The sequence below is a fragment of the Lonchura striata genome, chromosome 6, assembly GCF_046129695.1.
Source record: "Lonchura striata isolate bLonStr1 chromosome 6, bLonStr1.mat, whole genome shotgun sequence".
Taxonomy (NCBI): Eukaryota; Metazoa; Chordata; class Aves; order Passeriformes; family Estrildidae; genus Lonchura; species Lonchura striata.
The window spans coordinates 6,725,812-6,976,414 of record NC_134608.1 but is presented as its reverse complement, the minus strand read 5'-3'; the positions used below and the strand labels follow the sequence as shown (position 1 = coordinate 6,976,414).

The following is a 250,603-nucleotide window of genomic DNA, read 5'->3' as shown; positions in this document are numbered from 1 at the left end:
AATGGGCATATATTTTAGTTTCAGGTTTCTGTAGTCTCAGAGCTCTTAGCAAGACCTCAGTACCACTAAATAATTGTAATGATCACTAACAGAGTAACTCCATTGAGCTGTCAGCAGAAAAACAGCTGAGATGAATACTTACTTCAATTAAAGAAGCAGAATTATGTGTATTTATGCACAAGCCTGAAAAGCAGATGATATTTAAAATCTTCTTCAGGGCAGGAGATAAAATTAATTTTTCATTACCTTCAACATTTATCACATTTATGTCTAGCTGGAAAGTCTCATTCATTCAGTGTTTATCTGTGTCAAGTTGCTGTTGTGTAAGATCTTGTGGGTGACTGGGACTATTTTGGTCACAGGGGATAGGTAGGGATTATAATGAGATACTACACTGACCCTTGAAAGCACAACTGATGGCGTTTGCCAAAATGAGAATCCATCTCCCTGGCAAACGCTCACATACACACACTCAAACTCTGCTTCATCTTTCAGTCCTCCTGGTCAAAGTCTCTTGCAGATCAGAGGGAAAAGCAGCGTGTGAAGGCAGACTGCAGTGACCTCTTGCTTTGGAATGCAGAGCTGTTTGTTTTGGCATTGCAGATATATTTAGTAAACTGTCATCTGTCATAACTCGTGTGGGGACAGAGCCCATATTTTGAGAGACGTTCGCTGTCCTGCATTGCCTGGAGTCCATAAATTGTTCTGTCATTTAAACACTGGTCTATTTTAAGAGTGTTAGTGAACACATCCTCTCTCTTATCCCACCATGAGGACCCTGAAATCCCAAATGCTCATGCACAACGCAGCAGGTTTTTAGCCAAGCCCTCGTCTCCTAAGCAAACAATCTGATATTTATTTACAAGCAGTTTTCCTGAAAGCCAGGGAAATGCATGCTAAATGAGCCACTTGAGTTTCTGACTGTGTGACACGCTGTCCCTTGAGGTGTGGCCTCAGCCTCCCAGGGGTGTCATCCTCCCTGTGACAGACCCAGCTATTTTTGGCCACCAAGGCCCTGGTGTCAGGCGCTGTCAGGGGATCTTCTGCTCTTCTGCAATCCCATTCCGTGCAGGCAGCCACCAGGCAAGTGTTAGTCCCAGTCACAGGTTTGCTTGTTCATCCTCTGACCACAGAGCAGCACCTTGATTGAATTTGCAGGATCAAATAAACCCCTCATGTTATTTTGTGTGCAGCCCAAATATCAGCAGTCACTCTCCCATGTCAAGGAAAGGGAAGGAAATGACTGCAGGAAGAGTCCATGCCAGCCCAAAGCTGGGGTTAAATCACCAGGATTGCTGCAGCATTGCTGTGATTTCACCCCCCAGATTCTGCAGGGTCCTACCATGACCCCCTGGTCTCCCCACACCTCCACACAGCCTTGCAATCCTCCATCCCCACCCTGGGGATGTTGCACCCCACATTAGGGTGAACTCACCCAGCATTAGGGCTGGAGACAAGCCTGGCTCAGAGACAGCTGCTCACACCTCCTACAGCTGGATTTGGGCTCAGCCTCAGAGGGCAGAAATAGCCCCTTTTTCCCTCTGCCAATTAGAACTTCTCCTTTCATTATCACTCCTAAATTATTCCTGATATGCGCAAGTCCCAGATGCTGCTCAGATATACACTAGAGACAGCAGGAAGCTGAGCTGCCCCTGCCAATTTTGGGCACCAGAGGAAGGGGCTGGACATCTCCCTACTGCCATACAGTGAATCCCTGCCTTTTATTCTGCAGAAATAAACTAAAAGCTTTTTCCAAATTTAAACTTCTAGAGAATATCTACTGATACATAGCCTAATGTAATATATTATCATGTATCATGTACTGCTTGCATTTGAAAAACCAAGGTCAAAGGAGAACACCAAGACATGGTGGAAATTTTGTAAAGATGGCAGTTCTTCCAGGAGTTGTTATTTTTAAGGTTTGCAGTGCCTAAAATCCAGGAGTCTCCTGTGGCAAAGGAGAAAAAGGGTAAGAAGAGCCTGTGCACGGCTCTGGATGTGTCAGAGGTAATGCAATTGTTGTGCAGGACCTCATTCCTGGCAGAGGCAGACAGAGGTTGGACCTGTTCAAACCTAAGCTGGTCAAACTGGTGCTTGAACCTCCTGGGGGTTTGGTGGGCAGGGAGCAAAATGGTCTGGGTGAACAAAATGGTCTGGGTGAGCAAAATGGTCTGGGTGAACAAAATGGTCTGGGTGAACAAAATTATCTGGGTGAGCATCTGGAGGAAGACTGGAGCTGAGGAGTCCCTGACAGAGCTGATGCTCATGCAGATGAGGACAAGGGCAAAGAGGGGGGAAATGTGGGTGTGAGGAGCAATGAAGTCCTGGCAGGGCCAGGGCTCAGGTGGAGGGGATGATGCAGGGCCTCGCTGCTGCTCCAAGATGCATTTCTGTCTTTTCCTCACCACCTCTAGCCAGGTGGCCTTCACATCTCCTCTGCATCAGACTGATTTATGCATCAACATAAATCCCAGCTTAAATGAGCTGATGGAGCTGCAGAGCAGTCTGGAAAAAGGTGTGTAATTGGTTATCAATGGCTGGCTGGAGCCAGCACGGAGAGTCACAGCTGATGGAACAGGGAAGGGGAAAGCAGGCAGGGCTCAGGCTGCAGCTTCTGGCAGTTCTGCTCTGGGTGAGAGTGAGCCAGGGTTTTGTTTGAGCTGGTCTAAGTGGGTCAGTCACAGTAGGGTGATCCCATCCTGAGCTGCCTCAGCTGTGCTCTCTCCTTCCAGGTTCAGTGATGAGAGGTCACCAGAGTGAGTCAGCTCAGCCAGCAGATCCAGCAGAAAGCTGCTAGGAAGCCTTTATTTTCAGTGAGTGTGGTCAAACACTGCAATAGGCTTCCTAGAGAGGCTCTCAATGCCCCCAGCCTGTCAGTGTCTAAGAGGCATTTGGACAATGCCCTTAATAAGAAATTGTAACTTTTGGTCAGGCAGTTGGATGAGATGTTCCTTGCAGGTCCCTCCCCACTGAGACATTCTATTCCGTTCTGCTCTCCCATGGAGGCACTTTTTGCAATGCTTCTGAACAAATTCATCCTGTGGACATGTCAGCACTAGATACAATGCAAAGGGAGTAATCTTAAGCGTGTGATTTTGTGATGTGGCTGAGCCCATTCACCTGTCCTCAGCCCCTGAGGTGTGTGCTCTGTCCCTGGTCCCCTCCCCACCACATTCTGGCTGGGCAGGACTGTGGTGCTGGCACTGGTACCCACTGACCATGCAGCCACCTTGTCCTTCAGGGACCTGAACCAACCAACAGCTCATTTCAAGACATTAAAATAGCTTCAGGCCGTGCTGGGAGCTAAGAGTGAGGGGTGGGGGAACTAGATGTGCTGGTGTTTGATGCACAGAGCTGCTCCCCAAAGCCACCATCCAGTGTGACCTTGCAGCAGGAGCTGCTGCTCCCCAGCAGATGTGCAGTGAACTGTCCCAGTATGCAGCAAGGTCCAGCACAGGCCTCCAGATGTGCCACCAACCCCAACAAAAAACCAGGTCAAGGTCCCTCCAGGCCACACAAACCAAGCTGCATGTGCACGAGCAGACTGCATTTCTATAAAAGAACACGACTTTTCAGGACAAAACTCACCTCTTGCTAGTGCAAGGGGAAGTAATCTGGGTGTGGGAGAGCATGTGCTTGCTGGAGCAATGGAACAGTTCATCTCCAAGTGCCTGATGAGCCCCCAGAAAAGCCCTATGTGACACAAAAATGCTGTAATTTCACTACCACCGTGAACTAAACCAAAATGTCAATCTCTCTCAAGTTCAAAGTATTACTCCATGCTGTTTCAATAACAAAGTTCACTGCATAATTTTGCTCCGTGCTCTTTATTCACCTCAGACAAGTCCAAAAATGAAATGGCATCGGGGTAAGAAGCCAGAGCTGAAGTTGCTCATAGCTGATGTTTAGTCTATGCCATTAAACTTTCATTTTTGGTTCTACTAATCCTTTATTTTCATGACAAGTTTGAAGAGCCATTGTAATTACAATGTAATGAAAAGGCTGAATCCAGAGAAGTAGCTGCAGAAGGGAAATCACCTCCTGTGCTTTGTATTTAGAGGAGGTGATTAACTGTACATTTCAGGGATGGATCTTAATTTAAAATACCTCTCTGCTATTTTAAGTTTCTTTTCGCAATGGTTCTCTGCAGTAATTTCAATTTTTAAAGGAAGATTGGGTTTAGAGGCCATCAGAATTAATTAGATGGGACTAACCAGGAAGGCACCTGTGGTCTTTACTTATTCCAGTAAAAGTCTGTATCTTATATGCATTTATTCAGATTCCTACTTATATTTTAATGAAACTATTAGAAATTTTAATGAAACTATTAGAAATGGTGTATAATGCTTTTTTTTTAACATGGTTATTTTTCTCTTAGGTCAGGTCAGGTTTCAATTGAAAATGAGTATACGAGTGCTTTAAAATTTGATTTTACTCTACAAAGTAACTGAATACATACAGGAAATTACACATAACTTACACTTTAAAAAAAAACAAACAACAAAACATTAAACAAAGAAGCTTTTCCTGTAATTGGATTTGGAGGGTTTTTTTCTGGATTTCAAGAAGTGCTAGTTCTCATCCTCAGCCACCTTCCTTTCCTAGACAGGAGGAAAATAAAAAAGATTTAATTCAATATTGCACATGTTGGTGGCCATTGTACAGGTCAGAGGATAATGAAAAAGAAGTTTTCTTCTTTTTCAGTCGTCAATGAGCTTCTTGAGCTGTCCTTAGCCAGCTAAGCAAATAAACTGGAACTAGAAATACTCTTTCAGCCCCAGCAGACAGGCTCTTGTCAGATGCAGAACTCGGTGCTGGCTGCTGGACCCTTGGCCCTTGCAGAGCAGCTGCGGGTCACATTTCATTACAAAAAGCCTATTTCCAGCAGAATAAATACAATTAAACACCTCCAGTGCCCAGAGGGGCTGCTTGGAGGGCAGTGCCAGGCGCTGGGGTGGGCTCCCATCCATGGGCAGATCCTCCCAATGATGCCAAAAGCGTTTTGGGGCAAATCTCCTCCGGAAAGTGTCTGGTGCAGGTGCGTCCCCAGCAGCCCGCTGGAAGCCTGGCTAAATGAGGGAGCCTCATTAGGGGCTTTAATTAACCCCCGGTGATTTGCAGGAGGGACGCTGACATCTAGCGGGGAGTCCGCGTTACTCGGGCAGCCGGCGGAGTCTTTGGGAGGGATTTGTGGACAGGCACCTGTAAAGAACCGGGTGAAAGTCAGCATCAAATTAAATTACTTACTTGGCCCCCAGTTTCTAGGTCAGAGCTGATACCCGGCACTGAGACCAGCCCCGTGGTTTTTCAGTCTGTTTTAAGCACTACAGAGTCAAACCTTCTCAAACCAGCCTTAAAATTGAAGGGTTAAAGGAGCAGAAGGGAGGGATCTTGCTGTCGAGCTTAACTCTGTTTTGTATTACCACCTATTTTGCAGTACAGAGATCAATGCTGCCTGCTTACATAAGCACTGAGCAGGGGCATGTGCTGGATATTGCTGCTCCAGAATAATATCTGACAATACCTATGGAAACAAGAGATATCAGAATTTTTATGTCTGTAGCCCGTGCCTCTCCCTCTGCTTCTAAAGGACAATGTTGCCCACAAGTTGAATTAGAAGAGAAGTTAAAGGAGGAGGTGTTTGCCTGGAAACCTGAAAAGGTAATAGGCAGTTTCATGGCCCTGATTGATAAGAACAAAGATATTGAAAGGAATGATAAGCCTCCCACATTTTAGAAACAACTGTGAGATGAAGGTGGGAGAGCCCATGGTGGACTACTTGAAAAACCTGCTACTGCAAGAGCCAGCAAGGAGAGGCTGTACAACCAGGGGAGCTGTGCTTTTAAGGTTTATTTTGCTTTTTAAACTCAAAGTGGATGAGGTGTACCCATACAGATTCTGTTTGGACTATGCTATTGCATGTTAGGACAAATCCTCTAGACTGTAAAGGTTAAATTCCTCCAAGAGCTAACTTTCCTACAGGAAACATGGAGACAGAAACAGCTTCCAGGAGAGGGGCAGCAAGGCAGCATTGGCAGGGTTGCACAGGCCCACAAACCACTGTTTTGAGCATAAACAAGAAACATGGGAAAACTTTTCTTTTCCAGTTTTGAATTATAAGATCTGTAATCAAACAGGGCATGTTCTCAGGCAATAGGTAGAAGAGAATGTCTACCTTCATTGACTCAAAGAAATTCTTTAAATGAAGGGATTCTTAAGGCTACAAACAAAATGTACAAAACATGACCTGTTTTTGATAAAGAAAAAACGTTACCTTAAACAGGACCTTAAACCATGAGGTTGGTTACACAGAGAGCTAAAGCAGTTTAGGCTTGTTCATTAAAACCTAATACTAATAGGGAGCTCTCTATTATTCAGGATCACTGTAGTGCTCAGCCTAAATTTCAGGGTAAATACTTGACTCATATTTTCTGCTCTGGGAGTGTATTAAACTATTAAACAGACAATAGACCTGCTGCCCAAATAAAGGGTCTTGTGTTACACAGCCTCCCTTTCAGCTGCTGCAGGAATTTTGAAGACCCTGCAAGGCTTCCTGCCTGTCTTGGCTGGAATAGCAGGACTTGGATGCAGAGGGATGCTGAATCTCTCATCCACACACCAAAAATGAGACACTGGAGAGCAGGAGTGCTTTTCTGAAGTGATTTCCACTGTGGCAGCTTCTGTTAAAGCAAAGTATCTTCTTGAGCAGTTCCCAATATCCAAAGTTATTGTGGTCATACAACAGTATTTTATTCATTACATTTCATTACCTTTTTTTTCCCCGCTCTCTTTTGTTTGCCTTTGCAGTTTGGAGCTTTGTTAAACCTTTTTTGGGACCCTAAATTGAATCTCGGCAAAGCTACTCACAGACAAAGCAAAGCTGCAGCTGGAGAGAACAAACAGTAATCCCTGCCAGCACGGAGCTGTGTTTGCTCAGTGGAGTGGAGTGCATGGAAACAGCGATGTGGATTGAACAGGCAATCACGTCTGCACTTGGCTGCCTGGGAGGATTCTCTTCCAGCTTCCAGTGCCAGATCTGGAGACTGAAAATCAATTCCCAGCAGTGCCTCTTTGGCCAGGCAGTATCAGTATTACAGGCTCACCATACATGCTTCTGTATTTACTTTGTCTTTTGAAACACCCAGACAAGACACACCAGCACCAACCCGAGGGCTTGGACAGCAGCGCTGTGCTCTGGCTCATGTGAGTATGGAGGTGGCAAAGCTGCTGTCACCTTATGTGTGCCAGCTCATGTCACAGCTTGAATGCTACTGATCCAATGCCTCCTTGTGCCCCAACTCTTTCCTGTTAACACCCACAGAGATGTCTGAACTCACTGCTGAGGCTCAGGAAACCTCCTGCAGTCTCCAATCAAGGTGATGAAGTAGCAGTGCTCCTTTTTTATTTATTTACCGATGGTGGCTTATTTTTGTGCCCACCATGCACCCACAAAGCACAAGTCAGTGCACAAGAAGCAGAAGGCAATGGAAGCAGAAGGGTTCATTTCCCAGCTGTGTAGCCAGGGCTGATATGCAGCTCTCAAGGTCCAGCCCCCTTTAATCTATCCTTTCTCAAGGCTTGCTGTAGTTTGTTATGGATCTGTAGCTCCTAGGTTCACAGGCCTATGCTCTTGCTATCCTTATTAAGCAGCACTTTACAACAAAATTAGAATCATAGAATCTAATTTAGAATCATATAATCTAAGACTGGAAAAGACCTTTAAGATTATCAAGTCCAGCTGTAAGCCCAGCACACCACCATGTCCTCAATTACCACATCCACACACTTTTTGAACACTTCCAGGGATGGTGACTCTACAACTGGTGATACCATTGATTTGGACAGGCTCCTACGTGACTTTTTAAAAGTTGAGGGATGCAATGCAGAAGCACCAGGTGAAATTTGCAGATAGGCAGAACTTACACTTTAAAAAAAAATTGAAATTACCTGATTCGTTAAATAACAGTCAGAACACTTCGACTGTGGAAGGGTAGTAAAGAAACTTCCCTGAAAAACCACCTTGGTGTAAGAAGTTTTGGGTAATTTCTCCTGTGTCTTGAATTATGTAGAAGGCTGTTAGATTTCTACTGATTGCATTTTTGGGTGATAAATGAAGAAAATGCATTTAAAGGAATGATCTGCGCTAGGGGAGATTCAGGAATCTGGCCATACCAGGAAAAGCTACTGCAGAAATTTCATCAGAGAATATTTCCACATGATATTTCCACATTTCTCTTTACTGTCACCAAAGTGAATGCAGTGCAAACCAGCTTCCCAAAGTCTTTCAAAAGCCTTGACTAAACTTTGGAAATGGGAGACAGGTGAGACTGCCCTGCCTGGAAACCGTCCTACATAAGGCTATCAGCACTGGGTGAGACTTCCTGTGTGACTGTGGTTATCCATGTGGGCTAGACTTGTGAATCCCACAATTTTGGGAAGGGTATCAAGCAGCTGGACTGAACATGCTCCAGTGGCTGAGGCTTTCTGGGGAGCAGAGGACCTGCTGCACCTGTGTACATCACAGCATGCAGGTTCTACAGTTGTGCAGGATGTCCTGACTTGTGGGAAGTGCTCATGGAGAGAGTCCATTGGGATTTCAGCTGCTGCACCTCTGGAAATCTTTACAAACACAAAGGATTTAACCAGAGAAAAGCAGGGCCTATATGGCAGCCTTGAGTCCACCTATAAATTCCAGTGCTTTCAGGCATTCTGGCACAATCCCCACACCCAATCACCCTAATTAGCCTCCTGTTAGCTTTAATGAGCATAGAGAGCCCAATATGAGTGTCCTGGGAGGCCTGTGTGTGCCTTCTCACACACAGGTTTCTCTTTACCTTAATCTGGAAAGCTGACAAATTTGCTCCCAGTTATGTGTAATGTTTGTGCACAGGCTGGGAATGCTGCTCCTCACAACCCTACACATGGGGAACATTTCCAAAATTTCCTTCCCAGATCCCTTTTGCCTTTTGCCCCAGATTTCTAATCCCCTGCTTTAGGTTTCTCTTTGTGCAAACTGTGCCTGCCTCAAAGATGCCTAAAAGGCTTACAGTGGCCAAGTACTGCAAAAAGAAGAAATTGGAGTCTTCAGAATAACACGCCAGAGCTTGCAGCAGATCTCACATGGCAGTTGTTGGGTTGGTTGTCCTTGCTCCCTACTCCCACATCCTGACCTCCTTGGCTGCCAAGTTCCATGTCCACTGGGACAGTGCTGGTGCTTGCAGGTATTTTCCTACATGTCTTCCCTCCTCCTCTAGCCCAGCAGATGCAGTTCTGCCAGTTCACATTCCTAAATGCTGTGATTTATTTGATGCACAGATCGGCACATCCATGCATTTACTACGGGCAGGAAACCTCAGGCCTGGCGTGTATTTGCAGATGCATTTGTGTGATTAAACATTTAGGGATAATTACTCTAATTACCAAGCTTGACTTGTTAAGCCTCCCATTCTGAAGATAAAATTCATTTAACTAAAGAAGCTTCATTTTCACAGTCCCCCTCATTCCTATCTGTCCCTAATGAGGGCTTTGCCATATCCCCTTTCCCTTAGGTGACAGGTGGGCAGTGACCAAGGGCTGCTTGATCCTCACAGCTGGATGCACGTGTTACAGAGGGGCTGCAGTCAGGAGTGTTCTGGTATGTGTGCTTGTACAGTCCCACAGTTTCCAGCAGTTATTTAACCTAGATGCAGCCTGGCATGGTCATCCCCCTCTCTCTCCTTCCACTCAACAAGCAGCCCAGGCTGAAGAGGCCTGGCTGTGCAATGTATGTAATCCCTCATGCCTGCAGAGCTCCTGGTCTTTGTGCCCAAGGATGAATCTGCAAATGAGAGAATGCTCTGCTTTGAGCACAAAGCTGAAAAGACCTTGGCATTATAAACACCAAACCTCAGCACACAGGCTGTGACTTTGCATTTTGACTACTTAGATAAGAACTTGCTGCCTGTTCTATTACTCTTTACACGGGCTCAGGTTTAATCACTGGTGTGCCAAAGGGAGATATGCCTTCATTCTTGCAATAACTCTCTGCTGCTTGTGCTGAGCTGAAGGGTCCTGAAGGGATGGAGCTGTTGTAATCATCCCCCAGCACTCTCAGCCTTTCAGAGACAGACTTTCACATATTGATCATGCAATGCCCTGATCAGCCCCTACCCAGCAGCCTTTTGCTAGAGGGTGAATTTTTGTTTCCCCAGATTGGATGACTTTCCCATCTCTTTTCAGCACATGTAGAAATTATTCTCAGAAAAATCACCAGTGGATCCAGAGCAGAGATCTGGATAACCAGTCCTTAGCTCTGCAAATGCACTGACTTGTCATGCCTCAAAGCTATGACACAATGAAAATGAAAATAAAAAGTACAGATGGGTGTTGTCTTTATAACCTTTTTCCTCTTTTTTTGTGCTCTGGGCAGCTGGGTTTATAGCAACTGCTACATTTATTTGGACAGGTGGAAAGAAAAATGAGGCAAACTCATTCATCCTCTTAATTCTCTGAAATAGCTCTTAATGAGGTATTTTTGTCTATACAGCACATATAAAACAGGCAATGATCCAACAAAAGGTTTCATGGTGCTGTCCTTTGGAAAATTTCTTTAATTTGCATGTGGATTTCATGCACCCACAATACACATTCCAGACTTCCATGAATAATAACAAATACCCTTTATAGCATGCCAGGGCATGATGTCCCAGCATGATAACAAACCTTTCCTTGGAATTCAGAGGTATCTGCTCCTGCCTGGCACCATGTCCCTGTACCACTAGGTGGCTTTTCCACCCCATAGTTTGTACTTCGTTCTCCAAAGTCATTACAAGTACGGGAAATCTGCTCCCAAGTGCAACTATCAAACCGGTGGAAAAGAGAGAACAATGCTGAGGCATCCTTCCGCAGATGAACTCTTTAATTCCCATAGTTTTGCAGTGAAATATTTACCAATCCCTTACCTGTCCTTCTAATCCTTTGTTTTGACTTCATTACAGCTGTCTTATTCCCATTTTGGGTATCATAAGATATCTGCTCAGATACATTTCAGTGTAGCTATGGAACTTTTCAAAATAGTGCATGTGTCAAATTCTGTAATAGTAATTTTTGTAATTCATTAGCATAAACCAATTAGTAACACAGAATCAGGATGTCTATTTGTTAATGTAAAGCATAGCCTCACCATGTTCTCAGGAAGAGTAAATCCAGCTTTGTCTTCTCAGACATTTTACTCCTTTTTTACCTTAACCATTTTAATTACAGATCTTTGCTCACACCTAAACACCGCAAATATCTGGCTATGGATAGTATCTTTTCCAAGTAGCACTCAGTGTCTGAAGTTTTCTCCAAAAAGAAAAGCCCTGAGGGGCTCATTGACTTGTACAGAACAGAACAGGCAAGAGAATGAGGGTTGCAAACCCACAGCAATGTTAAAAGTATAAATACCCCTCTCCCCTGAGTTTTAAGTTTGGCCACGTTGAATAGAATGTGTTTTATTTGAAGCACAAAGGAGCTGAGTTGGGCAGAGACAGACGTAAAAGGTGTTAGAAATTTGGCAGATGAACTCAAAATTTGCATTCTTTCATTAATTTCAGACTTTCCTTCCTTTCACATATATAAGTCCTGTTTTCTGTTTAAAAAATGGTCATATATTCACTGGAGAGAGACCATGGAGCTGTCTCCTGACAAGTGCCCTTCAGTAGTGTGAAGAGTGCATGAAGGAGCTCTTTCAGGTAGAACACTTGGAATTTACATGTAAATTTTAGGGGGGGGCTAATCCTGCAACTAATTTAACACACAGGAGGGGAGATCTGAAAGAGGAAAGTCAGATATTGATGAAAAGTTTGGAGAAGGCTCCTAATTTAGAAAACAGCAGAGTTTTGTTTGGAATACCTATGGACGTGCCACTTGGAGCCATGGTTTAGTTGACAAGGTGGTGGTTGACCAAAAGTTGAAAATGAATCTGTGATTCTGCAGTAATATAAGTGAATAATGCAATTAGGAATATGTGATGCTTTTTTTCATTATACAAGCACCTTTCAAGCCACGTTTATACATCATAAGTGTCCATGGTATATTCCAACCAAAAGCTGAATTATCACAGTAGCTTGGTGCTGATTCAAAGTCAATATACTCTGCTCCCAGGGGCTTTTTTACTGGATCTTGGCATGGCATGGATGCAGGAACACAGCTTTTGATGGGCATAGAGCACAGGCAAGAGCCACCTGTCTGTTATCTCAGTGTAGGTGCATGTCTAAGTTGATCTTTAGGTTATAATTATCCTAATCAAAATGAAGTTTTGATTTTTCACGCTCAGACAGATGCATTGTAATCTGTGCTTTTGCTCTGGACTGGCACAGTTTGAACCTGTGAGTGCTGGCAGTGCTTCCTGGCCAAGGAGTGCCTCAATTTGTGGCTTCACTTGCTGAAAGGCACTGGACGACTGGTAAACCTCTGAAAAACCTCTGATGTCTTTCTTGGCTGTCCCTCAAGATGTATTATCTCTGCAAACATGCACTTGCCTTAATCTCTATATAATCTTCTCCCAGACAGAGTAATTAAAAATCAGTTCCATGTCTTTTCCTTAGCTTTGTCCAGCTAAGCATTTTGCAGCCTTCCCTCCTTGTGCTAACAGTCCATAAATTTTGCCCCATGATTTTATTTTTTCTAACCTAAACTCTTCTTTCCTCTGTCAGCTGTGCTCTTTATACAGAACTTTTTTCAAGTGAAACGCTCTCTTTCCTCCTCTTCACCTCATGGAGATTATTCATGTGGCTGAAGAGTCCTTGTGGAAGCAAGCTCTGATCCCAGCTCTGCATTGTTTTCAAACACTCCCCTCCACGAACGTCTGTCACCTCTTTTTATCTCCCTGTGCCCACAAGCTGAGCAGACAGCTGCGGTGCATCAGCAGTGAGAGGTGAGGTCTCTGAAACAGCCAGAGCTGTTTCCTGACGTGCTGCAGGTCTGGATGCACAAAGGGATTTCAGCAGGGTGGCTCTCAGTGAGCACAAGCACTGGCAGAGGAGGCAGCACCCAGGTGGGGATATCAAAGTGACAGCCCAGGGCTGCGCTGGGAGGCAGCTGGACCCAGTACCCAGGGCCACCTCCTGCACACAAGGGCCCTGCTCTTCTTCCACTCCTTGGAAATACCCACTGCAAACCCATAGGTTATGGGAGGATGTGATATGCTTTCCACAGGGCTGGTATTTCTGTCAGGTCTTCCTCTTCAAAGCTTTTCTCTTGTCATTGTCAGGATCATCATATTTGTTTTTAAACCTTTGTTAGTTCTGTGCTAATCATGGGACACGTGTGCTGTGATGCTTTTACTGTTTTGCTATAGTTTGGCATCCATTTCTTAGCACAACAAAGAAATATTGTTATAATCCAATATTCTCAGTTATTTTGACTGTAGTCAGACCACACAGGAAAGAATGTGAAAACAGCTTTTTCAAAGTATCACTTTTATTTTTTCAAGGACTGTATGGGCAGTTTATATTTTAATAGCTTGTGGTAAGGGAACATCAGTGGATTCAATGTAATAATATTTTTCTACATAAGTGCCAAAGATCCTGCATCTGAAAAGGTTAATGGAAATTATTCACAAAAGCAGGTTTTCATTGCACTGATAACAACTTTTTTGGTACTTTTCACCAGTTGATTTACAAAGGAAATCAGTGTCCTTATTTCACTGTTACTAGTACAGAAGCATAGAGAGAAAAAGGACTTGATAAGGTTTATTGTTCCTAACAATACATGGTTGCTTGCAGAGGGGTTAAAGACTTTTGGGTCCTCTGAACTTTATTTGGAGTTAAGAGAGCCTTGGGGGCCTATTGAAAAAACTATCAATGTTCACCTAAATAATTTCTTTATATTTCAATCTACTTATTATCTTTACAGGGAATATTTCAACACTAAGAAAGGAAGCTGCATCTTAATTCTATTAGCAGTAGGACCACAGGCTTCTCAAAATTAATTCCAAACATTTCACGACCTTGTCAAGATTCAAACATGTTCAACTTCCAGCACTGAGTGTCTTCCCTGTGACTTCAAAAGAATATGTGAGCAAGATGCATAAAGATAATCCCTTGCAGAATCACAGCACTGGTCAGTATCTTTACTGGAAATTAAACATTTCATGGTGGGGTATTACAAAGAGGTATTATTTTGTAATGACAGACTTGTGACTGCCTTTAATTTGGAGATCACTTCATGCTGCAAACCTACACAGACTACCTTGTAAGAAAGACCTCTTACAGTAAAAGGTGATATTTTCTCAGGTCTTTGTTTAAGTGCCACCTGGGTTCTTGCATGCTGACCTCCTTCACCTCTGTGTGAAAAGAGGAGTTCTATTAGTAACTGTATGTGGTCAAAAAGCTGCTGAAACCAGAAGGCTGTAAATGACTATTTACACAAACCTTTTAAACTTCAGGTTTTAAACCATTTAAGCCAAAATATATAACTCAAGCCAGACTTGCTGAAGGCACGGCTCATGTTCAGTGAGAGATCATAAAACTTAGACAGGCTTATACAGAACCTGATCTGAGTTTCAGATTTGTAATTTATGCTGGTTTGAGGCTTTCTTGCAAGTATTTTGCATGCCCTAACAAATAAAACTGCATTTTAGTTTTTACAGTGTCAGGGGTGTTTGAGCACCAAGACACCCTTCAACCCTGCTGCAAGGGGTTTGGTGCCTGTGTTTGGGGCCAGCGCTGTAATTTGGGACAAGACTGAAGGGAAAGGAGCTGTGAGAAGTCTCCTCCAGGCTGGGATTTGCCTGGCCTTGTGCCTGATCCTGCCCTGACCTCCTTGACTTGCCTTCCTGGCTTGAGCATTGCCCTTCATCCCTGCTTTGGCTTTGCACAGCCATTGTTGGGCTCCAGCTGGTGTCACCAGGACTGCTCTGCTCACCTTGCTGGGGTGCTGCAAGACTGTGCCCCAACAGACACTGAGAGTCTCACTTGTGGCTTTTCCAAGCACTTGTTTCAAAAATTAAACCAGCTTGATAAATTACAGAAAAAGATCCTACTGTGTCATCATGAAAACTCTTGCAGGCAGCTGCCTTAAACAATTGGGTCTGACACCTGAGTGAAGTCCTTTTTTGCCAGGATTTCACTGGACATGGTATGCAATAGCAGCATGATGATGATGACCAATCTCTTGCATCGTTTAGGTGTGATTTCCTTCTGGACACGGAAGTCCTGGTCCCATTTTAGTGAGGGCTTTGTTGGAGGATGGTGATTTTGTTAGGCAAAGAAGGTATTCTTATTACACCTGAAATATATCTGTTAGTCATTGCTACACCATGTTTGTCCTATTCTCCAGATTATTCTTTGGATATGTTGCTATTGGCGTGAATGCCAAATCTTGCAGACTCAGAGGCTGGAAATTTCTCTAGGACAGAAGGGTAAGCTCTATTTACACACTGGATAATATGCAGAAGCCTGTGATTGTATCCAGGAAGCTTTAACTTTACTTATGCTTTGTTTATGATTTGGTTTTGCAAATTATATTGGATAATTATTGTCTACTCATCCAAGGACATGTTCTCCAGTAGCTGTGTCACCCTGTGTCTCCAGTTTCTTAATGAAGTCCAAGTTCTTAAGGAAAAATGAGGAAGTCCTGTCCTATGTAGGATTTACAAGCCATATCTAAGAAAGAAATTACTAAGAGAGTGATTCTGTCTGGTGTTTATTTTTTTCCATAACAAATCCACTTATGCTCTTGTTATTGGCATTGTCAGGAGGACTGTCTGTGCTTTTCTGCATCTGGCACTTAAAGGGTGAAAAAAAAAAGAAATATAGTAACATGACCCTGGTGCTACCATATGACCAGAAGTGTGAGCACTTCACTGGTGCTGGTAGGATTAAAGAGTAGGATAGGAGTGGTTGTAGAGCTTGTGGCTGCAGAAACTCTGCCAGACACCCTATGTACAAAAAGCCAAAGGGACTTTGAAGAGTTCTCCTGACTGTACATGTGGGTGAAGTATCAACCAAACCAATGCAGGGGAGAGGGCAGACAGAGCTAATGAGAATAAGGCATAATAAAAAAGATGTATGGGCACACATATGTATCATACAGAGGGGGACAGCATCGCAGTCATAAGGCAAAATCAGATTCCAAAAAATTAGCACTTCCAGCCTAGAAGTTATAGGATAAAACCATTTGATTATCCAGAGCATCTGCAAATTTTAAGACAAAGTCAGTGTGACAGCTCCAGCCCCTTCATGAGTAGTGTTTTATCTTCCTTTGTTGTCTAGCTAGGCTGGTTTGAAGAGCTCCTTCATCAGCAGTGTGTCATTTCTAGCACAACAGAGGTGCAAAAATACACAGTCCTGAGAATGCTTAGGTCCTGAACTGATGAACCTCCATGGCAAGTTCCTCCAGTCATGTTATAAACTTTTTCTTTTCCCCTAAAATACAATGATCAAAAAGTTACAGTTTTCTACTTAGCAACTTCTTTAAAAATGCTTTGCCTACTATACATCATCTTTTATTGGTTTCTTTTCAGGGGCTACAGCAGATCACGAGGGAGGTATCAGAAGACATACAGGCAAACAAACACAGAGCTGCTACATCTTCAAGTTATGCTTCAAGCATGGTTGCTCCACAGCTCTGTGAATCAGCAGTCTTGTGCTCTTGGCAAAATTCTAACATTTACATATCCTGACTCCAAACCTACAGCTGCATGACTTGTTTGCATGATGAATTTCACCAAACTCCAAGGGCAGAACTTTGGGGGCCTCCAATTGCAGCTCCCAGGACCTGTGGGAGTTAACACCTAATCAAGAGCCTCTGCTCTCTCCTCAGCCAAAGCAGTGAAGCTCCACCAAATGTGGATCTCCAACATCCCAATCACAGCACTACTTGCAATGCTTGATCTCTTTCCATTCCTCTGACAGAGGTCTTAAAATCAGGAGGAGGGATGGAAGACACAATGCCCTGGATTGTGCCATAACCTAGTGGCTACAGCAGCCTTCTGAGTAATGAGTGGGTTGCACCCCATCAGGCCAAGAGGAAACTGAACTGAGACTTCCCACTCTCCAGTTGACTGATTTATTAAGATTAAAGGAAGGAGACTCTGCTGCTTCCCTTCCCCTACCCTTTTCACAGAGCCTGTGGTTTTTCTGTGAATGGCACTTGCTCGGGATACAAGGCTCTGAAGCAGAGTGGGCTTCTCCAGGGATCCAGGTGGATCAGTCATGCCTTTGCTGTGTCCCTGAATCAGGCTGAGGTCCTGGTTCTGCTGGTTACTGTGTACTGTGCAGGCATGGCAGCCCAGTTTAGTCACCTAGGGGACTGCCAGGACAGTTGGTGGTAGGACTTTTACATACCTCTAGGCTCAAACAGCTGCCACAGCAGAAAAATAGTTTCCCTGATAGGTATCTAAAAGACATGTAGAGTTCTCTTGAACTTGGTCAGATGACTCCACCTGAGTCCCATCTCTGGTGCCCAATGCAGATAATGCAGAACCTATCCATCATTGGATGTTTGAGGGCAAGTCACATAATCCTATGTATTTTAACTCACCACCCCAAACATCTAATTACTTACTTCATGATGATATTTTAAGGATTAATTTACATTTTAGGAAATGTCTCAGGGTCCCCAGGGAAATGGCCACAGTACTAAACCTGCTGGAGTTCAAGAAGTGTTTGGACAATGCTCTAGGGTAGCTTGTGTGGGGTGTCCTGAGCAGGGCCAGGAACTGGACTTTGTGATCCTTGTGGGTTCCTTCCAACTCAGGATATTCTGTGATTCTGTAAAATATCATAGACACACACATAATTCTGAGCACTTTCTGTGTAATTAAATGAGCAGCAAATGTTACCCTGAGAACGAGAGCTGGCAGAACCACCGGCTCCATCCCAAATACTTGTCATACAGGTTCTGAATTGCCCTGGGATGCACGGGTTGCATTACCTGAAAAAGGGTGCAGCAGTAAGGCAGGCAAGCTGTTCTGAGTATCACCATGTGTGCTGAGCACACCTGGCCTTTTCCTGAGAACCTCCCCAGGACTGGGAGTACGTAACACTCCGAAGATGGAAGATTGATGGAGATGGATTGCTGGCATTTCCAGCAGATTGAGAGAAAATGGCTCTTGGTGATGTCATTGGATATTCTCAATTCACCTGCAATGAACAATGAGAGCAAATTAATATTGGCTATTACATTGTTCAGAGGGCTTAGAAATGTCCTTCCCTGGCAAGAGGTCTGACCACTTGGCATTTATATCAAAATTGGTTGCCCTATCCTGTAAAAAAGTGGCATCTACCCAATTATTTATAAAAGTAATCACAACTGACTACCAGCAGTGGATCTTGTATTGCACTGAATTCAAGATATCTCCCTTTTAGTCCTGCCTGAGGTGTGGGATGGAGTTTCAGAGCCATCCCCACACTTGATTTGTTATCACCCAGCTCCTAACAACTCTCTCATCTGCCTGTAGATCTCCTGGTCTGTCTGTCAAGGTATCTGTCTTTTCTAGTGAATGATTCCATGAATGACAAACACATTTCCCAAACTGTAGCTTATTTTCCCCCTCTGAATAGAAAATGAATCAATGTTGTCAGAAAGTCCCTTTCTGACAACAAAAAAAAGTTTCTAGGGAAACTTTCACTCCTCCTACTCAAGGGATGAGTAACTCGACACACCCTTGAACATGAATCTGCTCCATTGCATAATCTTGGCAATTTGTGATCTTCCAAGAAAAAGAGTCCAGAACTGACTAAAACACACATCTGTGAACGCAAAGGCAAATTCCCCTCAGCTGTACATCTTATACTTTGCATCCTGATTCTCTCAGCATATCAAATCCCTCTTCCCTAGGGATTTATTTGGCACATCTAAGCCTTGCCTAGTTACCTACCCATGAACTTTTGAGCCTGATGGGAAGATTTGAACATGCTCCTCCCTTTCATGTCATGGGATGCCACGTGGTGAACTTTCTGCTCCTGCTCTTCAGGCTGATTCCCATGAATTCCTTCCCATTCTTGTGGTGTGGTGTGCATGCCTTTGATGAGTTCAAGGAATCAGAATGGCTCTAGTTTCTTGAAAAGGAAGGTTTTTTTTGCTTTTTTGAACAAAGCTGTAATTCCTAGGAGGTGATCACCTTCCTAGGTGCCCTCCCAACTCTGTGATGCCTTAAGAAGAGGGTTCTTTACATCCTTGGCCTGGGGATGAGGCCTTTGAAATGTCCCATCAGTGAGCAGGTTCTGCTCCTGGGAAACCAGGAGAGTGATTGATCCCTGCTGCTCTCAGCGTGCTCCAACAGGAATCTTCCTGCTCCCAGGAGCTCCCAGCAGCTCTTTGCCCCTGCAGCACAGTTGGCTTTCAGACACGGATGTAACTGCCACTCCTGCACACAAAATTTGGCCCAATGTGCAGGAATTGCAATAGATGAGAGTCAGCATGAAAGAACTTACTCCTTTCTTAAAGGACAAGTATCTGAGGGATCTGCAGAAATTCCAGGGATAAAAAGGCTGAAAGTATGGCATAACCACCAGAGTCCAGATGATGTGTGGAAGAGGGAACCCTCTAATTCTGGGCTCCAGGTTGATGAAGGGCTGTGCACAGGCTTTGGTTGTTTGAGGTTTTTTAATTCTACCCCTTCTCCTCTGCTGTCTTGCTAGTAATAAAACAGCTATAAAATAACACAATGATGGCACCCAAACATGTGCAGGCACAAGTTAGCAACTTGCCCCTTCCATAGAAAAAAGTTATGGATAATAAAGGAAAGCTTGGGAATGAAAGCAGAGTCAGTTATTCTGAGTGAAAACAAGCAATTCTACAACTTAATCCCTGGTAGCCAGAGTGAAGAAACAACCTCCAGAAATAAGAGTTTCACACCCACAACTAAGTATTATTAGTTCAAACTTTAGAAAAAGCAGGAACCTAAACTTCCACCTCTTTTCCTAAATTTCTTTTTGTGTGTGTTTCTGAAAAAGAGCAAATGTACTGTGCCCACCTACAAAGCAACCAATGTCTCCTCTGCCTCCCCAAATTCAATTATTTTCAATTCCAAATCCTGGGATGAGGAGGCAAAAAGACTAAGAGTTTATTGTCGCTTTAGGATTTGTTAGTCTCTTTGAGATACCACAGGAGAAAAAAAAAAAACAATCTCCATTTTCTCACCACACAGTCAGCACATCACTGAATTAAAAATTTAAAATTACAGGAACATGGGAAAATGGAAGAAATGGAAGTATAATGAAACTGCTACCAAATCAGTATCTTTTTCCCAGTAGTAAAATTAAGGGGGTGGTAATCACATGTTACACTCCCTCACAGAGTTGTTCTGATGTGTTGCCAATTAAGAACTGTAAGACACTGGGATAAATGTATTTTAAGATAATGTTGAAAATGGAATAATCTCATTTTTAACACAACAGAACCACTCCTTAAATAATAACATCTTATCTGAATTGTGTTTGAGATGGCATGTGACCGGGTTACATCCATGGATTTAAGTTCACAGAAGAATGAAAGGACTATAACAACTGCATTCCTAGAACACCTTTAGAGAGGAAACTCCATCACTGCAGTCCCTTTAATTACTTATTTTCAACTTTTCTATTCTTGTTTCTTGTAACAAATCACAGCATTGCCCACCTGGCATCTGCATATAACCACGCTGTCACTAAAACTCTTGCCTTTCCCAGATTATGTGCCCATACAGACATGCAGAGCTAAAAAAAAAAACAACCCAAGCAGCTGGGCAGACTCTGGAATGATGGGCACACTTGGCTCTCATCTAAATGAAACAGCAGTATTATGAGAAATGCATCTTGTGACATGAGGACATGTGCTGCTGTGCCACCCTGGGCCAAAATAGCAACACACCAAAGCCAGCTGATTCCATTCCCTGCAAAATCCAGGCTTGTACCTCTGAAGCAAAACACCATCCAAACAAAGCCTGTGCTTTCTGCTTTTGGTGCTCTTGGTCCTATTGCTAAGGTAATGTTATTTGGACCTTCATCTTTCAATTTTTCCAGACTGCCAAGGGATCAGATTCCTGAGGTACCCAGTGACTTCTCCCTATCGTACCCAAGCGCTGCGTGTGCACAGTTTAACAAAGTAAATAATACAGGCCAAGTGTTATAAAACACCACCACCAACAGAAAAGGTTCTCTTGCATACAGAACTTAGAGCATTATCCTGCAGAAATAAATGCATAACCAGGCTAAATTGAAATCAGGAGATTGCAGCAAGAACAAAAATCCCCCAAAACCACAAGAACCAAACCTTATTCTTTCCAAACTACTGAGGATTTTTGGTTTTTTTTTGCCCATGCAGAATGACACAGTTGTTACACTTTATCTAAAAGAAGTGCTACATTGGCTCATTCCATACATCTTTACTAAAGACAGCTAAATTCCTTCAAGTTCCATTGAATAAGCCATCCCTAAGATTCATGAGCAGTAACTTTTACAGAGATAAGCAATATTTTAATACCTTAAATTACTTACAAAGAAAAGTACTGTGCAGGACTCAGCAATAACCAAGCACAGCCTAAGTGAGCTGAAAACCCTTCAGTCTGTTCTTTCTCCCACTGCTGTAGTGGCACATTAGCACTTGTCCAGCTCCTTCACTGAGCTATTGCAATAGCTCATACTCCAGAACAAATCAAAACCCTCCCAGGCTTTTTTTTTTTTTTTTTTTTTTTTTTTTTTTTTTTTTTTGCTTAGAGCAATAGGCATTAATTAGAAATAAAATCTATTTTCCCTTATTCTCTCATGTATTTTTCAGGACTTATAATAAACCTTATAATAAATATATTCTTGCCTTCTCAAATCTGGGCACTCAACTCATCAATTTCTTTAAAAATTAATAATAAACCTGATATGGTTAGCACATTTTATACATTGACATTCAAAAATCATCTAAAATTAAGATTTCCTCTGACTCTAGGCACTTTAACATAAATAATATAACACAACCCTAGCAGTAATTATTTCAATGGGAAGGCAGTCCTTCAGACCTCTATGGATACTCCTTTCCATTCTTCCACTTGCTGGGAAATAATCTTAATTCTCCTGACAAAATTCTGTCCTACATGCCTTTGGCACAAGAAGATGACTGGATTAAAGCTATTTCTGGTGATGACAGAAAACAATCCCCCAATCCTGGAGAACATCCTGACACCTGTTCCTGAAGTTTAATTAGGACATAAAAAACTGGCTTCTGCTGGCTGGGATAAACTGGTCTGCAATTGTTAAAAGCTTTACAAGGCAGAACTGGTGGGTTAAATCCCAGTGCTCATCTAAGTGGGTGCCAAGCAGGATGTTCTGCTTCAAAGAGGATCTCCTGGTGCTGCTCCTACCACTCGGGCAGGACTGTGACAGCAGCAGCTGCAAGTGGGATGTGTTCTGCACCTCATTTGCCATCGATCCCCACAGCTGTCTTGTCAAATCCTGCCAGCCTGCAGAACACTGCTCTGCCAGTGCATCCTTGGAAATGCACGGTATGGGTGTCAGCTCAGGCAGCCCTTGTGTGCTGAGCTGAAATGCATCCAGAACAGCCTCGGGGCCATCTTCTGCAGATACTACAAAGAAACACAATTTCTGTCCAAGTTCAGTGTTAGGGCACACCCCACCCCATTCCTGGAGTGGCCACTGCAATCATTACTTGCCTTAAAATGCACAGAGGTAATTTAAAAGCTCCCTCAGTGTTAATGTCATGCCATTTTCACACTAACAGTTCAAAGTCAAAGTAAACAAGTTTCAGCCACACACACAAACACTTTCTGCTTTTTTGAGTTACCAAGCACATACCATAAAGACAAGTCTTGCTTTGTAATCGCTGATTTTCCCTCCCTGTACAGTTATTCAGATCTCATTCCAGAATTCGTCATCTGGTTAATTAACAGATTTCAGTTTGTTCTGTGTTTAAGGGGAGATTGTGGCTTGACTCTGGGAAAATGCACAAACGAGGTAGCAGCTTGTTTTTCAGCTCCTGTTTTTGCATTTTCTGCCTAAGAGCCAGGGAAGCATGTAAATTAGGAAGCACACGTATCTTGCAGGATTAGCATTTCTCAGAAGGCAGAGAAATGACAGCACACCTTCCAGTCTCAAGACAGAAAAATTCATCATGCACTATTTCGGGGGTGGATTTTTTCATGTTTCTCTGCCAAGCTACTGATCTGAAATCTTATTTTTGTTTCATTCATCCTTCTTTCAGTAACAGCAGCTCCTCTGTTGGCAATATAATTGTTCATATTATGATGCCTCAAGTGAGGTTAAGGCTGTATGATGAAAACATATGCCACATACAAATATACATAATGTCCAATATAGGAAATCTATCAGGATTCATTTGGTGCAGTTACCTGAGCACTCTGCATAATAATCCCACAGGAAATATTTCACAATGTGAACATCAAATACGTAAAACTGCCTCAAGGCCAAGAGAACCAGAATGCACTAAATGAATTTTCGTATAAGGATCTACTCCTTCAGAGATTTAAATTAAAATGCAAAGAAATTTTCCCAAGTAATCCCGAGAGTGTAAATTTAGGAGGGAAAAGGCCAAAACCTTTAGATATTTTTTTAGTAAATATATTCTGCAGCCAAAGGCTTAACTCAGATCAGCTTTTTTTATGGTGCGTAGGTATTTCAAGGCAAAAAAATAATTGATTCTAATGCGCATGGTAATAAATGAAATGTCTGCTTCTGGCACTTAGAAACACAATGGTCCCAGTAGATCAACTTGATGCTGTGTTTATCATGGGCCATCAGATTTCAACCTGCATTCATCCAATAAAATACAGCATAACTTCTCCTCTGCTGAAAACTAATTTTCAGAAATACATCTGATCTTCAACAGAAAATATGAAATGATGGCAAATCTTCAGCTTCTTTTGGGAATGTGTTCTGGTGGTTAACCATGGAAAAATGTGTGTCTGATTTCCTATTTGAATTTGTCTGGCTTTTGCCTCTGGCCATTATTTCTTATTATGCCTTTCTTCAATAGATTAAAGAGCCCTTTAATATCCTGTATTTCCCCTCAGGAATGTTCCTATACACTACAATCAAGTCACCTCCCAATTCTCTTCCAGATAACTTTAACAGCCTGAGCTCTTAAAACATCCCAGCGTGAGGCATTTTCTCCAACCACCAGAACATTTTGCTTCATTCTTTTGCTCTCTCTTATTTTCCAATGTGCTTCTTAAAATCTGAAAACCAGCACTGTATGCACTACCCTGTGATGATATTATTGACGTCAAACATAAGAGGTAAAATAAACACTTTTTAATTCCTTTGTTTATATATTGATTAATCCTTTTCTGCCATAGCAGCATACAGGAGAACCCTTATCTGATTGCTTACTTATCTGGCCCTTAAATCCTTCTCAAAGTCATTACCTTCACAGTCCTCTATTTTCCAGGAATGATGTCCACACTTGGGTTTTAAGACAGACAGCTATTTGGTTTGATGAATGAAAATTCACTAGGTTTAGGCAAGCTGCTTGTACAAACTTGCATTGTATTGATCAGTGCCCCATCCTGATCATTATTTACAATTCCATTAATTCTGAAGCTGAATTTTTGCAGCAGCAGGTTTGGGTCAGCTTCCAGATCATTGCTAAAAATGTAGCAGGTCATGGAACCTGCTACTAGGACCCCTTTAGACACCATCTCTTTCAACAAAATTGTCATATGGATTTCTTCTTGAGATATGGCAACAAATTCTGTATGTATGGTTTGTTGGCACTGTATGAGAATATCACAGCACCAAACCAAGTACCTCCTCAAAACAGTATTGATAGCTATTTTAACTAAAACACTGTAGATGTGCATCATATTCCTTTGTTTCAACTTTTTATTATTTGAATTCTACAACAGATTTTCTATTTTGGTTAGGATTTAAGATAGCCAGTTGCTTGGGTCACAAAACCGGCACAAAACAACAGTTTAACACTTCTTTAACCTCCTGATTTTAAGGCGAGACACAAATACACGGGACCAGCATCTGTAGCACAGCCAGAAGCAACAGAATGCAGAGGAGACCAGAGATCGCACTTCTCACAGCATTTCCAGGATGGAAACCGTAGGAACTGCGGACTTGCGAAGTCCCTGCTGACAAATATCCTGGTCCTGCTGAACTCCCAGCCCTGCACACACACACACAGGGAGATGTGGAGTCTCTCCCGACCGTGGAGACGGGATAAGACACGACTGCTTTGCCTCAGGCCCTGCAGAACCTCCCGGAGCCGCCGCGGCTGAACCGGCCTGACCGCCGGGGCCAGCGCCACTCGCAGCCGCCACTTTCCCTCCTATTTACACCACCACATTCCGCCTCCGAGCACTCTTAAGCAGCACCACGGGAAGTTTACGTTGGGCATTAGGAAGAATTTCTTCCCGGAAAGCGTGATTAGGAATGGGCTGTCCAGGGAACTGGCGGAGTCACTGTCCCTGGAGGTATTTAAGGAAAGACTGGATGGGGCAATCAGTGCCATGGTCTAGTGGGCACGGTGGTGATGGGTGGCAGGCTGGGCTCGATGATCTCAGAGGTCTCTTCCACCACAGTTGATTCGGTGTTTCTGTAGCGAAGATGAGGAGAAGGAGGAAAGGAGGAAAGGAGGAAAGGAGGAAAGGAGGAAAGGAGGAAAGGAGGAAAGGAGGAAAGGAGGAAAGGAGGAAAGGAGGAAAGGAGGAAAGGAGGAGAAGGCTCCGCCGCGGTACCCGAGCCGCCCCACCAGCCGCCTCGGGCCGCCCTCCGCAGCCTCTGCCCCTCACGCTCGAGGCCGCCTCACGCCGCGCACCGCCTCGCGCGGCGCCGCGCTCCGATTGGCTGCGCCGCCCGCGGGGCGGGCCCCAGAGAGAGCCGCGGCCAATCCGCGCCGCGGAGGACGTTTCCCGCGGGGCGGGGGCCGCGCGCAGGCGCGGCGGGGCGGGGCCGGCGCGGGCGTGAGGGAGGGAGCGAACGAGCGGGGCGGGCGTGAGGGAGCGAGCGGCGGGAGGGAGCGGGCGAGGCGAGGCTGGTCCCGCGGCGCCTCGCCTTCCAGCGGGTTTCTCTTCAGAGAGCGGCTTTCCCATAACGCGGAGCCCTCATCCCCCTCTCCGCCCCTCAGACGAAGTCCCCCGCCGCTATGTCTCTCGGCCAGCGCCTGGCCCGGCTGGCCGCCCACCTGCAGGACCCGCGGAAGGTGGCCGCGTTCCAGCGGCTCTGCGGGGTGGAGGGGCCCTCGGGCTGGGCCGGCGCGGAGCAGCGGGGGCCGGTGGCGAACGGCGGCCCCGCGGGCGGGCGGGAGCATCCCGCTGGGAACGGGGCCGTGCCCGGCGCGGCGGGAAGCCCGCGGCGCTGGAGGAGGAGGCCGCGCCGAAACTCGCTGACGGAGGAGGAGGACGGCAGCCAGGAGTTCGCCACTCGCAGCCGCTTCCTCTACTATCTGTTCAGCCTGGGCACGGAGCTGGGCAACGAGCTCTTCTACATCCTCTTTTTCCCTTTCTGCATCTGGAATGTGGACGCCTGGCTGGGCCGGAGGCTCATCATCATCTGGGTGTGGGTGATGTACCTGGGGCAGTGCACCAAGGATGTGATCCGCTGGCCGCGTCCTGCCTCGCCGCCCGTGGTGAAGCTGGAGGTGTTCTACAACTCCGAGTACAGCATGCCCTCCACCCACGCCATGTCGGGCACCGCCATCCCCCTGGCGCTCCTGCTGCTCAGCTACGGCCGCTGGCAGGTAATGCTCGCACCTCCGTGTCCTCATCCGTGCGCTTTCCAGCCCCGAGGTGTAAGGATGTGGCAGACCTGATTTCTCCTCAGGAGGGGAGGTGGCTGAGTTTGGTTGGCAAAACGTGAGATTCGTACATTTTTTCCTTGCCTCAGTCTTATTTTCTTTTTTTCTGTGATTTAAGCGAGTGCTCAGGTAACGAGAAATGTTCTAGTAATTCTGTCTTGTGAATGGAAGTTGTGCTGGTTTTGAGGATTAGCTCAGCACGCGTGAAAAGTTCGCGATAACAATCTGCATTTTGTTCCGATGAGAGGTTTTTTCCAGATTGTCAATTTGCGTAAAGTTTGGATAAGCATCCAGTGTTTTTACAAGCATTTGGTTTTACAGAGTGAGAATTTAGTGGAGAGCCAGTAACTAAAGAGCTTGTTGATCCTTCTTTGCTTCGAGTCACTTTGTAGCGTCACTGTGTTGTAGCTTTAGCCTTTTCCTTAACGATTTTATTTTCATTAACCACAAGCTGGAAATGATTCTGGTATTTGTACTTTCAGGAGGTTCTGCAATCTATCAGTGTGTTCCTAATTAGCGGAACTGGTAATCTATGATATTTTCATCACCTTCATTCAGCAGAATCTCTAAAATCCGTCTATTGCACTTGGGGTCAATAGATAAGTTAAAATAACACTGTTGATAGTCTGGTTTACGCAAGCAGTGGCATGTGCTTTGGCGCTGGCTGCTGGAAGTACGGCAACAGCAGCAGCTCCAAAGAAAGCACATCCAGCTCTCTAAATCACTCCACCACTTTCAGCAGTAGCTGAGAGAAGGCTTTCCCAGGTAAATGTCCAGTACAGCGTTTTAAGAAGTTAGGCAGTAACTAGGCTCTTAAGTTGTTAGTGTTTACTAATCCTTACTGTAATACCTGCCTGGTTTAAGTTGGATATAAGTCATATCGGTAGAGAGCACTTAACTCTGATTCTAAGCTTTGTGCAGGGCTTAACTCTTGCCTTCCCAGTTACTGGTGACAATCACCATTTGTCTGCTGCCGCTGCCTGACACTTTGTGGCTCTATCTCAGCATCAGAATGGGTGACTGCAAAGGTATGAGATAATTAAGGGTTAGACATTTTATTTGGTCTCTCTAACCAAAGATTATGTATCTGTTTCTGCAAGGTGAATGCATGTGCCCAAAAGAAAGCTCTTGGGGATTCACTTTTGCTAGGAAAAGGTGAAGTTTTATCTGCTGGAGTTATGCAGGCATAATAATTACATATATATATCTATACACATATAAATAATATACTGTTTTATGAGTGTTTGAAATAAATATTTGAAATGTTGCCACTTAGATGCTTAATCTCAAAGTTGTTTTTATTAAATGACCAAAATCTGTATGTTTGATTATTGGTAGGGCTGGTGTCAATTGGAAGAACAAACTGGATTTGTACTTGTTTGCATGTGGGAAAGCTCATTTAGCAGTAGCAGTCGATCAGCTTTGCTCAGCTGATGTTATGTGTGCAGAGGAGAGCCCGTCTCGATGGCCTTTAGAGGAGCAGCAAACGGGGTGTGAAATGGTGTTTTTGCCAGTGAACCGAGTTCGATCTGTGGTTTGCAACCCTGCCGCTGCAGTCTGTGAAACACTCTGCTCATTGACTAAACATATTTACCATGAATGCGTGGTAAGAAATCATAAAACATTCAGCCTTGTTATTCGTGTAGGACTGTGCTTAAGAAATGCAGAAGCCAACTGCTTGAGTCTTGATTTCAAATCCTTTTTCTTAGAAAACGAGTATGAATAAAAGACCTCTCTGAGACCAACTTCTGTCATTTCAAAATACTCATGTAAAAAAAAAAAAATCCCTTCTGATTTTTAAATTATTTCCATAAGTTAATCAATAATTAACCAATGGCATGTCAAGAGTCTTTTCATTAACCTTTCATCTGACAGTTCTGTTCTCCTTGTTTTACTTCTGTTGAAAGGGAGTAGAACGTATGTGACATCATTTGTCATGGAAAATGGTGTTTTTCTTGAAATGGTGTTATAAAAGACTAACCTCAGAAGTTCTTGGAAGTTCTTTATCTTTACTAAAGATAAAAGAGATTTTAATACTATTTTTACTAAATTCTACAAATGCACCAGTAGGTGCAGGTTGCTGGATTTAAACCTTTGGCAATCTCTTTCTGTATATATTTAGTGTCAAGAAGCCTTACACAGAGCCTGATTGTGGTGAGACAGTATCTTGGGAGTGTTGGTTCAGCAGATCACAGTGGAGCGAGACTGAGGATGAATTGAGGCAGAGACAGGTGTAACTCTGCAGGGACTTTTACTCTGGAATACAGGCAGCTCTGAGTTTGTCACTTGGAAGTTTATACTAAACCAAAGAAAGCTCCTCTTGCTTTAAAAGATATTACACCAGTGAGGAGGGAATCTCTCGTGTAGCCTATTTGCTTTCAGTGATCTATGACTTCCTGCTATTGTGTGATAGTTCTATCAAAGACAATCTATTTGAGTATTTTTCTTGAAGAAAATACAGAACAGAGAAAATGTGCTCCTATTTCTCTAGGTATGGCCCAGATTGTCCATTTAAAAACATGTTTGGATTGCAGTAGGGTTTTTTCTTAACCTGCTGACTTTGTGATTTTCAAGTTTTCAATGCCTTTAAGCAGTCCTGTTACAATTATTTTTACGTAGTATTCAAAAGGATTTCTGAATATTAAACTAAAATACTTTCTATAAATGCAGTAGTTCTATTGTTCAAGTAGAATATTTTCAAAGATAATGTATTTTAAAGATGGTTTTGGCAAATTATCACAATTAGATACTTTGAACATAGGGGATATTCAATGAAACCTTTCAGACAGAAGTGAGTTACATATTGGGATAACTTTCATAGTTGCTAACTGTTCTGTCCATTGTATCCAAATTTTTCAGTTTCTTCTTGTGTTATGAGAGCTTGCCTGAAACTTCTGATTCTACTTGCATAATCAATGTTCATTTATTTATTTAAAAAGTTACATGTGTTACATGCTAACATTTCTGTAGGGACAACCATTTATTTCAATGACACTTCAGTAGCCATGAAATATAAAGCTCATGTCAAAGACTTATGAGAATTTAGGAGTGTTATAAATGTTGATTTTTTTTTTGTCCTTTGAAGTGCTGATACCCTGAAAGAGGAGGGCAAACATTTAAAAGACAGGTTATAGATCTTGATACAATGTAGGAAAAAAGCAACCTTTATCAAACTGGGGAAAACTTACTTTCTTTGAAGTTGTGACAGTTTGAGCCAGACTGGCTTATATCAATAGATGAGGAAGAGATTGTGTGAATTGCTAATTATCCACAACATCTCCACAGGCTCAGGCTGAGACTACTAGAAAAAGTATTTTTTATATTATTTGATTACATTGAACTGTTGATTTCAAATAGCTATCAAGATATATTTCATTAGAAATGGTCCTTGAGTTGGGATGGTACCTGAATGTGTTGGAACTCTGCTGGTGTATTTTGAGGAGAAAAATACCACCCAGGGGATAGAGAAAATTTTCTTCTTTCCCAGGGTTGCTCAGGATGCAGCCTGGCTGTAGCAGTGGCTGTCTGCATTAGGAAATGATGGGTTTGCACTCCTTCCTGAGCTCTGCATTAATGAGCTCAGTGAGGAACTGCTGACTCTCACTGTAACCACTGAGCAAACTTCAGTTGATGTTCAGCAGCAGCCCAGAGCCTGGGTTGTTGTGTAGCAGGCCTTTAACTATATTAACCAGCACTGATTTAGCTTCTGAAGCAGCTTGTGGTGCTGAACATGACAGCCTTGTCCTCCCTGGGTACGTGCCTGGCAATGTTTGATATGCAAAGCCTGTCATCAGTGACTGCCTTTCCACCTTGCTGCTGCTAATGGTGACCTGGATATACACCACTGCTGAACCTGCAGTAGGTGCATGTATTCTCCAGTGGCCTCTCTGATGCAGTTTTCACTTACAGGTTTCATTTACTCAGTGCTTTTTTGACTCTCTGTGGTACTGGTTGTGTAAGACTCTTTTGTGGTACCACCTGAGACTCTCTTCCAGAGATTTTTGATCTGCACTGTGACGTTTATCAGCCAAGGCTGGTGAATGTAATTAGAGGTGGGTTTGACAGGATCTGTGTTGGGATTTCAGAGAAATCTGCATCACTCTGTGGTTCTGACTGACCCCTATTGAAGATTGCCTCTAGAATTGTCTGCCTGCTCTTTCATTTCAAAAGGCTAAACACTCTGATCCCCATTGGAAATAGGGAATAATTGGTTATTGGAGATGAAGAAACAGCCTAATCACAACAGTACTGTAGTGAGAATTTTGCAGAAAGGGGCACACCCTTGTTTTAAATGTCTGTCCTTGGTGAAAGGCTTGCATTTTCAGTAAGATTGACGTAGTGGTAAACTGGAAGCTACACACAGAAAACCATCTCTTACATACAAAGTCTGTGTGCAGGAGCGAGTGCAGTCCCTTCAGAAAGAGACACATCATGTCTCAGAGAAGCCCAAAGGGGCCTTTGGCTAAAATACTAAAATGTTGAGAAGAAATGTTGGCAAAGAGATGCGTGCATGCTTGTCTAATTGGTCTTCTTGTACATGTTTAAGAGTCAAACAAAACCTCTTCTGACATTGGAAGCCCAGCTGAAGGGATGATCTGAAAACACAGAATTACCCACACAATGATTTGAGAGAGAGCAGTGGGAATTTGGAGTGTCAGCACTGGCCTTGTCTTGTGTGTCTGAGATGCAAGATCTTCCATCGGCCATATTACTGCCTGTAGCTGTTTGTAAAGGAAACTGAAAAAAGTTGTTTGTTGCAGGTGTTCTTAAAAGTTTGGAAAGAGCACAGCTAGTTCTGACAAATGTCTGTAGGGAATCTCTGCCAGAGGAATACAACAGCCTGTCTCGTTAGACTGTGTTGATTGTCATTAAATGTATTTTTCAGTTTTGCCTAAGTGAATCTTTAATGTAAGTAGTCTTGGGGGAAAACATGTAAAAACAAATGCTCTGAAGTTGGATAAGAGTTTTTGCTGAAAAGGTATTCAAAGGAAATATTTCTAAAGCAGTTTCTTTTTTCTTGGTGCATTGTACACATGTAAAGCACTCCTTGTTCTTTCAAATAGGGTGTGCTGATTAAACCGAGAAAACATTATTTTGCAGAAAAAAATGTAGTTTTAGGTACTGGGGCATAAACAGAGCAAGCCATAAGTGATTTTTGCTAGCTGTGTTCACAGAGGGATTGTTTTTTTCATGACTGCAATGAAAAGAAATAACACGCTAATTCTTATTGTTCCTCCTTAATTTCTTTTCAGATTAGGTGTAGCAGAAAATTAAATGTTTTAACTTCCTTTAGGACTGGCATTGAAAAGTTTATCTTGGAATTTTAAAAAGAGGTTCTTGTAGAAACATGCAACACTGAGGTTTTCATATCTCTTGGTATTAATGATGGTCAGTGCAAGAAAGGAGAAAATAATTGATAAATGTAGCTTAACCAGTGATATTTACCACCTGGCCCATTTTGAAATAGAAAGTTGTTTTTTTTTTTCCTAAAATGACTGACTGGTGCTTTCTCTTTTTGAACAATCCTCTTTTCCCTTTTCTTCTGCTCCGTTCACAAAATCATTTTTATGCTGTGCTTTTTGAACTCATCTGCCCAGCCAGGGTGCTGGAGCCATGCCCATAAACATTGATTGCAGCTTTTCATATGGCTATTGCCAGTACATGGCCGAAATACCTTATTAAAAGCCTGGTGCTGCAAGTTCTGCTTGGATTCTTTCAGTGAACTTTAGCCCAAAATAATTGTCTCAAACTCGAGTTGAACTTCTGCGTTATGATTTAAAAAAGATCATTGAATGCTGTAGAACACTGAAAATATTAGAAAGCTACTTTGGAATAATTTGTGGGTGCTGGAAATTTCTCTGGTGCAGAATGTGCTTTAAAAAGGTAAAGAAATGAGTATTTAGAGTGTCTTTGAATAATGTTCCCTTATGAAAGAAGGAATTTTCTGACCTAGGTCAAAGCTTTTGGGACAGATTGTTTCCTTATAAGCATTTTTAAACAATGGTTATGTTATTAAGACTTGGCAAAAAGATCAAGGAGCGGGAGGAGGATAGGGGAGGGTTTTGTGTGTAGTCCAGTCAGAAGTTTGCAAACCTATTTTGGAGGATGTATTGGAATTTTCTATAGGATGGGAGTTTCCTTTTAAAAGCATAGGACATAAAGTTCTCAAAGACTTACTGAGAGTGTTTTCACTGCTGTTTTACAAATATGAATTTAATTCAATTTTTTCAATTAAAACAAGATTCTGAATATGGGAACAAAATTGGGGTCTGAAACACAATGAGTAGAGTTTATCCAGTAGTTTATTCAGTTTACTTAGCTTTACCTTAATAGGTGAAGTTAAGAAATCGATACACTTTTTAAAAAATTATTTTTTTAAATAACATGCTTGTTGGTTTGGAGGTTTTAATTCATAAAAAAAAAAAGCAGTATGCAGTTAAAAAAAAAAAAACCACACTCAAAATTGTTGAGGTGCCATGTTGGCTATGGAGGCATAAGGAATTTTTGAGGATATACATGAGATGGTCTTAAATGAGGGCATGGAGACAGGGTTTGAGATGTTTGTGTCCAGAATGGGCTGCTCCTGAATATCTGACTGAAAGTGACACCAGATGTGGTCAATAATGTTGATACATCGATTCTTTTATCAAAAAGAACAAGGTGAAAGAATGAAACCTGGTTTCTATGTCTGCCTCTCCTGCCTGTGATCTCTAACAGCCTCATCTGGAATGACATGTGATGCCAGTCTGCCTTCTGATGCCCAAATGAGTAAAACCAACTGTGATTTGGGGAAGAGGGTAGAAGCAAACTTGTGATCTTTTGTGCTTTGTGCCTCTGTAGGTCTGATCTGGCATGCCAGGAACCATGGGACTAAAACTGCTGGAATTCAGCTGTTTTGCTTAATATCTCTTATTTAAGTAGAGACCTGAGCTGAGTCAACATAATAAAAAGAGAAAGTGGTTATGACTTTCTTCCCTGAACACTTAATATAAATTTATATTCAAATTTTCACATTGCTCTTTCATAAAATGTGCCTGTTTTAAGCAGAAAACATAAAAGCTGTTTTTTTCCCTTTCTTTGAATATTCATTTATGATTTGGAGAGGAGATTTTTGAAATCCATCATTATAAAACAGTATTATTATAAGGCTTGCTGGTATCTCAGCCTTGCAGGCAAGTTTGGAAGTAAGTCCATGGCATCAGCTTTCTTTTACAAAGATCCAGGTGATGTCCCTATTGGTGGTGTGACTTGGTGTGCTGCTGAGCTCAGAGGTGTGTGGGAGTGCTGATATTCTCTTTTAGTCACCTTGTGCACTTATCCCTGCGTGTGAGGACCAAATACATGCTTGTCTCACCACCTCAGGGCAGATTTTAAGCAGGTGCTACCAGTTTGGTGTTCTGGGAATGCTTGAACCCAGTGGCTGCTTTAAAAGGTAGGACTTAAAACAGGCTGAGGAGGACACAGGGTGTTGTGCTTTATGATCAGTACTTAAAAGGTCCTTGTGAGAAAGATGGGAATCAACTCCTGTGGATCTCTTGTGATAGGATAAGGGGTGATGGTTCTAAACTGAACGAGGGCTAGTTTAGATCAGATGCAGGGGAAAAGTTTTGTAGCTGGTGAAACACTGGCACAGGTTGCCCAGAGAGGAGGTTGGATGCTCCATCCCTGGAAACATTCAGGGCCTGGTTGGATGGGGCTCTGAGCAGCCTGTTCTAGTTTAAGATGTTCAAGCTATTCTGCTGTGTTTTGCTACAGAGAAACTAAACTAGCCTGTGTTCTCAGATGGTTTAAGGGCTATTTATTCAGAATTAGAGTGACATACGACAGAGCCAAGTAATCTTTCCAAAACATTCTTCAGAGCTGGAGTTTCTTACTCAAACACCCCTCCCCTGTGAGTTCCCTGACAGCAAGCATTTCTTCTTTAATTTTCAGAATTATTGTAGTCTGCCTGCTGTTTACAATTACCTGCTCAGGACTCTTACTAAAGCCAGACTTCTCACCTAACTATTTCCTTCATACTCCTTGTTCCCAGGATTTTGCTGTTTAGCTGCTCTAACCTCTTCCCTCCCCCAACCCCAGCCTCTTACCCGCAGTGTCATGAGCAGCTGCTGAGCCCTGCTGAGCCTGGCACTTCATTCATCTTCCAGCTAAAGCTCCAGCCTCTTTCCATCAGGTACCTCAGAAATAAGACAAGTCTTTATTAAAGAAAAGCCTTACCCCGACTGGGCTCTGAAAGCACAAAAGATGTGTGTCAGGAGACAGGGATGGACATAGGCTATCAAGTGATGGCCAAAGAATTTGAAACTTGAAGCTGCTCTTTGCTTCAGAGGCCACAGGGTACAGCTTTCCCTGCACACGGAGCACTTCTGGGGGAGTCCTGCGTGAGGGAGGGCGAGTGCAGCAGCACCGTGCAGGGAGGCTGTGTGGCTGCTGCAGGCAGCATTCCTTCTGCCCTGAGACCAGTGGCAAAGGGAGAAGCACAGTGGGGCAGAGGGATGTGGCTGCACTTGTACCAAAAGGGCTGCTTTTGTGGCTGCTGTAGCAATGTTGGTATCTGATAACTGCAGTCATGTGTGAGTGTGACAGAGTTACTGGTGCATTGCCCAGAATTAGCAGAGTTCTGAAAGGCAGGAAACTGAGTTTGTTCCTTCATCATTCCAGTCAGTACACAGTTCCATTTAGATCCAGTTTGTAGATGAATATGATAGAAGCAAAGACAAATGTTGCTACAGGAAATAGAGTTTAATCTAGATAGAGCACAACCATGAGTGGCGTGTTTAGAATTTGTTTTAATCTGAAATCTGCTTCTTATGTGAAATGTAAGCTTCTGATTTTCTCTTAGCTTGAGAACGTTATTTTAGGTTTGTCATCTGGAGTTGAGAATTCAGGGAAGGTTGTAAAAATGCAGAAGAGTGATAATCCTGTCTAAAGTCTTTTACAGAAAGACTGATTTTGGAACTTTACAGTCTGTTAAGTGGACTTCACAAAGGACAGAGAGCTTCCTCCAGTAATTTTAAAGATTTTCTCGAATTTGTTGGATATTCTACCCCTCAGGTTACCTATAAAAGGAACAAGGGAAAGGGCAAGAAAACTGCCTGTAGATTTTGTTCTTAGGTTTGAATACATCTCGGCTGTCTGTTTACATTGAACATGTTTATTGTGGGAAGAGGAGCAATTTTGGAAACTTGCCAGTCTTGTGACTGCGTCTTTTCTAGAATAGTGACAAAAAAGGAAGGTGTACCCTGTCTTGTACAACATTTTGCAATAGTGGGGAAAGTATTTCTTACTGTGCTGCAATATGTAAATTAGCATAGTTTTATCCAACACCTAAGGAAGTTAAGAAACTAAGTTTCTCTACGGGATATGTGCTTATTAAAGCAAAGTTATTTCTTCCTGGTAAACAGTCCTTATTAATAAAAAGAACATGTGAGAAGGCAAAAAGAATTGGAAGTAATTATTTGATGATTTTTGTTTTAACAAATGTGGCTTGCAGGAGGAAATTTATGTGAGTTTGGAAAAAACAAAAAAGATTACTGTTTTAGGAGTTTCATGCTGATGCCCAGAGATTAAGTCAACGACTGCAGAAACCCTAAAACAAAGAATTGAGGAAGGAATTGAATTTCTTTGTAATTTTGTTACAAGTTCCTCCTTTTTGGGGAAAAAAGTGAAGCCACTCAATTCTGCCTGGGTATTTCCTAACAATACAAGTAGGTGATGGAGCTGCTTCATCCAGTGTAAAACTTTGCACAGTTTAACACACTTGTCTCTGCCCATGTGGTCAGTTTGGGATAAGAGAGCATGGCAAGACAACTGCTACAGAGATTGAGACATTTCTTCCTGCTTTGAAAAAATCTGGTCAAAGCACTGAAATTCATATATCGTGATTGCAAAGAAGATGGGGAAGATTGAAAGTTTGACTTAACAATTTCTCTATGAAAAGGTGCTACCTAGGCCTGTGGAGGCTAGGGTAAGGAAAAGGGTAAATATCAGGGGCATTAACTAGAATTAATTATAGAATGTTCACAGAGTGATTTTTTTTTTTAAATTTATTTTTTCAAATTCTAATACGGTTTCTGCATTTTTCTTCCCTACCAGTATCCCCTTATGTTTGGACTGATCCTGGCATTCTGCTGGTGTTCTTTGGTTTGCTGTAGTCGAATTTATATGGGAATGCATTCAATTTTGGTAAGAAAATCTAATCTACTACTGAATTTCTGCTTTAATCCTGTTCTGATTTAATAAACTCACATCACGTTGAATGTTTTACAGTGCAATAATGATATACATATGTATTTTTGTAATGTCCTACCATACAGAAACAGAAGACTTGCATTTCTTCAGCATAGAAATTGATAAAATAGCTAAAAGTCGCTCTCATGCTAAACTTACAGTTGTCTTTTATAAACTCGGTCCATGGTTGAAACTTAATAGGTGTTTAATGTCATTTTTTAGTGCAGAAATTGATGACTGCTCTAAAGTGTAGAGTAAATTTTCCTCTACAGAGTAGAAATCATTTTGCAGAATGAGAAAGTGGCTGTTAAAGTTCATTCCACATCAGCTGCTCAAAGCGTGTGCATTTTGGAGTGCCACTCTACATGCTAGAGATTCATTTACCAGAGTTTCTAAAACTAGGTAACAAAGTTGTCATCTTTGAAAAACAAACTCTTTTATTATACAGATTGAAACACCTCAAACTGAAACACAAATGTATGCAATGAAGAAATGAGAAAACAAGAACACTAGAAAGTGGTAATTGCAATGCAAGACCACTTATGGGGGTGGCTAAAGATGTTTTTTGAAGAAAAGCTGACAGAAAAGGGTAAGCCTGGTAGGGAGTAGAAAAGCTGGTAAATTAACAGTATAAAAGGAGCATGGGGGAATAAGGCAGCTCAGAAAAACTAAATTATATTTTTGCATCAGTAGTTAGGAGGCTTTCCAATCTAAAACCACCCCATCAAGGATGATGTGATGGGCTGATAGTTCAGCTTACACAAAATGTCATAGAACAAAGTTGTGCCACAAATAGTGAGCAAGCAGACAGTTTCACAAGCAATTTCACATCTGAATCCTCTGCAGAGTTTGAGGGAATACAGGGTGCAATGCACATCAACCACAGTGCCTGAGTTTGGGGGGAGTAGGTGGCAAATAGAGCAGAAAGATTTTTTTGTTGCTTCTGAAATGAACAAGTCTGATGTTTATATCAGTCAAAGTTTTTAGAGCTTTTATCAAGCTTTCAATTAGTGGAAGCAAATAAAAATGATTAATTGAAGCTGGAGCAATACAAACTCTGGTGACTGAAGTCCTACCTCCTGGCTCATGTGGAAGAGCTGATAAGCATGAAAATTAAGGCAGGCCACTTTGTAATGCTTGGATTGCACAAGTTCTTTAACAATTGAAGGTGACAAAAGTGGCAGAGAATTCCATGCAACTCAGTGATCAGTCACAGTTAACTGAAATTTAATGCTGAAGTAAAGAATCACTGGGTAATGTTTTCATTAAGAAAATATCTTTAAAAACAGTAGTGAAACTGAAAATCAGTTAGGAAGCCACAGAGGTTATCTCTTCCTCTCCTTTAATATTTGGAAACAATTCCCATTCTTCCAGCATTGTTAATTCTGAAGCTGGAGTGGAAAGTTGAAGCTGTTTTAGTGCCTGGCTGCAAAGGTCCTTGACTGCTGCACCAGCTGCTGCTGCTGCCAGTGTTGGACGTGTTGGCACCCAGGTCCTCAGAGCCACTGTTGAGCTGTTTCAGCAAACCTAAGTTGGCAGAACATATTTAGCTGGGCTGGATTTGTGCTGACTGTAGGTTGGAATGCCCTGGCCCTGGGCAGGGACTAGTGTTGCCAGCAGAAAAACCATAGAAAAATCACAGAATAGTTTTGGGTTGGAACAGACTTTTAAAGATCATCTACTCCTACCCCCCTGCGATAAGCAGGGACATCTTCAACCAGAGCAGGTTGCTCAGAGCCTCATCCAACCTGACCTTGAATGCTTCCAGAGACAGGGCATCCACCACCCCTCTGAACAACTTGTAACAGTGCCTTATCATGCTCACTGGAAAAAAAAAAAAAGTCTTCCTTATATCCAGTCTGAATCCCCTCTTTTTTAGTTTAAAACCATCACCCCTTGCCCTGTCACAACAGGCCTTACTAAAAGTCCAAACCTACAACTTCAGTAAAGGATCCTTTGATCATAACTTCATTCGTGGTCTGGTCAGGATGCAGGTAATTTGATAATAAGTGATCCAGTGCAATTCCTTACCTTATGTTTAACATAATAAAGATTTAATCCAGTAAAAGACAGGAATCCACAAGTTGCTTTTTACATTACAGTAGCTAGGCTTGTATTATGGCTAATGTAACTTGAGGGCTTTTGTCTTAATGATTACCACACTGAAACCATATTTTTCTCTTCAACAGGATGTTATTGCTGGATTTCTTTATGCTATTCTTATCCTGGTTGTCTTCCATCCACTTGTGGACCTGATTGACAACTTCAACTTAACTTACAAATATGCACCCTTAATTATCATCAGTCTCCATTTGGCCCTGGGCATCTTCTCTTTCACCCTGGACACGTGGAGCACGTCGCGAGGAGACACAGCTCAGATCCTGGGCTGCGGTGCCGGCGTGGCCTGCGGCTCTCATGTCAACTACATCCTGGGCCTGCAGCTGGATCCTCCTCCCCACACCTTGCCTTTGTCCCTGTCCTCCCTCACCGTGACCGTGTTTGGAAAAGCCATACTGCGCTTGCTGATCGGCGTCATCGTGCTGTTGTTAACAAGAGTGGCCATGAAAAAAGCCACGATTCCACTGGCGTGTAAAATGTTCCGCATCCCACACGCTGACGTGCGGAGAGCCAGGCAGCGCATGGAGGTCGAGCTGCCCTATCGCTACATTACCTATGGGATGGTTGGCTTCTCCCTCATGTTTATTGTTCCTTGCCTCTTCCATTTCATTGGTCTTTCCTGATGCAGTTTGATCACTTTGAGTAGGGAGAACTGAGCTAGTTGCTTTTTGAAGAGGTGCACTAGTTTGCTAAGGGAGGCCAGCCAGCTTGGCTTTAGCAGGGTCTTCCTATTAACAGCAATACAAAGCAGGCAAAGCATTTAAAGGGCTTTGCACATCTCTGGGGATGGTTTAGGGCCAGCAGTCAAGCATCAGTCCAGGAGAAGTGCTGACCTCTGTAAATGCTGTTTTTTGGACTTATTGCTGTAACCAAGTCTGTGTGTGTGATGCAGTGAATGTATCTGGGATGGCTGCCAGGCTGTACCTGTGTACAGTGACACTTTGGCAGGTGTGTCTGACAGCTATTCAGAAGGCTCCATTCATGATCTGTTTGCCATTTCACAGTAATTAATTCAAGTTGTTGGACCATAACCTGTTACATTTACTTTTTTCTATTCTTTCCTGAAGTCCTGCTTCAAGGTATTTCAACTAATAGGTATTTTTAACGGACCAAACTTGTAATGAGGTTGAATTTTTCTAAATAATTAAACAAAAGCCTTTTTCTTTAGCCCCCTTTACAGAGAAAAATGTCTGGATTAGCATTGGTAGATATCACTAGAGTATATATAATTCAGGTACTGTATTTTATGGTTTAATAACTGTGCCTTTCTGTTGCTAAACTAAGAAATGCCATATATACTGTGATGTAAAATGCCTGATTTTATGGAAAATCCTACGTAATTAGGCAGATATTAAAAAAATGTTAATTGTCCATGTTGCTGACATGGGCCAAGTTAACCAGAATGTTCAGCTTTTCCTGATCAAAATTGCATAAATGAAACAACACAGGAATTGTGTCCTTGAGCTCAAGATATTGTAAATGAACAATAGTCCCTTTTGTAAGTATTTTTAATGTGTATTGTAAGATACTGCAAGAGGATATATTTTTCTGGAGATTGTTTATACAGTGGATGGATATTCAGTATTAATTATTTAAACATATAAACAATAAAAGCACCCCATTCTGCAAAGAAATGGGCTTCATTTATTATTCCAAACTAATCTAGAAGGACCACTGCTTTTAGGTATTTGGTTAGAAAATATAATACTTATTCTAGAAAAATCTGTATTTTTATGCATTAACATACTATATTTAAAGGAAATAATCACCTTTACCCAATTTAGATAGTTACAAGACAATGTAACAATTAAAGTAAACTAGTAATCATTCTGATTCACAGATTGTGAGGCAGTCAAGACAGTATGGTCAATGCATGAACGGTTTGTGATGTCTAAATTTGGCAGGATTTTATTATGTGCTTTCGAGCTTTTCATGATCCTTTTCCCTTCAAGTGTAATTTCATGTGGTTTTTTTCTGTTCATTTTGTCTTGTTCATGTGTTGCCTGATCTGTTATTTTCATGTCAGGAACAGTTACTGCAGGAAGCGCTGTCTTAGTGTCTGAGCAGACACAAATTCCTTAATTTTGTATTGTACTTGTTTTTCAGGAAAAGCATCATTTGGTTGGGAAATACAGTGATCGGATAGAATACAAAGCCTACATTTTTTGTGAGCAGTATTTGGTTTTAGAAGGTTTTCTGTGTTGGAGATGATATCTCCAAGCTGTTAGTGTGTAGATTGACAAAGTTAACTTCACTTTCTTTGAAGCACATGAGGTCTATGGTACTCTGGCACTGGATGATGTGAAAAAACTCAACTTTTCTGGTGCATTTTTGCCATGCATCCTGAATGCACTGCTATGAATGTATTTAACTGAGGTATTAAGAACTGAGAGTGTGTTAAACAACTTACATACCTGGAAACACCTTACCCAGCAGAAAATGGTGAGAAAATAGTTTCAGTGTGTGTTTCTGGATTTGATTTTTGTGTCTGTTCCTCTTTTGCAGTTCAGTGCTGAATGTGCAGGAAAAGGTAAATTGGTTTCTAGGGTTTTGAGAATGGGATTTTCACTGATTGGCTTCACACACCAAGATAGCCATTAAATACATAGCTGGGGGAATGTACACAAAATGCCTTATGCTTAAAGCCCTAAGCAAGTGGTGTAGTTTCAATTATATTTAAGTAGTCTGAGGACTGTTAACAATAATAGGATAACTTTCTCTGATATTTAGTAAATATTTAGGGCATATTCTCCTTAAATATCCTAGCTTTACAGTTTCTAGCAAAAAATGTTTAAATTCTAGCACAGAAAAGGTAAGTGAGCAAACCTCATTTTTTAAGGTACATATTGGACTTCTAGAAACTTCAAGTTTACATCATAAAGAGCATAAGTAAAGCTGTATTTTCTAGCTGTGCTTGCTCTCTTGTAGTATTAATGGAACATGAGATGTACTGTAGAGGATCTGGAAGGAGTGAAAAAGATCACACAGAGCTTTCAACAGGCTAAGGAAAATTGCACTGTAGCTTATTCTACTGTCATAAACGTATTTTTTATATTTTTATACATTACATTGAGTAAATTCAAAATGTCATGTTCTGTGTACCACTGCCCAGGAAATGTCCATCAGAATGTCTATAAAGCACCTTCAGCAACTACTTCAGTGAAGTTTACATGAGAAAAAGTTCTACTGTTCTATTTTCATGTTTTATAAGGGGTTAGGCTCAAGAGGGCAGTTAGCACAAAATGTCATGCAATATGAATACCTTTAGAGGATAAAGAAGTACAGACATACAAATGCTTCAAAATCCAAGTATTTGTATTGTTGTATAATTTTGTTTACTAATAAGCTAAGATTCCTTGGAATTGGGCATAACAAGCAGCAGGTAAAACTGGAGCACTTTCTTTGCCCTAATCTATTCTTAGAGTCGAACATGAAAAATGTTTCTAGTATGAGCACCAGCTGGTACCAAATTCTTCATAAATAAAGTTAATATAGCTTTAAGAGGTAGTCAAATGGCTTTCCAGAAGGAAATATGCTTGAAACCCTTTATGATGTGGTGCAAAAAAATCCTGCTAGTGAACTCCCTCAGTCCCAGAGAGAATTATTACTTCATAGAACCAGGTATAAATGCACATTTATTACAAAAAGCTGCTGGCTACATTTGCCTTTTTTAATTATTGTGTGAAATAATCCTAAAAACCAACAGGCAGGTAGAGAGCAATTTGACACAAAATTCTGTTTTCCAAGAGGCTGAAGAGATGCAAATTAGTCTGAGATTGCCTTAAACACAGGAGCAGGATTTTTTCTGGTCTGGCCCTCACTCAGAATGGACACGTGCATCTTGGGTGAGTTTTAGAATCTGTTATTTTGGAAAAATGTTTCATGTTTATAAAAAAGCATTGATTTTTTGCTTTCTCCTTGCTTCTCCTACTTTATATACAAGTATCACCTGTATATAAAGTATCACAGTATCACCTGTGAAGCTGTTGGGTCTCTATCAGGAGGTGGAGGAGCGACTTGAAAGTAAATAGGCAAACCAAAGGGAGTTGTTTTTTGTTTATTTGGAATTTTTAAAGGTTATGTACAGCATTTCTCCTGGAAAGAAAAACCAAACAGAAAGATGCATTTTTTTCTTTTTAAAATGGCATCTCCAAATGTGATATGTGGCTTTTGTGTTATTTTTTTCTTACCAGAACAGTGTTAAATTGTCTGGATATTAGAAGCTAATAGGTTTTCCTTTGTTTTTGTTTTAAATTACTGCTCGCAGTATTTTTTACTCCATTTTTTGCTTATTTCTGAGAGGGTGTCCAGAACTTCTGTAAGCAATTGCTACTTATGTGAAGATTGTAATTTTGAATTTGTAAATAATTAAGGATTTTTAGCTACAAAAATATATAAAAACAAATCCTTGCATGCTGTAAGTAAATACATCTGTTGTGCTAAAAGTTGTTTCTGTTTCAGTATTTGCTTTCACAATAAAACCAGTTTTCACACACATTACAGAAGATATTAAATAATTCAATGGTATGAAGGGCATTGCTGTCAAACTCCTGCTAACTTTACTGGGAGTTCTGCACTTGGTTCCTTCCACACATCACTGAGAATGAAGCCTGAAGGGCAAGTCCGTGCTGACTGTGAGCAGGCTCGGTGTGTGTGAAGTGACTCAGCTTCTAAATGTGATAGCCTTGCTTTTGGGTGATTTTCCTTGTTAAAATCACACTTAGCCCTGTTTTTACAAGATTGCTAAAGGGCTCAACTTGGAAGCCCATTCTGTGTAGGTGGAACTGGCTGCACATTTCTAACACTCCCCCTCTGTACCATAATTCTGTGAATGAAGAGACCCCAGAATAAAGTCAGTAGATATTAAAATGAGAGGAGAAATGGTTTATTGGGGTATTGTGACCCAACTTATTGTAACTGATTCTTGAATGGTTCTTTGGTCTAAAGTAGAATGTTTGGTGGTTATATCATTTATTTCTGTATTCTACAAATAACTTTGAGGAAACTTAACTTTTTTGTGGGAGGAAGTTGAATGACTTCTTCCCAGACTTTATTCTACAGGAAAGCTTAAGTGGCCTTTTCTTTCAGAAAAGAATATATAAGCCTGTTTTAACATTTCGAGCAAATTATATATTTGTCAAATTGATAGATTAATTGGGTCACTAATGTTGTTCTTACAATACTGAAGAAAGTCAATGAAAGCCGAATTTGGAAACAAAATGTAATTCTGTATGGCAGAGAGGATAAAGCACTTCAGGTGTTCTCTAAAAAGCAAGTATCACATGCTGGTTTTGAAGCAAATTTAGCCATGCATTTGAAAAATTTCTCTGCACTCCATTCTGCACCAGAAATGATTTGCATGTTGGTTAAGAGGCCTTGTAAGAAAAGGAAGGAAAGCAGGGTGTGCTTGCAGTATATGTCCAGTAACTGTTCCTGTTAGGATCAAAGGAGAAGAGAGGGTAAGTGGGATAACAGTACCTTAAAGATACTGACTAGTAAATGTAAATAATTCCCATCAAGTTGGAGGATTTTATTAGTCACTGTTTTCCCACAAGTTTATTTTTGTTAGAAAGTGTAATGAAAGATAATGGTGATATTACTGAATTGGAAATTACCTCTTAAGACAATTCTAGATGACTGAAGTATCAAAACTGAAGAAGATCAGTTAAGGAGCAAGTAATGGGAACAGTAAGAGTAGAGTCTGAGGGGGATTTTGTATTAAACTTAATGCACATAAAAGTTATGCCAAAATTTGGCCTACACTTGATTTATATGAAATCTGTAGTACAATATAGATACATTTATATATATAAATATTGTGTATTGGAGTTTTTTATGTATAGATTTTTTTTCCTGTTTACTGCATTCCCTGGTAAAAGGAAGATGATAAAATACAAACCAGCATTGTCTCTATAAGGTAAGGCTGTATATTAGGTAGCCTTTTGGGAAATAATGCAGTTGTAACCCAGTCTCTCAACCACTTGGAGAACTTGATTTTAAAAACCCAAAACAACTGAGATGCGAGCGCAGAGTTAGTTGAGGATCATATAATGTTTGCTGTATAATAGTGTACAACTGATGTTTTAAAAATTAATACATCGGCACTTTGTTTTATTATTTTTAATGATTTTGTACTCATTGTACACTTTCTGAGTTGTCAATTAATACTTAAGCTTATATTGACTGGTAACTGAAATGTCTAACTTCACCTGCAATGCGTGGGTAATAAACTCCTGTTGGATTCAGCTGTGTTATCGTCTTTATTCCTTCCAGTGCTCAGGGAGAAGATTGGAGTTTGTGGATGGATTCAAACCCCAAAGTTTGTTTTCTGAAAGTTCTTTCCCCCTTATATGTGTACGGCTGATTTGATGTAGTAGCTTAGCAAACATAAGCAGAAAGCACATTCTACTTCCATGTCAGTTGAAAAATTACCTTGAAATATTTAACCCAGTATGTTTTTTCATCTCTCCTGGTATGCCAGTAGCCATATGTGGGTGGGAATTCCTGCTGTAGAGAGTTCAGTCCTGGTGGCTAGTCATATCTGCAACTGCCTTGGGAATATTGCCAAAATAATGCCTGTAATGAAGAATTCCTTTGCAATTGCTTACCTCATGCTGTTAGGCAAGGGGATGTAATCATGTTTGCCACGTATAGAATGATTAAATTTCAGAACATGGTGACCCAGATTTCTACTAACTTGCAAAGATTTTTGAACTGGAAATTCTGGGATGCCGTTTCCCATGCTTCACTTCATGCAGCAGGTACTTTAATACTTTGGTTTTGGTGATTGCTTAGTGGTTATTGCTGTGGACTGCAGTACATCAGCTGCAGATGCTGAAACTCTAAATTAAATAAAGCTTTTACTCAAATTGACACATCTTTAAGAATGAGAATATTTTATCTGATATGATGTTTATGGGACATAATGCTTTCTCTGATCATTTTTAATAAGATTTGTAGGTGAAAAAGTTGCTAATCTCTTTAATACGGTGGTAAAGCACAGAGTGAACATCTCTGGCACTCGGAGTGATTTCCCAGCGATGGTAATTAGCACTGCACTGTGCTTGCCTTGCAGCACCAGTTCAGTTCTTCCCTGATGCACTCACTGGCTGTGTGTCAGTGTTGGTATTGTGTCTGGACTTCAGGCTGACTAACCTCACTAATGTACAGCTGAGAGAAAAATAATAAATACTTCAGGCCAGATTGGCTCTTCACACTTAGTGGCCTGTTTGGGCACCTTCTTTAAACCTCTGGTTGCTGTGTTTTCTTTCTTGTCAATGCAAAAAAAAAATGCTATTTTAGAATTTATATACAAGACACTTCAGCAGTTATGCAAACACCATGTTCTAGGATCAAGAGGTCTGGAATACACACATCTGATAGAGTGGCCAAGTGCTGAGCTTGGGCTTTTGGGGACCAGTCTTCTGTAAGAGATCTTGATGTCACCCCAACCTGTCTCAGCTGCTGAAGCAAAAATAAGATAGTACCCTCCCAACAAAAACCTGTACAGCTTGTGGAAGCTGAGAAATCTTCCTTCTCAAGAAATTGCCCCTCCCAAAAGGCAGTAAGCAGCAGATCTGAGCTGCTTTATAATGCATGCCTTTTGCATTCAGGAACCTCACACGTGGGAGGGTTGTCTGAGGTTCTTGGGAAAAGCCAGCACAAAGGGTAATGGCTCAAGCTTGGCTCCACTGTTTTACCTCTGTACAAGTACAGAAGAAACTGAGCATGCATTGGGTGAACTGTGCACTTTTTGCTGTTCCCTCAGGAGGAAGGAATGCTCAGCTTTAGTGCCCAGCTTGATCTTTCCCCTTCAGGAAGGAATCTGGAGTTCTTGCCACTAACAAAATGGCCAACAAAAAAAACCAACAAATTTCACTATGTTCTTAGCATGCCTGTTCAGATAGTGAGGATGGCCAGGAAAACAGAAATACATATCTGCAGTCTGTTTTCTTACCTGAATGTGCCTAAAACATCCATTCAGCCTCTTGGGGACAGTTACAGGCAACAGGGAGGCTGAGGAAGAGCCCTCAGTGCATGGCCCAGGATTTTGCTCTCAACAGGATCCAACAGAAAACCTTAACCTGGCACCCTGTGCAGGTATGAGAAACTGTGAGCACTGTTCCCAACAGCAGCATTATTAAAATGAAGAATTGCTGTAGCAAAGAGATGAAAGACACAGCTCTGTTACTGCAGGATGAAGGAAGTTAGGTTATGTGAAGTCAGGCACTGCTAACTCTGAGCTGACCTCTAAAGATGGTGTCCTTACCCAACAACTTGACTTTGCAATCAAAACTTCTTTTTATTGTACTATGTAATTAGAGTATATAATTTAATCAGCCTTTGATTTTGGTTTATTAAATGCTTATTCAGCACTAAGTGGCAATTAAGCATTGAAGTGCCTTCAGTGAATCCAAAAACCTGATTACCATCAGTCACAATAAATTTGCCTCACTTGTACATTTTGGCAAGTGTCGCAGATAGAAATGCTGAAAAATGCTGGAGAGAGGTTTGGGAGCTCCCCCCTCCCCCTTATCCCCAACAGAGGACAAATGGCAAGTGAAACCAATGACCTGTACCTTTTAAAGATAATAAAAATAAACCCCTTTCTGCAGCAAACCACATTAACTTCTGGTATTTCAGCTGCAGGGATCTACTGAGGGAGTTATGTTCAGTGATCCCTGATATGTAACACTTTGTCTCTATGCATGTATGAGCTAATTACAAATTGTTCTACTGAAAAAGTTGCAAGCCAAACTACACTGCCACAAAAATAACCTTGGCATATTAGGTAGATGCAAACACACAGCAAAAAAAAACCCAAAAAATTCTTATTCTAGACAATTTGCTGTTTGAGTTATTGACCTCTAGCCTAGAGTACATGACACTGAAACTCAGATTTGTTTAGACTTTTTGTTTCTTTTAAGGTGGGAATCTTAAAGATTCCTTTCTCAAAATACCTTTTATATTTGCAAAGTAACTGTCAAAGAGTTCCAAGTGAGCTCTGGAGCATCTGCCCTGCAATTCCTGTGGTAAACTTCACAGCTGCATCCCTAGCCATGGTACCTGTGACTCAGCAGCATTGGTGGGCTATCCAAAAAAATGGGATTTTCTGTTAATACAGCTGTACTTGTCTGGGAGTACTGGGCACCAAATCCGTGGCTGTAAACTGGCATTCCAGTTGATCTTGCAGCTGTTTTTACCACGTGAACAATGAACAGAAGGTATTTGATGAATTTGTGGCAACTGCCCCGGGAAACTCAGATGAAAAACTACCAGCTGAAAACTATTATTGTCATACTGACATGTCTTATACTACAGTCTTATAATGCATATTGTGTTTTCAGTGAAATCGTCTGCCTCCTGTTTGGAAATCTTCAGAACTAATCCCACCAGCGCGAGCAGACTTTAGTTCTGGGTGACAGCTCTGGCAGGACGAGGCTTCACAATGAGGGAAAGGTATTTACTGTGAAAACATGAGTGTGTAATTTGGGTCTTTGTGCTTTGATGTATTTGGATGTTTTTCTATGTTCAGTGCACTGTAAAAATGTTAAGGAGTAAAAATAAACAGAAAAGGGGCACTTTTTCATGCCAGTTTGGAGCTTGGTGAGCTGTGCATCTGTGACTCCTCAGGAATGCAAGTACTTGGTTCTAATAAACGACTCAAAATGTTGCAGTTATCAACATAAAAGGTTAATCTCTGCTCACAGACAGATAATTGCACTGGTAGAACATAAATACATTCATTATTTATGTGCCTATGTAAGTAGAAACAGTAAAAAATAAGTTATACTGGAGCATGTAGGATTAAAATATTGCACATGGCTAGTGGCAGACAAATAAAATTGTATTTTGAAGTCTTTTGATTGACTTTGTGCTTTAAGGGGTGGCATTAGACTGAACTACAAGGTGTCTTTTTTATACTGCCTTATAACTTGACCATGTCATTTGGTTTAGCCAAAGCTTTTTTTATCTTGCTAGAACAATACATAGCTCAAATTCTTAGATTTCCATTTTTAAAAAATGGAAGTGCAAACTAAGCTAATGAAAATATTTCTATGTTTAAAAAAAAGTCTTGAAATTATTTATTTGTCCATGATATCAGTAATATGATTCACATAATTTATCAGAAAAGGCAATATATATGATTTTAACCGCAATGAAAATAAAGGTACAAATTATTTTCCTGGCTGAATAACATCCATCCAAGGTTATGGATGAATGCTACTACTCATCAGTGCTGAACAGCAAATTCAGAGTAGAACAGGGAATTTTGAATTTGGCAAAATTCAATTTAGAAATATATATATATATATAAAATAGATTTATTTATATACCAATATATTTATATGTATAATTACATTACATACAATATATTTATAAATATAAATATATTATATATAAGATAAATATATTATATAAAATATTTATATATTAATATAATATATAATGTTTTATTTCTATTGCCACATTCAAGTATATTGAATGTGGCAATATAAATAAAAAATTAAAAGAAGCCAATGTTAGTTATGCCATTTTCTTTTTCATAGCCTGGATGTGTTAGCCTAGTAATTGGCAAATAAGAAAAGGAGAAAAAACAGTGTTTGGAAGTTCAACTGGAAAGAATATAAAAAGGATCTGGGGAAATCTAATTAACCTTCTTGTCCTTTTCGTGTCTGGGTGGCTCCTAGGGAACAACCCCCGCGTTCCTGCTCTCCCGGAGGATGCAGCTCCGGTGTCCCCCCGGGGCTCCGGCCCCGCCATGGCCCAGCGCAGCCAGCCAATCACATCGCGCCGATTGCCCGCCGGCCCCGCCATGGCCCAGCGCAGCCAGCCAATCACACCGCGCCGATTGCCCGCCGGCCCCGCCATGGCCCAGCGCAGCCAGCCAATCACACCGCGCCGATTGCCCGCCGGCCCCGCCATGGCCCAGCGCAGCCAGCCAATCACACCACGCCGATTGCCCGCCGGCCCCGCCCCGCCCAGCGTTTCCACCAATCCCCTTCCCGTGCGTCGCTTCCTTCCCCGCCTCCATGGACGGAAGATGGCGGCGGTCGCAGCCAATGGGGAGGCGGGGGCGGGGCCTCAGGGGCCGCGCGGCGCGCACGCGGCGGCGGCCGGGGCGGCTCTGAGGGAGCGGGACCGGGACCGGGACCGGGAATGGAAACGGAGTAAGGATCGGGATAAGGAACACTGGCAGGGACAGGGATAACGATCCCGTAAGGAACACCGGCAGGGACCAGGACCCGAGATACGGCCGGGATAAGGAACACCGGCAGCGACAGGGATTAATATCGGCATAGGGAACACCGGCGGGGACAGGGACCGGGACACGGCCGGGATAAGGAACACCGACAGGGACAGGGATAAAAAGAGGGTAAGGAACACCGGCAGGGACAGGGATAAGGATCCCAGTAAGGAACAGCGGCAGGGACAGGGATAAAGATGGGGATAAGGAATACCGACAGGGACAGGGATAAGGATCCCGGTAGGCAACAGCGGTAGGGACAGGGATAAGGATGGGGATAAGGAACACTGGCAGGACAGGGATACAGGGATAAGGATCGGGATAAGGAACACCGGCAGGGACAGGGATAAGGATCGGATAAGGAACACTGGCAGGACAGGGATACAGGGATAAGGATCGGGATAAGGAACACCGGCAGGGACAGGGATAAGGATGGGGATAAGGAACACTGGCAAGACAGGGATACAGGGATAAGGATCCGGTAGGGAACAGCCTGCCCAGGTGGAATCGCCGTCCCTTGGAAGTGTTCAGAACCATGTGGATGTGGTGCTTGGGTTAGCGGTGGCCTTGGCAGTGCTGGGTTAATGTCCGGACTCGATCATAAATGTCTTTTTCAGCCTCAGTGATTTGTGATTTAATGAAATATATTTCATAATATGAGGTCAGCATCAGGTGGGAATCTTTATTAATGATAGTAACAAGCTAAAATAACAAAAAAAGCCCCACACCCAAACAAATCTGGAAAAGGTCAGAAAAAGAGATGAAAGTTGCAGTTTGGGGGTTTTTGTTTGGTAGTTGTATTCCTTTGGGGAAAAAAATGAAACTTTTCTATGGTTTTGAATAAAAAAGTAGTTACAGAAATTACTGCCAAAACTGTGATATACATAACCTAGACTTTTATTTTATATAATCAACAGATATCCTTCAGTAGGCTGTGCTCCAGAATTAACTTTTCCTAAAAGATATAGGGAGTAGGACTGTCAGTTCTGTGTTTTGTTACTGGCACATATTGGTTATAATCCTATAATTCAAAATTAATTTTTTCTAGACATGTGTTACATATTTGAAAGAATGCAGAAACGCAAGCTCTTTTCTTAGTATGCTGGTATTTAGGTCTGTAAAAAATTTGTTCTCAGAACTAAGTTATGCTAATGCCTTTTATTTCCTCATATTTTCAGTGGGTTTCCTATTTGAGAGAATAATCAGATTCAGTGAAGTGTCTGTGCAGAGCAGCTCCTTGAAGATAATTGTCCCTGCCAGCAGAGTGATTGAACAGGTTTGTGTTCATGTGAATCCCATGGTTTCCAGGTGCTGATTTTAACACTGTGCTTGTTTGTGTTGGTTTCTGTTTGTTTAAAGACTGGTGTAGCTGTTTGTGTTTTCCTCCAAGTCTCTTTTGATGGGGTCAAGGAATAGCCCTGTAGGGAAAGGTGGGCCTGGAATTCCTGGACAGGCTCTGCATGCATTGGCCTGACCTGGGGCCTGCCTCTTTCTTCTGTAGTCTCCGACCTTTTGGAAATAAATATATTAATTTTCTTTTCCACATAAGAGTTCTGTGCATGAATTGATGATCTTCAGGTGGCTTAAAATGTTTTTTACAAAATAACATAGAATCATAGAATGGTTTGGATTTAAAGGGACCTTAAATCACCTCATTCCAAACCCCTGCCATGAGCAGGGACATCTTCCACCAGGTTACTCCAAGCCCCATCCAGACTGGCCTGGAGCACTCCCAGGGATGGGGCAGCCACAGCTGCTCTGGGAAACCTGTGCCAGGGCCTCACCACCCTCACAGTAAAGAATTTCTTCCTGCCCTCTCTCAGTTTAAATCCATTTTACCTTGTCCTGTCACCCCAGGGTCTGGTGAATAGTCTCTCTCCATCTTTCTTGCAGGCTCCCTTCATGTACTGGAAGGCTGCAATTAGGTCACCCCAAAGTCTTCTCTTTTCCAGGCTGAACAATCCCAATTCTCTCAACCTTTCAAGATGAATGTTTTTAAAAAATGCTTTTTTCTTTCACTGCATCATTTTTGCAGGGCAGCCCTGGGGTCTGGTCTGTACCTGACTGCGTGGGAAGTGTCCTGAGAGACCAGATGATTGTTGCCTGCTGGCAGCATTTTCCAGCTTTGTTGTGCTTTTTATTTGAAGTATAAAAATAATGGTATTTCCAAGCATTTCTGGGGAGGAAAAAAAAAAAAAGAAAAACAGGCAAAACAGAAGAAAATCAGCACTACCATGCTGCTCAGCTGTGTTGATACCAAACTGCCTCTGCAGACAGTCTAAAACTTGGGTTTATTTGGTGAGTGAAAAGATGTTTTTTATGGGGCTCAGCTTCTCCTGTGTGAGGGCAAACCCATTAGTGGCTTTCACACCAGACTCTAAAAAGAAGTGTTGAGAATTGTGAATCGGGGTCTTGGCAAGGTTTGGGACTGTGCTTTTGTGTTCCAAAGCAGTTCAGGTGCAAGATGGGTGGGTAATGGAGGATATAAGAAAAGCAGAAAAAGAGCATATTGCCCAATCCCTTTTAGGGTTAGGAAATTCAGCCTCAAACATGCCTTTGCCCTCCTCAGGGACCTTCACCCACTTCTCCCTTAGCTCTTCCCCTTCTCATGTCCCTGCAACTGTCCCCTTTCCTTCAACAGAGGAGTTAAACACAAAAGAATTACATAAATTATTGCTGGTGTGTTTTCCTCTCTTATTTCATCCTGCATTTAATTTGGGGCTGGTTAGTTAAATACATGTGGAGGTAACTTCTGCACATGACTGAGACAGTGCTTTTTTAGCTTCTTAAGTGAGTGGAAGGTGGAGGGACTGGGAAATGGGATAGAGATGGATGCTTTGGTAAATAAAGCATTAAGCTGGGAGTGAAGGATGTCTGATGCCAACATGTTGCTTTGGTTGAATTGTTTCTGTGATGTATTTTTGCCTTAGCTGATACTTCAATGCAAGTTTAATAAAATATTTGAGTAAGAACAAAGCAGGAAGTGGGGGTGGGAGAGAAGAAGCTCAGCCAGTGTTCAGGACTGTAAAAATCACACTCAAATTGCAGCAGCACAAACACTGAATAATTCCATGAGGCTGTTCTGAAGGTCCCAGTATAGAATGTGTTTTCCGTCCTGTTTCTAAGTCTTATATAATGAGTCTTTTCAACAGCCAAAATAATTTAGAAGTATTGGCAGGAAGCTAATATTTGCAGCTGTCCATTTTACAAGTCCATATTATGCTATAAACTTTTCAGTCTGATGAATTTTGATTCTGTTTATGTCAGGTGTTCAAGTCCAACAGGACTATTACATTATCTAGTCTGATCTCCTTTGCAACATAAACCATCTGTACTGTTGTTTATAGCCTTTACAGACTTTACATTAATTTATCACCTCTTTTTCACATTAATCTCAAAGCCCTTCTTCAAGATTGTTAATATTAATCAGGATTTTGTATTATTTTTTATTGCACTGTTTATATTGCTGAAAATGTTTTAAGGTGACCTTAATGTTTAGTTCGAGACTAAATGTGCAGCAGATAGAGGAATGCAAGTATTAAAAAATTTATTAGTTCTTATTGTTTTCGTCTTTGAGACTTGTTTTATATAAGAATGCACTGTGGCCTTGAAAGGGCACTTGATATTCCTTTTTAATTCTGTAGTTTTCCAGATAAATGATAGCCTAATAAAAAAATCAAAATGAAAAGGTTCTTTGTTTAATATGGCAATTGAATCTTATCTGTAGAAATGTAGATGCATTAAAACACTCCTAGTTCTTATGCTGACTTGAATTAAATTATGCACATCCAAAGTTAGTTTTAAAGTGATTGTTTTGCTGTATTGTTTATAACCTTTCTTGCAATTGCTTTATTTCTTCAGAAAAACTTTTTTTTTGTATTTTTAACTGATTAGCAACTTTTAACTTGCACCTCTCTGCAGCTCACCATCTGAGCTCATCTCTTACCATACTGAGATCTTTCTTTTTTCCCCTGCCTGTTATTTCAAGGCAAAACTGTTGCTCAGCTTCTCATTAAAAACAAGATGCAAAAGTGCTGTTATATTGGTGAAAAGACAGCCCAACATTTAGTTAAAATTGGCAAACTGGAGTTGTATGCTGGGAGTACCTGTAATAGGAACCTGTATTGTTCACTTTTCAATAATTTGAGGATTTTTTAATAATAATAATTTGTGTATATTTGTTGCTATGGGAAAGAGTGGGAGAGCTGAAATTACGTGTTACTACTCCTTTGTGCAATCAGAAGGGACAAGCAGCTGTGAAAGCAAAATTTCTTGTTTAGAAACATACAGCTCTTACTAGCAATTCTGACTTCAATTTTTATGTGGCTCATGAAGGAGTTTTTTGAGGTAAGAGGATTTGATTTTAGTTTGTTCAATGTCTGCCAGGATATATAAGGAAATACATTACTCAGATTTGAAAGGGAGAAAGATTTAAAGAAAAGTTAATTTTAGTGATTTAATGTCTTGAGCAACTATTATTTTGCATGTGCATTGAACACTCCTGTTTCAGGAATGTTTGTGGGAGATAGATACGAGTGTAAGAGGTTGAGAAAGGAAGGGTTTTGTGCTTGCTGGGTTTGGTTTGTTCACCTCTCTTCCTTAGGAAATGTGAGTGATGGGAGTTTCTGGACTCAGCACTTGCATGCTGAAAGAGCAAATACAAATGCACACAAGTCAGTCATTCCCTGTATGTTTATGTGTGCTTTGCATGGACATCTGGGCGTTGGTATGAAGTCAGAATGATCCAAATCTGTGGATTAAAGTCACCAAATGAGACTTTAATAAAGAACGAGTATATTTTTTACCTCTGATCGTTCAGAAAGAAAAGTTGTGGCGTAGTTGAATTTGGTTGGCTTTTTTTTTCTCCCGTTTTTTGTGCTAGGCAGTTCTAAGCGTGATTTTTGATTAACGGGCTGCTTAGAGGAAGGGAGGCTTTTAAAAAGAAGAAAAAAATACTGGTGCTTTATTAACACTCGCGTTAATTATTATTGTCTCTGGTAATCCGCGACCGCTCTCTGGGCCGGTCACTGGCGACACCCGGTGGCCGAGAGCGGAATGACAGCCCCTGGCAGTCTGCCCCATCCTCTGGAGTTTTTCCTGCCCAAATCCTTGGAATTAGAACGTGGCTGTGTGGAGGGGCTCCTGCTGTCCCGACACTGACAGGACGCCACCTTAAGCTGGAAGCTGCGTGCTCTCTGTGCACACACATGCTCTCTTACTAAGGTCTTAATGCTGCTCTTGAAACTGAGCAAATAATGTGTCTTGTTATTGTCTGCCTGGCAGCGTGGTATCTTCCAGAAAGGACTAATGAGCCAGCTTATCTCAGAGTTGCTTGTTTCTCAGTCTGCCTTCCTATTTGGGTTCTTTGCTGTGCAAGGACAGTGGTGGGTGCCAGGCTGGCGGGGTTATAAAAGCAGATGAAGACAGTTAAAAGTTTTTATCCCTGCTGTTATAACTGGGAAGTATTTTGCTAGCTAAACTTTATGATTTCTGCTCTGTATTTTATTTATGGTCAGTTTATACTTTTAAACTCTTGTGCCAGTATTGTTCTTGAGTAGCTCCCCTCCCTCCCCAGCATTTATTCCTTTGATGTATTTGTAGATAGTAATTGTATCCCCTTCAGTCTCTGTCTTTGCCAAGCTACACAAGGCAAAGCATCCAGCTGCTTCTTGTGAAATAAACAGTTCATTACCTGCATGATCTAACCCTTCCTTCTCTGCACTTGATTATGGCTTAGTTATCAAGACATTGGCCTCAGCACAGGGCACTGCTGGGAGCCTGCTCTGACCCTGTGAAATATGAGTTTACTTAAGCACTGAGAACAAACATGGCTTGAGAGCAGGGTTATTAAAATGCAAAAAGCTCTTGACTTTGCTTTTTATCCCTGTCTTATTTTTGGGGCAACAGGCTGCTGAATATGTTGGAAAGGCATTTGTGGATCTCAGAAAAGTAAGTTCCCCACCGAGGTCTTCAGGGTTCTTGGGTCCTAACAAAAACATGGAGTTCTGGTTTGGCCAGCAGGGATTGTCTGTGCTGGTGCATACAGCAGATCTCTTGATCAGAAAATCTGGAGTATCAATACCTGCACACTTTGTCCTTCTCTTTCATGATTTTATTTCTTGAGACTGAGTCCTAAATCACTTAAAGAGTGAAAAAAAATTGAATGTGAACTTCTGGTGGAGTATGGAAAGTCACTGTGCATTTGAGTGTCATGAAAAGTAAAAGCTATTTTTTTGGGTTTTTTAATCATTTATGGCATTGATGAAGCTGCTGCTGGAGTTCCATGTATGGTTCAAGAGTAAGCACTGTCTAAAGGCTCCTGAAAACAAAGAGCTGAAGAGAGTCCTTTGCATGGCTTCAATGTCCACATCCTCGATGCCTTAGCATCTTTTGTGGAGACTCAAAAGTAAATTCTCCTCATCAGGATAAAGGCAACATAGCTCTGAAACCCTTTTTTTCAGCCTCTTCCATCTTCCTGTTGTCACTTAGATGACATCTTTTCCTTTTGTCTGCTACAAAGCATTGAAAATTGAACTTGGGGCATGATAAAGATTCAGCAGAGCCCCCAGCTGTCAGACTGTGCACAAAGAGCATGTTTTGGAAACTGATAGTCTGTGAACTGCCACGGGCACACAGGGATCTCAAGTTTCTCGTGTTGCTTTGAAACTGGAGAGGGTCTGACAAATTACCTTGACGTGGGGATGTTCTGGAGTAGCTAAATATAAAAAAAAAGGATATTGTGGGATGTGACTGGCAAAGACACGTTGGTGATCTGCAGGTTCTGGGGAAGCAGATGAGGAAAATGAGAAGTTGTTTTCCCTGAGTAGGCTTGGCAGATGTTTGTGCAATACATCTGGAACTGCAGAGGATTGCTTGGGCAGTGATGTTAGAGTGGGGCTAAGAATTACCAAGAACACAAATGTTGTTTTGTATTCCCCTATATCTGCATGTTTAGGGGAATCTTCTTACCTATTCAGCAGTGACTGATTTAAGCTTGGGTTGTTAAGAAAAGAGTCTTGAAAACATAATAGTTTTGTGTTTTGAAGAATGAGCTCTGATAATGAAGTGTACTTCAGGTAAATTACTGTTGTGAAAGAATTTCTGAAGTATTCCAGTAAATAAAACATTGACTTTATGTCATTGTAGGTATTTTGGCACCAGTGTGTGTGGTAGTGGAAGCTTTTTTTCCAATTACAGTAGTTTCTTGATATCCTTTTATTATGGTTGCTGCTAAATTCAGGCTGAAATTTCCCAGGCTTCCTGTGGTGTAGAAATAAATTTTTTGGAAGAATTTCAGCAAGTTTTACTAATCTTTGGGAAGACTTCTTACTTATTTCCAGATTTTCCTGATTTTTCCTGTTTTCCATTTCTTCTATATGAGGATGCTGGTAGTAAATGGCAGTGTCTAAATTGAAGGAAATAAATGGTGTTGTTGCAGAGTCACTAAATTATTCATGCAGCTGTGTAAGTAATTTTTTCCTTTCACCTTTCTCTGTAGGGTGGATCATTGGTTTTACCCATTCATGTGGTGTTTTGTTCAGCTTAAAATGGCTCTGAAAATTGTCACTCTTGGAGTCCTTTCTTGTAATCCCAGACCTGAAAGAGCATCAGAGCACTTTCTGATTGTGGAATTTGCAGGTGCACCACAGTGTCACAGTGACTTTTGCATTGTATCTTGTAGTGCAGATTTTCAGAATGAAGCTTTTTGTGTGAAAGTGTGCTGCTGAATGTGCTCACTGATGTTTGTGTGCACTAGGATGGTGAATTGGGCAAAAACTGTCCTTGTATCACTGATTGGGAAGGTGAGGAGTGAATGTTGGCCCTTGCTGGGAATTGCTTAGCAAGCTGTTCTGTCACAGTCTGGACTGGGAATTGTTTGTAGGCCAGGTTCTTGGTAAATCCATTTAGAGAAATACTTTATTTCTGCCTGATTTGACCATCCCAGTGCATAGCTCTGGTGCCAAGTCAGACAGCAAAGCTGTTGGACATCTTCACAAAGGAAAATGCTGAAAGTGAGCATGAACCTCCTCTGAGCTGCTCGTGGCTGAAGTGTGAATGGATCAAAACTTAATGCTACATGCAGGTGACCATTGTACCCTCTGTGTTGGACTTCCAGCAGCTGTGGCTCTGTTATTTGAGAGGCTGCTTAGCTCTGTATCTTCTTTCCTATGTTTGTGGTTACAAGAAGCCATCTCGGTGTGATGTGTTTGGTGGGAGGTGCTCACAGGAGAAAGGAAATGACTTTTCTGTGGTGGCTGTGGTATGATGGGATAAGCACAAGTGCAGAAGGCTGAGACTTGGATTCTCTTCAAGGTTTGCAGCAGACTGGCAGGATAGCTGTGGTTCTTTACAGGCACAAACCTCATCTTTGACCCCCATGTCAGAGCCTTGCTCAGTGCAGAAGCCAGGGCCCAGCACTAGGGCAGTTTTCCTGTACTGCAGAATCCACCTGAGGATGCAGCATTTATTGTTCACCTGTTCAGAGGCTTCTGAGAGTGCAATTTAGGCATAGATGAGCTTTCAGAGTGTTTTTAAATACAATATTCTTTGCCAGAAAAAAAGAAGAAAACATAATATATTGATTTTAGAATACAAATAGCCCAGTTGCAGTATCTTTTTCTGTAATTTACCCTTTGCCTGGGACTCTTTCAGACCTGCTTTTATGAAACAGGATTGCTTCTGCTGAAGCTTCTGCCAGCTTGATCTGAGAATAGCCATGAGTGCAAAATAGAGCATCTCTTATCCTCTTATTTCTCCTTTATTGGATGACCACCTCACCCACACCTGGATGCAGTTGTATTCTTTACCTGCTGAGGTCACTACAAGGAAAGCTCCCCCTCACAGGGAAGTTCTTGCCTGGGTCCAGTTGCTCATGGCAGAGTGGGATTTCAGGGACAGCTTCCTTTGTGTCACCAGCATGGAATTGGATGAAAAGATTGAAAAAGGGATATTCTCAAATGTGTTTGAATTATTGTTTTACACTGTTTCTTAGAGTATTTAGAAACTGTGTTTCCCATATTTATGTCAGGGTGCTCTAAATTGTTCTAGAGAACGTAGGTTAGCAATCTGACAATCATATCTTAATAAATTTGTCTTAATTTTGAAGTCAAAATTTGTAATTTGGCATTTTTATAATTTTGTATAGTGTGGTCTATCTTACTTGAGTTTTTTAATTGTACATTGGATTATTCTCCACTTTTTCAATTGGTCATCTGATCTTATGCAGCTCTTTATGATCTCTTTGGTTCATACATTTTTGTCAATAGGCTTTCAATTACTCAAGCTTGAATGTTAATTTGTTGCACTTTGGACCTGAAGGCATGCCTAAATGTTCTAGATCTCTGTAGATCTCCATCATATTTTCCAGTGTTGGAGGCAAAATCAGGACAGGTCTTTCTCATTTGAATACAGAATCTTGCACACACACAAAAAAAACCCCAATCTGAAAGTTTCCTTTTGATGAAAATAGTCACTGTATGGTTTTTGTGATTGATGCATTTAAAGCTATGCTTGATCCAATTCAGAAGTTGTTTTTGCAATCTCTCTATTGATGTCCAGTATAATATTCGAAAGAGGTTTTGTTTCCAGTATAATATTCAAAAGATGTTTTGTTTTTTTATGTGAACACTTGCTTATGCCCGCAAAAGATGAGTTCAGAATAGTTGTAGTTTCCATTTTGAAAAATTTTTTTAAATTATTGAATCCCAAAGCACTGAGCACCTGGGCCTTTTTATTCTTTCCTACGTCTGTCTCTTACTTTTTCCCTCCAGCCAATACTGTTTAAGGCCATTTCCTTGGTTCTCTCTCCCACCTACAGCTCCTCTCTCCATTGCTAAACAGAATTGTACCCCAAAGCTCAGTCCTGGTGGGAGGGCAGGAATTGATTTCATGAAAGGCAAGTAGCTTGGTAGACCTAATTTTTTTGATCTTCCCATAGACTTTGTGTTTTATCTTTTTCCTCCTTTCTATTCTATTGATACAATTTTCTCTGTACTACAAATGAAGAATTACATGGAGCTTCTTTCTGACTGTGCCTTACATTTGGAAACGAGATGTAGCTGATTGCAGAGGATAAAATAATTCTCTTGGCAGTTACATCTTGTCTCTGCACTTCAGCATAGCCTCTCGTGCATTTTATCCCTTCCTGCCTGATGACTAAATGCACTTTGCCTTCAGCAGGCTTTATGGGAATGCTGGAAAAACCCCTTCTCCCTCTGCTTGGGTGAAACAGCAAACCCAGCTGTGGGGGAGTGTGTGCTGGAGAAACTGAGCATTCCTGACGGGCATTTTGTGCTTCCCCTCTGTGCTCAGATCATTTTCCTGGTCTGTCTTCTGCTGGGGAGTGCTGCCAGTGAGGAGAGGTGTCTGCAGGCTGCTGCACTGGGGCAGGGCAGCACTGCTGTGCTCTCCCTGCACTGGGGCAGGGCAGCACTGCTGTGCTTTCCCTGAACTGAGGCAGGGCAGCACTGCTGTGCTCTCCCTGCACTGGGGCAGGGCAGCAATGCTGTGCTCTCCCTGCACTGGGGCAGGGCAGCAATGCTGTGTTCTCCCTGCACTGGGGCAGGGCAGCACTGCTGTGCTCTCCCTGCACTGGGGCAGAGCAGCAATGCTGTGCTCTCCCTGCACTGAGGCAGGGCAGCACTGCTGTGCTCTCCCTGCATTGGAGCGGTGCAGCACTGCTGTGCTCTCCCTGCACTAGGGCAGTGAAGCACTGCTGTGCTCTCCCTGCACTGGGGCAGGGCAGCACTGCTGTGCTCTCCCTGCACTGGGGCACTGCAGCACTGCTGTGCTCTCCCTGCACTGGGGCAGGGCAGCACTGCTGTGCTCTCCCTGCACTGGGGCAGGGCAGCACTGCTGTGCTCTCCCTGCACTGGGGCACTGCAGCACTGCTGTGCTCTCCCTGCACTGGGGCAGGGCAGCACTGCTGTGCTCTCCCTGCACTGGGGCAGGGCAGCACTGCTGTGCTCTCCCTGCACTGGGGCACTGCAGCACTGCTGTGCTCTCCCTGCCTTGGCAGCACTGTTCCCAAATGCAAACCACATGTCCTGTGCATGCATGAGCTGCTTCCCACTGCCCAGAGCTCTGGGTTTGTTCTCAGCTTGCTCTGGAACTTTTAATAATTGTGAAAATAAAGGGAGGGTCTGCTTGCATTGTTTATAGTAGGAAAGAACAGTGCAAGATTTCATCTGCTGCTGTTCAGATCCCTTGCTATTTTTGGTATTTGACCTCTGCAGAGAAGATTGCCAGAACTACAGGTCTTTTTCATTTTTATTACGTGCTTCTACCCTCCTACTCATAAGTTACTCTTACGTTAGTGATTAAGTCTTTGAGAATGTGCCATTTTTCCACATTTTTCCCTGTATTTTTCAAAGGAAAAATTGTATTTCTATATATTTTTGAGCTAACACTCCCTTTTGGAAAGGAGAACTATGCAACTTGGCAGCATCTTCTGTACACCACTCAAAGGAAAAGGGAAATAACTTATGATTTGCTGGTTTATCTTTTGAAAAACGTTCTGGATTGAAGAGTACTGACTGATGAGCCTGTTGGCTTGAGCTGAAGCTGCAACGTTTAGAATGCTGCACAAACAGCACAGCAGCAAGTGCTGGGACAATGTTAAGTTTAGTTTGTGCAGATAGGTGCTTGCTTTTCATTTCTCCACCATTAGAAAGGGCTGCCTTTAGCACAGCTGTTTGCTTCTAGTCTTGCTGTGTAGTTGTTTCCACACTCCACCAGTGAAAAACACATAACAAAGGCATCAAAAAATCCTGTCCTGCCTCTTTGGCATCACTTCTACTTCGTGCCTTCTATTCTAAACATTGAGTTTATTTCTTTTTTAAAGGAGCCTTGTAGGATGCCCTGGAGGTCAAAATATTTTAGGTTATTTCAGAGAATGGTATTTATTCTGACTTCCCAAGATGCGATGAATTTTGAGTGTTCTTCCAGAAGTTTATTGTTTCTGGTAGTTGTGGTATCCAGGAGATGTGCAGGGGTTGCATGTAACTGTGTACTTAATTCATGGAGCAGATCACCTGAGTGTAGTTCCAAGTCTAGATATAATAACATAGAAGTTTCAGGTTTGATTTAGAAAAGGTGGCTTTCCCTGGCTCGGAGGGTGCAGGTGTGGATGCAGCTGAAAGATTCAGCTGTTCCCCTTAAGGAATGGGGATTCCTAAGGATGGGATTACACCTTTTTTTTTCCAAGCACGAGTGACTGGCCAGAGCCAGGCACCTTCAGCCAGGTGCTGGTGTGTCATCCCAGTGGTGGTGGTTTCCTGGCACCCTGACATCCCCTGCATTCTGCCAGTGTTGAGACTGTAGATCCAGACTGTGGTGACTTTGCTGGAGAAAGTGAAAAACCTGATTTTAATGGATTACTTCACATTTGGCAGCATTCTCAGAATTCACATTCTGAGGAGAGGAGGACCTATGGGGAAAGAAGAGCTTTTGGCCAATGCCCTTTGTGACTTCTTCTGAATCTGGAGTAGTCCAAGAGCAAGCTGTTGGTACAACTCTTTGTGTCAGAGAGTTTGTCATACAAACATGAGCAGTTCTCCTCTCTGATCATCACAACTGCCTGTTGTGCTATGTCCAAAACATTTCAAAGACTCTGATTTTGCCAAGGGATTCTTTGGAACACAGATACCTCTGTTGTTGAACTTAAGGAACTAAAAGTGCTTTGGTGCAGAGGACCATGTGCTTTGTAGGTGGCTGCAGTCCAGTGCTTAGTTATCTTCTATTGTGTTTGGAAGACCATTGTTTCCTATTTGTCTCATAAATTTAACACAGATCCTATTCCTGCCATTTAAACTTTCCCATCAAAATACAACAGTGGCTTCCCCTTCTGAAAAGGAAGGGCTGGCAGCTACACCCTGAAGTTTGAGCATGAATTGTTTATATAACCTTCAATCACAATTTCATAATAGTCTGAAGACTTTCTTGCTAAAGCAGACATTTTACTGAGTTTTTAGCAAAAACCTGGCTGCCATCGAACACAAGTCTGAGTTGTTGCAGTGGAAATAGAATTGAACCTTCACCTTCCTGATGGTAGAAATTGCATTTCTGTCTGAAAATATGAACATAATTTTCTGATATTTCAGAATAGCTGTAGTTAAGTCATTCTGGGCAAAAGCTTTTGAGTTGTGTTGAGCTAATTTTATTTCCCAGAAAATATTATTAAAACTGAATGAACCTCCTTTTGCAGACTCTGTCTTTTTATAACTTCTGGGTATTTGTAGAGTTCCTTCACCTTCCCCAGCAGTAAAAGCTCTGCCATGAGTGTTGTAAGAACTGCTTATTGAAAGATACTCTCTGTCATAGTCAGTAATATTTAAACAACTGCAGCTCGCCTTCCAAATGGATGACATTTGTCAGGAACTTGTCTGTTTGAGTTTACTTGGCCTTTTGAGTAGACAAAGTCTGAATATTTAGAGCTTAAAATTCAGGTCAGCTTGGAAAACTATATTTTTCTTACAAGAAATTTGCAGAGAGAACTAGATTTTTTTAGTAACCATAGCACTGCAGGAGAGCTGGTTTATGAAAACTCCTTTTTCCACCCTCAAGCATGTGTGTTTGAAACTATTTAAATAGAAACTTCCATTGTAATTCTTCAGTAAATTGAATTAAGCAGTTTTCCTAATTAATAATGTTAAAAATATTTTATTTCTTCAGTTTATATTATTAATTTGCATGGATGTTTAACAGTTTTGTGTTTAAGCAGCACAGCAAACAGCGTTTGAGAGCAGTTGGCTTTATGTAATAGTTCTAGTAAAAGCTTGTTTCATTTGAGGACATACCCAGAAAAGTAAGGAAGGAACAAGTTCTGTGGGTAGGTTGTACACAGGGTAATGCCAGAAAACACGTTGAACTTCTTTGCTTCAGAGGGGGAAGGAGTTTCCACAGGATGTCTGCATTTTATGGCAGAAATGACTGGTAGATGTGCTCTGAAAGGTTGCTTTGATGTAGAAGATTAACCTGTGGACCTCATTGTCAGGATATTACTGAGGCAAATCGCTTAGTGAGATTATTTGTGACTTGGGAATTAAGTTTTTATGTGTGCCTGCTTAAGCTGTTTTATAAGAAATTGCTGGTTTGTCAGATGGTGTCATGAATATTTGTGTACACCAAACTAGAAGAGGGAAAGCAAACCCCTGAAACCACAAACAACGCCAAGAAGGAAAGGAAAAAGCAGAATGCAGCTTTGTCATAGCAACTTCTCCTTTGTTTTTGGTCTCTCATGGGCAATTAAAATAATTGCAACTAAAGCAAGTAATACATGGAAACTTGCACATTCCACCCCTAAAAATCCAGCCTGGAGAATTTGCAGAAAAATTGATGATAGAACAGCTGGGAAGGCATGAGAATATTTTCTCACATTGTGTCTGCCTGATTTTTATTCCATTTCTCTTTGGGTGTTTATTTTTTAAAGGGTCAATTCATGCATATTGTACCTGGGATTGGCTGCTGGTGCAGGCCTTAAGGAAATATCAGTACCAGTGAGAAATCACTGGAGTGTTGACCCCTTAAAACCTGCTGTGATAACCTCAGTGTTTGGGTTTTGATTCTTTTTAAACACAAAATAGTGGCCTCATTGAACCTGTGTTTTTGACAGAAGTGGATGACTGTAATAACATACCTACATCTTTATTTTAAAAATGGTTGTAGTTTTTGAATCACTAAAACCATTGCAAATACCTCTTTAAAAAAGGTAAATGCTGCTGTGCTTTCCTGGCTCTGAACTGACAGAGTCTTTACTGCAGTTACAGAATATAATTTTCTGTTGTGTTACAGAAAGGAAAAGTATATTTTTCCTTTTTTTCAGGTCATATTTTAGAAGTGAATCTGTGAGAGAATCCAAGAGAATTGTGTTTAATTTTGGTTTTGCTGGGTAAAGTTTTCATTTGTATGCATTGCTGAAATAGTTTGGGTTTCTAGAAGGGTTCAGTAGTGCCAGAGTCGAATTGCCTCTGAAGGGAAGATTTTTATCATCTGCACTAAAAGCCAGTATTCTGTGGTTTTACAGGAGCCTCAGAAAATGCTGAGGTACTTAATTGCAGTGAGTTCCACAGGTCATACTGCCTGTTTAGGTGGTCCCTGATATGCTGGCAGGTGTTTCTGTGCGTCATTGGGCACCTAAATACTCGTAAAATTACCTCACCAGGCCATTGCAGGCTGTAGTGCTGTGTAATGTTGGTCTTGTTCTCTGCCTGCCCTGTGCACGTCCCTCAGCACAGTTCACTGAGGAAGTCTCCTGCAGTTGTACTGATGCAGCTGTTTGTGGGCTGTGCTTCCTCGAACAAAACTTACTCCTCCTCAGGTAGAGGGGGTGACTTCATTTTGTTTCCACTTGTGGAGAACATCATGTTACTTGATAAAAATAATAAAGCAAATTTAGCTAAGTGACTTTCCCAGGATTCCCAGGTAGAGTGTTCAATCTGTTAAGGGGATTATCTGGTGTAGTGGTTACAGACACGAGAGACTGAACTCCTTGAATCAGGGAGCCCTTTCCTGTTGTGTGCTCCAGTGAATGAAGTTGTGGTACGGAGGACATAGAGATAATTGAATTTTAGCTCCGTGCATCACCTCTGCACAAGATGCTTCCTTGTACGTGTTTTTCAAGCTAACACTGTTGAGAAATGTTGTAATTAAAGCTCTCCTTGGCTTTTCTTTGTTGCAGGTTTCTGGCGAGATGACGGCAGTGGAGAAGGTGGAGGAGCAGCTGGCGGGGCTGCGCATAGCCAGGCGCTGCGTGCCCAGCGAGGAGCCCGCCTACCTGCTGGACATCCACGGCTCCAGGGCTGCCCAGCCCGGGAGCAGCCGCCTCGTGGCCGTTTCCTGCTCCGACCAGTCCCTGCGGGTGTACGACGGGGAGACGCTGCGCTCCCTGCGCCGGTACCGCGGCCCCGCCGGCGGCCTCGGCGGCGTCAGGTTTGCCCACACGCGTGACAGCCTGGTGTTCTCAGCCTGCAGCCAGGGCAAGGTCAAGTGCTGGGATGTTCGCTCAGACACGCAGAAGCCCGTGCAGGTGTTCAGTGGCTACCCTTCCAACGTCTTCATCAGCTTCGACGTCAGCTGCGGCGACCTCATTGTTTGTGCCGGAACGGAAAAAGGTGAAAAGGACGCGTTTCTGGTGTTTTGGGATGCGAGAGGCATTACCGACTGTGCCAGTGCTGCTAAAGAGCCCTTGGGAGTCTATTCTGAAAGTCACAATGATGACATCACCAAAATCTGTTTTCATCCTGTTGAACCCAATTTGCTGGTGTCTGGGTCGACCGACGGCTTGGTGAATGTGTTTGACATCAACAAGGATAATGAAGATGATGCTTTGATATCGACTTGCAATTCAGATTCATCAGTGAGTTCTCTTGGCTGGTCTGGGGAAGATTACAAACAGGTCTATTGCATGACACACGATGAGGGGTTCTGCTGGTGGGACATGGCTCAGCTGGACACCGAGGAGCCAATAACCCTGCTGCACGTTCTGGATGTCAGAGAGTCAGTCTGCGCCGAAAACCACGACCTGCATTACCTGGTGGGTGGCTTGTACCACGAAAAGGCAGAGAAACTCTTCCTGATTGGGGGAACCTTCACAGGAGACATCCACCTGGTCAGCTGTAGCACTGATGGCCTGAGCCTGGTGGGGACCCTGTGTGGGGGACACTCGGCCACCGTCCGCTCCTTCTGCTGGAGCCCCACGGATGAGTCTCTGCTGACGGGTGGAGAGGATGCTCAGTTGTTGCTATGGAAACCTGGGGCTGTGGAAAGGTCCCTCACAAAGAAAGCATCTCTGAAGATCTCTTCTTCCGTGCAGAAGAGAGTGAGAGTTCACAGCACCTCCCTCAAAAGCAGGAAAAAGTGAATTGCCTGAAGTGAGAATCTCTGCTGTGTAGAGCTTTCCTGGTGTTCAATCTCTCCAGGCAATACTTGGCCATGTTTTATTTGGAGGTTTTCTGTGGAAAGAACCATGGTGCTTGAATTCCCTCTGGGAATGTATTTCAGTCATCAGAAGAATGCCTTTTTTTTTTTTTTTTTTATGTTGCTAATATTAATCAGACGAGAGTAAATGTTTGCTCCTGAGTTCTTGAACAACAGATGCTAAATCATATTATATAAAACTGTTTCTGTGGTTATTTAATGTCTCAGACAATGTTTTAAATATGTAAATACAGGCCTATGGCTTGCATAGTTTGTTACCTTCCCAGTGATAGTCCCCTGGCACATTTTAACAGCTTCTGTATTCCATGCTGTATTCTTCTTTCTTCACAGAAAACTTAATGAAATTGCTCAATTTAATAAAAGATTTTATGTCACATCTTAATGTCTGAAGGAATTACTTCTTGATGAAACAGAAAATAAGTAGTTTTGCACTGTCACATCACTGGTTTAGAACAAGCTCATAAAGAAGCAGCTGATGGAGCCATCTTTTTCATAGCAGATATGAATGTATTCAACCAAACAGCAGCTAATTTGTATGAGAACTGTTCAACTGGCATTATTTCCTGCATGAAAATACCCAAGAATTTTGCAAGCAGCTTCATTCTCTCCTACTAAGTGCACCTGGAAGATTGGGGAGATCTTTGGTGGGTTGGAAAAACTGATGGGTGTAATTACACCAGTAGTGCTTAAAATCCCAAATCCTGACTTGAAAGAAACTGGTATCACATGCTCAGTGGGGATGCTGAAACCCAAAAATGATCACTGCCTTCAGAGACTGTAGTTATGGAAGAACAGACTGATATGAGGAGACTTTAACAAAACCTTTTAGAGGTTGGCTGGGTCCTTTAAGAAATGTGCCTCTCTGCAGAGGTTTATGCTTGGACATCTCCCCAGGAGAGATTTGTTTTATTATTCCTCCACTGAATGGTGCAAAACCAGCCCTGTACTTGTAAAATAGGTGAGATTTCATGCTTATTCTGCTTTGCTGGCAGACTCCAACCTGTGCTCCTGGCTCTGCACACACTCTCACCTCCAGCCTCCCCACAACCACTGCAGGCAAATGGTGTTGGTATTTAGGCTGTAGTTACACGTGTACAACTGAAACCACCACCAGAGTATTTAAGAATTGCGCTGTTAAAGATTAGCTGGCAAAGGATTGAAGAGGGGTTGGGCTATTTATTTTTTTCTCTTGAAGGTGTATAAGCAATTCTTTCAGAACAACTCCTGAACATCAGGTTTAGAGGATTATCCTGGAGTTTAGAAACAGTTTCTGAGGTACAGGACATACTCTAGTGTGTGGTTACAGCTGTGCTGAAGATGCTTGAATCATCTCTGGAATTGAATCCTTTTCAACCACAAGTATCGAGTTTCCACAGGATGTTTCACAAACTGTTAATACCCTTTAGCCACAACTGTGAATCCATTGTTGGTTTGGGTTTGCCTGTTGGTGATAAGTAAGATGATTCACTTGGTTTTGTTACTGCTGCTTATTTAAAAGTAGCTTCAATTTGAAAATCACAGCTCTGTACACCCTTTTTTTGTCACTTTGTTAAATTCATGTTGTCCCCAACATCCTTATCTATTGCTTTTCAGATTACATTGTGCTATTTTGAGATAAGGTGGGCAGTGAGTGTCATGGCTATGATGCACCTGGATCATGTGCCCTTGAAGATTTATTATCCCAGGTCGCAGTTTTTTGTCTGTTGTGTAACTGAGTGGACCTAGAGCTTCAGACTCCGAATTCCCTGTAAAGCCCTCCAGGGCCTGACTTGGTTCAGTGCCAAATTGGGGCTGGGGGACTGAAGGATGGTTCTGAGACTTACTTCGTTGCAGGTACCCAGTGTATAACTTCTTTTTAGATGTTATCCACTCTCTTCCTGGTTGGGTCTGTCTCATGCTTGATATCTTGAAGACAGGTTTGTGTGCACGCAGAGAAATGCACAGAGAGGGAGCTTGTGGTTGCCTCCACTTGTTTTCAAGTGTCTGCTGAGTGAAATTCCAGTGTGCTGTGCCAGCTGCCTCTGAATTAAAGCAGCAGAGGTGGGAGTTCTGGGACTGAAGAGTTTGCAGTCTGCAACCTGTGCCTATTGTCTTGTTTCTGGATAAGGTGGATATTGATTTGTTCTGTATCAGTCACAGCTGAAGCCATTATTATTTTCTCTGGGAAGCTGATTTCTCCCTTTTACGAGCATAACAGAAATAGAAGCAGAAGGGAAAAAATGTGTGTCTGTATCTTAAAATTCTGCAAAGGCACAGCAGCTGCCATGAGACTGAGGCTTGTGTTGCCTCTGAAAATACTCAATTTTGTTGTTTGTCTCTCTTTTGTGTTGACTTAATTTCAGGTTAATACCCACAAAATAAACAGAAGCCACACGTGAACAAGTAATTAGCACTGCTTGCTTCTGTAGGCTGCAGACACTATTTCATAGACCACAGCACAGGCAGAATGCATGTGTGATCACATAAATAATAATAGACTCAAAATCAAGTTAATGTGTCCGACAGTATTTAATCTTTTAGGGTAATTTTGACATTTGCAAGTTGGCTTCAGCCAACTTGGAAAGAAACTCTGAATCATGGAATCACTGAATGGTTTGGGTTGGAAGGGACCTTTTAAAGGCCATTTAATCCAACCCCCCACTGCAAGGAGAAGGGACATCCAGCAGCAGCACTGAGTCCTTGGCAGGGCTGCTCTAGATACCTTCATCCCCAGCCTGGATTGATCCTGAGGGCTGCCCTGGCCCAGGCGCATCCCCAGCACTTGGTCTTGTTCAGCCTCATGAGATTCCTGTGGTCCTGCTCCTTGAGCTTGTGCAGGTCCCTCTGGATGGCATCTCATCCTTCAGGAGTGTCAGCAGCACCTCTGGGCTTGGTGTCATCTGCTGATATGCTGAGGCTGCACTGCATCCCACTGTCTGTGCCATTAATTAAACAGTGCAGTCCCAGTACAGACCCCTGACCTCTGTCTGGACACTGAGCTGTTGACCATTATCCTCTGGATGTGACCATCCAGCCAATTCCTCATCCACCTAACAGCCCATCATCAAATCCATCTCTCCAGTTCAGAAGGATGCAGTAGGGGACTGTGTCAAAGGCCCTGCAGGAGTCCAGCTCTGACATTTAGAAAACTTACGTAATTAAAGCTGTGTGCAAGTAGCTTTTGGAAATCATCACTGTGTGAATTGTTGAACCCCAGGGGAAACTTTCATTCCGGAAGCAGTGTCAGGTTTGTTCCAGTAAATGAAAAGCAGAAATCCAGATAGACCTTAAATGCAGAAAACAGTGTCCATTTTTATTCAGAGTTTATAGTAAACCTGCTGTATGATATATCTGAGCAGCAGATTATCCTGCTGTAAACACATGAAAATTAACTCACTTGCATTTGGCATGTCCTGAAATGTACTCTTTATTTCTTTCTCTTGTTTCTGCAATTTAAGTGCAGTACTTGCATGCTCACCACTGTTTTTATGTTCAGGATGACATCCCACAGTCTGTGGATAGCTTCATCATTTACTTGAGTGTAGGATTTTACCCACACTTTGGAGTTGAGCTGGAGATTATTTGACAAATCTAAAGTTGTGAATTCATTTCTGGGTGGAATATATTTAGACAGTTGCCAGCCATAAGCTATTCTGTGGTCAGATTGTATATGGCACATGTTCTGCATGTTCAACCTGCATATCTACATTGAAATATCCCTTAGTAGAGAAGCTGATACAGTAAAACATTTTAAAGACACAAAATTCAAGCTTTACACTGTTCCAAGTGATGGCTTTCTCTTGGCTCCTGCCGTGCTGTGGCTCTGTAGGTCAGAATGTTGGGTGAAGCAGTGCATTTTGTCATGGGAAGTGCTGACTCAGCCTCTGCACACTCCTGGAGCTGCATCTTGTGTTTTACAGGATCCTGGACTGCTTGGGGTTGGAAGGGACCTCTGGAGATCATCTGGTCTAACCCCCTGCTCCTGCAGGTTCACCTAGAGCAGGTTGCACAGGATTGTGTTCAGGCAAGGTTTGAATATCTCCAAGAATCCACAGCCTCTCTGGGCAGCTGTTCAGTGCTCTGCCACCCTCACAACAAACAAGTTTTTCCTCATATTCAGATGGAACTTCCTGTGCATCAGTTTCTGCCCATTGCCCCTTGTCCTGTGACTGAAAAGAGCCTGGTCCCATCCTCTTGGCACTCATCCTTAAATATTTATGTTTTGGGGAGAGGCTCCCTTCTGTCAGGAGGGGTTGGGTATGGATGCACTTAATTGCACTGTCAGTCCATCAGCAAAGCTTTTGTACTCCTGAAAGAACTGACACACTTGCCCATCTCCTAAAGGTCATCTGCCGTGGTTAATTTGGAATTTTTTCTCTTTACCCTTTCAAAATCCTCTTCTGTTGCTTGGCTTCTTGGTTTCTTTTTGGACAGGGTAGTGGTAAGTTCTGTTGGCACCTGCTTTTCTGAAGAGATTATGAGTCCTGTTCCTTTCCTCTGGGAGCTCTCCTGCCCTGTGCAGGATCTCCTGGACTCTGCACTTCCACACCACACCAAATGGAGAGGGGGAAACAGAGAGAGGGAAGAAAAAGGGGAGATTGCCTGATCCTCTGACAGGGCATCTCTCCAGGGAAGCTCCTTGATAAGGAGCTGGACCCTCTACCTTCTGAAACACATGTAAGAGCTTATTCTTGAGCAGGATAGGACCTCAAATAAATTATGCAAGACATAAACACCCTTTAAACATAAAAACCAGTTCCTGTTTGTCTGTGAGATGGGGTTTGTCTGTGAGATGGTCTGTGTGATTTGGCAGTGAAGTGCGTGAGAGGCAGAAGGTGTTCACTTGCCAGGGCTGAGTGTTCTTTACTTCCAGAAGCAGTGAGCAGAGCCACTGGTTGAGCCACTCTTGCTCTCCCTGCTCTGCAGGAACCAATGGATTTGGGGATTCCAAGTACCATGAAAAAACTGGAGGGCAGGAGTTGATGTGGAGATGACAGCTGAAGGCAGCAGTTCAGTCTGTGAACTTGCTGCAGCTGGGTGATTATACAGCTCCCTGCTTCCTGAGCAGAATTACTTGCTGATAACCTATCAACCAATTCTGAGGATCTTTGATAACTTCTTGGTTTCTGTTTCCTTCTCCTGAACCAGTTCTGATCTGGCACAACTATATTGGCTAAGGGGAGAGGATTACCTGCACTTGCTGCCACTGCAGGCATGGCCTCAGCTTCCTGACAGGCTGTTCTGTCCTGCTGGGATTTCTACATGTGTGCTTCTTCCAGCCTTCCTCCTCGTGCCTTTGGATACTTTGAAATCTATATTTTGAAAGTTATCTACTTTTCTGGAAATAGAATGTCAGAAAATACTATTCTGTATACTCTTCCTGCAATCTTGGCACCAGTATTTTTAAGGGAATAGATTACATTTTGAATAGCAATTTCAGTCTTGCTCTCTCGTGCTCTGACTAAAGATTTGATGGAGCTGCAATCCCATAAAGGTGGTACTTGAGCAGCCTTTGGCTGAAGGACCTCAGAACTGGCAGTGAGAGATGCTGGGAGGAGTTCAGGAGAGCTCTCAGTGTGATTTAAAATGATAATTTGGAGAAGTGTCCTGAAAGTGGGGAAAAAAGAAGGTCCAATAACTCAAAATACACAGTAGGGCACTGAAGGACTGTTGAATCCCAGGTAATATTTTTGATATTACTGATTTGGAGGGTATATTAGATAAAAGCTGAAGGAGTTTTAGAGACTGAGAGTCTAATTTTCTGGATGTCTTAAATACAGGAATTCCTGATTTTTAAAGGAATTGAATACCTGCAAATAAAATACATGCCAGCCCTCACTACTTCAGGCTCAGATCAAATAAATTGAATACACACATAGCAGGCCAAACAGCTGGAAGTGGCTCCCTTAACTTTTACTGGAACTCTGGAGAGCAATGCCCATAGACCAAGCACAGTGATTCTGATTTTTGTCTCTGATTTCTGTAATGCAGATACATGAAAAATGAAGGCAGAAAGGTAGACAGATATGTCTGGAAGAAACTGAGGCTGACACACTTTTCTGTTGGGAACTCTGACTGGTACACGGAGATCTCAAAGGTTCCTTTAAAGGTTTTTCATTCAGACATTTAGAGAATGCAGTATGCAGTGTTTTTGAACAGTAATTTGGGCATCATTTGAAGAAGGAAATCTCAGGGCTTCACTCTAGCAATGATCAGGGTGAATTATCTCAATTTAGGACTGATACATGAGGGGTCAGCATAAACAGGGGGATGTTCCTTGGATCAATTAGGATGGTGGTTGTGCTTCACACCCCAAAAACCAAAGACTGGCTGAGGCCAGCACTGGACAATCTAGTGTTTATTAGAAAGGAATCAGCATTTTAGAAAACAATCTTGTTTTGATAAATGAAGACACATAATGCTGTATGGGTCAGGAGGGTACCTTGAGACAGCAACCCATCCACGTGGCAGTAATAAAGATCTTGTGTAGCTTTCTAGATGTGTGTGGTATTAAAGCCACAGGTAGATTAAATCATTGTTGGAATTAATTCTTATAGTTGGGTTGAATTTATGGAGTTCTGACTGTTGCAAACAGGAGAAAGTATGAAGGCAATTTAGGAATGCAGTAATAGGAGCACACAGGCATCCCACCACATGCCAAGGAATGAATAGTGGAGCTTTGTTAAAACATTTGGCTAAAATAAGCCCAAATCCTTATTTATTCTTAATAGTGTTATTATTTTAACATTTCTGTTGTGGTTTATTGCCAGAATGCCTAGACAGTGAGTGAGCTGTAATTCAGCTGTTCCGAGCAGGGGGTGAGAGCTGCTCTTCCCTCTCTTGTCCCCACCTGCCAGCCAGGACACTCCAGTCTCCCAGGCTTCACCTCGCTTTTGTTCCAGATGTTCTAAGTTAGCAGGTTTATTCTATTTCATAGAAAAATTTGCTCCCATTTATTTTCTAAACTGTTAGAATGCCCCAGGACTGCATTTAAACGAGACATAGCTGAAGTATTTGTGGTTTCTTACAGGGGTGTGTATTAGACCCATTTTCTGATTTATTATTAGACACATTTAATAAATTTACTAGCATGGCAAAATTAGCACATGGAGAATTACCTATTTATGCATTAATACAGCAGTTTTAACTGCCTTGTCAATACTCTTTAAAGACAGAGATGCACAAAAGAAGTCCTGAGATTTGATTATAGTTGACAATTTCTGTAGGTGGGGGTGTTTTTAAAGAGTTTTGTTGGTGCAGCAATTCCAAAAAGCTCCACAGTATCTCGTAAATGAAGAGCCAGTGTTTTCCAGATGGCTCTATAAATAAATTTGGTAGATGCAGAAATAAGTGAAGAGAGCTCCAGGCGTGTTTTTGCACAGAGTGGTGCTATGGTGAGCTAATAGAGGAAATGAACTTCCTTTTGTTTGCAAAATACAAAACCCCTCCAGTTCTTAACGTGTTTTCCACCCTGCTGGGCGAGTTCAGCCACGGTGCAGATTTTCTGTGTGGATCCTGGGCTTCCACCTGGGCCACGCTCAGGAGCTCAGGGGAGAAAGGCCACAGGGAGCTCTGCACAGCTCATGTGGGTGTAAACCAGAGCTTTCTGCTGGGTCAGAATCCAAGGTCCAGGAGAATAAATCCTGCATGTGTGGCTGGCAGGAGGAGCAAGAGCTGAGAGCCATTGCTGCTGTGTTCATGTCTTCCCATTCTTTTCCCTATTTTTTTTAAGAGATGCTTTAACTTCTGTGCAGTCTGGTGTCATTTTACTACAAAAAGAGAGTGATACTGAACTGACACTTGAGACAGCAGGACCCAGGTAGCCAAGAAGGCCAGTGATTGTCCCCCTGAGCTGGGCACTGGTGGGGCCACACCTCAAAGCCTGTGTCCAGTTCTGGCCCCTCGCTGCAAGAAAGACACTGAGGGGCTGGAGTGAGTCTGGAGAAGGGAACGGAGCTGGGGAAGGGGCTGGAGCACAGATCTGATGAGGAGCAGCTGGGGGAGCTGGGGGTGTTCAGCCTGGAGAACCTGTCACTGTCTACCAGTCCCTGACAGGAGGGTGGAGCCAGGTGGGGATCGGACTCTGCTCCCAGGGAACAAGGGACAGGATAAGAGGAAATGGCCTCAAACTGGACCAGGGGAGATTTAGATTAGATGTGAGAAAAAAATTCTTCACAGAAAAGGTTGTCAAGCATTGGAACCGGCTGTCCAAGGCAGTGGGGGAGTCACCATCCCTGGAGAAATTTAAAAGGTAGAGATGTGGCACTTGGGGAATGGTTTAGTGGTGGCCTTGGCAGTGCTGAGTTGATGGTTGGACACAATGATCTTAGAGCTCTCTTCCAGCCACAATGACTCTGTTGTTCTGTGATCTCTAAGAACCTCCTGTTCCCTGCCTTGCTCTTCTCAGTCTCAAACAATTTCTGTTCTTCAGGCAAAGGTGAACCTGACAGTTACCAGGAAAATTCCACCTCCCTGGCTCACCACACAAGCACTGGGACAGCCCCAGAGAAACAGGAAACATGCTGGTTAAAAAAAAATATTTTTAATCCCAAAGTGCAATAATGTTACTGAGTGCTCCAAGGGCACTCTTGCTCCCTGACATTTTGGGCTGTGGGGCTTCATGCAGGATATTGAAAGAAGAGTGGGAAGTGCAGGGCATTGTGCCCACCTGCCCTGTTCCTTGTTGGGATGTGCAGAGGGATCAGGTGTGACAGCCCTGCTCAGATGATGGTCTGAGAGGCACTTTGCTCCACTTTTTGGAGCTTGGAATCACAAATGCCAACAGCTATCAGAAAGGTTTTAATATGGTTGACATGAAAGCAACTGTGTTAAGTGGAATAGGCTAAATATATACTTGGAATAATAAACTATTGCTAATTTCCTGGAAGAAAATGGTCCTCTGTCACTCAAAGATTATTTTCCCCAGATTTTAGACAGGATTTAAGCTGGGTTCACCCCCACCCCCCACTATCTCCAGTATAACTGAAATAAACTGGATGATTTTTAAAGTTATGTTACATAGTTATTCCAAGCAATGAAATTAAAACCTCTAAACTTTAGAACCCAAATGGAATCTAGGTTTCTAAAAGCACAGATTTTTTAAATATAAAAAATATGCATTTTGTTCCATCAGGAGGGTTTAATTACTATATATTTCATGAGCAGAATGGTCTTGAAACCCATGGAACAAAACAGCATCTCTCTTTAGCTTCCTTAGGAAAGTCTTCTCTGAGAGCCACTAACTTTTTCCTGATGCATTCCCACCTGCTTGTGGTGTTTGTTGTGACCAGCAGGGCCCAAGGTTTTCCTGCATGGATGATCAGCTCTGTACATGCTGCCTGTGGTGTTTTGTGGATAAACAGTGGATTGTCCTGCCAGAGAGCTTGTCCTTTGAGTGTCTCAAACAGGGAGTGGATGTTGTATTTTTCATTTTAGAGAAAGAAAGTGAGGCAAAACCATGCCCAGCTGCACATAAGAAATCTGTGCCAGAGCTGATCAGAGTCAAGAATTCCTGCCTCTCTTCCATCCACAAGGCTGCTGCTGCTTTGGCCTCTTGTGGAGTTTTTAATAAAGTCATCACCAGGGGTAATTTATTTTGTTAATTTAAAGATTTGAAGTCTGGGGTCTGGAACTCCAGAGGACAGAGAGACAAAGGGCACACAACTGAGGGAATAAACCAGTCAAGGAAGGGGAAAGAGATGAGAACAGCAGCAATGCAAGACAAGGTCATCAAACCAGAAACCCCCAACCTTTCCCCAGCCCCTTCCAATTTCTGTCAGGCTTTTGCAGCCTAGCTGGCAGGGAGGGGAATGAACACAGGGTTGTAAAGAATTCTTGAAAGAGAATAAAGCAAAGGCTTGGTGGTTTCCCAAGAGCCCCTGGCGAGAGCGAGCGAGGAGGGGCAGCAGGGGAGAGAGTTGGAAAACCTTCATTTGGAAGTCAGACAAAGGGTGATAAAACTCCTCCTAGATGTGTATCAGGCAGGAGTAGGACAGGTGTAACTCGTGTTGCCTGTCCTGTGCTCCATCAGTGCTAAACTGCAAACTCAAGGGCTTCTGAAGGGATGGTAAGGGGCCTGTGAGGCGGCCCTTATTTCAATAATTTCTGTTTTCCTAAAGCAGAAAGCCTCAGAGAGATTGTATAGCTCCAAAATATGCTGGATAATGATGAGCCTTCAAAAAACCCAGTGGGCAAATGTTTGGAGAGAGGAGGAAGAGTCAGGAGAGCTGGGACTGGGATGTGCAGGAGGAGCCCAGCCAGTGTTTGGGAACCAGCTGAGCTGTCACCCCCAGTGTTTTATGATGATGCCCTGCAACGTGATCTCTGTTTACATTTTAATGGATCCATTTAGCAAAGGCACTGCTGGGATTGCTGCCAGCCCTGTTTTCCTTCCTGATGAGAGTGAGGGGAAGGGAAACACGGGCAGGGAACCTCTTGTGCCAGTCCAGCAGGAGCTGGGCCTGGGGATGGGGGCAGTGGGGCTGAAGTTCGTGCTTAGCCCAACTCCTCTCCCCTGAGCAAGGACTTTTAGCAGGCTCTGCCCTCTGAAAAGTCCAGGCTGTGATCCTCTGCAGCCTCAAGATGAAGATGAATGGAGGCTTTTTACCATGGGTGGCACTAAAGAAAGCTTTTGGTGTTTTCTTTTGTATGTTTTGTCCTTAAAGAGTTGGATGGGAGGACAAGAACGGGAGGCTGAGGGTGATTTGGAGGAGATGGTGTGAGATCAGAGACCATGGGGCACACAGGGGCTGTTGTCTTCTGTCCTCTGCTGCAGTGACTTGACTTCTCTGCTGTGTTCCTGTATGGGTTTTAGGAATTTTGGGAGCTCTTAACAGCACACACACTTGGGATACAGCATGAAGTGTGTGCAGGAGCCCGTCTGTGCTTGATGCCATTGTGCATTATGTAGGAAGAGATGATAAACCAAGTCTGTTTTATTTCACTTTAGTTGGAAAAACCATGGATCTCTCCTGCAGCTCAGTTTGCTTACCAACACTTTAGCAGTGTTGTATTTACTGCCCTAAGGGCACTGACAATCCCTTTAAAATCATCATTCTTGGAAAGCAGGACAGGTCTGAAATGGCTGTGAGTGTTCACAGCCTCCAGCACGGGAAGGCTGAAGCTGTTTTTTGTGCTGTGCTGGGTCTGGCTGGCATGGAGTTAATTATGCCCACAGCAGTTTTCACAGGGCTGTGCTGTGTACTGGTGGCTGGGAAGGTGTTGATAAATAACAAACACACTGCTGCTCTGGCTGCTGCTGCTTCACAGCATCAAGCTGCATCTCCAGCATCCTCCCCTCACCAGGAGGCTGTGGGTGGACAAAGATTTGGGAGAGGACACAGCCAGGACAGCTGACCCCAAGTGACCAAAGGGATGTTTCAAACTGTTTGGTACCTGGTCATCAGTAAAAACTGAGAGTGGAGGAAGAGGGAGGGCATTCCATCCTTACAGCTGCTCCATGCTGAAGCACTTCCCAGGAAGTGGCTGGACCCTGCCTGCTGGTGGGAATGGTGGGAAGTAGGGAATAAATACTTTTTTTCCCTTTGCTTCCATGCATGGCCTTTGCTTTTGCTTTATTTATCTACCTTTATCGAGACCCATGAGGTTTTTAACATCTTATTTCCCCATGTCCCCATCCCGCTGAAGGAGGAGACTCACAGAATGGCTTGGTGGGCACCTGGCTTCAGCCCACTACAAGGAATTGTCTTTCTCTAGGTGCTTTAGCTCAAATACAGTATTTAATACAGCCTGTGTGCCACTGAGATCTATTTACATGTGAGAAACATCCAGACTTAAGCCTGCTTAAAATTTCTTTTGCAACATAGGCTTCTGTGAAGGCATCACAATTAGTAGTAAAATTAATTAACAGCCAAGAATATGAGTATCTAATCCTGCCACACATCTGTAAGAACGTCTGAATTCAGGTTTGGTGGGATGACTACCAGAGTGGGATGCCTAAACTCATCAGTATTTTCCTTGCAGAGGTCATAATGTACAGGGGCAAAAATCAACCCCCAAAAGTACAAGCCTGGCTCCAGGACTTCTCCAATGACCCTGCAGTCCTTCCCTCTCCTGGGCTGGGAAACCACAGAAGACAGAAGGTTTTAAGAGGCTGCTTATCCTGCTTGAAACAGCCTGTGAGCACTGCAGACTCTGATCTTCAGTTTGCATATAGGAATAAATTCAGTAATGACAGTATTTATTACAGTAATCAACATCTGACAGGATGAATGTCTGGGAGCCAAAATTGGACATAATTCCAATTAGAAATAAGATACATTATAATGGCAGAGGTCAAAATTAATCAATCAGCAACTTGCCAACATCATACAAGGCCACAGCACAGGAAACACTAAAATTAAGATTGGGTTTCCTTCACTAGAGATGACATGTCCTCATTTACTAAAGCATCACAACTATTTTCAGGCTTATATATACTTTCATATATTTCATATATTTGAGTGTATTTTCATAATCTTACACAATTTTATTTTTTTTCTTCCTCAAAATAATTTCCCTGACAAAATGCAGAATAGATCTTTCAACTCTTTAGCCAGGAATATTAACTTTCATTGAATTCTTCTCCCTATTTCCCTCCCAGTTAAGAAATTGTCACTCTTGTTAATTCAGTTTAGTCATCTCTGAAAGGATCATGCCCTCCTCACTCTTATAAATTCTTGGTTTTTTTTCTATTTGTTTAGCTCAGGTGTATGATTTATCCATTTTCAGGAAAACGCTGCAGTAACTTGGTGCATCCTGGAACATGGGAATAACCAGAAGCCACTAAAGGACAATACAGGGAACAATTCTGTCATTGTCAGAATGATACTTAAATACCCTGAAGTTTTTTAACTGTGAAAGAACTGTTAAAAATAATAAAGTTACAGGAGAAAATGATCCTGAGGAAGAAAGAAAAGCAATAAACAATTCTCAGGAATAGGAGAAGTAGGAGATGGGAGAAACTTGCCTGATAAATAGTGTATTGTGAGGCATTGAGTGGTTTTATAGTCTCATACACATATATTTGACCATGATATTTTTGCCCCAAGATCCTCATAGGTTAAAAACTGCAAAGCAATTGTTATGGTTAAGCTGAAAATTGAGAAAATGGTGGTATTTCTAGAGGAGAGGTATTCTTCACTTACTGGGAAGGTTTGAGACTTTTGCTTGTAACATGATTGGCCCTGGTTCATCTCTTTTGTTTATATTTTGAATTTTCAAGTCCCATACTGAATTATGCCAAGTGACAGAAGGGAAAATGTCTGTGTGGAGCAGAGTCATGCCCCCACAAGGAATTGGCTTCCTTGGCACATCAGTGTTTTCAGGAACTGGTGACCCTCTGAGTGAGAAATGGAAAGAGGAATGATGAGCCAGACCTCCAGACAGGCACACACAATTAAACACATTTGAATGTGCCTTATTTGTACTGCTAGGGAGTTATTTGTATTTCTCTCCTGAACAGCTTGAGCCTACTTTTACCTTCTTTAATAGCCACACAGGGTCACTGCCCTCTTCAAGGGCCTGATGAGCTGGAGCTTGCTGTCCTCCTCTGTGGCAGTGCTGGAGCATCTGACTGGGTGGAAGAGATTTTGGGCACTGTAAGGCACCCACAGCAGTTACAGGGGGGAGCCCTGAGCTGGATGTGGGAAATTCACAGGGTGTGGGATCTGTGTGTGGGTATGGAGCAGGAAGGGAGAGGCTCAGTGTTCACCAGAGGCTTCTGGCTGAGTGTCTTTCAGGCTGTGACTCTGGTCAGGGTTTTCATAGGAAGTTTCTCTCCCACTTAAAATTTGCAAGGCTGTGCACACGGCCCCTTGCTTCTGATTATAGCAAACATCAATAGAAATGGAATCAATAGAATGGTTTGGGTTAGAAAGGACCGAAATCACCTCCTTGCAACGCCCTGCCATGGGCAGGAACATCTTCCACCAGACCAGGTTGCTCCAAGCCCCATCCAACCTGGCCTTAAGCATGCCCCAGGGAAACCTGTGCCAGGGCCTCACCACCCTCAAAGGGAAGATTTTTTTTCTACTAATATCCAATCTAAACCTACCCTCTTTCATTTTGAAGCCACTCCCCCTTGTCCTGTCACTCCAGGCTTTTGCAAAAAGTCCCTCTCCATCTTTGATAGGCTCCCTTCAGGTACTTACACTTGCTTCCAGCTCTCTTGTTGAGGAATAAGTGATTTTGATGCCTCATTTGACCACGGGTATTGTCATTCATGACAATTTTATTCAAGCCCACTTGGACCAGAAACATAAATTTTTGTAGAGATGGAGAAGCATTAAGAAAAATTTCTTCACTGAAGGGGTTGACAGCCATTGGAGCAGGCTGCCCAGGGAAGTGGTGGAGTCACCATCCCTGGAAGTGTTAAAAAAACATGTAGATGTAGCGCCTGGGGACATGGTTTAGTGGTGGGCTTGGTGGTGCTGGATCAGTGGTTGGAATCAATGATCTTCGAGGGCTTTTCCAACCAAAATGACTCTATGACTTTCTCTCATTTTGCCTTGTTTATATTGTTGTCCCTCTTCCCAGATGCAAAACCTCATGGCTCACTGCAGCAGGCAAAATGCTTCACAGATGCTTTTGCCGAGTGTGAAAAACTCAGTGGAAAAGCCCAAGAGTCACTGCTGTGGTGAAAAACTGTAAGAAAAAGGACTAGATACAGCTTTGTGGTTCATACTTTATTTACAAACACCTTTGAGTGGGTCATTACAACCAGTTGTAAATCTTTCTTCTTGATTAAAGAACCGAAACGAGAGCAGAAATAATGCAATCTGAAAAATATACTAAATTATCGACAGAGTTCCATGGCTGCAGGTAATCCACCTGATTTCACTGTCCATCCTTCTGTGGCTGGTATACATAATAAAATAAAGCAAATGGAAACTCCTCTCTATGTAAAGTGAAATGTTGATAGGTTGCTTTTTTCTGTAATATTGATTTTCCTGAGTAAAAAGCCTTTAGTAAAAAAAAAAAACAAAAAAAATCTCAAGAAAGTCTTTGGCTGCCTACCCCAGTCACTGACACTTAGTCATTAGTGGGGGAAAAAGTCATAACCAGCTAGGGAGTGTCTCCAAGTACAGAAGCAGTTGTTGGAAGACAAGATCAACAATCTTACCTCTTACTCCAACTAGTCAGAGGTTTTGACCAACAGTGTGCTGGCCTTAACAACAGTTTCTTAAAAAAAAAAGAATTGTAAAGGAAAATTGGAAGTGTGAATAACTTTGATTTAGGAAATAATGAAGACTGTGGCTACCCTACTGAATCCTTAATGGAAATATGCACTCCAGAGCCACTGGGAGCTTTCTACATTGGTGTGATGGAGGAAAATGTCCTGTGATATACATCAATTGTGAATTGGGCTTTGCATGACCAGAGAGCTTCTATATGATGAAGGATTGTTAATGCTAGCCTAGCTTGCACACAGACATTTTTATAATCAGTACATTTGGAGGAGAAACATCAGAAATTTTGTAATTCTTTAGAATTACTTCCTGGGTTTGATGATTTTGGAGGTATTTTCCAGCCCTGATGATTCTATGATTCTAAACAAATGGCATCATTTTTAGGGCCTCTGAATGCAACAGAACAGATGTGTAGCCCATTGAAGATCAACCATGCAAAGAAATCAGTGCACAAGTTGTAGAAGAATGCAGGTGTTCTTTGAAAAGCCTTCTTTGATGCTAAATACTCCAACATGAGAAGGAAAGTGGGCACAAATGGTTGAGACCGAGCCTGCTCAGTGGAGAAAAGTTTTAAGCAAGATGAAGCCACTTCCCAAACTGCCCTTTCCTCAGGACACAATGTTCTCAACAGACCTAGCAGAGGCTATTTGCCTGGACTTGCAGTCCAAATAACTCCTCTGTTGCCTCCTTCTGGGAGAAAAAATGAGTGGGAATGGGTCCCTGAAAACACCACACACATGCAGGGTGAAGTTTCAAGCTGAGAAAAGCTGCCCAGAGAGGTTGTGGATACCCCATCCCTGGTCAGGGCCAGGTTTGATAATCCTTGGAGCAACATGAAAGGTGCCCCTGTCCACAGCAGGGGATGGAATGAGATGATTGAGGTCTCTTCCAGCCCAAACCATTCCATGATTCTGTGATTGCTGCTAATTCACCTGGACACTGAAGTGCCCCTGATTCCAGAGCTGGGAATGTCAGGGCACTGCTGCTGCAGGCAACCAGGGTAAGGACATTTGTCTGTGTCCCCTGAGTGTTACCTGAGCTAGAGAAAATACACATCACCTCCTGCAGATCCTGCCAGCATCCTGAGCAGGAACTGGCTCTGAGCATCAAGGAAACACAGTCATTCCAAAAAGCACCATTTATCTCCACAAGATACTTAATCACAAGAGAGAAAAAATAAACATACACAGATTCTAACAAATGCACAAAGGACTTTCAGGCTTGGTGTTTAAAGATTTGCACGTGGAAGCTGTTACCAGTCCATCTGCAACTCTGGCTGGCTCAGCCTGCTGTACATCCATCCCAAACAACAAGAGGGACTGAGCTATGGAGAATCACCATGCAGGATTGATTTGGGCTAAACTGCTTTGTGGCTGGATCCACGTTCCCACCTTCTGGAAGTTTACTGGGTTTGGATTCCAGAAATAAGTCTGCTGCATGGGAAATGTGATCCATCCTATTGCTCACAGTTTGCCAAAGCAGCAGCCATCTGCTGGGGTTTAGAGAAGGCTGAGGAACACAGGATGTTTGCTTTCATTCAGATGTGCTGTGGATGTGCCTCGTGTGAGCAGACTTGTCACAATCCTAATAAAACAACTGGGACATCACACTCCAGAGGAAAGCTTGCCTTATGGGGTAAAATTAAACTTGAGCAAGATAGAAAGCACTACAAATACACATGCACACATGCATATACATAATCATTTAAGTAAAGGTCAGCAGAAAACAGGCCAGACAGAAATTCCAAGCAAATGCAGCACTAACTTTGAGACTGAATTAAATGCTTTCCGAGGTGTTTTATGGAAACCACTCCCAAGAGAAAAAAAATCTACAAAGGGTAAGATGAGGAACGGTCCAGTTGCAAAATAAACCTACATGGCAAAATTACGAGATGAGATTAATTCAGATAAACTCTCCCACGGGGGATTTGGGATTACTGACAGAACTGAAATGTGGGTGTGGATTTGCAGCACCAATCCAAGACTTCTGAAGAGGAGACAGAGGCATTCCCTTATCACTGGCAGTGATCACCAAGGCCACGTAGGAGGCTCAGAGGGAGCTGGGCTCAGGTGTCTGCAGCTGCAGGAAAATGTCATTCACAACACAGTAACTCCATGCTGCTGTGAATGTTAGCCACAAAGGGGAAACATTCCCAGGGGAGCAGAGGATGCAACCAGCATTCTGCAAATGCAGGAGAACCAGCCTTAGGAGTAACCAAAGATGCAGATGGAGGTGCTGGCAAACAGCATGAGCAGCAGCTAAGGCTGTTCTTGCCAACAAGGGAAAAAGTTAAGTATAGTAAATCAAATAAAATTAAACATGCAGCAACAATGGATGCCCCACTTTTCTCTGCAAATGTCTTTTTCCCCAGGAGGTAATCAGGATTTTTGTAAATCTCTGTTGAAAGCAGACAACCTTGCTTATTTTTCTGTCTAATGGCTTGAATAAGTGGAGAATATTACAGGTGGCTAATATTTTTGCAACAAAAATAAAATAAAACGTTCTGCATACGTGGCACTGAGGTTGAAATGTCCTGTAGATGATCACCAGCAGGACTGACACTACTGGTATTTTTTGTGAAGAAACCATTTGAATGAGATGATAGGCACTGTATGAAAGCTTTGGTGAGTGTATTTGTCAGAATTCTGTCAATTTGTCAAAAGCAAAGCATTGAGGGAACAGGGGACAAGTTAAATTGCTTACACAATTGTATCAAACCAGTTTGCTGAGTTGCAATGCTACCAGGAATTCTGAAAAAAGTCTCCTGAGTGTATTCAGTGTTGTGTATCAGAATGGTAGTGTGCAACTTCTGTAACATACCAAAGAAAAATTGCTGGATCACACTGGGAGAAGGCCTGAGGTGGATTTCAGTGAGGTAGAATTACATTTGATGCTATCAGAACAGTTTGAATGTCATGGAATAAAATTCTGGATGAAAACCAGTGTACTTTGGAGGAAAGTTTAGTAACACAGAAAGGATGCTTTATGAAGATGAAAAAGATCTATTTTCACATCTCCCAGGATGTGACTTACATAATACTTTAAGATCTTAAATGAAGATACAGTGAGTTTTCAAGAAGGAACCCAAGATCATAATATGAATTTGACCTAGGTATAAATCAGAGAAAACAAAAAAACCCTACATTTTAAAATTGTATTCAAGCAGGCATTGAACAGCATTTCCCTGGAGTATCTCACACTCATCCATCAAGATGGCGAAAAAATTTCAGGAACAAAAGACTTTACAAAGATTATGGAAGTAAAAAAATGTCTCAACAGCCTATCATTAAAATTGCCAGTAATTGCAAGAAACTATAATTATTCTAAAACAAACTTGCTGAGAAGTGCTTGTCTGAAGGGCTCTCATTAACCATTTTACTAAAAGCTTTCAATATTAGAATTTCAGTGCCTATTTTTGATGGACTTTAACACAGGAAGTAGAGATGCACACCTATAGAATTTCAGTTAGAAATGAATCTGCTCCAAGGCAGGAGTTCACCTAGAAAGGCACATATTAGAACTAAACATGACTCAGAAGCACACAGCTCTCTAAAATATTTCTTTATTTATTTGTATTTGAGCTGAAATGGCTCAAGTGGGAGCTACAATTTCTTTGGATGTACTAAATACAGCTTAAGACAAATTTTCCAGAGGTGTCCTCTGGTGCCACTTGGTGCCCTAGCAAATTGTGGTTTTAACTTCTTGCTTCTTAGAAAGGGAAATCTTAACTCTGTTTTTGATCAGCTCTCACTCAAGTCTTGCTATTGATTCTTGCTATAAATTCTTCGAGGTCCCACCTGACACTGGATAATGTTGAAAATTCCCCAAGTGCGGGGACTGCACAGCATGTCAAAGAAGCCACTCAATAATGATAACATGCCAAATATTACCACATGACAGATTTTTTATTGGTTACAATTCTTCTGCATTTACTGAGCTACCTTACCTAAATCTGGTGTCTAGACTTCTCTGCAGAGCAGACTTTTAAAGCTGATAGTAGTGCATTTTTATTTAGTACTTAGATAGGTTTCTCCACTCATTACTATGTTGCATGTGTCATGTATGTTGCAATTAAGGCAGCCCATTAAATATGAGGACAGTTTAATCTCCTCAGTGCCCTTGAGCGTCTGTTTTTAAAATTTTGCTTTATTGAACCTATTCAAACCTTTCGCCTCCCTAACAGGATGTGGAAGCTTGCAATATTCCACCTTGCCAGATAACATAGGAACAAAAAATAAAAAGCAGTTTTGATAAATAACTCATTCACCTGTCTCCCTTCCACTGAAGATCCTGACAAACCTCTCTCAAATTTGGCATGGAGCTTTTTTAATTCTGCGATCAAGATCACCAGTGTGTGAATCCTCCCCTTCTGTGGGAATTGTACCAAGCCATTTTATTTCTTGGCTTTTTCTAAATTACACAGAGTTGGAGATAAGGAAGGATGCACAATGGATTTGTACAGTGGTATATCTTCTGTTTATTTGCTGTTCTTTTCCTAACTTTGGCGTCCTCAACTCTTTAGGCTGTCAAGTATGGGGGAGGCTTTAATGCCATTTCTTCTCAGTGTTTCCTAAAAATCATTCCTATCAGAGTGCTCCTTTACAGTGAGGTGTCCTCATCTCTTTTGAGGTTTTAAACTTCCAGTGCTTGCACAGAACACCAGTTTTGTTCTTGTTCCAGTTATCTATTTTTGTGTGGTCTGCTTAGTCATGAGATTATTTAGGTATTTATTTGCTATTTTCCATCTCAATCTAATGAATTTCTGCCTTTTTCTAGGATTTATAGCTTTTGGATCCCAACTCCAGTTCCTGTCTCACACAAAGTCCTTTCTTACTGGTCATTTATAGGGTATCTGAAATTCCTGTACAGGGGCATGACAGAACTACAATCTCCTAATTAATGTAATTTTCTCAGTGGCAAAATTATTCTATTTGTTTACCTGACAGTAGATCTTGGAAGACTCTAGAAAATGCTCCTATTTCTTTTTCTATCCTTCCCATTTTTGCAGTATTCCTAGATATCCATTCATCCCTACTGCAAAATTTGGAACCCATTAAACACTTGTAGTTTAAACTTAAGTGCTGCTAGACTCCCTCTGATGTTCAGCATTCTTTACATTGCTGAGCTGAGCCACTGACTAGAGAACACTTCCATTTGCTGTAATTTGAAAATTTAGAAAGTATCCAACAGGTTAAAGCTGTACCACGAGATAAAGCAGGTTGAAAAACTACAACATGAATACTTGCCTGTTCTCTTTTACAACAAAGAGAACAGGATATCTCTGTCTCAGCCTACTCTATCCTCAGGGTCTCTGCATTTGTGGAAAAATCCAAGAATTTTATCAACTGCTGCTATGATCATGAGAGATGCACTGAGCTTGGGAGGGAGCTGGTGATGCTTCAGTGGGAATTAGGAAATGCTACAGTTCACACACTTTCTGGGCACCTGCACCACACACACAGAGGTATTTTAATCATTTGTTCTTTCCAGAGTGATGCTGTAAGTAGGAAGCTGGGCCACAATAGAAGCTGCTCACCTGAAGAGGATGGTTATTTATGGCAGTGGATATACTGGTGTGTAAAACATTAAGTGCAGGAGGGGACAGAACCAAGGAATGGTTTGGTTTGAGACCTGAAAGACCATCTCATTCCAACCCAATGCCATGGGCAGAGACAATTTCCACCACACCAGGTTGCTCCAAGCCTCATCCAACCTGGCCTTGAACACTGCCAGGGATGGGGCAGCCAAGCTGCTCTGGGCAACCTGTGCCAGAACCCTCATAGGAAAGAATTTTTTTTGTAATACATAATCTAAACTATTCTCTTTCAGTTTGAAGTCATTCCCCCTTGTCCTGTCACTATATGCTCCTCAAAAAGTCTCTCTCCATCGTTCTTGGAGGCTCCCTTCAGATACTTGAAGGACACTTGATCACGCAGCAAAGAGCACAAGCCAAGCTGGTTTCACCTGAGACTCCAACATCCCCCAGTGGCACAGGGGACCATGTAGCACACGTGGCTGTTTCCAGGCAGTGTCAGGTGCCAGTGGGTACTGCCCTGGGACAAGGGGCAGCACCAGAACCTTCTGGGGCAGTTGTAGGTGACAGTTGGGGTGAGCAGGGACAGTTGGGGAGGGGAGTTGGCCCAGCAGTGGAGTGCAAAGCCTGAGGAAGGTAAGATGTAAACAGGCAGTGAAGCAAAGTGAACAAAAAATTTCAGAAAACTTGGCTTCAAGGAGTGCCCGGGGCCTGGAGGCAAGTTAAGATGCTGGGGGAGGAGAACAAAGCAGGAACAAACCCATGAATTGGGGAATAAGTGAGAGCAGAGTTGTGCTGGAGGAGGCAGCTAGCCAGCTGCCAAGGCGAGCAAGCTCCTACTTATCTTGCCGTGTTGACTACAGCAACAGACCTCAAATGACGCAGTGTCTATAAACAGAGAGGAAGAATTAGTTCCCACTCTGGTAGTTGTGTCTATGACCCTAAAATGCTTACCCCACACGCACCAGGAATTCAGTTCCTGAGGGCGCTGACAGTGCCATGGCACAGCTGATATGAGGAGGAGCAGGAGGAAACTGTAACAAGCACTTGCTTATTATTAGAGAAACTTGGTGTGGCAATTGCAAACGCTGTCTAAAAGCCACACCACTCCTCCCCAAAACCAAAAACATGAATCAGGAGTCAACAGCAGGGTGAGCAGACTTAAGCAGAATGCTTTCTTGTTACACGTGAATTGGATAAAAAAAATAAACAAAAAAGTCTAAGATTGTGCCCTTTCAATCCCAGTGATGGAGCAGGACAGTTACTTTGATGCTGTGTTCCACATTGTTCATTTTTGTTAAAAGATGTATCAGAAAAGTCTTGTTCAGATGCTGATTTGCCTTTTCAAACAGCTCTGCTGCTTCCTCCATAGCACTTTCTCTGGCTGGTCTTTTTCCTGATGGTCTGAATAATTAGTTCTCTGGGGAGATCAAATCTTTCCTTGCTTCCTAGTATTGGAACAGGGAATATCTAGAATAATCCCATGGTACCCTGATAATGCTCCTTTTGACATATAGGAGATTCTTTATGGAGCATTATGTGACCATTCCTGTAGACAAACATGTCACATGTGCCTGGTGAAACAAGCTCCAGCTAGATCCATTTATGTTTATCACTCAATACAGCAGGACTTCCACACTGGTATCTCTGCAGCAATCCTGTTTGATAAGCTGCTCTGCAAAGAGCAGAAAGCCAATGTGGATGAGAGCTTCTGTATTCCTGCCTCGGTGGCCATAACAGATGGTCCATAGTGGAACTCCAGACACACAAAAAAACGTGAAGTGGCACAAATCTGAGTCACTGGTACAAAAATCTCTGTTCTGGAGGGCTCTTGTCTGCTATTCCAACTGTCTGAGCGCTAAAAAGCAGAGCCAAAATGGTGAGGAGCTGGCCCTGAAAATTCTTTTCCAGGTATTTTTCAAAAAACCCTTTTGTAAGAGAGTGAGGCAGTGTAAGTTTTAAAAAGAATAGGTTTGTCTTGTACCTTTGATAGCAGTGGAAAAACATGGATCAAAAGGATTTATTATTGCTCCAGGAAGGGCTGCAGGTACTGAATGTGCACATATTTTCATATATATACCCACACACTTGTATGGGAGATGTTGGTCATGTGAACTTTTATCTGAGGAAAGTTAATTTTTATTCTTGCAAATCGGTATTACATGTATTTATACAAACATATACATAAACATATACAGATACACATCTATGTAAAACACCTGCAGTACTCAGTTCTTCTCCATCTCTGCTTGGGAGTCACAAAACCATTTTCAAAGCAGCAATTTTTTTTTTACAAAATACAGGCTAAATAGAAAATAGGAGAAGGCCAAGTAACAGCACCCCCTTTGAAATATCAGCATATCTTATGTTGTGCTCTGAAATCTCATCACAGATGAGGGCATCACAGATTAAAGTAGAAAAAAGAAAGCGGCCAGGAACTAAATGGGAAGCCCACAGCGTAAAATCTGATGGCCACGTGACAAAGAAAAGGTAAGATTTCTGTTTATTCCCTGATAAAGCCTGTATTTTTTTTTTTCTTGAATTGCTACTGTCCAAACATCACCTGATATAAAATAGATCATAAAAATGCTTTACACAGCCAAAATGGACCAATCAGACTACAGGATGACCATCTAAGAAATGAATTAGCTGAATGCATTATTTACCAGCTTGTTCAGCTGCACTGAAGAACTAATTCTGTAGTTATTATACATATAAAGTCAGAAATAAGAGTAAAACCATCTGTGTGCACTGGACAGTGGACTTGGACAGCACTGTTGATTTTTATCCCTTCTATGGCAGTTATTTTAATAGATACCCACATCACAGGCTTCAGTTTTAGATATTTGATGTTTTACAAAGATGGATTAATCTCATACTAGGAAAACTGAAGTACAATCATGTAAAATGACTTGCTCAACTGCACCTCAAGTGCCAGTGTAGCCATCAGGCTGTGTTAGAGCCTCCCTTCTGCAGGTCATGCTGCCAGTAGCTTTATGAGCTGCTCATTGCACTGCTCACATCAAAAGCAGCACACAGGACAGTGAGCAGAACTGAGGAACTCTGAGCTATCAGAATTAAGCACATGGAACAGCAAAACACATACAAATACAGGTTCTGTCCCTCACTAATGGGATGTTGCACTGTTTTTGCCATATTTTACCTTATATTGCTATAATTCCAATGCACATTCTTTGTTATCCACCCTTGTTTTCATTTAAGTTATTTTAGCTGGTTTAGTTGAAGAAAATGTAAAGTTTTAAATGTCTACAAATACATACAAATCACTCTTCTAAATTTAGAGTTACACAACCCTTCTGTAATTGTGGCACAGTTCAATCTTTGTTTCGCTTTTTAAAATACAATCCTTCTGAGAAATGCAATTAATTTACAGAGGATGACAAATTCTACAGTTCTCTGACTTAACATCACGTGGAATTTCAGTTTAAAAGATGTCCTGACTGCTTGATTATAAAATAAAAATGAAGGCACAGCATTAGGGCTGTTGCAGGAAATAATTTCTCAAGCAGCATTACTGTCTACTTGAGGGAGAAATACCTGGCTTGGGAGGTCAGCAGAAATGGATGCGGGGGTAAAACAGGTCAGCAAGATTGTGAATAGATCAGACTGACTCAAAAGCACTTGTATTGGCATGTGTAAACAGGAATGGGGTCTGTGACAGGCAGGACAGCTGATGCTGGCATTGTTGAGGCCTTAATTTTAGTAATGTCCAGTTTTGGGTGCTACAGTTAAGAAAAAAAAAAGATGTGAATGATTTTGAGACAACACAAGGAAAAGACATAAGCATCTTAAGAGGTTTAAAACTGTGCCACACCAGGAAGGATTGAAAGGAAGCAGGATTGCTTTGTCTATAGGTAAAAAAAAAAAATAGGGGAGACATATATCTTATGATATAAAGAGGCAAAACTGCTCACATCCCTTACAGTTATACTTCAGTGGCCATGAGCTTTTAACTAGTGTTGCAGGTTCCTCAGTGGGAGCTGGACCAGGCAACTGGCTTAAAATTAGCAGTTTTGAAAGCAGTTTGACAACAGCTTAAATGACTTTAAATCAAGTCTGACACAGTCTCACTTACTCCGTTATGCCAAAAGCTGAGTCAGGAAGCTGAGTAGGACAACAACTAGATATCCTTTGCAGGGTTAGTAATGTTGAGAGGATTCAGTACCTGTACAAACAGCAGGGATGTGACTGACCCACCAAAGAACCAGCTCTCAAACTGCCTTTGAGTCAATTTCCTAAAAAAAAGACTGTACATCAGGATTTGGTCACATCAACATAGGAGGGCTGCTACTCATAGATGTCAACTTTTTTTCCCTGCCAGAAATACAGGTGAAATGGTGGAGCCTATTTTAAAACATAACATTCATATTAACACCATTACAGAATAACATATTTACTTAGGTAGGAAGAGACCTCTGAGATCTGTGACTGAACACCACCTTGTCAACCAGACCATGGCACATCCAGTTTTTCCTTAAACACCTTCAGGGACAGTAACTCCACCGATCTCCCTAAGCAGCCCATTCCAATGTCTAATCGTCCTTCCCGTACAGAAATTCTTCCTAATGCCCCACCTAAACTTCCCCTGACATCCCCTACTGTGTCTCTTCATTTCTGTCACTTGTCTGAGAGAGAAGAGACTGAACCCATGGCTACACCCTTCTTTCAGAGACTTGCAGAGCACTAAAATCACCCCTGAGCCTCCTTTTCTCCAGACTAAACATCCCCAGCTCCCCCAGCTGCTCTTCACAGGATTTGTGTGCTGCAGATCCTTGCCCAGCTTCCTTACCCTGTAGCCATTGGGTGTATTTTGGGAAAACCCCCAGCAAAAACAAACAAACCAAAACCATCAAACGCCAAGCCACCGGGCAGATAAATTGAAACAAAATTTATGATATTTAACCATAGTATCTACAAGCAGTCATTATGCTGGTCCCTGGTTCTAAGTATATATAAGTATTCTTGGGGGCAAAAATAAGAAAAAAAAAAAAAAAAAAAAGCGATGCAGACAGCGATCACACACTGGGCCAGGAAACCCACGGGTGCAGAGCTGAGCAGGGAACTCCGAGGGGTGCAGCCGCTGCTTCCCAGAGCAGGGAACCGCCGCTCGGTCCCTCCGGCTGCCCCCAGCGCGCCCCGGGAAGCGGCTCCGAGCCCCCCGAGAGGCTCCGACCGGGCTTTACCTCAGCCTGAGCGCGGTTTCCCCTCTGCAGCGCCGGGCTCTGCTGCTCGGCCGACGGGCCCCGCCGAGGGCCGCGAGAGCGCCGAGGGAGCGGCGGGGCCGGGGAGCGGCGGGGCCGGGCAGGGGCGGCCCTTTCCCGGCGGTCCCGGCGGCCAAGGCGGCTCCGGGCGCCACTGAGGCGGCGCGTCCCGGCGGCGGCTCCGGTGGGCGGTCGGGGGCGGTCCGCGGGCGGGGGGCGGTGGCAGCAGCGCGCTCGGTTGTGAGCGAGGAGCGAGTGCGTGCGAGCGAGTGCCATGGCCGGAGCCCGCTGAGAGCCACAATAGGAGCGAGACCCCCCGACGCCCACCGGGACCCCCCGCTCGCTCTCCCCCGCGCCAGCCGCCGGCGGAACAGCAGCGCTCCCCGCCCTGCCCGGCACTGCCCCCCCCGCGCCCGCCGCTCCCCCTCGGCTCGGCTCGGCTCGGCTCGCTCCCGCCTCGCAGGGCCCTTCTCCGGGAATGTGAAGAGGCAGCAGCACCGCAGGCAGCGGGGAGTGCACGGGACTGAGCGGAGCCGCCCGCGCCTGAACCCGCCGCCGCCGCCGCCCTGCGCCGCGGAGGCCGCGCTGCCGAGGCCGAGGCCTACAGGGCTCCTGCGCCGCCGCGGCAGCGACCGAGCCCGGCGAGATCCGCACTCGGGCCGCCGCCAGCCATCGGCCGCGCTCCGCCAAGGCCGCCGCCTCCCTCCGTCTCCGGCTTCTCTACCGGGAGCGCCAAGGTAACTCCATCGCCGGGCCGGCGGCGCGGGGGGCTGCGGGAGGACATGTTCCAGCTGCGGAGATCCCGTCTGGAAATGACAGCCCGGAGCGGAGCATTGCGCCTCTGCTCCCTTCCCCGCCGATAGCCGTCGGTATTTTCACTTCCCCGCCCCCACCCCCGGGACCGGCGGATCTGATGAGCGTGGCTTCGTATTTTCCAAAATACTCGGGGAATGGAGCGGTGGCCGGGTTTGCAGCTTTCCACCCCTCGCACACAATAAATAATCTCGGGCTTTATTCCCCCCCTCCCCCCCCGGCTGTTGGTGGAAACAGAGTATTTCCCTGTGATAGTGTATGCAGGGCAGCGAATGTTCGTTTGGGGAGACGAAAAAAAAAGATCAGTGTTTACTGTAAGGTTGTTAGGCTGGATGTAGTCTTGTTGAATTAGAATTAGATTTTAATAATTTATAAAGCAGGTTAGGAAAACTGTTACTAAATTTACAGCAGAGAAGTGTCAGTAAAGCTCCTTGCTGACACAATGATCCTGCAGTTTAAGTGATCTACTTTAGTCGCTGTCCATTATTGTTATTTCTGTTTTTTTTTTTTTTTTTTGTAAATTTAATTTGGAGAGAGCGTGCAAACATTTCTGCAGGGATGGTTACACTTTAATGATGCACGTGATGAGGAGGGGAAGCTTTCTGATGAGATGGGGCCAAACCGATTCAGATTTAGGGAATATATTTTTGCTGATATATTCAGAATTTGGTTTATGTAACAGGTAACTTTGTGTGTTTTTTGGCGGACTGTTGAAATCTTAGAAGTGGGTTACTAAAGTACAGGCCATTCTATTCCAGTTTATCTGACTTTTTTTTATTTATTAATCTTGGCTGGGGCCTGAATGCCCTGGTGATGGTGGCTTTTTTTTTTTTTTTCTTTTTTTTTTTTTTTTGCCTGGGTGATAAACAAGACCAGTTTAAGGTACGGGTTCATGTTGCTGATAGTATATTATATTTAGAAAGCCTAAGCTGGTAGTGAAAGAATACCTCAGGAGAAATCAAAAAGATGGAATGAGGTTTTTTTCATTATTGCAATGCCAGCTGCACAGTTCAGCTTCTGGGTGCTGCACATTCTTCCTTGAAAAACCTAAGGAGTTTATACTCCATTTTTGATAGGTTCAGTGTACCTATATGTAATTTTGCGTTAAATAGTTCTTATCTTTTGGGGCTTGTTTACACTGTTGCAACAAATCATGCTTTCGAAAGCTTTTCTTACAAAAGACAAACCCAAATAATGCTCGTTTCAGTGGATTTAATAATCTATGAAGCAGACGAGTAACCACATATTTCAATAAAAATAATAAGTGCTCGAAAGTGTTCTGTATGTTGTGGAATCAACTTCTTGTAGCACACGAGTCACTTTGGTAATTGAAGTCAAGAGACATTGAGGACGAGTAATGCTTTCCAAGGACATGCTCTAAGACCCTGATCCTGCGAGTGCTTACGCCGATGCTTAACTTCGCACGGGTGCCTGTCCTGGCCGAAATCGCCAGAGCTGCCCTCGTTAATGGTCTGTCAGTAATGCAGAGGAGGCTGCTGGAGTTAACTGTGCACCGAGCTGCTTGTAACTGTGTAGGCCTGAATTCCTCCTGTCTCCTCTCCCCTGAGTATTACTCATGTGTTTCATCAAGCTCTGATGGGCCTTTTTAACAGACAGGACCAGACTGGTAAATAAAACAGCTGGATGCAGTAAATCAGTGTTTGCTAGTGGTACAGAATCAGCTGCAGGAGTACCACCTAGGCAGGTTTTGTAGGAAGAAGCAAATGCCTATTGCTTAGGCCAGCTGAAGTTGGGAAACAAACAAACTTTTGCTTGCAGAAGCCTTTTTTGGCTCTCTGCCTCTCCCTGCAAACGTTGTCTGTCTCATGCCCTTAGAGCAGTTACAGCTACCACACTGCCAGTCGTCCAGAAATGCCATGGAATAACTACATGTAAAGGCACTCACATGTAGTTATTATTACACCAGGAAAATAACTGGGTTTTTCTGAAGGGGAGAATAAAGAAGTAATATGCACAGTTTGTCAGTGTTAGTGAAACTGTGAAACATGGCAGTACTTTTTACTATAGTTTCCTAAATTTCTATAAAATCTTGTATGTAGGTGTGGCAAATAAATGGAGGTTTTGTTCTGTCCTGTGTTTTTTGTCCTATGCATATGGGTGACCTTAATGCCAAAAAAACATCTGTGCCTTTTTGTGTACCCATTCTTCAGCAGAGTAAGTTGAAGTGACTTCATCCCAAAGAATGCATAATTTAAAGCTACAATCAGGTCTGCAGGTGTATGAAGTTGTGTTATGATGAAATTCTCAATGCAGTGATGTCAGCATTAGGTCTGAAATTTTTTGGCAATTGGAAGAGACATAAAAAAGTAAGCAAGAGGAATTAGTACACTAATTATTAAGTTCCATTAAGTTTATTCCATCCATAAGATGGGTTAGATCTCTCACCAGTTTATCTGTGTGAGTTGTCAACAGGAGAGCAGTGCAGGAAGAAGATAATTGCAAAGTTTAGGTTAATCTTTACCCGTTTCACTCATTTGGAACACATTTTTAACATGTGCTTTCCTTCAGTAGGGATATGTCCTCAGCACCAACTACTCCTCCATCAGTGGATAAAGTAGACGGATTTTCTCGGAAGTCCGTCAGAAAAGCCAGACAGAAGAGGTCACAAAGCTCCTCCCAGTTCAGGTCTCAGGGCAAGCCTATCGAGTTAACTCCCCTGCCTCTGCTAAAAGGTAAGTTCAAACACAGTTCTTAATAAATAAAACAATTTTTGCTCTACAACCAACTTCTAAAATCGAAGTATTCTATTGTCAGGAATTGCAGGGAAATTTTGCAGGCATTGAGAAATGTGTCATGCCAGATATATATGTATTTAAGCTCTACAAAATATTTTATCTGTGACTTGAGGGTGTGGTAATTGTTTGCAATACTTTTGAAAGTTTTAAATGCTGATGTTAACCCCTACCATGACTTGAATTTGCAAGGCTCTCAGGCTTGGTGCAAGAGTGTTCTGGTTTGTGAATCCTCAGCAGCTGACATAAATCAGCAGTAATTTTGGTAAGGGTAAATGGGCTTGTGAGCTGAAGGAGACTGGTTTCTTTCCTTGGTGTGTGGATCTGCATCCTGTGATAGAAGTGCCAACTGCAGCTCCTACAGCAAGAGAGGAGGTGGGATCCCCTCTCATACCATTTATGCATGGATAACTCCCAGGTCCTGCCTTCTGCTGGATTTTGAAATGGAAAGGTCCCATGAGCTGCAGCCTCCCAAGGGGAAAGATGCTGCCAATCTGGTCTTAGGCAATGCCCTGGTGTTTTGAGATCTTGCATATCCCAATGCTGGTTGAGTTTCTGCTGCCAGATTTAACCTCTAATTTGAGAAGGAAAAATACGATCCAGCATACTACACTTAAAAGGATGCCAATATCTCTGTGATACCTTGACAGCTTCTCCTGAATTTCAGTTGTCACTGAATTTCACTACACATCCAGGGGTCAGAAGCACCTCTATGAATGTCTGTCTGGTGAGGGAAAGGAAATCACCTTTCAGAAATCTTCAACACTGACTTCTCAAATGGTTTATTTACTTCTGTGTATTTTTTTCATTGCTATTCTTCATTTCTGCTCTAAGTAGTGAGAAAAGGCATGGCTGGTGCTGATAATTCTGGAAAATAGGAAGTTTAATAGGTTTAATACTGTGTCTGCCACTTTTCTTTCTTTTTGGGAAAGTATATTCCCCACATTCTCTCATCCACCTTGTTTGACAAATGTATTAATCAGAGTATTGAAATATGTAACAAATGTGGAACTGCACTTTGGTTAGTTCTCAGCTCCACTTCATAAGGATACAGTAGTTGGAAAAAAAATGCAAAAGACCCCAAATCCCCCAAAAATCTCTCACCTTAATGTGTGTCTTTAAATTTAATTAAAAGTAGCATTCTAGGATTAGTTCCAGTGGACCTGTCATTGCAATATTGTGGGCTTCTTTCTGTGGCTCCCTGTAAGAATGCCCAAATGGAATATCCTGAGTCAAACAAAATGTTCACCCAGCCCCCCTGCACTGTGCCTGGTGATGATTTTATTCAGGATTCCTCAGTTCAGGGTTGGGTGGTGCCGCTGGTTTGACTTTGTAGTCTGCAGTGAATGTTATGTGTGATTCTTTGGGTGGTCCTATGCAGGGTCAGGAGTTGGACTTCAATGATCCTGTGGGTTTCCTTTCAACTCAGGTTATTCTGTGATTCTAAATTTTTTTTTTCCTCTTTGTTTTTGAACTCTTTTGTTGTTTTGTGACAATATGATAAAGAAGAAAATACTTATTTCAAATAATTTTAAAGCTCATTTTTACACTTTTTCAGGTAATTTTTGATATACAGGTTATTTCATGCCAGTTCCTGCATTTCAGAAGGTGACTGGAGTTTATCCTTTGGCTTAAAACAATGGGACTAGTGAAAAATATTTGGATTTGGATTTGTACAAATGAAGGAATGGATGCAATAATTATTTCACTCTATTCTGTAGTCCCATTCAGGGAGGAAACCAGGCACGGGCACAAGCAGAAGTAAAACAGTGAGAACCTCGCCTTGCAGAAACACAGGCGTGTCCAGGTGTTTAATTTGACTACTGCAGCCAGTCCTGAGGATTGAGATATAAAACTATAATAAGATAAAACAAACAGATGGGGAGCAGAGAGTGTTGGTGAGACATTTATGATTAGTGTCATAATGAGTTACAGTGGTCCAGCTTCAAATGAAGAGTGTGATCCTGGGAGTTAGTTTTCCCTCTTTGCCTTAATGCGGATTCCCAGAGGTGCAGGGATCCTGTGCAGATGAATTTGTGGGATTTGGGCCTACCAATCTCCATAAAGAGCAGAGCTATTGGTCCCTGCAGAAGGGACACTGGCAGCTAAAAATCATGCTGCTGTTTGGAAATATTCTTGACCTACATTAATGTTTGTAGCGTTCAGGATGGTGAAGTCTGCAAGAAGTAGGGAAATTAATTTCTCCTGTGTTTTTCATCCTTTTCTTGACCAATTTAATGGAAGTCTTGATTATTTTTTAACTCTTATGGTTGCACTCACTTTCCAACAAGTGACCAGTCCTATTACTTCTGTCCAGTAACCGTATGATTTCAAGTTTTATCCTGGAAAAATTTGTCTTTTAAACCCAAATAGAGAAGAGATACCAGCTGAGTAGCTTTTTAAAGTCTCAGAAAACTGAACTTAGTTTGGAGATGTGCAATTGATAAGCTTCCTGATTTGAGTAAATTTGAAGTTTAATTAAATATCTTCAGAAATATTTCTGTATGGGAAATTTTTAGAGGACAGACCTCAAATTCATATTCATCAGATGTATTTCATATGCATGATGGAGGAGTTTTGCTTACACAAACATACATGCTGTGGTCCCTTCTATTTTTTTTTTTAATTTTCTTTTTTTGGTGGATATATTGCATATTGACATTGGCAGGCTGCTTTGTCTCAAAGAGCACTTTATGGCCTTCAGTATCATCCGTGATTACAAGAATCATGTGTGCAGAAAACTGGGTAACTGCTTGGTCCATTCCTTGCAAGTTTTTATACTCTGCCTGTCACCATAATGATCTGAGCACCTTCCAGTAGTGTATTAAGTGACGTGACTACACATCTGTCACATCTTATCTGCTCTCCTTCCTTTCCCTAGGGGCAGAGTCACATACAGTGAAATGGCTTGTTTTGGTAGTGTTTTAATGCAGTCTGTTGCCTTCTGTGAGCATACACGCCTGTATTGCAAAAACAGATAGATAAGCCAGCCTTGTTGTTGTTCATTTGGTAATAAAAATACTTGGGAAAGAAAAAGAAGAGAGATGCTATGTTTTGATGCTGTGTACAAGTCTGAAGGATAAGCTGCTATTTAGGAAATGGAATAAGAACAACTGGAATTTTCAGTGTTGCTCATTTCAGGAAAAAAAAAGTAAAGAAATCAATTTATTACTTTCATATTTTTAAAAACACCTATGTATATGGCATCAGTTTGTAAACAAACATTTAATGTATTTGTAAAACAAGATGTTCCTTCTGAGGCTCTGCTGGGCCTAGTTCAGACTTTCAAAAGCCCCAAGTCAAAAAACTACTGTTTGCCTCGAGTAAAGACTTAAATTTTTAGATGATTTCATTATATTTTTATTTATTGCATTGTGACTAAATTTGATTTGAAGCTATCTTTTAAAATCTGTCTACTGTCAGATTTAAACCCTGTGTTTTCTCCTTTGATTCAAGTGTAGAGGAATGGGATGGGAAGTGCACATAGGAGTTGTGGCACAGTTGCATTTTGCCTGTTTTTGCTCTTCTGTATGTTTCTCACATGCATTTTTTGAAGGTTGCATGCTTTTCCCTGGTGTATCTTGCAGTGCATGATGGATTTTGACTGTACTTTGAAGAGGCTGCTGGTATTACCCAGGCTGACAGGTGCCTTAGGTGTAACTGGCTTGTGACAGAGCAGTCCTGGTGAAGGGCCCTTTTTTGGGATGGAATAATTCCATCTGTGTGCCTGAGATTCCTTCCCAAGTTTGCTAACAAGGTTTGTGGTGTGCCTCAAATCGAGCTTGTTCTGTAGATAAAAACAGGATTGTAGATGCATTGGATAGGTGTATTATTTATTGGAGGACTATTTTGCTTTCATTTTGTATAGCTGCTCTTTTTACTTAGAAGTCTCTAGAGGTGGAACAGCAGGAGTGCAATGCTAGAAAGCATTTGGCTAGAAAAAGAGTATATTGTAAGTGCTGGACATGTGAAAACAAAGCAATTTCAGTATTACCTGTAAAAGGGGGAGGGGGAGTTCATTTGTGTTTCTGCCTGGTGTCTGTAGAGGTAGGGCAGTGTTCAGAGGATGCAAACATACACAGAGATGATTAAAAACATCATGTGTCTTACAAATGCACATTTAGCATCCTGAGAAATTGCACAGAAAACTTGCATGTAACTCACATCATCATTCCCACTCCCCCTTGCCCTCGTTACAAATACAGAAATTAGGCAAAGTAAACCATTCAAAAGCGAGATTGTTAATTGTAAAATCATCTCTATCGCATTTTTGTAATTCTGGGTGTTTTTTTTTCCTGTCATCCTTCCACATTTTCCAATGCTTTAATATAATTAGTGGAGGTTACTTTTATGTTCTCTGCAACTATTGTATATTTTTGTTGAAAACATTTCAAAGTGTGATTTTTATTTTTAGATGGTTTTTCCTCTTTAAAATGAGCACTCAGAGCAGAAGTTCTCTGTCAACAATACCAATTGCTTTGCTACCTCAATATTATGAAATTTATTGAGCTCCTAATACATTTATCAGATAGTTTCCATGGCATTAAAGAATTGGTGTAGTGGTAACAAAAGAGCATTGCATAGTCAAAAAGGGAAAAATCTCTTTCCACTTGCTATTGGCTTTTGATCATTAAATTATTTCCCTATGGCTGAGATTTTATTATAAGCTTTTCTTACTAATCTTATCTATTGGTCAAATGCTGAGGTTCCTAAAGAATAAAAAGTCCTAACAATTCACAAACTCTTGACTGAGAACTGAAAGATGTGCACCTTCTTGTTCAAATGCAGTTACTTTTGAATTTTTAAAATACTCCTTTATAATAAAAAAAGTATCCAGGCCTTTGTAGACCTATGGATGCCATCTAAAACTCATCATATGGGAAACAGTTATGATTTGAGTTGTAGAAGAAGAAAGACAGAGTTTGTTTTCTGTTGGCTTCCATGGGAGCTGCCTGCTTATCTTGTCTTTGCTGCTCTTCATTTGAGAAATTTGGAATGTTTTACAGATATCAGATATGCAAATATCAGTAAACTGTTAATAAAATCACTGAGCTAAATGCTCTCTTCTCTATATAAACAGGAATTTAGGGTCATAGTGGCTATGATTTCCCAAAATAAAATTCTGCTTTATTTACAGAGTTAGAAATATATCTTTGTACTCCTAATTTATTGCATGGAAGGAACACTGGAACTCGATTTGAGCTGCATGTACATAATCAGGGATGAATCCTGGAACTGCTTCTAGGAATTTTATGCCCATTCTGGTTGATATAAATCTGGACATAATAGGCCATCTCTGGGTAAGATTTGGGAACAGGGCCACAGTCTCAAAAGGAAGAAGGAAATAGCCCATTTAGTATTTTCTCTATGAATATGTATGATGTTCTAGTCGTAAGTAATAAATTTCTTCACTTTCTTTGTGCTCTTGTCAGTTGGTTTTTGAGTATGCCCTTAACCTTCTTTATAATCTGTTTGCATCGGTTGATTGTAGTAAATTTTTTCCAATAATCTTAAAGTTTCTGGTTGTTTCAATACACTAATTGCATTGTCTTTTTTTTTTTTTTTTTTGGTTGCTTGTTACTGTCTCCCGCATTTGGAATTTGTTTTTGTAGAACAACATTCGTAGAGAATGGGCAGGTTAAGTACAAGAAATACCCTCTTATCTTATGAGTGAAAATGCAGATAGTGAGGAATTCTGTCATCTTACACCCAATCTTCCACTGTTTCCAGTCACTTCTCTGTATCCATTTCTGAGTCTCTCTAGGACTGGCAATTTTCATATGGCCACAGTGGTGGTGGCTGATTTTTTGTTTCTTGGGGGAAGATGGTTTGGTTTTGTTTTGCTTTGCTTTTGAAGCCTCCACTGTAATTGTTTTACTTGTGGAATTTCCCAGTCTGGCCTCTGGAAATGTTTAGTGATGATGATTCCCACTTTTTCATTTTCTTTTTTCTTTTTAATAATTTTTAAAGTGAAGCAAGTTGTAATTACGTAAAATGCATTTCTGTACTCTTCACAAGATTGAGTCTAAAATCTTGATAATTTTCTGCAGGATGTTTAGAATTTATCATAGAACCACAGAGTCTCAGAACGGTTTGGGCTGGAAGGGACTTTAAGATTATCTCGTTCCAACCCCCTGCCATGGACAAGAGACACCTTCCACAGACCAGGTTGCTCAAAGCTCCATTCAACCTGGCCATCATCATGAAAAACGTTTGGTTTCAGTCTGTACTTGTACAGTATGTCTTTATAATGTTTCCCAGTAATACTTATCTCTCTAATAATATTGCCATTTTCTTTTCTGTGCCCCAGTGTAACTCTGTGGGTCTGTAATAAAACCTCCTGTTTCTGTAATATGTACTTCCTTTATATTCCTTTCCTGAAGTACCTTCAACAAATACAAGTTCTGGTTCAGCCAAGCTATTATTTCTATATAGTGCACATGATTGTTGAAGTATAGTGCTGCCTTTATAGCTGATTATGTTATGGAGCTTTGCTGTTGTGAAAGAACACATTTTCCATATCTCTGGAATTGTGTGTGTATTTATAAAATCTATGTTTGTGTATAATATATATGTGTATATAAATAAGCTATAGACATATTTAATGTCTTATACAAAGTTTAGGTTTTGAGTTTATTTAATTTTCTCTTCTGTTTCTCAGATGGGATAGTGCTTGTGTTCATTGTTGGAGCTTTATAGTAAGGCAGCAGTCCTTTCACATTCATCCATTGTAAGCTACTGCCTCCCTGAGAAAAGAGCACTTTCATTAATGCTTACTGGGGAGTGGGAGGAGGACACACAACTATTTTTAGGTTCAGGGTAACTTCCTTTCACCTACAGTTTTTTCATTCAAGTTATTGCTGTTTCTTTGACTCAATCAGACAAAAATCCTTAGTAACAGAGGAGGGGACTTAGGGAGTTTTGGTAGGATGGGTATTTATGGATTCCTGTACTCGTGATAACTGTGTAACTCACAAGTGTCAGCAAATGGGCTCACTTTGCTTCATAAGAGGTTAAGGCAAATCTATTAGAAAAATACTAGAATCTTCATTCGAAACCTCCTTGATAATGCCATTCTGGTTACAGGTGCGGTGACAGGAGGGTTTTTTCCTGGTGGCAGAACTTCTTGGAGAAGTTCTTGATCTAAGTGTGGCCTCTCATCTGCTGAGAGAAGTGTCTGGGAGCCACAGTGTAAAACAGATTGTTAGAAACATACCACCTCCTTCTGATTTTAGTGATGTGCTTGATCCCGTATCCTCTCAACCAGTTAATTCAGCTGATCTGAAATACTGGTGGATATTTATGTAGGGTTGCTAGTTTCTATGTCTGTGATTTTCTACTTAAGGTAAAAAATAGAGCAGCTACAGATCTTTATGAAGCATTTCAAAAGATAAGGCAGCTGTCCAAAGAATCAGTGTAAAATACTTTTCTGCCGTTAGTTGTTGCATGTGGTTGAAAATTTTGTCTGTTTTCAATGAAACCATGTAGTCAGACCAAAGAGGAATCAGTTTGGTTAGGAGTGATAATGATCCACAGCAATGGAAGGCTTTTCACCACTAGTTTTTCCTAATTGTTATATTAAACAAATCTAAGAATGTATACATTTTCAAAATTATACATGTCAATATTATTTTACTTTTGAATTTCCTTTAGGAAGTTTATTTTTCAAGTCACAATATGTCTGATATTAACCTTATATTTTTAGTACATTTTATAAAAAAGGATCATAATTTTGTATTTATTCTCTTTTTTTACCACTCTTCTTCCTTTCCAATATGTATGACAGATTCTTAGACAGTAATATTCTCCTTGTTTGTAAAGTGCAAGGTCCTTCATGTAGCATCTGCAAGAGTCTGGGGCAGAGATGGAAAATAATATAGCAGAATTGCTGTACCTGCTTAAATGGGCAGAAAGCAAAAAAGTGAAATGGATCATTTCTGGGTAGCTTCCCAAAAGAAAAATTAGAATATCAGATTGCTGTAAAGTCTGTTTTACAGGGTTGGACGTGGTGCCAGCTCTTCTGGAACATCAGTTTCTCGTGTTCCCTGAGCTGAAGAGCTTGTTCTGATACCTCAGTGTTGGACTTCAGAGCTCACTGAGTTACAAGAGATGTGGAGACAAACAGTCTGCTGTTCTGCTTATAGAAGTTTGCCCATAATTAGGGTATTTTTGAAGATTTTTATAAATTGGAAAAGGTGCATCTCCTGCAAAGCACAAGTCACAGATTGAGCTGTCCTTACTTGGTATTTTGCAGAAGTTGGAGTAAACCATCAGTGGTGTCTCCAGGGTGATGAGTAAATGCTGACACCTTTGTGCCCTGGCTGGTTAAAAGTATCAGTTTTAGAACTTGACCCCCAGGAGGAGATACGATGAACTACTCAGCTCAACAATTTTTATTCTGAAAAACCAGATACTATCATGAAGAATAAGGTTAATTTGAAATTGTGTGTTGTCTGGAGAAGTTCTTTGCTGTCAGATTTTGATTAAAACAATGAAATAAATATAAGTTGCATGGTTGTTTTATATTTTTCATTGTGAAGGCTGGCTGGGCAAAGATGTAGCTTGTATATTGGGGGAAGCATTTCTTTGGTACTCTTTTATTATGAGGTTAAGGAGATCTGTCATTAGAATTGTTAGTGAGTTTCTAACTCTGAGGAGAATCAGAAAAAAAGTTTAGTGTCATTAAGAAGTAACTGGAGTTTGTAGTAACTGTAGTTGGATGTGGTCTGTAGTTTTCTGTGGGCTTCCTGGAAGGTTTTCAGGAAGTTTTAGGGATGCGTTGTGTGTGAGGTATTTTTTCATAATGCTCATGATATAGCTACCTAGTCTGGGTTGTGCTTTTGTTGTCTGCAATTTCTGTGCTTCTTTGCAGTGTCATGACTTGAATGTTATTATGACTTCTTTGGCTTTTTTCTTTTTGCATGTACTTGTACTGAACTTGGATTTTCAAGTTTTACAGCGTAGGTGGTGGCAAACTTGTCTGTTGCTTTCAATGCTTTTGTCATATGGATTATGCTGCAAAGGAAATTACTGCAAATTAAATTTATTGTATTACAAATTGATACTGTGGATAGTCAGAAACTGAGGGAAGGATGATTTCAGATTTTTGAGGAATTAAATATTTCTATTTTTCCTTTATGTTACCCAGTAGGATGTACTGTGAAGGCATAAACTTTCATTTGTTTTCTTGGCAAGTTACGCTCATGTGCTCTCCACTTTCACATTCCAACAGCAGGACATAGATGTTATATGCAGTCTCTGCATAAATTCGAAAGTCTAGTTAGTGTTTTCTGATTTCATATAAGGTTAACTGTTCAAAACTGTTTATAGAGAATATGTTTTCCCACCTATATGTAAACAGAAATGCAAAAGATGGTGATTACAGCTGAGGCAGTACTTGAATTGCTGTTGAGAACAAAACTTACTGCTTGAATATTGTCAGTGTTACCAAGGGAGAGTAAATTTGGCAGCTTGCTCTCCTGATGTTTTCAAATAACATTTTTGGGATAGCTTTTTGAAGAAGTTGAGGTGGTACTATGTCATCTTGGTTCTCCTTCACTTTCCCTTTATTCCACGCAGCCTATACTTCTGTTTTCTCCTTCACTTGTTCCTTATCACTGCCTCCCTTACTCCCACTTCTTTTTCTTCCTGCAACCTCTGATGGATACGATAACATATTTTTCCACAAGAGGGTGATAAAACTCACATGTGTTAAAATGAGCGCTCCAGGTGGAGGGGATTGCAGATGCTACTGACAAACTCAATAGAATAAAATTAGCTGTACTTACACAGAAAAAAAGTCTGCTCATCTTCGGCTCCATGCATGTGTTACAGTGGTTGTTTGTGTGCACTTCTGGAGGCAAGACTAGGCCTGTCAGGATGGAGATCCACCCTGGGAAGAACATGCCAGCTCCATCCTGCCTCTGTTGCAGTAATCAGACCTTGCTGCAAGACAGTATCTTTCATATCTCTTATTCATGCAATAATTTTCCTTTTCCTTTCTCCCCCATGCCACTCTTGTGAGTATTTATTGCTTTTTCCCCTCCCTCTCCTGTTTACTAGGATACAAAACCTCCTTCTTCACTGGAAAATAGCCACTCTTGTGATTTGTCTTTAATAGGGAATCTTAGCAAAAATTTCTATCTGTTTTTGACTGTAGCCAGACTTGAACAAGTATTTCACTCAGGACTAGATGCTGCTTCAGTTTTTCTTTTTAGGGCTAGGAGGGCTGATGGAAATAAGTGATTCTTAGTCCCTCTGACAAGGGCAGCTGCAAAACTGAGTGATGGAGACCATGACCAGAGTTCTGGCACCTGGGCTTGGCTCTTGGAAAAGTGGTGTGGTGTGCCTGGATGACAAAGATGTGGGAGCAGATCCATTGTATATGTGGGAGAGGGTTGGGATGCAGGGCTTTTCAGATGACCTTCAAGAAGTCAGCATTTCAGGGTGGTTGTTAGCCTGTATTTTGAATGCCATAATCTCAGAAGAAGTGTCCGTTGCTGTAAATTGCTTTGGAATATGATCTGAGCTGCCAGATTTAATCTCTGTAGTCACAAGTAAAAAGAGCTGCTGTGAGTCTCCCAATATTAGAGAAATGAGCAAATGAGCTCTAGACTGTGGGTTAGGCATAAGCCAGGCAGTGAAAAGGCTTCTGGAAAAATTCTAAACACTTCATTGCCATGAGTCAGTGGGGAATCGTGGCAAGGAAGGAGAGAGGAGCAAAGTACTTGAGGTTATGTTTACTCCATCCTCCTATTAACTGTGAAATTCCAGGTCACAGAGTGAAATTTCTCACTCTTCTTTAATTTCAGGAAGAACAAACAAGTGTCCCAAATAACAAATAAGAAGATTCTATCTTTTTCTTAAAAGACAGCCACAGAGTCGATGATCTTGTTAGAATCTCTTTTTTTTAGTATTTTGTCTCCCTTTAACTGTAGGAAATTCCAGTGGCAAGAGAAATGTGTTGAATTTCTCAGGACAAGTCTGTTCTTCTTCCTGTTCTTTTATTGTCCTGTTTGTCCCTAAACTACCACATCCATAATGTGCATTGTCAAGTTCAATAAACAGCATTTGGAGCTCTTGATTCATGGGCCAAGTTTAAGTTTTGGTTCAGGTAACCCATAATCTCAAATGGGACAAAATCTTCCAGTTAACACTCTTGAGGTAACCATCCCCACCATCACAGCGGAAAAAAACAATCTAAAAAACCCCCAAAATACTTAGAATTTCTCAATATGCTTCTGAGCAGATTGGGAACTGGGAGCATTCTAATTTCCATTAGCAATGTAAAAATATTTTTCTTAAGTTTTTGGGATATTCTCCCAATGAAAGAATGCCATAATATCTAGAGAAAAAAAAAAGTAAATAGCTAGGAGCAGCCCTTGAGTATCTCTAAGCAAGTTTCACTTATTCCTCTTCAGAAAATTTATTAATCAAGGACTTTAATAGAGAGGAGGATTGCCTTGCCCTTCATATAGATTCTAAGGTGACCTCATTTGACATGAGTGCAGCATTGGTTTGTCTTCCCTTGTTTTGCACAGTTGTTCCCAACATGAACAGGCATTGCACTATGGCAAAAATTCATTTGAGAGCCAAAATCTTCAAAGTGATTTCAGTTGTGGTGAGATGTGCCAAAACGTCATGGTCAATAAAAAACAAATGGTTTGGAAATGAGCATATTTTCATGTTTATTTGCTTTTGGAGGAGTATTATACTTCTAGATTAAAGAGTTCTGATATATCAAATATAACAAAAAAGTGCTAACACACCACATCATATACAATAAAACATTCACAGACTGTTTTTCATTACAGTTGGTCTTTTAAGTTAAAGCACTCAGTACTTTATAGTAATTTTAAATGTGTGAAGGAACAGGACCTATCTCATGTCCAGAGTTGCAAGAAGGAGTGGAATAGAGTACCGCTCATGTGTGCTTCATTTTGGGAGGGCTGTCAAGTGGATGAAAGGGGAGTAATTCAGCCTTCCTGCCATTCCTAAATTCAGTAGCTAGACACTCCCTCCTTTTTTTTTTTTTTTTTTTTTTTTTTTTTTTTTTTTTTCCCTCATGCTACATTTGTGGTTAATGCAGTTTTTCTGCATTGTTGTTTCCCAGGTTTCTTGTCCATATTGAATATCTATATTTGGGATTATTTATGTATTAGCTGATGTTTTTCCAAACAGAATTTCATGTTAATTTCTGGCTGTGTAAGGAATGTGCTTAGGTTCCTTTGTATTATTTCTGATTTTACTGCTTCTCAAAGTTCTCTATTTAATATCCTCAGAAGATTTTATTAATATGCTATTTTAATCATTAGATCATTAAGGAAGTTATTAATGTCTGGACTAAATTGATTCTTCTATCTCACTGGCATTTCTTTCCAGTTGCATACTTGAAGATTTTTATCCTTTTATTTCTAGACTTTTTGGCAGCATTGTGTGTGTCAGCCTTGTCTATCCAAAAAAATTGGAATCTGTTTTAAACGTAGGACTTTCAGGGAAAACTGAAGTGTGATTCATGCTGGAATAGAGTAAACTTTGTACATCCAATCAGAATTGAAAGTGAAGATGTGTTGTAATCACTACATATGTATCTTCACATGGATTTCAGTGTGCTGTCTTTTGTACTTTCATCTGTACAATAGTAGTTTTTAAATGATGAATTATTAAGTAAATATTTTCCTAGTGGAATGTGCTTTCTATTTTTGTATATCATCTTGAGAACAGAATGTGATTCCTTTCTGTATGGTCAGCTATTTGAAATACTTGCCTGTGTTTGTTCTAACTGCATAATCTATAATCCTCAATATGTCTTTAATCCACTTTATCTCCTACAGAGCTAAATCTTTGGAATTGGGGAGAATATAGTGTGATAGATGGTATCTAAGGTTATAAAGTTTGGGAAGATTAAATTTACTTCTGAGGTCAGATTGATAGATTTTGGCAAATAGATAAAATAAATTGCTAGTAAAAAAATAAACACTACTCATATTTTCATGCCGATGGAATAAACAAATAAGTAAAAAAGAGGTTTTGTAGTATTTCATCTCTAGAAATAAGGTAAAATTAAAGATGAAATTTCCCACTTGGCTGATCTTAAGCATCTCCTACAGTGTTAAGTAAAAGGAATTGATTTATTTTCTGTTTTATATTTCTTGTGTGAAGTTGAATTGAACTTCAATATCTTTACCTTTGTGTGCATGACTAAGGCAGAAACCAGAGTGGATTTTTTAGCACTGACCACTTGGGAGTGAGTGGATGCATTAACAGGAGCAAATTTAACCTTGGCTTCAAGGAGGAGATGTGTGCACCCACACAAGAGTCTTGAAGTCTGTGGTGGGATAAATGAATGTGTCCTGGGGTTGTTTAGAGTGGCTTTAACACTTTTGGGTGCTGGCTTTGCTAAGGATTGCACAAAGTGCTTCTGGTGGATTGCTTCCTTAGAGTAAGGGAAAGAGAAAATCTCCTGAAAAAGCGTTTTTTTTTATCCTTAAATAAAACCAGTTGTCAAAGGTCAGGTGTCTGTGTTTGTCTAATAAAGATATTAGGTACTGTTTGTTAGGGGATGATAAATAATAGTGTGATAAATAATCTGATTTTATAAGGTGTTTGGGGAATGAGGATAGTGATAATGTCAAATGGCAGGTTTGCACAGCAAAGTCTTTGTTAATGAAGGCACGCTGCATAGTAGGCCAGGGTTCAAAGTCCACGAGTATTTATTTTGTTTTGTTTTAAGTAGTTGGTGTTAAACACAAATTCTTCTGGTTTCATATTTTAGAAGAAGCAAGATGATCAGCAATGTTGAGTAAATCTGGCTCATCAGTCCCAATATTTGTTCTTACAACAATATGCACAATACTGAAAAAAACCACATGCTTCTAATACTAAACATAAGAAAAAAGTTAGTGTGGAATTTCAGTATACTGTACTTATAAAATTCAGGACAGTCTTGTGAGGAGGTGTAAATTGCAGGGAAGCCTATTTACATGAGTAGAGATTTCCTTTATAGAAAAAAAAAAAAGCTACCATGTAAAACATGGCCTTGTCTGGTACAGACCCTTAAAAATTATCCCATCTGATCCATTCCCTGGAAGGGATGGGAACTGGCTGACAGGGCAGTGAGAGGCTGAAGGCTGAAATGTCTCTTTTGCCACAGTGATGGCATCCATATGGCTGCAGTGAGGGTGGGCCTTCATTTTACTTCTTTCCAGTGAGGAGGGTAAGTGGGATTTCACTCTTTTTTTTCCCCTTCAGACAACAAGAAGTTTTCTCCCAGCCTCAGTGCTTAAATTCGTGTTGTGCTCTGTGTGCTGCCATACCATTTTCAGTAAAAGAGCAGTTGCATGGAGACAAAGAGGCTGCTGATATAATTCTCAATAGAGAAGTCTGTTAGGCTTCAACTGTGGGAGGATGCTAAATGTAGCTCAGAGGTTGGCAGATGCTACCTGGACCAAAACTACTTGAAAATATTAGGAAGCTGTTTAGTAGCTTTGCCTAAAAAAAGAGACATTTAATGACTGGAAGAATTAGTGAGATAAATATGACAATGGACTTGCAGTTTAAAAAGGTACTTACTGTCTGGATATGATCTGCTGTTTGTATTGAATTAAAAAAAAAAAAAGAGTTAAGCTACAAATATTTTCCTCCCTCTTGATGGGAGGGCAAAAGAAATCCAACCCTGAGCCCTTTCTCCTCCTGTCTTATATATATTTTTTTTAAAATTATGTCAGTTTATGCAACATTTTGAACTTCATTTTCAAAGGGAACAGTACTGTTTCTGATCATGATTATGTAAGTTAAAAGCTGTGAAATTGAAAGCTGTTGAGTGTTGTTTTCTGAAGTTTCCAGAAAGCTCAGTGCTACTGTTAACATTCTTCTAAACCATAACACAATGAAGGGTTTAATTTGTGCTGCAGCCTTTGGGAGCACTTGGGAAGACCAGAAGCATCATTACTCAGGTGGTGGGACTGGGCCTGGCTTTTGCTAGGTGTGTGTAGAGCTTCAGGGATGATCCAAGAGGGGAACTTTTCTTCATCCCTGCATGAACATCATCCCTCCCTGCATCCCTGCAGATTGGATACTCCTGGGAGCTGCCATGGTTTCTCACCTTGTTGCTGAGCCAGAATTTAAAGGGTCTTTAGCCATTTCATTTCTGACTGAGATGGACACATGAAATGAAGTATCCCAGCATTTTTTGTTATTTTCTCTTTTAGGGATGGAGAAGAGGGATAACAAGAGTGTGAAGGTGGTGTGCAGCCTGAGTAAACATAGAGAAAAGGCCTAAGGAAACCACTGCTCAGGACCAGGGTAGTTAAGAGGGAGGATGAACTTCTGATTAATTTCTAGGTGGGGTTCCTTTTATGACCTGTTCCATGGGGAGAGTTGATGAGAGGATCTCTGTGCCAGGCTATTAAATAGTTAACTTCAAGGGAGATAGTTTTGCTTCTGAAGCAGAGGTCTGCACACGTGTGGGTAACAAAGCATTTCCAGTAGAGCACATTAGATACTTAACTTGCAAAATGTCACAAGAGGTGATTAATGTTTTGTACCTTTGGAATAGATTTGATTTTGTGTGCCTGAAGCTTCTAACAGGTGCTATAGAAACTGGAGAATAACATTATCTTTTCAGCATGTTGCACTCAAAGTTCACGTTGAGCCACAAAATAATGTCCAAATGAATGACAATCTCTTGTTTGAATCTAAATAGAAAGTGGAGTTTTCCATGGCCTACTTACTCTAGAAATGATAATTTAATTGTAGGCAGATTTAACTAAAACCTAGGAGACTTTGTCAGAATTACACGAAAGAAAAAAAGATATTATTCACTTTTAAAGTGAGGCAAAGAAAATGACAAGAGACTTTTCAGAGGGCCTGTGCTGATCTATCTCGCCTGCTAGTTCTGCTTTTGGGAGAAAGTAGTTTTCAGTTTTCATAAATACGTTCTTGGTTGTTTGATTTTTTTTTTGCTACTACACTGTGCAGTAATGTGGCTAAAATTGCTGTATACAGTTTTTTACATTTCAGGGGAGTTTTTCAGAGTTGATAAAAATGTATTTCTAAAAGAGTGCCTGTTTGCCCACATGAAATGATGCTTTAGAACTCCCCTAGTGGTCCCTTGCTCTTTGTTGGGGGTGCTGTTTGTGCCCTAGGTCAGCTTTTTTGCCGTGTCTGTGAACACCAGCCCAAAACTGGCTGAGTTCTGAGACAGCAGATTACTCTGTGTGTAACAGCTAGATAGTGTTCTCATCATTGAGAATGACCAGGCATTTTAGCATCTGTTATTAACCAGAGTGTAGGTGTGTCATCCTCACGGAGCAGATGAGGGTCATTTGTTTCCTCTGAGGTGTGATGGAGGCATCGTTGTTAGATCTGGCTGGGGCTCTGGTAAGATCAGTACAAGGATGCATCATGATCAAACTTGCAGGAGCTGTTGGAGGATAAGAGAGATGTAGACCCATTAAATGATGGAAAACCCAGAGAAAATGCCTTATCCAATACAATGAAAAAAAAATTTTGAATAGTTTATTAATAAAGTCTCATGGGCAGATGTGGTCATGTCTTACGGGGGGGGGAAATACTGGTTAAATAGAAGAACTGATGCTGTCAGCTAAAGCAGGAACCATGTGGTTTTAATAGTGAGGAAAAATCTGTGCTGGCAGGAGCCCTTTAAATGGATGATAAACTCTCTGTGAGTTTCCTAAAAGTCATGACTCTTGATTTGGGAAGTTGTAGTTGAGCACATGTTACCAGATTAATTTATGGAGGGTTGCTTCTGTAGGATATCTTAGGGATTGTTTTCATTTAGGTTAAACTACCTGCTTTGGTAGCCTCTTCCAGCTTGCAGTGTCCTAAATCTGTAGCTCTAAGACCCCAACTTCTCCCCTTGTGAAACTGTCAGAGTTGTTGGAAAAACAGGAAGGAATTGGGGAAGAAAAGTGAGGTTTTCATGAGTTAGACTAGTAAGATGTTTCCTTGGAGGAATTAGTCTCTGTTCTTTCCCCTGCTCTTTGAATCCTGGGTGAATCTCTGCTGTTGAGAACTGCTCTCTAGCTGTTTCTGCTGCTCAGCCTGAGACACGAGGTGGTGATTTACAGAATGGAGGATGACTCAAAGTGCAAGTGAACTTGGTGGGAGCTAGTCTTGAGAATCACACAGTGCTGAGTAAACATCCAGAAAAATCAGGATGTCTCCAGTTGAGCACTGAGAATTAATGGATGCTTTTAATCTGACTCTTTATTTCTCAGTGTTCTTTTACATTGGTATCTTGTGAGTAATACGGCATAAAAATGACAGTCTTTAAAAACAATTATTATTGTCAGCTTTGAGGAAAAACAAGATAAAAATTACACATGACATTATGCTAAGTCTTTAAGATTCATTGCTTTTATTACAGCTAAGTAACTAAAAGATTGCTCTAATTTTATTTTAATAGAAACAAATCTGATTGAATTTCTGTTTTTTCAAAAATGAGACTATCACAAACATTTTAAAAAGTCTTGATTAGAGATGATGAAGTGCCTAGTGAAATTCAGGTATTCGGGCTGGAGCAGTATTGCTTCATTTTGAGCATGAAGTTTGTTTTTCTTTAGGAATAAAGTTTTAAAATTAATTATTATTTGTTCTAATGTAATACAGTAATTCCTGATTTTATTATGCAAAATTAATTAATTTTTTTCCCTAAGAGTGTTGTACTCTAAGAGTTTTAAAAAATTTTTAACTTAAATCCATAGGTAATTTTGTTGCATCACCGGATGTTTTTCCTCTCCTTAGCACATTTTAGCAAGCCTCACCAGGTTAAAGAAAGGCCATAGTGTTAAAATAATTTTAAACTGGGATCCTGCTTAAGCTCTTCTATTTTCTCACTTCCTGACTGAGCACAGCTATCTTTGCCTGCCCTTTCTCCCCTCTTGTTTACTGCTGAGGACAGGGCTGATACCCCATGCATTGGCGATCCTCATTGTCAGCTGGAAGGAGTTCAGTAGTAAATGCTTTCTTAGGAAGTATTGAACAGCACATCCCTACACTGTGAAGTGATCTTTTATGGCTTCAGAAAATTCATCTGTTTGGGCTTTCAGTGTTTATTCAACTAATTTGATAGTGGAGCATGCAGTAATTTATTGTCATGCTTTACGTATTCATATATCCAAAAAAAACAGGAAAGCAAAATAAGGTTAAATGAGGTTTCCTGGATATTTTATTGTTTTATATGAACTCCTTAAAACTTGCTTTTTGGTTTATTTTTTAAGAAGTTTGGAAGCATGAAACAGCGTGCTGATGAATCTGAAATTTTTGGCAATTTGATATAGAGCTATTTTTAAATATATGAAATGTTTATATCAGTGAATTTCTATTCAATAGATCTTGTTGAGAAATGGTTATGCTCTTGTTCTCTGAAAATAATTCAAGACTGCCTTTTTAAGAGTTTCCTCCAATGCTGTCTCAAGGTAGAGTTTGAAAAAGGAAGCAATTTGTAAACTTATGCAATACAGCTCAGTGTCAAAGCAACCAAAGAATAAAATTGCTCAAAAGAAATAGTTACTCTTGTTTTGAAAGCGAGTCAGAGTGGAAGAGCTTGCCTTGTGCACAGCTGCTATTGGCTGCACAAGCCCCTCGTCTCCGTGGCAAGTGCTAGATAGGAATATTAATAATATAACTCATGCCTCATCGTATTTTGCTGCTTAATCATCTTGTTTGGCACAGCCCTGGTCATGTTCTACGTGGCCATAATTCAGGAAAGAAAACTCACTGGGGCACTGGTATTACAGTGCAGCAATCAGAGAGGCTGGGATTATGCAGATGATGAAAGGACTGGCCGGCGTGGCTTTATCCAGGAAAACTGGAGTGAAGTTGTAGCAGCCAGGAGCTGTGGAGCCGCCTCCTGTGCCAGCCCATGGCCGTGGCTCCCCTGGCACAGCTGCCCTGAGGATCCAGGCTGGGTAAGCAGAAACCTGTGTCAGCAGCTTTGCTGCAGGCACAAACTCCAGCTCTTACAAGTCCTTCCCTATGTTATCTTCCCTCTGCTGTTGCTGCTGTCAGAAGTGGTATTTCAAGGAGGTTGATAATATTTTGTTGGAAAATACTCAACTACGTTAATGTAGTTTGGAAAGATAAAGAGGGGCTTTAGCATGAATTCCAATAGAAGTGAAAAGTAGTATTTTTTTTTATTTCTTCTTAATTTTTTCTGAACCTAACATTTCTTCAGAGACCAGAACTGAGTCCTGTGAGTTTCTTGTAATTCAAAGTGTTGCTATATTAGTCAGGGTAACTTCTGAAAAAAATGTGTACTAGAAAACAAATGTTTGGCTTGGTCCTAAAGGTGGTTTAGTTGAGCACTATAAAGGATAAAATGATGAGAGGATAAAAGGAAGTATCTGAAGCAAATCAAAGGGGAAACTAAATTTTATTGGGTTTTGTTTGGTTGGGTTTTGTTTGGTTATTGTTTTTTTTATTTTATTTTTAAAAATCAAGAAGCCCTTTCCCTCTTTTGTTTTTTAACTAGTTTGATCTTTAAATAGTGTAGGTTCTTCCAAGAGACCCATTATTTTTTGTGAAGTGGCTTCCATGCTCTTGTCAATGCATGAATAAGAAATAATAGAATGGGTGGGGAGGAAGTTGATTGTAATTTGACTTAAAAGCATGAATGTTTTGACCTCAGCGATTGGCAGTTTGAAAAGAATGATTTGCTGTGCTGTTTGTGTGAGTGTTGGGTTGTTTAGTGTTAATCACCATCTAGTTATGAATATAATTCACTCGTTAGACAAGTGAATTAGACTGTAGGCTAGTGCTGGACTTCTAAACATACCTTCAGTAAACACTCAGGCTAAAGGAGGGATGTTACTTGGAGTGCTTTGTTGAAGGAAATTTAGTATTCACCTTGTGGAAATACTCATCTTGTGGATGTAATGAAGGTAATGCTCTTCAATTTGGAGAGGTCTGTAAAAATAAGAAATTTTTATTGTAGTTTCTTATATACTTAAGGTGTATTTTCTGAAGTACAGTTTTGAGCGACTGTGAAATTTTCATGCTTAAACAAAGAATATGGTGTTAGGGTTTTCTTTTTGGTGGGATTTTTTTTTTTTTTTTTTCTTTTTCTAGTGGTTTGTGTTTTAGGCTTTAAGTTTCAAGTAGGATACTTTTTGGTTTGGTTTATAACTTAAGCTATAAAGTTATACTTAAGTTATACTTTAGCAGCTGATACTGTTTAAGAATATTTTATCTTTGCCTGCTGTAGCAAAGCAGTGGAGTCAGAGGAAAGCTGATCCTTACTTTTTTGACATAATACTTTTTTTTCTGGTTTTTAGAGCTTTGAGATAGTGGGTGGAAATCAAATCAGCATATAACCTGATCCTAGCTACAGAGTTCCCCTAGGCTTGAGAACTGAAGAAGTGTGGGATCAGTCCCCACCTTGTAACAGTGTTTCCTGCATTTCAGAATTTAGACCAGTTTTTGTGATGGTCAGAAATAATTCTCATTTGATTATATTAGCACTTTGTCTGATAAAGGATTGCTGAATCAGGTTCAGTATTTGAAAGGTGAAGGAAGATGAGTGTTAATGTTTGTGTTACTCTGGCTGGTGTGTTTTGTGGTAACATTTTAATAAAGCAAGAGCTGATCATTGTGTTGAAGGATGTTAAGAGGGACTGTATTTGTATTCTAATCCAAAAGAGAGATTTTCAGTTTATTTTTTGCCCGTCTTTTTGCTGAAGTTAAGACAGATTTTGAAGTTGTCATTGAACATGCCAGGGCCTGAGTTGATTCTTCTCCTGTTGGAGGTAGAGAATTGTGCTCAGAATAAAGGTAACATTTACTTAAAAAAATAAATCAGAACTAGAGCTTTCAAACTTTTTATGTGGAAGTTATAAATCCAGAAGTTTTTGTACCAGTAATGTGTTCTTAAATATTTTTCATAGGAATTAAATACTGTGTTTCAGTTTGGTTTAAGAAAGGACATCAGCATTGCTTATTAGGCGTAATAAAAAAGTAGCTTAGTTTCAAAATACCAGTCCAGTGGAATTTCATACACCTCCTGTGTATTCTCCCCCGTGTACATTAAGAAAACATTAGGAGTCTCAAGCACTGTAAGCCAGACATTTACTGTGGTCACAAGGTGGTTTTGTTTTTATTTTGTCCCCCGTAAAAATTTTGAAATAGTTCTAAACTTCTTCCTCCCAAGATTTCAATGAGTTCATTACTTACAATGAGAAAATAAACTTCCTGTTTTTTTGTTGTTAGTTGTTTTTTGTTTGCTTTAAAGGGCTCAGCAAGCCCAAAACAAGAAAATGACTAATGATTGTTATCTTAAACTTACAGAAATTCAAGGGTTAAAGGCAGCTTGTGAGGGGATGCCAAGAAAAAGGTGGGATGATGAGGGAAGGGGGAAAAGGCAGGGGAGTTTGTTGTTCAGTCACAGAATGGGGAAGAGAGAGGAACTGGACAGACCTGTTGTATGGGAGGAGCTGTGTCAGGTGCAGGGCAGGGAAGAGCTCAGAGCAGCACAGGGAGCTCTGCTCCAGCCCTTTCATTCTGCAGCTGAAGGTGCTGCTGGAGAGCTCAGCCTCTTTCCCCTCAGCCTTTTAAAGTCTGAGCACTTTGGAACATTGGAAACAGAAGAAAAGTGCTGTTCCTTGGAGATAGTGAGAATGTGAAGAAATTATAATATTTTATTCCTGAACAGGTGAAGTTCTGTACAATAATATGCTACTGTATAATAATACAATTTTGTTTGCCTTACTATGACTTTAATCAAAATGCCTATGTGTAAGCTTACATTTGTCTACAAACTGGTTGAATTTTGGAATAATTTGATTTTTTTTCTTGGGTATCTGAACTATTGAAGAGAGGGCCAAGAGTAAATACTTGCCTCCTCAGTGCCCTAAAGTGGTGCAGGTGCTTCAAGGAAGGATTATCTTAGATGGGGAAGAGTAGTGCCCAAAGCAGAAGAACCTGTCATTTTCCTTTTCATTACACAAGCAGCTTTTTTAATTTCCTCTTCCTTGCTGAATCCTGATTGAAACTTTGCATTAGGCCAAGGCAGCCTGGGTGCCCAGGTAAGGCTGTGTGCTGTGAGAGAGGTCTGGCTCAAGAGATTGGATGAGAGGAGTCTCCTGTAAAATGCTGAGAAAATCATCAGACCTTTACCTGGGCAAAAAGTTCCTGGGTATGCCTGAACCATTTCTTGGAGAGTTGGAATATGTAACCAGGAGTGACCATGTCTGTCCCATCACAGTTGTGTCCACAGCTAGAAACTCCCAAACATTTTTTCCAGCATTTTGGTTGAACAACCGTAAGGTTTGGGAGTTGAAGAAGTGAGAGGGATGCTCTCGAGCTGGGGATGCCTCATTGGTTTTGAGGTACAGAGATGTGCACACCTATTCTGTAATTAACTTGAGTTCTCAGGCAGGAGCAAAGCTGTACACAGCCACATGGAATTGTTCCTTCAGAAGGAGAAATAACCCCAGCCAAACCTCACTCTTGTGAGAGTGGGAAGAAGGGATGTGCCAGCTAATGGTGGTGGTGGTGATTTGGTTTGCTGGGCAAGGATTTTGCAGTCTGTTGTATGTGTTCTTTCTTTTCAGCAAAATCACATTTAAAGCAGATTGTGTTAGCCTTTATTTCAAGTGAAAAGAAGTTCCTTTCTCAGCAAAACAAACCATCACAGAAGCATTCAGTTTCTCATTTACAGAATAAATGATTTTAAGTTCTCTTGAGTCCAGCGTGGAAAAAGTGCTCCATCGTTTTACTGGATGCTGTGTTCTCCAAAACATCCGTTTTTTTAATGGCTGTTTTTTAATGATCCACAGCTGAAGGTCCTTCCCTTTACTTTTGGCAGCCTGAGCTGTCTTCCTAAGGTGGAACAGGATCTCTCTTTGGTCCTGGGAAATACTATCAATCCTGCCAGTATTGAACTGAATCCAGAATTACTAAGCTGTCAAAACTCTGCTTTTAGTTACTACAGATGATACTCATGATATCTGAGAGTTGCATTCATGTTGTCAAAAACACATGATGCATTTGTCTGTGATAACGTCAGAATTTCTAGAAGGGATTTGTTCTATTAATATTAAATAATTCCAGTCTCTATTAGTAAAAATGAATCAGGTTCTCTTAATAAAATGGCAATTTTCTAATTATGTGCTTTATTTCTAAAGTAATGGCTTTCAAGTAACAAGCATTTAAATTTGGCTTTTTAGTGGAATAATGAAGTATTACAAACACTGTAAAATAATTTAGGATGAATTTAAATCATTTAGTTATTTGTTTTTCCCAATGTTTTTCCTAATAAGAGCTGCCTAATTAGTCTCTTTCTCATGGTCTGTTTTTCCTGTTGGTACCAATTTTTTTGATAAGTATACAGAATAGTAGGGAAGAAATTCCAAGATGTTTCAACTTTTCTTTAGCAAAGTGATTGGGAAATGAGGGTTCACTGAGGTGTCTGAAACATAATGTAGCAAGCTGGGCTGTGTCACATACGTAAGAAAGAAGTCCATGTGGAAAAGCACCCTCCTCAAAATGGGTTGCTTTTATGTGTGTATTGTCTTTGCTTGTTTCAGTCTTCAAAAATCTGAATTTACATGTTTTTTTTCTAATTTCTTTTGAGTAATCCTTGCAAGTTTGCACATCGGTGTAGGTAATATGTGGGGGAAAAAACCTGGTGAATAGGCAGGGTAAAGTTGATCTCTAGTGCTGCAGTTCTGTCTTGATTTATATGGTGCTTGCTTAAGGATTTAGAACTTCAAACATCTTGTGCAGGAAGGCTATTATTAATAAAAAAAATGTATGTAAGTGACTCCGCTGTAAAATCTTAGAAACGAAATTCTGGCTAATTTGTGTTAAACCCTGGAACAAATTTACTGGAAGCTTCCTTGTCTGAGTGAACGTGAGGCGCAGAGTTCCCAGTGCAGCAGCTCAGAAGGAGTTACTCAGCCAGGTTACTTTTCCAGTTGTGACTAAGGGGCCAATTAGCAGCATCCGGATGAGACGGCAGCGCCTGGGTAAAAATAGATGGCATTTGGAGGAGCTGGGGGCTGGCTTGGGGGCTGGCTTCAGCTGTAGACTGAGAGAAACAAGAGAAAGAGGCACCCTTCAGAAAGGAGTGTTACAGGAGTAGCACAGGACTGTGAGAAATTCCGTGCCAGGCAAAGGTAGGAGCAGCCCAGAGGAATGGCAAAAAGCAATACCAAATTAGACCCTCAAACCAGCAGGCCTCTGCTGCCAAAGGAGTTCCTGAGCTGGGCTCATGCTTCCATTTGCCAAGAGCATAAGGCTGGCATTGATATGAAAATGAAACAGGCTGTAGCATCCTTTGAAAATGACAGGAACCAGAGGTGTGGGTGTACAGCTCTCTGGATTGTTAGCTCTTCTGTTCAGGATTGATACATTAATGCCTCTGTCAGAGGCAGGAGCAAGTCACACACACATCATGCTTCAGTTGATTTGCTTGAAGGCAATTAGTTGACTACTGATGGCATCTCTGAGACTAAATAATTAACTGCCGTGTGGGGTACAGGGAGGAGAACTGGATGGGCTGGGATTTTGCTTTCAAGTCTTTACAGCTACAACTTAGTCCTGAGACCTCAACAGTTTTGATGGTCCTGCCCTGTTGTTTTCATGGGATACTGAAGCTGCTGGATTCATATAGTTAAAAACTCTCCTGTTGCCCACTGACCTACTTTGGCTGCATGTAGCTATTGGATTGGGAAAGGGCCATCAGTATATGTGCCCACTGGTACAGCCTGAGTGTAAAGAGAGCCTAGGATGCTGTCTGCCTTCTCTTGATAAACCTCAGTCCAGTGGAGGCAATTACATAAATACTCAATTTTATTGTGAATGGCTTGCTTCACTTGGCATTTAATAATGTATTAGTGAATTTAATACTTCATGGAAGAAAGAGAAGGCATAAGGGAAGCACTTGAAGTCCTATTTTAAATGCAAAGGTTGTTTGTAAGTTAAAGATTTCTTACTAGTGGTCTAGTTGTGAGCTGGCTGCTTTCTGAAAAGTATGGGCAAGCCAGGGAAAGTGTGATCTGGGTATTCCTTTGGACAGATACAAAGCATGTGTGCTGATCTGTACCTGCAAAGGCTCTATAAAAATGCTTGCAGAATGTTATGCTAATTCACCAGGAGTGTGTTTAGATCACCTCACTTTTAGAGTTACCTTTATTTGTATAAACCTGCAAAGCATACACTTTTCTTGCTGAGTTTTTCTCCATTAATTTTTTGTGGAATAACTGATGTGATTGCTCTTCCTTTTTTTAAATTTATTTTAAAATTCATTAGTAAGCCAGGAGCTTTCTGCCAATTAGAGCAAAGGTGTAATCACAGTTGTAATGAACGAGAGTAGCACTCCTTGACTTCAGTTTGGCCAGGGTACCACCTTCAAGATGAAGTTTGTGACCACAGCACAGCTGGGGATAAATATTGCTGGAAATCTAATTTCAGTTTATCATCTTTAGCAGAGAAGCAGCTGAATTAATGAGTAGCTTGGAAGAGGTAGAGAGGGTAGCAGTTGATGATGAAGGGTATTGTTTGGTAACCGCAGAGGAAATGTTTTAATTATATTTAATGCCTAAACTGTTATGTGTGGCTAATATTTGTAACAGTCTAAACTAAGAAGGCTTGGAAAAGTGACTCAAAGCCCAGCAGAGCTATACCTTTGGTTGTGTTACTTGCATGATATAACCTTGTCTGTAAAGTTTCTGATTTTCTCAGACTTGTTCTTGAGAATTTAATGTAGAACTTTTCATTTGTTATGGGTCAAATATTTATTTTTAATAGCAATATGCTGTTGTAGACTAATAGTGATATTGCAGAGTCTAAGTAACTTCTATAGAAATTCAGGTGCCAAGGCCCAGTGGTCATCAGATATATTTGTCTGTCCAGGAGCAGACAGCATTTCTGAGGAGCAAAACCCCCTGTTGTGGGTTTGCACGCAAGCAGGTAGAGGATGTTCTGCCTAAAAACCCTTGCATTATTTTCTTCACTGTTTTTGAAGAGGTGAGGGGTAAAGATCTTGTGAAAAGAGGTCCATGTACATCATGGTAGTGCAAGGTTGCATGATGACTAAAGGTTGTTCTTTAGACAATTATAAATATTCTGAAATTGAGTCTTTGCTCTCTGGAACCACATTAGGGAGATAAAATGCCTATCCCTTTTAGGGTTCAAGAAGCAGAATAAAAAGTTTCTGTTCAAAGGAGAGAAAAGTGGCCTAGTAGTCTTTGTCAGTCAATTTTGCAAGTTTTAGCAAAAATACCTGGTTTAGTTAGAGCAGTAGACTCTAAAGGTGGATAATTACTAGTAAATGACTTTCTCATTTACATAGCTTTGAAACTGAGCTGAGCCATTCTGTGATGGAGAAGATCCTATTTCTAAAGGAATAGCTGTTATTTTTACATAGACATATGTAATGATAATGCATAATAACACAAAATACCCAGCATAGCACATATTAACTTGACAGGTTATAGATGAGTATTATATAAATGTCATGTTTTTCCCTTCTATTGCTGAGTTGTTCCAGATCCTGAATAATCTGAAGATCAAAAACTTGCTGTAGAAGTGGTACAGAATGGCAATGTGTTTCTGTGCACCAGGGAACGTAAGAGAGCTCTACAGCAATTGCAAAAGCAAAATAAAGTAGATTTATATATTTATTTTCTGTCATTTAGACATACGCACTGGGCTTGGCAGTATGGAAAAGGGTGTTCCCTTTGAGTTACTGTCACAAGGTGTTGAATAACAGTGTGAGGCTCACAGGTGGCCGTGTCCGAGGCTGGCTCAGCAGGGAGTGCGTGGCTTTGGGAGCCGCCTTCCTGCCAAGGAAACCGCATGGGTTGGTCGTGGTGCCGAGTCCTCACGTAGCATCTTCTGAGTAATGCTTTGGAGTTTCCCAGCTGGCCAGGAGCTGTTATCCCAGCGTGCAGATCAGGCTGTACCTTCAGGTTTTCCTGTGTTTGCTGTGGCTGGGATGTAGCAGGGATTTTGTTCCTGTGCTCAGGAAACACGGTGGCTGCTGTCCCCGAGGGATTTGCTGCTGCAGCTGGAGCATCCCTGCAACTCCATCTTGCTTTTGGCATAATGTTGAGTCCAGCTTGAGGTGTTGATTCTCATCTTGGACATCTCAGTGGACTGAAACTAGAATTTAAAAAACTAAATGAATAATGAAGGCCAAATCCCATCATTTTGTTGTTGTGTCATGCTGGAGCTTGTACAGTAAAGAGGAGATGAGAATAAGAATGTGTAAGAAGTTGAGCTTTCACTGTGTCCATTTGGGGACTTTGGAGTAAATTCCCAGCTTGTTTCTGCTTCTTTTGTCATAGCTTTGGGGTATGTTTACTAAATACTGGATTCTTTTCTTACACAAACACAGTGCCTTAATGATGTGCAGTTCCATAAATTCCTTACTCCATTGCACACATTTGTCCCCTCTGTGGAAGGAGTGAGAGAGCAAACAGTTGGGATGTGTAGCATGTTACTGGAAAATGTTGGGAGACTTGTGGCAAATTAGCATAAAGTAGAATATGTTGCTGACTCAATTTATACTGCCAAATGAGAAGAGAATGGAAATAATGTTTTCAGGGTTCAATTAAACTCTTCTCAATGTATAAACAGGACTATAGGAATGTATATTTTATATGTATGTATATTATTTAAGCTAATAAATCTGAATATTTTAAAATATGAGCCTGAGCTCTTAGACAGTGGGTTATGTATGTAGAACAGCTCTCACATAATTATTTGTTTCACTCGGGAATGAATTCCTGTAACTTCTGGGATAAATTAGTGGGTCAGTATCAAGCAAAGCAGCAATTCTGGCACTTGCTGTGAACCTGCTTGAATAAGAATTATGAGTTGGGTTTCCTGTGCTCTTGGTTCAAGCTTTTTTGCAAGTGTCTGGGCATTTCAGTATAAATTTCATAGAGCAGCTCTGTAGTTGAAGCAAAATGAATATTGCATATTTTATTTGGACAGATGGCAGTTTCAGAGCACTTACTAAGCAAGATACAAGTTTTGCATTCTTACAGGAAGCATGTACAGATGTATAATTTTATCATTATTTCATTATGTACTTAATGCACTGAAGAAATGAATTGCAATGCAAATCCTGGACTGCCTTGTGACTGCATTTAGGGTGGAAGTTAACTGTAAGATTGCTGTGATGTGTTTGTTCTTATATTTATAATATCATCATTCTTATATTTAATGATCATTACAGAGCACAGGCCTCTCATGTCATGCAGAAAAAAAATTGTGATCTGGTAAGAATCTTATCAAAAGAAAGACATTAATCCTCTTAAGGATTCTTCTGTCTTAGGTCAGGAGGCCATCATGGGGCTTTTGCAAACATTTTTTTCTTAGTCCTGGAAGTTGTAAACATTTTAAATTTTTTGCCATCTAAGAAACCTGGAAACAGTGTCCTGTTCATTATAAATAGTTGGTCCTGCCATAATATTACCATTAATTTCCAATGAAAAAAAAATTGTACACATTGTAGCAAGATAAAGCTGCAGCTGCAATGTAATCAATCATTCTCTCTAAAATTAACAGAAAACAAGTATGAGATAAGATATTTGAGCATAGCATGACAAAGTTGAAATAATGAGCGAAGACTTGGTGTTTTTATTGATGTTTTGGGTTCTAGTGCTCTACTAAGAACTTGGGGATGGATGAATGATGACAGGGTCCTAGAGACCACCTAGGCAATTAAAAATACATTAAAAAGCACCTTGAAGAACTGTTAGAGGTTTTAAAGAAAATTTCCATGGAGCATTAAGCTACCATTGTGCAGCTTTCCTCTATATTGGATGTTTGAGAAATCCCTTGGAAAATGGGATGTTTGTTTACATGGTGTTCCTGCCTCTGCTCTTTGGGATGTGATTTAGGGTAGAGAAGCTGAGCACGTAGGTGAGTTCAGCTTACTTTGCATTTGCTTTACCTGTAGCTTTTGCTATTCAAATGTCTACAGAAAAACCTGACTTTAATTCTGGTGTGCAGCTCCTTCTGTTAAGGGCTGAAAGGAGCCTGTGGAGGGCTCTGCACTGGAGGTACCACCAGCTAGAGCTGAGCAAAGGTGGAAGGAATAACACTTAGTGACTAATCCTGGAGCCTCACAAAACCCAGCTGCAAGGATTTCCCATGGCGAGTCAGGCTTGTGTTTGTAACCAAGCATGGTGCTAAAATTTGGGAGCTCTTCTGAGTTTGTGAATATTTTGATTCTTACACTAAGAATGTTCTAACAGCTCTGGGAGTTGCAAAGCATGAGCTGAGTGTATTGTGTTTTAGTGTTGTTTCCCAGCTTTGGTTTTTTTAATACATCTGGCTAAATTAAAAGGTTAATGTCAGAAATAAACCAGAAGCAATAAATCATCTAAAAAAACAAACAAAAAACTAAACTGAAAGATGCTTATGTGTATATAATGTAGAATTTAGAAAAGAAATAGTGGGGATTTTTTTATATCTTTTTTCTTTCTTTTAATAAAGAACATTTACAATCTATTGAGCTTTTTTTCCCCTTCTTGGAGAAGACATTGAAAAGTAACACCTAAGTGTTTAATGTGTAATGCTGGATGGTATTAGGCAGAAGTGTGTGGCAAAAGTATCCTGATAACTTTTTCACTACCTCGGGTCAGTGTTTTCAAGTGACAGGACAGACATTGGCACAAGCTGTTTCTGGTGACTGTTCAGCAAACTCGGTGACTTTGGCTGAGTGAAGGGTAGCTTGTACTTGAAAGTGCAATTGAGTAAAAACCTATTTAAAACAACTGGCATGAGTTTTCTGAGCCAGTGTAAAAGAAACTTGAGTCAGTCCAAGAAACTAGCCACAGTAACTCTCAGTGTTTCAGCAAAGTATTTTTGTCTTCTTTTGGAACTTTATGCTGTGTGTTCAATTTAGAGACTTGAAATAATATTTATGTGTATTGTTGCCACCTTCTTGTTTTCCTCAAAAAATAAAATAAACTACTAATAATAGTTTTTGAAATGTTAGTAAAAACTGGGGGGGAGAGAGTGAGAGCAACCTACAAAACCTTCGATCAGCCTGTGGCAAAAATGTAAGTGTTAATTTGATGTCTAGGCAAACTCACCCCAAGTAATGTAATTGGATATATTAAAGATGTCAGAGTATCAAGAACCTCCAGATATGTGTCTGCTTAATCAAATCTAGCCCATAACCGCTAACTCCTTCATTCTTGTTTTGCTTAACCACTTTGAGGTTTTTTTCCTTTTAAAATATTCTGCTTTAATTGTGTACATATTCTCCAAACGTTTTTCCCCTCCATCTTCCAAGTCTCCGGCTCTACCTCATTCTCTCTCTCCTGATCTTTTAATAATTTATGTTGTTTCCCTACCTTCTTTAACTTCCCTCTGTCTACCTTTTTACTTCCCTCTGTCTAATAATATTCACAGCCTCTTTGTCATTCTTCCATCTCTGCTGAAATTTTTTGGCATGCTCATCTATTTGCTGTTTTTCCATCAATTTTGCTCTGAAATCTTGTTATTTGAATCCTTTTCCTTACCTTCTCTTTTACCTTCTTTGACCTGGTTCATATTTGGCTTGAATGGATGTGCATGTAAACCAGGTAAATGTTGACTGTCTTTGGTTTATTTCATTAAACTCATCCCAGTTCTTGAAGAACTAATGGGGTGATGTTGAAAATGTTGTCAGTTTACCTAAAAATGAAGGTATTGCTGCTTGATTATGAAGAGACATGGTTCTGCTGAGTGGTGATTATCAGTCCAAGCGTAAGGGATGCTGTATAGACCAAATATTTAATAAGTCTATTTTTGTGGGACACCAGTTGGTGTACCAAAATACCCTGTCAGTCTTGTCTTCCATTAATTGCTCAGGAATTCTCACTATCCACCATGTATTTCCTTGATTACATATCATTATCCGAGATGTTTGATGAAACTCTTTCATAACAGATTCCTTGTGTAGGTCAGTGATGAGTGAGAGCACCCAAACTTGTAAAACCTCAGGTCCCTTGGAATCTCTCCTCACTCGAGGGTGCACATCATCAGTGCCAATTTGCACTAATACAGACCTTTTGCAGCCACTGTTCATGGACTAACGTTTTATGGCTCATAAATAGCTTTGACAACCAGGCTTGTTGTCTTGGTTCACTTCCAGGTTGAAATATGTTCACAGCACAGGCATCATTCGTGAGAATGAACAAGGGTTGGTCACAGGTTAATGAACCATAGCCCAAAGGAGTCTTTTCCTTGGAACTTTGCTGTGGCTCTGGATTGAGCTGTATGAAAATGAAGAGAAATTAAATTAAATTATTGTCTGCACTGTGCCTGCTGTGGAAGTAGGCAAAAGGTTCAGCTGAAACTTCATAATGTGTAGAAGTATAATTTTGAAAAATATTGTTTATTAAATTATTTTTATTGTCAATTTGTAGCCCTTCACCCATGTATTATTCTATTGAGGTACCACATACATGAGTAAAGGCAGAATTTTGATTAATATATCTACATTACAAAATTTGGGTAGTTTATATGACTAAGAATACATCTGTTAAGGAGTAGCCTGTATTGTTTGTAATGCTGCCCCATCTGCACTCAAGGCACTCAAATGATATGTTAGGTCTACACTGAGTTTATAATACCCACTCCAGTAAATGATGTTGGTTGAATATCTCTGAAAATATTGGGGAGTATTGTAAGCAGTGGAGGCATTTGTGGATCCTGGATCCTGTGGAACTACCCAGGAGACTCTCACTTAGTGAGAGTTTACTCAGTTTGAGTGGGGTCAAATTTATGGCCAGGGAAGTAATTCTCAATTTTGTGACAGATTAGCTGAAGAGGCAGTGATTATCAGGAAATGGGTGGATTATGTCCTGTGTTGCATTTCTAATCCTGCAGTTTGAATGTGCTAGAAATGGTATGGTAATGTTGTGCTTTTTCTTTCTGAGTGTTTTCACTCAGGAAAGTCAGCTTGAGTTTGCCCCACTGTATTTATTGCTGTGTGAATAATTGTATTAGTTAGATTTTACGTATTTGGAACACAGTGCCTAACTGCTGCCCTGCCTGTATAATTATTAAGTCTAGAGAATGGGTTGGGAAAACAGCTTTGAGAAAAGCACCTCTTATAAATGAATGATTAGTGACTTGGCAAAGCATTCATAATATTGACAGCCAGTTAGGAAAATTAAATCAATTCAATCAGGATAGTGATTATTTTTCTCAAGAGGTGTTTGTGTTAGAAAAAGAGGGCAAACATTTGTACTTCTTGGAATGTTAAGACCAATATTCTGCTGTGAAAAGTGACCTATAGACTCGTGGTTGTTCTGTATTTCAGGAGTGTAACTTAGGGAAAGCTCTGAGCTGGGTGTCACTAGACCTTCTCTTGAAGTCAGCTTCTCAAAGAAAACCAAAAGGCTTTCAAATTCAGATGTGCCAGTTTTATTGGAATGAAGACTAGGAAAGTACCTTCTTCCATAATAAAATCTTCATAGTGATTTGTGAGGGTTAGCTGTAGCAGAGTTTTATGCACCACTGCCCTCTTTGTGCAGGTAGGTCTTGATGCAGTGCTTGCTTGTATTTAATGTGATTTGGTGATTGGTAGGAAGGCAGGAGCGGTTTGGGAGATTTTTTGTCACAAGGAGATTTTGTTTAACTAGAAAAAGAATTGTGCTAAGTTTACTTAGTAACTGGAAGATAAAGTTGAAGAAGAGTTGAGGAACTTTTTTGCTATTAAGTCGAAAGGGAAAGTTGAAATTTTGTAACTTAATTGAAAGAGGAAACAATCTCAGAAGTGGATTGAATGCAGAGTTCTCAGATATTATAAGGAAGTTCTTAAAATTAATGTGAATAAAAATGCTACTATTAGTCTCTCTTCCCCATTTTGGACTTTGGTTTTAGTATGTATTTTTATTTTTTGTGTTTAATGTGGTGTTTGCTTTTTCTATCATACAAGAAAATGATGCTAATTCTCTATGCAAATGTCATCTTCATGCTAATAAATACCAGTAATGTATATACTGGAAGCAATACTTATTCTGAAAGCATTTGGATTTTAATGATTCATAAATGTCCTGATATGTGGGTGAAGGGTAACATGTGTGAGCATCCTCTAGTTCTGCTTTAATACTTCATAGATAATCTGCATATTTTGTCTTGTTTCATTCTGATTTTTACTGCCCTATGTCTGCAGTCCCATAGCTTTTCCTCACAGTTGCCATGCTGCTTTGAGCAGCTCAATCCCTCCCTACACCTTCACTTCTTCACTTCCCAGCACTGCATCCTTCCTTGCAAAATTACAGGCAGGAGTGGATCAGGGAGCTGATCCAGGTCCTCCCCCTTGCTGGTTGTTCACGTAGCAGGAGAGGAGAGCCAGAGCTCACTTCCCTGCATGCAGTTTCTCTGGTGCATAGTTTGTTTCCTATAATCCAAAATGAGTTACTTGTAAATGACTTTAATTAAAACGTGAATGTAATATAAACGTTAATATGTTTTTATGGATGTTAGAGACTTGCAATAAAAGTGTGCCATCAGGCTTTTGTCTTCAGTTGACAAAAGGATGCAGAAAGCAGAGACTAATGAGAAGGGATGGGCTGGTTGGATTAGGATTATTTTGGGAAAAGGCTATTAAGAGAGAAACAGAATTGCTTTAGCCATTTTAGTATTTCAGCCCTTGCAGTAAAAAGTGTCGATCCATGTCTAAAAAAATATTATAGCACTTCCTGTCAGGTTTTCTGATAACTTTATAAAAACTGGAGTTTAAAGCTTTGATTCTGTCTTGATAATCAGCATTCAGATGTACTGGTACATGCTTTCACTAAGCCGATTTCCTTTGAGTCTGTGAATACTCACTGTATTTCAAAAGCTCTGAACAGTTTTAAATGGCTGAAGAGAAAACTGACAAGCCTGAAAATTAAATTGTAGCAAAGACCTGAAAATGAGGGGAGTTCTTACAGCCATCCAAACAGAAATTTATCTTGCTTTAAATTTTGGTTTTAATAAATGTATACGCCTCTGTGTATTTGACATAAATCACACATGCCACTTACTAGTGTCACTTTGATTTTATTTTATAGGTTATTAAAGTATTATGTGTATTTACACAGATTTATTAGAGCGGTTGCTCAATTTTCTGTTCTTTTATGTGAAAGTAGATGCAATGGTAATACTGCAGGTTATTAAATTTTGGGACCTAAATGTGTAGCTGTGTATTAGCATGGGAGTAAAAATGCATTGAAAGCTCTGAGTATCTGCTGAGAAGAAAAGGATTTGCTGTCTTTCCTCAGCCAAATGTGAACATCTGTAAGGAACTGTGTGTTTTATTCCAAGCTGCTGCATTAAGGAGTTCAGGAGTTCTGCTGTGGGGCCTGTAGGTATGTGCCCCAAATTCCAGAAAAAGAACCCCCCCACCCCAGAATCTCAAACCAGCTAATGCCATGGTCTGTGTGGGAAGGCTGGGAACATGGAATACTGATTTTATTTATTTGTACCACCCTTTTCTTGTCTTAGGACCCCCTAATTTTCCAAGCATGTTTACTCTCATATACTTCCCCTGTTTCCATGTACAAAAAACCTCTGGCATTAGGTGTTAGCCTGTTCCCAAGGCACCCTAAATTCCCAGGAACATTGAGAAAAATTACTGAGTGAAGCTTCTTAGGGTTGCATTCCCTAGTGTGAGTGGCAACTTGCTTAATAAAAAGAAAAGCAGATATGACCAGAACAATTGGTTTGTGGGGTTTTATTCTGTGGGGCTTTGAGGTTTTTTTGTTGTTTGTTTGGAGGTTTTTTGGTTGGCTGTGGTTAGGTTTTTCTTAGCTTCCCCTATGGTTAATATGGCCTGTTGATGTAGTCAGACTGGCATGAATTTCGTGAAGGGTTTTAGAGTGGTTTTTCTTGAGAAGAATGTAATTATATTTTTTGTTTTGTTCCCACACCTCCAGATACTTAACTGGAGAAAGAAAAAGAAAACAAACTTTTATGACTTATTTTAATGCATTAATAATTTAAAAATTTTTATTTAATATGAACCCTGCTTAAAATGAGTGTAGTCTTGAGTCATATATATGAGTCTGGTTTTAATTTGTGCTGAATTGTATCCTAATGGATTCCACTTGATTTCAGCCTGTTTTTCTTTAACTATAATGTCCTTGTTGGTGAAAACAAACATGTTCAAGTCATGTAGAACAGTGCAACCAAAACCCCATTATGGTCCTGTAGCAACATAGATAGTACTGATACCTTTTAAATATTTTCAAGGTCTGTGGTGGATTAGAGGTGTAATAAAGAAGAAAGAGTGTAAGTCTTAAAAATAAAGCTTTTGAAAATTAACCAATTGCACTTTCTTTATCTTTTTTTCAGCCTGTGTATAAATCTGTCTTTGGAAAAAAATTTTCATCATTTAATTGTTGCTTACTTGTTAATAGCAGTGAATTCTGAAATCCATTAATCTCTCTGTTATTTGAAGGCAGGTAGTCAAGAGAGCAGTCACAGAACTCTGTTTCCCCAGGCCCTTTGTGTCCTGTAGGTCTGCAACCTTAGAAAGGTCGTGTATAGAAATAATCTTTTTTGTTGTGGGTGAAGGCTAATGAGTTTCACTCTCTCCTTGGCTCATCTTAGGTTTCAGCTCTGCCTCCTCTGAGGTGTTTGAATGTGTGAGAGAGACCTGGCCAGTGGATTGGCTTCAGGGTGCCTGTTTTGGGACCTTCAGTATTCCAGAGGTGTTTGTGGAGGATTCTTCTCCTGTGTAGATTCCCTACAGAATTCTGTCACTACTTCAGTGCTGTAAACAAAAACAGGTTGAGCAAACTGTTGCATCTTTATTTGTACTGCAATCCGTGTACTGCAATTCTTTTTAGTGTTTAAGCACTGGTTTTAATTAAATTGAAGCACTGTGTTCAAGCAAAACAGATTTGTGGTACTTAAGCCTTAAAACTACTTAGAAGTATCATACAATTAAGTATTCCTTACTATGACTTACTCTTGTGTCAGCAATGAGAAGTTCCATCTTCCATCCATCCAGACTGACCTTTTAGAAGTCCAGGTTTTAAGAAATAAACATAAATTCTTTACTATTAAAGCTTTTGATAAAATGAGCTCAGGAAGGTCAACCAATGGATTTTGCTGCTGAGCCAGTCATTGGTGCCTTAAATAAAACTAGGTATTTCAAAGTGCTCCCTAGTTTGAGGACAGACCTTCAGAGTAAAAATGTGGATATCATCTCTGCAGCTTTCTGCTATTGCTGTCCTCTTGTGTAAATGAAGTTGCCTATGTATTCTTTTGATGCATTTCGTAAAGTAACCAACAACTAAGAACTTGACATTCCTTTTATTATTGTATTAAGTCTTTTCATTTGCTGGGAATTAAGAAAACAGAGCAAAAGTAGTGAGTTCTGCTAACTGTGTTGGTCAAGCACATACTATTTTTTGTGAAAATGTTTCCATGGATACATGTTACGTGTTCACAGTACAGTAAAAAAATCCTCACTGTATTTCAATGAAATTGATTTTGCTATGGGAAATGTCAATGTAGGGATAATGATTGAAACCCAAAACTTGTTTGTGGAATTATGGTCTAGCTGTATATTCATATATGTGTATTAATATATATTCATACAGAATTATAAATGATGTGGTGTTTTTAGAAATACAAATTAATCAAGCTTGATGTGTTTGACAGTTCTTTCATCATTCTTTGGAGTTGAAGTTAACAGTGGTAAATACCAGCTTCCAGTCAAAGTAGTTGTTTATTGTACAATTAAGTCTCGAGTGCTGATGTGTTTCCATTCTCTACTTCAGCCTGGACTTCAGTTCTTGGTGAACTTTATTTTCCTCATAGCAGTTGATGATTAAATTCCTTCTACAATACGTTCAAGATCTCAAGCACACAATAGCAATACAGTTCCTGTAAGTGGTTCATTTGTTAATCTGAGCTCTGTTTTACAAGAATTGTATGAATGCTGCTTTCCTTTGAAATTGATCTTCAAAAAGAAATCCTGTTTTGTATAATAAGATGCCAGACTCACAAAGATTTCCTTTCTTGTTTCATAGACGTTCCATCTTCAGAGCAGCCTGAACTGTTCCTAAAGAAACTTCAACAGTGCTGTGTCATTTTTGACTTCATGGACACGCTTTCAGACCTTAAAATGAAAGAATACAAGCGCTCCACTCTTAATGAACTGGTGGACTACATTACAATAAGCAGAGGCTGTTTGACAGAGCAGACTTACCCTGAAGTAGTTAGAATGGTGAGTTCTTTCTTTCTCATGGTCTCTTTTTAAATCCACTTGCACTTCCAGTTACACACTGTGGGCGAAATTGAACCCTGGAGTAGGTGGATTAAATGATGCCTTTGGCTTGGATTTGCTAATAGGCATTGCTTGGGGATAATTCTCCAAAGAAGAAATTATTAATTTTTTATATATTTTTAATGAAAGTCAAGTAGATTATGATTATTATAGTGTCACAAATGCATGAAAGGAAACCTGGATTGTTTCCTAATAGAGAAAGCCAGTAGTCATTAAATTAGAGTTCCTTATGTTTCCTCCAATCTATTTTCCCTCTCCTCCCAGTATAAATAATGGAATAATTTTTGCAAATTTCTTATCTTTCTTTGAACTTTTTCCAAGCTCTTGGCTGTCTGCTTTAGGTAGAGATACCTTGAAGTATGCATGGATAATAATATTGAAATAATAAATGCTAAAAATGTTGTATATGGTTGTTGTGATAATTTCCTGGTTGGGTTATGTGGATTCATTGCAGGTGCTGTTGGAGTGAGCAAGATTGCTCAACTATAAAGCCATATTTTGTATGTATAAATTGCTAAATAATAGTGTTTTCATTGTAAAAATGGAAACAGCACCAGATGCTGTATGGTGAAGAATATTCATTGCAACTGACAAAATCAATCACTGCTTTAATAGGTTTGTTCTGTGCTACTGAACAGAACCCTTATAACCTGTTCTCTAAATGAGAGAGCAATTAATTAAATATAGATTTGGTCTTGACAGTTTCCTAACAGTACTGTGTGATTGTGGAATCTACTTGCTATGTGCTGCAAGAAGAAAAACATGAATAGTTTTTGCATTGCATTGTGTATGCTCCTTGCTTCTTTTCTGACACACAGATACATGCTGTGTTGCTTGTCTGTAATACTCTTAAAAATAGCTGTAAATTGTGACAGAACCATCAAGAAGTTAATTATGAAGGAAAAAGCCAGAATTGAGGGTATATGAAAAAAATCTTAATATGGCTTCTTTGTGTGTATGTATTGTCAGAAAGCCTATCATTATGAGATCAGATTCTTTCCCTTCTCTCGCACCCTCTCTTTCCCCCTTCTGCACTGGACCAGTCTTGTGAATGAGCTGCTTGCTGTGTTATTTCAGAATTTGAACTTATGCACCATTCAAATACCAGGCAGAATACAGAATGACTTTTTTTTTTTTTCTCAATTCTTCTGCTGGTGCTGCACTGTAGTATTTAAATGGTTTGCTAATGTTAGTTTAATCTAATGTGTACCCCTTGTGATGCACGAAGTATAGCACAGCCTTTGCCTAGACAGGATGTTGATGCACAGGTAACTTCAATAAAATGAGGGATTTTTCTGTGTGTAGCAGATGCCTCCAAACTCATCCTCCCCAGAGGATTTGCTAATTTTTTTTTTAGCATTTCTGTTACTGAGGTTGTATTCTTGCATTGACTTTCCTTATGGTAGTTTACTGCAGCAACATCTCTTGAATAAAAGCTCTGCAAGTTAGTGTTGCATTAGCTTGGGCCCCAGGAAGCAAGAAGAATTTGATTTGTAATTGTTTATGAGGTTAAATTTGAATAATAAATAATAATCTATGAAACAATGTGATCTTGAACAGTAAAGTAAAACCCCTTTGGTATCATGTCCTACTGTCCCTGCAGTCACTTTGTATTTGAATCATGTATTGATTCACACAACAGTTTTTAACTTAAGCAAATGATGTATTGCCTAAGGAGTTTGAAAAGCATGGTTTTGAATAATTTCCTTAAATATAGTCTGTATATGGAGGAGTTATTGGAAATAAAGATAGAGCCTGAATATTTCCAGTGGATTTCATAGATATTTACTAATGGTGCTTAGGAAATTCCAGTTTCACCTTAGATCCTTTTTGATAGAAATCTGTTCTGTCATCTTTTCCTTTCATTGCATCATGCCCTTCTTCATTCTGCTTTCTTCTACTTTGCATTTGTGGTGCTGAACTCAGTCTGTTTCCTCTTCAGTGCTGGGATACTGAAGCAGGGGAGGACTGTGAATATTCTCACGCCCTGTGTCTGCCTATCCAGTGGCCCCTGACTGCCCAAACCTGATTTTATTTATTTTTTTTTTTTTACAAGGAAAAAGATACCTAAGTATTTAAGGAAGCAAACATGATTTTTCCCTAAAGAATTTCCTGAGAAAATTTTAAGTAAATGTAATTGTAAATTGTAATTTAGATTTTGGATGAAACTCTAGCCTGCAACAGCCACCTGAGCTTTGGTGAGGGTATAAGCAGTTGAAAGCTGGACTCCCCTGATTATTCCTGTCACAAGCAGTGGTATTCTTGGTGCATGTCCAGCTGGAAAACCACTTTGGTGGTTGTATTCCATGGGTGCAGGATGCAGTGCTGTGATTCGGAATTTGTGTGAGTGAGCCCATAGCAGGTGCATGAATGATTCCTGTCAGTGGTCCCAAGAAATGCTGCTGCAGTGTTTCTGCTAAACCACATCACCAGGGCTTTTGAGGCTTACAGGTGTTTTGTTTTTTGCAGATAGACTGTCTAGTAAAAGTGCTGTTTTTTCCTGATAGTCTTTGTCTATAAAAGCAAGACTTCTTCATCACTTTGAGAACAGTTACACAGGCCCTAGAGGGAAAGGTAGTTCTTCTAATATTATATAGATTAAGTTTTCAGCACATACTGCCTGGTGAAGAGATGGCATTAATCACTTTGTACTGTAGCACTTTTTTTAAGTATAACTTCTTTGCAGTAAGAACATGTTCTTGTTTCAGGCATTTTTTTTGCCCATAATCATACACTGAGACAGACTTAAATATGCACAATGGACTTCATCACTGCAGCTACCACCTTCATGTGCTTTTGGGGATTTTCACCAAAGTCTCCAGCTGTGTTCACAAGGGAGCTGTCACATTGACAGTCTCAGACCTGTCATGATAGTGAAGAAAACACCAGTACCTATGTCCTGACCAAATTAGCATCCCGACTGCCTGCCTACCACAATTGTCATGGGAGTGTTTTGATTGAAAGACCAGGATCTTAAAACTAATCAAAACAGAGCGCAGTTGTTCTGTGTCCCTTTGAAAGATTTCTACCCTGTTATGCTTAGTGTTTATGAATCTAAGAATTAATATTTCCTGCTTGTCCCTTTGGGCTACTGTGATTTGGAGGTGAAGGAAAAAAAAAAGTTCTATTGTGAGTTTTAACATCATCCAGGAGCAGGAGGGAAAAAAAGGGCATACCAGTCTAAAACTGATATTTTTAAAGTTAATACTAAAGTCAGTCTAATAGTCATAGAGAAGGATAAATAGCTAAAATGTTTTCTCATCTATATCACCTATGTTCAATAAAGTAATATCTCTGGAAGTAACTTTTTGTGTTTTAAGGTTTTATAATGTATGTATGTGTTAATGATCTCTGTTAGTGACACAAAAGATGTTTGGCTCTAGATATATTTGGCTAAGAAAAAATTGCCAGTAGAATTCTTCAGAAGAGCTGAGATTTTTAATTGCTTCTAAAATATAAGGAGTTGAAAAAGTAATTTGTGGCAGCTAGATAACTTAGAGATGTTTTTCATGCTGACCATCTAAAATTTATGCCATTAAAAGCTTTATCCATGCTTGTAACATCACATGTTTTCATCTTCTCTTGAGCATGTGATACGATGTTGTATATAGCTAAATGTGAAACCACTTGGCTGTTTGTCAACCTGTGTGCAAATCTGCTTCCTTAAATCACTCTCTATAGCTTGATACAGTGTCTGGAATGTTATTTGCTATTCAAAAAAATAAAATAAGCCAGAATCTCCTAATGACCACCAAAGCAAGTTGCAGAGGCCTCATCCGTGTCATCAATATCAGTTGATGGGGAGGACAGTTGGGATTTGTGGTAATGGCCATGAGCTGAACAGATTTATTCAGGAGGGTATTGCTCAGTGTGCTTCCCTGCAGTTTGATGTGTTGTTCAGAGGGGCAAATGACATTCTTTAGAATTAGGCAAGTCTTAGGAAAAATGGCCTTGCCAATTAAGCCACACTCTGCTAAGAAGGAAATGCCAGTAATATGACTTTATGAGCCAATAATTAGACACTTAATCCAAAATTTATTCCTGTCTGAGCAAAATGTGGAGTCTTAAACTAATGGTACTGAATTTTGCTGGTAGATTAAGCAGTGGTAGTTGAACGAAATAAATGTTTGTTTTTATCTGTGGTATCCTGAAGGGTGTATGTGGTAGAACTGTTTGTGTTTTATGGATGTTAAGACATAGATTGAGGAAACTGATCCATTTTATTTAAAAAATGGATGAAAAAAATTGACAAGCTGTTAAACTGAGAAGTCTGGGTGAATCTCTTTGTTGGGGAGCAACCTTTCAGCTCTCCTGCTTGCTTCTTTAGAAATTGCAGACCTGAGCCCTGACGTTTATGCGACATCAGTGTGTGTTTGCCAGCCCACAGGAGATGGGCAATGAAACTCTCTTCAGATACATCTTTTCGAATGGAGTGGTGATACTTTGTTCTCTTTTCTAAGTGCTGAAATGCCTCTGGCTTCCCATTGTCATCTTTATCTTTTCTGTAATGGCAAATTGAGTAAAATAGGAATGTAATTTCTATACAGCCCAAGTGAGACATCATAGGAGATGTCATGTAGTGTAGAAGCCGTGTGAAGCAACACAGGGAAAGAAACTTGGTCAAATCAATACCCAAATAAACACAAAAAATTCATTTTAAAGGTCAGATTCTGGTTTGGCTTTGTTTTTTTTTTCTCCTCTTTTTTCTACTGACATAAATCTGGAAAGATTGCATTAGTTTTTACTGGAGGTTTGTCTCAACAGATGTGAGGGCAGAGTCTGTTCAGGAGTTTGTTTGTGACAGACCCGTTAAACATAAAGAATATCTTGCTAAGCCATGATTTTTTTTAGTATGTTGAAGAACCTATTTTTAGGAAGTGTTCTAGCTGTTAGACTTCATAGGCATTATGATTTTTATATTTTCTATAGCTTTAGCTGTGTCTTGTGACTAAGTATGACATCTTCAGAGTTTCTGTATTAAAATGTTCATGGATAGAGATTTTTCTGCAGGTCCACCTATGTTCAGTCTTACCTTTTTGATTTAACAAAAAACCTGTGTGTATGTTCCTGTTGCTTCTTGCATTAGATTTCAAAATATAATACTGAGTGTCATTTTGAGTTTAAGGGAAATTAATGAAATCTTATACTCTCACCAGAGTTGACAAATCATATCCCTTTCTATATAAATTCAGGAATTCTGTAAAATATTAGGAATCAATTTCTAACTTAACTTGACTCAGTGGAAGTAGAACAGATTTTGAAGCCATCTGAAATGCTGGAAGGAAAATGCAATGTCCTTTGATCCTCCCCCCCCCCCCCCCCACCCCAGGCCCCCTAAATGTTTTTTCATTAAAAATTGTCATGTAGGTGCAGCCATAATGGAGCAAGCATGCTATTGTTAAAAAAAAAAACACATAAAAATCACATAATATTTTAAATTCTGTTCTTCTTTCTTTAATGTAAGGATTATCAATTCTGTAGAAGCAAGAAAAGAATCTAACTTTCATTTCTTTTATGTGTTATTTGTTTTTGATGTTTGGGATGTTTTTGATTCATCTAACAAATACTTTTGTTAGATGTTTTTGTTACTCACATTCCTTATACACCTAGCTTGTATTAAATGTACAATGCTTATTAAAAGAAGAGACTCTGATGTTTTGTGCCCTTCTCAAAAAATCAGTTGGAGGCAGCTCCTCTTGCAGCAGTTGTCCCTGATAATTTTTCTGGACAGTCTGCAATTAAATTTACCCATATCTGTTATTCCTGTGGTTGGTTATTAGTCCTTGCATCTGTCAGGCTTTATCTGAATGCCAGTGCAGTGACTAGATCTAAAGCAAAGAAATAAACTGGAAAAACACTTTCTTGTTCAAGGAACACTCAATTGAGCTGTATTTATTTATTTAAAGGACCTTTACATCCCCACACCCTCTTTTGGCTGTGTCATCTCTTAAGTACCTTTAAAGCATTTTGTCTACAGACAAGCACAGTCTTAATTTTTTTCTGAGGGGTTGTTTTCCTGAGTTTTGAATTGTGTGTTCTGTTCTTTAGTTTGGAGTCCAGGACAGCATGAGTTTTGTGATGCTGTCTGGAGTTCAAGTTCATTCATTGGCGAGCTTTCACTTGATCTCTTGCCTGTTCTAGAGGTGAGGAGCTCTTTCTGCTGGTACTGTGCTTTAAATTTGTCCAATATACTTAGCTACTACTATGCTTTTTCAGACTGTATTATAGAATTACCTAGACACACATTAAATAAATAATTCTTCCATTGAATCATCTGAGAACTTAGTTACAGGGAGATAGTGATGAATGGGGTTACTGGTAGAGTACCCAGATATAATTTGGGTCTAGGTGACCTAGAGTGGAATTGCAGAGCTCCAGTTCCCAACAGTGAGGAGAACTGTACCAGGGCTGCTGCCTGGGCTGGGGGCTGAGCTAACACTTCTAATTCAGGTACAAAGTGCTGTAACCCACTGTGGCTCTTGTTGGAGTGAACAAGATTAGAACAAAGGGTAGTGGCTTGAATTTGGAAAGGGACAGGGCCAGATTACATGTTAGGATGGAATTCTTCACTGCTAGGTTGATGAGCCACTGGCACAGGTTGCCCAGAGAAGCTGTGGCCTCCTCATCCCCGGAATTGTTTAAGGGCAGGTTGGATGGGGCTTGGAGCAACCTGGTCTAGTGGAAAGTGTCTCTACCTGTGGCAGAGCAGATTGGAATTAGATGACCTATAAGGTCCCTTCCAACCCAAATCATTCTGTGCTTCTCTGAGAAGTTTCAGGGTTTGTAAATTGGGTTTATTTTGGGCAAAGCATCCACTGCAGGAGTATAGTTACTGGGTTTTTTTAATACAAGATATCACTAGAAAGCATCTTCTCCCTCTATACACACATAATGTGGACACTGCACTTGAGCACCAGCTGTTTTGTCCTACAAACTCGCTCCTGTTGCAGTTCTGCCAAGAGAAGCATTGCCCAAGGATCTCAGGTTTGCTGCTTCCTCATCTGTATGGATGGAAGCTGCTACCACCACTGAAGTGGGTGATGGTAAGCTAACAAGTTTAGGAGCCCTGATTCAGAGCTAAATTCTTGCAGGTTATTGATTGAATTTTTAGAAGACTTAAAGGTCAAGGGAATATGAGAAGAACTGTTTTCCCCCCAGCCTGTGATCTGGATTGTTGACTGTGTTCACAATCCAATGTAGTTCATTTTGATGCAGCCAAGTCAAAAGTAATGCTGCTGGGCAAAAGAAGGCACATAATATTAAGCCCTGAAAGACTGTATTCATTCAGGCAAGCAGTGGTGCAGAAAAGAACCTGAGCATTGTGGATTGCTTATCACGAGTATCTTAATATGAATTTCTGGTACGCTGCACTGTTCAAAGTGAATGTCGATAAATTAATATGACAACATGCAGGAAAAAAGAGGGAGATGGTCTGGCTTTTTATATATACCCCAGTGCACTTGTGCACAGGTGGGAGGTCAAAGGAAGGAAGCAAAAATAATCACAGGATTAAAAACAAACAGAGAAACCAACAACTGCCTGGGTTTAGGAGCTTTGTTTTTCCATTTAACGACACAGAGGTTGAGAGTTGTCATGCCTATATAAAAATACCTATCTATAGATAGACACATACTGCATATGCAAATATATATACAGGTGTAAAAGAGATCTGGTGGTTTAACAAGAGCCAACAGGGTATCAGGCAGATTCAACCTTGAGATCAGCAACAGTGCTGTAGCTAAATTAGTAGTGAAACTTTAGGAAAAGAGAGCTGATGGGACAGTTTATAATCCTTTAAGATAAAATTAGATACTACATTTTGTAAGATGTTCTTTAGTCAAACTCCTGGGAACAATTCATTGGGTATTATAGAGAGATTATAGCTGAGTGACTGCAGTCGTTGCTTCAGGCTCTAGAATATGTAAATCTGTAAACGATATTAAAAAGCTCCACATATGCAGATAGGTTTCAGAAGGACAAGCCCAGTGTCTTTTCCAGGGGCCAGTGTTGTCTCCAGGTTAGAATGGCTTCATGTTATGACTTAATTACATTTTATTGCTTCTCTGTGTTATTATTATGCACAGCAGTTTAAACACTCTGAGCAGAGATACTGGGTTTCAACTTTATATGTACATGGGGTTTATTTGGATGATTCCACATATTTTTAATTGAAGAACCGTGTTCCCTGTAAGCTAAATGGGTATCTAGTTACCCTGGTTTTATATAGAGAATGCATTAAAGTTTGCAGTGTGTGTGTTTGTTTTCATTTCAGCTTTCATTCAGGAAGACTATTACTGATAAAAATCTTTGTTTCAAACAGCACAGAGTGGAAGTGCTCAGCTGCAATTCAATTTGTGAAGTGTTTCTATTACAGCGTTGTCACTTTTTTAGCACTCCAGTGAGGGGCAAAGAGAGGACTTCTCAAAACATGAATTTTGATTTCAGACTTGAGCCTCTTATTACATTCTTTTCTAGAAGTTATTTCAATTATAAATGTGGTGATAAAGATTTCTTGAAGCTTAATGCTTTTACTTGTATATTCCTAATTTTGTGGTGTGCAATGCCAGGTACCAGACATGAGATCTGTTCAAAAATTGCAACTCGCTCTTTGGGAGGGTACAGAGCAGCATTCCCTGTATTGTTTGTTTTTAACAAATTGACATTGATTTGTAATTGCCTGGGAGAGTTTTTGTCTTGCATCTGGCTGGAGTTAGGTGTTAGATCAGATCTTAAGAAGAAATTCTTAGGAGGGCAAGTGAAGCACTGGCAGAGGTTGCCCAGAGAAGTTGTGATTGCCCTGTCCCTGGAAGTGTTCAAAGCCAGGCTGGATGGGGCTTGCAGCAGCCTGGTCTAGTGGGTGGCATCCCTGCCCATGGCAGGGTGTTGGAACAAGATGACCTTAAAGGTCCCTTCCAATCCAAACCACTCTGTGATTCTGTGACTGGTGCCTGACTGACACAGAGCTCAGAGCTTTCTGTGCATCTCCAGTCTAGAAATCTGTCATTTCAGCATTTCCACTTTGGTCTGGGATGTTTTTGAGTCACTGCCAAGGGGTAAATTTAACTGCTTGTTAAGTTGGTTTCTGGCACTTGGATGTTCAGATTCTGCATGGTGGAGAAGCTGTACACCCAGTTTGGTGTGTGCTTCTGAAAGGTGCAGCCATGGGGAAGAGGGTGCAGGTGTTTTTGAGGACAGAGAAGGGAAATCTGTCTTGATACAACTTCTAGAATATTAGAGTTCTGGTTTGCCTTCCAGAGGATCATCTGTGCTTGGAGGCGTTCCTGATCAGTGGCAGACGGAAGTCAGTGTTGATCCATAGTCATTTCTGTTGGCTTTGGGAGAGGAATCCCTGGGGATTGTGTATGCAGGCTGGCAGGGATGTCCTCTGGCTTGATGATCCAAGAAGGGTCAGGAGAGAAATGGTTCAGCTATCCAGCTGAAGGAATTCTGGCATGATGCTTGAGCCCAGGGATAAATTCTAAATCGCTGCCTTATGCCTGAGACAAAGTCTTTCCAGATCCAGTATGGTGTGTTCCTGTGTGATGTGATGGCTGTCAGGGTCTCCAACATACAGCTGGGCAGTTCATGCATGGAAGGACTCGTTGCCTTCAGTTCTCCCTTAGAGGCTTATAAACATTAACCACCCAGAGGCTACTGATTTAGATAAGTGTGCTATAAATTGACACTGCATGTAAATGAGCTATCGTGCTGTGTTGTGGTGATTAATGTAACTGTAATGGCACACATTATCTTCTAAAGTTATGATAACCTGGGGAAATCACTTAAAGATAACCTGTTCTGTCTGTTCTCCTGAGGAGAATGTCTGCATTTTGGCTCCACATAGCTTATCTTCACTCCTAATGCAAACCAGAAAATTAAAAGAGACCAAACTGCATACTAGGACAATATTCTAGCTTCCATTTACTCCTGCATGTTAATTTTCTTATGCAAAAAACCCTGTTTTTGAGTTGCCTTGAGACTGGCATTTTTTAATAGGCACTCTCCAGAGATCATACTAATTTTGTCCCAAGCTCAAGATCCAGGTGTCTGTGCTGGAACTTTGCTAATTGTTGCTGAACCTCTCATACTTCTGTCATGTTGGTAAGGCCCTGGCACTAACTGCTTAGGCTTGGTTTGACTTAATTTGAGTCTTACAGGAATTTGTCTTTGTTTAGCTTTTCATTCTGAAAGTATGTACTTTCCCTTGCAGGTTTTGCTTGTGCCATAATTCAGTATTTGTTCCAGTTTCTAAACAAAACAACTGATGAGTGATCTGTAGGTACAAGTTTTAATAATACATGTATAGTTAAATTAGCAGAAAATTTTCTTTACTGTTTCAAATGAAATTTAAAGCAGAAAAGGGGAAAAAAAGCTGCCTTTGGTTTTCCTAGTTTCTTATTTTGATCCAAATCCTGAGAGAGCTGGGATTTTTGACTGTGAAGCATTAACAAAAAATGCTTGAGTAAGTATTTTAGAATCCCGAATGGTTGGATTCAAGGTACATTTCCCACTTTCTACTTGGGGATCCTTTGGGCTGTCTATCCTCTTTTGTGTTCTACCACAGAAACTCGGTCTTGCTAATTGTGATCACTCTCCTCCTCTCCCGCATTTTCATATCGGGGATAGTAGAAGGAGGAGTTCGGGAATCCTTGAGGAAAGACAAACTGTAACGTGTGTGTATTCCTGGAATAGTTATTTGGCCTCTCATGAGATTAGAAATGTCTCTTCATGAAGGGGCTCTTGAGAGAAGGGAATGAGCTGGGGAAGAGGCTGGAGAAAGGAGGAAAAGATGTCCTGCTGAATGCGGGCAGTCCCTCGGTGCTGTGGGTGCCGGGCAGGAGGAGCTCAGCACCCATCAGCTCCGGCTGCGGGAAGCGCCGAGTCCCTCCGGGCTGAAAGCTGTGCTGAGCTCCTGTAGAGCCCGCAGGACTGGCAGTGCAGTGGCACACACCCTCTTGTGGCAGGAAGGGACAAGTCCCAGCGCAAACCAGCGTGGCCTCTTGTTTTCTGTGCTCCCTGGTTTGCCTTGCTCGCTCTTTTGTGTTCAGTGAACATCCCTCACTCGGGTGCACCCACGTGTGCTGTCCTGCACTTGCTTCTTTCATCTTTCTGTTTCTGCAGTGCCTGAATCTGTTCTGTTTGTCTTGCAAATTCTAAAACTTCACCCTATTTAAATCTTGATTTTATCAGTATTTGGATTGTATTTAAACTGTGGGCTTTAAAGTGCCCTTTCTCACTAAATTGCCAACATACTGAAAATACTCCTTACAGATGAAAACATTTACAGGAGTAAAAAAGCTGGAAAAAATAAACAAAGATGCTGAAGAACATACTAATTTTGTATCTTAAATAGCTTAGTTTGTCTGAACTACTATGAAGAGGTCATGTATGGATTAGGGATAACATGCTGCTTTTCCCAGCTGTTTGATTAACCAGCTTAGAGATGGGTCAAATGCGCAGGAGCAGAGCAAGGAAGGCACATCATCACCTTCCAAGTGCAGAGGGGCCCTACAGCATGTTTGCAGTTTATCAGATTTGCTGCATAATAAGCTGTACGCTCCATTCAGCACTCTAATTAACCCAGGAAAGCTCTCTGGCTCAGTCTTTGCTGATAGCATGAACCTCACAAAGCCAGGCAGTCTCACCAAAGTACCTCTAAATAAGATTAAGCAAAGCGAGCCAGGCATGAAATAAAATGTAGGCTAAGTGTTGAGCAAATACTATTATTTGCTTTCATTTTGTACCAAGTTCTGTACTTGGCATGAGGTGTCCAAGCATTTAATGTGTGAGTAGCACTGGCAACTCCTAACGAGTGCTGACAGATGAGACCTTAATCATTAATGTTTCTCTGTACAGACAAAAATAACCAAATGCTGTATGACAACACTTTAGGAGTACAAGTTGAAGGTATTTCCCAGAACTCTTAAACAGTCCTGGCCCCCACTGATGCCCATCAGGATTGGGAATTATATGTTGGTGGGCTCCTCTGGAACATGGTGGCAGACTGGGTAATACTGGGATATCAGAGGAAAGGAGAAAAGCCTAGGCTGGTGGCAGGTTTGTAAAGTGACAGGTTCCTTAGCCCTGTGCTGTTGCTAAAGATCCTTGTCAGACAGCAGGAAAAAGAAACAGTGTGTAAGTGATGGAGGATAGAGCAGACACAGACATACAGAGTCCTGAAATCCATTACCTGTGTGCAGAATGAATCTCATCCTCCTTTCTTTGCCTTTTCAGGTATCTTGCAATATCTTCAGAACTCTCCCGCCTAGTGACAGCAATGAATTCGATCCAGAAGAAGATGAGCCCACCTTGGAGGCATCGTGGCCGCACTTACAGGTTTTTGATTCTTTACCTCAGAAGAAATTCTTGTTGTTGCTTGGTGTATATAATAATTTTCTCAGCTTTTTTTTTTAAATCTATGAATCAGAACTAGTCAGTGAGACACTTAATAATAACATGTATTAATACTGTTTATGATTCTAATACGGTACCTACAGAGATGGGAGAGAAATTTGTGATAGTTGTAAAATGTTAAAGCTTTCTTTCAAAATTATATTGATGGTGTCCCTCATATTCCTGTTGTCCTTCGCTGATTTAAATATTATTTTACTTTACCAACTGCTTTGATGCACAAGTATTTTTCAACAACTTCAGCAAGAGCATTGTGAGGATGACACTGCTGGCAGTTTTGCTTTATTGAGGGTGGGTAATATTCATATGAAAGTGCACAGGTGTTGGCAGCTGATCAGAAAAATGAATGAGAAGCTGCATCCCTATCTAAGTCCTCCTTCCTCTCCTTGAGTCAAGGTTTGCTCCCAGGTGTTTGGAGCAGGTTTCAAGCTCACTAAGTAGCATCCCTTCCTCTGAATTTCGCTTGTCAAAAGAAGGGGTTTTGGGATTCCACCCCCATGTGGGATAACATTGCATCCAGGTTTGGAGTTATTAGCACAAGAAAGTTGTAGACTTGTTGGAGCGGGTCCAGAGAGAATGCAAAGATGATCAGAGGGCTGGAGTTCCTGTCCTGTGAGCACAGGCTGAGAGAGAGCAGGGGTTGTTCATCCTGGAGAAGAGAAGGCTCCAGGGAAACCTCACTGCAGCCTTCCAGTACATGAAAGGGAGATTATGAAAATCAAGGGAGGGTGACTTTTTACACAGTCAGATAGTGACAGGACAAGGAGAGATTCAGATTACACTCACTAAGAAGTTCTTGACTTGTGAGGGTGTGAGGCCCTGGCACAGCTTGCCCAGAAAAGCAGTGGCTGCCCCATCCCCGGGAGTGTTGGAGGCCAGGTTGGATGAGCAACCTGCTCTTGGGAAAGGTGTCCCTGCCCATGGCAGGGGTGGGTGAAATGAGATGATCTTTAATGTCCTTTCCAACCCAACCCAACCCGTTCCATCATTCTGTGATTTTGAATGAAGAACATAAACTAAACTGGAGAAAACATCCTTGATGCTAATGCAGTAAATTCCTTCATAGAAAATCTAGATGAAGATCCTGTGTGTGTTAGTCAGGATAATGACTCACATCACTGGTAAATTTACAGGAATTTTGCTTGAGTAACAGTTTGTGGAGTTTGGGAGTTTTTGTGAGCAAAGGAGCAGAGTTGATCTCAGCCTGAAATGAGGATTTTATTTTACAGTTGCATGCACAATCCTGTGAGTGTTTTTTTTTTTCACTCTTTTGTGCTCTCTAATTCAGAATCTGTTGAAATGTAGGTTCATCCCTCATTTATATTTAAATTTCACAAAAAATAAGAATGTTCAAAACTTCAAGGCAGCTCTGAGGAGCTGTGCCTGCCTGGAAACAGCACATTAAGTGACACTGGTGCTGTAGTTCAGAAAGTTATTACTTGCATGGAAATGATGGAATTTCTTATCCAGTGGATGACTTACCATTGTCAAGAAGAAATTCACCAAAGTATTTGTGAAAAGTCAATGGAATTGATTTCCTGATGATTTAATGTTGGTGTTATGTAAGGTGTCACTTTTCCCACAACTTCTTTCTAAACCTCTCTCCTTATTTTTGATTTCCTATTGCTTCCTTTAAGAAGTCAGAACACTGTTATAAAGTACCAGCAGCAGTTTTGCAGCATATTGCTGTCATGGAAAAGTTTAAAATTATTTTAAAATGTAATTTTTAAGCTTCCTTTCGCCTTTCAGTATCAATATTCCTACTCACTAAAGACAAAAAGGAAAAAGTTTTCAATGGCTGCTCTTTATGAAAAGGTTCTGCAAAGAGAATGGCTGGCTGGTAGCTCATTATCAGTGACAGATTAGAGCTGCTGTCTTAGGGGGCCACAGCAGTCTCTGTTTCACTTCACTTCCTTGTTCCCTGGTTTTTTATACTCTTCTTTTTCTCCACTAAATGAAAAATCTTGCTGTCCCACTGAAGAGTTTAGGTAGAGATGGAATTGCATGAAAATAAGCAGATTTTCTGCAGCCCTGAGGCTAATCTTTACAGTAAGTTAGGAACTTCTGAATAAATTCTGGTTTGTATTCTTCCTCTGTGTTTCAAGTTGTACTAGAACACTCTTATAAGCAGTTTCTAATTTAATTTAAATATTTCCAACTGTTTCACCAACCCCTTCAGAATTCTAATGTCTGTATTTGATGTGACTTCAGCAGTTCAGAGGGCAGTTTAAATGTGCTTCCCAATTACTCTGGGAAGCTTTACAAGATGATAACAAGCATTACAAGATGGCAGTGCCTGTTCTTGGTGATGAAATGTCTTTGACTGGAGTTAAATAAGCAAAGACAGCTTAAAAAGCTCATGTAATTAATTTTAACTAAAAGATGGCAATTTGATAAAGAAGAAAAATATTTTTAAAATTTTTTAACCCTTTGTACTGGGGAAAAAGAAGCATTTTTTAATTGTCTAACAAAATAATATACAGAAATACTCAAAAATATAAACAATAATCAAGTAATAAACTAAACCCATGTTTTGTTTGTTTTTTCTTTTGCAGCTTGTATATGAGTTTTTCATACGATTTTTGGAAAGCCAAGAATTTCAGCCCAGCATTGCCAAAAAGTACATAGATCAGAAATTTGTATTGCAGGTAAGCTGCTGTGCTTTTTTTAAAGCTTAGTGTCGCTTTTGGGAAACAAATAAAAACTCCTTTAAAAAGATTTTGTTCAGAATTTGAGAGTGTAACTTCATTTGCAACAGAAAAAGACTAAACTAGCATCTACAATGAAAGTTTTCACTCTGTGGAGATAGTGGAAAAAGGTGTGTGTGTTTGTATGTCAGTCTCTGTTAATATAGGTACATAAAATAGATGGTTTGGATCCAGTTTCAATTCCTCAGTCAAAATATTTGACTTGCTGGTTTTGAGATGGAGCTGAAACAGTAACTGTTGAAAAATGAAAAGTTTGCTACCAAGTAGTCTCAAAGTGCTGTTCTCTCTATCCAGAGAGATAACTTAAACACCAGTTTTATGTGTCTTGGTGTTGCTTATACATACAGAGGTGGCTGAAGGAAGTTGTTTCTGGGGTAAGCCAGGACACTCCACAGACAGATTTTTTTGTCTTTAGATTTGAGAACAGGCCTGCCTTGGGTTTTGTTTTCCCTTCATGAGTTTTTTGGGTAACTGCAGAGTCAAAAAGAACTTTGTGCTTGATGCTGTCTGTAGCTTTCTTTTGAAATCAGGGGAATTTAGAATGATACCTATTTAATTAGAAAATGGAGTTTCCTTGCAGGCTGACACTTGAATGAAAAAGCAACCAGAGTTGGTAGGAGATACTCAGCATTTCTGAAGACCTTTCTCTTGCCCTTTATCACTCATGGAGCTTTTATTTTTCTCTGCTCAGACAATAAAAGTTGTGCTTTTACTGTTCATGTATGTTGTTTGGATAAAGAATACCTGAAAAATGTAGCAAGCAGAGCAATTTCTGTCCTTAGATTCCAAGTTTCAAAGAAGGGAACTCAGTTTCCTTCTCGATATCGTAAGACTTTTTCATCCTACAAAAGCAACAGGACATTCTTAAATTCTTATTTTATCCATCTCCTAAACACAAGAGCATTTTTCATCTGGATCAAACCTCTGGTGGTTTCCTTTTTGTTCATCTCAGTACTGATTTGACAAGGAGGTGCACCAATGTGTTCATCCAGTACCTGGTGGAGATAAAAGAATATGCATGACAAATCTCTCCTGACAGGTTTTTCCAGGCTGGTTTTAGTTTCATTAGATAGAACGGATTGTGTTAGGATGAATGCATGTGCTCTCCTTCAAGAATCTAGTAAAAATAATTCTTAGATGCTCCTGTTCTGTGCTGCTGAACTTGGTCATGACTGGCAACATCCCACTCACACCCTTTTAAGACTTCCAAAACTGTCAGTTTGGCACAGGAGAATGGGTCTAAACCAAGGGGATTTTTTAAATCTTACTAGTTTTCATTAAATCTATTAAATGGAAGAATAGCATCTACTGAAAGAGGGGAATATGAGATCTGAAAATGTACATATCAGAAAACATGATATGACAATTAAGAGGTCAAAGGAGTTCTAGGGATTCCTATGTTCTTGCCATGGGGTTTAGTGGTGCACATTTTTGTACTGCTGTGCACAGTGTGTCAATTTAAAATTCACATTTTTCTGTAAAAAGTTCTGTTCAGACATTTATATATGCATATACACACACAAGCAAATAGTTTTATTTCCATGTGTTTAAATACTTTGTGGTGAACTGTAGGAACTGGGGCATCCTTCCACTTCCTGTTGTGTCTGTTGTGTGTCAGGAGTAAATCCTGAGTATCTGCAACTGAGATCCCTTACATAGCAAAGCAATTTGAGACTTAAGAACACTACACATTATGGTGTCTTGTGACACTGACCACACAAATGGGACATTTGGAGTATTTGGAATCATCTTTTTCTCAAAATTAATATTTAATTTAAAAAAATTAATGAGGTGCTTCTTGGCAGTAAGGATGCCTGTATGAAAAAAAAAATGTTTAAAAGTTAGTGTTTTTTAATGGACTTTTTTCAAATTTTTTGTTTGTTTACTTGCTTTTTTCTTTTTTTCTGAAGTATAGCTGTGTTTCTGGCTTTCAGCTGTATTTTTTAATAAAATACTGTATTTACCAGTGTAGCTGTTCTATTCTAAAGCCTGCTTATGTACAGTTTGAAATGGTTGGCAGTGGTTGCTAAGAGACATACTATTCAAATATATCCACAAGTCTCTGTGTTATGTAGGTTGCTATTTTGGAAAATTAATTTCCCTTTTCTATGTGTGTTTAGAATAGTCAGAATAAATTATGGAAGTCTTGAAGCTTATTCATAAAAATAAGACTTTATTATTGAAACCTGATAACAAATTGGGCATAGCAAAATAATTGTCTTTTTTTTTTTTTTGTAATGAGAGTCTTAGTTTAGTAGTGTTTCCAGAGAGGATCTGCATAAGAGAACTGGAAATATAAATACTTTTCAATCCAGTAAGAAAATAAAAAACATAAGTGTTTCCAGCTGTTTGCTGTCTTAGGCTGAAATGTGCTATTTGGGGAAGGATGAGATGACTGTTTATTTATTTAAATCTAGAACTAATTGAGCAGAGCAATGTGTTGATAACCTCTGGAGGGCAGCTGACAAACCTCATGAAATCCCCACCACAGATTCTTACTGCAAGGAAAATACAGAGAGGTCTCATTGCAAGTTGCAGAAATGTTCCAAACAATGAGGATCAATGTGTACATCCAGCTAGGCCTGGATGTTAGAAAGCAAAATCCCAGACAGCCTAACAACTTTTAATCATATTTTTTTCCTATCTTTTTTCACCTCCTCAAAGTTATGTAGTAGTTTAACAGAGATCAGGTGTAGAATGCATACACTGACATATCTACTTGTAATAGGTGTTTATAATTTATCTGTTAGTGAATATAAGTTAATTTTGTTTTCTGCCACTCCTGTGATGATTTTCTGACAGCATCTTACCCATTTGTAAGGCCTGTTTGACAAACTGTCTTTATTTCTCTTGCAAGACAGGTACTGGTTCACAGTTGCTTTATTTCATGCAAGACAGATACTGGTTGCCTATGATTACTAAAAATTACCTAAAATTCCCTGGTTTCTGCACATTTGTGGCAGTTGCTTGTGCTTTTTACTTTAAAGTTTGCCTCTGAATTGATTCCAAACATCCACCAGAATAGCCAATGTAGTGGTGTCACAAGGAAATTAAGAGGGTGGCTAAGGGAAAGCTCATACTGTTGTGGCGGAGGATTCAAGGGGAACAAAACAAAAATCTGCAGGTGATATTCCTGCTGCTCATTTCATGCAGCTTCAGGTGTCAGCGTTTGGGATATATTTTGTACAATACCAGACACTAAAATACTTTCTCTCTTGACTGAGTCTCACATAACCATTTTGCTGTGTATTTAAGAGCTACTTAAATACTTAGTAAATATGGGTTTTCTATTGTTTTTTTTTCTTTATTCATCGTTTTGGTTTGGTTTTTTAATTGGCATTGATAATGAAATCACCATTTTGTTCAAAGTGAAGGGTTAATTCCCTCTGGTGCTTTTGATTTGTGACAATTGGTGGAGATCCTGTAACAGCAGATCCATTGCTGGCATGGACTTCCCTGTTGAGTCTTTCCACAGTGTGAGGGCCACACAATCACTGGGAAGGCTTCAGAACTCATCATTTGAATTAAAAACAATTAGAAAAATGTGACCTTGACACAACGTTGGGAGAACAAAGTCTTAGAGCAAATGAGGATCTCCTGGTGGATGGTAAAAGGCAAACTGTTGTATGTTTATTTTTGGGGAGAAGGGCAGCATTTTGGAGCTAGTTAATAGCAAATCTATTATTCTGAGTTTTATGATGTTATACTGAGGTTCCAGCAGATGTTTTTAATATTAAATATGTACTGCTTGGGTACCATGGATGTCACATTCTTTCATTCATGTGTTTTCATGAATTCAGTTTCATACAGAAGTCTGTGTATCCTACTTGTCAAATGTGTCCTGTTTCAGTTCTCTTTTTCCTTTAAACACAGCTGTTGGAACTGTTTGACAGCGAAGACCCTCGGGAACGAGACTACCTAAAAACAGTCTTGCACAGAATTTATGGCAAGTTCCTGGGTCTTAGAGCATTTATCCGAAAACAGATTAATAATATTTTTCTACGGTAAGTTGTGGAAGAAGGCACTTTTCCCTCATGAACCCTTTAGGAAACTGATATATTGCTTATATTTAACTTTTCTTTTTTTAGATTTGTTTATGAAACCGAACACTTCAATGGCGTAGCTGAACTGTTGGAAATTTTAGGAAGGTAAAGGAGTCTTTATTTATTATCTAACTCAGACTTGTGGACACATCAGGGTAGTGTCACAATCGGAAAAAGTATTATGATAATCCCTGATTCTGAAAACAGATGTGTGCACATGCTCATCTTTAAGCCCCTGTGCAAATCTGTCCCATCTTTGCCAAGAATATATAGCTACATGCAAGTTACAGCCAAAGTGTTGGATTAATTTTGTGTGTGTGAGTCCATTAAATACCGCACACTTCATCCTTACATGCTAGAGAATTATTTTCTTCTGAGAACACTTAGCAGAGTGAATGTTTTAAGTGGATCTAATTTTGGTGGGTTAATTATTCGAGCCCACCTTGCTCACATGGATTTACCGACCACATAGACAAGGTCTTCTCTGTTTGGCAACAGGTTTGTGCAGCTGTTTATGTGGTTATTCCTAATGGGAACTGGGTTTTTACCTACATATGTAATGCCCTGCTAATGTAAAACAGGACCAAAGTCAGCAGCTGTTTCTAAGTGCTGTTTGTAAACAGCTGCTGACTGCTAATATATTTTAATCTAGAAAGTGCTTGTTCAGACCTCAGTATTGCCATTTGTGATGATGACACTAACAGATATTTCTTCTCTTATTTCCAGTATTATCAATGGTTTTGCTTTACCTCTTAAGGCAGAGCATAAACAGTTTCTGGTGAAGGTGCTGATCCCTTTACACACAGTCAGGAGTTTATCACTCTTCCATGCACAGGTAGAAATTATGAGAATATTTTCTGTTCAGTAAGAACTGTATGTATATTTTTTAAGGTTGCTTTGTAAATTTAATTACATTCACATAAAAAGTGGGGGAAAATTCTAAATGTGGAAAAAATGCAATAGATTTTTTCAAAATTAATTCAATATCCTCTGTATGATAAATATCTAGCTTTTGTTCTGATTAGATAATTAAAAGCATAACATACATCTGTAATAGTTAGGAAATTTTATTTAGTAGTTAAGCTGTCTCTCTAGGTTTTCCTCTCTGCTCTTCTCTCATTCTCACAAGTTTGCCTTTCCCGTTCTCTCTCCCAAGGGGATGTTTGGGTTTCCTTAGTCTTGTCCTGTCAAGGCTCTTCTTCACCCTGACAATCTTCTGAATATTAATACCCACATTTTTTTGTTTAATATTCTCCCTCACAGATTCCTTAATACTGCATTTATGCTCTCATACGTCTTTTTGTACTTTTAAGTTTTCATGATGTAATTTTTCCTCTGATAACTGCTACCTGTTGCCTGTCTCTGATTTTCAAATAGTGAAAATTTTCAGTATTTCTTATGGTGATAAAGCTCTGCTTTCTAAGTATGTTATTCCAGGTTTTAGCTGTGTCGACTCATCTTGCAAGAATTCTCATGACTTTGCTGTATAAAATTAGTAAAATGTTGCACTTTGAGAGTAGCAGAAGCTTCAAAACACTGCTTGTGTGACTGTATTTAGAATTCCAAGTTGTTCTGATTTTTATTTTACATTCTACTTTGTCACTGTAATTGTTCTTGTAAAGTGTCCTCTTCTTTCTTATAAACTGAACTTTGAATGTATTCTAAAATTGGATGTAGTTTGAGAGAGCGGAATAGCATCTTGCCTTAAGTGTCTATTTTTAAAAGAAGTTGGGTTTTGTGGTTTTTTTTAATAGAAATGTTCTAATTTTGTTTTTGTAAATTCTTACCTCCTCACAGCTGGCGTATTGCATAGTACAGTTTCTGGAGAAAGACCCCTCACTCACAGAACCAGTAAATATTTCTTTCATACTTTTTTTTTTTTTTTTTTCACTACAAATAGTTTACCCTGTAGAGGGAAAAGTAAAAAAATCTAACTTCTTTTTCCTTCTAATTTAGGTCATTAGAGGTTTAATGAAATTCTGGCCAAAAACGTGCAGTCAGAAAGAGGTAAGTGATATGCTAGTAGTAAAAAAAAAAAAAAAAAAAAAAAAAAGGGTTATTTTGCTCTAAAACATAGTCAGCAGAGAATCTTTAAATAATCTGTGATTGATAGCACATGCTGTGGTGAATCTTGGTATTATTTCTTGTAGATGTTTTTTCAGTACTTTAATTCTAATTTTTTGAACAGTTTTGACTGTGAGAAGTTTGATTAGTCTGGTTTCATTCACAAAATAATTCCTTGTACTGCTGCAGAGAATGTTTTAGAAAGGAGAAAATAAACATAGTTGAGGATAGGTTCAAAAACTCTGTTAGATTTGGAATTGTTTATATATGAAGGCAGTATTTTTCCAGTGAGGATGAAAGATACTTTACATGGTGTTTACCTGTTAAACATGTTAAAGATGCAGTTAAACATGTACATTTTTGTTTTCAGATGCACATCAGAATTTCCTTAGTGTGAGGTTTTGTGAAAAAGCAAAACTGTTATTTTCAATATTACTCTCAAAAATGAGGTAAAATTAGGAGAATCTCCTCAGTTATTAAAGTTTAAGCTTTGATTGTTCAGATCTTTTTATGAGACAAGGTTTTCAGCATGGATATATATGCTGGTGCAGTTCTGAATTTCATTCAAAATACTTTACATGCAGCACTTGAAGAAGAAACTTGTCTTTGTTTTAAGGGACTGAGTCAAAAAGCTGCCAGTGGTAGAACTGATGACATTTTTTGAGAAAGGGTCTCACTGACCTGGTGAGGTTTCCATTTCTTCCTGAAGCAGTAGAATTTGGAGGTTACCAGCATTCTGCAGAACAAGATGATTGGGAGGTTTTACATTCAATGTTTTCTTTTTTGTCTTTAGGTCATGTTCCTAGGAGAGCTGGAGGAAATCTTGGATGTAATTGAACCATCACAATTTGTCAAAATCCAGGAACCCTTGTTTAAACAAATTGCCAAGTGTGTCTCTAGCCCTCATTTTCAGGTCAGTGGTAAAGGTTATTGTTTATATAGGAATGTATAGTCTCAGTTTCAAACATAACTCCCGCCAAATGTAAATATTATTCTATGTTATGTTTTTAAATACTTGTCTTCTGATGAAGAGGATATGTTGGGGTGGAAGGTTAGGTCTGAGCTCCATGAATAACTTGTTAGAGGTGTTTGGGGTTACAGCACAGAGCTTGCCCTTCTGAGCCCCTCACAAATCCTTAACTTGTGTTCAAGCAGACTCTGAGCCCTTCTCACTGAGGGTGGCAGGTGCTGGCCCTGTAGACCCTGCAGGGTGGATTTGTTCCCTGCTTTTGGTGCAATTCTTGTGCAGTTTCTGTTTTCTAACTTTATTCCTCCTAACCTTGTGACCATGTGTCTGGTTAGAGGTGACACAAACTGTAGCCTATTTTAATTACATTGTATAATGGGAGAAAGGGGAATGAATGGGATGTAAATGGATATGTGAAGAGGATATAGGGTTCATGGCCTGTAGTGTCTCCATATTAAGCTTGGTGATCTGTCCTGGCACAAAGACAGATGCGATTTTCCAGCTCTTCCTTGGACTACATCTTTTTAAAACTATGATTCAGAGCAGCATCCTCCTTCCTAACCCTCAGCTCTTCTCCAGGGTAATTACTGTCCTTAGTACCTTCCCCACACTTAAGATTTCTCCTCTCTTATTCAGCCCAGCTGTTGGGCCTTTCCCTGTCTTCTTCCTTTGGTATTCCAGCACTGCTAGGTTTTTTCCAATTGCACTCTTCCTGATTTTGAGGGAAAGGGTGATGGGAAGTCTGTCTGCTCTTCCTTCCCCTCCTCAACTGCAGCACTGATGCTGTGTCTGCACCCAGTCTGCAGTGAGCAATAACACATTTCTCAGGAAATAGAGAGTGGGTGCTGAGGGATCAGAGCTGCAGGATAGAAATTAATTCCATTAATGCATGTTATGCTACTGATTAGAGTAGTTTAATTCCAAAACTAATGACTCCTGGTAGCTCATCTTTGTAGAATTTATCTGTGATTTGTTTTTCTATCAGAAAATCACAAAATTACAGGTGTCTGAATTCCTGTTAATATTTTATTTCTTTGACTCAAAGGTGGCTGAAAGAGCGCTGTATTATTGGAATAATGAATACATTATGAGTTTGATAGAGGAGAACTCAAATGTTATACTTCCCATCATGTTTTCCAGCCTTTACAGGATTTCTAAAGAGCACTGGAATCCGTAAGTTTGTGCATTTACACTTTATCTCTTACCATTTGACATCTCACTGATAAACTCAGGAATGTCTGCTGCAGAACATCTGAATGGGAGAGATGCAGACTCAAAGCTGCTCTGAGCAAGTGCAGCTCTGTTAATGACAGTATATATTAGCCTGCACATGAGCTTGTCTCAGTGTTTTTAATTAACTGGTATGTGTACAAAAATCACTACTTTGTAGGATAAAAATAGGTCTTCTAACAAGTTGGAAAAAAGAAGAAATTAAATGTTACATTATTATTGAAGGAAAAATGTTGCTCATCAAGTGTTTCTCCTATGCAGTTTTTTTATAAACGGGTTGGCTTTTAAGGCTGATTGTAAATTGTCTAGAAGAATATCACTTGGCATTAATAAAGCTTTGTGGCTGTATCATCAGCTGATACCTCTGGGAGACTTTTGGTGTTGAATTTTTTTAAACATCCATGAAACATACAGACAGTATATTCTTAGGTTGGGTTGTTTTTTCTAAATTTATTTAAATTCATCTGTTCTCTTGATAATAATTGAGCAGTTACTTAATATTGATGTTGTGATAATTAGGCAATTTTATTTTAAACTGAATGAACTAGTAAAAAGTGTTTTTATGAAAAATCCTATTACAGCGAGATGGCATATATCCTTTATTTTAGTTGGAAAGCTTTTCCTAAGTCAAGATGATTAGTATTTAGTAAACCCAGTATTTTTAACGAACTGTGCTATGTTCTGGTCTCAGTTGCTTTGATACCTTACTGTAAAATATTTCATTTCTTCAAACATTGGTCTTTTTGTTCTGTACCTAGTCAAATTCTGAAGTTTGTGTGCTTACATGACAAATCTAATGCTGCTGAAGAGCCTCTGTAACTTAACATTGCTCACAAAAGGACACTTTCCATGGCACAGTACTCCAGTACCAGTCTCTAACCTTTTAATAGTAGGCACTGGGATGCGTCTGGTAATGAGAATATTCCAGTATCCCAGTTCAGACTTTTCATACCCTTAGTAATTTTGCTAATTTTTCCTTCTAATTTTACGAGCCAGGTAAAGACACATCTAAAATAAAGGAACTTTTTAAAGAATTTTTATATTTTTTAGAAAGTTTTTCACGTAGGCAACAAAAATGAAGGTTTATTTAAAGAGATGAGAGAGACAGGGGTGCATGGGAAATGGCACATAGTTTGTGTGTCCTGTAAGGATTAGCTCCAGAGGTTCCTGCACTTGTGGTGTTGATTCATTGCCTCCTGGCTGAAGAGCTGCTTCTTCAGCAGCCATGGGTCAGAATATAACAGCCAGAGTAGTGGATCAGGAACTGTGAAAGGGAAAATGAATATGAACTGTATGAGTACAAGGAAATCACTCTTGAAATACAGCTTTGTATTTTGCATAGATGCACTGAATATTCAGCTTCATAGAAGAGTCATAAGGAAATGTGAATCACTTTCATTTTGTGTTTGAATTCTATTCCTTCTGCCTGCATTGATGATTTGAATCTCTGAAGTTGCATTCAGAATTGCTCCACAGCATGAGGGAAGAGACTGTAGTTATATGTAATAGCTTTCTGTTGTTTGCCTTTTACCTTAGAGTTTTGGCCTGCTTCATTTCAGTAGTCAGTAGGGACATGAAAGCTGATTCTCACCTTTAAGCATGTTAATCAAAAGTAGTTTCACTGAAATTGAAGAATTTACATAACCATACTTGCAGGAACAGAATTGGTCACAGAAAGGCTGGGAAGAGAAGACACTTTTTATTTCACGTTTGATTTCACCTGAAACTAATGGATTCCTTTCTTTCTTCTTTTTCCATGTTTCACAGGGCTATTGTGGCTTTAGTCTACAATGTGTTGAAGGCATTTATGGAAATGAACAGCACCATGTTTGATGAGCTGACAGCCACTTACAAGTCAGATCGTCAGCGGTAACTTTTTAAAGCTTTTTCTTGTCAGCTGTGCCCAAGGCCTGCAGTTTAGTTCTCCCCTTACACTCAGGAGCAGTTGCAGAATCTCAGACATAAGAGACACTGCCCCATTTTTGCCCTTGCCTGCTCGTTAGGCTTCTCATTGCAGCATGTGAGATTGTGTGCAGGTTGTTCTTTAGGCTTTATTAAATACAGGATCCATTGCATGAGGAATCCACATTCCTCATGCAATTCCTTTTTTGACTCCACATTCCAAAACACTTCAGTGTATCAAGATCTTTAATGATAAAAGGAAAACAAGGGTTTAAAGATAACACTCTGCTTAAAGACTTTAAAAAAAAAGTTAGACTGAGGTTTGGAAAGAGACATGAGGGAAACACCTAAGCTGTGATTTTACAAGCTGCTGTTTGTTGGCTGGATGTGATCTTAAAGCAAAGAGACATCTCCCAACCTTTTTATTTCTTACTCAGATGTCCTGCTATATCTCAATCTTTCAGCATGTAGGATCCAATAAATACACCACTCATAGAGGTATTAGTTCAACTCCAGTGGCTTCTTGTCTTTTCTCCCATTTTTCCTAATCTTTATTTCTCCATTACAGTGCAACATCTTTTCTCAAAAGTTTCACCTTATGCAAAGATTAGGTGGAAAAAAGGAGCAAATTTCAGGAACTTTGAACAGGCTGCAACTTCTTTCAAGCCATACCCAAGTAATGCAAAGGGTTCTGCATGTCAGCAGAAGTTTTTAGGGTAGTCCAACCTTGAAAGTCTCTTGGCTGTTGTAATTTTTTGACTTGTGTGACTGGAGTCACTGGCCTTTCATTCATTCATAGCACATAAAAAAAATCTGCACATAACAGGCTAGTTCATTAATGTTATTTTACTTGTAGAGACTTGTTTAGAGATATATTTAAACTAAGAAGCCAGATCCTTTTGATATGTATTGATAAATAAGGCCCAATCACGTAGTGCAGTTGAGACAAACTGTGTGGTTTCCTAGCAAAAAGACAGAGAATTTTAGGACTGATCATCTAGTCCAGATATTCACTGAGGCAGCTTGGTGACCTGAATCAATTTGTGGTTGCACTTTGCCCCTTAAGATGAGAAGTTTTGCTCTGAACAGGACCAGATGCTGCAGTGGTGTGTCCCATGTCTGGATAATGGAGGAAGTTTAGTGGCTGAACAGCACAAAGAATTCCTTTTGCACCTGCTGACACTGTATTTCTTACCAAGGCTGGTGCTAACCATTTCACCATTTTTATTTACTTCTTATAATTTTAAAATCTGAATGTATAAGCCAAGGTATTTACCTTAAATTTTAAAAAAATCTTTAACATCTCAATAAAAACACATTTCAGAAGGGTAGCTTTGATATCACTTAAAACTTGAGGAGAAATACATTCAATATTAATGGCTAAGATAGGTCAAATAGGTAAGTTGGATGAGGTGATCATTCTCTAACAGACCTTTAGGTAAGCAGGCACATATTTCTTAATGATTAGAAGATAAATATTGGTAAGTAGCCTGAAAATGTAAGGCTATTTCACTTATTCTTGTATTTCATTTTTAAAACTTTCTAGTAACACTAGGCTCTTAATTTCCGTTTACTGTTCTTCAGGGATTTATCTGAAAGTTGTTTGTATTTTTTATATGTCTAACATCTTCCTGGGAAATCAAAATTCCAAACAAATGAGCCAGATGTTGGTATGTTGACTGAATCAAAGTGTGTAGGAATGTTTCTAATCCCTTGAAATACTTCTCAAGACTTCTGTCATGTGACTGGCAGAGAATCTGTGTATCTGTCATTGTTAGATTTCCATTTCATCTAAGCCTACAAGGTGATGTCATAGAACTTGAAAGCCTTGCAGTCTCAAGGAGGTTTATTCACAGTAAGCTGTGGCAGACAGGAAATTTAGAAAGCAAACAATGCAGGTAAAGTAAATGTTAGGTTTGCTGTTTAATTTTATCAAATCAGCCACTGAAGTCTGTTGTTAAAGCAAATGCTACATAGATCTTTCAGGAATTTGGTGTGGGAAAAGAGTAACTCACTGAACAAAAGGCACATCTTGCAGCTTGAACTTTGCTTTGGTTGGTGCCTGAGCCAGTAGTCAATGTAACTAATAGTAGTGATTTTAAAAGAATAAGGGAATACTTTCTAGAAAGTTGCTGTGATTTACAAGATTATGTAGATCTTAAATAAACATAAAAATAATTGCATAACTTAGTCCAAAATGTTAATGCTTATAATTTTGACAGTTCTGTAGTAAAAGTCCACTGCATTTTTTAAATCCTCATTGCAAATTAGTGTCTATGAACACTGTCACTTTCCTCAGCTTACATTTTATGCTCTTTCCATACTGCTTGAGTTAAATTTATGTAGGTAACAAAAAAAAGAAAATCTAAAAATGAAAGTTAAATATATGTTAGGAAAATTGCAGTTGTGTTCAAGAAAATTAGTGCAGCTCTTTAATGTCAGCTATATATTTTTTAATATAAATATTATACAATCTTCTCTCCTGCTAACTGTTTGTTTTATTTCATCTGTCAGTGAGAAGAAGAAAGAGAAAGAGCGTGAAGAACTGTGGAAAAAACTGGAGGATTTGGAATTAAAGAGAGGTCTTAGGCGTGATGGAATAATTCCAACTTAACAAAAAAATAAAACAGCATTATTAACCTGTGGAGTCACACATTTATGTAGTAGAAGATGGAGCAACAGTTTTCTGTATTGTGCAACTTTACAGTAGATTTCACATTTGTTTCATTATTACAACAGCACTGTATATACCTGTCTCTAAGTAAAGGAAAAAAATAAGGACTTTAATCCAAAGTTTGGACAACAGATGGACTTCTCAGAACTTTACAAACATAATCATTGTTTTAACCCTTCTTTAAAACCAGTCTTCAAAGATCTGTTGATGAAAATTGCAATGTCAGATTCCATTGTCAGGACCTGTTCCTTATTTATCGTTAGCAGAGAGTATAATACAACTTTCAAATGTGAACAATCTTAAAATTTAGCTTGTCTTTCTGCTAAATTGTTACGTGTATTTATAGTAAAAGAGAAAAAAGACTGTCATTTCCATATGAGTTTGTGTAACATCCTCCTTCTCTGGATAACTTTACTGTAATTTGACTTTCTTTTCCTTTTGCATATCTTCATAAGTTGAATGTCCATTCAAATCAGGGCCATGAAAAACATGGGTCCTGAATAAAAGTTTTGTTTACTGCTGTGAGCATTTTTTTAGTACCAGGCTGTCTCTGGTGCTTCCTTAATTTGAACATTAGGAATTAAAAAACAAGTAGGTGGTAAACATAGTAGGAAAGGGAGCTTTGGATTCGTGCACCTATTTATTGCAAATCCAAATTAGTGTCCACAATCCATAGAAAAAAATGGGCAGTGGTAACACCCTAGACTTCAATACCTAACCAGTATTAGTGATGCAGCATTGGACCCATGTACCAGAGTTGGTTTAGAAACACCAATTGCTAAATTATTACAGTATGTTCTTATTGGACCATTCTGAAAGAATAAAGACACATGCTAAACAACAGAAGCATGAAATTGATCTCCAGTGGTCATGGATCTAATTGGAAATTGAGTTGAGATAGCAGTTTGGACAGTTTGGAGTTGTTGCCTTACTTTTTAATATGTATTTATAAAGTGTTCCAGCAAAAGAGGATGTAGCCTCTAAGAAACATACTCTAGTGTTTTTGTGGTTCTAGTACTATTACTCATCACAGTACCAGCCCTATGGTCTTAGCTGGAAAGGATTCTGGATAATACACTTCTGCATTCTCATCTGGATGCTCATTCCTAACTACTGTATTTGTTACCAAAAGTGGTTCTACAAATGCTACTGAAAAAAAAAATTCTGGAAATCCTAATGTTCTGAGTATTAATAATAAAGTTTAAAATGCTTTTATATCAAAGGTGCATTGTGACCAAATTGTTTAAAACAAAAGAGGAAAAAAAATTTAAAAAAAACAAAGAGGAGGGCTGTATTATAAGTATACATTATTGGCTATCTGCTTTGTATTTGAAAGTGGAATCTTACATCTTTGGTAGGTAAAATGCTGATAAGACTTCTGTACAGTATATATTTAGCTAATGCAGTTGCATTATTCTATACCAGAAGGTATGTGTTTCAGGATTTTTCTCCAGGATGCTTTTGAACTGTTATAGACATATGACAACAGTGAATTGATAATCCTAAACCATCAATCCAGCAGTATTTACAGTATAAAAATGAATTGGTGTTCATGAGTCTTTGTGATAGTTGCAAACATTGAATTTATGACCTGTCGCCATTGGTAGAAATACAGTATAAATACAAGCTTGTATATTTTTCTTCCTACCATTTAAATATACAGTAGAATTTGAAGTTTTCTTGTTTTCAGGCACAGAAAAAAGGTAAAAAAGAATTCCCTCCTAGACTACTGACTGTTCCAGGATTATCAGGTCACAGTTTGTACTCCTGGGTCTGCACACACAAATGTTGTAAACTCAAGGCTTTGTAAGAACTTGACACTGTTAATTCTGGGAAAAAAAAAAAAAAGTGGAACTAGTCATATGCAACACCAAACACAACATGATTTAATGGGATTATTATGAGCTTCTTTTAAGAACATTGACTGGGACTCAATGTAAATTAGGCAGTTACTGTCATAGTTGAAACATTTTATTTTAAAGTGCTGAAGCAAAGGTGCAAACTGAAATACTGAAGATTAAATAAATTTATAACAAATCATGTCCCTTAGCCCATTGATTTTGACAGTCTTTTATTTCTGTTACCAAAAGAACCCCAAACTTGCTAGTGTGATTTCTGTGTGAAATGATCATTTCACAGTACAAGAGGGTGGACTCAAACTCACGCTCAAAGACTGTGTTCCATTGTGAAAAACTGAGAAAGAATGGAGGAATAAAACTTGATGTTCTTCACCTGGTGGAGTAAAACACAACAATGTGAAATTAGAAAAAGCACCTTGTCCTGTACTTAGAGTTTAGGTGAGTGTTGTTTGTTCATAACTATTTTTGGTTTGCCATGTCATTCTACTATTGATCATACAAAACTGACCAGAACCTGGTGGGTTGCAATATTTCGTGGCCTCTGCCGCGCGGACAGCGGGGAGAGTCTGACGTTTATAGATGATTTATCACTTCTGAGAAGGAATGTTCCTTGAAGGAGAAGGAGATGACGTGCTGTTGGTATGAAGTCACTTGACTCTAAAGGCTGAAGAAGCACCTGCTGCCAGGACCCCGCGTGTGCCCAGCCCCAGCGCCGTGTCCGGCCCCGCAGGGCTCCCGCTGCTCCTGCTGCAGGAGGAGGAAGAGGAAGGCAGCCCTTGGGCCCAAGTGTGATCAGTGCGTCGTAAATCACGCTTCTGTTTGCTTCTTGAGTTCCACAGACCACCTCTGCTGGTGTCAGTGTTGTTCTTGACTGGCGTTGGGTGGTCCTGGTGTCCTGGGCCACATTGGTCTCAGGGGGAAGGGTTGAGCACTGCTCACAGGAAGGAGCTGCGAGGGCATTGGGTCGTGGGGATGTAACAACTGTACAAGTAAAGTTCCTCTCATACACTCTGAATTGACCACATGTTGCTTTCTTCATCTTGCACGTCTCCCTGACTGTTTTCCTTTTGTTGCTTTCAAGTGTTTTTTGTCTCTCTTCCAGAGGTTGGAATGCTTTAAATAAAAGTATTCTCATGCCAGTGGAGCGTTTGCTAGCAGGGTTATGGTAAATTTAATCTTGGTTTTGTTAGCATAATTAAAAGAGTTTAATTTATTTTTTTATCTGTTCTCATATATGGAAAAATCGAGGGTGTTGGAGCCAAGAATTGCTTGAGTAAGAAATGCAGCAGCTGTATACTTGCATTACACGTGCGTAAGTACAGCCTGAGGCTCTCTCACTCGATGGAAAAGAAAATATATTAGGAGCTCTAAAAAGCTCTTTATTGTCTTGTGAGGAGTGGGAAAGATGAGATTCTTCCCCCTCCAAGTAAAACTGACGTAACTTCCTTTTAGTATTGTCTTTGAAAACAAAGATGCCCTTTTCTCTTAATTGTGACACCACTATCCCAAAACAGTAGCCCTTAAAGAAGACAAAGGTGGTGATGCTCAAGGTTGAAGAATGTTTTTATTTAGTTGCAGCTTTTTAAATTTGGCTCATGTGATTCCCTTAGCAGCCCTAGAATGAGCCATGAATTAGTTCTTTATTGTTATGTTCAGCAGATTTTATGTAGCCCAATTTTCCATTTTGAACTGTATGAAACAGCATCTTGAAAGAGAATGGAACTACTTTTGGTTGAAAACTTTTATCCAAGTGTTGCTTCCAATCCACAGAAGCGTGTGCTTTTTATCACGACCTCTCTGAGTAAGAATTTTTGTTACTTGGATCACCTGCTGTAAATATGTTGTATTCATAACCTCATGGAGCCATGAGGCGTTTTCAAATATAAATAGTATCAATACATTTCTTCTTGTCCTATTTTTGATTCTACTATAGCGAATGACCTGTCATGCTTTTTGTTTCAAGGTTAGCATTAGATTCATAGATCTTAATATTTTAGCATTTCATTGTTTAAGCAGGAGAGGGCAGCAAAAGTTCATTTTTCCCCATAGGAATGCTCTGGTCTCATTACTGTTTTTAAACTTAGCTGCATCTAACTATCTGTGGGTAGGGGGGAAAAATGAAACTTTTTTATATATATTAAAAGGTGCATATGAAAATAAATAGACTGGTCCAACCAGACTGTGAAAATGTCTTCTACTCTACATCCAAGTAATAAAATATCTTCCACCTCTGGATAAAGTACAAGCAGGTCTTAAACTCTTGGATTCAAATGTCATTCTTTGGAAACAGTTTACTTTCTTAAAAATGGTATCAAAGAAACTCAAACTCAATGGTGCTCCCAGCTATAAATGTGTTACCTTCCTCTTTTGCACATGCTCAAGAGGCTCTGTACTGTGGGTGCATCTAAATAAAGAAGCAATGAAGTGTTTTCCAGGTGCTTGGCTTTTTTTTCCACCTCCTCCCATCTAAACTTCATGAGCCTTTTCAACAGTGAACTTGGAGCAGTGAGCTGCCCATCTGCATGTATCAAGTGTAAGGAATCTTGTCTGGAGGAAAAAAACCCAAAAAATGAAGCAATGAGGTGGTAATTTTAAGTTTCAGCCAGAATTACCATAGCAAACACTAGGTTTTCATCAAGTTAATAATTTTCAGAGGTCCTCTGATGATGGTGAGTATCCTTGTACCTCATACAACCCCGCTGTGAGGGAGCTGAGGAGCAGTGGATGCAGGAAAGAGGTGTTAAAGCCACACATTGATCTTTGGGAATCCTCTGAGCCTTCCACTGTGCACCTGCTGACGGAATTTGTTCTTTTATGGCAGCATTCAAGTGTTTCAGTGCTCGTGCTGCTCTGCCTTGCAGCTTGGAGGTGAAGGGAAAGGCTGGAGGTCGTCAGGGGAAAGCCTCTGGGGGAGCCATGGATAGAGCCTGCAAAGGGGCACTGCAGGTGAATGGCTTTAGCAGCAGTGGAGGAGAGCTGGTTGCTTCAATAAAATGAGAAAGTATTTATTAAACATCTGATTTTTAAATACCACAGTTTTAACATTATTTGTTCCAATAGTCTAATCCTTAATTCTTTCCAATTTCTTTTTCCAACTTTATTTAGTTGGGTCTTGCCTGTCTTTGTTAGAAGAGCTCATTATCACAAATCTCTTTAAATACTTGTAAGACAATATTCAGGGCAATTCAGCTTAACAACTCCGTGTCTCTCTACTTTCTTATTGCAAGACAAGTATTTTCTAAAGTTAAAAAAAAAACCGAACATGCAGTAAGTTGGCCTCCAGGGTAGGATTTGTCTTCTTACTTGCAAGTTAGAAATCAACCTTTACAGGATTGGAATTAAAAACTTAAATTAGTTTCCTACTTTGAGTAACGATAATTGCTTTGCTAATTTTTCATCTTGTTCTTTCCTTCTCAGGGCTGTTTTGGTTTCTCATGCAGCAGCAGAATGTCTGGTTTATCTTACATTAAGTTTGGACCTCAGATCACAAGTGTGTAGCCTACAGAAGTTTTGTGTGCAGGTACAAAAAACCAACTTGCTCCCAAGGCTGCATTAATTAGTGCCTCCGTGTACTCTGAAGGAATAGCTTGGGAGTTAAACTGGACAGTGATACAAGGTCTCAGATTATGATCTGTGGTTTTAAAGATGGAGCTGAAACTAAATCAAATATCCTGAATTTGTTAGTAACAAGCAAGTGTACCAATCCACTGAGAGCAGTGACAACAGGCTCTTCTGGGAGTTTCCATGAAAATAGGTCATACAAAAACTTGTATCTTGCACTATTTTTATGTTTGTTTGGTTTTATTTCCCCCCTGTCCATCTTGTCTATTCAGTATTATCCCCCCCTTGAAGTCACTGAACGTGTGAGAAGTTGGGGGTCACTTGGGAAGGATGGAAAGCTTGAGTTTCATTTAAAGAAATGTCTGGTTTTTCATTTCATACTTTGATACACACTGAAAGCATCTGGGAACTTGGCATTATCCCTGCATCTGGGACGGGCTTCCAAAAAGAGAATGAGAAAAGAATATTCTATACACCAGCTGAATCTTGTCAAAATTCTTACTTTGCAAGCTTTTCCTTGTGTAAGAAGCCTGTGCACTTCCCTGACAGAGGAAGCAGTGGCCCAGCAGTGAATATTCCTGGAGCCCCAGCCTCAGCGGGAGCACGCTGGGGCAGAGTGGCTCTGACAGCCAGCTTGGAGCCCTTGGGTTTGCACAAGGATTTGTGCAGCCTCCAGCAGTAAAGGCAGAGGTTACCTGCAAACCTTCTGTGAACTGAGCAGGCTCAGGTTGGAATCTTTGCCTTTTGAATGTGGTTGAGCTGTGTGAGCAAACTGGACAACTGATCCAGCTCAGTTTTAGGTTTTTACATTAATTCTGCAAAGTGTGCCGAGTGGGATTACAGTTTATGCTCATCCCAAAGGCTATGCAGCAAATCCCCTGCTTTTTTAGATATTTGACAATGTATACGATGTGCATGAATGAAAAATTGCTCTATATTTTTTTAACTGTCTCCAACCAATATGGGCATCTGCATTACATAATCTTCCATTTCAGGCATCTTGGAGGCACCAGGCTCAAGTCTGCAGGTGCCAAATCTTGGAGTAAACTGCAACTTGGCAAAGGGCACTCTTCATTTCTGGAGGAAGGAAATGTGGAATTCAGACAGTGGTAATTAGTTTGTTAGCCCACAGACTATTTCACAAGCACAAGGGGATATTATTGCTATTTGCTCTCCATGACAATCATCAGACAATAATTGTCACGGTTAGTGGTAATGTACATTTCAAACACCAGTTCTGGCCAGACAAAAATGACTCGGGAATACAAAGAAAAGAATATTTTCCACTGCACTGTCGTGCCCCCAGCCCCTCTTTCTCCTGTGGTGCACTAGGTTCTGCAAACCCAAGTGTAAGGACTTGTATTGGGCTGAATTTAAGCAAAATGTGCTGTTCTAGTTGAGCTTGTCATAAGGGGAACATAACTACAGACCAGGGGGCATTTCAGCCTTTTCCAAGCAAATGCCTTTCCAAGTGGTCAGCTAAAGAAATAGGATTTTTTTAGAGGTCCTTCCACCAGATCAGGTGGTTCCAAGCCCCATTCAATCTGGCCTGAAGACTCCCTGGGTGGGGCAGCCACAACTTCTCTGGGCAGCCTGTGCCAGGGGCCTCAGCACCCTCACAATAAAGAATTTTTCCTACTATCCTGTCTAACCCTGCCCTCCATCAGTTTGAAGCCATTCCCCCTTGTCCTCTCACCACACACAATTGTAATTAGTCCTCTGATCAATATCTGCAAAGATCCCGAGCTCACAACCTGCACAAACCTTTTGGATTCTTCTGCTAATACAGGCCAAGGTTAGACAGGCCAAGCATGTGCAAGAGTTCTTGCTTGCCTATTTTTTGTCCGAATTTTGGAGAGCAGAGGTGGCCACTTGTCCCATGGAATTTTAGTCCCTCAACTTCCAACTTTTTCAGCTTTTTTTTTTTTTTCCCCTGAAATTTCATCTGTTTTCTTGCACTGGGTGTGAGTTAGTGACTTTCTCTGCAGTTCAAATACACTTTGATAACAAAGATCCCCCAGTTTACATCAAATGCTTCAGACTTGACCAAACCTGGCATTCAGGTGCCAGAGAACATTTTTCCAGCAGGAACCAGGTGTGCCCAGAATGTACCCTTTACCCTATGATTTCAGTTGCTTGGAAAATAGATTAACTGAATTACACTGCAAAAACACACACATATAATTTTTCCTATCCCCTTTCAATAGTAATTGCTATATTTTATATTTCTGTTAAATCCACAATCAAACTGCTTCTCACTTCCTATTCTAATTTACCAATCCCCTCTAAAGTCATTGACAATGATATGTGTGCTGTATATAATTTCATGGGACAGTATACAATCTATTAGTAGGATTTGAAATCTAATAATTAAATTTATATGCTTGAATTAATTGTCTAGGAAAACAAAATCTATAAATAAGCCATTTAATGTCATAGTGGCTTTTCTTTTTTGGGTGTCAATTAGTCACTGATGTAGAATATCCTGTTTTGATTGCATCATCAGTGCAGCAGGGAGTGTAGGCATAGAATCCAGATCTTGCAGCAATAAATAAAACTTGATTACTAATGCTTAAGTTGTTGCTTCAACTTAAGCCTGATTTCATGGGATTGCTGTTGGGCCAAACTTCATTCATTGTAGCAGGGTAGTTAGTTCAAGGCAGAAACGGGTCAAGTTTTATATTACAGTGCTTTATGGACCAGAAACAGAAAAATCAGATGAAAGGAAAAGCATTTATACCACAATATTCTTTTTCAGTAGCCAGGGTGGGCAAAATACAGGTCAGGCTTAGCAGCAGTGATTCCATTGCTATGGAAATGCTGGTAGTCAGTTAAACGTCTGTGACCTTACTTCCACACTGGCTTGTCCTCTGCTGTGCTGCCTGACTTGGCAGCAGATGAAATCCCTAAAACACATCTTTAAAATGTATTTGCCTTTACTGTAACCTTGACTTGTTTTCCATGTGTTCACATTCTCTCATTCCCATCCATTATCCCCATCAGGCCGTTCATGCTAATACATTTTCCAAGTAGTGCCTCAGCTTCTGGGAGTGTCTCCCCAGACCTGGGGCTGTTATCTCTTTGCCCTCAGAATGAGGACTGAGAAGGTGAGGGGAGGAGGAGGAGAAGGGTTTCTGGCATCCCTGTGGGATGGGGTGGGAGTGTGAGCGATGCAGGGAAGACATCCCTATTCCCTGTGTGATTCCTCCCTTCCCTGAGGAGAGAGGGCTGTGGGGTAACCCTCACCCACTCTCCATTGGATCCCCAGTCCTTGGGTTTTCCATCCCACCACACACTTCCCTGAGTTCTTCACTTCCCAAAGAATCAGATGCCTGGAGGGGAGGAGATGAAGAAAAGAGGTTTGTGTTAGTCCAGAATAGAGTTTGTCTCTCTGCAGAAGGGGATTTTGTTTACATCTCAAAGATAAATCAGATGTTTTCTATCCAAGGCTAAGGTCTGGGGTTTTTTTAAAGATTATTGTATTGGTTTTACCATGACTGCACTAATATGAGCTTGAATGATGGAGATCTTGCCTCTTCCAAGTACAGAAACGTGACAAGACAGATTAAGTACAGCTCTTCTGTAAACTGCAGGACTTAATTCTCTTCCTGCCAGAGTCAATGATGGAAGGCCTGTTGCTGTCACCAAAAGTAAAATAAAGATCTGTGAGGAGATTGGACAAATCTGCTGTGCCTATGTGGGAAAGTGGTCAGTACTAACAGGGGTGACATGGACTCATTTCCTCTTCCTGCAGTAAAAGGATCCTATTCACATCATCCACTATTGTGTGTACATTGTCTGTGTGACCTCTAGAGAGCTTTTATGGATATGAGCTTCAGAGGGAATGTGTGATCCCAGTTTGCTTCCTGCCTGTTTTACAATGGCACCCATCAGCTCCAGAGAAAACTGAATAAATCTCTGCTGCATAATTTGTCATCTGTACCTGAGCATTCAGGTAAACAATTCAGCACATGCAGTGAACCCCAGCCCTGGGATGTTAAGTGAGGCAGTTTTTCTGAGGCTGTCTAGACACAATGTCTGCCTACAAAAGAATTTGGTTATGAACAGGGCAGCATTGTTCAAAAGATGTTATTCTGCTACTGGGGAAATGGAAAGGATTTTTTTTTTCCTTTCAGGAGCAGGGAGTTGCCCTTTCCTGGTGCAGTTGTCATTTCATGACTGGTGTTACTAAAACTTTTCTCCTCTGAGAGTCTCCATTATTATTAATTATGTAAAACATGCTGTCTTGCAAAAAAAGAACCTGCTAACCTATTCTCTGACATGAGGAAAAAATGGGAAGTAAGCAGTATAATTTCACTTGCTTTGTTCAAAGAATATCAAATGCATCCAGGAGAGGTATTTTGTATGGACTGCAGTAAATGTCACTGTGATGCTGAGAAGCAAGGTGTGTACCATCTGTTTTGGCACCCTGTAATGGAAGTGGACCAGCACTGTCACTGTGGAAAAAGGGACCTTGCATGGAATATGCTGCTCTGCCCCAGACCTGAGAGGAGAAGGAAAAATGTGGGTTTGGAATGAACTTTTAAAGCTGGAGGTGCTACAGTGAGGTGAAAAGACCAGCCAAAATCTGTTTGAACATTTATCTGCCTTGAAAGATGATCAGATGTTTAAGGAATTAAGGAGACAAGGCATTTTTTAAGATGTCACAGGATAGGGTTGTCTCAGCCATATCAGTGAAAAGCTCAGTCTGGATCTCTTGACTGCCTGGGGGTGCTGGTCAGCAGTGGCTGAACATGAGCCAGGTGTGCCCAGGTGGCCAAAAAGGCCAAGGGAACTTGGCCTGTGTCAGTGACAGTGTGGCAGCAGGAGCAGGGCAGGGATTGTCCCCTGTGCTGGGCACTGGTGAGGCTACACCTCCAATCCTGGGCTCAGTTTTGGGCCCCTCACTACAAGAAGGACCTTGAGGGGTTGGAACAGAGAAGGAGAGCAGAGCTGGAGCAGGGTCTGGAGCACAAGTCCTGTGAGGAGCAGCTGAGGGAGCTGGGGGGGCTCAGCCTGGAGAAAAGGAGGCTCAGGGGAGACCTTCTCACTCTCCACAGCTCCCTGGAGGGAAGCTGCAGCCAGGTGTTGTGGGTCTGTTTTCCCAAGTAACAGGAGCAGGACAAGAGAAACCACCTCTAGTTGTGCCAGAGGACATTTAGATTGGGCATTAGGAAAAATTTCTTCACCCAAAGGGTGGTCAAGCACTGGCAGAGGCTGCCTGGGGAAATGAAATCACCATTCCTGGAGGTGTTTAAAAGATTTGCAGATGTGGCAATTGGGGACATGGTTTAGTGGTGGGCTTGGCAGTGCTGGATTAACAGTTGGACTCAGTGATTTTAAAAGTATTTTCCATCCTTAATGATTCTGTGGTTTTACCTGTCCTTGTATGTGACTGTTTTAGGCTGACCTCTGTGTGGAGTTTAGAGAGGTTGTTGTCCTTCTCTTCAGGTGCTGAGGAGAGGGCAACAGCAGCTGTAGGGAGCTGTATTCAGTCCTCCAGTAATTTCCTATTTGCATGTGCCAAACAGGCTTGGCAGAGGAGAGATTCTGAATAACACTATGCCCAGATGAAATGCCCTGAGCCTTTTTAAAAAATCTATGAAAATTCAGTGTCCAGTGGCTTTGGTGTTAAAAACGCCTTGACAATGATGACAAGAAGACCACACTTAAAGCAGGGTTCCTTGGACCATGGTTTGAAGTTCCCACTTTCCTGTGACATGAAAATTCCTTTTTATTCCAGAGTTCCCCTTGGGTCAGGCAAAATCTGTGTTACTCAGCCTGCAGTCACTGTCTGTTTCTTATATATATTGATTAGAAAGTTTGGAAGACCTTTGCCTGGACATGGTCCTATGCATGCCTCAAAGAACTTAAAAGGTGGAAGAGAGCAGATTAGATAATTTTAATCTATCTGTCAACACTCTGGCTCCTTGGATTAAAAAAATAAAGTGATTTCTCAGTTGAAAAAGTCTGTGCAACTGTGAGGTCCAGAAGCTGTCATTGGTACCAGTCTCTTTAGAGACACATTATAGTTCCACCCGTGCTCTCCACTCTGTGCAGGAATGCCACCCAAAGCAGGATGATCAGTAAATGCTGGGCTGTGCCTTTGGAGTTTGTTCTGTGTCTTGGCATTCTGTGGCCAGCCTCTGTGAGGAGGGTTTTCTAAAGTAAGCACAGACCAGCAGTTTTCCCCTTTCAGTGCCAGTGGAGATTTGGCCACTGCTAACCCTGGTAAATTTAACCTACAGTGTTCGTTGCTCTTGGGTGATGCTTTATAAAGTGTTCAGAAACTGAAGCCTGCAGGACACCTGAACCCTGATGCTAATTGAAGAGGCAAAACTGAAATTTCATTTTCTAGCCTTATGTTTCGAGTCAAACCCAGCATCTTATTATCATTTTAGCTTAGTCTGTGAATAATTTATAATGCATTTTCCTTATAAAGCAACATCTGTATGTTGTATTCTTTACATGTCCAAGAAGTTCAGAGTCTTTTATGAGTCGAGTGGGAATCCCTGGGGAACAGTTTGGCACACACCTCTGCAAACGTACTTTTTAGTCATTTACTGCTGGGTTAAAACCTAAATGGATGATTGAGGATTTAAGCAGCTGGATTTCAACATCTATTTGCCACATGCCAGCTGCAAGCAAAGCAAGAAATTGTTATATTCAGCCATGATTTACATATTTGACTTTTGAACTTCAGAGGATATAGCTGACATTGTCAGAATCAAGTACTATATCAAGCTTTGTGAAAAATGAAACTTGTCTTGTTAGTCTGTCTGATCTTTATAAAGTAATGTCTGGTTTGAAAGTGCTTTTAAATGACAAAAGTGTTTTGTTTTTATTAGGATTTATCTGTCTGATCTAATTAAAGTAGATATAGCTTACAAAGACAGCAGAATAAAAAAGCATGCTTGAAGAAGGGCAGAGGTGTGTAGCATTAGCACCATAAAATTGAATTTGTGGTACTCTTTTCAGTTACTCTCTATTGATTAATCCACATGCAGGAGAGTGAGGGCTCTGACCTGAACTTTCAGCTCAGGTGAAATCATTATTACTGTGATACCAGAATTTGTAAATAAGCTGTAAACTATAATGAGTGATGTTAATTAGGAAGAAATTCCGCCCTGAGAGGTTGGTGAGACAGTCACAGTGTGATGTGCTTGTGGCAGTGATGCTCAGAGGTGAAAGAGGGATCTTTCCTATCTCTCACTCTTCTTATCTTTCTCCCCTGGTAATTCCTCAGTTGCTGACAAGTTGGTGACTCAAGATAGACAACAGAAGCCTGGACAGCTTCTGGTACCTCAGCTGTCTGTATGGTGGTGGGGTTTGTTTCTGGCCTGCTGGATCATATTTTTCTTCCTGGCCTCTGTGAGCCCTGCTGGTCCCATGACATGGGATGAATCTGCACCTACAAAGAACTTGTTAAAATCAGTGGGAACAGGGTGAAGAACTGGAAACAGTCTGAGGACTCAAAGTGTTTTCTGAGATCCACATTTCCCCAGGGGTTAAAAAGAGTTCAGGCTGGAAGATTTGGTTCTATCTGCTTCTGCCACTTGCCTGTTGCTGTCTGGGTCTATGCTGTGCTGAGGTTTGACTTGGCCAAGTGCCTCTCTGGGGTTTGGGACTCCCATCGTGTTTTTTTCCCTGGCTGGATTTTGATTAGTTCAATAGTTCTATGAGTTTATTCTGACAGGATTCACAGGAAGAGACAGTAGCTTTTTTTCAGGAGATTTCATTTCCAGCTTTGTCTAATTTGCAAACTTCACTCATCAGGAAGGCAATGTTAAAAACGGAGCATTAGCACTGGGGGTGATGTGAGTCAAACAAGGTGTCTGTCTGTTTTCTAGTGAACTGGCCATGAGCAGTAGGGAAATTATTGAATTAAGGTAATGTGTCTTTGAACTTCTGTAGTTCTGACTAAGAAGCTTCATCTTCAAATTCTGAGCCCAGAGCAGCTGTGTCATTGCTCATTAGTCTGTCCTAAAAGACTAAAATCCATTTTCTAAAAAGAGTGTTAGAGGAAAGCTATGCAGTGCAGAAGAGACTTGAGCTAAAGTGGTTACTGTCAGCCACATAAAGTTTGCATAGCAACTCTATTTATTGGAAAAATCTTTTCCACGCTGTAATGAACTCAGATCAAATCTCCAGGCAATTCCCTGGTGTACAATTAGAGAGCCCAGTTCTCTCTCCCATCAATATTCAGCCAATTCCATTGGATTTGAATTCTTGAATCCAGATTCTGGGTTGAATGTGATCAGCATCATCACCACGAAGGGAGAGTTTGATAGGGAAGAAAATGTGGCTGTGTGTGATGACAATGTGAGGGTACACATGCATCCAAAGTGCCTGAGAAAACTGAGAAGAATATTACCAACAGTGTGGTGAAGTGATGTTTGACCAATTACTATCAGGAGCTATGCTTGACAGATGCACCTTTCCAGAGTCTCTTTACTTTCCTAAAGACCCTGACAAAGGAGTTCCACAGCCTGGGCTCAGTGTTGTACCTTTACTCCCCTCCTCATCCATTCAGGATATGTGTTTTTGTGTTTGCCCCCTCACCACTGCATATACCACAACCCCTGAACCTTCAGGGAACTCCCCAGGAATGCCCCTGTTGCAGGTAAATTCTTGCTGCCAGTCAGGCTTTGAGAAATGCTGCCTTCTGTTAATCTTTGCAACATGTAACTTACAGCCACAGTAAAGCAAGACTCGAATCAATATTTGCACTAGTTAGACTGGGACAGGTATCAGACAGACTGGTCAGGTCTATCACATCTTTTATTTTAAATTTTGCTGTTCTTTGCCATTGGGTTATGATTAATTTTATTTGAACCTGTTATTTTCTTGACAATGGAGAGTCTTTACTTCCGTTCTTGCCTTTATATTTGTCCTTCTGATTTCTACTTGCAAAGCATTTTGCTCAAAGTGTAAGACTTGAGAAACTAGCTTTTTTGAGGTACCCTGTATATGAACATATAAAAAAAGAATTTTAGTAAATGTGTTCACATTATACTTTTTGTCCATATAGTACCAAATCAGGTTTTTGTCCATATAGTATCAAATCAGGTTACGATCAGGTTCTGAACTAAACCTGCAGTTCTGCTATGGATTTATCTTTATTGGAATTACCTTTAGGTTTTGGGTGCAATATCTGTATGTCAGAGATGTGCACTACCAAATTTTAGAAACTTCAGCTCTTCTAGTGTCTGTAGGACCTTCATTAGTTCTCTTCTGGGTTGAATCCATCAAAGCTACAGGCCTTTTTTAGCAGAGGAGTGTTATCTCTCCAGGATAGATGTGCCTCAAGCAAACTGTGGATTAGTGTTTTTTGTTACTGTTAAGCCTCACCCTTGGACTTCATTTTCCAAGCCTGATGGAAAAGGAAGAGAAGAATCGTGTCTGACAGATTCCTCATAACAGCCGTGCTGCTGAGGCAGTGGCTGTGCTGAAACAGCTGGGATTCTGCTGCAGTCAGCACAGAGCTTTTCCACAGCATTTCACATCTGCAGGGCTGGATTTTACAGGTGTGCTCACTGGGCTGCTCTGCCATTCCTCACACAGGTATCCCCACAAGCTGCACAAAGTGTTTATCTCCTCTATAAGAGGGCTCATTCCCCCGAGTACTAAGTGTGGTGTGATTTACTGCCACAGCAGCCTGAAGAAATCCTCTTTCCTGACTACATTCTTCTCCCCCTAATGCTCATTCAGCCGGTGCCAGCTCGTGTTGTGTTAAGCCCAGGAAGCAAAATGAGCAGAAAGTCTTTTAAAGCAGAAGTGGCTTTGTGTGCCCGAGACATTCAGCAGGGACTGGTGTCCCATTGTTAGCAGGGAGAGCCCACATTTATCTCATTCCTGCCCGGGAACACATTTCCTGATGGCTGCATTTTGCTCCCTGTGCTTACACTTGGCAGTGTTTCTATCAGAGCCCTTCAAGGAGCTTTACTTGCTGCCTTTGATTTTCATTTACAGATCAGCCATGCCCTCTCAAGGCTAAACCTGCTTTGTCTGTCCCTTTACAAACCAACTCCTTGTATTCTTTCAAAATATAGAAAATGACAGAAAGTCACACTCCAAGACAAACACGCAGCAGCTGTGGGGATGGATTAAACAATTTTAATGCACTTGTTTGAAATGCTGTTTTCAGGACATAAAGGTTATCTTTTTTCCAAAACTACCAGCAAAGAGTAAACAACCTATTGACCTAAAGTCAGATGTTAACTTGTATAGGGAAAAGTGATTCCAGTGCTATTTTTTTCCCCCATGAGTTCATCAAATTACCTCTAACATTTATAGCTATGTATCCTACCTGATTGTTTTATGACTCACTCTATTCTAAACTGAACCCTAACCTGTCTTGGGTGCCACCTCCTGTGAACTTGGCCAGCCATCCCACACCACCTGGATTTCTCACCCATTTCTCCTTCTGTCTTACTTTTGAACTAACACCCACCTTTCCAAACCCCTCCTGTGTGCAGTGCATTAAATATCTCCTGTCCAGTCACTGACTTTTCTTGCCTGAATGGTCACCAGATTATTTTGGCCTGCCAGAGCCTACATGGCTCTGTGCAGTGCTTACTGTGTGCAGCCACTCAGCATTGCTATGTCCCTTGCTCTGTCTCATTAAATAGCTCATCTCAGCCCCTTTCTCATGATCAACCCGATTTGAAATCCTACTGGCGTATTTATTGATTAACTTAAATGAGATAAACTCACAGAACAGTAAGACAGCAAAAACTCTGCATGGGAAAAAGCCAGCACTCAGGCTTTTCACACAACACAGTGCAAATCCTTCAGGAATTGGTGTCTGTCCCACAAACAGATTGGATTTTCTAGAGACAGAAAAAGAGAGTCTGCAATTTCTCTTTTATTTCACTCTAAGAGGCCGTTCAGTACAAATGGAGATGAGAGAACAGGATCTTACTTAGCTGGAGTCACTGAAACCAAGCTGCATTACACAATAACTCCAGCACCTGGTTTTTTAATCCATAAAAGAAGAGGAATCTGTCAAAGCTGGTTCATCTGCCATCTGGCACGTATTTCCTGTACCTGCCTCTCATCTTAGGCTGATTTTTGCTGGTACATTTCCAGAATCAAATAAAGGGGACTTAAGCTCAGTATTTTTACTTTTTCATGCTTTCCCCATAAGTCAGGAACTTTCAAACTGTATATTTTTGAATAAGCTCTAGAAGTTTATTTTCTAGATTTATTTTTGGTCAGTGAAAATTAATTTTAGGGTTATTTTAGTGGAAAGTCATTGTTTTAGATCAGTGACAAAATTGATGACAAAGTGATGAGACATTCACAACACCTCCATTCAACATTCCTCCTCCAACATCTCACCTGATCACCTTTTATTTGAACCTGGAGTCATTTACTGCCAGTGAGACTGGGAACAATATTGAGGGAGAATACTGGGACAGATTTTAAACAAACCCTCCCTCCTAACTTTTCAAATTTTTTATTAAAAATTCTGTTCTGTCCTTTTTTTATTATTATTATTATTATTCTTTTGGTGTCTGTTAGGTGAATTAATTACTTGAAGCAGCTGTTGCTCATGTCATGATGGCAACATGGCAACAGCACTAAATGCCTGCTGCTTTTCTGTTTTTCAGACAATCCCTTGCCTCTTTCACTTTTTCCAATCACTGTTTCCTAATTCAGACAGAAAGGTAGACCTTGAGAGTAAATAACCAGCCTTTTACACTCCAGCTTGTGTGGCTGCTCCAAGCTGAGTAATGAAACCCAGCAAGTGCTCTGGGGCTCCCAGGGCTTGAGAACAAGTGTGAGCTCTGCTGCTGCACCAAATGTGGGCTGCTGACCTTGGCAGTGAAACAGGGACCTCGAGCCATGGGTTATTTACCCTAAAAAAGGGAGAGCACCATTGTGGCGTGCCTTGTTGGTTCCTGAATGGTTCAATATCTCTTTTCCTCAATGGCAATTTGCTGTTTTCCACAGCTCATACTACAGAAAGCCTGAATGGAATCCATCAGAAATAAGTGTTGGATATTTTTAAGGTAAATCACAAGATCATAGTAAATCACTGCTTCTTATTTGATAAGATGCATGTTCTGGACATCAACAGATGCTGTTTTGTTTGGTTATTGTGGTTTTTTTCTCTACTCTTTTTTTGATTTCTACTTATTTTGTTTTTCCCTCTAAGACATTGTAGCATGGATTTTATTCAAATCAAGATTTCCCCTGTGTTTTTTATTCTCATGGCTGGGTTGTATTGCCGTGGCTGCCTCTGACAAATTCATCCTGAGGGGTCCATAATCTCTGACACTTGCCCTGTCTTTTCTGGATTGTTCTGGGCACTGGAGCTGGGAAGTCACTGTCCATCCATGGTGGAAAGGAAGGGAGGTGACTTTCCCCAGGCCACTGTGTGAGCTTATGGCTCCACTTCTTTCTCCCACTCATTTTTTGTGAACTCACTGACCAGCAAGTTTTTCACAGAACCAAATTCCTCAGCTGCTCCCTGTCCTGTGCACAGCTGAAAATTGGGTTTGCACAGTGAAGGCAGAGGACAATAGTTTCTAAATTTCCTTTCACAGTGGAGCTCACCTGTTTCAGCTGCCTAGCTTACCAAGAGAAGAACACTTTCTTTCCTTGCAAGCTCTCACCTTCTCCCCAAATCTCTTGCCCTTGCTTGTACAGAGAAATCAAAAAAGATTTCTGCAATTGACAAAAATCCAGGTAATTTTTTGTACAAATATCTGAGAAGTCTCTCTTGAGGATATTTACTTAGGGCTTGTTAATTATAGGGGTAACGATAATTTCAGAGCCAACTTCCAATTCCTTCACAAAGATGTTGATAATCCATTATGGAAAAGATGATCCATTTTGCCCCAGTGCATGCTCATAATTTCACTCACTGAGATACTCCTTTTTTGATCAGATAATGAAACAATAACCTGCAATAACAGTAATTCCTTGAAGCTATTCACTGCTGGAAAGGGGAGCCTTGCTTTACAGTCAATGGCTTTGATGCCTTGGGTGGTTCAAGTAAGGCTCTGCCTTGATTGACAAGAACCTTTCTATAAATTTGAGCAATTAGACGTCTCAGTAGCAGCTGCTGTGGAGATCTTCTGGTCACAAAGCTGACAGAGATTGCAGTGCAGGTCTCCTGCTGCTCACGCTGACATCCTGAAACACCATCTGCAATTTAAAACTGCAAAAGGAATTCTGACTCCAACGAGTTAGGTGAGTGCATGTCTGTGTTTGCTCCCTGTCATGGCTCTGGTTCCTGAATAAAGCAGCAGAATTTGCTAAAGTGGCAAAGGATAAATGTTTTATTTGTTCTGAAGTTTGTCTGTTTTGCTCCACATACACGTTTTTTTAAAAAATAAGGCATTTTAGCATTTTTTTACCTCTTGAAGGTTATATGTAATCATGCCGTCTTTAATCACATGTAAGACTCTAGTGTATACATGGTAACATATATGCTGCAAACATCACGGGCTGATCTAGAGCTCTGATTTAGCAAATTTAAATAATTTTGTTTAAGAGGAGCCTGGAGACTCAAGCATCAGCCAATGGCAGTCCCAGCTCACTTAATTTTGGTCTGTCCAGCTGAGGACAGCACACACCAGTCTGTGCTCCATGCAGTAGCTTTCTCAAACTTCAGTGTCAAATCTGGAGTTTCTAAGATAGATGTATTTAAATGCAGTGATAATATGTGAATTGTAAAATGGACCTCGTGGCTTAGAGCTACTTCCCAGCTCTCTTCTTTTGACAGAGGAGCTGTTCCAGAGAAGTTGCTTGCTTTCTTTGCTGAGACAGAAGGTCAGCAGGTATCGGAGGGTCTTGGTGGGTGCTGGGCTGCTCAGGTGTGAGGAATTCAGGGTTGCTCTGGTCACCTTGGCCATGTCCCCCCTGTCTGCCCAGCTCTGATCACTGCCTGGCAGCCTGGGCTGGTCTGAGCTGTGCTGAAGGGACATCCATCCCCTCTGCTGAAGGGACATCCAGCCCTGGGAGAGGAATGGCACCAGTCCTGTGCACTGGGTGCTGGTACTGGCGACTCCAGTAACACTTCTGGGAGATGCTGAGATTGTAGCACAAATTCAGGGATGCTCGGCTCCCAGCTGTGCAGTTCTTGGCTTTGTGCGAGCTCAAGACAGCCCAAGCAGGGTGGTAGAAAGGCATATGCTGCAAAACAAATCTGTGACATGCAGATTTCAGTGGGGCTTGTTATAAATTGTGACACGGCAATTTGAAGTGTCTTAATTCAATAAAGCAATTTTATTTAAAACAGCAAGCGAGTAAGGCAGGCAAAGCACAGCGCTGGGCGGCCGGGGAGTCTCCTGCTCCACCAACGGCGCGCAAAAATGTTCTGTCCCAACCTTCCTTTTATCCCCCCCCTTCTCCTTGCAGGCGTGACTCTCCAGATGTAGTCTGAGTCTGGTCGTTGTGATAGCTTCCAAGTCTCTTCTTTTGAGATACAGCGAGCAGACCAGATACACACACCCAGGACTCTAATCTCAACCTCCTTATCACCTTGTAAGCAAATAAGCATTTCAAAGACACACTAGTACATTCTTATGCAAACCAAGGTAAGCGAGTATATCACAGTGAACAAATTATTTTCCACTTATCTTAGGGCTGAAGCACGGGCTGGTGATTTTGTGTCTTCTAGGCAAACTCCCACTGCTCTGCAGGGAAAGCCTTCGCACTGCTGCACTCCGTGACAGATCTTTTTAGGGAGATTTTCCACTTCTGGGAGTAGTGACCCCTCATTCCTCCACCTGCCCCTCTCCTCCCAGGCTGAGTGAGGATGGGTAACCTTGTGTTTGAAGGGGGACAGACAGGGGGACCTTGTGTTTCTGAGGGGACAGACACCAGCCAGGGGTGTCCCTGCCCCAGCCCTCCCCTGCTCTCCCTTGTGCCCTCAGCATGGAGCTGCCATGGCTAGCACGCCGTGAGGGAATTCACCTTCCTGGCCAGGAAACGCGGCTGCCGAGCGCTCCGGCTGAGCGCGGGCGCCTGCTGGGGACGCCGCGGGGGCTGGCAGGCGAGGCCGTGGCGCAGGGACACGCCTGGCTGGTGTCTGTCCCCTCACACAAGCCCAGTGTCCGCTCCACGGCCGCGCCTGCCCGCCGGCCGCCGCTGCCCCGCGCGGGCACGGCAGCCGCGTGAGCGGATTAATTGTGTAATGGTCACTGCGCAGCCTGAAAGCCTCGTACAGCTCGGACGCTTGAGGAGAAGGGGACTTCATTACTTCGCTTGGAAAAATAAAGTATTCTTTGGAGATTAAGTCCCGATTAATGAATTATATATTTTGTTCCAAAATGCAGATCCCAAAGATAATGTCTGTATCTAATTTAGACCCGTTTTAAGTCACAGCCCTGTATAAATATGAGGTACTTAGGCGCTTTCTTTCTCCCTCTCTACACCCCTAAAGCTTAAGTCCATCCACACACGTGTCAGAGAGCAAGGTTCTGATTGTCTTTGCTGTTCTGCAACTGGAATGCTCAAGGGTCCGATCCCCGTTTAATTTATTCAGAAAACCTCGAGTAACTCAGAGGGATTTTGTCCACATGAAGACAAAGACTCTCTAAGTGACCAGAGGAGGAGCCAGGGTCTGTGTGCCAGCCCTGAGTCCCTTCATGACTTGGTGGGATGAGGGGAAGGGCCACCAGTGCTGGGATGAGGTGCCTGGGAGGAATCTCTGGATCCCTGCTTCCCCCTGCTCCCAGGCAACACCTTCCAAGACCTTGCAGCCTCTTGCTTCCAAAACCTTGCAGCCTCTCCTTCTGTACTGCAGAACCTCTGGGGTGTAGTTCAGCCGAATGCACCTGGCTGTGGGTTCAACAGCTTCCAGAAGGCACCACGATGTGTTTGGATGGGCTTTGTGAGAGGGAGGGGTTTCTGCACATCACCTTGCTGAAATGTTGTATTTGTTCTCTTCCACTTCTTGGTTCCCAGGGAGGGCTCTTTGCGCAGCACAGAGGCAAAGAAAGAAATTAAAATGCCTCCTGGCTGGGAGATGTTAGGCAGTGGGCTCCCATTCCTGTGTGTGTGCTGCCCATTCCTGGAGTCTTTGGAAAATGGGTGCCTCTGTTAATGAGAAACTGATTTTTCAGCACAACCAATACCACTGTGATACCACATGGCAGGGTGGGTTTCAGGGCTTTCTCCCACCTTCTGATAGCTGAGGTCTCTAGCCAAGCTGATTTTTTCCAGAGGAATTGCAGACTTCTATGCTGGCTGCTGTGCCAAGATCTTTCCCCACAGTGTACAGCCATTGGGATTTGTGGGAAGTGCAGCCTGACAGGGAAGCCTGGTCTGGCTGAGAAAAAAACCCCAGCCTTTGGCACCTGGATGCACCCCTGCTCTTAGGCAGCTTTGCACATGAAGGGTTTTGCTGGAAAGAGTATGTTTAATGGAAAATCAATGCTCTTGGAAGAAAGCAGCTGCTTTTGGCAGCATTTGGTTGAAACACTCATACTCTGCTAAAAAAAAAGCTTTTGGGATAATTTCTGTCTTCCTTCAAGCAGGTTTTAATTGGAGCTGTATGCTTTAAGCAAACTAAAACATATACATGCGCCCACTCCCCTCCATGGCAGGGCTCCAAGAGGCAAGCGTTGAAGGATGTAGCCTAAAATTTATTTCCACGGCCCCTTCCACCTGATCCAGTAGCTCCTCTATTCACACAAAATCCCCTTGAGGAAACTGGGGCTCCAGATGTTTGTCTTGCAGCTTGCCTGAGGCCAGCATTTCTCCCCTGTAGAAACCCATCCTGGAGCCTCCTTACATCGAGTCCCACCAATGGATCTGCACCTACAACGAGACCAGGATGGTGATGGTGAAGCTGCCCAGGTGTGCCCCTGACATGGACCCCTTCTATACCTACCCGGTGGCCATCTGCTGTGACTGTGACATCTGCTCCACTGCTACCACTGAGTGTGAGACCTACTGACCTCCCGTCCCAGCTTGGGCAAGGAGGGGACAAATTCTCCCCCAGCTTCATACCCTTGGTACCTCCAGCATTCTGAGGGTGTAAATCAGCCCAGAATTTGATCTCGCCCTGTAATGCTCCTGCTCACTGACTTTTCTGGGCAGATGAGGCTTAATCCCCTCTCCTCATGCTGCTCAAAGCATTATTGCTGTAGAAACCCACAGCCTTACAATAGCAAATCCTGTGGTAAAAAGAAATGTTGCAGTTTCCCTTCCTCCTCCTCCTCCTCCTCCTCCTCCTCCTCCTCCTCCTCCTCCTCCACAGAGCTTTTCACTCTGTGTGACCCTTCTCCCTGCACCCCACAAAGTCATTGCCTCCTCCCTAACAGCCTGATTCACCTGGGGTTTAGCTTCTTCCCAGTAACACAAATGCAGTTAACCAACACTTCCACCACCTCCCCCTCCCAGCCCCATTAGTTAATCTTACCCTGCAGTCATTCAGGAATAACAGTCAAAGAAAAAGGTCTCAAGGCCAATGAAATGGAAATAAGTATTCATATCACTACCTTGAAATTAGGGAGAATGCATACTCAGCCCTGACTCAGCCAAGGACTTAAGCTCATGATTAAGTGTTTTGCTTAATATCAGTGCACTTTTACAGTTAACCATGTATTTTAGTTTTTTAGCTTTGCTTTAATGGAGATGTTTTATTGAAAAAAAAAAACCCAAATAAAACCCAACTTCACAAGGGACAGTTCATAAAAAAAAAAAAAAAAAAAAAAGAGAGATACACATTATTTGTAGAACCATCTGCTTTTGTCCAGGGATTGAAGGGGAAATGGCTTCACGTGGAATCAGTGAGACTCTGCAGACCCAAGGCATCTCTCCTGACAATTTCCAGAGTCAGAAGGACCAAGCCAAAATGCAATGATCATGGTTTAGTTTCAGTGAGCCTCTGGCTGAGGTGGTGGGAAAAAGAGGGCTAAGGAAGGGTGTTCCCACAGCTCCCTGAGCTGCTCAGCTCTGTGGACACCTGCTCCTCTGAGGGTGCACACAGAGCTGGGGGACAGCCAGATGTGCTTGCAGGAAAGCTGTGAAGTGTCCAGTAATGGTGAGTGGGACAAGTCCAGCACAGGAAAGAGAGCAGACATTCCACATGACACTTCAGACCTCCTCAGACCCACTCTTTACAAACTAGGGGAACACCTGGGAGCTGCCACATGAGCCCCCTGTGACCACAGCCACACAAGTGCTTTTGTTCCCTGGTTCCCACCTGCAGGAGGACACATTCACATTCATCCCTCATTTCTCCCCTGAGCAAAATAGAAAATTAAGTGAATGAAGGAAGATTTGCCAAGTGGGAGAGGCCCAAAGGAGCTCACAAAACAAAGACACCTTCTCAGATGGCCATTAGGAGAGAGCTGCTGCTCAGAGTAATACCTGCACCTGTCTCCCCCCACTCAGTGCCTTGTCTCCTGGATGCAGTCACCTTCATTTACAGGGATGAATGCTTGAAACTACCCCAGGTGTCCTGTCCACACTAAGATAGATTTATTTGGACCTGTAATTTATTGGTTGACATAACTTTTTTTTTTTTATCTGTAAAAGCTGTACTATGACTGATAGGAAGATCACCCATTCTGTAATTCTGAATAGAGACTGCTATATCCAACAGCAGCAGAAGCAATTTTTCTGGCTGATGGAGAGTTGAACTACCCTTTAAAAAGTCCTCATCTTTTGTTTCAAATTACACCTCACGGTCCCTCTGATATTGTTAATTGACATTACAGTTATTATGAGAAACCTGCAAATTGTTTTGTGTCCTTAATAAACCTCAAAACTGTAGTATGAAAGCAATTTCAAGCAATGTGTCCCTCCTTTTCTGAGTGTAGAGATTTCTCACGTAGAATATCTACAAGCTCCTACAAACTCTTTGCCAGAGCTGTGAACACCTGCAAAACATCTCCTTGGTGTGAAGTCATTTCCTTCACTGAATTTCTCTGATGGAGTCTGGCTGTGCTGCAGTCTCAGGATTACAGGCAGGGTTAGAAAGTGGCAAACTTCCTTCCTTTGCAGCCAGCAGGAAATCAGGGCTGTACCTGGACATGGTGAGACAGCAGAAACCTCCACAAGTGTTCAGAACAAAACTCTGCAGGGTGGGAAAAGGGTTTGGACTGATGCAGCCAGCCTGTGGAACAGACTGGGGAGGTGGGAAGGATGTACTGACTGAAACCAAGTCAGCAAAATGTCACTTTGAGATGTTCCTTCAAGGAGGAGGGCAAAAGAGATGCTGTGGATCTGCCCTGAGTGACAGTAGACCAATGAAAATGTGGAAATTTCCCCCCAGAAGTTATTACACTAGTAGGTCTTAACTCTGTTAAAGTCACATCAATTTTCATATTTAAAATCACAGAATAGTTTGAGTTGTTTTTAGTCCAGCCTGCCTGCAAAGAGCAGGAGCATGTTCCACTAGACCTGATTCCTCAGAGCCCTGTCCAACCTCATCTACAATGTTTCCAGGGATGGGACATCCACCACCTCTCTAGCCAGTGTTTCACCATCCTCACTGTAAAACACTTGTATAAATCAACCCTCTTTTTGTTTAAAATCATTACTCTTTGTCCTGTCACAACTTGTGACCAGATCTTTAGTTTTCATGTCCTTAATGCTGCAGCTGGGGTGGTACATCCTGCCCAGAATTTGTAGGCAGTCAACATAGCCCACATATTTCAGAGCATGAGAAGCTTCTTCCCAGGCAAATGCCACCTCCTTGGGAGCATTTTAATGCTCTTTAAAGCCATGGTTTTAGATGTCACCACCCAACCTGTCCAAAGCAGTTGAACAGCTTGTCTTTGGTATGTGTTTGCAAGGAGTATTTGTCACAAAGGCCATGACACCTCAGGTATTCTCTCTGCCACAAAAAGCAATGGATTTTTTTGTGCCTCAGTTCCCCTTTTGGACACTGGGAATGATGCTGCAGATGATTTTTTCCTCTCTACAGTGTGTTCTGCAGTGTACAGACTGTAAGTGCCCAGTCACATCTGTATTCTGCAGGGCACTCAGTGCCTCAGGTTTATTGTGGCTCATTAAACCTGAACAGTGATGGTCACTGCCATGCAGTGCTTTGATTTGTCAAAATGCCCTCCTGTTCCATGACAGCCCCAGTAATCCACTGGCCCTGGAAGCTCAGCTCCCCTGCAGCTGGTGTGCTCAGCCTCATTGACCATGCCAGAAATCAGTGTATTTACCCCATTTAAAGAGCTGAGTTGCCATGAGAGGGAGGGCAGGATGCCTCCCTGGATGGGTGTTCCCTGCACTGACTGGATTTCTCTTTGGGAGATGGGGCAGCTGCCTCCTGCTCTCATTTGTACCCACATGAAAGCACTGCAACCAGCACCCAGGCTCAGAGCAAAACCTGTCTCACACAACATCCTGCCAGGGAATGTAGCCAGCCATGGGTATTGAGGGAAATGTAAAAGCATCAGATACTGCATGTCTCCATCCTTCCCTTGGCTACTTCCACCCAGCCTTATCTGCCAGCAATTTAGGAATTTTCTGCTCTGGGGGATGCCTTTGGCACAATGCTGTTAACCCCAGACATGTGGGTTCTCTGTGCCACTTCTTCCTAGATAAAATCAGACCATGGAAATTCTGGTGAATAATGCCACCTTCCTCAGGGAAGACGAATAAAATATATTCCATGTTATGTGCTGTGCTCTCTTGGATTGTCCTGGCTCCTCTGAGGACGTACCCATTTATAGCAGCCAGGGATTTGGGCTGCAGTGCCTTTTTATTAGGAATAAACCTTGATATTCTTTGCCTTTTCTCTGCAAGTGCTGCATGCAGGGCTAGTTAAACCTGCAGAGGTTCACAAGCTGCAGGAACATGCAAAAAGCCTTCCTCTGGTGAAACTTGCTTTGGTCCAACCAAGATGAGGGATGTTGTTCAGGAATGGTGGGATTTCTAGGCTTAACTTGAAGACCAGACCAGCTGGTCAATGAGATTGCTTCTGGTTGTGAAATGAATTTTAATGAACATCTGGGTAAAAAAAGGCACTTTTTTTTGGGTAATTAATGTTGTTACTTTTTAAAAAACAAAAGCCACATGTCGGCACTGAACCCCTGGAAGACTGGAGCCAGTCATATTCTTATTTCCAGACCAGCAGGGCTGTCTTTCCTTATGTAAATTCTTCATCACAATAAGCCTTTCACTTTCCCTCCTGACTCTACCTGCCCTGGCTGCTGGACCACAGGGTGCACAGGTCATCATCTTCCTTGCCAATATGTTGGTTGGTGTTTTTCCTACCTGAAAGGTGCATGTGATTAGCATCTGGGAAAATAAACACAGCAGCACACTTCCCCAAAAGGATGCTGTCAAAATACTTTGAAATACATTTATTTTGTTAAAATAAACTATGTACAATAAACGATATTAATGTGCATTACAATATACAGTAATTACATGTTTAAAAGATGATAAACAAGAATTATGTGCTGTAAATAGGAAATTAATAGTGTTTACATGATTTTTAAACTATGTAGAATGCATTTGCATGAAAACTGAATTTCCTTGGTTTGAAATAGTTTTGTTTTGAATTCTGAAGATTTGGTTAATCTTTGGAAAAAAGGCATACCACTCAAAAGTCAGACATACTGTTTTAGTGACCATCCTTTGGTTTCACTAACCCCACATTCCAGCAATATTGCACACAGCAAGTTTTAAGAGAGAAAAATTCAGTTGCTCACATCAAGTAAGTGACTCTTTCTCCTAACTGGCTAAAACCTGATTGGTGATGAGTTAGCTCCTGATGTGTGTTGAGGTTATTACATCTGCTTCACAAACTCAATCTGAACAACTTGTTGAACTGTTAGTTCTAAGCATTTCTTAAGGAGTAATTTTAAGTATTACTATTAAGTAAGCACAAAAAGAAAGGAACAAAATGTCCTGGTCTTTGTGTTCTCAGGGGAGCAGAGAATCTCTGTGCAGTGAAATTTTTGCATTTGTAGAAGTGCATCAACATCATGACACATTAAACTGGATTCAGTTGTCCTTACACTCCATCTCTCTGCTCCTCTCTGTAGCCTCCTTTGAAGTTCTCCCAGTCTCGAGGTGTTGCTGAGCCCCAGGTTCCCAAGTGTGACTCCACAGAGCACCTCCCAACCCATTCACCAGCCTCAATCCATATTTTTTGGGGCATCAGGGCCACCACACCATATGGCATTTTTCCCCTGGCACCCTGGGTCACTTCTGCTCATGAGTGAAGAAGATTTTGCCAGTGTCTTTCCCCTCTCACATAACTTTTTGTTATTGCTTATTAGTGAATTAATATTTACAAGCTTGGGGAGAGTTTGGGATCATTTGCTCCATGCTGACAGGGCAGTTCAATGCCTGCCAGGCCTGTGATGAAGTTAGAGCAGCTGTCTATTTAGGGAAAAATACTGAGAGAGATGACATGATAGCCACACTCTGGATATGATTTACCCACAAACTACTTTGACAGACATCAGACAAGTTTTTCTGCATGTTATCAATACAAACAAATGTTATGTTGGGAGATCTGGAAACTGTAGACTGATGACAACTGTTTACTTGGAATTCATTAACCTCCAGTCAAAGTCAAAATTCACCAGAGTTGGTATCAGTGAGAGCTCAAACTGATCTTCACCAAAACCACATCAAACCTGGTGTCCTGAAGGGCATGAGATGAAATTCAGTGACAGCAATGAGTTTAGGGTTTATAAGCAAAGATAACAATATGTCTTGAATATTACACTGTTAATAAAATGTAACTTTCATCTTCAGCTCAGTAGTGTTTGAACTGAGATGTTTTGGATCCAGCCTCCAAAGGTGAGATCAGCAAAGTCTTTGGATGCCCCAACTCCTTTCAGGCGTCCTTAACCAGCTGCCAGAAGGTATAAAGGATTCTTGGACCTGGCTCAGTGTATCTGTGTGCTCAAAGCTTGGTCAGCCAAAATAAAAGGTCAGAAAGGGAGGAAATATAAAGTCTCTCAAACGTTTTCCACATTAGTCGTGTGTAGACCCCATTGAAATTTTCCACTGCCTTCATGAGAATTGAAATGAAGCCAACACAGAGCATCTTTGAAAACCCCACCCTACCATTATAGTTAGGAACAGCCAAACACTGCATTATGGTCTGTATAATCTGAAAAGGGATGGGGATCCATATTTTCAAAGTTGAAGAGATTTTTCACCACTGACAGCAAGTCACATGATTTTTTGCTTGTTGCTCTGGGTTTCTGAACTAATTTTCCTCTTACCATGAGCTTCTGACTCTTTTTGCTGTTATGATGTGGCTCCTGAAACGGCCCAAGAGAACAGATTTTTGTTCCTATGTTTCTGAAAGCTTTAACTGAAGCAAAGAAAAGAGAATTTGAAGATTTTTTTGTTGTTGTTGTTTCTGTTCTAGTTATGGGCATCCCCTTAACATCTTAAAATTAAATTTAAGGTTTAGGATCAAGCTGACTAATTGTAGCTCTAGGCTCTGATTTTGCAGCTCTCCCCTGAAGCATTCTGTTGCATTCATGACTTCTAATTGGTGATTTTATCCTGACTTTTTGATGCAAAAATATTTCTATTCCTGTTTTGTTTTGTTAGGTGAAGACAGCTGAGATCACAAGCCACTACCGAAATCAGTGGGAGGCTTTTTCCTGCTTTCAGATGGTCTTTATTCACGAGGAGGAAAATAAACATTCATAGTGGAAATTTGTCTTCATTTTTGCAAAGAGCTCAAATGTGACTAGGAGTTATCTGACGTAGGTCACTCCATGCTCACCTCCTGTCACAGCAGATGCTCCTCCAGCCCTATAGAGTTGTGAACCAACAAAATGTTCTGTTATTTCCAGATTTTCCTTTTTTAATGTAGGATAAAGCAACATTACAGGTCCTCCTCAGGGAAAAAGAAAATACATGGAGAAAGGCATGTGCAGCCACATTCCTACATTCTACCTCTTTGTTTAACAAATGGGCCAATGTGAGCATATGGATTGCTTTGTTGGAGAAGACAAATGTGCTTTTAGACAATCCTGGCCTGAGACAGATTGATGCCACTGCAAATTATTTTTAATCCAGATGAGGTTTCTGTGTGGTGAGTCAAGAGGTATTTGCTTTGTCACTTGGGAAAAAAGGCACAGGAAAAGGTCATGGGCTCTAAGCAAGGTATAAAAGCAGATGAGCATCTCTCATCTATGAATTGAAGGGAGACAGGCTGCCCAGGGAAGTGATTGAGTCACTATTCCTGAATTCCTGAAGGGATTCAAAAGATCACAGGCCAACACCACTAGAGCAGCTGGCTGAGGTTTTCTGGTAGTTAAACTGCAAGGATGGATCACCAATCATTAGTCATGACCTCCTTCATGACCTGAGCAGTGCCAGTGGGATTGAATGAGACATGAACAACTTGGAAACAATTCCTTGTGAAGAGACATTCTCTTCAGTATGAGGAGGACTGCCAAAATTTGTCCCTTTAATAATAATATTTGGAATAACTTTATTTAATATTAAGATGCAGTGCTATATTTAATTCTGTGTCTATTTTTAATGCTTTGAGTGCTTCAAAAGAGAAAAAAGGTGTCAAATACCAACGTCAGCTGCTGAAATGATTGTTTTGATTGTCATACTGGACTTGGGGTGAATTCTGAACCTACACAGGGCATATATCCAGTTGAACAAATGAGAATGGACCTGAGTGGGGTTAGAGCCTTGTTTCTGCCTTCCCCACAACTTTTCAGAGCTCTGGGAAGCACAGGACAAACTGAGTTTTTGTGGGACCTCCTTCAAGTCATGCTGGAAGTGTCAGGACTGCCCCAGTTCCACTGTTCTGGTGTTTTTACAGGGCTCTGAAGGGCAGAGGCACCTGTGGGTGGTTTTAATAAGGTAGCAACTCTCTGATGAATTAAGATCTCTCTCAAATACCTCTAATATCTCCTTGCAGGGGCTTGCACGAAAATACTTTGGGAGCTCTGTTTGAAACTGCACCTTCAGGTTAAGAACTCTTGGTAGAACAGGAAGATTTCAGAAGAGGCCAAAGGAGATGAATTTTACAGGATCCAGCAAGTTTCCTGTAAGTTGTGAGTGCTTTTGAAATGACAGCAGACTATTAGCAAAGGCAGGTTTGTCAGGAAAGGCTCTGACATCAGCTGCATTAAGGGGACGTTGTCAAATAAGTTCCAGGGATGGTTTCTAACCTTTATGACTCTCCTTAACAGTGTTCCTTTTAAGGTGAAATTGGGATCTGATTTCTAGCTCTTCTCACAGTGAGTAAACCCATCTCCTTTCACCTGGCAGTCCTTTATTGATTTTCTTTCCTTATTACTAATGGTGCCTGAAAAATAACTTGAAGTTTATATCTGTGGCATTATGCCTGCACTTGCACTATGTCTGGTGTTGTGGTTTTTCTGAAAATAAGCTTTACTGCCTGTTCACACACCATCTGCTGCTTTTAAAAAAGGCATTAGGTATGACTTGCCAGATAGTCAATGACTCCTTATATCTGCCTGCAATCCCTTTCTAAAGCCTCTTGGCCTGTGCTGTCCCCTCCTCCCCCAAAAAATAGTGTAACAGGGCAGATCCTTGAGAAATTATCACATTTCATGGACAGGTGTGTGTACATAACCTAACTCAGGAACTGCATTAAACATGGCTTTTCAGAAGACATTCATTTTGCTGGAAGAAAATTAAAATAAATGAAGTGCAGAGGCCATTTCTCAGTGGATTGTGACAACTGTCCCTCTCTTAGCTCCCAGAATTCAAATTTTGGTCAAAATCAGTTTGAAAAACTTGAAGATTTATTGCCTCATAAGCTTGACATGCTCCATTTTGTAAGTGCAAAGAAACCCCTGCTTAGCCTTAACATTTTTTGTACATGTATTAACACTTTTCTAGCTTCTTCCTCTATGCAAGGATTTGTTCAGGATGCTGCAGTTTAACACACAAAGACAGCAGCATTTTAGCTTCTCCATCCCCATATGTTTTGTAGGTTATTTCCCTCAAACCACTCCAGTTACATGAATGCTACAACTTCCCACTTGATTTTTGATTTTACTGCTGATCCTATGCCATTTCATTAAGATTAACAATCACCCCTGGTACTCAGTGGCAGGTAAAAAACCAATTTTATTATTTGTGGCATTCCCTGATGCATGCCAGGCTGCTTCATTTCACTTTTCCAGTGTGCTCGTTGTGTTAGGGTGAGCTCAGCTGTCACTCTGGATTTTCTATTTCCTCTATTTCCACATTTTTTAAAGCTCTAAGAAAACCAGGCAGCTCCAACCTGATCATTTGCATTGTGCTTCAGCTAAACCAGACTTCACCTTCTTCCACCAGAGACTCATACATCACTCTCCAGCAACCTACATGAGCTAAACCAATCATCCTAATTAATTTCCACTGAAGTAAAAGGCAGCAGAGTGAAGATATAATTTCCCTGAAATCTGTTAAAGGCTTTTTTGTTGTTTCAGTGGACTGCTAGTCATGCTGTAAGCCTAAATATCAATTTATTTAGTCAATCCATGCCTGGTTCTCCTCATACTCCTCTAATATGTTTTTCAGCTGATAGGCAGTGTCCTGTTGAGGTGAACACTCACTGCTCTGCCTGGGGATGGACACAAACTCTATGCCATGGCATGGACCCCTGCACCTCACTTTGTGATGGGTTTTAGCAGCCAGGGCCTCTGAAAGTAAATGCCTGGGACATATTAAAACCAAACAGAAAATATGCACAAAAAGTCACCAGCAATGAAGGCAACTTGTCTGTCTCAGGTATGGCAGAACTGTGTTTTCATCCATGTTTGTGTGCAAGGGGAAAGGGATGGTGAGTGGAAGCCACTGGGTAAAAAAAGAACAAAGCATTTTCCTTGAGTCTGATGGCTTTTGTCAGAGAGAACTGTTGATTTCCACCTGGAAATGTTTTTGTGATGAGTTGGTTTCTGTACCAGCTGGTTTTTGTAGCTGTCCATGGTAAACTGGGGTTGGAATTAGATGATCTTTGAGGTCCTTTCCAATCCAAACCATCCTACAATTGTATGAAATTGAATTAGTGCTGAAGGAGGAGCTCAGATCCATGAGCCTGGTCCCGATGCAGGACTGGGCACTGCACCAAGCTTGTCCCTTCCACGTGCCCTGGCTGCAGTCACCCTGGGCAGCAGCAGCTCTGGAGCTGCCTGGTTTGCCTGCTGCCAGGTGAGCTCTCAGCCAGGACACTGTGCTTCCCTTCCCAAGGGCTGCCAGCCTCGTGGGATGGGCTGCAGAGGGGAGCAGGGCCCGTGTCTCCAGGCTGGGACTGTTGTCCCACTGCTGTCACTTGCTCCCTCCTGTCACTTCTGGACATGCTGGCTACAGACACAGCTTCTGCAAGGAGTTACATCTTTAAATCTGTGTGTGCTGGTGCTGGGATTTCCTGCTTGGGGAATGAAATCCATGGCAAGACAGTCTCGTGGCACTGCCAGGCTGGCCAGAGGCAGCTGTAAGAAACAAGACACCCTTGAGTTCACCTCTGAGTGTCTGTGTGCTGTGATGTGCAAAGCTGCAGGGTCCTGGACAGGCTTTAGTGACAAGGCACAATTTCCCCAGCAGCAAGGGGAGATCACAGGAGCTTCCCTTCCCCTAGGGCTGGGCTTCCCATCTCCATGCTCTTGGCTGCCACTCGTGGAAAAGTCCACTCCTGAGGACTGCAGCCACACTGTCACTGTGATACAGCACTCTCTGTGAGGATGGAAAAATGGGAGCAGAGAGAGAAGAAATGAATGGGAGGAGGGAGGCTACAAAAAGTCAACAAGTTCACAACTCCACTTTGATGAGGGTTTTTACAGAAATACTTCATAAAAAAAGGATAATTTTAAGGCAATTGGATCACCTCAAAGCACTTAAAGTCAGTATGACCTTTGGCTTTTTTTTTTTTTTTTTCCTATTCTTGGCTGTTGGGTGAGATGTAGAAATCCAGCTGATCTATAAGGTAAATTCTCAGTTGCCATGGCAATGTGTCTCGCTCTTGTTCTCAGTTGGAAGAGAGATTGTTCCATGCAGCTATTTCATGTCTAGGGCAATATTCTTTGGTGGCAGAATTTCTTTGTTTCAGTACATTAATGCTACAACTCTGTACTTCCTTTCCCAGCTTACGGAAACATGGCTCAGCCTGAACATTCCTCTATAAAAATACAGCTATTTGCATTTTTTTTTTAGTTGTAAGAACATTCCTTGAGTCTGGAGGTAAATGTTGATCCATTTTGATAGCTTGGGTGCAGCAACATCCTGATGCTGTGAAGTTTGCCCATTAAGTGAAAACAAACTGGAATCACTCCACCTTTGCTTCCAAGTGGTTTGAACAAACTAAAGTATCTCCTGAACTACCAAGTCTTACAAAAGAAAAGCAATTTTTAAAGTACATCCTACCTATAGTGTATATCTTACATACTAGATTTCTACAGATCTCCATGTGCTTTCAGTCAATTCAGATTCAATTCCTAAGGACTGCAAATTCCTAATTTTAATAAATTCTTACTTAAGGCCACAAAAGGAGTTTCTCCCATTTCTTTTGCTGTCTTTAGCTCTTTGTTTTGTCACAAGCCACCTTCACCTTATTCTTAAGGTGGAGAGCCAAGCAGGCATCCTGGTTTCTGTTGATGCAGTCTGCAGCAGTGGGAACAGGCTGCAAAACAGCTCTGAAGGGTTAGGAAAGCACAGAGACAGGAGTTGGCCAAGGGTGATACAGCTTGGAGGTTTCACAGGATGGAGAGCTCCTATATTTGGGTAAGAAGGACCCTTTTCTGGTCATGCTCCCCATTTCAGTTGTGTGTGGCCTTCATTGCCTTTCTAACCTGCTTGGTTGCATTGAACTCAGCTGGCTCTGCTTCCCAGGGGACGTCACACAAGGGTGCAGCACCTGTGGCACTTTGCACAGCGCTTCTTCTTCTTCTTGGGGTGGAAGATGGTCATGATTGCCTCGTCAAAGACAGTCTTAAGGCCTTTCTGTGTGAGTGCTGAGCACTCCAGATAGCACTGGGCTCCGATCTGAAAGAGAGGAAGGAGAATGAGAGTGAGCATCCACTGCTGGGAGACACAGAGTGATGCTGATCCAGCATCTTTCTACATTTAGAAAGGGGTCAGACCGTTTCTCTGTTTTGTATCTGGCTGCCTTTGGGGTGAAGGGACAAGCTCATGTGGTCATCCTTAGCAAGGAATCAGCATCAGCATGAGTATCTCACCACATGGGGATGAATGGCTGCAGGAATTCCCTGCACGACTCTCCAGAGAGAAGGAGGCTGCACCCATGTTTGAGGGCTGGACCAGGAGCTTGGCCTCCTGCCTGTGCAGCTGGGGAGGCTTCTGAGGAAATGCTAGGTGGTAGCTGAATCCCTTTGCATGCTTGGCTCTTCTCCCCTGGACTGTCACTCTTGTGTCCTTCCTCCCTCAGTCCCAGGGAGCTGCTACCTGGGGAGAGCTTCCAGCTGGCTTCTGGGAATGAGGAGGCATCATTTTGAGATAGGAGTCTCCTGGGTATGATGGGATGACACAAACACTCTTGGAAAGCCAGGGAAAGCAGCCTCAGCTTATTCAGCAACCTTGTGGCTTATTCAGCTTGTTCTGCTCATGGATGCTCTGGTTTTGAGGGACAGGGACAGTAATAGTACTTGCAGTATATAAGAGGACAAAGCCAGGATCCAGAATCCTGCACCCTAGGGCTTGGGGAGTGCTCCTAAGCCCCTACCTTTCCAGGAGAAATGTACACAGAAACTTTGGGGGCACCTTCTCTGATGCCTGAAGTGTGATGGATAAGTGGGAATCCTGTTGTCTGTGTTTTTGTAAGGGATAGGGAGGAGTTGGACAGGAGGTGGCTTGACTGCAGGGAGGGGTTTGCCACATGCATCTCCTGGCAGAACCCTGAGCAAGAAACACTTGACTTAGATAAAACAGGCAGTAAAATCTGGTTTGATGCCCATTTTCAACCTGCTGCCCTGTGTTCCTCAATGCTGTTTTTAGAGCTCAGGTCATGGCACCTGCCAGAGATCAGAAGTGTTTGGACCATTCTCTCTGACATAGGGTGTGATTTTTGGGGTTGTCATGTGCATGCCCAGGCGTTGGACTCATTGCCCCCTTTGGGTCCCTTCCCACTCAGGATGTTCCATGTTCCAGCTGACATTGCAGCAGAAGTGCAGGCTCAGGGTGTGCCTGGGTCCAGCCTGTTGGAACAGAGGCTTCAATCTCTGTCTGGGGCCAAGGGGCCTTAGGGGAACATTGAAGGAAAGAAACCCAGTGGAAAGCTGTGATCAGTCAGCTTCATGTGGCATCAGAAGAAGCTGTTACCTCCTTTGCCAGCTTCACTCCGTGCTCATAGGTGAGTGGTTTCTCCTTCATGTAAAGCAGCCGCGCCAAAGTTTTGGGATCATCCCGGAGGTCAATCTAGTGCAAAATACACAAAATCTGTGCTGTAATTCTTGAGGCTTTACATCAGGGCATCTGTATCACTCATCAACTCAGGCGATACATTTACTTACCTTTTTATTGTTAAATTTTTTTTAGTTTTTTTTTTTTTTAGTTTACTATAAATTAGCTCTCCTTTGCAGGTTGTTGGGCCACAGCTCAGATGGGTGTGGTACAGGAAAGAACCCCGCTGGTAGAGGAAGCTGCTGCAACCCTGCACTGCAGCACCCAAACCCCACCCTGACAGGCCAGACACTGCTCAGTTTGACTTGAAACAGGTCTTTTGTTTCCACAGAAAACATCAAAGTGAAGTATTCTGGCATTTAAAACCTGCCCATTTTCAGACTGCATGAGCCAAAGGATAATGCTTTTATTTTTAAATGGATGTGTTTTAGATTATTCCAGTGTAGAAAACAAAGCCAGTGTTTGAATTATTTGCCTTTCCTGTGGCATGAAGATTTTTTGTTTTGACCAGAATGTGATCTGTTTCTCTAATTTGACTTAGGTTACTGTCCAGTGCTCTGACATTTTCCATGTGGCTGAGCCCCTACCCTCACAATCTCTATCCACTTTGGTAACAAACCCATATTTAAGGCATTTCTGTTTGTTTGAACGATTAATAGATTTTAAGGCCAAAATAAAGGGGTTTGATCATTCAGTCTGACAGTCACTGTAACACAAGCAGGATGGTGAGTCACCAGTTGTAATGTTGATGCAAAAGCATGAAGGGAGGCTACTTCCTTCCCATGTCATTTGGCTGATTACTCCCATTCTTAAAATTTAGTTTGAAGTTTAGCTTCAGCTTCTAGCCACAAACTTTGATGTTTTTTTCCTTCTCATTAGAGACCTGTATGAAAACTTTTCTCCCTATAGGTATTTGACTTGTAGCCGCATTAAAATACATTGGAATAAAAAGATGGGATGAGCTTTGCCAGTGTGGACACCTGCATGTTGTATTCCATTCCCACTCCATGAATTTTTTTCTAATGGGAAAATCTGGCTGAATTTCCCATGAGTTAAATAGGAAACCTTTCCAGTTGCTCAGGAGAAGCTTTACCTGTGTTCCTATGAGGACGTAAGGCACGTTGGGCATGCAGACTTTCAGCTCGGGCACCCACTCCTCCTGCACGTTGTGGTAGGAGGCAGGATTCACCACGGAGAAGCAGATCAGGAACACGTCTGTGTTGGGGTAGGACAGGGGTCTCAGCTGGTTGTAGTCCTCCTGCCAGGGGACAACAGCAAGAGTGTCACAAGGAGGGGATGACTGCAAGTGGGGGTGGCACGCTGGGTTTGATGAAGTGGCCAGCACTGTCCATGCTCATTCACATCTCTAAGCTCCAGGAGGGGCTGCTGGAGGTGGGGGGAAACCACCTCTCACAGGAGAAGGGTGATGATTTATCAGCATTTTACCAAAAAGAGCTGAAAGATGCCCCATGTCTGGCATTGTTCAAAGCCATGTTGGACAGGGCTGTGAGCAACTGGGTTTAGTTAAAGGTGTCCCTATCCCTGATGGGGTATGTGTATGTGTGTGTGTAATTAAATAATTTTGAAGGTCCCTTCCACCTCAATCATCCTGTGATTGTGTGAACAAGTCTTGTTTGTGTTATCTGTGGAGATGTTGGTGCAGAAGGTGATGCTGAGCAGTCCTGCACAGTGCACAGTGATGTGCCAGCCAGCAGAAGTCACTCATCCTGAAAGCAGAAAGCAGATCAAATCCAGCCTGCAGTACCTGGGTCCTCACTGTGGGTGATTTAGTGTTTCCACAGGCCACGGATGGTGGCAGGAGAGATGTTTTCTCCATGGGCTAGTGGTAAGAAGGTGAATTTTCAAACACTCAAATCACAGCTGGCTTTGTTAGCTGGGTTTCAAGGAAGAATTTGGGTCTGTTTTCAGGCTTGAGAAGCTGAGAGCAAGCAGAGGTTTTGCAAGCCATGTGAAAGGGATAGCCTTTTTTTTTTTCTGACAGTGGGAGCATTTGTAGCTGTGTCTGGTGGGTACTGTTCAATGAAACCTGTTTGAAAACCTCACTGCAATGAAACAGATGCTTTTTAGAGAGGATGCATGTGTTCCAAAGGTTTTTGAGGGGTTCCAGAATTAAATAAGGGGAAAAGAACACAAAGTTGGAGTGTGGGAAACAACAATACATGCTGCTGTCGAGTCTGACTATGATGTAGATCTACAGTTTATAGTTTATGCATTGTGGACAAGCCTCAAATCTCTGCATCCTGGTCACTTTTGGTTATAATTGTGTGAAAACTCAACTGGTATGATTTGCTTTACAGATACAGACTAGTTAATAAAAGTAAATAAGGCTAATAATGGGAGAAAAGACATTTGAATGCTGTTTCTCAGACTCAAGAACATTTATTTTAGGCAACCAAAACCCACATTAGGGGCAGGAACAATGCAAGCTGCTGCCTGTCCTGCAGGAGAAAGTGATGCAGGACTGTATCAGTGTGTGTCAGGGTAGATGATGTTTTAGTGCAGCCTTACTTCTGCCTTGCTTTGATCGGGTCAAGAAATGAGAGGACTTAATTGTGAAGTGAGACTGGCAAATCACCTTTCTGAAGTCTCTTTTTCACTGACTAAATACTTATAAGTTGACACAGACTCCTTCTGAGTCAACACTACTTTCCAAAATATACCAATGAATTGCTCAAAACCAGTTTGCACCGTTTCTAAAAAAATCCCCCAAAATCTAATTATTTATTCTGAAAGGAAGCATGAGACCAAATTTAGCTCTGTGTCATGAAAGAAAAGTTTAAAAAAGCACCCTAAAACACAAACAAAATGTTTTGTTTTGTCTAACTGGATGTTTATTGTTCCAAACCCAGTTTGACAGGAAGAATAAATTCTCAGTTACTACCTCCAGCCCTCACAGCCACAGTATTTGGGGTAAAACCAGAGTATTTTTCAAGTGGAATAACTGTGTCTTTCCAGCGGCATAGAAAATGTGGATCTGAAGAAGGATTTACAAGAGGAGGTGTTTGGGTGTATCACCTCCCAGGAAAGGGGATTCTCTACATTCAAGGAATAGCAGGAAGAAACCCCTCAGAGATGTTTGTGAAGAAGCAAAGTCAGTGACAGGAGATTTACCCAAGGCTCTGGAGGTGGCAGTCAGCTCCCAGCAGGATTTAATAGAGACAAAGTGGATGCCAAGGTGATGGGCTCAGAGGAGAAATTGCATTTTAGAGACAATTTTATGTGGATGCTGTGGGTTAGGGGAGCCTGGCCTGATTATGGGGCATTATTTTAACCCAGAACATCGAACCAGAGGTTGACTGTGGCACAGCCAGCACGGGCTGCTTGGCAAAGATCCTTTCTGGGCTTTTGGTTTAGCTCCGAAGCAGCCACGTGGTGGCAGCAAGGCTCAAGGAATCCTCCTCGAGGCGTTTTGGGAAGAAATTGGCTAAATACAGCCACTTTCAGTATTCCAGACGTGCATATTTAGAGGGGCTGGGACTTACTGTACCATTAAAACTACAGATTAAAACCATGAGCGCTCTGCTTGGCTGTGACAGCTCCAGGAGAATGCATTCTATTTTATTTTCCCTGTTCCTTCTGAATCCCTAGAAAATCCTTTTTCAGAAAGAGTATTCTTGATTTGAGCTATTAACATAAAGCATTATATAAGTTGTAAGCAGGGACAGCCATACATCTCGTAGCAGAGGTCTCACCTCCCACCAGGGCACGTGGGATTTGTCATAGACAGGTTAAAACACAAATATCATGCATAAGAGTTGATCTGGGCTCCTGTACATGAACAGGATCCTGCAGACCACATCAAACAAAGACCCCTTCTCTGTACCTGCTCTCTAGGAGAAGGCCTGATTGCCTTGCAAAAAATAATAAAATAAAATAAAATAAAATAAAATAAAATAAAATAAAATAAAATAAAATAAAATATAAAACCTTGCAATGGAAAAAGAAAAGACAGCCCTACTGGGTCATTTCTCCTTCAGAGATGGTCAGCCACACAAATAATGTAAAAAAGGGACTGAACATTTGTGTGGGTATCCAGGGAGGGGTGCTGCAGGGAGTGACAGTCGTGTTTTGGAAAGGACTTGAGTTCTTGTGGGCTTGGGCTGTGGCTGATCAATATTTTATTTTTATTTATTTATTTTCCTAGCTTGTGCTTTTTTTGTGCTGCCTGCTATTCAGGGAACTCGAGTCTTCCCAGTGAACATTGCCTGGGCACTGGTTTGGTCTGGAAATGCCAGTGCCAGATCTGGCCCTGCTGAATTATTTGCCTGTGACTTGCCAGGACCAAAATCAGTTGGTGTTGCACCCTCCCCTCCATCTTGGCCATCAGTTCAAGCAGCATTTGGGCCCTATAAAAATAAAAATGCAGAAAAACTGGCTCTTTTTTTTTTTTTTTTTTTTTTTTTTATGTTGTTGCTGTGCTGATCTTTTGTACACTCTGCTAAAGCATTTTGCACCTGAGTCCAGCCCAGCAAAAAGACCACGGTTTTTTCCTCCTAGGACCATTTGTGCCAGGGATACAGAAAGCCAGATACCTCAAATCTGGGGTCTCTGCCAGCTCTCCCTTCAGGCTGACAGAGGGTCCTGCTGCAGGAGTACATTTTTCAATTGTTATTTCATTAGCATATGTTTTATAGCATCGCAGTGTCAAGGGCTATTTCTGGCTATGACTTCACACCGATGCCTTTGGAAAGCCACACAGCACGAGGAGAAGGAGGGAGGAAACAACCCAGATGATGTGTTGTTATAACTGGAGCATGTGGGAAGCATCATCCCTGCAGCCTCCACGGGGACAATCCAGGGCTGATTCACACTCTGAGCCCTGGCTAGATGGCCACGTCCTCTGGAGCTCAGGAAGGGCCCTGAGCTTGGTGAGCTAGAGAAAGGCTTTGGAGGCAGGTGGTGAGCTGCCTAGTTTGAAGCAGAGGATGGCAAAATGATGAGGAATGGATGGAGGGGTGAGGCTTGTCAAAGAGACAGCTGAGTGTTCCTTCTGGCTCAGGAGGACAAATGAGAGGAGGTGTTGCTGTGGAAATGGGTGGCAGGTGGAACTGTCAGCCCTACAAAACAAGCAGGAATATTAAGGCACGGGGTGAAAACTGACTGGGAACTGAATATAACTCCAGTCTGGCTTGCAGAGGCTTGCAGGGCTGATGGATCTTGACACAGGCTCTGAGCTCAGAGTTTGTGAACACAGAATAAAAGACTGAAAAGGCTTTTGATATGGGGCAAGGGCTTGGGTCATATTTTGGGATTGGCTTTTGGATCATCTGTTTTCACCATGTGGATAGGAAAGATGTGTGGTCTGTAAGGGCCACCAAAGCAGCTAAGACTGATGCTGCCTACAGAAACATGATAAGAATAAAATTAAAGAAAGTGAAACCCAAAGCATCAAAGCCCCAGTTCTGCTGAGTGCAGGTTTTTCTGGAAGTGACAGTCTGTTCTAGTGTGGGCTTTTTGATCTCTTTGCATAGTGCTGCAAAGTATATTCTGCAAGAAATGGTCTTTTGCAGACAGGAGAGTCTCCTGCACTGTTTGTGCCTTTCTTAGCAGTCAGTCATGGCCAAAAGTAGCACAGCCTAGAAGAGCTCCTGGTGAAAGCAAAGCCCTGAATCCAGACCTGCTGGAACCCAGAGGGAGTGAGGCAAGTTCCCAAATCTGCTTTCTCTCCTGCTGGCTTCAGTGTCAGCTGTGACGGGAGGAGCTGCTGGATGTGGGTTACAGCATTTCCAGTGTGTGAGGAACCTGGAACCTGCTCCCTCTGCTCTCAGCAGATGATTTTTTGCAAGGTTTCTGTGCAGACTATGTCCCTTTCTTTATTTTGCCACTCGCTGGCATTTGGAGTCAGGAGAGGGAAATTTCACCACAAAAAATGTGTTGCTCCCTGTACTTTCTTCTGCCTTTCTGCTGGCAGAGCAAAGCATTGAGAAATAATTTCTTCTCTCCAGAAGGGTGAAATTATTCTGCAAGCTTTGAGTGCAGTCACACCATATCAGAGTGTGGACAGTGGAAACAACAAAAGCATTCTAAATGTAGTGAGTTTGGGATGGACACCCTTGTCCTGGGAGAAGAATGTTGGGATGTTGGGATGGATGCAAATCTGGCTGGGTTACCACTTAAAACATCAACAGCTGGTGACTGATAGACTGGTGCTGAATGATAACAGTTTTCTGATTTTGAAAATGGGAATTATTCTCTGTATCTTCAATGCCACCATGTGGTAAAGGTAAGAAAACATTGACTACACAAAGGCTCGTATTTGCAGTAGGAGGTGGATATATTGGAGTTGCACAGCCTCATCAGGCTTTGTGTTTTTGATTAGGCAAAACACAGTCTTAGGGATAAGTGTATTTGTGTGCATTTTACTGCTGAAACAGAATGAAAACAAAAGGGAGAAAGTGAACAGTTCAACCATTATGACTCAAACCTGATTGTTATTATTTATGAAAAAAACCCCAACAAACTCTACAGACACTACCAACAACGAACCCCAGTGTATGATAGTAACAAACAAACCATGGGGAAGGAAAATAAGAAATGTTTTGCAATCCTTTACCTGCCCTGCAGTGTCATAAAGCCCCAGCAAGTGTTGTTGTCCTCCCACAGTCACAGTTACTGAAAGAGAGAAACAAGAAATGTTATTTATGCACAGGCCAGTGGCCTCATTTTGATGTGTTTCAATCCCAAAATGCCAACAGACACATTAAGCACATGTCCTCCTGAACCCAGGACATCTGTCCAACCCAAACTGAAGACAACCTAAGTCACAACAAAATCAAATCCTTTATGCCAAGATCTTATTTCTGTACAGACAGCCAAGACAGGGGGACATTTGCCTGTCTCTGCAGCCACCAAATGAACATCCTGGACTTGAAAGCACAGGATTCCTGCCTCCCCATCATGGGCATTGGGGTGGGTCATAGATCATTGGGAGGGTTTTTAAATTATTTTCTTTCTTCCAGGCTGTGAAATGATGAAGCATTCAGCAGTGGCTGGTGTTTGGTGGGTCTCACTGGAGGTGCATCTGTCCTGCCCTGTGCCACCACAGGTGAAGTGGCAGTGTTTAATACCTGGGGCTGTGTGGTGGATGATTTGAAGGACAGACAGGAAGAGGAGCTTGAATATTTTCAGGGTTGTTGACCACATTCTGTTGCAAATGAAGGAAAGCTTAGTTTGTTGATCACCTCCAGCATATTTACTCCTTTAGCAGAAATCACAGTGAACTTCATTTTGAGTCCACTGATAAATTTTGACATTGACGAAAGTGTTTTCTCATTGCCTTTGGATGAGCCCCATTATTAGCTGATTCCTGTAACTGGTGTTATTTCGTGTAAAGGACATGATCTGGGTAAATGACATTTAGTTAACCAGTTAATCTGCTTAAATCATTACTACTCAACTGGAAAGAAAGGGGAGCAGTCCAGTTCCACCCATTAGTCAACAGGAAGCCTTCAAACATTTGTCAGGAAGGTTGCTTAAAATAATGATATTGTTACAGCATATGGACTACTAATTTTTTTAAACATGAGGACAAGTGGCAGAACATAGGAATGAACATAAAGCTTTGTTAGGAATGAGGGAAGAGGCTCAGACTGGTGCCCATCAGGTGATCACAACTTGCAATTAATGAGGGCTGGGAATGAGTAATAGTTATTGTGGACAATAAAAAAGAAGAGACTTAAAAAATATCATGCAGTATCTTGCTGGTTTTTTTTGTTTGTTTGTTTGTTTGGTGATAAAATTTGTAGTAGAAAAGCAGCTGGAAATTTATGGAATTTAATAGCTCCTGCACTGGGGAACAATGTCCTGTTTGAAATCTCTTGGATTGAAAGTCTCTGCCAGTGTGACTGGACAGGCTGACTATTCAGCAGCTTTATTTGCTTGCAGAGACACAGGAGTGCTGTCAGCACATAAACAGAGCGAACCTGACATCCTGGAGGTACAAAGGCTCAGTGAGGACCAGACTTGCTGACGAGAGCAGGATGGGCTGCACTCACCCACTGCTGGGGCTGCCTTGTGATGTGCACTAGAGGAGGAGGTGGGGAAGGGAAGAGAGCTGCCTCTCCTCATCTCAGAGGTAGCTCTGCACTGCACAGCTCCCAGGGGAACTCAAGGACACTGGGCATGGATGCCCAAGAGTGGAAGAGCTTAAGGAACAAGTACAAGAGTGGGGACATGGGCACCAACACAGACAGGAGACAGTCCAGATGCCCCATCCTCTTCCTTCAACCTGACTTGAACAAATTAATTTAAAATAATCCTCCCTGGCGCCGTGGTTTTCAACTTCTTGTGGTGTAGGGAATCCCAGAATGCCCCAGCAGGGGTATGAGCTGTGTAAGTTACTGGCAACCCTCCTGCTTTTCTTAGCTGCCTTCTCAGAAGCAGCGGGGGTTACAGGTGGTCAGCACAGCTCACCGGAGGCAGCGGGAAATGTGGTTTCTTTTTCCCCCCAGTTGCAACCTTGGCAAGCCTCCAATCTGTCTTTGTGCCAAGAAATGCAGGAGCCAGACCTGCTCTGAAGAGTTTACTCTGCTCTAGACCAGCTGTGGGAAGATGTACCCTTCAGCTGAAGGCAGTTTTCCAGCTGCAGTGCACAGCTGGCCGAGGTGGTGTTTAGGAGGACACGCGGTCTCTAGGGCTGAAGTTGCAGAACAGCATTTGCACTGTCAGCCCTTGGTGGAATGTGCATGGAGCCTGCAGAGCTCCTCCAAAGCAGGATGCTCTCAGGACAGCTGTGAGGCACATGGAGGTGCAGGTCAGCTGATGTTTCTGATGAATATGAAGAGACATGTGCCACACATCAGTGCTGACAGGGTGATCCAGCTCTGCCTCTCCTGCTGGCTCACCCTGAGCACAGGCAGACTGCGTTGCAAAGACATCTTCAGTGCTTAAAAAACTTAAAAGCTGCACTGAAATTTACTCTGCTATGAAGCTTTGCTGGCCCATCTCTTTCTTGGTGGCATCTGACTGACAGAGCTGCACTGGCAAAAAGCCCTGGTGCAGATACAAATTGCTGCCATGTTCCAGTAATTAATATGGTTTGGAGAGAAACTGTCTGGATAGAGGATCTGTCCACCTCGAGTGTGCTACACCCTGCCAGAAGGATTTAACTCCTAGGCTCTTATCTGTGCTTTGTGGTCCATGAAGTCACGGTGGATGTTTTGCAGCAGGTCTGTGAAGCCACACACTGAGCAGTGATTGATGGCTTGTGCAGTTCAGTTTGGCTCCTGCTCACCTCTGGGAAATGCTGAGGGGGAAAAAAGATTGGTGGTGTCCTACCATTACTCTTCCCCCCACACAAGGGATAAGAATTTCAAAGGCTCTTGGAAAAATACATCCTGAGTCTACCCACCTTGCATGTCATATTTTAATTCTGCTTCTACATCTTGTCCCTTATGGGTCCTGCTGTGAATTTCTGTATGGCAGCAGTCCTATATTTTTACTTTTTCTCTCTTTTTTTCTCTTTCTCTCATTTTTTACTTTTTTCCCCTTCCCTGCCTTTTTTTTTTTTTGCCCATCAAACTTTATATTTTCTTTTTTCTTGTCAATTTTTCTAACCTGTCTCATCATCAGATGATGATATTCTTCCTGCCCATATCACCTCTGAATTTACAGCTACCACCCCAGAAAAACTGCCTTGTTGGCTAAAGCTCAAGTGTTGTCTTTGGATTCCTGGCTCTGAATGAAGTGGGGACCAAATGGCTCACACTGGCAAATCAAATGATCCCTGGCTCTTGAAACAGTGATGTCCAGGTTAATGTATTGGTGCTAAAATTTCCACCACACTTTCAAGCAGGCAAAACAGATGTGAAAATAAATGGCTTTTGACTGTGAAAACTTCATGGTGTTTTTATACCACGAGTTTATCAGTCTGCCTCTGTCAGGCAAAAGTCTATTCAGAGTAGCCACTTGGTGGGTCATATTTATGAGCTGAGACTGCTCTGCTAGATTTGTAAGCCTTACTTTTGGCTTTATTCCAGTTTACTCTTACTTACTCTGTTATTATCTTTTCCTGTTCTCTCCGTGGACAGGCCTATGGGAAGCCAATGCGGAATTCCTTCCCAGCCACTGGGGTAATGCAGGCTCCTTTATGGGATTGTGAACTCGACTTTATGAGCACTCTTGGAGTAACAAGACAAATATGAACTCTCCTTGTCATTTACTGACTGTATTGATGTATTGATTAAGCACTGAAACAACCTGGCCTTTAACACTGAGTGAAGCAGGCACTGCAGTAAAATGAGGCTGAATATTTGCACAGTCCTGGCTCTCATTTCTCTCCAGTTGCACCAGATGATGCAGCAGGGCAGAGGTTCCCCTTCCTTCACTAAGTGGTTTTAACCAAGTGCAGAATGTGTAAAACACTGCTTTAAAAATGGTTGCTAGGTCATAAATTAGCTGGGTATTGCTTACTAGAGTTTGAATAAGTATTTTGGGTCACTTCCAAGGCTTTGTGTGGGATTTTGCTAATGGACCTCAACACAGAGCTTGACCACCACAGCAGAAGGACAAGTTGTAGATGGACATTGTGTGGGATGGACCTGGTGTGTGAACCATGAACTGGTCTGAGCTGGGAGCTCTGTTTTTAAATCCACGCTTAGTTTGTGTTTCTGGGGACAGTGTGACAATTTTCATTGATGTTCTCGATGCCCAGATTGCCCCAGATCCACCTGTCAGTGGCCAATCTTTGCCAAACTCTTCTCCCATTGTGCTTTGCTTGGTAACTTTTTGGGACTGAACTGCACCCGTGGAAGAGCCCTTCAGCCAGACAGCAGCAATGTTCACTGCACTGACAGAAATGGGACATAAATTGTCTGCTGAACTCTCAGAACATCTTCAGTTTGATTAATGGGGCAAAACAACACATAAATCTCTGCTATGACACCAAGCTAGGATGCAATATCTCAGCCACACTTAGCTGTGGCAGGGGAGAGTGGATTTGCACATCGGGAGAATTTTTCCATGCCAGTGAAGAAGTGTTTGCAGAACCCAAAGCCTGTGAAACCATCAGCCAGAATACACACAGGAGCCAAGCAGTGTCTAATGTGACATCAGACAGGAAAAGTAATCTATTTATTCTAGTGCCTTCCTGCCAACAAATTAAGGTCCAGCTGCTTCAGAGAAAGAAGCCAGGAGCCTGTGAGCAAGCAGGGATGGTGGCACCTGCCTGGGTAGAAAGACTTTCTCATGGTTTTGGGCAAATTAGACTGCTTCAAGCCTCAGACCTTCACAAGGGCTATCTTCTGTCTTAGGCTGCAAGCCCTGAGTATTAATCTGTGCATTTGACTGTTCACTAGGATTGTATGTACCTGGTGCATGTTACTTATCACAGAATAATCAAAAATGATAAAATGATTGGGGTGGAAGGGAGGATAATCTGTGTCTAGCTCCAAGCCCCCTGCCATGGGAAGGGATATCTGGCATTAGACCAGGTTGCTCAATGCCCCATCCAGTCTGACCTTGAACACTCCCAGGGATGGCTACCAGCTCTGGTTGAACTGCTTGGCACTAGAACTGCCCAAGTCTGCTTCTTTTTCATCTGGGAAGAAGGATAAAACCAGAACATGGACAAAGGACAGATCTTGGTCAGCAAGTTCCTTCTAAGGCACCTTTCAGGGTAATTTCTGTGATGTGAAGTCAGTGATGCAGTGAATGTGGTCTGTTCTCCAGCAGCTGATGTCCCTGGGGATACTGACTGTGTGCTTGCTCACTGGATAACATTTTTCCTTCCTTCCTAAATGCAGTTTTGTGAAATCTCCTATAATGATCTGGGAATTCCCCTCCACTCTACAGATGTCTTCTGCTCTCTGGAGCTTACCCCAGACAAGACAGGAGTGTTCTGGTAGGAGTTTGTTTAAAGATAAATGATTTCAAAAATCTGTTTTATAAATTGTCTTCTTTTTGTACAGCATAGCTCCTAAATAAGGGTCTCTGTGGCTGGAATTTGAGGATCCCTGTCCCAACTAGTCACTGAAACTCAAAAACACCTCAAAGGCATTTAGATCAAAGATATTCAGATCTCTAATTCCCTTTGGTTCCCATAATAGTCAGGCATCTAAGTAACTGAACTGGAATTACATATCCCAGGTTTAAGAAATAGGAGTTTGAAAATTCCATCAGAAAACAAAGTGAATGTGGGCAGTGCATTTTCATAGCACCTTCTAAGTGCCTTCTAAGTGCCTCATGTGCATTTCTGAATCCTCTTTTGGGTAATATTTTTCCTTCAGAATATCTTTCTTTGACTAATCCAGGTGGAGAAAACAAAACTCAGGGATTAGGTGTCACTGCTTTGATTTTGTTTGGATCACTGTCTGGTAAACTTAATTTTTATCACTGTGGACCACCCTTCAGAAGATGTTGCACTTCTGCAGCTGAAACTGGGAATGCTCTGGAAACTGCAAATCAGGGCCCTGGGGATGATAGAATCCAGCACCCACCAAAGGAAGACAGTAAAAAAAAAAAAAAAGAATAATAAAGACCTTAAGGACAGACAGCCAGGCCAGTCAATGACAATCAGCTCAGCTGAGTTCTGTGCCTAGTTGCCTCTTTAGCCAGAAGCCTCACTTGCAGTGTTGCCCTTGGAAATATCCCCTTTTGCTTTGGCTGAAAGGCAGTTCTGCAATATTTGGTGGCCAACACACCAGGTAAGAGCTGGTCTTACAGGACCCTTGGCTCAACAAGGGTCTGTGACTCCAGCCTTTCTTCACATCCATGCATAAGGGTCATCTCCAGGAATCTGAGTGATTTGATGCTCAAGGAATGTTCCCCCACTCCCTCCTCCATGAAAAACAAGATTTGATTACAGCCAAATCGATGTTCTACCCCAAACTTACCCTGCAGCTTAGCTACATTCTTCTGAAAAGAAAATCAAAAGCATGCTATTTTACCCTGTAATTGGCCTAAATGCCCAACTTTATATGTAATTTTTACTAAATGCTTTTAATTGCTCCTGTAATCATCTACTACCACTCACACACAGACCTCTGAGAGCCAGTGTTTTCCAAAAGAAGGGCTCTGAGTAAACCTCCCCATTCCCTGTCACCTCATCAATGGATGAGGTCTATGTTCTGCTGAGCAAATACTTCTGCCCATCTGATATTTACAATATCTGAAAAACATTTCCAGTCTGTTCCCTGTGGTGGGAGCACAGAGAGGCCTCCAGGGCTGGGATTCAGCTGATTTCACTCCTGTAGCTCTTGGTCTAATGAGGTGGTGAGGAATTCACTGCTTTGTCTTTAGGCCACAGACATTTAGTGATTCTAAAGCCAGATAGGATTCATAGCATCATTTATTCTGCTCTAAATAGCTTATCTAGTGTCTTCCTACAAGGCATATTTTCTTGTTCTTGAATCACTCTTGCAGCTGTTTTCCAAATATTTTGTTGAGCAGTTGCTGTGACCAGACAGTGTGGTCTAGCAAAGGTTTCATTAATGATCTAGCCAGAGGTAACATGACTTTCCTATTCCTACTTGTCATCCCCCAATGGCTCATCTAAAGCTCTCATTGGTTGAGGTTATTTATTTATTCTGATTATTTAATGAGTCTTGTAGTGCTTTATTCCTTTCTTAAGGCTAAAGTCCAGTCACTCTTGGCTTTTGTATTTGCAAGCCTTTTTATTACATTCTTTTTTAACTCTGTGGCTGAGTGGAAAATCTGGAGCCTGTAACTCAAACACCCACTGAAGGCATCTCACAAAAGGAGAGGGGAACAGCCATGCTCCTGAAATGATCCCAGAGCATGGAAGTCAATGATAAACGGTTTTTGGAAGTCAGCATTAAAGGCTTTGGGAAGTCTGGGGTTGTCTATACAGTGACAAGCTTTTTCAACAGAATGTTTCAGGGCAGGGAAATGATATCTAAACACTTCTCGATGTTCTCAATCTGCCCACTGCCTCTAGGGACTGCGCTTCACCCTGGGCTCTTATCTCAAAGGGGCACCGCCTCCTCATTTCCTTGTGCATATAGGTTTGAAGATTCTAGAGGAATCAGTGGGAAAATGCCCAATCCTGACTCGTGCTGCAGCCTCCCTGGTGCCTTGGGCTGGCACCAAATGACAGCTCCATTGTCCCACTCCCAACAGCATCAGATTCCTGTAGATGGTGCCATCCTAGAGAAGGATTCACAACTTGTGCTCTGTGGTTTTTTTTGGAACCTGAGGGATAAAATAATGCAGCTCTTCACAGCTGGGTATTTGCCACTCAGAGGCAGCAAACAGAGGAGATGTACCAGTCCACCAATCATTTTTAATTGAGCAGCTCAAATGAAATATTCTTAGTCTTTCAAAATGCACTGAGAAGTCAGACTTCAGCGCTGGCCAGCATACATGGTATGGAACACAAAAGCAGTGGAGGTTGGTTAGGAAAATGAAACAATGAATTTAGTCCAGAAATGGATGAAAGAGAATGCAAATTCCCAAAGCTTTCAGAACAAAAACAACACTACATATTGAGCCAGCTTCTTCTCAGTCTGGGACATTACTTATTTATAGACAGCATGAATGAAGTTGATTTATTGGAATCATCGACCTCATTGTTTGTAAAATCGGCACTGGAGGATTTCACCTGTATCCCCATGAATTATTGCTGTGCTAATCAATCCTTGAACAAATTCAGCTCCACTGATAGCAGAGTCCATGCTTGGGGTCTCTGCAAGAAAACCATATCCAGTTTCTCCAGTAACAGTGTGGGGGGAGCTCCTGGGACCCCCAGGTCGTACAGAGCCATGCTGAGTGGAAAAGGCAAACATGATTACAGTGCTTGGGAATTGAAGAGCAGCTGACATTGTGTCCAAGAGTGTTTTGTTAGATTCCTTTCTGTCTTAAATGGAGGGCTGAGCACTGCCACAGGCTGGGAGGTGCTTCCTGAGTGTTTCAGCTCCCTATTCACCATCAGCTGTCCTCATGGAAGGAAGTTCTGCTCCTGAGTTAGAAACCAATAATAACTGCCAGATAAATGTAGTAAATTCCTGGGCAAATAGGCTCTGATGTATGAATTTCAATGGTAATCTAATTGAAGGTCTTTTTGCTCTTTACTGAAAGTTACGCCACTAAATCCAACCAAATGAAATACAGAGTAACAACAACTGTAGCATTGAGCAATATAACTAGATAGAACCTGATCAAGTTCTTAAAAAATGTGATTGTTCCTAAACAATGAGGAATACTGGATATTATCTTAATCCTGATGGAGGGGAAATGCCTTTTCTGAGACCATATGATTGTCTGTGAGGTGAATAAAAGAAAAACAATTTGGCTATGACTGTAATGTAAACCTATTAGAAAAGAAAAAAAAGGCAACACGTAGATTTTTAAATATTTTTAGTTCTACTAAATATTTTTAACATTTCCATCACTCTAGCACAATATTAAGGAAAATCTATTTTTTTGAGCTGGGTTTATAACTCAAGTCAATAGCAACACAGCAAACATAGTAAAGCTCTGAGATTTTTAAAGTGTAACTGATAGTTGGAGTATCTTTATTAGTATTTTAACTAGTTATGCTGACCTGACCTGTAAAAGACCAGATATTACAGCTTTTTATGTTTCTTTTAATACAGATAATGTCAGTCAGGGCTCTTAAATAAAATCTTGAAACCTAACAGTGAAAGATGTATTTGGAGACTCCTAACAGTGATGCTGAAATCATGGAAGCAGAGAAAAAAGTGGAAATTTTCCATCAAAGTCAAAAAGTGGGAATGAAGGGAGGAAAAATATAGGAATAAAGAATTTTTTTTGACCATTTTCCTGTCTCCTTTCTACTATTCATGTGAGGCAAAAGTCATTCCCTTAACTCAGCTGAGTGCTGGGAAAAAGAATATCCCCAAAGATATGTCAGGCATCTGGTTATCAAGGGAACACGAGACTTGGTAAATAGCATCAGAATAAATGGGAGATTAGTGGCAAAATGAAACAAATTGCACTGAAATGTATCCTGGGTGTTTCCCAGAGCATGGGAGGACAAATCTCTCTGTGTGGCTGGGGGGAATCAAGGCAGCTCATCTCTACACTTACACTGTTCAAAGGGCAGGACGGGGATATTTTTCCCTGGAAAGGAGAGGAATGCAGCCTGGGGAGGCACTGCTGCCTAACAGTGCTGGCTCCTTGCTCTGGGTGTCCTTCTAAAGCCTGTGGTGATCTGCTTTGGTCTGGGTTAGATGGCAGTGGGAGCAGATAATGCTGATGGAAGGGCACAGAAAGTCAGCCCTGCAGTGGGTGGGTTGTGGGCTGGACCTTCCAGTGATGGAGTGACTCTGTCCCAGTGACTTACACTGGCAGAAGGCCCTATCCATGCTGGCAGGGCACTATGGCACATCCTACCTCCACCAGGTGTGATTCTGGGGAGAAAAATGGCCTTTCTGCTTACCAGTATCTTCAACAAAAAGTACAGATACCAAAGGCAGAAAGAAAGACAAAATTTGCCTGATATACAAGATGGGGACGAGAGTGTGTATCTTTCTATAAGAACCTGATATTAGGGGAAATATGATTTATAATATAACATAGGAATATAAGCCAGGAAGCAGCCACAGCTTGGCTGCTGTCTGTGCAAAGAGCCTGGGACTCCTCTTCCTCACCTTTGGTGCCAGGTTAACTGGGCAGGCCTGGGTGAGTTTGTGAGCCCCACGTTGGGCAGCTCCCCGAGGGTTGCCCTGGCAGGGAGAACCCCCCTGAAGCAGTTCTTTGTCAGGAAAAGCAGACACACAGGACTTTTTTGGTCTCCAGGTTCTTGTTTTATTGTTATCATGATTTCAGCACACTGTCTGCACCCAGACCTTGCATGCCTGAAAACAGCACAAAAATGGCCAACGAACGCGTGCTGCAAGGTCTTTTTAAGTCTAATCAAAAACTAAACTACCCAATTAAGAGGTGACACCTAGATTATTTCCCTTTCTAACCCAATAACTGACCCCTAAAGACCCTCAATGCAGATTTTTCTACCCAATTACAAGATACCACCCAAACCCAAGAAGAAGAAGGAAGAAGAAAGAAGAAAGGAACTCAAGACAACACCCTGTATCCTCCATCTTGTACCTATCTACAATACACTAAAAACCCTGAAATCTAAATTTCTCACCCATGTGACAGACTAAACTACTCTACAATCTCTACAATCTATTTCACACTTTTGTGGTCTCTGGTTTACTTTGAGGCCTTCTCCATGAATGAGGGTCAAAGTCAGTGTTTCAGTGTTTTCCTGGGGTCAGGGCACCCCAGGGCAGACAGGGGGATGAATATTCCCCCTGCCCTGGGTTCCCACAACCTGTCCTGAGCTGGCTGTGGTACCTAAAGCCAAGATGTGTCTAATGCCAGGCTGAGGTGTTTTGGGTGCTGTATTTGGGCACAGACCTGCAGGACAGGGGTGTGTGTGTGTGTGTGTGTGTGTGTGTGTGTCCCAGGCACTGCCATGAGCACTCCAAGACCTCTGCAGTCAGAGGCTCTCCCTGGCTCAGCCAGCACAGTGATGCCTCAGGCATCATTCCAGAGTTAGGGCAGCGTAGCTGAAAATAGCATCTGATGACCCTGGGTAGTGTGACTTAAAATAGGATCTGCTCCTCTGAGCTGTGAGCTGATGGGGCAGGGGCACGTTTGGCACACTGAGCTGAATCCAGCAGGCTCCAGTGTAACACTGAGGTCAGTGTGAGAGCTCAGGAGCATCAGGCTTGCCCAGACTCCAGTGCTTCTGTAGCTGACATTTTACATGCCATCAGTCCTCTTTTGGGCAGGGGAAAGATTAAATGGAATTTTGCAACCCCTTCCCAACACCAGCCTCTCTGACACTTTGTCTGCATCTTGTTCAAGTCTGACCTTAATGCTGGTTTTTCCCATGTATTTTTCCCCATGAGGCATTGCTTGAGAGGCTTAAAAACAAAATACCTGTTCCTGAGCCTATGGAGGACCAGGACAGAAACTCTGCTTTGCATTTCGCAGAAAAAGAATCAGGCCCATTGTCCTTTGCACCAGGACCAAGCCTCAGCTGCTATTTGCCCTGCAGCTTGCAGAGATTAGCCAAACATTTGGGCAGCAGCTCTAAGCCTGTACGGCTTGAGAAGCAGAAATGTTAAACACTGTGAACAAAAGTCTTGGAAATATTTAAACTTTCTGATAAGAAAATCTGAAGTTAGCAATTATTATTTTTCTCTTGGCTACCACAAAGGTTTTAAATGCTGCTAATGCTTTCTCTATGCCCTGCTTAGAGGATCCTTCCACTTTCCTGTCCAGTGTGGCAGCACTGCAGACAATGAAGGGATTGTAATGTTGGAAAAGCAACAGGTGGAGATGGATGAAATGGTCTTAAACCTCAGTGTGTTTTTGTGTGCCTGTGAAAGGGAGAGGTGAGAGCAAACCTGAGCTCTGGATACCCTTATCCTTTATATCAGCATGGTTGCATTCACATGAAGCAGAGTGTGATATTCCATGATCTCAGGAGGGCAATTTCTAGGGGTGATTTGGTGGCCCTTTCAGCACAGAGCTGGGTCTTACAGGCTCCTCTCAGGAGAGCAAGGGGCTGCAGGTTGGCAGCAGCCCAGGCTGTACAGAGGAGCTGCTGAAGTGTCTGGTTGAGCTGAAGCCAGAGGATTTTTCATTTGAACAGAAAAAAATAAATCCAAATTCCTCTATAGAGTTGGAGAGGAATTTTCAGCTATAAAATGTGATTTCTACAGAATCCAAAGTTTCCATGGGAAGCTATCACTTTCAGCAGAGGAGTTCAGATGTTTGCACTGGGAGAAATGAGGTGAAGTGGTGTGAACTGAGCCTCACCTGAACTGCTCCCTCTGTTCCCTCTTAAGACCCGAGCCAGTCTGAGCAAAGCTGTTTCCCTGACAGTGACAGGGACTCCTGCACCTGAGGCAGTGACCCTGGATGGGGACACAGCCCTGGGGTGCCAGGGGGTCACCACAGGCACTGGGACAGCTGGTGGCTTTCTGGGACACCAGAGCTGCAGCCTGGACTGAGAGCAAACACAAAGAACCAGATCTGGTCCTCCAGCTGCCATGGAGTGCTCTGCACAGAGGTGAAAACGAGCTTTAGCACAGAGCCCAGATTATTCAGGCTGTTGGAAATGCATGAAACTGCTGGCATGGATAAGCACAACCCTCACCTTAATTTAAAAGTTTTGAAGTGAAACGGTTGAGTGTTTTTCAGCAGATCCATTTATTTATTTTTTTATTTATTTATTTATTTATTTATTTATTTTTTATTTGCAGGAAGTTTGTTCTTAGGAAAATGTTATAATTTTAAACCTGTCATCCACATGTATGATGAAAATGAATTCTGAAATGTGTAGCTTTTCCAAGTGACAGGAATTAGTGATGGGTTTCTGCTCTAACCAAAGCTCTTTAAACTTCTCATGTTAGGATTAAATAATTTAACTGTTCAGTTAATAATTCCATGCTTGAATACAATTTCTGAATCAAATGTTCTATTTCACTGGTATTTCCACGAATTTCCTGTACTGCCTGTTAGCTATAACTCCATTTAGAGTGTATTTACTCTTGAAAAGATTTATTAGCTTTAATTCAGCTTCTCTGCTGCCTTGTGAACATCAGAGGTAGCTCTGCTGAGCTCAGAGGAGTTACTTTTGGTTGGGAGAAACATCAATCATGTAGCTGCAAAACAAGTGAACCAATTTTGAAACAAGCACTGTGCATTTTCATGTAAATTGCTGTTAAAATGTTATGCATGCAATGGTCACTAGGTGCAGAAAACAGAAACTTATAAGGAAATTATTTTTATAACATTTAAGTTTTTGCCTTAGGTGAAAAAGGAGCACAGTAAGAAAAAATACAGGAGAGCAGCAAATAGCTCAATTAAAAATAAAAATATTAGCCGATATGAAATTTGGCATCTCTCCAAAGATCTTTTACTGGGCATAAATATTATTTATTTTATACCTAGCTTTATTTAAAGCTGTATTTGCTTAAGGGCCGACTGAAATTCACAGCTCTTAAGCATTCTGGGAGAGTCTTAAACATCATGCTTGGTAATTTTTCTATTTCCCACTGCTCTCCTGAGAGCCCAACAGTTCATTCCCTCTTGTTTTCTGGAGCTTTAATCTATATTAGAAAACGTTGACACACTTCTTCAGCTACATGAAAGTGCCACTAATGGGGATCCCATCTGACTTCAGAGGAAAGTGACTTTGAAGAAAAATCACAGAAAATTGCAAGTAAAGGAGAAATGTAGAATCAAGGTAGAAAATCCACAGCTACTTCCCCAAATTGATTACCAAGTATGATGTGAATTCTGCCTTTGATTTAAGTTGCTGCTTAGCACAGTGAATGGATTTTAAGCAGTGTGTTTTACACAATGAGATAGATGAAAAGTCTTGTTTTGAAGAGCGACATTGTTCTCCGTTTCTATTTCTGCAGTGGCAACACCTCGGATTATGACTCCATTGTATTAGGCTGCTGCAAACAGGCTGAGAGGGGCCCTGCAGAGCAAACACCAACAATGAAGGTGGAGAAAGGACATTTCCTGTTCCACAGCGAGGGAAACAAGGTGCACAGAGGGGATGTGGCTGCACCGGGCAGCTGGGGAGCAAAGCCCTGAGCCTGAGTCTGTGGCTTCATCTCACACAGAGATGGGGTTTGGCCATCCATAAAGGCAGCAGATGCTGCTGAGTGATCAGAGAATCACAGAACAATGGGCTTGGAAAGGACTCTGGGATCAGTGAGTCCAACCTATGAGCAAACTGCACCGTGTTAACCCGGCCATGGCACTGAGTGCCCCACCCAGCCCATCCTCACACAACTCCAGGGATGGTGATCCCAGCTCCTCCCTGGCCAGCCCATTCCAGTGTCTGATCACCCTTCCTGTGAAGAAATTCCTTCTGATGTCCAAGATAAACCTCCCTTGTTTGAGACCTTGTCCTCTTGTCCTGTCGCTGGCTGCCTGGGAGAAGAACCCGACCCTCATTTAGCTACAGCCTCCTGTCGGGGAGGTGCAAAGCAATAAATTCCCCCCTGAGCCTCCTCTTCTCCTGGCTAAGAGAGATCCCTCAGCTGCTTCTCACAGAATTTGTGCTCCAGACCCTTCACCAGCTTCATTGCCCTTCTTTGAACCTGCTCCAGCACCTCAATGTCCTTCCTGAACTGAGGGGCCCAAAACTGGACACAGGACAGGAGGTGAGGCCTCAGAGCCTGACCTGCTCATCCATCCCTGCAGGATGCTCCCAGGCCACAGAATCACAGAATGACAGAATCATAGAATCATCAGGGCTGGAAAAGATCTCCAAGATCATCTAGTCCACCCTTTTGTCCATCCCATCTCACACTAAACTGTGTCAGGTTCCATGTTGTGGCAAGAACATTTCTCTCCCTCTCAGGATTTTTCATAGAGGTGCACAGAGAGAAATGAAAGAGAAAACAATTTCTCTTTCTGCTCCTTGTTTTTCCTATGTGGAATGTGTTTGGAGAATTGTTTACCTGGAGTGAGTGCTTAATTGGATTCTGGTGAGGATTGTTTGAGCCTGATGGCCAATCCAGTCCACTTGTGTCTGGACTCTTGACAGAGGGTCATGAGTTGTGGAGGGTTACATATAGAGTCAGAGAAAGTAGTGTATATATAGTATATTGATGTATTTATATAGTATATTTTATATAGTATATTGATGTTTTTTAGCATAGTTATAATAAAGAAATAATTCAGCCTTCTGAATTGAGTCAGACATCAGCATTTCTTCCCATTGGGTTCACCTGCACTTACAACACCATGTCTACTTGTTTCTTGAACACTGTTCTCTGGCAGGTGAGTGGAGCAGCAGAGAACAGAGTGCACTGTCCATGTGTGCTTTTGCAAAGTTAAAGTCCCTGCAATATTTTATTTGAGCTGTTTTCCCTGACAACATGATTAGAGTGCTGAAGTATTGCTGCTGCTGGAAATTGATGTTGAGCATCAGCAAGGCACAGGTTCCTCTCAGCCAAGCTGCCTGGCAGGGCTTGTTTCTCTGTAGTCACTGGGATGTTGCTGAATTTTAGGCATTCTGCAATTTTCTATTGATTTGTAATGAAACATGCTGATGCTTGTATAAAAATGCACCTCAGGGTCTTGTGCTGATTTTGTCCAGAGCTGAACTCATCAGATAACATTTTTTTTCCCAGTTCCTGCCATGCCAGAGCAAAGTGTCTGACAGGTGCACAGAAATTAATTCAGAAAGTACATCCTCGAAGAAATCAGGCTGCCAGATTAAGTAAAACAGATACTAACTCAGACACCTCTGGGCCCAGCTGAAGCATACTTCTCTGCATAGACAAAAGCCAAGTTGCTTGCTTTGTTTTCTTTATTTAAAAGGGTTTTGATAATTTTTGAGCATTCTCATAGCAACAGCTTTAGAAAAGACTGGGAAACTTTCAACTCTCTGCTTTGGTGTCCCAAAATTGGAGTGAACAAAATAATCTGAAGCATTTTAAACCAAGCCCAGAGGAGTTTCAGGTGAACCATTGCTGGAAGTGTTCAAGGTCAGGCTGGATGGGGCTTTAAGAAACTTAGTCTAATGGAAATTGTCTCTGTGGCAGGGGGGTGATCATCTTTAAGATGATCTTTAAGGTAATTCCCAACCCAAATAATTCTATGATTCTTGGATGGGTTTAGCCACTTTGTGCCATACTCTCACTCATGCCAGTGATGTGAGTGAGCTCTGGAATGGAGAACTGGTTTAGGAAGGCTGCAGGGTTGGCAATTTGGATTTGCAGGGGTTATAGTGGGGCCAGGGCTCTCATGTAGCAACTCCAGGTTGCATTTTGAAGATCTCTGTTACTGTCACAGACTGCAATTATTAAGGATATCCCTTTGACTGCTTTCTAACCCATCCATATAAGGAGAGCTGCCACTGGGAGAGAAATTCAAGGGGGAGGACGCTGCTGGTTTTAAACCCTCTCTGACACTGCCTGCATGAGTCCAGGCAGCACCCTGGACATCTGGGATGTGTAAATCCATCTGCCCAGCTGCCAGCTAATGCTCTGATGCATTGGGAACTCTGCTCTGCAGTCAGTGACCACATTGTGTGCTTGGCCACAGCTTGGAGCCAAACAAAGTGGAAGGGAAGACGAAGCAAGCGTGGATCACAGAGCTGTGTCCAAAAGCCCAAAGGCACAGCTAAAGTACAACAAAAGGAATAAATTTTGTTTAAATTTCTGATATTTCTAGTGCTCTGATCAAAACATCATTTCTATTTTCCTTCTGCCTGTGTTTTTCTGTTCTCGTTCCACCCAACATTTCTCACAGGGAGGCAGGGCATAAGTGAAATGCAGAAGGCAGAATGAACTCAGTTCCTTTCACCTAATGTACTTTATCCATCTGTCTTTTTATTTGATCCCAAGGTTATGCAGGGCTCTTACATCAAAGAAGAAACAGGATAAAGTCTGCATATGGAAGGGTTGGCTGTAGGTGTTACAGAACCAGGCAGGGAGGAGAGGCAAGGGAAGGCTGTGCGATTCTCGAGGTCTTGCTCCTTCCTGGGAGCAGGAAGGTGAGAATTGCTTCTTGGGGTGGTTTATTCCAGTGCTAACCTGACAGCCCCCCCACTCCCTGCACTGCTGCCCCTCTGCCAGCTCTCATGGCAGCTCCTCTCAGGGCTCCCTATCAGCCAGAGCCCCTCTGCAGGTCAGGGAAACAGCTCTGCTGCAGCTGGCCTGAGCCAGCCCTGATGGAATATGGGCATTTTACCATTTTTCATGGCCATGGTGCAATGGAGACCCCGGAGGACCCTTTCCCAGCAGTAGGCTCTGTGTGAGTGCACAGTGTTTGCTTTGTGTGAGTGCCCCTCTGCCAAGTGACATTTTCCACAGATGCTGGCTGGGATCAGTCTGCACCTGCACATGTGTGTGTAACCCAGGCTGTGATTAGCCCATTTGTCTGAACAACTGTGGTTTCAGCTCTTTTTACTTCTCCCCCCTCACAACCATGCTCACAGCTCCCATTTTTAACAATTTAATCTGCTGCATGCAGCAAACCTGTTCTGCAAAATAGTCACACTGCAATTACTACCCTTTCCTACCACACAAAGTGAACTTGATGTTCCTCTCTTTCTCCTCTGCCAAACAGCCACTTTGTTGTTTATTTCCAAAGCATTTAGCATCATAGCTGGAAAGCAAGCAGCAATATCTGTGGGCTATACCTGCATTATTAAATAAGACTGAAAATATTAATGGAGGGGGATTTCTCTGGTTTAACACACCATACTTGCATATTAGATTGACAGGCTGTATTTCATAGAATCACAGATTAATTAAGGAATTGTTGGAAATAACATTAAGTCCATCTCTGCCATGTTGCTACTAAGCCATGCCTCAAGTGCCACATCTACATGTCTTTTAAACACTTCTAGGGATGGTGATCCCACCACTTACCCAGGCAGCCTGTTCCAGTGCCTGACCACCATTTCAGTTTGCTGTGGTTCCTAGAGAGATGCTAGAGGAAATGGGCAGCTCTTTCAGTGGCTATAAATATGGCAACATTGAAAGGCTTCCTGGTCTTCTTGGAGAGCAACCATTTGGAGACAGAAAGTTGGGAGTGACTTCCTGGCTTGTTTCAGCCTTGGAGACAACTTAGATTGGAGATAGTGGTAGCCATGTAAAGCAGTTGATTTAGTGACTGTTGAAATATGTAAGGATTAGGGATCCTTTGTAAATCAGAGCCAGGATTTGGAGGAGGATGGGAAAGAGAGAGCACAGGCATGACTGCAGCCTTCTGTCACTGCAGGATTTCTCCCTGCCCTTTGGTGTAACTGCACCACATGCCATTGGTTTAAAACCAGCACAAGAATTGTGAATCACAGTCTGTGGTGGAAATCCTTCTGCCCAAACTCCATGGAGCCACAGCTCTGTGACAGAGGGATGTGATGCAGAAGCCTGGCAAGGGAGCAGGGTGGATGGAGTCTCTCTGTCTGAGGTGCATGGCACTATTTTTGGCAATTTAACTGCACGGTCAGTGATGAGTCTGGTCTGATGTAAGCTGGCAGGCTTCACTGCTGAGGCTCAGATGGCAAGCACTGCTGCTTGGTGCATTATTCCTGAATCATTTCCCTTTCATCTTGCCATACTTCTGTCTTTTCTGGCTGTTTGAAATATGTCTCTAGTCCACATGCATGGAGATGTCTGCAAGGCAGTGCTGTCTGTGGAAGGAACAGCACCTTGCCCTAGATACTGAAATGTCAGTACAGCCTTGCCATCCTAAAGATTTATGCAGCAATTCTGCCTGGAGAGCAGGAGCCTGCTGCTCCCCTGTGTGTCTGGACAGGCTGGTTAGATATTCTGGTCCTGGTTTTACACACTCTATTTTTAAGAAGCTCACACCTTGGTGCCTTTTCCCCTGACTAATGTAAAAAGGCAACCCACCTCTAATCTGGTTATTAGAAGATCATCCAGCTCCACAGGTCAGTGAAGTGTCAAAAGCACAATTTAATTCTTGAACTTTGCTGCTGGCCCCTGGCCGTGGCTGGTGCTTGCTGTGAATCCAAAGCAGTTCCACAGAGAGGACCCAGGATGAGTCTGTGCAAAGGCAGCCCAGGACCAGAGGCCAATTGTTTCCCTGAGTTGGTGGCATTTTTTTCCTTCCTGTAATTTTGCTGCATCGTGACTTGCAGATTATCTTTTTCTCGGCCAGGGAAAGAGGCTGACCCTGATCCTGCTGCTGCTCTGGGGTCCTTGCTCAAAAGGACTGATCTTACAGTGTGGGTACAGAGGAGGAGTGGGACACACTTCCACTGGGTTTCTTCACAGTTCAGTACATTGCCAGGAAAGGCCTGATAAATCCATTCTGAGAATGTTCCTCTCAAATGCCGGTGTCTCATCTTCCCCTTTCCCCACAAGGTCATCTCTGGGGTTAATCTTGCTCTGGTGGTTCACACTGCCCTGTCCTTCCCCACTGGGGGAGAGACTTCCTGCCTCTGAGTCAGCCTGGCAGCTGGACCAGATGGAAAAAGGGATGGGCTCTGCTCAGGCACTGCATCCTCCCTCTGCACCCTGACGTGGAGCATTGCATCCTCCCCACCCACACCAACGTGGGGTGAAGCTCTGCCCTCTCTCACCCCACAGAAACCAGGATTTTACAAGCCCTGCTGGCTTGCAGCACCAAGACTCGTGTTTAGGGAACAGCAGGCTGACTTCCAGCACGGGGATCTGTAGGACTCATATTACAGTGCTTAGGAAATACCCATAAAATATCAGCTCATTAGACACACTCAGTGGAAATTAGACACACTCAGCATTGGAGGTACATCAACAATGAGTCAGAGTTGCTGTTTGTCACTGCAGCTGGTGGCTGAAGTGCTCTGAGTAACAGCAGGGCTCCCTCAGCTGTGTTGTGTATGACACAGAGGCAGCCAGGGAGGTGCTTAAGGTGCCTGTGGCTTGCTCTAATGTGGTCCACTTCAAACAATTTATCTTCTGAAGTCACAGAATCATGGAATCATAGAATCATAAAATGGCTTGGGTTGAAGGGACCTTAAAGATCATCTCCCTGGCCAAACAAGGTGCCTGGAGCATCAAAACTGACCCAGCAATTAATGCCAAAATATTTCCCTGTGTCTTGTGGTGTCTTTTTATAATATGTTCATTTAAAAGCATGGCCATTTCCTAAGAAATTTCCTTTTCAGTTAAAGTCTATAAAAGGAAATATTGTCTATGAAAGGTAAAACTGATTACTTTTCTCTAAAGACAGATTAAGTGGGAGCTGTAGGTGTTTATTTGGAAAATATTGAATTGAATGGAATGAAATTACAGGGGGAAAAAAAGGAAGCCTGGTTTTAGTCAGTTCTGTTGAGAATTGTGGCTAGTGCAGTATAGCTCAGAGGAGATAGGGATGCCCCATCCCTGGAAGTGTTCAAGGCCAGGAGTGGGCTCCAAGGAACCTGACCTGGAGGGAGGTGCCACTGCCAGGGGCAAGAAGGTTGGAACGAGATTATTTTAAAGGTTCCTTTCCACCCAAACCATTCCACTGTTCTGTGATATCTTTTATCCACATCTTAGAAGGAAGGAAGAAAACCTTTTGGACCTGGATGGCAAATGTATCACTTTTTCCTCCTCTTGTATCACACGTTGTGAGTGTTGTCCTCATTGACCTCCCCGTCACAATTCTGTGCATGTAAACGTTAAAACTATTCTTAGGAAGGTTATTTCACGTGTGGACTTGCAAACAAGTGACAATTGTGCTGACAGCAGAGTTAAAAGATGGGGAAATGCATTTAACAGGCACCTGCTTTCCTTGCAGAAGACTGAGGAGATGATAGCATTCATCTGAGTGGATATGGTGCTTGTGTCTCTGAACTTGCTACAGACTTTGCAGTTGCATGACAGCCTCTGTTGCTCTGTGTGTGAAAGATCTTTTGTCCCTTTAAATGTCACTTGCTGTCAAATTGAGGAAAAGCTTAGAAACCAATGATGACATTTATGCGAACAGATCTAAAAAAATTTCTGGTGGGGTTCCACTGATAAACACTTTGGCCGTGATCTTGCAGTTGGTGTGTTCCTGCAGACCCTCTGTCTGATGGGAGAGGACACACATTTTTAAATCAGCTATTTGCCTTCAGCTTTTTGCTGAACAGGGTTTTAGCAAGGAGTTTTGAGAGGTAGATGAATGACAGAAGAGCACAAAGCTACCAATTGTCACCAGGAACTGTATCTCAGAAATGAAGTCAGGCTCTTTTGAAGCTCTAAAGTTGCTTTATTATTTAAGAAATTGTCTAAATCTTTCTAATTTTTCTTTTCCCTCCTCCAAACATTTACATTTTTCTGTCAAGTCCTACCTTGTTACCAGCCATGAGGGCCTGAATTTTGCCCTCAGCTGTTCATGCAAACCCTCATCTTAAACCAATTAGACACCAGCTAGGTAAAGGATTAGATTAGCCTTGCATGGAAACACACAGAGATCCATGAGGTTTCCATGAGCATCTTGCATGATGCAGTGATTCCTGGAGTATGAAAAATCATTAAATTGTCTGAAACCAAAATTATGTTTTAGGTGAATCTTGATTTTTTTTTACTCAAATCTTTTTGATGACAAACCAGCAGACATTAAGGTCATAGTTGAACATTTAGTTTCAGATATTAGGACCTGGGTTTTGTGTGTGCACTCAAGTTATCTTTGTGGCAGAAATAAGAACTGAGAGAACAGAGCTCCTGTAAGGTTTGTGAATTTTAAGTGAGACCACGCCACTTCTGTCTTTCTGTCTCTCTGCTGCTAGAAGCTGCCCCAGAAGTTTGTCCTGCCAAGGTGGCTGTTTGTCTGTCTGTCAGTGACACAGCCTCAAATTTGTCTGGAGAGCACGTAGGAGCTGCGCTCTCAAGAGACGTCTGTTCCCAAAAGATGTCTTCCCTTCCAGGCTTCCCAAGGTCATGCTTCACCATGAGACTTGAAAAATCTTACATGACAGCCAATAGTGGGACAATCTGGTAAGTACACTCAGAGGCTGAGTAAGCTGTCTTTTTTTGTATTGCTGTGTAAGCTTAAAAATGTAGAGCAACTCCATCGACTGTGCTACCAAACTTGGTGGTTTTCAGCCTGCTCCTCTGCTGCTGTAGTGACTTTTGTGTAGATGCCCAGAGCCCCCAGCCTATTGCTTTGGTTATGTTTTCTGTTCTTTGGTGTTTCAGCATTTCTAATGTCTCCCTTGGGTAGAATCCCAGAGAGTCAATGGAAAAATTGTGTTGATAATACTGAAAGCTGGAACTGGCTTTTAAGACCCTCTTCCTAATCTGACCGTGACACTGGCTGTAATTCACAACATATGCAACTAGAAGGATAATAATAGCCTAGGAATGAAGGTTAACTGTCACCCTTAGAAGTGAAATCACTATGCAAAGTGGATTCTTGTGTTCACCCCTCTGTACTTGGTTATGCTCTGGTCTTAGAGATCCTTCTCTAGGATAGTAATGATCATTGGCACAAAAGGTTTAAGACCTGTCACTTTGAATATGAAAAGAAAGAAAAGAAAGATCATGAGCCATGTTAGATTATTTCAGCTGGTGCTCAAGACCAGCCAAACCAGAAGAAAATGGTAATTTGGAGTTCTGTCCCATTAATAAATCACAGGAGCTTCACACCTGATATGATGCCCTTTCTGTGGCTGTGTGGAAATCAGCTCTCAGAAGCAGCACATGGCTGATGTGATCCAGCACCAAATGACAGCTGAAGTTTAGGGCACTGCTCTGGACTCTCAGATCACCCAGGAGAGCTTGCCCTTGCTCTGAAGGCAAGCTCACAGGCCACATGTAATGATGAATAAGGATGATTGCAGCTGGACTTGTTGGCTGGCACACGCTACTCTCTTCAGCCCAGGCACAAGACATGTTATGTATTTGGACTAAGAAAGTAGGAGAAAAGGAGAACAAAATACTTCAGGAAGGAGCTTTCAGAAGCTTTTCAGAAGTTCTGCAGAAGCTGAAGATTCATTTATTTTCACTTCAGAAGAGAGGTGACTGGATCATTTGCTTCACTCAGATGTGTGTGTGCTGCATCTGGAACACCATGGGGACTCCATCTGCTGAGAGTAGTGAGGCTGCTCTGCACAACATGAAAAGCAGCCAATGCTTCTGCTGTGTGCAACATACTCAGGAGAATGGCTCTGTTGTACCCAGCTTTCCATAGGAAATGAAAGAGCTTGCATTGTCCTTTCCAGGCACAGCCTGAATTCAAATCCATAAATACGGCTAATATGGCTGCTCTGCTTCTACAAGTTTGTTCTTACAGTCTTTGCTTGCTGAAATGTTAAATCCTTAATTGAAATTCCACCTCCACTGGAACAGCCTTCCATCAGCTGTCCCTGGGAAAACAGAGCAATGACAGCAAAAGCATTGTGATGAGCTTTTCTATCCCCTCCTGGTGTTTTTTGAAAATTTTCCATTATTTTGGCTAAGAGGTCAGAATTGGTCTGGAAACTAAGTTGTACTTTTGATTCTCTATTATTGAGCAAAACAAAACATAATTCAAAACAACTACCAAAATCAGAAGCCAGTCCTTTCATAGCTTGGGAAGGGCCTGCTTTAATAATAATTTTTTTCCCAGTGATCCTGTATCTTAAGCAGCACTGAGTTACCATACGCATCTGGCCATATATATTTAGATATAAATTGTTTTCCACAGCAGAGAATATTTGCACATAATTTTACAAAAAGGGGTGAAAGTTGTCTAGTTAACTTCTCCTCCTCCTCCTCCTCTCTCTCTCTCTCTCTTTCCAGTCTCCTTAGATTTAATTATTGCTTTTTGTCCTTGTTCCTTGGACAACTAACCTTCAACAAAAAGTTCTCTGTTCACACAACAGTTCTCCAAAGACAATTATGTGAGGCTTGAAGATATTACATGCAGGCCCACAAGGAGGGATGGGGGAGAAACAGGGTCCCAGAAAACCTCCTGACTGCATTCCTACCTGCCAGTCCAAGGCAAGACATTGGAAATAGGAAATGGCATGTAGCAGGAAAATAGCAGATGGCAGATATCTCCCAGAGGTGCTGACAGGTGATTCAGTGTCTAATATTTGCACACATATAACATCTCATGAATATATGCTAAATATGGCAAAACAGAATCTGCCATAGGCTCTACCATGGATCTGGTTATCCTTGTACTCAGTTAAAATCCTTAGGGGACATTGGTATTCTAAAATCAATGGGTTTTTGTAGGAACATGTTTACATATACACATGCACTGACACTTGCATTTAGAAAGAATTTCGGATGGACTTTGCAGATTTAAAGCACTCTCCTGGCATCACTTGCCATGAACTGGCTTCAACCCCTTCTCTGGCCAGGAGACTTCCTCACTGTTTGAAGAGATCCAGTTGACTTTGCTGGAATTGCCCCTGGTTTCCACAGTTAGAGGCAGGCAGTGATTTTGTAGCTCTGAAATTGATTGGGAGGAGGAGGAGGAGAGAGGAAGAACACACAAAAGCAGAGGGGGAGGAGGCAGGCAGTACATCAGACAATGTGGACTCTTTCCCAGCATCATTTAATGATTACTTTGAATGCCTGAGAAATGACACCAGAAGTCTAACAAAGGCAGAATATATGTTTCAATGTATAATTTTATGGTTATATTGTAGTCATATGGATAATTATCACAATTTAAAAAAACCCAAATCATTAATCTGTGCTCTGTCTATTTTATTTCTGCATTACAGCTATTTCATGCATCATAAAGTATTACTCACTACAGGAATTGGAAATTACTTGTTTTATATTGTTGTAGTGTTATTTTGCATCAATCTCTACATGTTGTCAGTGCATATTTCTCAAGAACAATTCAGTGGCAAATAATACTGCTGAGAACCAAAATATCTCTGATCAAATTCTGATGTACATGCTCCCTGCAAATGCTGTCCCAGGTGGCTCAGGCTGTCAGGATCTGACCCAGTCCACAGCATTTCATTCAATGAGTGGCAATCTCTGATCTGATCCATGTGGGCATTTTATAGAGCAAAGCCCTAAATTTCAAGCCTTATAACTTGCACATATGTTCCTGCCACCCACCATAGACCAGTAATATTCCAGCTCAAAAAGGTACTCTTGATTTTGCTTGTCTTGTACATGATACGTGAACATGCTTGTTTATGTGAAATTTGGGAGAACAAAGGCTAACTTGATCCCACCCTTCCAATAGGTTCTATGTTTTTTCAACCCTGAAGCAAAATTCTATGTCTGTATGTTTTGGCTTTTAAGCTCAATAACCTGCAGGCCTCAAACACATCAGAAAAGAAATGGAAATCTCATTATTACACAGAAGGTTTAAAACTTGAAACCAGAGGCTAGATCAACAGTAAATGGAACACCACAGACATGCCCTTCTCCTTGGGACTTCCACTGGATTCAGGATGCAGGGATGCTGTGAGGGTTGTTTTACTTTGCCTGTGCACTCTTCAACCATCACAGTATGTTGATGGTACAATGGCTTTTTTTGGATATTACTGTAGATTCTTATTTGACCAGATAAACAGGACAAGAACAGACAGTGTGACTTTAGAAGGTGAAGATGTGATGCTGGGCCTTGTGAATGAGCATCCACTCCCTGCCCACTCTTCCTCTGAACTGCAGATCTGCTTTGATGGTGCCACAGGAATTTCACTGGGCAGTTGAATTTTAGTAGAAAGCTTTTATTCTAAATTTTGCGCAGTTGAAGGTCATTTCGGCTGTTCTGTAGGTATGAACTCCATTAAAAAAAAGAGGATCCTTCTGCCCTGAGCTTCCTATTCTCTCTTCCTCCCTGCTCCCTCTGGACTTTTACCTGCTGCTCTGTATTGTTTTTCCACACAGTCCCTGTCTTTGATGTCTGCAATGCTGGATTTTTTTTCCCTTTACACACCTCATTTTTGAAACCTTCTATTATTTTTGTGACCTTTTGGGATACTTTCCATTTCAAGAGCATTCTTTGCAAGACAGACTTGATATAGAGAGGAATAATCCCAACTTGGTTTTACGGGACATGTTTTTACAGCCTGAGAGTGTGTGTTTTTAACCCTGCAGTGTCCTTCCCTGTGCTCCCACGGGTGCTGTGCACAGCTCTGGTTTGCACCCATGGGAGTGTGGAGCTCTCCCAGAGCTGTGTGGGTTGCTGTGTTGATGGGGAACGCTGTCTCCAAAGGATGCTGCCACCAAAAGCAAAATGCCTCTATCTGCCATCCAACTATTTCCACAAAACCAACAGTTTTAAGGCTTTATCTCCATGTATATCCCGTGAAGGGAGTCTCTGGTATCCTGCACTGTTTGTTTCCTATGGGAAATAAAAAAAACCCTGCTTGGAGCAGACCCTTCGAGGGATTCAAAGTTCCCTGGAGGAATGCAGCCCTGAACTGAAGGCATCAGGTGCAGCTGATCCCAGGAAAGCTCAGGGCTTACGAGGGGTTGAGTGGGCATGGAGGGGGGAAGGAAGGATTTCTGGCCAGAGCCCAAGGCCAGGCAGCTGAAGATTTACAGAGCTGCTCTATCTGCCCTGATTTCTTGGATGTGGAACAGCCACTGAGGTGTGCAGAGGAGCCTTGGCAGGTTAAACACAAAGCCACGTATGAAATGGGAATTGCAGCAAGGAATCCTTGCTCTTCAGCTGCTGGATATACAGGAAGCTGTATCCTGCTGGGCTGGGATATACAGGAACCTCCAACATTGTACATGATTTCTGTGTGTTCCACACAGGGATCCTGATGCTATTTTTTTCAGAGGCAAGCCCTAGAAAGCGTGGCTGGCTGATGTGGCTGCCAAAGCTCTGCCACATGGGCTTTGCTTGTCAGAAGTGAAAAGCATGGCTGGTGCTTAAGGCACTTCCAGAGTAAACACCAGCAAGAGTCCCTTCAGCTTTGAGACAGGCAGTTGTATTTAAAAATGCTTCAGTCCTAGTGAGAAAGGCTGTGAGTCAGGGCACTGTTTCCCAGGGCTTGTTTTTAACCCTGGGGATATTTTTTAAGGACTTCATGTGCTCCTCTGAAGTTTCCAGTTTGGCCGTGCTGGGGCCAGTGATGCTGGCTGGTGTCTGAGCCTACGCAGAGGGGACAATGCTGGATTGTTCCAAATGGTGCTAAACAGCATAGAGGCTTTGCATCATCTGCTAAAACACGGGAATTAAATTATTTTTTGCTTCCATCCTACCAAAGAAAACTTAAATCTAAACCTTCAGCCCGTGATGGTCTTGTGGGGGCCAACCCTTTGTCATTTATGCAAAAGCAAAGCAGGAGGATGATCATTCGCACTCCCTATAGGATGGCAGAGGGAAAGATTTGGATCACCCTTATGAGACACAAGAACAGCATCATTTCATTTGTGCCTGAGTGCTTCAGCACATCACAACACTGAATTGATGGCAGAAATGTGTGGCAGCAATTACTGCCCTGAGGGTTGCTCTGGAAAGAAACACAAAAAATTCATTTAACTCCTGCACTCGCCACTGCAAGGTAATTTGGACCTGCTATATTCCCATCACAGTTGTAAATTTAAAAATAAGCAAAGCCAAGGCTGTAGCTGGAGAGGGACTGGATGGTGCAACTGATCAAAACACTCTACTCCAGAACACACTGGAGTAGAGTTTACAAAAAGCTGCCTTTTAAATCTTGTGCCTACAATCGATTTCATTCTGGAACAAAATATGGTTCTTCCAGCCTACAATATGGAGTGAGTCATAGTATTGCCATTCTGCTCCCAGCACAATTGGAGCATACCTATGGTATGAAGTGGGAGAAATATTTGGCCCAGAAGAAAGCACCAGAATGTTTTTTTTATGTACTGTCAAGACACGCTGAATAAATGGAGAGTATTCTTTCCATATTGCGTAATTCCGACTCTCCTCATTCTGGGTTTTTTTTTAGCAGAACACGCAAGTGTGTGCTTATCTTCAATGAGTTTTTAAACCCAGATGAGTGTAAACATGATTATGGGAAGGACTTTCCTTGCCATGCATGGAGGCAAATGTGTAATTACAGCTGCACAGGGGCTGAATAAAGATGGAGGGAAGCTTTTAGTGGCAGAAAGGACAAAAACTTGCTGTGGTCCATAGTCCCTCACTCTGTATTTCTGCTGCTCCCCTCAGGGCAGAGTTCAGTGATCTCCAACATCACCCATGTGGTCATGGACCCAGCAATGCTGGCAGAAATGGCATGAAGGGCAGTAAAGGGAAAGCCTGGCTGCCCAGCTGGGAAGGCTTTTTGGGCACAGGGTGAAATCCCTGTCCTGGCCATGCCAACAGGAATATTGCCTTCAGCAGAGTGATTCCACTCCCTGTGCATGAACAGACACTGAAACAGAAAAGAAATCACAATGTGGTGCCTGACTGAGAACTGTTTTGGCAAAGCAAACAGGGCTTAAACCTCGAGCTCTTTCAGGGGACAAATAAAGGCAGGAGCAGCTTTAGTGCACACGGCGGGGGCAGGCGGGGCGGGCTCTGGGCAAGGCTTTGGTCCAAGACACAGATGATTTGGCCATGATTCCTGCCCTGCAGCTGTGTGACCCTCCCAAGCCAGTGCCTCCCTCCAAATAAAATGTGAGTATTGACACAAACCTGCTTTTATGTATTGCTGTGCTTTTATTAGAGACTGGTTATGGGTTGAACTTAATGTTTGCTTAATATATCCTACTCCTTGATGTTAAATACTGTTACTATTAACTGCTGTGATGCCCACAGGGCTTTAATGATCAAATCATCTAAAATAACAGTGGTTCATTTTGTTTTTAAGCATGCAATAGTGTGCAGTGGGTTGCTTAACATTAGGCAGCATATGCATTATTATGCTGTGCTTGTATATGAAGTGTGTTTTTTGACCAAACAGCCCAGAAACCTTTCTTGCTCTTGGTAATGAGAGCTCCCAGAATCGGAGAGCTCATGAACATTTGAACCCTCCAGAGTGTGAAATAATAATGGCCAGCTGGTGCCATTTCAGTGGGGAAAGCAGTGAGTAAATGACAAAGATATGAGAATTAAATCTTGTTTATACTGCACCACTGAGGACCACTAAGAAACTGGTTTGGTTTAGTTTTAAGAGGATTTCAAAACAAAGGGGTTTCTCAAAAATCTCTGCCCTCTCAGAACAGCAACATTCCTCTGTACACTCAGGATCTTTGGACTTGGGGTTAGGAGCAGATTCTCAAATAAATAATAGATTGATCACTGCTGAGAGCCTCTGGAGAAATTAGGATGAGAAAAATGTCAGGAAATGTACCACTATTATCTCTTCAAACCCATCCCCTTCAGTTAAAATGCTAAATTGTTGCTGGTATGTTCATAAGGCAGCCTGGGGTGTCTGAGGGGCTCCCTGACACTTAAACAGATGGTGGAAGTCAGACACTCCTCAGGTTATATCTACCTGGTCAGTGATGGATTGGTGTCCAGAAAACCAGGGCTAAAGTAAGCTGTGGCTGAGTTATGGAAAAATTAAACCTTCTTGTAATCACAGGAACTCACCAGGGGCAAATTAACTCAATCCTACAAATAATTTCATCCTCATAACCTTCTGTTCACTTTGTAATTTTGAGGTGAAACAAGGGCTGTATCCTTTTGAACTCAGCACCACATCCCTTAGCCTCTGCTGCCATGCTTGCCTACGTTTGCTCACTCCAAAAAAGCTCTTTTTTCACTCAAGGCTATGTGGATGATAGCAAACTACAGAGGCTTTTTCTAGTAAATATGCTTTTCTTCTTGAACATTTTTCCCTGGAGTTTTTCCCACCCCTGTTCCTTCAGACATATTGATCTCCACAGTCTCACTTCTTCCTGGTATAAGATCTGTTTTCTTTTAAGATAGCTACAAGTCTGGAAAATACACACCCTGGTGTCCAAGAGGGCAGAGGGAGGTATTTCTAGAAATAGCTGGATGACAAACAAACCACTAGAAGTTCTAGTCTTGGCTACCTTACCATAAACTCAGCCCATAGATTTTTTTTTTTTTTTATTTTTCGGAACTGAGGTTTCCCATCTGCCAATGGGTGAATACAAATCCCAGCAGATGTTAAAGAGACATCTGGAGTGTATCCACTGCACTCCCTGTGTCAGTGATCATCTCCCAGCTACTCTGTACTTTTGCTGAGCTAAGGGAACTGGGTGACTGCAGAAATTGTGATGTCAAACATCCTCTGCTACAGCTACCAAAGTCTCTGATGCTGAGACTCCTACTGAGCACTTGTATTTCCATAGCCAAGGGTTGAATGGCCACCCAAAGAAGTCATTCTATAAATTAATGCAGTGGGTGCTGAGGGGAGCTTCCTGCTGCCCTGCAGGGAAGACCCTGATGGCTGTGACAGGACCCTTGGCCATGGAGGAGATGGGAACCTTCAGCAGCTCAGGAAGATTAATGAGAGGATTTGAACATCTTAGAAGTCAAAATGAGGGGGGGGATTTTCCCAAGGAACCCAAAATGTCTGTTTCCAAAATGAATTTGAATGGGATCTCCAGATCTACAAGGTGGCTTCAAAAACCCTGCCCTAATTTTCCATAAGAGGTAAATATACTTTTCATCCTCTCACATCTGGCTATGGCCTGAGGTGTGCAGGCAAGAGAGAAAACTTTTCCAGCCAACTACATATTTTTCTACCCTGGGAAAGACTCCATTGTACAGTGTGAATGCCAAAGTCCAGTTTCCTTCTGGGCTCTGCACATTTTTTGAAGTTGGTGTTTGTTTTGCCTGATCTGCCCTGACTTTCTGGTTCCTGTTACTGTTCCCTCCTATTGTTGCTGGTGAACTCTGGCCCTTACCAGGATTTTGGTGGGGTTGCTTTTCTCTGAGCAGGTACATGGGAGATTTCCCAGAATTGGAGAAATGATATCTGTATTCCCCTGCTGATCAACCTCTTATTCCTCTGATTATTCCAAAACATGGAGAGAAATAAATTTCATTAATGAGCCCCTGTAAATAACAGGGATGGAAATAGTGAGGGACATTAGAACTGTTGTCTTTGCTTAGCAAGAGGCATCTGTGAAATGATTTTGGGGAAAATTCCAATGGAATTCCATTTCCAATGAAATGGAAACTTATAGGTACTTCTCCAATTGTTTATATAAATTAATATAACAAAGAACAAAATTTGGAAAAAAAAACCCCAAACATATGGTTTGTTTCTAATCTAATTCTTTGAAAAAAATAAAGCATAGAATTATTAATACATTAACATTTCCCTACATGTTCTGTAAATATATAGGGAGAAAATGAATAGTTTATTCTTGAGAAGTTATCTACTGTGTATCTGTATCTTTATTCTGATTCCTTGGGAGCTTAGAATTTTGCACAGAATTGCATTAGTTAAAATACCTGCTTATTTTTCTTATTTTACTCATCTATTGTCTTTCTATTATATATCATACATTCTTTCACTTCAAGGATTTCCTGACTTAGATTTGCTTGGCCCCAACTCTGTGAGCCTTCCAAAACCAGACAAACCCAAATCTTGTGTGAACACAGCCAGCCTTGAAAAAGATTGCCTAAAGATCTATCACTCCTTCCTTTTTCAATCTGAAAATGTATTTACCACAATTTCTTCATGCTGAAGACTAAAAGCCATTTATTATGGGAACAGGCATAAATATTTACAACTAATAGAGGCTATATCTAATTTTAGGCACCCACACCCACCACACTGACTGGGAAAGGAAACCAGCCTCTTTCAGGTTATGCTTTCAGCTCTTCTAAGGAAGAAAATCCATCAGGCACCCTCAGCAGTGACTTCTCACTACTTCTGTTGTCTCTGTTTTATTTCTTGCCTGACAGCCCACAGCAGGAACACATTCAAAAGGGTTGCCCACATAGGAAATCTGAAATTCAGTGGTCCTCAGACACCCCAAATGAACTTCTTTAGGTCAGATGTAATTCATACTTATGACAAGATTTTGAGTCCTCCCTGGAGAAGCTCCTGGGAAGGACTGACTGTTTTAGATCCAGGCTTATGGAATGAACCCCTCCTATCAAACAGCAGTGCCTTGGTTTGTTAACATGACAGACAACAGAAATGCAGATATATGGGAGGGATCCTGCGGCAGAAATGGGAATATAGGTTGAATTTCAACTGAACTAATTGCACAGAACCCAATTCCCCTAACTATAATGGTGCTCTTCCTAAGTGAATGCAGAATGAGCTCCCAGTCAGGTCCTTTATACTTCCTTCATAATTTATAAGCAGCATTTCCAGAATGTGGCCACAGACACCTCTCTCCAGCTAAGTCCCTGTTCCAGTGTCACTAACTTTGGGAACCACTCACTGGAGCAAAATTGTGTCTGGCAGAGGGAGGATGTCCCTTGGAAACCTTTGAGAGTTTTTGGGGTAACTTCCTTCTTCTGGGAATCAAACATATATATAGTCGTATAAATCAGAAATGTGGATTTATTGGACATTTACATGATGACAGAAGTCATCAAAAGAGAAGAAGGAATAAAACTTCTGCATTAGCCTAAACCAGAGTGAGTGAAGACAGAATGAGCAACACTCAGCTCAAAGACTGTTTTCCCTTCTCCTGAGCACTTTTGTGGTTCTGCCATCAGGTTTGCCAAGGCTTGTGAGGATTGCCAACCTCTCCCTGCAACCACTGCAGCTCTTCATGTTGAGAGAGCCCAAAACCACACCTAAACTCATATTATTTGAAGCACTTGGAAATTTTTTGTCTTTGCTGCACAAATATTTCATTTAGAGGAAGCCTGCCCTTGGTTAATAATGGTTGCACTACAGCAACTGGAAAAAGGATAATAACAACAGCTAAGTAGAACTGGCCAGGGGGATGATAATTCAGCTTTGTGACAACTTCTGAGGTTTTACAATTTGTTTTCATTTTACAATGGAATGAAAACAAAACCTTCAGATATTATGTTTTCAATTTGGGTCTTTTTTGCTGCACTGTCAGAAATAACCAGAGGGCCCTGGACCTCAAGAATTTGTCCTTTCAAGTATTTAAAAAATGCTTCAGCTTTCGTGAATCAGCATTTTCTCTTGGTGGGACAGTTCATGAAAAGTGCTCTGGCCAGAACTTTTGCTAACCCAGAAGTTCAAAACTCTGAGTCATATCCCCCAAAACATAGTTGTTACAAATCACTTGTTTTGTGATTTATGGACATCTTCTGGACTGTCTGCTCTTAAACATACCTTTCCCCTCCATCCTCTAAGGATGCACATTTCTTTCCCACACTTCTCCACTTCTTCTCTCCTATTTACTTGGGCATTATTTTTGGTTCTCATGCAGCTCCTTGGCTCATCTGACCTTCCGTAGCTTACACAATGCTGAGATAATATTTTTATGGAATTCTGTGGCAGGCTTTTGCCAGGAAAGAGGTGGCTGCTGGAACGGACAGCGGACACCATGGGGTGGTCCCACCATCATCCTGCAAAGCCCTGTCTGGCTGCTTGCTGGCTCTCACCCATCTCAGATGACATTTTCCATGGGGCAGAGCTGACATCTGTCAGGAGGAAGAACATCTGCTTTCATGTCCTTGGCCCTGGCCATCTTGGCAGCATCAGAGGGAATCAGAAGAGACACCCGGTAATAATTATCAGCCAGGGCGTGTGGGGCAGCCGCTATGTGTGCAATGTCTGTGGTTTGGTTTTGGACCCAGCTGCCTCAGAGGAGGCTCTGCAGGATCCATATCTGGTTCTGGCCAGCTCCATGGCCTATGCTGTATTCAGGAAAGCTTTGGGAAGACAATCTGTCATTCTTTTTCTTTAATATTTCAGGTGGAAAGACCCCACTCATGAGAAAAAAAGCAGCGTGGAAAATAAATGCCAAGAAAAGGAAATGTGGATATTCATTCTGAAAGCTGGAGGAAGCAGCAGGAAGGAAATAAGGACCTGGAAAGGCTACATGTGATGGAAAGTACAAGGTGCTTTCTAGTCAGGAGGTTTTTGTAAGAATTGTCTCGTGCACCTCACCAGGACATACTGTGAACATATTTGGCCAGGGACAAGACTCCCCCATGTCCTCAGGATTTTCCACCCTGTCAGGCATAGTCTCAAAATACTGTTCTTGCAAAATCATTGCAAGACTCATATTATTATTTTTCTTTTCCTAATCTCTCACTTTCATGCATTTAAATAGAAGGCAAAGGGGAGAGAAACCCAGTTGGGAGCACCATATGGAGAGAACACAAGTTTTTGCTGTTCCCCCATTATCTTGGCACAGATTGCCTTTGTCAAACATTACTTCAGATTTGGGGCCTCATTTTGTATTCACACTCCCTGTTGCTTCTTCCTTCCCTGGAAGCATTAGGAGGGACTTATGGTATTGCTACAAGGAGCTCTTTACAGGAAAGGAAGTAAATTGAGCAATGTGATTCAAATAATGGAAGAATGAATTATTTCACCATTTTAGCAGTTTCCCGTGAGGGACACTCGAGGGAGAAAATGCACTTAACACTGTAAAGTATTAAAATCAAGGAACCACAGCAACCTCACCCAACTGGACTTGAACCAAAGCAAATGGTTTAGGTAAATGCCTAGCAGATCTTCAAGTGGCACAACCCGTGAGAGACTATTTCTGTGCGTGGTAAGGAAAATTCTCCATATTAATGACATCATGAACTGGCTAAGCTAATTTGGACTTCATCCATAAGGCCTGGTTTCTGGCAGATTAGCTGAATTTGTTTTGAGTATGAACTCCTCTTTTAATGTTGAGATTGATCCTGTTTTCATGGCTGATATTCCTGGAAAATATTTTCTTAAAGCTGTACTTCACATATATATTTTTAATGAGAGGTGTTGCTCCCTTGTATTCCTGGAATAGGCTTAAAATATCCTGAGCAGCAACTAGAAAATAATGAGATGAAGGAAACTGCTGGATTTTTGCAATTCATTGGTTACATTACTGGCTACCCAGAACAAAGCAGAGCTGTACTGTGGAGGTAAAGGGTCTTTCTAAGAGCTTAAATAATAGCATCCTAATGGCCTCCTAGAAGTTGTTCATGCTTTTGCTGAAAATTTTGATGGTAAGTTTTCAATCAGCAAAAATGGGCTCAAACTAGACAGAAACTACAAGCAATTCTACAATCTCCTTTTTGTTTTTGATACAGCTGAAAATAATTTGTGAGTAGCTGCAACTAAACAAAAATAAAGATGCAGTTTCAGAACAGCTCTCTAGAGCTATTTTGTGATTTCTATGCGGATACACCACGAGCCCTTAGTGGAGTTTGTGTGCCCATGTGGAACCATTTGGGAAGCAGGATCATACAGCCCAAACCCAGCTGGAATGGACAACATGAGGTCCTGGGCATTACTGCCACAAGCCATGGCTTGATACAGACAGCATAAAATAGATGGTCTCAGGAGGCATTTTCAGTGTGTTTGTGCCAGAGCTGAGATTCCCTTGTGGAAATGCCTCAACTTCTAAATAAAAAATCAAGTCTCTGCATTTCTGCTGCTCGTGGACAGAGACTTCAGCAACTGGGATCCCAAAATTAGACATAGATGTTGACTTTACACTTAGTTGTTGGAGAAAACCAGTTCTGAAATGGAGCTGGGGGCATTGCTCAGAAACCATGTGTGTCCTAGATGGAGAGGGTCTGGCCTGTGAGGACACAGCACCTGGATGGCTGCCAGCTCTGAAGACAGATCATGAGACAGTTTGTGAGCTTAAAACACATTTTTCAACCTTATGGGATTTTCCTTTAAGTCTGTTCTCAGCAAAGCAGCATATTATTGCAAATAGATGCTCTTTTGGTCCCATCTCCCAGGGGACAGAAATTAATGCTATGTTTGAACATGTATGTTTTCCCACTCACTGCTGGAGCTGTGCTTCTCCTTAAAGTCTGCAGAAATCCAAGCATGAGCAGATCCTGTTAATGCCATTACTTCAAAGTTATAGCTGGAGTCAGTGCCAGAGAGTCTTTAGGAGGAGACATGGCCTCTGTTTGCAGGGGTTGGAAAGCAGTTTCAGAGTCATCTCAGGCATCCTCCTGCCCTGTGGCAGGACCTTTCTGTCCAGCCCCTCTGCACAGCCCTTTTTAACTCTTTCAGGTGTTTATGTGCTGGCTCCTGTGCTCATCCCTGGGGCTGTTGTTTCCATGAGACACTTGCACACTGCCCTGAACCAGGAGTGAGGATGTTGGTACAGCATTGTGGTTTTTTTTTTCCCCTCTTGCTCCAATGCCATCACACTCCTGACTGTGCCTCCTGTGCCACTGTGCTTGGGAATATTTTTACAGCTGTCCATCTCCTTCCTTTGGGAGGTTTGCTTTTTTTTTTTTTTCCCCCAGTATTTCTCCTGTCAGTGAAAGTTTTTTTCCAGCCTTTTCTTCCCTTGAGGGTGGTGGGTGTATTTATGGATTCATTGCTGTGCCAGTTCCCAAGGTAAAAAGGCAACCCTGGGGCAGCCCCAGTGCTGGCTTTGCTGCTCCACTGGACACACACTGAATGTGGAGAACTGTGTTAGCTAAAATAACAGCCTGTCATGGTCCTTCATGCCTTCCCCTTCCCTGGACCCCAAACACCACTTTGGATATGAGGACTAGCTAGGGGACAGCAATGCCCAGCAGGTGACCGTGTCCCCCAGGACCCTTCCAAGCCATCTTGCCTCACATATGACTTTCCATTTAAGAAGAGGGTTTTGAGCTTGGCCTTAAATCTATGAAGGGGGGAGACCTCTCACTTTGAATGCAAAGATGCTAGATATTAAATAAGGTAAATCAACTTTTTTTTGGCAATCTTTTAATTATTAGACATTAATTTCCCCAGATATTATTTGTGGAGAAAAGGGAGATGAATACTAGTCCAATAATCCTGTTTAGAATTCATTCATTCACCCCCTCTTGGCATAAAACATTGGGTGACAATTCGTAAAACTTTCATTCTTTAGTAACATATTCCCTGACTTGGGTGGAAAACCCATAGCTCAAGGTACAAGGACAATATAAGTGGAGAATGGCAAATGGTCACTTTTAAAAGCAGATGAGAAATATAATAACTTGAATTTTTTTTTTTATTGGAAAGATAATAATTTGACAGGAGATGTCATTACTGTTTAATGACTTTGTCTGAACAGAACAATTGAAGGAAATATGTTTGCTCTTCCTCATCCCTTGCCATTTCCATGATGTCATTAGGTCTGGCCATAACAACTGGAAATTCAGAACATAGGAAAGGCACTGCCTGCACGGCAAAATCTGCTCAGTGGTGCAGAGTAGCCATGATGGACATCACTACTGCAGATATCAAAGTATCAAGTTTATGAAGAGAGCAGAAAATGAGAAGCAAGTCAGAGCTATTTAGCATTGACTTGATCAGTAACTAAGCCATTGCAATGATGACTTAGTGAAAACACTGCCACATCTGGCAGAAATGAAGCTTTAATGTCTAGGAGTTCGGTTTCTTAGACTTCTTTGCTAAGTTTTTGTTTTTCTTTCCTACATGTGGAGCATCTTCTGCTGTGAAGCATCTGCTTGGCTGCCTGATCCGCCACCACCCATAAAGTGGCTTTGTCCCCTCATCTGGGTTGCTTGGCCACAGGTACTGAGTAAATTATTGATTTTGAGATAGTGGATGTGATTAATTTCAAGCTGTAGACATTGTCCTTCAAGGGCCAGAGGCCACAGTTTCAGTTTTGGTCTTCTCAGCTGATGTCACCTCCTGCAATGCTAGGCAGATGACAAAGGGAGGGAAAGGCTAGGCCTGACTGTCTTGGAGTAGAGGAGAAGAAAAAGATCATTTTTTAAATTCCCTCATGTCTCTTTGAAGCAGTCCATTGCTGGGTAAGCAAAATTTCAAAATCTTTTTGTCCATCCATATATCAGAAGAATCATGCCAGAAAGTTATTTTCTAAAGCTCTGGGCGCAGGGTGCTAGGTTGGGCCAAACTCACAGCCTGGTGTCTTATCTCTAACAAAACAGTGAGTAACTTTAATATAATTTGACATTCACCAGGCTAAATTTAGGTCTTGTCCTGAACTCTAAACCAAGGTTGTACCAGCTCATTTCTTGCAGAAGTCTTTTTCATTAGCTTATGACAGCACTCAATCTCCCCAATACCCGGTTCAACCCGTTTTTTTGCACACCTTGTTAAAATTCTGTCCTCAAGAACTTTTATAAAGTGATAAGTTCCCCGGGTTAATCACATACCATGCAAAGAAATATTTCTTTTTAAGCCATTTGACTTTTCCTTCTTTCCAATCCATTCCCTCAGGCCTGTGGCTGACCTTAAGAAAAATCCCATCATTCTACATCCAAACCACCAACACACATCCAAATGGTCTAACTCCTTGTTTAGTATTCTTTGTGATTCCTCTTGCCCTTCAAGCATCACATATCAAATACAAAGAATAGACAGCAGGGCTTAGGTGGAATTTAGGCTGGATAAATCTGGATAAAGCAACATGGCTGCTCCATCTACTCCTCTAATTCCTGGCCCCATCCTTTGTGATGTGTGCTGTAGTTTCCTTACTCTCTACACGCAGTTTTCAGACTGCCAATGTCATCCATGGTGCAGTGTTGTCCTCTGCTGTGCTGGAAGTACCAGGACATCCACTGGCTGCTGACATGGCTGGAGAAATCAGTTCTATGTCCTGGGCTGTCAGCTGGGTCCTGGTGGGTGTGGGGTTGGTGCAGAGCTCTTCTGGGGCTCTCTGGAGCACAAAGCCAAAGTGAAACCAGACCAGGAGTGGCAGCAGGACTTAAGAGAAGCTGCATAGCACAGCCAGAGGCAAAGGTAAGGAGCAGCTAGGGTGCTGCAGGCTCATCTCCATTCACAGCTGTAGGGGCAGGGGAGAATGGGGACTTGGTCAGTGCTCAGAGCACTGCTGCAGAAACCATCTGCTCTGAGAAACAGAAACCCAAAGCACACACCTCTGTCTCCATGGGCTTCAAGTGGATTGTGCAGCCTCAGGACAATACAGGGATGTGTGTGAGGAAGAGATAGCAGCGATAGTTATCTTGGCTCTTTGCACACTGACAGCACCTTCAGAAGGAAAAGGCCTTAAGATGCTTGGGGGTGTATGTGGAGCCTCCCAAATGAGTGTGGAATATCCATGGTGATTCAAGCAAAAGGCATCTTTTTGGTAAAAATACTGTTCAGGCTTCCTGGATGTGAAAAGCCTGAGGACCACTACATCACCTCTGACTTGTATGACTCAGGACAGAATTAAACCTTCTGTGGGGAGACTGAGAATTAGTGGTTCTGTAAAATTCATCTTCAAAAAATCCAGCCATGGAAACATTTGAATTGCACTGGTGTGTTTGTGGTGTTGTCATACCTTGAATGTTTTATTCATCCCTGGTCTATTCTGGATGATACCAGGAAGATTGGCAGAGAAGTCTTTTCAGCTCCTGAGAGGCAAAATGAACATATCTGTTCAGTGGCTGCCAGTTTAAAGAGCCAGCTCTCAAAAGAGTCAATGCTTTCTTGTCTCAAGGCTAAAGTTCAAATCTGTGTGATCAAAATTGGATGAACATTAGAAGGAAAAGAAATCCCACTGCAAATATCCATGCAAATAAACATCACAGCTCTCTTTCAGTGCTATTTATATCTATTTGAGTTTAATGACCCCAAACATTGTATGAAGAGTTTCTCTAATGTGCTACCAAGACTGTTTATAGGAGACAACTGTCTCAAGAATGTGGCAGTGTGAAGACTCCCACGGCAGCACCCGTGCAGAAATTGTAGATCTACTTAGGCAGTCTTTTCCTGTCAGAGTTTCAACAGGGAATAAAAAAGTGATGGTCTTGGGGTTATCACTTACACACCATGGCAAGCAGGGATGGGTTGAAAGCAGTGTGCATTAGCAATCAATTCAAAATGGCTAGCACACCAAAAGTGTGGTCAGATGTGGTCTCATGCTTGTAGCTGGGGAAATTAGGGATGTTAGGGCTCCCCTTGGGTTTCTGCCATGTCTTGGCTGGTGTTTCTTGCTCTGTGGGGAGCAAGAACAGAGCAGAGGCAAGAGCTGCCTGGTGCTTGGCCTATCTCCCCTGGGTGCTGCTGCCTGCCCCAGGACGGAGAGCAAGCAGCCATGGCAGCCCCAGGATCACAGATAACCCACTTCCAGCTCCTTTCCTCCATGGGGGGACATGAGGAACAGGGATTTGGGTCAGTGCTGTGACATACAGGCAGGGCATAATAGATCTGTGGATTTGCCTGCTCTGGGCAAGAGCAGTCATACAGCTCCTGTGCCACTAAAAATGCCAGAGCAGGAGACTCTCCCTTCTTGCATGGCTTGTCTGGCCAGCAAGGTTGGGATCACTGTTCTGTGAGACTAGTGGTGCTCCAGCCCACTTCAGTGCAAAGGCAGACAGATTACATTGAATCATCACTGAAGAACAAAAAATATGTCTCCTAACAGTAAGTAATGTCTCTCTTCTTCTATATTGCTTTTAATTTACAAAGCCCCAGTCAGGGCTAAGCTATTCTGTATGCTATTAATTAGCTGATCACATGCCAGTGCTAATTTTTTTCAAATGGGTTCTCTATTTATAAATGTTCACCAGTTTGTGCCGACACATGATGGGAGGGAGGGACATATTTGCACCATCTACTTTTTGCAGATGCTTTGCAGTTCTCCTTTGGAGGGATTGACCTCTCTCATTTATCAAAGATGCAACTCTGGCTCCTAAAGCTGTTTGTATGGTATTAATCTCAGTACTACGGCTGAACTAGACTTGAGTTTAAGACTCACAACCCTCTTTTCCTCAGACTTCAGCCATCTGATGAGTCCAATCACCCTTGTCTGCACAGTGGGCCAAGTTAGCTGCATGCCATTGTTACTGCTCCTTAAGCATAGAGAGTTGTTTTTTTTTTTTTTTTTTTTTAATTTACAAGAAATGCACTTCTGGAATAGAATGGAATAGCTTCAGTTGGATGGGGCCTACAGTGATCATTTAGTCCTGCTTGACCATTTCAGGGCTGATCAAAACTCCCAGCACATAATTAAGGGCATTATACAAATGCCTATTAAACACTGACAGCCTTGGGACATTGATCACCTCTCCAGGAAGCCTGAAAATAAATTTTAGAGCAAATAAATTTAATGCTAAAAATTGCTATGTTTTTAGGCTTCATGAATATAAAATGGGATGCTCAGTGGCTTCCTAAGTAACAACACACATTTTACTTATGTATTTCACAGAGCAAACCAGCTAACTTTGGTATTATTAAACCAGCTCTGTTAGTTGTTGAATTGAGTTTTTTTTGTTGGTCCAACCTCAGCCCTAAATAAACATTTGTAACCTCACATAGCTAGGCACAATACAAGTCACCCTGGCTGAGAGACCTTTGCTCACAGAAAACCAGCATTTGGTGTTCAAAGGAGTGGAACCAGCATGTTAAAGCATCCACTCACTATCCAAACAGCCCCTATTGTTGCAGTTATTGCCAGCAATATCCTGTTTGTCACTAGGATAGCACTTTGGTGAGCCTGCCCTAGAAACAGCCATTTGTCTTGCGGCTAAACACTTCCAGTACGGGACTTGGAAGTTCACCAAAGCAAGGAAACCTACTCAGGGCTCTGGCCTCCAGCAAAACCTCTTCAAAATGCCTTGAGAAATAACCAGACCCATAAAATTCCATGCATCCAATGAAAGAAACCATTTTCATATCCAAGTAACAAATTTGCCCTCCCCATCTGTCTGGCATTGCTCTGATCCTACTCTACACCCATCACATCCCAACATTGGCTACAGGCCCTGAAGAAATTCGGTTTTGTGGACTGTGGGTGAAATCTGAGGCAGGATATTACCAGTATGGAGCTAATCACTGGTCTGGACTTTTGTGCAGTGCAGCTGCACACGTGGTGAGCCACCAAGAGCTTCTGGTGCCAGGCACCGCTGCGTCCGAGCTGTAAATGCTGTGTGAGTTATCTGCAGGAATATCTGCTCCTTCCCTGGGGGACACTCAGCTCCTGCCTTTGATTTGCTTAGAGGCAGGTTGGGCCCAACTTTTATAAAGTGGTTTCAAGCTCTTTACATGTGCAAGGCACTGGGTAAGCACCGTGCAGATCTAATAGTGCAGGGACTCAGCTGTTTCTTCCTCCAACCACTCCTGTTGTTGCATCCACCTGCTTCAGCTGCAGGAGCTGAGGAGAGGAGATGCAGCAGGGCAAGTGCACGGAGCTGGTGCTGCAGGGCCATGAACAGTTAAAGCCTTGGCCACGGCACTGGTGCTGCTGGAGCTTTTCCCAAAGCTGGGCTGGAGAGCATCACTGTCTCCCCCGAGTCGCTGGAGTCGTGGCAGTGAGAAACTGCTCTGAGATCACCACTGGAATCCTTGGGTTTTAATGCTTCCCCTCCCCACTCCCTACATTTTCCATTAGAAAGAAGTAAATTGGTAAATGCCCCAGGAGTCACAAGCAGGCTGTGACCTGGTGAGGCAAGAGGAAGCCCTTGCTAACACACCACTGCTGGTAATTACACCTGGGTGGAAAACCTTCCATGGAAAGTGCAGCTTTGCAAAAATCTGCAGGAATTAATTGCTTTTGAGCATTTCCAGCACAGAAATGAACCATTGAATCTGATGTTTTCAGCTTGCTTGGGAAAACTGGAACACTTGGTTTCAGCAGTGACAGGGACAGAGGTAGACAAACCATTTTCCTGGGGTAAATTCAAATGTGATTTTCCAGAGCCTCCTACACCCTTCAGCATCTGTCCATGTATGCAGCTTTCTCATATGCTGTGCTGCCACCATGCCCATGGTACCTCTGTGACCATGGTACTGCTGTGCCACCTCTCCTGTTCACCATGGGCTGCCACACAGATGGATGTGGGAAATCCAGTGGAAGATCCTAAAAACTGTAAGCTCAGGCGTAAGGTTCCCCCAAGTGAGTTCTTCGCTCAATCAATACCCACAGTATTTTAAATAGGCTGTGTTATACTTTATGCCATGTCATATTTTTATGGGTGGGATTTTTTCCAGCACTCTGCTCTAGAAGTAATTCCTACTGCTCAACTCTGTATGCAATTTTGTACTTAAATTGGTTTAATAAATTATGGGATTCCTCAAAACACTGAAATTCCATTTGTGATCAATGCAAGTTTTGACCACTGCCACTGGGCAGGGATTGTCTCAGAACAGCATGTTAATAAGCAGAGCTATTTTTTCCCCTTATTTTTATTAGTTTTTCTCACTGAAAATACTTTTATATTTATGTGCTATAGTAGTTAAGAAGGTAGATAAAAAGAGCTGGAGATATTTTAGGGGCTAAATCTTCAAACCCTGGAAATGAGGCTTGATTTAAAAGTGCCTTCATACTCCTTTTACCCCAAGGAAATCAGGATTATGGTACTTCATCTTCCCATCCTTCCCTCAGCCCTTGTATCCCTCAGTAGCTTTTGAGCCCAGTGGCAATTTCCAACACTTCTGACAGAGGAAAGAGAATCAAAGCAAGTCCCTGCAAGTCACCTGTGGCTGGTTAGGGAGGAGAAACTCAGAGTGGTCCCCCACCAAATGCCACATGTGTGCCCCAGGCTCACACCAAAACCACCAAGACCGATGCCCACGTGGTCTGGCACCAGCTATTGATGGCTTTTCCCACAGGCAGAGAGGTATTTGCAGGGCATGGAAGAGAGTGGGAGAAGGGCAATGGGTGCTGGGATCAGCATTTTGTAAGGGATGAGCAGATCTGAAGTTATCACAGGAAAGTGGGTATAAGGCAGCCCTTAGGCATTTTGGCTCATGGAAGCACGTATTTCCAACAGGCAATATTCTGTTGTCTATATTTTCTGTGGAAATTTTTGTTGTTGTTGTTTGTTTTTTTGTTTGTTTGTTTTTTCCTAAAGGGATCACTCAATCTATGGTGGGAAGGGCAGAGAAAAGAGAGAGCTGCTTGCATTAGAAGTGACGCTGCCCACTCTGGTGGAGGAAAAGGTCTTCACATTTCCACGGATCAGATTCTGCAATTACACAGCTTTCTTGTTTGGCCAGTTCATCTGCTAAACCTGACACAGAGCCAGAATGCAAACAGGGATTTTTCCCATTACAAAATACCAAATCTATGATAAGCCACGCCATGAAAATTCAGTTTTTAAGGAGGTGGGGAGAGAATGAGGGAAACTCCAACTGCTGCTGCAAGATAAGCAATGAGTTTTGCAGGGCTCCTAGAATCTGTCAGGGATCTCATTAAAAAATTCCCTAAGCCAAAGGAACACTGTGGGAAGAAAAACAACAGGATTTGGGATAGTAAAATTTAAGCAGATGTTTGAACCAGTTTTAGCCTATGAAACATCTGCGTGATAACTTTGGACACAGCTGGGTAAAGTCAGTAATTGCTACAGAAAGAGGCCTGTGAATATTGAACTTAACCTGTGGGTCTGTTCTGCACAGCAATGCAGTGAATATAACTTGATTATGTTTGTGCTTTTTGCTTAAACTACAAATTCCCCGACTATGAAGGACTCAAATCAATCACCTCTTCTGCTTTTCACTACCATCAAGTTGTAGTATTAAAATCTATTTATAGATGAAGTAACAAACATCTCTGAAAGGAGAGTTATATACTGACAGCTTGGAAAGAGACTATGCTGGTTTTCTCAAAGATCTCCTAAAATAGGATACATTCTCAAATATTATTCCTTAAATAGGATATATATATTGTAATTTATGCATCATTTGCCAAGAGGGACAAGATTGTGATAGCATATATCTATATGTATATATATATATATATACACATATATATAGTCTTAACTGTAAACTGCAAAGCTCAGAACTTCAAAAACTAACCAAGAATACAAAGTGACAGAGGCTGAATCACATTTGTTGCCCCAAAACACAGTGGATTTCAGTGCATCCCTAAGGCTTCTTATTTGCCAAAAACAAGACAAAAATCAGAAGCAAACAAATAAGTTATCTGAATAAATCCTGCATTGTCCCAATTTCATGAGCTGCCCTCTAAGCTGCCTGGCAACCATCCAGGCCTGAATGACATTCCTGGACAAGAAGTAACCCACGCATCCCTTTTGAACTGTCCTCTCCTTGAGCTGCCTTCACCTCCCACCTGGCTGTCCTGCAGCTATCGATTAAATTTCTTTTAAAGCCCTTTCTTACCTGCATAGTGGTCAAACACAGTGGGGACGTACTCCTCTGGGAAGGCATCATTGGCATAGCTCATCAGCAAGCAGGTTTTCCCAACTGCACCATCCCCAACCACCACACATTTCAGCATCTTCTTGGTGTTGTTCCTGCTCCCGTCAGTGCAGTTGTCATTTTCCTCCTTGCAGTTCATTCTTGCTGCTGCCGCTGCTCTTGCTGCTCCCAGGACTTCCAAGTGCACATGAAGGAAAAATGAAGTGCGATTGTATTGACTTTTCCTGAGTTTGGAGAAGGAGGGGGGTGGGGGGAGAGCAGCAAATCTCAAACTCAGGAAATCATACTAATGTTTCCAGGCTGTCACAGCCGCTTCTAACAGTTACCAGATCAGTCAAGAGGATCATCGAGGTGAATAAATTAAACACACAGAGGGGAATATCATAGAAAAAAAAAAAAAAAAAAAGAGTGATCTGTCCTTTTTCGTTTGTCCCAGTCAGGAAATCCTCATTCTGCCCGGCCGTTCCCAGTCTTTATCACAACTTCAAAAAATATCAGCAGCCTGCAGCTTCGATCCGCGTCTCCCTTCCTCCAGCCTGGCCGCAGGAACCAGGGATTCCTGTTAAATCCACTCCATTTTCCATTTCATTTCTACATGGAGGAGAGTCTGGAGGTTTTTAATGGAGTTTTTCCTTTCTTTCTCCAGCTTGCTGTGTGTCAGGAAATCATGGGTTTCCTGCTGAATTCCATATTAGGATCAGTGGGCTTGTGAAGGGCTGCAAACAATGGGAGCTCTGTGTGTATTTGTACTTTGGAGGAACTCTGCCAGGACATGGAGAAAGGAAAACACTAGAGGTCCCCCTGCAGAATGAAGTTTTTTAGGCTCTCTGCTCCATCCAGCTGCTCTCCGGGCTGCCGGCCCCAGCAAGGAGGATTTGGGAGAATTCGGAATACGAGAGTGCTGGAGATGCACGGCCAGGCTGCGAGCTCTGCCCCTGTCCCAGGGATTCCTGCTGATCCCAGACACGACCTCCTCTCATCTCAAATAGGTATTTTCTCCCATTTGGGAAAGGGAAAGGGGGAGGTGGAGAAGCAGAGAGGAAGTATAGAGGCTAGATAATGTCAGCTTTCTGTCTCTATAGCTCTTTAAAGTGTTTGTTATAAAGAATAAATAACTGATTTTTCAGTTCACACACTCAGAAAGTTTCTCTTGCTTTTCCCTCATCCCCCCTCTTTCAAAAAAGACAGATTTTCCCCTCCTAATAAAAAAGATGGAAACACAGACCAAGACAATAAGTAAAATTAAGAGATAGAGAAATTAAAAAATTAAACAAACATAGAGAAATTAAAAAATTAAACAAACAAACAACCCCTTGTATAGCAGTCTGTGAAAAACCAGCTTTTAACTGCACGATTGCTGCCCCCTCCTCTGGTTTGTTCTGGTGCTTCACGTGCCTCCTAAATCTTCCCCCCATTTAAATACTCAACAATCTACATATACACGAAGGGCAAA

At 41.6% G+C, this 250,603-nt stretch overlaps 5 protein-coding genes across 8 annotated transcripts; 4 read left to right on the top strand and 1 right to left on the bottom strand.

Annotated features, from left to right (window-relative positions):
• Positions 1 to 25,898: 25,898 nt before the first annotated feature.
• On the top strand, positions 25,899 to 45,308 carry SGPP1 (sphingosine-1-phosphate phosphatase 1). Its single transcript, XM_021554513.2, has 3 exons — positions 25,899 to 26,658; positions 36,811 to 36,900; positions 39,135 to 45,308. The coding sequence occupies exons 1-3, from the start codon at positions 26,065 to 26,067 to the stop codon at positions 39,684 to 39,686; spliced, it is 1,236 nt and encodes a 411-aa protein (XP_021410188.2). The 5' UTR covers positions 25,899 to 26,064; the 3' UTR covers positions 39,687 to 45,308.
• A 4,856-nt stretch (positions 45,309 to 50,164) lies between these two features.
• On the top strand, positions 50,165 to 67,622 carry WDR89 (WD repeat domain 89). Of its 3 annotated transcripts, XM_077783920.1 has the most exons (3): positions 50,165 to 50,234; positions 51,490 to 51,587; positions 65,988 to 67,622. In XM_077783920.1, coding segments are annotated over exons 1-3 (1,281 nt in total). In that variant the 5' UTR covers positions 50,165 to 50,233; the 3' UTR covers positions 67,170 to 67,622. The 3 variants fall into 3 exon arrangements, with proteins under 3 accessions (XP_077640046.1, XP_021410153.2, XP_021410154.2); XM_021554478.3 differs by lacking the exons at positions 50,165 to 50,234; positions 51,490 to 51,587 and adding an exon at positions 65,668 to 65,731; XM_021554479.2 differs by lacking the exons at positions 50,165 to 50,234; positions 51,490 to 51,587 and adding an exon at positions 65,757 to 65,914.
• Positions 67,623 to 93,546: 25,924 nt separating this feature from the next.
• Positions 93,547 to 166,284, top strand: PPP2R5E (protein phosphatase 2 regulatory subunit B'epsilon). 2 transcript variants are annotated; one of them, XM_021554519.3, is made up of 14 exons: positions 93,547 to 93,905; positions 96,514 to 96,674; positions 133,736 to 133,932; positions 146,227 to 146,328; positions 148,959 to 149,051; positions 152,985 to 153,115; positions 153,200 to 153,259; positions 153,881 to 153,989; positions 154,952 to 155,005; positions 155,111 to 155,161; positions 156,012 to 156,131; positions 157,231 to 157,358; positions 159,183 to 159,284; positions 161,832 to 166,284. In XM_021554519.3, exons 2-14 carry the CDS (start codon positions 96,518 to 96,520, stop codon positions 161,929 to 161,931), a joined length of 1,404 nt encoding a protein of 467 aa, XP_021410194.1. In that variant the 5' UTR covers positions 93,547 to 93,905; positions 96,514 to 96,517; the 3' UTR covers positions 161,932 to 166,284. The 2 variants fall into 2 exon arrangements, with proteins under 2 accessions (XP_021410194.1, XP_021410193.1); XM_021554518.3 differs by having other exon boundaries at positions 96,511 to 96,674.
• An 828-nt stretch (positions 166,285 to 167,112) lies between these two features.
• Positions 167,113 to 184,329, top strand: GPHB5 (glycoprotein hormone subunit beta 5). Its single transcript, XM_077783853.1, has 4 exons — positions 167,113 to 167,117; positions 170,503 to 170,518; positions 182,323 to 182,421; positions 184,141 to 184,329. The coding sequence occupies exons 1-4, from the start codon at positions 167,113 to 167,115 to the stop codon at positions 184,327 to 184,329; spliced, it is 309 nt and encodes a 102-aa protein (XP_077639979.1).
• Positions 184,330 to 188,675: 4,346 nt separating this feature from the next.
• On the bottom strand, positions 188,676 to 249,881 carry RHOJ (ras homolog family member J). The gene is made up of 5 exons (XM_021554460.2): positions 249,112 to 249,881; positions 204,280 to 204,338; positions 198,799 to 198,963; positions 197,625 to 197,720; positions 188,676 to 196,331 (listed from the first exon to the last, which is right to left on the bottom strand). Exons 1-5 carry the CDS (start codon positions 249,287 to 249,289, stop codon positions 196,185 to 196,187), a joined length of 645 nt encoding a protein of 214 aa, XP_021410135.1. The 5' UTR covers positions 249,290 to 249,881; the 3' UTR covers positions 188,676 to 196,184.
• Positions 249,882 to 250,603: the final 722 nt, after the last annotated feature.

Coding starts and splice junctions, on each gene's coding strand:
- PPP2R5E (XM_021554519.3), top strand. CDS start 96,518: ATGTCCTCAGCACCAACTACTCCTCCATCAGTGGATAAAGTAGACGGA. Junction 153,260..153,880: donor CTGTTGGAAATTTTAGGAAG/GTAAAGGAGTCT, acceptor TCTTATTTCCAG/TATTATCAATGGTTTTGCTT. Junction 155,006..155,110: donor ACCCCTCACTCACAGAACCA/GTAAATATTTCT, acceptor CTTCTAATTTAG/GTCATTAGAGGTTTAATGAA.
- GPHB5 (XM_077783853.1), top strand. Junction 182,422..184,140: donor GACGCCGCGGGGGCTGGCAG/GCGAGGCCGTGG, acceptor TCTCCCCTGTAG/AAACCCATCCTGGAGCCTCC.
- SGPP1 (XM_021554513.2), top strand. CDS start 26,065: ATGTCTCTCGGCCAGCGCCTGGCCCGGCTGGCCGCCCACCTGCAGGAC. Junction 26,659..36,810: donor TCAGCTACGGCCGCTGGCAG/GTAATGCTCGCA, acceptor CTTCCCTACCAG/TATCCCCTTATGTTTGGACT. Junction 36,901..39,134: donor TGGGAATGCATTCAATTTTG/GTAAGAAAATCT, acceptor TCTCTTCAACAG/GATGTTATTGCTGGATTTCT.
- WDR89 (XM_077783920.1), top strand. Junction 51,588..65,987: donor CCAGCAGAGTGATTGAACAG/GTTTGTGTTCAT, acceptor TCTTTGTTGCAG/GTTTCTGGCGAGATGACGGC.
- RHOJ (XM_021554460.2), bottom strand. CDS start 249,289: ATGAACTGCAAGGAGGAAAATGACAACTGCACTGACGGGAGCAGGAAC. Junction 204,339..249,111: donor TGTGTTTGACCACTATGCAG/GTAAGAAAGGGC, acceptor TCTCTCTTTCAG/TAACTGTGACTGTGGGAGGA. Junction 197,721..198,798: donor ACGTCCTCATAGGAACACAG/GTAAAGCTTCTC, acceptor ATTTTGCACTAG/ATTGACCTCCGGGATGATCC.